Source organism: Anabrus simplex, chromosome 1, assembly GCF_040414725.1.
Source record: "Anabrus simplex isolate iqAnaSimp1 chromosome 1, ASM4041472v1, whole genome shotgun sequence".
Lineage (NCBI taxonomy): Eukaryota > Metazoa > Arthropoda > Insecta > Orthoptera > Tettigoniidae > Anabrus > Anabrus simplex.
In genome coordinates this window covers 518,633,344-518,845,918 of record NC_090265.1, presented here as the reverse complement: position 1 = coordinate 518,845,918, position 212,575 = coordinate 518,633,344, and the positions used below count along the sequence as shown (strand labels likewise).

The following is a 212,575-nucleotide window of genomic DNA, read 5'->3' as shown; positions in this document are numbered from 1 at the left end:
AATATTGCAGATAAAGGATTGGACCGCCTTAATTAATTGAGCGTTGATAAGGATGTTAAACGGGAATCTAAATGATAATATGCAACCGATAATAATAATAACAATGTAAGGACAATGTTAAATCATCGCAGTCAGATTAATAATAATTGTCATAATAATAACTGTAATGATGTCGTTGGTTGATCAGTGAAATGTTTGTAATTGCGACCGATATCTTAATATATAATTTGGCGGAAGTGACCGGTCCATTAATAATAATAACCTCTTAAGTGACGTGAATAACAATAATAATATCTTGAGTCACCTATTAATTAATAATAATAATAACCACGAGAGGGATATAATAATAATAACAGTAATAACCATTTGTGTTTGCATCCCGCATAATAATGATGATATTAATCAACGTGACAGTGCCAGGAACCGTTGCATAATAATAATAATAATAATAATAATAATAATTTCGAGGATGATAATTTCGTGGATTAAATTATTTGGTGACGATATCCCTCTATTCGTATGTTTGAATAATGCGAGTGATAATATTAGAATCATTTTTTTTTACCGCGTTATTGTACGGTTTCCGTACGGGACGATGTGACAGTCATACTTGCGTGTTTGTTTATTTCGCTCGCGATGCGAGGGGGGTCACTGGCATGGTATTTCCCACCGCTCCTCGTTATCTCATTTGTGTCAGTAGTCTACTGAGGCTAACTGGTAACAATTCAGATCACATGTAAATAATATGTATATGCTAATTCATTGGTATGGCATCAGCTGGATATCGTAAGATAGGAACTGTCCGTGGAATCCAGTTTTCGCACTTCACGAGAAACATTACCCAGTCCGAGTACCGGTCTCGGAAAAATGTATATAGCCGGAGTACGTCATCTTAGTTAAATCGGGAAGCCGACCGTAACATGGGTTATGCTCGGGCTCCCGATAGAAGGAAGCTATATCTTTGAGTGACGGTTCGATTCAAATGGAATCGATCCGTAAATTATACCTCCAAAATGTCATTTTATTCCAGAAGCAACGCAGCAAGATATTGATACCACTTGCGGTATGGCAAGTGATTTATATATGTAACATGTGTGTAAATTCAAATATTGTTGCCACGTGTATCAAAGTTTTATACGTCAAATGGCGTAATAAACCGCTCCTTCTGGCAAATTATTTCAAAGGAAACCACTCTCATAATCTTTTTATTGTAGTTAGATGATGCCCTTTTTGAAGTAACAGTCACTTCCTAGTCCTATCATGGAGTCCTTAAATTCAAGTTACAATCGAGCCTTCCCCCTTTTAATTTTAAGTTGCTCCGTTCATCCCCGTGTTCTATTATGCCGTTATATTTATATTTGATGATTTAAATAATGAACCGACACCCCTGAGATAAATGCTAGTCTGGGACTCGGGAGGTGGACGGGTGCAATATATATAGTTATATAGTAAATATAATGTTGTAGGGAGTTAAGGTAAACTGCAGGGGCGTTCTAATTTACTTATAGGGACACAACCTGAAAAGAGATAGCAACGCAGCTCTACTGAGTGAAACGGGAATTTTCTTTTGAATATGACCAAACTAGTGTTGAGTGATGACAATAGTGTAACTGGTAACTGGTCACACGACACATAGTAAAGAAAAGGAGGTAAACTTAAAAATTATACGGAATTTTAACACCTTTAACGCAAACCAAAACACCAGATAAACTGCATCAAGGGCCGATGACCTCAGATGTTAGGCCCCTTTAAACAGCAAGCATCATCATCAAACTGCATCAAAATATAAACAAATGAACATCAGGTTGGGCAACGTGACGACTATAAAGAAAGGATGTGGAGCAGGCGTGGGACCCCTGCCAGGGGCATGAGGATACGTAGGTTGAGGATTTTAAGAAAAATCAACGGTGATCCCTTGATCTCTGATATTTTTTCAAAAAAAACACTACAAACAAATTTCATTAATTCGCAATTCAGGTCATCGTAGGCTAAAACATATTAGTCTAGATGTAATTGACCAAGGGCTATTGCCTTAAGTCAAAGAGGCTAACCAGAAGGTACTTTAACAAAATATAACATACAGAATACAATGATTAAAGGCAATAGAAAGCACGTGATATTAAAATTATACGTAATGGAAACAAGAGGGAAAAGAGAAATACGGAAACTTGACGCAGGGGCTACCTGAACTTACTCCCAACCAAAATCACTTCTGGTGAGGGGTAGAGGAGCAAGTGGCATACATCAAGTGACGCAAAGTTACGGGAGGCCACCCCGAGGGAAATGAAATTTACCGATAAATTACACAGTTACCAAAGCAAAGAAAATGGGAATTGCCTCCAAAACCAAACAGTGGGGCCCAGCTGAATAACTAAGGCGTGGCGAATCGGACGGGTAGGGGTAAACTCCTATGCGAAAAGAAAAGTAAACATTAAATTTAAATGAAGATGGAAATGAAACCAACAGTGCTTACCCCAAGGCAGGCCATCCCGGATGGGAGGATCGCCGAAGTGCGTCTGCTCGCTGGACAGACGAGAACCGAAAAACCACAAAATCTTGCCTCGCTCTCTAAAGGAGGCTGAGGCTGGCCCCGGTCTGATCACCAGGTAACCAATCAGGCCACAGAAACTTACATCTCGCCACCCAGATCCACCAATCAAAACCCCTGTTACTTTCTCCAACCGAAATATTTATCGAGAACTTTCCGTCTTCCAAAATTAGTAAACTAGAACATGCTTCTAGAATCGACAGGGGCATACACTCCCTGTTCCGAAAGTCCACTTCACGACGTTTTCACAATGTTCCAGAACATCACCTAACAATAATGATAACCCTTTACAAATATTCAATAATAGTTACATGTCCAAATACAACACATTTTTCTCTTTTCTTTTTGTACAAAACGTGTCACATCTGTTATATTAGTAAGACGACGTACTTACGCCATGGTGCACATGGTTATGAGGGTGTTTAGGGATTGTAGTAAGGATGTAAAGGAGAGGGCATATAAGTCTCTGGTAAGACGCCAACTAGAGTATTGTTCCAGTGTATGGGACCCTCACCAGGATTACTTGATTCAAGAAATGGAAAAATCCAAAGAAAAGCAGCTCGATTTTTTTTGGGTGATTTCCGACAAAAGAATAGTGTTGCAAAAATGTTGAAAGTTTGGGCTGGGAAGAACTGGGAGATAGAAGACGAGCTGCTCGACTAAGTTGGTATGCTCCGAGCTGTCAGTTTGAGCGGCGTCTTTAAAAGTATGAAAGATCACAATATGAAGATAAAGTTGGAATTCAAGAGGACAAATTGGGACAAATATTAATTTATAGGAAGGGGAGTTAGGGATTGGAATAACTTACCAAAGGAGATGTTCAGTAAATTTCTAATTTCTTTGAAATCATTTAAGAAAATGCTAGGAAAACAACACACAGGGAATCTGCCACCTGAGCGACTGCCCTAAGTTCAGATCAGTATTGATTGATTGATTGATTGATTGATTGATTGATTGATTGATTGATTGATTGATTGATTGAGAACAGTTTCCAAGATCAGTTTTATCGTGCATGCCACCTGGTCGAGTACTATCGTTATCTTAGGTTCTTCCCAGAAGGCCGAGTATTGATGTTGACAACTCCTGATGATCCTGTGTCCTGTGTGGGTCAGCTAAAATACCGCACTCCAAGGAACACTGGTGTACTTTTGGGATATTATCGTCATCGGGATTTCAGAGTAGTTCTTGTCTTGAAGCGTCAAGATACACCAGTGAAAATGGCAGTTAATAATCGCTTCCGTAATCAAATTAGAGAGAATATCCAGGACATGGGTAAACAAACATGTCATATGGTGCTGCAAATACATAGTTACCGCAACTGGATGAATTCACAATTGGAATGGGAACATTATTCAGTTAAGACTAATTGTAGAAATGGTATGGAGAGCACAGCAACATTTGACCTGCCTGGAAATCGATACCCACCTTTCTGGCTTTCCCTTGTGAAAAGTTACACAGCTGAATCAGAAACCCCACTCCAGTAACAAACTTCTATGTTTTGATTGGTTTGTGTATGAGATTCATTTTATGGTAGTAACTGTTTCAAGAGAAGACTGGTAATTTGGTGAAGGAGAAATCCTGTGGTAAAGAAGGCAGTAGAATGAGAAGATAACCTTAAGCTACTCGTCCACGGTGCCACTAAAATGGCATGCAACTTCGATTTGAGCAAGAAAAGTTGAGTGGCTTCGTGTAAACAGTCATTCAATTTGAAAAGTTGCACGTGCCGCTCGAATTCTGCGCAACTTCCAAGTTGCGTGCAATGTCAAAAGTGGCATCGTGTACACAGAGGAAGAGAGGAACTTGCGCCATCTGAAAGTGGCGTAGATCATTTTCGTGGCGCAACTTTCTCACGTGGTCGCCTGCTGTGGCATTATACTGGTGTTTGAGAGGTTCACTCTCGGGAATAAATTAAGGTAAGTACGTACTTGTATACTCTTTATTGTAAATGAAATACAACCACGACAACAAAGTAACATTTATATACCTTTAAGTAGTCTTCTTTTATCATTCTGTAAATAGCATCATAAACTTCCGGTATTTCATGTGAAATAGTGTATGTCGGTATCAGGAATAGATACATCAATGATTGACAGCTGTCACCTGTAACAAAACAAAATTTAGGAAATTACAATAAACTAAAAGAAATGATTCCTTATGTGTACTGTAGAAAATACATAGGCTATTTTTTTAAATCAGCTTACCTGTTGCTAAATATCTCAATGTCAACACAAGGCATTCCGTTGGTGATATTGATTTTCTCATTAGTGTGTCTTTCTTTTGTATCAACGGCGCTACTCTTCTCAGTAGATATTCAAAATCAGTCGCTGACATTCGCAGAAAAATCTTGTAGAAGACTTGGTCTCTCATGTACAATTCCTGTAGCAAGTTATTAACAACTCCACAATGTTCACGACCTAAAATCCATTCCCTCACCGAACATTTTCGTTTCGCTCTTTCTCGTATTTATTTTCGTCGCCATAATAAAATCAGCGATAAGCAAGCCGCCGATAACACCTCGCCAGAACAAAATATCAACACTCACATGCGCTAGAACACTCGGTGCAACATTCCTTTGGGCACGCAAGAAAAAAGGCAAACTTGTGTGCGTGCCATTTTTCATGCGCAATACAAAAGTGGCGTGCAAGTTTTGTTGCATCGTGGACGAGTACCTTTATTCTCTTCATAATTAAATCAGTTGAAGATCATCGCCATATAGGTCGCATCCGCACGCGGTCTGCGCAGTCGAAGTGGCGGCCGGGCGCTGGCGCTGTGGAAGCCATTTTTTGAACTGCCGGACCCCCTTAGTACCCTGAGATACACGCCGCCCGATACACTGAGAGCAGACTCCCTGCCCGCGACTGCAGTGCTGGAAATGATAACTGAGTTACATGTCTTCTTTTATTTTTTGGACACTTTTACTGGTAAACTTATTCTGTTTAAATCTATTACAATTACTGTAGTCCTTATACATCTGATTTTCTAAGCTTCTGGTCCAACTTCCAAATAGACATTTACATGAGTATTCTTTTGAAAGGTGTAATCCAATTAAATACTTATATAGGCCCTAAACAGATAATAAAAATTATATATAATGGGAGTTTGATTATAAAAAACACGTCCATGTTTGATATACACCTATATAGTAAATACGATGTTACAGGGGTGTTCTACTTTACTTATAGGGACACAAACTAAAAGGAGGTAGCAACGCAGTTCTACTGAGTGAAACGGGAATTTTCTTTTGAACCTGGTCAAACTAGTGCTGAGTGATGACAATAGCTGAATAGCATAAGCTGGGTTCACACGGTGCGAGTGGACTCGCATGATGCGTGCGAATGTTTGGCTCGCCACTCGCACCATATGAACTGAATCTACTTAATCTTCTGTAATAATTAGATCTACAATTTGGAGTACAAACGAGCAGTTTTTTAACCATTTCTGTTCACTTTTACAATTTACTATAAACAATGATCCCTAAACTGTTTAAAGGAAAAGTGCTGTATATTATTACTGAAGGCCCGTACAAGGCACGAGTCAAGGTATGTATGTGGCAACATATTTAGAATGGTGTTTGACACACCCTGGGTGAAAGTTTTGAAAATTACCTCGTAGATTTTGTAATTAAAATTCTGGTAAAAGGTTGTATATCTCAAAACATCAACAGAAGGTCGTTCGGCTTATATTCGACCGATTTTCAAGGGTATTATCCTTACACCACCACCACCGGTCGTGTTCTATTGGACCGCTAGCACTGTGGACTATCACCCAACATCGAGATTCCCAATGAAACGAACTCCGGCGGAGCACAGGCATGGGTATTCTATTCATTGCTCCCTGTAGGTTTTCCATAGAGCATCCAGAATGCACGGAGACGTCTTGTCAACAGTCCAAATGCGCAGAAATCCATAAGACTGGCATCATGGCTCTTTGTAGAAATGTCATGAACCGGAATTAGACGAATTGCTTATTACCGTTCTTTTCCTTACAAAAACTTAGATATGTTCTGGAAGTATGACTTGAGGCGTTTCCATTAAGGATCTGCACCTAGTTTGAGTCCGCTCCATACAATTGTGGAATGTCTGTCCTATAGACAAGTATCATAATGGATTCCTGAAAGTATCTTGCATTCACTTTCACTTTCACGGTCTCTTTTTTTTTTCAACCTTGTGCATCATCAACTTACCCACATAACAAAAACTTTGTCTCGGCAGAGTTGAAGAAAGGTGCTGCCATGCCCTTAGTATCGATTTCACAGTATGTAATCGCTCGAATGTCACCACTACCGGTGATATGGCGTACGCTTCATCCATTGTGACGACTGTCTTCAATTTTGAGAATGGAAAAGGGCCATAATATAACCTTCCCAATAAAGGTCAATTTTTTCGCGCCATTTCACAACACCCACAAACCTCAAGGACAGGCACAACATTGCTCACGACAGCAGACTTGTAGTTCCAACGATCATCGGCCAAGTAGCAGTATCGTTAAGCAATCGGTCTGATGTTAACCGAACGACCTTCTGTATAATATGACTTACACTACTTTGGCTTAAACCACCTCATGTGTGTGTAGGCGTCAGCGTCTAAAAGTGTGTCCACACTTGAATCAGATCACCGTATCTGTATCATAATCGGCCTTGTGAAAACAGAGTTCTGTATCAAGATCGTGTATGAAATATGATACAGTGATCGGATCGGGGATGCTCCCACCGAGAGTCGGTCTTTTGCCGTCGCGTTAATGGGAAGATACGTGATACAGATACGGACAGTGTGGACGGAGCGTTTCCTCGATCAGCACTCCGTATCATCACCTTGTGTGCTGCACATGGTCCGAGTCGCCGTCACAGTTCCCTATTCTATTCAACGTCCTTCCGGCTTCGATTAGTTTTTTATCAACCTTTGTTTGGGGATCTATCGATTTGAAGAAAAATGGATTCCGAGTGGTCCAGGGGAGAAGCTCAACGATTGATAAATCATTATCAACCAAGACCATTTTCTGGGACCCAAAGGATCAACCTCATTGTAATCGAATGAAAAAGAATGATGCATGGAAGAAAATCGCGAATGATGTAAAATTAAAGAGTGTGTTTGGGAACCTTAACGAATCGTGCAAAAAAAAAAAAAAAAAAAAATGAAAGTGGAAGTGGAAGAAGTATCTGTTCGTCGCTCTTAGAAGAGCTGGCAGCAACCAACTGTGGCTGGAGAGAGCTTGTCACTATATTGGAGCCAACACTCAACTGATGATGGAAAACTAACAGATACGCATAGATGATACAGATACGTGATACAGATCGGGCAGCCTTGTCAAAGGACGACTGTATCATGATCGCGTATCAATTCTTGATACAGATACGCTGATCTGATGCAAGTGTGGACGCCCCTTAAGGGTTCAAGTCTCCTACACATAAGCACCAGCTGCTTGTATCATCACGATTTCATTTCATAACTTTGAAGAGGCGTAGTAAATTTGCGCCAGAATTTTGTTCTTTCGAAATCAGCTAAGTGACAACGAAAATAATGAGTATGGTTTTAAGCCGCTTCTAATTGGCTTCACAACTAGTTTGTTTTTGTTGGGGAGAATGTTTAATTTGCTAGTACTGCCATGTTTTGTTTACACACAAGTCAAGTACACGTAGCAGAAGATAGTCTTTCCTGGTGAGCCGGAGGTTAGTGTATTGATGGAGGTCTTTAAGAGATGTAGCGATCATGGAAAGGGCTTATTGATTAGGGAAGTGTATACATGAGTGCCGGCCCCGTGGCGTAGGGGTAGCATGCCTGCCTCTTACCCGGAGGCCCCGAGTTCGATTCACGGCCAGGTCAGGGACTTTTACCTGGACCTGAGGGCTGGTTCGAGGTCCACTCAACCTACGTGATTAGAATTGAGGAGCTATCTGACGGTGAGATAGCGGTCCCGGTCTAGAAAGCCAAGAATAACGGCCGAGAGGATTCGTCGTGGTGACCACACGACACCTCGTAATCTGCAGGCCTTCGGGCCGAGCAACGGTTATTTTGTAGGCCAAGACCCTTCAAGGTCTGTAGTGCCAGGGGGGATATACATGAGTACTTAAATGGTGTTAGATGGCGGTTTACAGATGAAAAATGTCCATCAAAAATAATATTAAATGCAAACAATGAAATAACAATAAAAGAGTGACCATAACCACGGCGTTACTGAGAAGGACGTCGTAAAATGTTCGCTCGTCATGTGAAAGAAAAGCAGTTGAAAATCCTGCAGAACGTTCAAAAACTACATTTCTGTAGAAGAATGTACCTCAGTCAACACCGTCTTTACACTTTGCGAACTGCAAGTAATTTCATATGAGAATTACTCAACTTTCTCCTAACTTACCAATGTCTTTAAACGAAGTTCATGAAGCAAGTGCATGCACCCTATTTCTAATGCGACATAAATGTTAAAATGCTAGTGAACTCGTTTTGATAGCTCTGGAGTAACAACAGTAACATAATCTACCGTAGACTATTAGACTGCCAGTCCGCAGTCAGGGTTTAACAACTGAGACGGGAAGTTGTGTTATCTAACTTTTCTGTCAATATAATAAACTGACATGTTTCTATAAGCGTCTTTTCTACCTATTATAAGGCAGCTCGAATCAAAAAATATGAATTGAGGGTAAGGTGACTAAAAAGTATCGTACTGTCCAGGTATGTGGCTCAAATCTGTGGCTCATCTACTTCTCAAATATCCCTCGTAAGGAAACGCCTTCCATTCCTAAACCACTTCTGGATGTAAATAAAAAGGTACGGATATCTTAATGAAAAGCAGAGTGGAGCTGTTGACAAGTCAGAGGATCTGTAGCAGCCTTGACCGATCTATTTTTCCACGGCACCACAGCGTACTCATCCCCCAGTAGTCTACAGCGTCAATGGAAGTATTTTCGTCTCTGAGGAACTCTTAATACTCCCACGCACAACACACATAAAACAAAATGGGATAGCTTGTTTGTAAGCTGTTAAGGCCTCAGCTGAGAGATTGAGTGTGAAACGCTAAGTACGCGATATTGAAGTTTACCACACTGAGCTAAAGTTAATCTACGTGGTCTTGAGTCATAATAAAAAATGCAATCATCTCCGTACAGGGCATGAAGGTCCTTGGAGAAATCGAAAGTAAAGGATTCCACTATCCATAATCTCGGAATGAAGTGAGAAGGTGATTAGCTCTACGCCCGACCGCCTATGCCCCTAGGAATTAACCCGATATCCATTTCTGGAGCAGGCTAAGTGAACCTCAGAGGTATGTTTTTCCACTTCCTTCCTGGTGAAACGAATATGGCTTTACGGCCTCGGCTAGGCAGCCCCATGAGTCTTAAGATCTTCGGTACTTTTCAGGACTGTGTCAGAAGAGTGGTGGTGGTGGTGGTGATTATTGTTTTAAGAGGAAGTACAACTGGGCAACCATCCTCTATATAACACTACTCAGAGAGAAAAAACAGAAGGGGTCCGACACTTCGAAAAATGAAGGTATCGGCCAAAGGAAGACAGGGGCCACGAAGGGTGTGAAAATGAAAGACTCCCTACGCCTCCATACGTATTACCGTCGGGGTCGGAAAAGAACAAGAGTTGACCAAGGGAGGTCGGTAAAGATAGATGAAAGTGAGGAGCCGGGCACAAGTAAGTGGAAGCAATGTCAGGACCCAGCTAAGGTGCCCGTGGTCGCCAACCCACGCTCCAAAGTTCAGAGCCCCTCGGCCCCTTTTAGTCACCTCTTACGACATGAAGAGGATACCGTGGGTGTTATTCTACCTCCCCCACCCGCAGGGGTATGTCAGAAAAGAGGGAAATTCCTTTTAGAACTGAGATTCAGCCGTAGTCTTAGTTAAGGTATAGCCCCAGTGTTTGTCTGGCGTGAAAATGGGTAGGCCTAACCACTGAAAACCATTTTTAGAGCTGCCAATGGTGTGGTTCGAGCCCACCATCTCCCGAATGCAAGCTTACAGCTACGCGGCGTGTATCGTGCATCCAACTCTCTCGGTAGTAGCAATTGTGTTGCAAGACCAATGCCCTAACGAGCTGTTGCGCCACGCTCTTATTATTATTATTATTATTATTATTATTATTATTATTTATTATTATTATTATTATTATTATTATTATTATTATTATTATTATTATTATTATTATTATTATTATTATTATTTTTATTATTATTATTACCGTGATTTGGTGGATCAGCAGAGGTGAAAGGAGGTGCCGGGGTGAATGGGTCTAACTACTTTGTCAAGAAAGAATTTAAACTGAAATGGAAGGTTATATTTTCAAAAAAAAAAAAAGCAACAATTTCTCACTTAGTGAGATAACAATAACATAGTAATTTAAAAACAAGATTTAGAAAAAAAATCCAAGATTTCGAATCTTTAACACACTTCGGCAACAAGCCCTTAGTTTTACAATTTTTGAGCTTCCTGATCAAACATTACAGAGGAGCGTAATTTTACAAAGGGCAGAAATCCCCAAATACCATGTCAATCTTCCTAGAGGCATTTTTACAATACTTGAAAAGAGCATACATGCTCTCAGTTTTTCAAGCCTCTTCAAGGCAATAGTAGACTTTACAATTACTTGCCATCAAGGCACAACTTACAACAATGACACGGGGGTATCTTGTTCCCAATCTACTGGGCCTTAGCAGAAAAAGAACAGGTTAAGTACATGGCCCGAAATACAAAAATGAATGGAGGCGTGTACTTGCACTCCTAAATACTCACTTTAAAACCTAAAAGGCACTAGGCCGATGAAACAGGGGCTATTCCCAAACTATGGAGGTGACCCGTATAAGAATAATTTAAGACATTACAGAAAGCAAGAAAACGCAGTCACCTCAAACCAATATGAAGGGGAGCTCGAGAGGGTAAATCACTCTCTATCCCCGAATTACAGTTGCAAATTTTATGAAGTCTTTACATAAGCCGGCAGAAAATTACATGTTTAGAAAAATAGGTTACATATTAAAGTTTCGGACCTTTCCCGCGGGTTAAACTGCTGAGCTAGCAAGAAATAAGATGTTAAACGGCCATTACCTTACTGAAGAGCTGCTGCCTGATGAAAGAGGTACCTCCGCCTCCTGCTACACGTCCACACACTAGGTTAGATGTTGATCAAGTGGCCGAGAGACGAGAAAATCAACAGTTTATAAACCCTCGGGGAAAGTTCGAGACCTTGCATGAATAATAAAGCCACACTCTCTCTCTCTCTCTCTCTCTCTCTCTCTCTCTCTCTCTCTCTCTCTCTCTCTCTCTCTCTCTCTCTTATTGGGTCGCTTAAAGTTACACATCAAATCGAAGAAGAAACCTGTGATTGGTAGGAAATTAATTGCAAAAATTCTTGATTGGTTAAAATCAAAACAGGCGGAAAGACAGGATAAATATTGCCAACCCAAAAATGAATGAACGAAATTTAGTAAAGGAAAAACTTATGAAAACAAAATTTCTTCTGAAAGGTTCTTTCACTTCGCACCAGGGTGCATGATCATAGTTTTTGTAGTGACCTCTATGAGAGACTGCCCAAACTTCTTGCTGAATGGAAAACAAAACAAGTAGAATTTCACACATTTCAGGAAACTTCACAAAAAAAAAAAAAAATCACGGTAGTGACATCTTCTGAGAATATTTATAAGTTGGTCCAGTTTTAAGTTCCGAGTTTCTCCTGTAGAGGAGGTTTATTGGCGCAAGATTTAAAAGTGCGGCGTAGAGGTGTACCTCCCGGTACAATTATATTAAAAGTGTTTACTTAAAACGGTTTTGTCCAATCCGTCCGTTCGTTGTACTGGACCGATTTGCTTCGTTTTTAATTTTTTTTCCGAAATTGCCTGCCGGTGAATCATCAGGCATTGATAGGTCTCTAAGGTCAGTCGAATTTCGGTAATCCTCAAATAAAATCACTAAATGATCACTCCAGTAATTGCAGGCGAAGGCTTATCCTAGCCCGCAATACATTCTGCACTTAGCGGGTTGCACACAGTTAAGGAACAATATTTTTACGTGAAGATATTGGCGAAGCTAAACGATTAAAAATGACGGCCACAAACCTGCAAGTTCAACCAAATTTGGTACACACCTTATATATAGTGACATGTAAAATAATCGAAAACGACCTGTATTAGAATCCGTAGTTTTTGGGGTCGCTGAGTTAAATAGTGACATTTAAGTCCAAGTTCAGCCACCATCAGCATTTGAGGGCGGGAGTTTAAGAAGGAAATGTCTAAAATGACCGAGGTTATGTATATCTGTGTGTATGTCCCAGCATAGCTCTCAACCAAACTTGGTACCCATATTACTTACCATCTGGAGATAAATACTGTGATTAAAAAACCAAACCCCATGGCACTACAGCCCTTGAAGGGCCTTGGCCTACCAAGCGACCGCTGCTCAGCCCGAAGGCCTGCATATTACGAGGTGTCGTGTAGTCAGCACGACGAATCCTCTCGGCCGTTATTGTTGGCTTTCTAGACCGGGGCCGCTATCTCACCGTCAGATAGCCCCTCAATTCTAATCACGTAGGCTGAGTGGACCTCGAACCAGCCCTCAGGTCCAGGTAAAAATCCTTGACCTGGCCGGAAATCGAACCCGGGGCCTCCGGGTGAGAAATACTGTGATGGTCTATAATAATAATGATAATCATAATAATAATAATAATAATAATAATAATAATAATAATAATAATAATAATAATAATAATAATAATAATAACAATAATAATAATAACAATAATAATAATAATAATAATAATAACAATAATAATAATAACAATAATAATAATAATAACTAGAAGACCCGTGCTGCTCTGCAGCATTTGTTATAAAAAGGTCAGATAACACGAAAATGCTTCATGCACTGTCCGGGTACTTTTTAATGCTTACTTTTAGCATTTGTATTGCCCGTTAATGAAAAATGTCCAATTAGAAAAAAATATCCAGAATCATGCAAATGATTAATTTTTCATGTCACTTCCTCCCAACCCCAAACCGTAGAGGTGCTAGGGGCATCTTAACCCAACTGTACCGATTGTATCCGTCACTCATGGCTGGAAGTTCAATGCACGGTACAAAAAATCCCTCAACCATATGCTTAAAACTATGAGTACCTGGCTAATTATTAAGACATTAGAATTGCTTATAAACTATTATTTTAAATACACATTCTAAATAAGATAAGATTGTGAAATTAAATATATTTTTATAACTGTCTGTCTATATCAGTCCCTCAATTCTGAGGATCGTGATCTCTGAAGATAGCCCCAAGGGCTCTGAACTTTGGAGCGTGGGTTGGCGACCACGGGGCCCTTAGCTGAGTCCTGGCATTGCTTCCACTTACTTGTGCCAGGCTCCTCACTTTCATCTATCCTATCCGACCTCCCTTGGTCAACTCTTGTTCTTTTCCGACCCCGACGCTATTAGGTTTGCGAGGGCTAGGGAGTCTTTCATTTTCACGCCCTTCGTGGCCCTTGTCTTTCTTTGACCGATATCTTCATTTTTCGAAGTGTCGGATCCCTTCTCTTTTTCCCTCTGATTAGTGTTATATAGAGGATGATTGCCTAGTTGTACTTCCTCTTAAAATAATAATCACCACCACCACACTCTGAAGATATTTCTTTTTACCCGTTTCCATCCTCCACGGTCTTCTGCTGTACGGGTAGATTGTATGAACGATGTCTTTGTTGCATGTTTTATGCCATCTGTCCAGCGTATAGGTGCTCGCCCACGCTTCCTCTTTCCAGGCACGTTTCCCAAGAGTATGTGCTTTTCAAGGCTTCCTTCTCCACGGCGCAAATTATGACCAAAGATTTGCCGATAACCTGGTACTGATGTTCAGCTCCTTGAGGGTGGATTCGTTGGTTCGAAATGCTGTCCAAGGAATGTGAAGCATTCTTCTCCAGCACCACATCTCGAATGAGTTGATCTTATTCAAATCCGAAGCTCGTAAAGTCCACGTTTCAGCACCATAAAGGAAGATAGAGAATACCAGTGTCTGGACTAGTCTGATCTTTAGCTTTACAGAAATGGAGCGATCCTCCAAATATGAGATAGCTGAGACATGGTGTTCTTGGCCATGGCAATCCTTCTCCTGATCTCTATTTCACAGCTGTTGTTGCTAGTTATAGCACATCACAAGAAATTTAAGAGCCTGTGTTTGTATCAAGTAAAATACAATGATAGAATAATAAAGTAACACAAAATACCTGTTTTACTTTTGTTTGAAAGTTTCGCAGAACGCTAGATTTTATCCTAAATATCAAATTAATGAATAAGAATGAAACATTTTCGATCTTAATTCTGGAATTCAGACATTGCGAACCATCAAAATTTTAATAGGATCTGTGTGTCTGCATGGTCTGGCACAGTTTTCGGGTGTGTCGTAGTCCAGGTGAAATATACACATATTTAACTTCCTTCCTGTCTTGTTTAGTTCTATATTTTAATTTTTCTTCACTTTTTCCCCGACGGCTGCTCGTGTATCCCACTAGGGGTACGCTTATCACAGTTTGAGAACCACTGGTGTACATCGTATCTATAGCACGCCGCTTAAATACATACACTTTATTATTATTATTATTATTATTATTATTATTATTATTATTATCATTATTATTATTAATTTTACAAGCGAATGGACCATTAAGGATCACGCTACGACTTAATTTCTTTCTCTTCGTGCGGAGTTTTCTCTGTGTCCAATACTAACTTCATGCATTCACTGGCCTGCTTCCGTTGTTAATCTGTCCAGGCTCTTCCGGCGTTCTTAGTTCTTCCTGCAGCTTGAACACCTTCCAAATTCTTCAGTGTGTTCCTAAACATATTCCTTTCTAACAGCTGGTCTTCAAAAATGCTTAACCTTTCCATATCCTTCTTCGTTTCCTTAATCCATGCTGTAGTGGTCTTTTTTTCTCCAGAAGTAATCAAATATCTGTTTGGTAAGTCTGTTTGCGTTCATTCTGTACAGATGTCCAAGAAACGCCAGCCATCTTTTCTTCATGGTCTCTGAGATTCTTTCCACCTTCTGGTAAACTTCTGTTACTCCGAAGTTTCCATCCGCTTTCAGTTTGGACAGCTCCCAAAATTTCTCTGAGGATTCTTCTTTCCAGGACCTCTAGCTTCTCCAGCTTGTAATTCATGGACAGGCATTCATTGGCATACAGGTATTCCGTTTTGACAACGATGTTGTAATGTTTTAATTTGGAATTTCAGGATAAGTACTTCTTATTGTAGATGTTTTTTGTCAAGCCGTATGCTCTCTCCATTTTTGAGATCCGATCTTCCACTGCAGCTTTTTCTAGTCCATTCTCCTGGATCGTCTCACCAAGGTACTTGAACTTCTTGACCCTTTCTATCCGTCCTCTGTTTCCAGGAATTCTGGTCCATCTTTGATGTTCATCATTAATTTGGTCTTTTCTTCTGAGATCCTCAGTCCTGTTTGGCTGGCAATTCTTTCCAAGAGGTTAATCTGGATGGTTGCTACCTCTGGACTTTCTGATAGTATAGCAAAGTCGTCAGCAAAACCCCAGCGGTTGACTTTAATCCCTCCTGATTTTCTCCCTAGACAGATCGGGATTATCCCTTGATGTTCAAGTTCTGAGTTCCATATTTTCACTATCTTTCCTGGGATACAGTTGAATAGGAGTGGGTATTATTATTATTATTATTATTATTATTATTATTATTATTATTATTATTATTATTATTATTTATCAACTACTTCCTAGACAATATGGACTGCAACAAAGACGAAGTTCCACGCGAAACAAAATAGTACAAAACTAAAACTTTAAATTAAACACACAACAATAACTCTAGCAAAGTAAAGTCACCTCCGTACAGGCCATGAAGGCCCTTGGAGGAGTGGAAGGTAAAGGCTTCCATCATTGTTAACCTCGGCACGTGATGGGGTAGAGTGGTTAGCTCTACGCCCGGCCGCCTTTGCCCCCAAGAATTAACCTGATACTCATTTTTGGTGTAGGCTGACTGAACCTCAGAGCCATATGCACCTCCGGAAGTGGAAATCTCGTTTCTTAAATTTTACGACTTCCTCACGGGGATTCGAACCGGGAGAAACGAGCACGCCCTTACCGCCTCGGCCAGGGAGTCCCTCAACAATAACTCTAAAGCTACAAAATAGTTCGCAAAATAACAATAAAGACATCTTGAAATATTCACTTGACATGTACAGTAATTAAGGCCACGGCTACTACTTTTTCAGTCTTGGTCTTACCCTCACTCAGGGTCGCCGAATAAGTAATTACTAGTGTTAGTGTGACGATTAACAGGTAGCAGAGACAGCGGTGGAACCAAGGTCTGTTGAAAAGTCCCACTTCTGCCTGAGATCTCCAGATAGGAGGAACTGAGTGCAGTGGAGGTCACTTGAATATGAAATAGCAAGTAACAGTAAGAATCAGTAGAGAAACAAACAACTAGAAACGACGAAGTTAATGGCTGAAGTACTGCACAACTGTTTGGAACTAGATCAACTGTAGACAGCCTGAATCTGTTCAACTGGGAATAAAATGATGAGTAAAGTGGTGTCAATTCGGATGTAACCCAGGAGCCAACAGCTCTTCTTAAGAGCCAGACTAGTAGCCAGTCCGGCCACCATATCATATTCTGGGAACCATTTCGGATACATTCACCTACCTAGACGGCCTACTGGTATTTGAATGCCACGTGGTCCGTGTAACAATTTTATTTATTTGCTCGGTATCTTTAACTGTTTAGAAGTTAGAGGTAGCTCCATTTTTTCAATGTTTTTGCGGGAAAAGTGCCACTATAGAATTTTTTGGAAAGCACTAAGCAAGAACCCACAAATGACATAAACATTCTTAAATCTGCCCAGTGGAACGCTAGAAATAAGCTTTAAGATATGAAGCTTTAGCCTTTTATATACAGTAGTAAAATAATATAGTGTCTAGGCTCTATCGATGATCACAATGAAGATAACGGTACATTATTTCTACAATCCAGCCAAGGCTAGAAATGTGAAAAGAACTTTCTTTAATATTTAATTGTTTTTACAGTTTTCACTCATAGCTAAAATGAAGTTTATAAATCTCTTTATTCCTGTTATAGAACATCTCTCTCTGGGTGTGAAAACAAACTAGGTTAAAATAGTTCAACCTTATTTCAGCAAAGAGAGATCTGTACTTAGCTCGCCGGCAGTCTCCAAAGCGTCTACCGTTACAAAGAAAGAGTGTCACTAGCCGGTATACAAATATACTGACCTATATCCTGACCTCATTGGAAGTCATCAAGAGTTTCAAGGAATGGAAAAAGAGAAAGAATCAGGTCGTCCTAATTGAAAGAAAAGTTGCTTCTCTCAGAAGATTATAAATGAGATTATCTCGTAAGGCAAATTCTGCAACCAAACACGCTTACGAGCGCAACCACTGAAATACTCCCCTGTATCAGTACCTCTGCGTAATTCCAGTACCGGTACCTTTTTGTACGGTGCAGGTCATGAAGTTCAAGCAATGCGGCTAAGGATGACGTCACGTTGACCATGGTTTCTCCAATATCTGGAGATATTGACTACGCAGCAGTCTTAATAATAATATAAACATTATACGGAAAATAACTCTGTAAATCAAGTAATGATGAAATATACCGAAACATAGAAAACATAACAGATACAACGCGGAAGAGGCGATTAATTTTTCTTTGTTGGTGGTTTCCCATATTCACACCAGGCAAACGCTCGGGCTGTACCTTAATTAAGGCCACGGCCGCTTCTTTCCCACTCCTAGCCCTTCCCTATCCCATCGTCGCCATAAGACCTACAGTATCTGTGTCGGTGCGACGTAAAACAAATCGTAAAAAAATATGTTTTGGACATTTATGCAGAATGGATGACAACTAACCAAACAGATCATCAAATATCTTTGGAACAAGAAGTCAACAACAACCTGGATTCATGAAGTCAAGAAATATGTGGAAAGAAACAACCTATGGAAGAAGAAGAAGAAGAAGAAGAAGAAGAAGAAGATGATGATGATGATGATGATGATGATGATGATGATGATGATGATGATTGTTGTTTTAAGGGGCCTAACATCGAAGGTCATCGGCCCCTAATGGAACGAGATGGACGACATAATATATGACAGTTAAAATTTTAAAATGTATCCACTGACTAGAGTTTTAAAAAAGGGTGATGAAGAAAAATGTGTATGAGATTAAAACAATCAGTGGATCTAATTCGCAAGGCCTTCTTGTCTAATGAAATAAGAGAAAATACAGGAAACAAAGCAATAAGGCATTGTCTGGAAGTACAGATATATATATCATTTACGTTTGACGTTAAAAAACACATTAAAATATGCAACACAAACTAAAATGAGGTCAATGCGATAAAAGCGCAATTAACAAATGCACTAGGACAAAGGATATCGTTACACACACAAAAAAGGACCACTATCCCTCATAAAGCGGATGACGAGGTCTGCTGACTGCTCGTCATCTCGCAGGATGAGGGAGATGGTACGTGGGAGTTTTAGACTACGGCGCAGATCAACCAGGTCCACGCACTCCGTAAGGATGTGTACCACAGTAAGATGATCGCCGCAAATACACACCGGAAGGGGTTCTCCTTTCAATATATGGGAGTGAGTCCGGATACCGTGGCCGATCCGAAGAAGACATAATAAGCCCGAAGGGAAGTCCTCCATACCTTCGTTGTACATTTTATCGCTCTCAGCTTATTTGGAAGAGGAGTGGCCTGCCACTCCATCTCCCAATGGGACATAACCAGATGTCTCAGCTGAGAGCGAATATCACTTGCTGGAACCTTGTGCGGCAACGGGAGCAGTGTAACTGCCTCCTTGGCAGCCTGATCTGCTAACTCGTTTCCCTCTACACCCATGTGGCTTGGGAGCTAAAGAAACGTGATTCTGGTGCCGGCATCCGAGCACCCGGCCAGCAGGTCCTGGATCCGCTGCACCAGAGGGTGCCGAGGGAAACAGATGTCAATAGACTGAAACGAACTCAAGGAGTTAGTACACACAAGAAAGTGTGGGCGCCCATCGGACAGTGCGTACTGCAGAGCTTCACAGATAGCATAGAGCTCTGCTGTGTACACACTACAGGTTTCCGGGAGAGCAAAAAGAAACCTATCAGTGTCGACAACGAACGCACAGCCCAATTTAGTGTCTGTTCTCGAGCCATCCGTGTAAACTATGACTGAACCTGGATACCGGCCAACAACGGACAGAAAGAGCCTCCGATAAATCGAAGGATCCGTGTTTTCCATCGGGCCTTTGTGCAGATCCAGTATTATTTCAGGTCGTCGTACTACCCACGGAGGTACCCCACTTGGTTGTTTGACAAGGCAAGGAACCGAAGGTATGTGAAATAATCTGTGACTGCTATCCAAGCGTATTCCAACCGGCCGCGTTGCTCATGGATAAGCGGCGTACAACCGACGGTTTCTATTGTTCAATACGCAACGATAGCTTTGGTGAAGTGGCATCTGTCGCGAATTAGCAGCATACGCCAGAAGGAGCTGCTGGCGCCTCAGGTGTGAAGGCGGCACACCAGATTCAGCGAGCAGGCTAGCTATGGGGCTTGTTCGAAAAGCTCCCGTCGCCAACCGAACCCCGCTGTGGTGGATGCTTTTCAGCTATGAAAGGACACTTGGTCTTGCGGAGCCGTATGCTGCACTGCCGTAGTCTAACCGAGATAAAATATGTGTCCGATAGAATCGTAGGAGCACCGTGCGATCCGCTCTCCAATTAGTGCTGCTAAAAATCTTCAAGAGATTAAGCCTTTTGGTGCATTGCATTTTTAGCTCCCGCAAGTGTGGCTCCTACGATAATTTACTATCGAATAGGAGCTCAAGAAATCGGTAAGTGTTAACTACGGGAAGAGCAACATTTCCTAGATAAAGTTCAGGAGGAGGATGAAGAGTACGTTGACGAAAAAAGTGGACAACAGAAGTCTATGCGCTGGAAAACCGAAAGCCATGTTCTAAGGTCCACTGCTCCACTCTCCTAATAGCTTGCTGTAATTGTCGCTCTGCAAGTGCCATGTTACGCGAACTACAGTACAGAGCAAAATCGTCAACATGTAGCGACGGTATTACTGCTGAACAGCAGCAGCGACAATACCGTTTACGGCAATCGCGAACAGAGTGACACTAAGAACCTATCCCTGTGGGACTCCGTTTTCCTGAACGTGGTATTGCGAATATGCCCTCCCTACTCGGACACGGAATAGACGGAGGGACAAAAAATTCGCAATAAATACCGGCAAGTTACCTCGGAATCTCCACTGATGCAGGACTGAAAAGATACTATATCGCCATGTGGTGTCGTAGGCCTTCTCTAAGTCAAAGAAAACAGCTACCAAATGCTGTTTGCGGAGAAACGCATCCTGGATGGAGCTCTCCAGGAGTACCAAGTGGTCAGTAGTCGATCGAGCGGTTCGAAAACCACACTGGTATTCGGACAAGAGTCCTCGTTTCTCCAGATACCACACAAGTTGGCGATTTACCATCCTCTCAAATAGCTTACATATGCAGTTCGTAAGACAAATCAGTCTGTAACTTCCTGCATACTTAGGATCTTTGTCAGGTTTGAGGACAGGAATGACTATGCCCTCTCGTCACTGAGACTGAAAATCACCCTCTATCCAGATTCGGTTTAAAACACGAAGGAGATATAGTAGACCATCACCACTAAGGTGTTTCAACATCTGGTTACGGATGTTGTCTGGTCCAGGAGATGTGTCCTTGCAAAGCGCTAAGGCGCTGCGGAGTTCCCATTCCGTAAAGAGTACGTTGTAGTCCTCTGAAGCTTGAGTGGCAAAACTAAGTTGATGACGTTCTTCCTCCCGCTTCATAGCGAGGAAATCACGATGGTAATTCCCGGAGCCAGATACATCCGCGAAATGACTAGCTAGATGGTTAGCAATCGAGAGGGGGTCAGGACCGACACTGCCTGCAATGGAAATTCCCGGTACAGAAGATGATCCTTGGATACCCGAAATACGTCGAAGTTTAGTCCACACTTGAGAAGACGGAGTATGTGACGTCATAGACGACACATATCTCTCCCACGAAGCTTTCTTAGTTTGGCGAATAAGAACTCACGCCTTAGCGCGGAGTTTCTTAAATGTTACCAAGTTGGCCACAGTAGGCTTCCTACGATAACGTTTATGGGCACGACGGCGTTCTTTGATAGCTGCTGCAATTTCTTCGTTCCACCAAGGAACGAGTTTTCGGCGAGGAGTCCCCGAGAAGGACGGGATGGACTCCTCAGCAGCAGCAAGAATAACTCGGGTGATGTAAGTTATTTGCTCACCGACGTTCCGCCTGATATCGTCGTTAAAGACAGCTAGTGATGTGTACTTTGGCCAATCAGCATGTTTAGGAATCCATCGAGGGGGGGGGGGGGTCTCGACGGATTTTTGTTTCAATGAAGTAAGGATGATGAGAAAATGGTCACTGTCACAGAGATCATCGTGTGTAATCCACCGGAACAGCAGAACCAACGTTCGGCTGCATAGACTTACGTCTATGCGAGAATATGTGCCGTAACATACACTAAAGTGAGTTGGTTCCCCTGTGTTCAAAATACATAAATCCAGCTCTGTTACTAATGTTTCCAGCTCTCTTCCCCGAGGGCAAGGCGTCTCAGAGCCCCATATGGGGTGATGGGCATTGAAATACCCCAGTAAGAGGAAGGGAGGTGAAAGCTGATCTATAAGATCAGTGACATCATTTATGTTAAGAGGCTGGCCTGGTGGAAAGCAAACGTTACACAGGGTTGCTATCACAGGCAGCGGTACCCGCACCGCAATTACTTCCAGTGGGGTCCTTAATGGGACCTCTTCGCTATAAGTATCAGAAAGGACAAAAATACCCACGCCACCAGACGCCCGGTGTGCATAATATCGTTCTGTCGAGTATAGTCTGAACTTTCTCACGACCGTATGATGACCTGGTCTGAAGTTTGTCTCCTGAATACAAACTATACTCGCTGCGTACTCACTAATGAGCTGACGTAGCTCAGCAATATGCCTATCATAACCGTTACAGTTCCGCTGTAACAGTGCCATAGTGTGGGTGTGGACTTCTGAGGTTTAGGTTGGAAGCAACGTAATGCTATCTAACCTACACTCACATCCCCATCCGAAGATGGAGATAAATGCTCCATGTGCATGATGCATGCCTTGAATTTCTTCGACGTAGTCCGGGGGGGGGTGATGTTTCTTCCTACGAGGGGAGCGCGCAGGTTTTCCAGGAGGAAGACCCGCTGGCGCAGAATCAGGCCCTCCAGGTGGAGGGCGAGAGGCCCCATTTGTAGGAGATGTTGAAGAACGCCTGGTAAGGGCACTCTTCTTACCCCTTCGTCAATTCTTGTTTAGACGGGCTGGGAGGTGATTTCCCAGCCCTGGTCGACGATGCCGCTTCCGCCGGCTTAGGCGCGGATCTCGCCGACCTCGTGGGGGGAAGGAGACGTTGTCTTCTTCCCCTTCTGTGCCGGAGTAAGTTTGTTAGCCGGCACAGGATTATTAGTGGTCGAAGTTCGGTACGGAACCACCTTCGAGCTCGTTCTCTCTGCGGCGTTGCTCACAGGAGCAACTGCCGCCTTGAGCGCAGCGATCTTCTGGATAGGTGTTCTAGTTGAATATGAGGAACCTGGCAGAGACTGTGCTATCAAGCTGAAGTCTAGTGTCTTGGCCGGAGCATTCAGAGAATTAAACTTACGGCGCGCTTCCTGGTAGGAAAGACCATCCAGGGTCTTGATGTCCTGGATCTTCTTCTCACTCAGATAGGTCGGACAGTTCCGATCTCGAGGAGAATGAAGACCAGAGCAGTTAGTGCACTTGTACGGAGGTGTGCACTCCTCCGCACCGTTACCTGTTTTTCCACATACAGACTGATCGAACAACGGGATACCATGTGTCCGAACCTCTGGCAATGACAACACCACATAGGAGGCGGGATGTACGGCCTCACATCGCAATGATAGGTTGTTACCTTGACTTTCTCTGGCAACACTGACAATTTGAAGGAGACTATGAACGCACCTGTGGCAACGTCTTCACCGTTGACTTTGCGCGTAATGCGCCGGACGTGTGTCACGCCACGGTGCTTCATGTCTTTCATCATTTCATCGTCAGTGTTTAGAATAAGATCACGGTGGAAAATAACCTCACGAACCAGATTCAAGGTTTTGTGCTCTTCCACTTTGACGGGGATTTCGCCAAAGTGGTCACACTTAAGCAACTGATCGGCTTGGAGCGCAGTGCTCGTCTTCAGAAGCAAACCACCATTGCGCATTTTGTTTAGATCCTCAAGTTTACCGTATACACCTTCGAAGTTTCGACTGAAAAGAATCGATTTAACCAGCTTGAAATCTTGCCCATCGGTTCGGGTAGCAACCAGGAACCTAGGGAAGCTGGAACCCAGACCAATACGCTGCGCTTGTTCCCAAGGGGTTGCCCCACTTAGAGAATCAAAAGTTAAAGACTTGGGTAGTGAACTACCCGAGGTGGCAGGCGGAAGTTGTTTCGACGCCATGCCCGAAATCATCCCCCCCTAATGCCACCCACTCCGATCAGGGGTCTCTGTAGCCGAACCAAGCACCAAGGCAATACCCACCTTGTCATAGCCGGTTCTACCCGGGGTCCGATGTTGGACGATGCCTAATACGGGAGGACTGGGGCAATGAGCACAAGGACTCCTTTTCTCCTGTCACCCGCAATAGCATGTACCTCATAGCGTGTACAGAGCACTAAATATAGGTAAAAATAAAGAAAAATAATTAATAAGAATATGTTCTTGTGGCATTCGGCTGTGCGGGGACCTGTGTTGTCAGGCGGATACTACTGCCCGGGTACATGACACTCCCACCCGCCGCTTCCTGGATGATTACTGACACGGGCTTTCGAACGTAGTCGCACACGTAGGAGCACCCTCTCCGAGCAGCACGCACATCAAAAAATTTGAAATGGTCTACAACTAACGATCAAAAAAACAATAAAAGGTAAAGAGTTGACCATGGCCACATGACCCTTTAAGTCGCCTTCTACGACAGGCAGGGATTACCTGTGAATGTATTCAGCCCCTTCCATCCACACGAGGTCCAACACATTATACCAAATCGCAATCCATGTCCGCGCCTAGGTCGCCCCTTTTTAGTCGCCTCTTACGACAGGCAGGGGATACCGCGGGTGTATTCTACATGTGCGTCCCCCACCCGCAGGGGGACCTATGGAATAAGAAGTAACAGAGAGAGAGAGAGAGAGAGAGAGAGAGAGAGAGAGAGAAAGTGTTAAAAATGGAAGGATTCCAAGGCCCGGGGGCAGGGGGGGGGGAAGAAAACAGGCTCAAAATGGTCCGAGGAGGTGAAAAGGAGGCACACTGAGCAGATGAAGGAATATTGGAGGAAGAAGAAGGAACAACAAAGGATGAAGCATTGACATTGCCACGTTGTTCCTAAAAGATCCTAACAGACAAAGAATAATAATAATAATAATAATAATAATAATAATAATAATAATAATAATAATAATAATAATAATAATAATAAATGAAATGGCATATGGCTTTTAGTGCCGGGAGCAGGTCTTTTGTTTGACTCCCATAGGCGACCTGCGCGTCATGATTAGGATGAAATGATGATGAAGACGACACACACACCCAGCCCCCATGCCAGCGAAATTAACCAATTATGGTTAAAATTCCCGACCCTGTCGGGAATCGAACCCGGGACCCCTGTGGCCAAAGGACAGCATGTTAACCATTTAGATAGGGAGCCGCAGTTCGTATAAGTGACTGTCAGTTTGTCCCACAAGATGTCGATCACATAGATAAGAATCGGCGTTTGACTGTTTCTAAAAGTTTCATTGCGGTAGGGAGAAAAAGCGTGCATATAGCCTACTCTTTATGCTGTGTATAGCCCTGACCGTTGAGGCTGTTCTGTTTTGTATGTATTGACTTGACTTCGTGGTGGCTCGGAGTTGACGCAAGGGCGCCCATAGGATAGTTTGTAGGTGGGGGTGGGGGGCTAGACCTGGAGGTATGTAGTATTTTTAATATTTTGGAAAATGAATAGCGACTTGTATTCCACGGTAGAATACCGCCCACGGTATCCCGTACCACTTCTACACAATACTGACTTTTAAATAATTTTCTTGAAATTAAAAAACACCTGACTACATTAGATGTTTTCCTTTCCCTGAGAGCTAGAGGGTGGGGGGCGCGTCCCCCCATTGCCCCCGGGTATGGGCGCCCTTGATTGTGACGCTTAGATAATTGAATTTATTCACAGTTTCTAACGGTCTGTCATTTAGTGTCATTTGCGGATACTTTACCCCTGTTCTGAAAATAATTTGTACTGTCTTCTCTTGGTTTATCGCGAAGCTGTTTTCATTTGCCCATTTTTCTAATTCTTCCTGGAAGTTTTGAAGTTCTTCTTTAGAAGGTGAGCCCAGTGCCATTACCGCATCGTCTGCATACATTATTAGAGTAGTTGATGGAGAGTCTTTGGTAATAGTGACTATGTTAAAAAGTAACGGACCGGGTGAGTAGATCTTGCGGTTAGGGGCTTGCAGTTGTGAGCTTGTATCCAGGAGATAGTGGGTTCGAACCCCACTGTCGGCAGCCCTGAAGATGGTTTTCCATGGTGTCTCATTTTCACACGAGGCAAATTCTGGGGCTGTACCCTAATTAAGGCCACGGTCGCTTCCTTCACACTGCTAGCCCTTTCCTATCCCACCGTCGCCATAAGACCTATCTGTGTCGATGCGATGTAAAGCAAATTCTAAATATAAAAAAGTAACAGGGCTTCAGAGGTCCCCTTGGAGTATGCCATTTGTCTCACTTTATTTGATGTAGTTACTTCGTCATTGTAGACTATAATCAGTGGCGGCTCGTGCTGAATAATGTTGATGGTTCTGCTCTGTGACGCCCAATCCATTGCAGTAAGTTTAATAGACAAATTTAAATTTGTATTACATACGGAAGGTGCCAACTAAGCTCGTGTGCATACGTCCTCCAACCCTGCAGAAACGCCCTGTCTGTGTTCTACCAGCCTTCAAGTTCTTGAAAATGTACAGGATAAATACAGGTAAACACACATATCAATTGGTAAAACCCCGATTTTGAGGGACCTCGACATAACTGAGTTGGGCATAGATATCAAGGATAATTTCATAAAAACCACCTATTCAATACTTTCCACGTTTAATGTGGTTATTATCTACATGATTTTATGTAGACTTATTTGGTCAGGTACATGTTTCACCCATTATTCTGGGCATCTTCAGCCTGTAAACAACCTTTAGGTCAAGGTTTGGGACCTTTTTAACCAATATAAACATACCAATATATACACTATATACAATATATACAAACATTAACGAACTCTTAAGATGGGTAACATAAGTTAATACAGTTAAGTTTTTTGGTCCTAATCTATCTAATATGAAAAATGTCCAAAACTAAAATGGATCTTCTTTTCGGTAAAGAGGATTACATATCGGGGTTTATGTGAACCCTATAGCATATTAAGTTCTTGACGTACCGTGTCTGGTGACAGGATGTGTCGTCAACAATAAGTGGAGATTTGAACTGATTGTTGCTTGTAGGTTGGTCAAGATTGAAAATATGAATTTAAATTAAATGTGTTTTAACTTGGCAGTTCTATTCTGGTTAACTTAAAATGTTCAAAAATAAAAATAAAATGAAACGGATCTTCTTTTTTTTTTTTAAATCATAAGTCTTGAAAAAGGGTGATATTAAAACTGGGGCTTATTTGACCCACGATTTTCATTTTCATGTTCTTGATGTAACTAATATTTAAATGTGTTGTCATGCACAAGTGGAGATTTAAAAAGCCGATTGTTGTAGGTAGACTGGTCAAGTACGTTGTGAATGAAACTGTTAGCGTCTTGACTTTGGGTGTCATGTAATGTCAAGGAATTGACAAGAGTACAATATTAAGCTGTTTCATAGTTTTAGGCTGCTGCTTAATTGAGAAGAAACATCCTAGACACTTGATACAGTCTTGTGTGAAAATTGTTCCCGTTGATGTGTTGCTTGGTCTTTGGGAGGGATCTTAAGAATATTTGTTCAATTAATACTAGATGGACCTGTCTGTATTAACTGAACAAATATTCTTAAGATCCCTCCCAAAGACCAAGCAACACATCAACGGGAACAATTTTCACACAAGACTGTATCAAGTGTCTAGGATGTTTCTTCTCAATTAAGCAGCAGCCCAAAACTATGAAACAGCTTAATATTGTACTCTTGTCAATTCCTTGACGTTACATGAGACCCAAAGTCAAGACGCTAACAGTTTCATTCACAACGTACTTGACCAGTCTACCTACAACAATCGGCTTTTTAAATCTCCACTTGTGCATGACAACACATTTAAATATTAGTTACGTCAAGAACATGAAAATGAAAATCGTGGGTCAAATAAGCCCCAGTTTTAATATCACCCTTTTTCAAGACTTATGATTTAAAAAAAAAAAAAAGAAGATACGTTTCATTTTATTTTTATTTTTGAACATTTTAAGTTAACCAGAATAGAACTGCCAAGTTAAAACACATTTAATTTAAATTTATATTTTCAATCTTGACCAACCTACAAGCAACAATCAGTTCAAATCTCCACTTATTGTTGACGACACATCCTGTCACCAGACACGGTACGTCAAGAACTTAATATGATATAGGGTTCACATAAACCCCGATATGTAATCCTCTTTACCGAAAAGAAGATCCATTTTAGTTTTGGACATTTTTCATATTAGATAGATTAGGACCAAAAAACTTAACTGTATTAACTTATGTTACCCATCTTAAGAGTTCGTTAATGTTTGTATATATTGTATATAATGTATATATTGTATATAGTGTATATATTGGTATGTTTATATTGGTTAAAAAGGTCCCAAACCTTGACCTAAAGGTTGTTTACAGGCTGAAGATGCCCAAAATAATGGGTGAAACATGTACCTGACCAAATAAGTCTACATAAAATCATGTACATAATAACCACATTAAACGTGAAAAGTATTGAATAGGTGGTTTTTATTAAACTAACCTTGATATCTATGCCTAACGTCATCTTCAATACGGAACAATAATGAGAGTTGTTACTTGTAATAACTGAGTTGTCCAAAAAACAACAGTTAAAAAGCTACAAAAAAAAAGTCTTTCCGCTTATCGAAAAAATGTTGATCTAGTATCGACACGCTGAAATTTACAGAGGTTCCGAGACCTCCATACATCTTTGGGGACCAGCTTTCTTAATGGAGGAGGAACACCATCTGATGGTATTAACATTCCTGTTTTCATTTTCATTACTACCTAACTCCGAATGCACTACGATTACGGAGAAACATATTCATGATTACTTGCAGAATATTCATTTAGTTACTGATGGAATTCATTTTATGGCTTGTCTCATCTTACCACATGTATTACGAAGAATGAAAGACTATGTACCGTATTAAAACCTTTGTCGAAAGGAGGTCAGCTTAAACCCTAGAAATAATCGGCCACAGTTTTATCTAATAGCAAGGTGCCAGCCCGGAGTGGTAACATTTCAATACAAATCGTCAAGCCAGATATTTCCTTTCATACTACTACTACTAAAATGTTTTAATTCCTCCCCTGAAGGGGGAGGCGGATCTGTTGACGGTAACACCGTCTCTCAGGCCGGAAGATTTTTTACTGTGAAGGAGATGCTCGGAGAAGGTGAGGGGGTTGGCGGCCGTGGCCTTTACTAGGAACTGTCCCGGCATTCGCCTTAGTGCAGGAGAATGGAAAACCATGGACAACCATCCTTAGGACAGTCGACGGTTGGGGCCAGCCGTGAGGTCCAGCCCTTTCCCGTCTCCCGAGTGCAGAAGCGTAGAGCCACGGTAGAGCCTTTGGTCACCCCTCCTCTGCTCGTTTGGCCAGTCGGAGTGCAGAGCTGTAGGACACGCACCAGCCGTGGCCACTTGTGGACCGCGACCCACTCTGCATCCACTGACTTCCTTTCACATCCAGCAAAATAAGGTCGTCCCAAAATGGATGGATAGTCCAAGAGAGGTTGATAGTGTGGCTTACAACTGCATTTGAAGAGGAAGTGTCAACGATTCCAAGAATTGGGACGTCTCAGCCACAGAGTTAGTAAAATATAGTTTAAAACTATGTTTAAAAACAGCGATGGCAATAATTTGTCTACTTATTGTTAGCCCCATAAACTCACAAAGGCTTTTAGGCCCAAAAATCGCTCATTTGCTTCATACGAGAGAGAATATTTTTGGCCGTTGGATAGAATTATGCCTAAGTCCTGGCCATTTACACAAAAGGTAGAGAAATATACATACCCCTAATCTTAAAATACTGTATGTTATTTGAATATTTAACATGAACAGTAAATTGATTTTGTGTTATTTAATCGCAACTGAACACTATCCTTTTTATCATGCATTTCTCCTGTATATAAGCTTTTTGGGCTTTTATTTCTACTGGACAGTAGCATCACAAGTACACTGTAATCTCTGAGGATCTTGACATGTAAGAATTCTAAACCATATCAATATCCACACAGTTTTAGAAGTTTTCTGTTTACATTGATGAGTACAGCAGAGCAAGCTTTTTGCCAAAAAGCTGAGATTTCAACATGCTCTGCTCACTGCAGTGATTCTTTCACAGACAGTGGTGCTGGTGCCACCTTTAATGTATTATTTAGTAACCCTATAGTCTCAGTGACATGCTCCTCCAGTACACGTGAATAGGCGACTCTTATTAGCCACCTATCAAATAAAAGCTGTAGTTGAGTGTGCTCTCCTAATGTTTTGTCAATCACAGATCTATACAAGGTTACCAGATCACCACTATCTGAATGGGTATTGATCTTTGGCTAGATAACAACACTCAATATGAAGGATGGGATCACTAATCACTGTATATTGTATCTTTCATTCTGGTGGTTCTGCAGCTCTGCAGATCATATTATGATCGTATGGCTAAGATAGTTTCTATGATTGCAACAAGAGAGTGGTCTCCACTCATTTGCTTTAATTTTTCGATGAGGATTTCTGTGTTCATCAGGTCAAAAGCTTTCCTGTAATCTATGAAGATGGTATAGTACTTCCTTTTAGTCTTCTTAAAGCTTCTTCCACCTCCCCTTGGAGGTGTTTTACTGCTTGTAGTATGTTTCTCCCTTTCCAGAAACTTGCCCTTGGTGAACAGTTTAAATTTTTTGTGCCAGGGAGTAAGAGTACCAGTACAGGACATGTTATATCAGGTCCTAATAGAACAAGTCACTGCTTTAATTTTCAACAGTTAGCAGAAGAAAATTATTTAAAAAATGAAAATACAATTTTCTGAAATATGTTAATGTAGGCCTATTCATGTCAAATTCCCTACAGTCAATATGGGCTCTATTTTAAAACCAATCAATAAATAAATAAATAAATAAATAAATCAATCAATCAATCAATCAATCAATCAATCAATCAATCAATCAATCAATCAATCAATCAATCAATCAATCAATCAATCACTAGTGATCTGCATTTAGCGCAGTCACCCAGGTGGCAGATTCCCTATCTGTTGATTTCTTAGCCTTTTCTTAAATGATTGCAAAGAAATTGGAAATTTACTGAACATCTCCCTTGGTAAGTTATTCCAATCCCTAACTACCCTTCCTATAAACGAATATTTGTCCCAATGTGTCCGCTTCAATCCAAAGAAAAGAAGCTCGATTTGTTCTGGGTTATTTCCGACAAAAGAGTAGCATTACAAAAATGTTGCAAAGTTTAGTCTGGGAAGACTTAGGAGAAAGGACATGAGCTGCTCGACTAAGTGGTATGTTCACAACTAAGTATTTTTTATTTTCCACCTTGTCAATACATTTGTGGCTTATGGCAACTTATTGGTTAAAAGTTGTACTTTTTTCCATTTCATGAATCGAGTAATCCTGGTGAGGGTCCCATACACTGGAACCATACTCTAGTTGGGGTCTTACCAGAGACTTATATGCCCTCTCCTTTACATCCTTACTACAACCCCGAAATACCCTCATAACTATGTGCAGAGATCTGTACCCTTTATTTACAATCATATTTATGTGATTACCCCAGTGAAGATCTTTCCTTACATTAACACCTAGGTACGGTACTTACAATGATCCCCAAAGGGAACTTTCACCCCATCAATGCAGTAATTAAAACTGAGAGGATTTTTCCTATTTGTGAAACTCACAACCTGACTTTTAACCCCTTTTATCATCATACCATTGCCTACTGTCCATCTCACAACATTATCGAGGTCATTTTGCAGTTGCTCGCAATCTTGTAACTTATTTATTACTCTGTACAGAATAACATCATTTGCAAAAAGCCTTATCCCCAATTCCACTTCTTTACACATATCATTGATATATATTCGTAACTTCAAACTGAAATGCAGTGCCCTGGCACACACAAAAAAAAAAAAAAAAAAATGTTGCTCTCAAGTGCAATACCTCAGTATTCCTTTTCCCTTATGTATGATTTTTACTGCTATTGCTGTTCTCCAAACTTCTGGGATCCAGGGGGCCAAGTGACCTACAGACGTCATGGAACTGTACAGGTAATCATACTCGGTCTTCAATTGAAGATCTAGTTCCACATGCAGTAAACTTAACTGCCTTGTAAAAGTATGTTCTTTTTTTTTTTTTCAATTTTGTATTTTAATTATTTTTAAAAATATTCTCCTTTATTTTCTTGATACACATCATTAGTCATTTCAGAACATAAGGCTTCATCGTAAGGAACTTTCCAACATCAGAATCTTCTTCATACCTTCTAGTAAATCCTTGCTATTCTTCCATCCAACTCCCTATGCAGTTGCTTTCTTTTCACTATTCCTAAATTTAAGTCCTTCTGAAAATCATGTGTACTGTCTTCTCTTCGTTCATCATGAAGTTGTTTTCATCCACCCAATTTTCTGATTTTTCCAGGACTTTTTGAAGTTCTCCTTTAGAAGGTGAGCCCAGTGCCATATCCTCTGCATACATTATTAAGTAGTTGATGGAATGTTATGATTAGATTTCTCAGATTTAGATTTTAGGCACTTGATGAGGTCGTTCCCTGCAGGGTGTGTTCTTCCATTCTTGCTGTTCAGTTTATGATTCCACCTGTCCTACGACGCTGGTGATAGCAATTCCATAATTGATGTACGATATCAGGATTTTCTAGCCATTGGTCCAGGAAGTAAAGGAATTCGACAAGCTTTTCTACATCTGGTACTTGCCCTTGGATATATAGTCATCTGTCAGAAGTGCAAGTGCAGCACATATTCGTACACACAGTCTGGCGTCTTCAGTTTCCTTGTGAAGTGTATTATTATGATTAAAATCAAACAGTCCTGTCAGCACATGCATGTTTAGTTCATAACTGGTTTTCAGACACTAAGGTCCATCATCGGTGATTAGTAAATTATTGAAAACATGGTAATCCACATGGATGTGACATCAAGATTAGGATTAGTACAGCCCTCAGATTCAGGTTAAAATCCCTAACCTGGCCAGGAATCGAATCCAGTACCTTTGTGTAAGACGTACGCACGCTACCTCTTCACCATGGGGTTTAAAAAAATATGAAATGTCAGTACTAAGACCTGTATGTGTGTGTGTGCGCACACGTGCATGCATGCGTGTAAGTTATCACGCTGAGGAACTTGATTAGTTGGCAATAATGATTGGCGGCTTGTTATCACCTCAGGGGCGAAGATAGTTATGGGACTTGAACCAGCCAACCACAGTGTAAGACCATAAAGACATGACACTTCAAGGCAATCAGTTCTCGGTTCTTTTTTATATTAGTTGATGAAACAGTAGATATATTCGGACATAACCATCATTATCTCTTCGTATAAGATACATTCACAAGATGGATGATTTAAAATGAAAGACGATTTTCTTTGTACTGTCAAAATTGAAAATACAATGGGTAGGAATCTGGCACATATTATTGTTACTTTTCACACAGTCTTGGTATTGATGTGGTTGGACAAGGTTATGACAATACTTCTTTAAGCCAGCGGTCCATAATGGAGTCTGTATCTGTGCTTGGATTATTGTACATTTTTCCTTCTTTTTTGTTGCAAAACACAGCTGACTTAAAAATAAACAACAGTGAAGGTTATGATCTGCGCTCGGATGGCCTTCGTTTAAACCGCAGTGTTACGTATAAGTTAGGAAATTTGTTTGGAAGGATAATAGGGAGGTACATTCAGGGAAACGGAATGGCCTAGGGAGCGGTGATAAGGGAACAGGGAAGTGGAAATCAAGTAGGGATGACATAAAATTGTTAGTGTTGAACTGTAGAAGTATTGTAAAGAAAGGAATAGAATTAAGTAATTTAATAGATATATATTTACCAGATATTGTAATAGGAGTTGAATCATGGCTGAGAAATGATATAATGGATGCAGAAATTTTCTCACGGCACTGGAGTGTGTATCGTAGAGATAGGATAGGAATGGTGGGAGGGGGAGTGTTCATTCTGGTGAAAGAAGAATTTGTAAGCTACGAAAAAGTTAAAGATGAGACACATGAAATTCTAGGTGTAAGGCTCATTTCTAAAGATAATAGGCAACTTGATATATTTGGAGTGTACAGATCGGGAAAGGGTAGCACTGACGCGGATTCGGAATTATTTGATAGGATAGTCAGCCATGTGGGTAACAACATGGAAAGAAATGTGATTGTAGCGGGAGATCTGAATTTGCCAGATGTCAATTGGGAAGGAAATACGAACGACAGGAAGCATGACCAACAAATGGCAAATAAATTAATATGGGAAGGACAGCTGATTCAGAAAGTGATGGAACCAACCAGAGGGAAAAATATCCTGGATGTCGTGCTGATAAAACCAGATGAGCTCTATAGGGAAACTGAAGTAATAGATGGTATTAGTGATCATGAAGCTGTTTTTGTGGTAGTTAAAAATAAATGTGATAGAAAGGAAGGTCTTAAAAGTAGGACTGCTAGGCAGTACCATATGGCTGATAAAGCAGGCATGAGGCAGTTTCTAAAAAGTAACTATGATTGGTGGAAAACGGTAAATAAAAATGTAAACAGACTCTGGGATGGGTTTAAAGAAATTGTTGAGGAATGCGAAAACAGGTTTGTACGTTTAAGGGAGGTAAGGCATGGTAAAGACCCACCTTATTATAATAGAGAAATAAAGAGACTAAGAAGAAGGTGCAGACTGGAAAGAAATAGAGTTAGAAATGGCAGTGGAAGTAAGGAGAAATTGAAGGAATTTACTAGGAAATTGAATCTAGCAAAGAAGGCAGCTAAGGATAACATGATGGCAAGCTTAATTGGCAGTCATACAAATTTTAGTGAAAAATGGAAGGGTATGTATAGGTATTTTAAGGCAGAAACAGGTTCCAAGAAGGACATTCCAGGAAATAATTAATGAACAAGGGGAGTGTGTATGTGAGGATCTTCAAAAGGCAGAAGTATTCAGTCAGCAGTATGTAAAGATTGTTGGTTACAAGGATAATGTTGAGATAGAGGAGGAGACTAAGGCCAAAGAAGGAATATTATTTACATATGATAAAAATGACATTTACAATAAGATACAAAAGTTGAAAACTAGAAAAGCGGCTGGAATTGATCAGATTTCTGGAGATATAGTAAAGACAATGGGTTGGGATATAGTACCATATCTGAAGTAATTTGATTATCGTTTGGTCGTAGGAGCTATACCAGATGAATGGAGAGTTGCTATAGTAGCCCCTGTGTATAAAGGAAAGGGTGATAGACATAAAGCTGAAAATTACAAACCAGTAAGTTTGACATGCATTGTATGTAAGCTTTGGGAAGGCATTCTTTCTGATTATATAAGACATGTTAGTGAAATTAATAACTGGTTTGATAGAAGGCAATTTGGTTTTAGGAAAGGTTATTCCACTGAAGCTCAACTTGTAGGATTCCAGCAAGATATAGCAGATATCTTGGATTCTGGAGGTCAAATGGACTGTATCGCGATTGACCTGTCTAAAGCATTTGATAGGGTGGATCATGGGAGACTACTGGCAAAAATGAGTGCAATTGGACTAGACAAAAGAGTGACTGAATGGGTTACTATATTTCTAGAAAATAGATCTCAGAGAATTAGAGTAGGTGAAGCTTTATCTGACCCTGTAATAATTAAGAGGGGAATTCCTCAAGGCAGTATTATCGGACCTTTATGTTTTCTTATATACATAAACTAGTAAGATACCCGTGCTTCGCTACGGTATTATACTGAAATTTACAATTGAATGCTTATTGTTTTAGAAATATAATCCGCCGAAATTTGCGATCTGACTCTTTTCCTGCGAGAATCCGCCAAAATTCGCGATCTGACTCGTTTTCTAATAGATTACGGCATGTTTCCTCCCATTTTTCAATCTTTCTTTCCAGCAATCGATTTCGTACTTCCCGGGCTAGGTCCAGATATTCCCCCGGTCAGTTGGGTCTCTAGATCTTTGCCATCTTTTCCTATAAGCATTTTTAATATGGATCAAATCCTTCAGGAGATACGGCGTGGTGTCGTCTTGGGTGCCTTGGCGGTAATGAACTCGCGGCCGGACTGCATTCTTAGTCATTACCCGTCCAGGACCCGTTTCCAGGGTGGTCCGCACATTTGACAATGGTCCAGAACATTATTATTATTATTATTATTATTATTATTATTATTATTATTATTATTATTATTATTAGGAATTGTGCCGGCTGCCGAAGCACACCTCTGGGGCAATGATCGATGAATGACAAATGAAATGAAATATTGGACAGTGTTGCTGGAATGAACGATGACAGGAAAACCGGAGTCTTTGGAGAAAAACCTGTCCCGCCTCCGTTCTGTCCTCCATGAATGTCACATGGAGTGACCGGGATTTGAACCACGGAACCCAGCTGTGAGGGGCCGGCGCGCTGCCGCCTGAGCAACGGAGGCTCCTTATAAGTACATTATGAACAGTAAAAGCAATTGGTCTCACCTCCTTTTACACCTCACCGCCGTTAAGTTTATTTACCCCCCCCCCCAACCAAAAAATTAAAAGAAGGCGTGTTTCTTTATGTTTAAAGGAGATTCCAAACACCAATGTTCACGTCTGTTACCTTCAGTTTTGGGACATAAGTATCCCCATAAAAATAATTCTCTTTTTTTTCACTTCCTTTCACTCATCCCCCCCCCCCCCCGTAAGTGAATTTTCCGGCAAAAAATACTTGTTTCTTTAATAGTAAAGGATCTTCTAAGTAGCAATTATCACGACTCTAACTTCTTCATTTTTTGATTTATGTGTCCTCATGAGAGGAACTCAGCTCCTTTTCACTCCCGCCCCCCAAGATGGTTCCCCCACCACCAAAGCACGTTTTTCTTTGTTTAAGGAGATTCAAATACCAATTTTCACGTCCGTAACAACTTTAGTTTTTATTAGATGTATGTATTCTCATACAATTAAGTCAATTAATTTTTCTATTCTTTCAACCCCCCCCCCCCCCGAACCCTTCATTCGATTTTCCGAGATTACGTGTTTCTTTACTTTTAAAGCTGATTCCAAATGCCTAATTTCACGTCTGTAATATCTTCATTTTTGAGATATCAGTAGCCTAATTAAAATAATTCAACACCAATTTAAGTCACTTTTACACCCGCCCCCCTTTCCACACAAGTGGTATTTTCGAAAACTAAAAATACACGTTTCTTTATTTTTAATAGAGATAAATAATACTATTTTTTCACTTCTGTAACATGTTAAGTTTTTGAGGTATACTGTAGAAATTCTCATTTTAAAATTTCACCCCCAAAAACAAATCTATCTTTACATTTACAGGAGATTCCAAATACCACTTTTTACGTCTGTAATATTTTACGTTTCTCAGATATTCTGTAGATATAGTCTTTCAAAAGTTCACCCCAATATGTCACTCCTGTTTAACCGCCATTAATTGGATTTTCCAAAAACAAAAAAAATACATGTTTCTTTATTTTTAAAGGAGCTCCCATATACAAATTTTTAGTTCTGTAATATCTTCAGTTTCTGAGATATATGTATCATCATTAAAGGCATTCAACCCATTATTCGCCCTTTTACACCCCTATTGGGATTATCTGAAAACAAAAAAATACGTGTTTCTTTATTTTTAATGATGATTCTAAATACCAATTTTTACATCTGTAAACTTTCTTACAAAGTTTTGAGATATAGATACACTCATTTGAAAAATTCACCCCATTTTTACCCCCCGATTAATTGGATTTTCCAAAAACAAAAAAATACGTGTTTCTTTATTTTTAAAGGAGATACAAAACACCAATTTTCAGGTTTATAATATCTTCAGTTTCTGAGATATAAGTATCCTCATTAAATGCATTCAACCCATTTTTCACCCCTTTCCACCCCTCCTATTGGGATTTTCCGAAAACAAAAAAAATACGTGTTTGTTTATTCTTAATGAAGATTCTAAATACCAATTTTTACATCTGTAAACTTTCAAAGTTTTGAGATATAGAAACACTCATTTTAAAAATTCACCCCCCTTTCATCCATCCCATTAATTGGATTTTCCAAAAACAAAAAAAATACGTGTTTCTTTATTTTTAAAAGAGATCAAAAGTACCAATTTCAGGTCTGTAATATCTACAGTTTCTGAGATATAAGTACCGGTATCCTGATTAAAGGCATTCAACCCCTTTTTTCACCCTTTTTCACCCGTCCTATTGGGATTTTCTGAAAACCAAAAAATACGTGTTTCCTTATTTTCAAAGAAGACTCTAAATACCAATTTTTACATTTGTAAACTTTTAAAGTTTTGAGATATAGATGCACTCATTTTAAAATTTCACCCCTCTTTTCACCCCCTTAGCAACGGAATATCCAAATATCCTCTCTTAGCGAGCACCTACATCTTAATATGAATGAATCCCCAAAATTTCATTTCATTATGTCCAGTAGTTTTGGCTCGGCGATGATGAATCAGTCAGTCAGTCAGGACAAGCTATTTTATATATATAGATGATATGAGTAAAGGAGTGGAATCGGAGGTAAGGTTTTTTGCGGATGATGTTATTCTCTATAGAGTGAAAAATAAGTTACAAGATTGTGAGCAACTGCAATGTGACCTCGAAAATGTTGTGAGATGGACAGCAGGCAATGGTATGTTGATAAACGGGGTTAAAAGTCAGGTTGTGAGTTTCACAAATAGGAAAAGTCCTCTCAGTTTTAATTACTGCGTTGATGGGGTGAAAGTTCCTTTTGGGGATCATTGTAAGTATCTAGGTGTTAATATAAGGAAAGATCTTCATTGGGGTAAGCACATAAATGGGATTGTAAATAAAGGGTACAGATCTCTGCACATGGTTATGAGGGTGTTTAGGGGTTGTAGTAAGGGTGTAAAGGAGAGTGCATATAAGTCTCTGGTAAGACCCCAACTAGAGTATGGTTCCAGTGTATGGGACTCTCACCAGGATTACCTGATTCAAGAACTGGAAAAAAATCCAAAGAAAAGCAGCTCGATTTGTTCTGGGTGATTTCCGACAAAAGAGTAGTGTTACAAAAATGTTGCAATGTTTGGGTTGGGAAGAATTGAGAGAAAAAAGAAGAGCTGCTCGACTAAGTGGTATGTTCGGAGCTGTCAGTGGAGAGATGGCGTGGAATGACATGGCATGTTTAAGAAAATATGTAATAATGATGGTTTTGAAGAGAGCCACCCCTGCGGTGTAAGGGGTTATGAGGGTTAGTCCACTCAGACTACATTATTACAAGTGAGGAGCTATCTGATGGTGAAATGGCGGCCCTCGTCTAGAAAGCCAAGAATAACAGTCCAGAATATTTGTTGTGCTGACCACATGGCATCTCATTATCTGCAGGCTTTTGGGCTTGGCAGCAGTCACTTGGTAGGCTATGGCTCTTTGGAGCTGTTGCAGCATGGGTTTTTTTAATGGTTTTGAATAAAGAAACATAATTATTTTGTACCCTTACAGTAATGTTTCTGATTTCGTCAGTCAGTAATTTGTTTTGGACCTATGGTCATTTGCCAAAAAAAGGTTTGTTTTAATCTATTCTTATCATCCCTAGAAGTTGGAGTATTAAATTTTTATACACCCTGTATTTTAGTGTATAATATACATACACATTTGCATGCTGCCGACACTGTAATTGTGGAAAATCCTTTTAAGACCCATGCCAGAGACACCAGAGCTGGTCTCTGAAGAAACTTTGACTCTTCTGTGTTGACGAATGACAGCACACGCTATTTTCTGAAACAGAGACAGTTGTTTTGTCAAGTTTGTTAAAAAATTTAACTGGACAAGTTGGACCTGCGGTTAGGGCCATGCAGCTGTGAACTTGCATCCGGGAGATAGTAGGTTCGACCCCCACTGTCGGCAGCCCTGAAGATGGTTTTCCGTGATTTCCCATTTTCACACCAAGCAAATGCTGGGGCTGTACCTTAATTAAGGCCATGGCGACTTCCTTCCCATTCCTATGCCCTTCCTGTCCCATTGTCACCATAAGACCTATCTGTGTCGGTGCGACGTAAAGCAAATAGCAAAAAAGTTTGTTAAAAAGAGAACTTACTAGATGACAGCTCTTAGCCTGTGCAATACTCAACAGGCTCTGTTTCGGAGACTGAGAATGAAGATGAAATAATGTTTCACCAATAATTTTTAAAACTCTTATAAATTTAGTATACACCAACATACTGGATATCGTGCACTATGAGGAGATTTTCCTTATTTTTCTGCTGCATCATTTGGTAGATACCATTTTGACTTGCATAGCTCAGATAAAACCAATGCCCATGAAAGTATAAGTAATTGTCTGCTCACATCACTTACTCGTGTTACTCGTCCTCACCGTCCTTCACTGCTGATCTTTATTTCTATAGTAAATCAGTCATTGAAACAACACAACTGCCACCATACTAAACTGCTTTTGATCAGTGTTTCGCAGTCATAGTCAGAATTAATTACATTTCTCTAGCTCCTTTCTGCATTTAAAGACTCCGGTAATAAGAACTAGTGCATTCCTCAGCCAGGTCAGTTCCACTTTTATCACCCTTCTGTGGAACATTACCACTCTTTATTCTCTCAGCCTACATCTCCCAGCACAACCTATTTATCTGCTATATTCATCTGCTGCTACCATACCAATATATATTTGTTTCATAAATAATGGTAACTGCGTGATAACACCCGATAACATTGCACCACGGAAAATCGAAGGCATGTGTTGGAAGGCCAAGGCAACATCTGTCACAATGCTAGCACCAAAGGGAGTCAGGATTCAGTACCTAAGGGTAGGGAGGCAATGAAAAGATATGTGCATGGAAAGCAGTGTTATAGTATTTTAAACACGAACTGAACACAAATGTGCATTACAAACAGCTAACATTAAATAACCCCTAGGGTGTCAACTCATCATTGCCAAAGATGGGGAAGGAATTGTATACTATTGGCAGTGTTGGCTCTATTAATGTATACCACCTGTTGCCGATATGCCATTATGATGACCACCCTGTCTATAAAGTGCATCCCATACAGCATCTTCTTCAGTTCTGAAATGAGATCTGTTGAATAGGGAAGGTGTTCTTAGCCTTCCCACCCCAACCGCTGTACAAATTCCTGATGGAAGTCGTAGTGTTGGTTGTAGCATTATCATGGAGGAGTCTAGCAGTGCCAGATATGTCCGCCTATGTCTATGCTGCATATGGCCTTGGAGAAATGTGGAACAGTACTGAGCATTGACGGTGTTGCCCTCATGAACAGGATGACACTTAAGAACACCTTGGCTATCGTAAGCCAATATGAGCACAACTTTTGTGGGCGATGGATGCAATCACACCTCATATCATCATGGTGATGCTAGATGACATGATTTGGCTGACTGACGCTTAAGTTCTGGTTCATGTGTTCACAACCAGATTTCATCAACTGCAACAGTATGATTGAGCCTGTCATTCCCTTCATACTCAAATTACTCCCATGGATATGACAGGTCTTATATCGAGTACACTACTGCACTTCAGTTAACGGTAGAAATTCAGTATATGCAGCATAACTTTTATAGCATCATAAGGGATTTGAAGTGTTACAAATCTTTTGTGGAATACCTTATAGAGGAGAGATGTGTTCACTGTGACAGCTAGGGACCGCCTGCCGTCCCCCAGAAGTACATTTACTTTTATAACCTAATATAATTTATCAGACACCATTATTCATTGCTCAAGCAGGCTGTAGCATTTCTACTGGCTGAAATACAATTGAATATCACATCATTCGCAGCAATGAAGTGAAATGCATTCCGTTACCAACCTGCGCACAATAAAAACACAACTAACTGCAATGTGTAATGAAACAATGTACAGTCAGACCTGGGGCTGCCTGGCCAAGTCAGTAAAGGCGTGCTCGGTTCGCCCAGAAGGACGTGGGTTCGAATCCCCGTCAGGAAGTTGTAAAATTTAAGAAATATATTTCCACTTCTGGAGGTGCATATGGCCCTGAGGTTCACTCAGCCTTTACCAAAAATGAGTACCAGGTTAATTCCTGGGGGCAAAGGCAGCCAGGTGTAGAGCTAACCACTCTACCTCATCACGTGCCGAGGTTAACAATGGTGGAAACCTTTACCTTCCACTCTTCCAAGGGCCTTCATGGCCTGTACGGAGGTGACTTTGCTTTTACCTAAGGATACCCACATCTTCAGCTCCTTCAAAGTCCATTTTAATCTGCCCATAAGTTAGACCTTTCTGTCTATGATTTTGAATTTATTTCTGTAAGATGGATGACCTGATGAGTTTGTGGCTCAAGCTCCGTAATATAGTGTATTGAGTGGTATACAGTTACCAGGACTTACCACATGGAGTTGTCTGCCTTAAGTCCCAGGGTAGACGGGCATGCTCTACGCTCCAGAGAAAAAATTCTCTGTTACTCACTTCAGGCTGTGTCAACCTTGAGCCGGTGTCTTAACCCATTCGGTGGGTGATGCGGCGAGATCCGCTGCTACAAGTTGCTTGCTCGGTGGGGAACGTGGATATATCCACCGATTCAAATTATATTTTCTTCTCAGTTGCCTGCCTGCAGAGGTTTATTTTCTTTTCAGCAGCATATTCTGGATGAGTCTGCCCTCTGATGTGAATTTTTTCAACTATGTTCTCCCAATACCAATGTGTCATCCGTGAGTTGCAACATAAAGAATGCAGCTGAGTCCGGGCAAGAACGACCTAAGGCCTAATAGCTCCATGCTGAAGCTTTAGTTCATCGCCTAATCGTCCCTTGGATGTAATAATATTGCTGTAGAAGGGATTTCTAGAGATTATGACACTGAATAGACCTCTCTGATGACATTTTAGAACTGTGACCTGATTTACTATCCCCAGTCTTGAGTTCTTCCTTCACAACTGGAGTGTGTGTTTATTGTGAGTTACACAACATTTTATTATCATACGCAACAGTAATACAGTCATTTTTCATGATTTTCGTCCAAACTGCTGAGACCAGGGTTCTATTCGATCCCTTTTCTTACATTTTTTTTCCGCTAAAATATCTATAACGAACTACCGGCCCCCACTGTTAGAAGAATATGATTTACGGGCCATGATAAACAAAATGTTGGATTTTAGTGGAGAGAATTGTGATATTACTGAAGTAAGTTCTGCCGAAGGGGAATTCGTAAGTGACAGGAAATTACATGGAATAAGTACTGCAGGCTCAAATATACAGGGTTTGGATGTAGCTGATGCAAATGTTCAGCAGTCGCAAAAGAGACACGTGTACGATTCCAGTTCAAGTAGCGATCATGACAGTGACAGTTGTGACGATAATACTGATTAAAATCCAACCTCTGCAAGTTCTTCATCAACTTGTACTGAAAATGGACAAAGAAATTCCCGCTTTGATCCAAATTTCCATCGTGATGTAAAGAGAGTGTTTTTAAGGAAAACAAAACTGAGCAAAATATTTTAATTACCTATTTTTTTATGACGAGGTATGCCAGAACATAGCTGAACACACAAAAGATGCCGAGCAGGAAATCGCACATAAAACCCAGTTTAGTAAGACGAAAGGAAGGAATCGAGTTCAAGACCGTGTCTGGACAAATAAGGACAAAATAAAGCTTCCTATGGCCATACTGTTGCCGCAGCAGTTTGTACAGAAACCTTAATTAGGACACTATTTCTCACAGTCACTTGTTCACTACGCCTATTTTCTATGAGCTGATGACACAGAAAAGATTTTTTATCACCAGATTGAGTGGCTTGGACAGCCTCCTGACCCGAACTTGGCAGGTTGATTCTGACTCAGACCGGTGGTATTTGAAGGTGCTCAAATACGTCAGCCTCTTGTCAGTAAATTTACTGGCATGCAAAAGAACTCATTTGGGACTAAATTCCGGCACTTCAGTGTCTCCGAAAACCGTAAAAGTAGTTAGTGGGACGTGAAACCAATAACATTATTATTATTATTATTATTATTATTATTATTATTATTATTATTATTATTATTATTATTATTATTATTATTATTATTATTATTATTATTATTATTAGATTTTCCTCCACAGCTTTTTACATATCACTGACAATGAGGTGAATAATGTACAACTTCCTCCCAAAATACATGAGATAAATCCAGTATTTGACCACCTGTTAGCAAAATTTTCGGAAAATTATACCCCTGATGGCAAAATGTCAATTCATGAGAACTTCTTGCTATGGAAAGGGTGGCTAGGGTGGAAAGTTTACATAACAAGAAAACTATCGCGTTTCGGAATGGAATTATATAAATTATGCGAAGGCAAGGCAGGTTATATATCATGACCTGCTCCTGTGTGTATCATATCATAATGAACAGCTGTAAAAGACATAACACTCTGAAGACTGTAAATACTTAAATATTACCTGTATTGTAGTGTAATATAGTCTGTTTATGTCACTTATGAATTGTAGGGAGGCTATATAAACTTGATCCCTCGAAAGCGCTAACCAACATAACAGAAAATTTCGTGAGTATTATAATTTATTCCATTGTACATCTTTTAAGTACATGTAAACTTTGTAAATCTACAATTTACATATACAGAAACATTTATTTACAGGCAGAGATTGATAGTAAACTGCCTAATATATTCAGGTGAAAGTTACTGTATAAACAAAAACCAGAGCTTTGCTTTTAGGAAGAAGCAATCTCGATTTCACAGTGTTGAAAGCACTTAGTACGTTTTTGCACAAAGTATTGAAAAATTAAAATAATCGACTTTTTTAACAATTAAATACATTATATTCAAGTAAATATTTCTCCTTTGGACCTTCAATAGTTCATTTTAGTCTAAGATTGTTTTTAATCAAGTAATTAAATATTTTCTTCAATCAGGGAAATCGCTCCCATCTGCTCGCCAATGTCTGTGACAAATGAATCACTAACACAACAACCCTTCAGTATGTACTTGAGCAGAATACTTGAGGATGTTGTATGTTTTTTCTGGCTGTGTATATTGAGTCAGCATGGTGTGGTATTGAAAGTGACATGTATTATTCTGTCTTTAATACATGCACACCCAGTACCATTTCTTAGGTAATTGGGAACAATGACAGCAACACCATTTGCAATTAGGTCTTTGGATCCAGAAAAGAACACCACGTTGCCATTGGTACCGGTAGTGTTAAAGAATACTTTTTCTCACCAATGTGTCTCAGACAACCCCATATATCAATCAGGGCTGTAAAAGCCCTTTTATTTTCCATATGGCTATTTTGCACTGGCATTGAAGAGACAATTTGTTTTCCATGTTCCACCCACATGAGGTCTGGGAATCTACCTTTGTGTGCCCATTCATCCTTCACACTATCCAGCTTAGACCTAAAATGGCACCGATTATTAGCTGGATTGCTGAATGAGTTACTTTCTGTAATTATCAGCCACATCCTAGATGTTAGGCTCCTTTAAAACCAAGGATCATCATTGAGTAATGGGTTAAAATCATTTTTATTCATTCTGAAACTCATTTTCTATGGTTTCTCAGGTTGAGACAAACACGAGGGTGGCTACTAACTTGTAGATGAAGGCATCTGCCTTACAGTTTGATTAAGTATAAATAAATACAGCAATGCAGACACCATCCGGCTCCTTGGCTAAATGATTGGTTGTAGAAGATAGGACTAAAATAATTTAGAAATTTAAAGGTACTATCAAAAATGGGTTATGTATAATAATAATAATAATAATAATAATAATAATAATAATAATAATAATAATAATAATAATAATAATAATAATAATAATAATAATAATAATAATAATAATAATAATAATAATAATACCGGTAATAATAAATTAAGTTGAAATTTTGTGAAAATTATCGTTGTGTGCCCATTGTGACATGTAAATTTCTGTAATTTGACCAGTAATGCCAACCAGCAGGGATGAGTTGCAGTAGACATTTCCATCCATACCGACATTAAAAAAACACAACCTACAGCTCACTTTGTGTAGTGAGATAGGACTTGAAAAATATAACAAATACTTTCATTATCATTCATTGTATGATAAAATAAGGTACAGTAAATCAAAGAATCCTGGGCAATGAGAGTGCAATTTTTTAAATTGAAAAGTCACATGTCTGTGGATCAGATACCATGTAAAATTGGAGACCATGATATTATTAATTACTAGTTTGCTTGCTTGCAAAGGAAGTCACACAAAAATGATGTGACAAATTAATTTGAAAATATTAATACCAGTATTGGAATGTTAGATTGATTGATAAACATTATTAAAACAGTATTAACAATTGCACTTTACTGAACAACGGCTATAATATGTTCAAAGTTGTCGTTTTAGATTATTATTTACGGTAAGGTTATTCAAGACGATGAAAAATATAATATACAATTCTAGTTCTCTCCCGTTGATCTATCAAGTGTGTCTGCTGCCATTTCTTGAGGGATGCAGTATTTTTGCATCTGTCCTGTAGCAGAGGCTAGAGTAAAAATGTAGCTTCCACTGAAGCCCTGAGTTCATTTATGGCTGTGACAGTACAGAAGCCGCTGAGACATTGACGGTGCTGAATAATGACATTCGAGGCACAATTGTTGCACCTGGATGTTACGGACGGTGTTACTCATGGGACCGATCGTGATGCAATAATACTTTCTGACCCAGTGAGGAAAGCAATGGTCAATTACTGCACTTCTCATCGTGCCTGGTCCACCTCATTTTAGCACCATCATTGAATTTTTTGTGGTTTCCTTATAACCACATATCTGGTTGTGCTTCTTGAGGATCCAACCAGCGTCCAGGCTGTATTTGGTCCAGGTCCATCCAGGTTGATAACTTGACAGTAAAACAGATCTATCCATATATTTTCCCTAATATACCGAAATTTATCATTTACCCGTTGGCATTGCTCATCGACAATCGATTGTAAATTACCGCACTTCTCATCGTGCCTGGACCACCTCATTTTAGCACCATCATTGAACTTTTTGTGGTTTCCCTATAACCACATATCTGGTTGTGCTTCTTGAGGATTCAACCAGCGTCCAGGCTGTATTTGGTCCAGTTTGATAACTTGACAGTAAAACAGATCTATCCATATATTTCCCCTGATTTACCGAAATTTATTATTTACCCGTTGGCGTTGCTTATCGTCAATCGATTGTCGCATTACGCTGCGTTCTTCGTTTGTCTTCGGTAATTTCGTACGTCAGAAATTTGAGGTTTTGTTTATAGCTGTCAACACCATGTGGTACTTTTATTGATCAGAATGGTGGGCGTTTGCCAATCTCTTTTCTGCCATTAATTATTGAAACGATCTAATGTTTACAAGTATAATTGTGTTTTAAGTAACGAGGTGGGTACTCAGTTATTTTTATAATTCCAACCATAACCTATTCCTGTTACATACAAACGTGGTAATGTGTATTATACATGATGTTTTACAGTTGAAGTCATCTGCGAACGGGCAATATTAATTTAACATGGAGGGCGGAGGAAAGACTCAGTTTGATATACTGCTTGGAGGCAGTGAAAGACTTCCCGTTAAAATGTCCATCATGAAATTCGCCAAAGCAAGAGCTCAAGAAATTGCTGCCCTTACAGAAGCTATTGGTAAGTTGTAGGTAAACTTTCACGAATTTGATTGTTTCCGCTTTTGAATATGTGTTGTTGCTCTACAGAAGAATGCCTCTGTTTTGCCTAAAGTATTTTCTTATCAAGAGAGTTGGTGGGAAACATTTACAACCGTGGTTTCCGATTTTCACACCAGGCGAATGCTGGGGCTGTACCCCAATTAAGGCCACGGCCGCTTCCTTCCCACTCCTAGCCCTTTCCTATCCCATCGTCGCCATAAGACCTCTTTGGGTAAAACTTAATCCGCATTCACGCAAGTTTTATAAGGAGGTGATGTAGAATAAAGTATGCAAAACTTACGTGGCCATGGCTAGGGACCTACCAACCCACTCCAAAAAGTACATTTACTTTTATAACCTAACGCAGAGTAGCGCATGCCATTTTCCATTGCTGGAATGGCTACGTGCATTGCTATTGGCTGTTGTAAAATGCGTTGTTATGTCATTGCCATTAGTGATTAGAAGCACATAATGTTGCCGACCCGCAAAGTAAAAAAAGCACGGTCTTGTCCAGGCCTTACCCTAACCAGTGCAGGCCAGTGGTGTTTCCTCAGGTAAGTAGAGGCCTAAGGCCGCTTCGCGGCTCTAACCTGGGGGCTTACGCCCCCAGACCTTCTTTGCTTGTCCTCATATCACTGGTTTGGTCCAGCCCTTGCCCTAACCTATCCAGACCAGTGGTCTTGTCCAGCTCCTACCATAACCAATCCAGACCAATGATCTTGTCCAGGCCCTACCCTAACCAGTGCAGACCAATGGTGTTTCCTCAGGTAACTAGAGAGGCCTAAGGCCAATTCGCGGCTCTAACCTGGGGGCTTATGCCCCAGACCCCCTTTGCTCACTGATGGTCTAGTTCCTAAGTAGAGTGGTTGGTAGCGTTGTGCTTTGCTCTACCATGTCGTCTGAGAGTCATCTGCGAGAAATAATCATAGGACAGTCACACTGCGTGTAGATATTGGCGATACAAGCGGTAACCATGGTACTAATGTTGCGTGAACACCGCTGAATTTTTGGGTGTCGGGGGGGATGCAAAACAAATTCTAAAAAAAACCCAGTGAAATAAGTTATGCCTTATTTATATGGGCGCCCATATGACAGTTTGTATGGGATTGGGGGGGGGGGGGGGCTAGACCTGGGGTTATGTAGAATTTTTAATATTTTGGAAGATGATTGGTGACTTGTATTGCAAGGTAGAATAACACCCACAGTATCCCCTGCCTGTTGGTGGTGGTGGGGGGCAGTACTACCATTTCTACGTAATGCCTACTTTTAAATCATTTTCTTGAAAGAAAAACTCCTGACTGCATTAGATTTTTCCTTTCCCTGAGAGATAGGTTGGTGTGGGGGGCCCTCCTTTGCCCCCGGGTATGGGCGCCCTTGCTTATTTGTAGAAGTGTTAGCTCGTATTGGCGCTTCATATTGAAGATGAATAGCTATTGTAGAAATTACCAAGTAGGCCTATGCTTGTAATAGACTCCACCATATAACTCAAGAAGATCTGTCTTATGACCTTTTCAAAGAAACCTAAAGACAAAGAATATTCGTACATCAATACTACAGACCGTGCTCACCGATATTAGTGCCTCGGCTCCATGCAGAGTGACTGTCTTTTATTTACTTCTCCCGGAGGACATGGTCAGTGCGGTCGACAAGGCTGCCAACCTCTCTAGTTAAGAACTAAGGTGAGAAGACGTAAGCCCCCAGGAGGAGAAGAAAGAATGAAGGTGGGGTGAACAAGACCAGTGATATGTGCACAAACAAAGAGGGTCTGGGCATAAGCCCCCAGGTTAGAGCCTAGAAGCGGCCTTAAGACTCTAGCTTCCTATGTAAACACTATTGGTCTGTACTAGTTAGGGTAGGGCCTGGACAAGACCATTGGTATGGATTGGTTAGGGGTGGACAAGACCATTGGCCTGGATAGATTAGGATAGGGCCTGCACAAGACCAATGATTTGGGGACAGGCAAAAGGGGTCTGGAGGCATAAGCCCTTCAGGTTAACCGTGAAGTGGCCTTAAACCTCTAGTTTCCTGTGTAAACACCATTGGTCTGGACTGGTTAGGGTAGGGCGTGGATAAGACCATTGGTCTGGATTGGTTAGGGTAGGGGTCGACAAGACCATTGGTCTGGATAAGGTAGGGTAGGACCTGGACAAGACCAGTGATTTGGGGACAAGCAAAGTGGGGCCTGGGGGATAAGCCCTCATGTTAGAGCCGTGAAGCAGCCTTAGGCCTCTAGTTTCTCCTGTGGAAACGCCATTGGTCTGCACTGGTTAGGGTAGGGTTAGGGTGATAGTAGCGCATTCTATGTGGGCTAGAAAATTGAAGTAGAACAATCATACTTTGTTTTTCATAATTGAGATTGATGTGAGGCAATTACGGTGCATTTTATAGGGTCAAGTGGTGGTAAGCTGAATTACAACTTTTTTCTGTACTTTTTCAAAACACACATTGTCCCATGGCAATAACAGCTCATTCTATTTGGCCTGGGGCGATAGCAGAGCATTGTATGTTCAATTCAACATGTTAATACAATCTAAGTATTACGATTGACGGAAATTATGTCACATCCAAATTAACGTTGGCCAATAGGAATGGAAGCAGCTACTTCAGCCATGAGCAGTGGTGAGTGGTGCTCTTTATTAGGTTAGAAAAGTAAATGTACTGCTGGGGGTGGGATGATGGGTTCCAGGACATCGCAATGAACACATCTCTCCTCTAAAAGAAATTCCAAGTAAGATCTGCATAAATTCTACTTCCCTGCTACTTCCCTGCGCGGGCCGTATTTTTACCAAATATAATAAGAGAACAGATAAAGGATGCCATAAGTAGTATCATGCTGGACTTAAACTCCCAGTCATTGAATGAGATCACCGAGAAGTGGGAAGTCTGTGACAAGATTTTTGGTGATAACAAAAACGCTGTGCTATGCAGTGGGACATGCCAGGGATGGCATCATTTTTAATGTGTTCAAATTGTCAAATAAAGAGGTCTGAATTTTTCTGGATCTGCTGCAATGGTGAACAACAAGAATCCACACTGTGTAAAGCAGAAAAAGTTCTACAATGAGAACTGGAAGATATGAGAAGTAAAATTTTTTTTTTTAAATTAATGAAATGGCTGAAGCATTGGAAAGAATAGTAAAAGAATGCCAGAAGAGTAAGAAACTTTGAGGCTCTGTAATTGCCAGATGTGGTCTGATGAAGCAAGTAGAGCAAACGACCATAAAAGACAGAGTGCCACATCAAGAGGAAACCAAGGTCAATATCGAGAAAGCACCAAATCATCTCAAAAATTGAAATGAAACTCTGAAGGCAGGGAACATTTTTTTTTTTTTTTTTTCAGGAAATAATGATGAAAAGAGAAATCAAGAAAGCTTTGGAGTAGTTCTATACCGAAAATGGAGCAGATGAAATGGAACCATCACCAGTACCAAAGAACTGGAAGAAAACAACTTGAGATCAGGGGACTGAAAGGCTTGGCTACATCCTTCGTCAAAAAATAACCTGCCTACTCTTACATCTACAAAGATGTGGCACTGCACGGAACATAGTGCGATGAACTTGAAACAGCTGGCCAAAATAAGGCCTTAAGAAGAGCCATACCTTTCAATGAAAATTACATGGTTAGATCATCCAGATGCCCATTTCAAAGGTGTAAAGGTCAGAAGATACAGTTTCTGAATCCAAAGAGCAGGAGCTATGCCATAATATTACAGAATCTTGGGACACAAACCTGGCAACAAACTTGGACATGCTCTTATATGGAATTTTGAGGATTTCAAGGCACTCTACTTCATTACAGAAACAATATGAGATAGTCGTAGCTACAGGAACATTTTAAACTGAGAATATTACTGTACCTGGTATGTATTGTAAACATGCTTGACCATCCCAAAAGAAAGAGAAAGACCCAAAGGAGGAGTTTGGTTCTTTTACAGTCAGAATGTAGGTACACCAAAAAGCATCTGCATCGAGGCAAACATGATACTCATTAGGACACACAAGACATCTATAATAAGACTATATATAATCTAAATCACAGATGGTGTGGTAGAGCAGGTGGTGAATGCCATCACAAAAGTAAGAGGTGACCTGAACATTATCATAGGAGACCAGAACTTCAGGATTGATAAGATGGACCAGAAAACTGAGTTAATTCCTGAATTACTATGGGATTAAGGGTATTAACTGGTAAAGAAACCAGAGGATGTGAGATACATTGCTCCAAACGGCAGGAGAACCATAGACCTGTTTTATGTCAGGGGAAAAGATATAATAGCTCTTAGGCACAAGGTACTGCATTCACATCCAGTTGCCACCCTTAGAAAACACTTGCCCTTAGCTATCTGCATTTGAATGTCAGGGCATAAGCAAAATCATAAACTTCAAGGGTTCTAAACTAGTATACCTTGCAAGAGGGAAAGAACTGGAAAAAGTGCTGCTCCTGATTGAGAAAGGCCCAGCACTTGATGCAATAATGGGCCATATAAGGAATGCCTAACTGCCAAAGAGACCAAGAATAGCCAAGTCATGGTTCGACAGTGACTGCTGCTGCCTATGAAAGGAATCCCTAGAGCTACTACACATAGCCCTTGGCATAAATGAACAAGAAGACCTTGCAGCATATGCACAGTAAAGACAAGCATATAAAAAACTCCTCCACAATAAGAACTTTTCTTAAGAGCAAGCAAAGCTGCAAGCAGAAGGAGTACTGAAAGATCTATATGTAGCCCACAAGGGATAAGTGGCACATCACAGTAGCGTAGCCAGGATTTCAGTTTGGTGGGGCCCATTTATTTTGATAGGTGACCAAACTTCCAGAGTTTAGGTGGTATAGAATACCTAAAAAGGAAATGAGTGTCCTTGGATCCAAGTAAGAGTGGTGGATTCATGCGGATTCCAGAAGCTAATAGTGATCATCATCATCATCATCATCATCATCATCTTCTTCTTCTTTCGTTTTTCCTACATCTGTGGGGTCACGGGTGCAAACTGTGTTGCACATGTGAATTTGGCCCTGTTTTACGGCCGGATGCTCTTCCCGACGCCAATCCTATGTGGAGCGATGTAATCACTGTTGTGTGTTTCTTCGGTACTTGGTAGTGTAGTATGTTGTCTGAATATGAAGAGGAAAATGTTGGGACAAACACCAAGTCCCCAAGCCAGAATATAAATACGGTAATTTTATTATAATAATGTACATGTGATAAGCTATAAAGAAGTGACATTTTATACGATTAATGCGGCAAAGAAACACACACATACACGTCGAATAAAGGTTTCTCGCCCTTCTCCATGGCTAGATGTTGAAACCAAGAGAATGATGGCCCACCGTGACTCGTTATTTCGACATTATAAACAAACCTTAGATAACACAGACTTCGAATCTTACTGCATCTTAAGATATCGCACAAAGCAGTTAATCAGAAATTTTTAAAAATGTGCATATTTCCGGAATTTAGCTAACAACTTTAATTCCAGTCGCGCATGGGACCAATTTAGAGCTCTGGGAATAGGAAAACATCAACAGAGCCAGACAACTCCTGCCATTCTACTTGACGAACTGAACGATTACTCTAGTAGAATAAATATTCAACCTACCCCAATTAACCGCACCGAATCACCGCCCTCCCCTCCAGCCAATCCACCATTCACATTTCACAGTGTCACAGAAAATCAGGTTAAAAAGGCTTTGTACTCGATTAAATCGAAGGCCACGCGTGTAGATGATAATCCTATTACTTTTATACATAACATTATTGGTGCTGTCCTGCCTATACTGACGCACATACTGAACTACTGTTTACTAAAAGGAATTTTCCTTACTGTCTGGAAAACAGACAGTATTGAATATTACACTGGTACCTAAGAGTTTAGACCCACAATCTCTCTCTGACATTCGTCATGTGTTCATACTCCCTGCGCTTTCTAAAGCCTTTGAACGTTTAGTATATGAGCAAGTTCTGGAATACCTAAATAAAAATGCTCCTTTGAACCCTTTGCAATCTGGATTTAAAAAGGGTCACAGTACCGCGACAGCACTTTTGAAGGTAAGAAGAAACGCTGTAGAGAAACGACTGCTCACTAAACTTATAATTCTTGACTTCAGTAGCACCTTTGACACTATAGAAATTCCGATTATGATCAAGTAAATGGAACTGCTAAATTTCGACCTGGCTGCGCTTAAGTTTCTTAGTTATTATTTGAGTAACCATCAACAGCGTGTAACAGTAAACGACAAGGCCTCTAAATGGAAAATGAAACTTAGTGGTGCCCCGCAGAGCAGTATTCTAGGGCCCTTACTTTTCTGTATTTATATCAATGACATACCATCCGTAACAGGAAATAACATATCGACACTGCAAGACAAGATATTAACAATGACCTCTGATGGCTCAGTATATATTCACAACGAAATTCTCTTATACTAAACTCCACAAAATTTCAGGCAATCATAATTGGACCACGAAAATTACTGAGCTGCTCAAACAATGTCGCAATCCCGCCTATCCTACTGAATGGGAACATTATTCCCCACAGTAAACTGGTTAAAAATCTTGGCTTAATTATGAATGAAACACTTGATTGTTCTGGTCACACGAAAGAAATACGTAAAAAAGACTTTTGGAGTGCTTCACCCTCTTAAACGGCAGAGGGATATATTTCCATTTGAGCTAAAGGCAAAACTAATAAAGACACTCATTCTCCCTATTCTTGATTACTGTTACGTTGTATTAGTTGATATGACGAGAGAAGAAACACTTAAACTTCAACGAGCACTGAATTCCTGCCTGAGATTTATTTACAACATCGGGTACGATGTTCATACCACCCCATACTATCAGGCTGTCTCATGGCTGAAGCCTGATAAACGTCGGCAGCTACACACTTTAACGATGGTGTTTACGAGTGTTAGCTGAAAGTCAGCCACTGTATATTTCTTCTAAATTTACCTTTTTATCATCATTTCACTACTTAACTACACGTTCTAGATCCTATCATTCTATTCCACTGCACCACACAAATACAATTAATAGATTATTTGTAGTGATCGGCGTCACATTATGGAATTCCCTGTCAGCTCAGGTCAGAGAAACTAGCTGTTTATTAAGATTTAAGGTCACCTGCCGAGACGTCCGACTCGTTGGCTGAATGGTCAGCGTACTGGCCTTCGGTTCAGAGGGTCCCGGGTTCGATTCCCGGCTGGGTCGGGGATTTTAACCTTCATTGGTTAATTCCAATGGCCCAGGGGCTGGGTATTTGTGCTGTCCCCACATCCCTGCAACTCACACACACCACATAACACTATCCTCCACCACAATAACACGCAGTTACCTACACATGGCAGATGCCGCCCACCCTCGTCGGAGGGTCTGCCTTACAAGGGCTGCACTCGGCTAGAAATAGCCACACGAAATTAAATTAAACCTGCCGAGACTACCTGCTGAGGACAGCTGACTGAATGGTTGACATGTGAATGTGTGCGTGCCTGAGGATGTCTTTTTTAAGAGTTTTTAATACTGAAATGAAATGGCGTATGGCTTTTAGTGCCAGGAGTGTCCGAGGTCATGTTAGGCTCGCCAGGTGCAGGTATTTTTATTTGACACCAGTAGGCAACCTGTGCGTCGGGATGAGAATGTAATGATGATGAAGACGACACATACACTCCGCCCCCGTGCTAGCGAAATTAACCAATGATGGTTAAAATTCCCGACCCTGCTGGGAATCTAACTCAGGACCCCTGTGACCAAAGGCCAACTCGCTAACCATTTAGCCATGCAGCCGCACTTTTCAATATTAATTAGTTTTAATATTAATTTAGTTAGTAATGTATTTAAATTTATTTTTAAAACTATTAATTTATGTAGTTTTAACTGTTTTACGTATCTCAGTATTTTATTTAAGATTTTGATTAGTATGTGGTTAAGTATACGAGAGGGCCTCGAGCCCTACCTTCGCCACTGTAAAAAAGGCACTAATAAATAAATAAATATAGAATGTAAGGGGTATGTGTATAGATATTTTGTTAGTTGGTAAAGAAAAATATATGTCACAACATATGCTTGGGAGTGTTTACCTTGTCCTATTAGTTTCCCTAGTGGTTAGGGCAGCGCAGTTGTGAGCTTGCATCCGGGAGTCAGTGGATTCGAACCCTTCTGTCGGCAGCCCTGAAAATGGTTTCCCGTGGTTTCCCATTTTCACACCAGGCAAATGCTGGGGCTGTACGTTAATTAAGGCCACGACCGCTTCATTCCCACTCCTACGCCTTTCCTATCCCACCGTCACCATAAGGCCTATTAGTGTCGTTGCGACGTAAAGCAAATTGTTAATTCGTTTCCCTCGCAAGCCTGGGGTGCAGAATATAGTAGCATTAAGTTCAGTTTTATGACGCTAATATTCGTATGTATGATTTTTATTAACGTGCCAGAAACCAACGACATGGAGCTGTTGCCATTTCAACACCGTTTTGAAGACCACCGACCAAAGTCGGGATTTGAACCTGCGAGCTCGGACTCGGACGGAAAGCGACTCAACCAACTGAACCACATAAAAAGGAGGCGTTTGTGATTATTGTTATAAATAGATTCAGTTAGTATGTTTACACAGGTTTTATGAAGAGCATTTATTAAAGCGTACGTTTTCCAACTGTCCTAAATGCACGAGACTGGACGGAAGAACAAGCTGGAAGCTAAAGAGCCTTGCAGGGGTGTCGCTTCCTTCTCGGTACACTTTTCCAAACCAAACTCCATGGCGAAACAGCCCCGAAGGGCCATCGCCTACCAAGCGACCGCTGTTCAGCCCGAAGTCCTGCAAATTATGAGGTGTCCTGTGGTCAGCACGACGAATCCTCTCCGCCGTTATTCTAGGCTTTCTAGACCGGGGCCGTTATCTCACCGTCAGATAGCTCCTCAATTATAAGCTCGTGGGCTGAGTGTACCTCGAACCAGTCCTCAGATCCAGGTAAAAACCCTGACCTGGCCGGGAATCGAACCCGGGGCCTCCGGTAAGAGGCAGGCAAACTACCCCTACACCGCGGGGTCGGCTTGTTACTTTTAGGTCATCTTATTTTAGAATTAGACTTAAGGTATCCTGCATTCGATGCCCGCCACTGACAAAGTTAAGAAAGGCATGGGATCGGGAAGATACAGCCTTGTTTGTGGGTGCAATAGAGTTGGCCATGAGTCTCCCGTGATCGAAATATCTACGACCTGGCAGGTAGTCACCTTCACGGGGCATAGTACCAAAGTGGTTCTTTTTTTTTTTTTTTAGAAGAAAAATTTAATGAAGATTCTACTTCCTCACAAATGAAGAACGATATTATCAATTTTACGAACAGTTTCAATAATGCAGCCGGTTTAGAGTACAGAAGCTATGATTTCGAATGTTGGATATAATTACATGGTAACAACCAAAACCATCAATATCTACAGAAGATCCGTCACCGCACTCGGTAGGACCGGCTTTCTTTTCATATCCACCGGGCGAGTTGGCCGTGCGGTTAAGAGCGCACAGCTGTGTGCTTGCATCCGCTTCGAACCCCACTGTCGGTAGCCCTAAAGATGGTTTTCGGTGGTTTCCCATTTTCACACCTTAATGACAGCTGATGGCGGAGCTGTTGAGGATCCAACCAGTCTTAGGACTGAAGACTAAACATACAACATACAATTAAGGCTACGGCCGCTTCCTTCCCACACCTAACCCTTTACTTTCCCATCGTTGCCATAAGACCTACGGTGCGACGTAAAGCAAATTCTAAATACAAAATAAAACATCTTTTCACAACCCCTTCCATGGAAAGGTTGTATCCACGCTACTGGCCTAAACTTGGCCACTGATATTATTTCGTGGGTACGCCACTGCATCCTCTCACCATTTAAGGTACAAGGTAAGCCCGAAGAATGGTTGATACTCAAAATACACCATCATAAATGATGCGGTTATTACTCAAAAGTACTAAAGAAAGGTAAGGCATGCGACCTAGTGTTTTAAGCAGAATCTGTATCAATAGAACGTGACTTCCCATTTTAAAAATGTTTCATGCATCGACTGCGACTCAAGCCTCGGCCGTCTTGATGAGAAGATAGAACCATTGGAACTGAGTTATCACGTCCGCTAATTACAAGATAGTTACAAGCACTTTTGATGGTGCCATTTGAAGTTCCAATCAGTCCCCGGGCATTTGACAAAATATATGGACCTACCTATAGAACTAAGGTACGCATCTGCGATCTGTCTTGCTATTAGAATTTTAAAAAAATCATAACTTACCGAGGATGCACATTATTTTGCCCTTAGTGACAAATAAAGTTATTATATGGCACAAAATGAGAAACTAACGTGCAGATCACAATCCTGTCACAGTCTTCCGAACGCTGCAACTTAAACACAGCACATCTTTCAACCACGGTACAACCCCAGTTTCCTGGAACTGATCTTCAAAAGCTGACACGATGTTGTTCAACTGTTTCTGGCTGTGGACCCCGTTATCTCGGTGGTCACGTTCCGGCCCCCTACTGAGTAATCCCTGGCTAATTGCCCCTTTCCTCATCTTTTGGCATTTGTCAACACATTCCCAATACTGAGGCCTCTACAGTGAAATATCCTCGCGCATCACAATCCTAAGTGCCTTTTTTCATTCAAGCAGTACAAATATGGAGAATTATGAATGGCCATATTGAGCCCTGCTAGTAGATTCTTTGTCGCTACGTTAATTCGTAATTTAGGCGTAAGTTTTAAGTTGTTTGTATCGTACGTAAAACAACGGCTGATCCTCGCTCTAGTTTCAGGAGACATTTTGGGGGGGGGGGGGGCCCGGCCCCAGTGGGCCCCCCCCTTGGCTATGCCAGTGGAACATCACATGGTAGAAATCCATATCACAGTATGGGAAATGAATCTCTGACAGATTAAAAAAGTGAAAATGTTGAAAACACTTTAGAGAAAGTGACACAAATGAGCTAGGCAAGGTAGACATGAGCTTGATAAAACAGCTATCATAAAAGACTTAAAAAAAAGTGGCAGTTTCGAATGGGATATAGGCCTATAATGAAAACCTTAAGGATGTATGGACTCTACTGCTCAACACTTGCATCTTGACTGCCAAAATACCAGAAGGATTGAGACATTTGAACATTAAAGTATTGTATATAAAGGGAGGGAGAACAAGGAAGATCCTAACTCATGCTTTTCTTGTTTTTTGCATCTTTTATGACAGCTGCCATCTGTCTTGCCTGGCTCATTTGTGTCACTTTCTCTTATCTCTGACGTGTTTTCATATCCATCTCAAACTGGAAAATAACATACACAATGTTTATTCCAAGATTCTGACAGAAAAACTGGTTGAGTGAGCAGAGACAAAAATACCCAAAATACAGTTTGGATCCATGAAGGGCAGAGGAATTGTAAATGCCATAAAAGATCTCGTGGACACCATTTGATAAGTATTAATACTACTGAAAGGAAAATTCATTGCAGTCTTCATCGACTTCACCAAGGCGTTCAACTCAATACACTGACCCACACTAATGCTGAAACTGGACAATATACTTGGAAAGGACAATCCACTGACACTAATAATTAAAGGGAGGATTTTAATGACATGTCATATTTTTGCTTGAAAAGTCATATTTTGGACAAATTTAAGATATTGGTCATAATTCTGCTTGATGCGCAATAAAGTCATATCTCCTGTCATATTCTAAGGGTTTTCATATTGAGTGAATTTTTGTGGCAAGCTATTCAGCGAGGGAATCTTGCTGTAATAGTTAGGAAGTCTATTTGTGGACTAAATATTACTCTGTATGCAGGAATGGGCAGGTAGCAGGTAACTGGAATTATGAACAAGGGATCTTCTTGGAATTTCCTAATGAGGAGCACAAAGTGATTGACAATACTCAGGTGAAAGGTGTCCTGAGGTACATAGTAGGTAATGAACTGGTATTGAACTATTTCCTAGAAAATAGAGGACTGTCTGGCTTGTTGTTTTAAGACCACTTCTTCAGTGTAGTTACAACATGCCTAAACCAAAGAGTTCAGAGAGTGTGAAATTAAGGCAGTTTGTTAAGGAATTCTGAGAGCAGAATTTTATATTGTAAACTGTGTGAAGTGAAGGTATGTGCTCAAAAACATTTTAATGTGCAATAATACTGTGCTACAAACAAACATCAGAAGTGCTTAATAAAATCTTCCGCGGCAGAGAATAGGCAGCGTTTGCTTTTTGGAAGGGCCTCATGTGCAGCTACTGCTCCTTCAGAAAACAGATCGGAATTCTGTAAGGGTCTCTGCAGGATGATGGTTACTTCAAATATTTGCTTGAAAAAACTGAACAGTATCAGCTTCAGAGAAGTATATCAGTCAAGCTATTCCCAGTGAATCAACTTTGAGAAAATGTTATATATCTCTATGAAGATGTTTTGAAGAAGATAAAATCAGAAGTTCTCAACCACAAGATGTGGATTTCATTGGATGAAACAACTGACGTAAAAGACAGGTATGTAGCTAACGTAATTATTGGCATTCTGAAAGATGACAAGCCCAGTAATGTGTTTCTCCTGATGTGTGTGGTTTTAGAGAAAGTAAATCATTCCTCCATTGCAGTGCTGTTTTATGATGCTATGAACTTATTGTAGCCAGATGGGGTAAAAATAAACAACATACCACTTCTTTTTGCTAGTGGTTTTACGTTGCACCGACACAGATAGGTCTTATGGCGACGATGGGATAGGATTGGCCTAGGAGTTGGAAGGAAGCGGCTGTGGCCTTAATTAAGGTACTGTCCCAGCATTTGCCTGGTGTGAAAATGGGAAACCATGGAAAACCTTCTTCAGGGCTGCTGACAATGGGATTCAAACCCACTATCTCCCGGATGCAAGCTCACTAGATACTAGAGATAGGAAGTTCATATTCAGAGGACATGTGCATTGGTATGTTCAGAAGAAATGATTAGCATATGAATCATGTTGGCCCTCAGGTTCAAGGTCCACATCGATATCTCGGCGTACCACCACTGACTGGTGAAATGTGCCTGCAGCTCTTGTTGTCGCTATAAACCAAAGGTAATGGATCAGTGTTACTTGAGCAGACGTGTGCGAGAACCGTACCATCAAATTTGTGAGTTTGAAAGATGGCGCATTATTGGCATGAGAGAACGTGATGCATCCATCCAGGAAATTGCTGCTTGTTTGGGACAAAGTGTGTCGGCAGTGCAATGGGTGTGTACAGAATGGTTCACAGAAGGTCATAGAACACGACGAGATGAGTCTGATCTTACCACCATCCCCACCCCAACGCCCCCGAGGAAATCGACACCTCAACCGAATGATATTGCAGGACAGATCTGCGTCCTGCTCGGTTCTGGTGCAAAAGTGGAAAAGTGTAACACATCATACAAAATCAGGAGTGACAGTCCGTCGCCGTTTATTACAGTCTGAGTTACTGCACGTCGTCCACTTCTCCGCCTACCTTTGACTAATGTGCATAAACATGCTAGACTGCAGTGGCGTATGGAACGACATCACTGGGAACAGGAATGGCAGCAGATAGTGTTCTCGGACGAATCCAGGTTCTGTTTGTTTGAAAATGATGGCCGCATTTTGGTTCGCCGCAGACGGGGGAGAGGCATTACATTGACTGCATTTGCACAAGACATACAGCACCAACTCAAGGCCTTATGGTGTGGAGTGCGATTGGGTACACTGTGACCAGTTTGACCTATGTGAATGACATCCTGCGACCCGAAGCCATACCCTTCCTGCACGACACCCTAGACACCATATTTCATCAGGACAAGGAACAACCCCATGTTGCTGCACAAACACGTGCCTTCCTGTTGTCACAGAATGTCAGACTGTTGCCCTGGTCCGCCCAATCACCGGACTTGTCGCCATTCGAAATTGTGTGGGATATGGTGAAACGACGGGTGCGGCGCTGTGACCCAATGCCAACGACCAAAGATGAACTGTGGAACGAGGTGAATGCGGCATGGATGGTTATACCCCAGGATGCCGTTTGCACATTATATGCATCGATGCCATCACACATGGAACAAGTTATCAGTGTCCATGGAGGACCCAGTGCCTACTAGGCAACAGGACACATGCTGAACCTTGGTGACTGAAATGCTAATTGTTTCTGCAGAACTGCACCCCTACTCTGTGTGAACCTGTAAATTCCACAACGAATACTATATGTTATTGTGTTAGACCAGCCCCATGTTATTCTTCTCGCATGTCCACGGCAGATCTGGGCACGATGAGCACCGAGGAATAAATAGCCGGAAAAACACAATACCTACACTGGCAGAAAGACAACCAAAAATGAAAAAAAAAAAAAATTTTAATCAGTGGAAGCTCAAATCAACCAGAGGTAACGGGGCGATACATAAATAAATACTTACCTATGTTCACTTGGACCGGGTCGAAAATGACTAGAGATGAAGTCATGAACTGAACTCGAGCTTCTTAAATTAATAGGGTGAAATTTAAAAGGCTACCCCCCCCCCATTCCAACAATAATAACACTGATTAAAAAAACAAAGGGTTTATTAAATAAATCAATATAATAGATGGCCACACGAAAATCGAAAAGAGATAAAATAAAAAATGGAAAACAGGCCCAGGTGGAAACAATACACAATTCACTATCCTCATAGCATCGCGCCTCCTCATAACTTGAATCAGCCAGCAGGTTCAATCACACATAGAATACAATTAATTAGAAAATTATAAAAGAAATTGTTACCTGGGAACAAAATACAATGAATGTGTGACTTATAGCTCAACCCAAAGTAGTAAATTATTACTTATTTCCATATCAACAGGACGAGTCTTTAACGGTCATGATACACGGCCATTCGATGGGATGCCACTCAACAATGGTTTCCAACGAACACAAAAAAAAAAAAGATCAAATATGACTGAACCAAAGACCAAGAAAAGAAGGCGCACGCAGGCATGGTGCCCGGGACCAGAGATAAACAAAGCATAACAGAGGGAAAATATATGCACACCAGAAAAAAAAAAAAAAAAGCCAGGGGCCCCAAAAGCAAAAATAAGCATAAACGACACAACTAGGCAATATGATATGCATCATACATACCTCACATTCGAACACTCGCACAATAGGTTAAGGGGTCCAAGAAATAGCGAATGCATAAAATATAACAATAGTTCAAAGGACCCAAATATAGAATCACGGTTCATAAATATAAATATTCGAAGCCAAACCCACACAAAATCAGAGCCCCAATTCACATCATCAATACGTCTCTCATATATAATTCAAATGCCAAAACAGCACAAACCATCCATGTACAGGCCCTTCCGATACACAACAACATAGTGGAGACATTGGAGAGAAATTTGGTACATGAATAATAATAATAATAATAATAATAATAATAATAATAATAATAATAATAATAATAATAATAATAATAATAATACAGAGACTTCCATCCATGAACTGTAGAATAAAATTGACATAAATTATACCCAAGGTATAACAGAGCTCATTCACGCAATACAGACACTCAATTATAGTAAGACGCAAATCAATGTACCGAACTGTGACACAAAGAAAAACATAGCTGATATGAATAACATTATATGGGCAACAAGAAAGAGCAAAACGGGCCACCAAATAAATAAATAAATAAATAAATAAATACCCACGGAGAGCAAGAAATAGTGGCCATCCACAATGCCACGAGGCGATAAAAATAGACATGATCCATGAGACCAACTACCAAAAACAGAATGAAAAATTAAAATAAAAGGTAGTTACATTACCTTAATCAGGCCATACATATACAGTATGTGCAAAGGCACGTTGGACACCTCTGAGGCAAAAAGCATATTCTTAAAGCGTTTAACAATGTGTCGCTCACCATAACCCTTCACCAGGAATGAAGACTTAGTGGAAGAGTCATGGAGAAAACTAGATAGACAAGATCAGGAACAAACGTCATAAAGTCACAGGACAACAAAGGCGACATCTGTGATCTCCTTGGGCTAAGTTTGCGTGTACAATAAATTTCAAAGAGTCGGCCATGATACCGAAATCAATGAGTACACAAGTAGTTCATAGGTAAACCGAACTAGATAAAGGCAGAAGTGACCAAGATATGGCACAGAACATACTAATGAACATGTCCTGTGAATATGAACTTCCTATCTCTAGTCTATCAAGGTGTTCTGTTTTAATGAACATGAGTGTATTTTATCCGAAAGTGGTCCACGTAACGTGCCATGTCCATGCTTTGCATAGAGTGGCCGAAGAGATTCGGATCAACTACCCTGAAGTAGATAAGTTAATTTGCAAATGGCAAGAAAACATTCCTGAAGGCAGCCTGTCCTTACTCGTTGGGGAACTTGGCTCAGTGCCGTTCAATATTACTGTAACAATTATGATTCCTTCAAGATGTTTGTTCAGGAATTTGATCCTTGCAAATCATCTGTCAGGATTGTGCAAAATTTGTTTACGTTTGCCAGCTTGGTTGGAAATTTGGCATTCATATCATCGAATTTCGGTGTGACACCAAGAGCAATCACTCGTCTTGAAATTGTGGCTATTCCATTAAGTGATACATTGGATATTGTGAAGAACATTGAGTGTGATTTAAAGAAAGGGAAGGGTGAAGGGCTGAAAAAATTTCTGAAAAACCGCAAAGAGTTTCTCAAATGAAGGTTATTCTATGCTTTGTAAGATAATTGACATTCTGTGTGGACACCATACAGCATTTGGGGATTTTCAGCAGCAGTTTTCTCTGGAGGACACAACCTTGTTAAAATTTGCCCCCAGGTACAGGAACATTCTGTCTGACTGCTGAAGAGGGTTCGAGATCAACAATTTGAAAATACACACGATCATCCAGTGCAATTTCACTGCTGGACTAGGTCATTTTAATGGAAATTTGCCGCTTCAGAACTAGTTAAATACTTTATCAGTGACACATTGCCAGCTATTTCTTGATTTTTCAGGATACGTGTGCTTCCCTATCTGTAGATAAAAAAGAATATAGTGATTAACAGAAATTGAATATAAAAAATAAAACTGAGAAATGTTTGTTTATAGATCTAAATTAATCAATTATAATGTGAGGTCATATATAACTTGTCTGTTAGTCATTTACTTGTATACAGTGCAATTCAGTAGCCCCTTCCAATATAGTTTGCTGCAGCCTAACTAACGTCCACATGGTTATAGGGGTGTTATTCTCCTATGGTACTAATGTTCAGTGAGCACGTTTTGCACACTATTCTGAACACTAGCAAAATGGTATATCATCCGTTTGCAAAACATGATGCCTTGAAATCATGCAGCAACGTCCTTTTACCATGTAACTATGTTAATGTGTCGTGCCTCGTGACCAGGTGTAACGAAGAGGGGAATCAATGCATAAAACTAGGTAACAGGGCAATAATTAATGTCTTAAACACCAAACCGGATGGTGTATGTACTCTACTCTTGTTGTACTACCAGTGTGCTTCCAGCAGTGTAGCGTAGCGGATGTGGTTAGGTGTTCGCCTAGCAATCGACGGAATGTGCCAGCGGCAGTTCGAATCCTGCATCGTTCAAATATTTTTGCATTGGTATGATGTTTGAATATGTAAATACAGACCCATATTTGCCACATTCAAACAGAAGAATGACGCTGTTTTTCATCTTGTGCCCTGTGCATATTCTGCTGGTTAGGTGTACAGTAATCTCTGCTGTCATTTGGCATGTTTTCCACAGAAGAATACGTTAACGTGCTCCTCATTTCTGGGGAAGCAGGGGGACCACTGTTGCTCATGTCCATAGGTTTAACCTTAAATTATTCTACACATCCCCCAGTTGGTGCTAAGTGAGCAACATCAGAATAAGATGAGACCGAACTGTCGTACACGACCTCTCGGTCAAGGAGAAGAAACATACCTATAGGCCCTTCTCAGGGGCCTCAAGTTCATAACATTGGCCCTTCAATGAAAATATGCCAGGTTAACATCGAGGGCATAAGCAGAGCAAAGTGTGAACACCTAGCAAAGATTCTCAAAGAACACCAGACTCATATCATCCTGCTTCAAGAAACCCACACAGAAAATGATCTCCAACTGCAATCCAGAGGGAGAATTCCAGGATTTAAATTAGTGTCCGCAGTTAATCATGCAAAGTATGGGATTACCACCTATGTGAGGAGCGATATCACCCACTATCAAGTCTTGCCATCCTCCTGAGATAATGAAATATTTACTACCTCATTCAAAGTCTGTGATTTGGCAGTAGTTAACGTATATAAACTTCTTGGAACTCCCTGGCCATCTCCACCAATTCCAACTCTGCAAAATCCAAGTATATTCAAGTACAAAGAGAATGACAGTAAAGGGGAAAAGCTCACTGACTGGATGGAAACTGTAAACCTTAAACTTATCTATGACGCGAAGGATAAGGCTTCCTTCTCTTCTGTACGATGGAACAAAGAATACACCCCGGATCTCTGTTTTGTAATGCAGTCACAACACCCACTCAGCAACATACGACGCACAGTGCTCAACGCATTTCCTCACAATCAACACAGACCAAATAACTTTCCAGTCTGGATTGCTTGTGTCTATCATTCACTCCTGCCCAAAACAGAGATGAAATTTTAAAAAAGCCAATTGGGATTAATTTTTTAAACAGATTGATTCCATCGTGCGATGGATAAGACCTATCCATAGTAACTTCAGCAGATTCATTGCTGTAGTTAAAAGTGCAGCAAAACAATGTATCCCAAGAGGATATCGTAAACAATATATCCCCAGATGGAACGAGGAGAGTGAAAGGCTCTTTAAAGAATTTGAGGCCATTGGTGATCCAGATACAGCTTCTGAACTGTTACAATCCCTAGATGAAAACAGGAAGAGAATTTAGCAAGAAACTGTTAGAGTCCCTAGACTTCACTCACTCCAGCAGGGAAGCTTAGAGCCTGATCAGGAAAATGGACACACCAAACAGCAAAATTAGACCGAAAACAAGCATCAGTCTAGACGACATGGCCAAAGGTTTCAGTTGAAAAGCATCATAGAAGGCACGTAAAGCACCTCTTGAAGGAAAAGAACGTTCGGCTCAATGATCCTCTGAATTCTCTGCCCCATTTCAACTAAAAGGAACTAAGCAGGCCATAGAAAGTCTAAAACCTGGAAAAGCGGCAGGTACTGATGGTGTATATCCAGAGTTCCTTCTTCATCTTGGACCAGCTGCTGCTAAATGGCTTACTAACTTCTTCACAAACATACGAGAGACAGGTAACCTACCTTCACTCTTCAAGAAAACAAAAATAATAGCTGTATGAAAACATCTAAGGACCCAACAAAAGTTGAGAGTTTCCGGCCAATAGCACAGTGTTACAATGAAGCTTCTGGAAAGGCTGATACATAACAGGATTTCTGTGACAATAAATCAGCATATTCCAGTCGAGCAAGCTGGATTTAGACTTGGACGAGGATGTGAAGAACAGGTTTTAAAACTATTTACCCATTTTGAAAATGGATTTGAGAACAAAATGGTAAGCATGGATGTCTTCTTAGATCTGACAGCTGCATATGACACCGTGTGGCAAGAAAAGCTGCTCCTCAAATTTATCAGCATCATCCCTTGCCTGAAACTCTCCACATTACTCAGTAACATGCTGAGTAATAGGTACTTTCAGATTTTTTCGGAATACTCCAGAAGTAAAGTACATAAGATAAATGGTGGACTCCCTCAGGGCTCTGTATTGGCCCCTCTTCTATTCTACCTGCACACATATGACCTCCTAGTAACCAAATCCAGAAAATTCATCTACGCAGATGACATCGCATTGGTCGCCCAACACTAATGCTTCGATGAGTCTGGATCGATGCTTACATCAGACTTAAAGATTCTAGACAGTTAGTTTTGTCAGAACAACCTTAGGCCAGACCCTCAGAAAACTGTTGTGTCTACCTTCCACTTGCAGAATAGAAGTGTCGGGTACAAACCAACCATACCATTCAGAGGAGACCATCTACGGTATTGTAGTAACCCAAGATACCTGGGAGTCACCCTGCGCAGGTCCTTGACCTACAGGAATCACCTCTGTAATGTGTCAGCCTAGATCAAGACCATGAATAACATCCTCCAAAAGCTGGTGGGTGCATCCTGGGGTGCTAATGGTCAAATCCTAGATCCACTGCTCTTGCACTTTCCTATTCCATCGCTGAATATTGCTGCTCAACCTGGCTTAACAGTGCTCACACTGGATTAGTAGACACCCAGCTGAACCAAGCAGTGCGTATCATTACAGGGTGCATCCGACCAATTAACACACACTGGCTTCTCACCCTAAGCCACGTACCACCTCCATCCCTAAGAAGATCACAGTTACTGCTTAACTTATGGAAGAAAATAGAAAACAATCCTCACCTCCCTATTCATTCTGGCATAGCAGCTTCTCCAGCTTAACGACTGAAATCCAGACACCCTTCTTGGCGTACTGCAGTGAATCTACAGGACACCTCCTTTAATGTGTTGGACACCTGGAAAGAACAATGGCAACAGCAATCCTCGTTACCACATCATTGCATCATTGAGAACCCCTGCAAGTGCCCAGATGGATTTTCCCTTCCCAGACGGCAGTGGAGGATGCTAAACTGAAAAACTGAATTAGGACCGGCCAAGGTAGATGTAGAGCCACTCTCTTCAAATGGGGATGGAAGACATCACCACAATGTGACTATGGAGAAGAGGAGCAGACAGTGGATCACATTGCATTTGAGTGTCCTTTGCATGCTTATAGGGGCTCTATAGAGGACTTACACTGTGTTTCAAGCAAAGCTCTTTTCTGGCTCTCAACTTTTGATATGGAACTTTAGTTATAACTTGAGATGGTAGTTGTACATATTGTATATAATATTGTATTCATTATACACTAAATGAAATAAAATAATTGGGAAGCAAGACAAAACGCATGCGAGGCAGTACGTGTGTATCAGGAACGGTATCCCGACAGGTGACACCCGGCTGCTACGACATTCCGCCATGTTGCACGATAGGTGAACACCAGTCCGCCGTCCGTCTGGTGAATACTGCATAAACATAAATTTCACCCATACCATCGTGAGCTAAACCAAGAGTTCCATGGGCAGGATTTCGAAGCTCAAATGAAGTTCTGTTGGTGGCTATTAGGCAGGCTGGACAATGATGCAGCATTCGTATTGCATGTCTTGTTCTCGAACGAATCGCGCTTCCACAATAATGGGAACGTCAATCGCCACAACAGGCACTATTGGAGTCCGGACAATCCTCACTGGGTACGACAGGTGGCCCTTCAAGTACGATGGGGAGTGAATGTTTGGTTTGGAATCTTGGGAAATCGCGTGATTGGACCTTGTTTCTTTGAGGGCGATTGGACGGGCCCACGCTACCTGCACTTTCTGCGTCAGGAACTCCCACTGCTGCTGGAGGATGTGCCTTTGCACGATCGTTTGACAATGTGGTTGAAACAGGATGGAGCTCCACCACATTCGACTTTGCTTGTTCGTAACCATCTGAACGCGGAACTGCCAGGAAAATGGATAGGACGAGGAGGCCCTGTTTCTTGGCCCACCAGATCACTAGATTTAATGCCGTTAGACTTCTTCGTGTGGGGACATTTAAAGAACGTCGTTTACACTCAAGCACTGGAAAACCCCGACCAGATCCAGCAACTCATCACGGACGCCTGCCGAGTAGTTACAGCTGGAATGCTTCAGCACGCAATACGATCTATTGGACACTAGGCCCGAAGGAGCATAAACTAAAGCGGTCATCACATGGAGCATTTGATGCGATAAAACATTGTCAGGGCAGTTGTGTTCCTATTATTTCCGGTCTGTATGTGTCCAGCCTGCTAACTAATCTTAGGGCCACAAACTACTGGTGGGACATTCGATTAATTTTACGGAATTCATTCATTTGATTCCGTTCATGTTACTGAATCGATACAGTGATCCGATTCATGGCACATTAGAGTCACCGCTCCTACTGCATCTGAGTAGTATGTACTGGTAAGACAGTAGCAACAGCATTCAGTGCTCGCTGCTGCTATCTGGTTTTCATACTACGAACTCCTTTCTTAGAAAAAAATGTGAGTCACTCTAATACATCAAAGGTTTCTGGCGACACAGGATGGGAAAGGTCTGGGATTAGGAAGGTAGCAGCCATGGCCATAATTAAGGTACAGTCCCAGCATTTCCTGGTGTAAAAATGGGGAAACTACAGAAATCCATCTTAACGGCTGCCGATGGTGGGATTCGAACCCACCATCCCCCGAATACAACCGCATAGCAACGTGATACTAACCGCACGTCCAACTCGCTCGGTCATTTTTGAAAATATGTATTTTTCTATCAGCTGAGGGTTTTTTAAATCATCATATTTTGTATAGGCTACCCGAGATGTACAGTAGCCCACTGGTTTTCTGATTCAACATACTGTTGGTTAAGTTATTGTGTCATTCGGCTCACTTACTGTCCACATATGATTGAAGTCTTGTGCAATGATGTGACATACGAACTGAGAGAATACTGAGCCGTTCTTCCCAATATAAAACAGGTGCTTTTGAGTGGTCATGAGCATGACTCATAGTCATAGGGCAGGCTAGAGTCGAGTTTAATTAATTGTCAAATGTCAACTAAGTTATAATACTAAGATTCATTAAACTAATTAATAGTATAATCTAATAACCTACCTACTTACTAGCTACTTTACAATTATGTTTTGACTACCTTTTTAACACTGCAATTAAATCCATCTAGTATTTAAACCGCGCTGTAAGAAGAGGTTAGTGAATGCAAGTGGGTATTATTCTCAAATGAGCTGAGCTCGAGAGTCCATTATAGCATACGATTCTTTTAGTGTACCATGGCTCTATATGTATTGCTTCAGAGGAAGTTCGGCTCCCCGCTAATTTCCAGTGTACCGATAATGAACCGTGTGTTTTGTCTCACTGATCCGTGAATGCGTACGATTCTTTCGGTGTGCTATGGCTCACTGTATGTCTCACTGCAGCAGAAGCTTGGCTCTCCGCCCGTGTCCAGTGTACTGCTAGTGAGCCGTGAGTGCGCCACTGACCACTGTCTGCTGGGAGTAAGCTGAATCGTGTGCTGTGAGCTTGCTGTTCCTGTAAATCGATTCACTCGGACACTTGAATGAATCGATACACTGCTTCGAATCATGCATTCAGTAACCAACACTACCACAAACACATTCATTCACACACAATTTGCATGAAAGTGGGTATTGAACTTACATTGCATGCGGTACATATTAAACAAATATTTAAAAAATTTGTAATGTTTGTCCCGGACTTGAACCTCCCACCTGACATGCAAGCCCACTCTGCCACGCCTTTACCAACTATACTACGGTCCCTTACGGCACACTGGGCAGCTTATAGCAAGTATTACGTTTACTGCGGTCACAATATCAATTTAGTGTTTTGCCTGCGTGTCAGGTTCATATGAACTAGAAGGCACACGCATGTGTTCCAGTGTTTAATATGAGTATAACATTACGGCATCCTATCATGGTGGTTACAAGATATTAGAATCAGACAGACTGTCGGCCTGAATTTTTTTGACACAGTGTTTTCATCCTGTTTTTGAATTGTTATCAAACTGTAAAATTTTTTGACTAAGAGGTCCGCAACCTCACTATGTGCGCTTATGTTCATTTCCATCTGTATCATTTGTTTTCATTTCTTTTCTTTTTAGGTTGAACACCCTTTTTAGATTCAATTATGTTTTATATTAACCTTTTTTCACTGAATTTGTCTCAGCAACTTGTTTATTGCTCCATCTGATGATGTAAATGTTGTATATTGTGCTGCTTTTATTTCCATCATGTCTCTTTTGCTTTTCATTCCTTCATTATGTTTTTGGCACATTTTTAGCTTGTATTATGTAAATTACTTTAACCCCCTCTTATTTCACTGAAGATGGCTCAAACGAGTTGAAACATGTTTGAATTTTATTACTCCATATAATGATGGTATTATGAATTATGTATGTATTGAATTAGGAGGATACATTTAATTTTTCCTTTGTAAAGTGACTATTACGGTGAGGTGATAAATACTAAGATATCCAGTTGTGTTGTCTGAGCATACCAGCAGGGCAGATGTTTTCAGGACGGAATTAATATTGCGGGTTGCATAAAACTACATTGGAAGGTGCGGCTGAATCATGCTGTATAGTTAACATAGTTACAAGCTCCCCCAACAAATCGGATCTCCAAGTCACCATAGTGAGACTTAAGAAATATGTCGAATCTAATAACCTCACAATGAATACAAACGAGACAGTGCAAATGACCTTCAGAAAAGGAGGGAAGATTGATGCAGATGATAAAATGATGTACAAAGGGGGGCGGGGAGAGCTTGAGTTTGTGAACTCTTTCAAATACCAAGGGATCACAGTACAGACTACAATATTCTCGTTCACAAAGCATGTTAAGGGAAAGGTTAGCCGGCAGTCATCAGGACCATGCATGACGTCGAAGAGCCTTTCATGCTATCACTAATCACAGGGTCCTGGGTTTGATTCCAGGCCAGGTCGGGGATTTTAACCTTGATTGGTTAATTCCAGTGGCTCGAGGGCTTGGTGGTTGTGTTGTCTCCAACATCCCTGCAACTCACATACCACACATATCACTATCCTCCACCACAATAACACGCAGTTACCTACACATGGCAGATGCCATCCACCCTCATCGGAGGGTCTGCTTTACAAGGGCTGAACCCGGTTAGAAAGAGCCACATGAAATTAAATTAACTTATCTCAGGGATGACCATATTCTATGCCAAGGCACTTCCAGTACTAACTTAAGGGCTGGAATTAATCTGGAACCAACTTACAAGCACTGACCTCACTTGCATTGAAAACATGAAGGCCAGGTTTATAAAAAGGATTTTAGGCATATAAAAAATTGCTGCCATCCTGATTGGCCTGCTAACTAGCATGAGAAACTTTCCTTGTAGAAAAAGACAGAAATGATGTTACCATCTAACCAGCAGGAAACAGAATTCTTGAGAATCAGATGGAGGAATTGAGCAGAAATTGATCCAGATTTCTACTTTGCTGGTGCTGTTGTATAGAAATTACACTGGACCAAATGACATCATGAGAAATGCACTGAATAGACTAGCTGTTCATGGTTTTCACCATTTGATGTGTGTATGATCAAGTTTCCATGAGTCAAGTGTGGAGTGCATGTATATGAACTGTGTGGCAACCACTGTGAACATTGCCATTTCAGTAAAAGCAACAAAAGAACAAAGTTACTACCATATTAGATTATAGTAAACGTTAATGCACATTTATGTGTGCTATGCTGTTATAACAAATAAACAAATATTTTTCTATTCTTTCTTCCAGCCATGTTCCATTTGGTATCCCACTACCTCTGAGCATACTTGATTTTGTTTCTCCACTTTTAACTTAAGTTCATTCATTTTAAACTTATTGTTCACCATGTAATTTTTCCTTTTACTTGCCTTTGCTCTATTCAGACTGCTAATTGCAAGGGCTTCTGGACTCAACAGTGAAGAATTGCCTCCATTAGTTGGGTATTTATATTTCCTTGGAATTAGGGGCTGCTTAGACAAGGCAGTAAATACATGTTTGGTTCACCTGAAGGATAGAGGATACATCAGGAAGTAAAAAAATTGTTCTTTTGGAGAGGCACATTGCTCTTGGATTCACTTAGTCTACAGGACCCGCCTTCACCGGGATAGAGTAGATTTGTTTTACTTTGGCCTTGAATTTTCACCTGTATATACAGTACATAATATCTGGATGTGCAAAGTTGTTTCAGTAGTAAGGGGTTTACAAACTTTCTAGACATAACAGTTATTTTTAAAAAAAAGTTTCTTCACTTAATAAAATCTGATTGCTTAGTGCCTGCTGAAAGAAAGGAATGTCAATGGTAGAAGAGCTTTAGTTGGAAAATATGAGCTACCAGTATTCACCTAATGTTTTAGCACTTTCTATATGGTTTCATGGTTTCTATATGGTTTTCACCTTCCTTTTCTGGGAGTTTGGGCTCAACTGCTGAATGTTTTTCAGATGACAATCAAGTCTTCACATAAGGTAGTGGATCAAACTGCTGCAGTATGGGTCCCATAAGGGTAGTAAACATTAAGTCTTCTGCATGTTTCATGAAAATGTTACTTTTAATAACATTCACAATTTAATTCATTGAGTTGATGGCTCATTCACTCTCTGTTGTGGATGCTGCAGTAGTGTTGACCCGCTGACCAAAGGAGGGGAGAGATAATCTGGTTTTTACTGTTCTAAGACATGCAAGCCTACTAGGCATAACCAAGAATACTACTTAAGTGGGAGTCACAAAATGACAGTAGGGTCAAAATCTGAAGCAGTAAGTGATTAAAAAAAGAAACTATATTAATATAATACTCATGAGTGTAGACATGTGTCACCACTTTCTAACATGTTAGAAACCTCCAATACCCATTTGGTAATTTTTTCGAACTACCGGTGATGTCTCAACTAAACACCTGAATGGCAGCCGTGATGCCATAAATGTAATTTTTGTAAGTTATTGATAAAGAATGCTATTGGCAATAAGTTTATTAAGTTTTCAATGTCTGTTGAAGATGTTATATTAAGCAGTTTGTGCTGCTTTTTTTAATTATAAAAAATGACTTTATCTTTCTTCTTATGGTTTTTCATACCATTATTTTATAATTATTTTCCCCTTATAATAAACTATCTCAGTTATTTCTGCAGTCCCTGGAGCCAACTTGTCTCATTTCATGTTTTGTCAGGATTGGGAGGTTCAAGGCCAGATGCCCTTCCTGACATTAACAATTTGCTCCTGTAAAAAAATGATATATTTTGGTCTCTCACCCTTATTAAGATATAAACCGAGTTGTCCTTAGAGAGTTTTTTTAATCATTTTTCTGTTAACAGAGGATCCCCAGAAGACAGCGCTGGTGTTCCAGAGACTACCCAAAATCATGAGACGACGAGTGATGAGTCACAACGCCAAGAGGATGCCTAGGAGATTGCGAGAAATTCATCTCAATCAGGTCAGGAGTTCTGTTGTCTTCAGTGTTTGTAACAATGATTGGCATAAGTAAATTTTAAAATATTATATACATACTAGACAGAGAGCTAGATTTAGATCTTTCAATTATAGATTTTTAAATTTTTATACTTGAGTTGTAAACTGTATATTTACAAAGTGGAAATTTACAATGGCAGTTATTACACTTCTCTTCCCCTTCTCGCAGCCATACGTGCTTGTTCAGATACTGTATAGTTAATGTTAAATGCCTAGCTGTCATTATCTGCCATTTACTGATTTTATGTGAGAATGGTGGTGTAGTTTTGTACAGTTGAGAACGAGTGAAAGATGAATTCATGGAATGTTTAAGTACATCATCATCATATTTTAAAGGCTAAGCCTTGTCACTGCAGCCACAGATGTCTATCTTGAGCCAGTCTTTTCAACTCAGCGTAGGTCGTGCACTTTATCGTCAGAAGCAGGTTCTTGAAATAAGACACTCTGGGTCGTCCTCTTCCTCTTTTTCCAGCAAATCTTCCTTCAGTGGTGTTCCAAAGAAACTCCTCATGCTGCAGAATGTGACCAATAAATTTTATTTTCTGTTTTTCAATTTCAGTTATCAGATTCCATTCTTCTCCTATCTCTCTAAGGACTGTGGTGTTGCTCTTCATTTCAGTCCAACTTATCCTCTGCCTTCTTCTCCAGATCCACATTTCATTTGCCTCAAGCCTTTTCTTTTCTTGCATTCCTAATGTCCAGCTTTCGCAACCATACAGAAGCACGCTCCACACAAAGGCCTTCCGAGTTTGAATATCTATCTGTTTGTTGGCTAGCAGGTGCTTTTTATCTTGGAATGCTCTCTTTGCCATTGCTATCCTCTTCGTGACGTCTGATACGCTCTGATTATCACTCGTGATCTGGGTTCCTAGGTAGCAAAACTGTTTCATTTGTTCATTATATATCAATTGTGTATAATTATAGGTGTTTTCTCGTATTTACATATTGTCATGGTTTTTGTTTTCCTTGTATTAGTTTTGAGGTTCCATTTGCCTAAAGTTTCTGCTAATATATTGATCATTCTCTGCATACTTTTGCCTGTTTCTGCTAGTATGGCAATATCATCAGCAAATCTTATAGAGTGTACTTGTTTGCCATTAATTTGATCCAGTTGTTTTCTCCTTCATGACTGTGATGACTTCTTCGATGAACATATTGAAGAGATAAGGAGAGAGTGGACATCCTTGCCTAACTCCTCTTCTTATTGTGGCTTTTTTTTTTTTTTTTTGCCCCATTGATTTCTAAATCAGTGTCCTACATTCTGGTACAAGTTAAATTAGTTCAGTATTCATTTAGATTCATTCTTAAATGCTTATCCTTCATGTGTGAAAGTATAGAATCAAACATAGCTGAGTTGGATGGCTTTTAGTGATGTTTAGTACAATCTCTAAATCTACATTTTTAAAACCCCTCCTGTGAAAAAAATTATTCTTTATTTCTTAAGATGGTGTTTAAATATGGGTGGGGGCAAGTGAGGGACTGTCCTGCTGGGTTTACATGACATTGCTGGCACAGATCTGACTGTCACAAGGTTAGGGGCATGGGTTTGAACTCCACTGCCAGCAACCCTGAAGATGGTTTTCCGTGGTTTCCCATTTTCACACCAGGCAAATGCTGGGGCTGTACATGAATTAAGGCCATCGTTGCCTCCTTCCCACTCCTAGGCCTTTCATATCCCATCCTTGACATAAGACCTATCTGTGTCGGTGCGACATGAAGCAAATTGTAAAAAAAAAAAAGTCTGACTTTGAGTGGAATGAAAAACATGTTAGCTGTTTGATTCAGTACAATTTTATGTACAAGTGACCAACTATAATTACAGGTAAAGACAAATGGCATCGTAGTGGGCAGTTATGTCAAAAATAAATAACAACTGATTAACTGATTTTATCTTTACAGCTGTTATGTTATTGATATTATTTATTGCATACTACATTCCAGGTAGGGTGGTATTGAACGAGTCTTCACCATCATTGTCTGTCCAGAAATGCCCCCTCTCTCACCACTGACTTCCAATTCTCTGCTCTTCTCTCTGCATCCTCTCTTAGCTAGGGTGGTCATCTCCTAGGTCTTCCCCCTGGCCTTCTTCCTTCGACCCTTCTGTCTAGGCATGAACGAAGGTGTTCTTGTGCCAGACATTCGCTTTACATATCCATTCTATATTAGTCTGAAAGTCCTTAGCTTTTCTTTTATTGAATCCACTTTCAGTTCCATTCTGATGTCATTGTTCCTGACATGGCCCTCACATGGTTTTTGGAGGGTAGATCATAGAAACTTCATTTCGCATGCCTGCAGTTTACAAACTTCTCTCTCTGACAGTAAATATCTTACGAGGTTGTAGAAGTTTGAAATGCTAGCCACTCTGTTTACTATTTCTTTATCTGCAGTACCCCTCCTGGAAATCATGCTGCTTTGGTATTTGAATTCCTGTACACATTGAATGTTTTCATATTTTAATGCCGTTTAATAATTACTAGTTGAACCAATGTTAACTGAAGATGATAATTACAGTTAGGCTTGGTTCTTTAAAAATATTGGTTGAGAGGCCCTCCCAATCAAAAAGTCACATTTTCAAAATGATACATTAGAGGGGTGCTTAGCTCGCCCCATCCTTGCCTTGCAACAGTTCTTAGTACGGCTAAGTTTGACACGCATAAACCAATATTGTTTACGACCTATAGACACCATTTTCTATTTTTTTTTTTTTTTTTTTTTCCATTCCATTTTCTCTTCCTTACTACAAGACCATTGGTGGCTAATAGGAGGGTTGGGGCAAACGTCATTGCAACGGTTTTTTTTTCTTGCAGATATGTGAGCGGATCACTTAACTGCTATTTGTCGCATGGAAGCTATGCAGGCATAGTGTGTACCATACTTGCTCGCATGTAACTCACCTCCACGTATTTGAAATTGCAGGAAAAATCCCCACACATAACTCACATTAATTTCTGCTGTCATAAAGACATACGGCACTTTCACAAAATAAAGTTTGGCTATTTCGTAGTCCTGCCTGCATTAAATATTGGGACTGTACCAATTGTTGTTATGGTACTTTGTATGTGACAGTACAAGGAGAAGCTGCATTTTTTCCTACCTGCAGAACGGTTGAGACTGGCTGTTGTAACAAAAATACCTAACTCGCAAACCCCCGCCCCAAGGCCGCATTTCTAGCCAGTCAGTCACACTCAGCCATCCCTCTCACTCTTCCGTCTTTGTCAGTATGCTTATCACTAACCGTCCGGCAGAGCTGATCACTTGAACTGGGAGTGTTTCCCTGTCCAAGCAGTCAAGTGATCACGGTATTAGGTATCGTCCGTCTGTTGTATTGTCGACAAGTACCAGTATTCTGTCTTCATGTTTCATTGTTGTTTCGCCATTTAATTTTCTTGTGTAGATCAATCTTTAAGTTATGGAGAAATGTGGGAATTATGCGGCTTGGTTTAAACTCAAAGTGATAAAATATGCTGAAGAACATGGTAACAAAGCTGTCAGTCGAGAATTCAGTGTGACTTTAATGTTCGCTACTGGCGTAAACAGAAAGCTGCGCTAGAAACTGCCAACCGAACACGTAAGGTATTCAGAGGGCCGAAAACTAGTAAGTTTCTTGAGCTGGAAGATCAGGTGCTTCATTACGTTACAGAGTTGCAAAATGATGGCTTTAGTTTCTCGCACAAGATGCTACATTTCAAAGCGCGTGAACTAGTGATTAAAGGAGGAATCAGCTGTTCGGATCTGAAAGTGAGCCAGGGTTGGATCCATAGATTCATGACACGAAAGGGATTGTGTCTGCAAAGGTGAACATCTCTGTGTCAGAGAATGCCAAGCGATTTCAGCGACAAAATCATCGATTTTCATCACCATGTAATAGCAATACAGAAGAAAAACAATTACCTCTTATCTCAAATTGGCATTGCAGATCAAACCCCGATAAACTTCAACATGATGATATAGATGTTGATTCCCATAGGGAATCTGAAATATTTGTCCTGAATGAGCAAATTTATAATACCAATATAAATGGTCCATTATTGGACATTATAAATTTTCCAGCTAGCTCATTCTTGGTTGCCAGCGTTTCGCGTGTGCTAGGGTGGGCTCATCAGTTGGTACCTAGCACACCTACCAATACGCTGGCTAGTGCATACCGTGGAGGCCACTGCGTAGGCTAACTGGAGCCACCAGCAGTGCCAATGCACTAAGAGACTTTGTCTCATCACTAAAAATTGATGCCTGCTTGGCCATCAGATGATATAGATGTTGATTCCCATAGGGAATCTGAAATATTTGTCCTGAATGAGCAAATTTATAATACCAATATAAATGGTCCATTATTGGACATTATAATTTTTTTTTTTTTAATGTCCAATAACGGACCATTTATATTGGTATTATAAATTTGCTCATTCAGGACAAATATTTCAGATTCCCTATGGGAATCAACATCTATATCATCTGATGGCCAAGCAGGCATCAATTTTTAGTGATGAGACAAAGTCTCTTAGTGCATTGGCACTGCCGGTGGCTCCAGTTAGCCTACGCAGTGGCCTCCACGGTATGCACTAGCCAGCGTATTGGTAGGTGTGCTAGGTACCAACTGATGAGCCCACCCTAGCACACGAGGGCGAAACGCTGGCAACCAAGAATGAGCTAGCTGGAAAATTTATAATGTCCAATAACGGACCATTTATATTGGTATTATAAACTTCAACATACCATACAATAGCACCATCAACAAGAAGGGAGAATCTAGTGTGCTTGTATGTCCAACTGGGTGTGAAAAACAGCGTTCCACTGTCATGCTAGCAGTAACCACAGACAGAAGAAAATTGCCACCATAGGTTATTTTCAAAAGAAAAACCGTGCCTAAAGTGAAGTTTCCCAAAGGCATTCATGTACGGGTTCAAGAGAAAGGATGGATGGATACAGCTCTTGTCCAGGACTGGGTCCGTACGGTGTGGGGCACTGCTTCAATGCCCAACAATGCTTGTGTGGGAAAGTTTCCGCAGACACTTGGTGGGAGATACGAAGAAACGTCTTCAGGAAATGAAAACTGATCTCGTAATTCCTGGTGGACTCACACATTGTCTACAGCCCTTAGATGTTTCCATCAACAAGCCCTTCAAGGAGAACATATGTAAATTCTACGCCGAATGGATGGCAGAAGAGGAGCATGAGCTGACGCCAGCAGTCAAAATAAAGAGGTCATCAGTTGAACTCGTGTGTGATTGGGTTATGGGGGCATAGGTTATGGTGTTGACAAACATTATTGTGAAGATGGGCATTGCAAATGCATTGGACAGGAAGTCAGGAGGATGCAGTATGGGATGGTGACCAGAATGATGCAGAATAGCTCAGAGTTTTAAGGCAGTGGCATTGAATAGGGTAAGTATGCCAGTTGTCTTGTTTCAGTAGCCTAATGCAAATTTTACATTTTTTTCGGGAATACGATCTTTCACACTCCAATCCCTGCATATATCATACACTGAAAATGTTCACACTTGTTTTTGGTCAAAAAGTGCGAGTTATATGCGAGCAAATACTGTATTCACAACAGCCGATGGCTCTGTAATTGCTGGTAGTAGCTCATAGAGAGCTGTGAAATCAGTTGTGTGGCAACCATCGTGCGAGATGAATTCATGAATTATTTGGGTAAAGGAAAAAAATGCTCAGAGTGAGAATTGAACCTGAAACGTCATACTCATGAATTCGGAACGCTACCACCTCGGCCTCCCCGCAGGTTGTGAGTGGATGATGCTTTTTAATATGTAAACTGCTATAAATATGTTTGAGCATTTTATTTCGAGCTCTTGTTTTACATTTTATTTTACTAGCTAGCCAGTGCACCCTAATCTTTAATATAACACTACATTGAGGGTACATTCATTACCACTACACAAAGCCTGCTCGTAAAGTCAATTTCCCATGTAGTGCCTTCCTGTTGTAAGGTGATTTGGACATGTTAAAAAAATAGGAGAGAACAGTATTGAAGTGGATGTTGGAAGCTAAGATTGAAGAAATGAGAAGATGATGTAGTAGTAATTTGTAGTGACAGGAAGCCAATAAATAGATTGCTTAGTACTTGGAAATGAATTGTTCTTATTTCATTATAGCTTGAAAAGAGTGGATTTCCTCCTAAGTCAAAGAGGCCCAGCAGGAAACATAGACGCCGTCCTCAGAACTTGCTCTTGGAGTATAACCGCCGCAAGAGAAAGTTTGCCTGGCTAGAAACTCACATTTGGCATGCCAAGAGATTCCACATGGTGCAAAAGTGGGGCTACAAGTTAGCCAACTTTCCTAATGATAAGACCTATCGAGCATGTTATCGTGCCAGTGCCAACCATTGCTTGTTACAGGTAATACATTTTTATTATGGAATGCCTTGTCCATGACTGTGAATTAATTCTTTATTAAATAATACAAGCTGTTACCAATCACAGGTTTTATTACATTATTTAATCCACTATGCATTTCAGAGACTTTGCTCCATTATCTGGATGTTGACCACTACCCTATTTGAAAATCATCATCATCATCATCATCATCATCATCAATTCTCCACTCCAGCAGGCCAGGTGTGGGAATGAACAATCTGCTCCCGAGACTTATTCTGTTATCGTTGAAAGCAATTCCTCATTTTTTTCTCCTCTGCTGATTTGCTATCCCTAATACAGTCAAAGATTTTTCTGGGGAGTGAACTCCCTTAGCCTTTAGTAGTCCCCTATTCCATCTACAAGGCAGCAGATTGAATACTGAAATGCCTCATCTGTGCTGTTATGAAGATCTCTTTCTCTGCCGAAGCTGCCAAGTTACTGACTTCACTGTAACCTTGGCAAGGAGTCCTTACAATGTGCTGCTAGCTGGACCAAGGTTTTTTAAAGTGATACCAAGCAAGTGGCTGTGCAGTTTGGGTCACGTAGCTGTCAGCTTGCATTCAGGATATAGTGGATTTTAACCCCACTGTCAGCAGACCTGAAGATGGTTTTCTGTGTTTTCTCATTTTCACACCAGGAAAATGCTGGGGGCTGTACCTTAATTAAGGCGACGGTCACTTCCATCCTACTCCTAGTCTTTTCCTGTCCCATCGTTATCATCTGTGTCAGTGCGATGTAAAGCAAATTATAGAAAGTAATTTAAAGAGGTGATACTGCTCTGTTCCTTGCCATTTATCGTACCTTGTGACTGGCAGAGCCTGGACTCCTGTATACTGGGCCCAGGTAAGTGGGTATTTGAAATGCATTTTAAACTTAGTAGATCATATTGAGTGCAGATAGTTTATGCTGAAGAGATGTTTGGTACAGAACAAGAAATGGACAACTGGACTCCAGTGGAATCCGAATCCACAACCTTCTGATTTTGCGTTGGATGCTCTACCGTTTGAGATATGATGGGCTTGGGCATATTTGTTCTACTTGAATGAATCTGAGCTACAGGTTTGGCAGTAGTGCTATCACAACTATAGAGTACACGTTTATTACCCATTGTGGATCAGTTTAAGTGAATATTGTACAAGCGTGCACTCTACAGTTGTGCCAGACCTGTAACTGAGATACTTTCCACCAGAACAAATATGACTTAGGCCACCATAGTTCAAATGGTAGAGCATCCGATGTGAAATAGGAAGGTTGTTGGTTTGGATCCCATTGGGCCATTTTTGTTCTGTGTTTAACATCTCTTCAGCATGTACTATATGTACTCAACATGAACTATATTAAGTTGAAAGTGTATCAAAAACCCACCAACCTGGGCCCAGTGTATAAAAATACTGTAGTTCAGCTGAGCAAGATTCAAAGAGTGGCTTGCCTGGCAATTACAAGAGCTTTTCAAAACAGCCCGAACTGTGTTGATGGAGGTGCTGTTCAACCTGATTCCACTTGATATTTTAATCGAGTGGGAGGCCAGGATAGCAGTCCATAGAATGCAACGGAGTTTTTGAACATCCCACATTCATTGTCAGGAATGTTTGCTGTAAGGGAAGTTGTAGGCGATCCCCATATTAAATATGCAATCAGACTATACAACCATAAAATACTATTCTAATAATAAATCATTAATAAGGTCATCATTGACCTCAACTATTGGAAGAAAAGAGCCTGTTTATCCTGAGGGTTCCTTGATCTGGTTTATGGATGGATCAAAAGCAGACTTGAGGGTATATGGAGTTGACCAAGAAGGAAAATGTGGCACAGTAATCCAGACTGAAATATACACAATCCTACAGAGCGCGTAAGACATAAGGAGAACTGCTTTTTTTTTTTTTTTTTTTTTTAGGGGCTTTACGTCGCACCGACACAGATAGGTCTTATGGCGATGATGGAATAGGCCTAGGAGTTGGAAGGAAGCGGCCGTGGCCTTAATTAAGGTACAGCCCCAGCATTTGCCTGGTGTGAAAATGAGAAACCACGGAAAACCATCTTCAGGGCTGCCGATAGTGGGATTCGAACCTACTATCTCCCGGATGCAAGCTCACAGCCGCGCGCCTCTACACGCACGGCCAAGGAGAGCTTTTAAAAACAAAAGGAACTTAATATTTTTAGATAGACAAGTAGCTCTTAGGGCTTTATTTGAGCCCCTAAGTGAGCTATAAACTGGTGGAAGAATGTCTTAATGCACTGTTGAACTTCGAGAACTCAGCAATGTCAATGTGTTGTGGGTACCAATTCACAGAGGCATTGAGAAAGGTGAAAAAGCTGATGAACCTGCTAGACAAGGATCAGGACTATGCTTAATAGGACTAGAACCAGCCCTTGGAATACCTAAGTATTCCATTAGGGAAGTCATTAGTAGCTTATCCTGGAATTAACACCTTAAAAGGTGGAAAATAACAGGCATCAAACGTGGGAAACCATTTATTAAAGGACCGTGCTGTAGAACTCGGTTAAGATTCTTAGTAGCACTCCTTTCTAGACACACATCGGTAAGGAAGCACGTAAATGAAATGGCAATTTTAAACAACAACCACTTGTAGTAAATTACTCCGGAAGTAACATCGGAGAGCTGAAGTAGAATTTACTCTTTTAGTTTCTACTATAGAAGCAGTGTTCATTGCTCACGTAGTGTTGAAGTGTTTGCGTGTTTTCTTTAAATAAATCTAAATGGATAAGGTTATGTGTGATAGGAAATGGGGAAAACGTAAGTGAAAAGGATAAATGCTTGTTAGTAAAGATAATGAAGATCTTTGCAAAGGATATAGTGTAAGAAACATGACATAAAGATTGTGGATAAGAAAAGAAATGCCTGTAAAGCCACGATAGAAAAATTCAGTGCTTTGAGTGATGGAAAACCCAGTGAAGAGCAAATGAAAATTCTGTAGTAGGACTTAAAAGTGAAGGCTAAAAAGTAGAAAGCCATGGACATGCAGGGAAAAAATTAAAACTGGTGGTGGTTTCTTCATACAGATCGCCTACATCCAGACTGAAGTTGTGGAAGACTGCTGTAGCTACTATTGCATTGCCACATGCTGTAGGCGCAAAGCACACTTCCTTTTCAAGGACTTGGAATATTTCACACTCCAAAAGTGTGTTCCATAACATTGCACAGATTTTTGCATGAGCAGTGTTGTACCGGTGTTCAGCAGTTGTATTTGGTTCTAGGGGTGGTGTCATGAGGAATTTTGTACAGGCATAACCCTTATCTCTCACTAACATTCCATTATATAAACCATGTTTAAAGTTCGCTGCAACAGTACTATTGTCCCAGATTCGTGCATTTTACGTAGAATGAGGCCATCACCAAATAATATTCATGATCTTCATACTTGCATCACAAGTAACTTGTGTGTTAATAGAAAAATACACCATCTGATTTCTGAAAAGTTCTCTATAGTCACCGAGAAGGCACAAAATGGGAATATGTATGCAGTCGATTTCACCCACGATGTTTGGAAAACCTGCCAACATGAAGAATTTCCTATTTTCCGAACATTCATCATTATTTGAAGGCATATTTATGTACCTCCCTCTTAACCTCACTAGTGCTCTAACCACGCGATGTAAGATACGGCCAGCAGCCGTGCGGCGAACGTTAATAAGTTCACCGGCAACTAACTGAAATATTCCAGTATGAAGCACTTGCAAGGCACATAACAACTGTAATTTGGGAGATACAGCTGAATTCCTGTCTGAATTTTGTTGTAAGTGATCCCCAAGTAGATTTAAAAGGAAAGTAAAGGATTCCTTCTTAAGACCAAAACATTCCTTAAACTCTCTCTCCCCGTGTACAGACCATACATATCTTGCCTTTCACACACTGTACGCACTATTACATTCCTGTTGTTTTCTTCGTCAGGATCATTAACTTAATATACTCTTAAGTAATCCATAAACACATTTGAAACATCTTCATCTCATCTCACAGTATTCTAATTAGCCAACAAGTCTAATCCTAGCTTACTCCATGCATAATGTGAGAGTAAATTTCAACCTATATTTATGCTTTATTTACTTCTTTGGTAATGTATTACAAGATGGTGCTCTTCAACATTTTACTCTTGTAGTAATTGGTCCTGGAGTATCTGAAAGGACTAAATTACTTCGAAAGTAATTTACTCTCGTATGGAAGTCATCATGAGTACTTTACTAAGGAAGTAGAACATACTATTGGTTGGCACATGCCACCCCTAGAATGCAGATTGTGCTGGAAGGACTTAGAAACAACCCATCATGTAATCTGTATATGCAAGGCCTGCAAGAGGAGCAACATATTTGGGAATACAATCATCAAACCAAAGGAATTAAATACAGGCTTACTACAGGAAAGGTATGCTGTAGAAACACAGGAATTAAGAACAAATTAAGATCAAAGAACACATGAATGTTATTAAATATTAATATTCATGTTCGTGAATTAAACTAAAATGAAGAACTGCATGTTTTTATGTTGCTCAGCTTCCTTTAACTGGTTGGTTATCATTCTATATAAAATATTAGCCACCAGTGATACCTTGGTATCTTTGTAAAAGTACTAATAACTGGTAAAGTTCTCTTATATTTATCCATGTAATGAACACACTTTTGCCTCCAGTTTTTATAACAAAACATCTTTTAAGCATGGAAAAATGTTAGATTATTAAAACATGCACCATCTTGAGTGTGAAATAATCTATAGCATCCAAACAGTAATGACTGCAAACAATGTGTCGATGGTCTCAGTACATCCGAGTCTGATTGATGGATAACTAGCCTCACCTGTTTATGTTACAAAACATATATAGCTTACAGTGTATCATAACTTAAAATTGGAAATAAAGTACAGCAGTAATTATTGGTAAAACAAAACATTACTAACACTTTAGTGCTGTGGTTATGATGAAACTTATTAGGTAACTTTAGTATTTGACTTGCTTCTATCCATTGCAAAAATACTGTTCATTGACCCAGCCGACACTGAAATTGTTCCATCAGCATGAATTACTGAAAAATAATCATGATTTTCCTTTTAGTTCTATTAAATGTATGTTTACTCTTCCATCTATCAAGATGAAGTTTTGTTATTCCATATTCAGTTGTGGGGAACCTTATAATAAATTAAACTTTTATGGTTATTGTATACTGCAAAGGAGTCATAACATTGCCACTTTTGTTTCAGGATATCTCCTGCTACTGTTGCATTGAGCTTTCCGGCCCTCTGAGTACACTTCTCACCAGACTGAGTTTTCATACTCAGCAGGAATGTGGTCTGACCTTTGCAGCTAAAGCGTTTCTCAGTGGCACAAGGGAAGGAAAAGTGACACTCTTTCGTCGAGGAACATATCCATTTGGAGCCCTCGGCAATGTAACATTCTTGTGGAAACTAGAGTTTCAAGAAATGGATAAAAGGACACTCTGGATCTGGGTCCATCCTGCAATATATACAGATGTTCTCAATGCTTTGATCAGTACTTTTGACTTTACTCCTGTTGTTTGTGAGAGTGCTATTGACACTGTGTCTTCTATTGATGATAATGTCACTTCACCTGTTAAGAAGAAAGCAAAACTAGAAGTAAGTTCTGAAAGTGTTATCGAGGATATACAGATCACTTCGCAATGTATGGATTATAAAAGCAAAGATGGAGAAGTTCGAATGGTGCTTTTGAAAGATGTGTTAAACAGGTTTCGCTTGACTGGGCCTCTGTCCCAGGCTATCCTTACGGATGCACTTAATGTGTCTAATATTCCAGACATAAAAAGTCAACTAAAACAACAAGTGAAGTCAGGTAAGCATCCTTCATCAGGTGATATAGAAGAGATCTGTGTTCTGGACAATAAAGAGAAACCTTGTAAAGAAGTGATCACACTCAAGTCTTCTAGTGATGAAGACATGGAGGTGATGGTGTTGGATGACTCCAACCCTGTCAATGATCAGTCATGGTGGACGAACTTTTATTCTGATAAGCAGAACAGAGAGGCGTGGCAGACCCAGAGGCTGTTATGGAATGATATGAAGAGCGTAGTATCTCCAGCTCAGCTGTCTCCACATCAGGTGCTGGCTCTCACCATCATAGACCCTCGGTATCAGATGCCTGCCACCAGGAAGAAGGTCCTTCCACAGCTTGATGGTGTGTATTGTCCTACTTTTATGGATACTGTACTAAATCTGTGATTCTGTTTTTTTGCTATTCATTTAATGTCACACAAACGACTACTAGTTTTCTGCAACAGTGGTATGGGAAATGGCTAGTGGTCATGGCCTTAATTAAGGTACATCCCCACCATTTAGCTGGTGTGAAAATGATAAACCACAGAAAACTATTCTCAGGGCTGCTGATCGTTGCCTTCAAATTCACCATCTCCTGATTGCTATATTAACTAATGGGACTGAATTAAGGGGCATACAAATTCCTTTTCCTACACGGCCCCTATTCAACACCATCCCTCATCCTGTCACCAATCCCTCTTACACAAATCCTTAGAAATTGGTTCTGATCATACCTAGCACTCATTACCCTTCCTAATATTTTCTATCACACCCGTATCGGTAACCCTCGACTCCACCTACATGACATTATTCACAAACTGATTGGACTAATTACTGGACAACGATTAGAGACTTGCTTAAATATTGTCCACCTCCTACTTCCTTACCTAACGTACTTTCCCCCATCAATCTAGTAGAACAAGCTCTTATCACGTCAGACAACCTCCATATACCTAGACACTCATACAACCCCATCAAACCACCAATCCCACCCAAGGCCCTCTCCTTACTTTAATTTTCCCATGACCTCTATCATTCCCATACCCAAACTCGCGATCCCATCACTTAACAACAGCATAGAACAGGGCCTCTCAGGGTGCATGCACCAGTGCATTGCGCTGTACACGGTGCAAAAGACGACTTCGCTTGGTTGACCAGAATGCAGACTCCTCGATTTGGAGCAATAGCGCTGTCTCTCTCTTTCCCCACACCTGTCTTGCTCGCTCTGCCTGTCTCTCTCTTCCTCACTTGCTCCGTAGCACTCCAAATCCAAGCCAAGTTGAGCCGAACTTCGCCGAGTCGCCCCTAGACAACGTGCTTGTCCGAGCCGAGTGGGACCGATGCACTGTGCACAGGACCTCTGCGCCTCAGTTTGCATGCATGAGATTTTGGGCGTTTGAAAGACCCTGGCATAGAAAGACACTATGGAATGCAAACTCCTATATTAAATGAGGAACACACTAACGAGGATGTAAGGGCGGTTGAAAGGAAGCCCGTTCTGAAGTATCATTGCCATGAATTGAATGATAACCTCAGAACTGGGAGAAAGGAGGCTGGAGGAAGATGCAGGAGTGGGGAGATCTTGGGAGAGGACTGATACGACTGTTTTTACACGTAAAGGCAGTGTAATCCAGTATTACCCCTCCTTTACACTTTTCAACGGACCAAGGAATATTGGTGTAAAAAGGGGGAAAGTGTAAATCGGGGGAAACAGCTTGTACAGGTATATATAAAAATGCTCTGGAAAAGGAGGTAAATGTTACACAAATGCATATTATTAATTTATAGAGTATTTCAATCTCAATTGATTTACTGTACTTACCTCAAATAAAGGTCCATGTAAGTTAATTACTGTATTGTATTAACTGTTGACTACACTGCCTTTGTAATTCTGCTCATCCTTTGCCCAGGAGAAGGTTACCGGTAGGTGGTTAAAAATTTGTGTAATATATTTTTAATACAGCAGTTACTTTCTTAGAATGGCTATAGAATTATATAAGATGCAATATTTTCTCTGAATGAAACTTTTTAATTGCTACTATTGTACCTGTATTTACAACATCAACATAAATTTATTCCAGATGGAAAACTACACAATCACTGCTTCCTATCAAAATAGTCCAGAATCGATCTCTGTTTACACTTCTTATTTCTTATGACCTCTGTTTGTTTTTCAAGCTCATAAAGGTTATGAAAATTATTTTTACCCCCCTTTACAGATGACATATACCTGCGTAAAACATCCACTGCTGCACTTGCATCAGAACAGGTAGGCATGACTTCACTGTCTTCCTCTGCTTCATCACTGTCACTGGTGGGAGACTCGGCTGCTGTTTGCTCAGCAACCAACTCCTCCACACTTCTTTCCTCTGCAGTGATCACAGAATCATCTACCTGAAGAAAATCTTCAGTAGTGCAGTCTGACTGCAACATTCTCCATACGTCAGGTAGTAGGTCTTCTTCTTCCTCTTCTGGCAGCTGAGATTCGGCATGATTCTTAAAAAAAATGCTTTCAAGAAACAATTTGAGATGATAGTCTGCTTCACGGCTTTCCAAGACTTTGCAATGAAGTGAAGCGCATCCAGGATTGAAACATTAAATGATGATGGATCCTTTCCAGCATCCATAAGGAATAAAATTTACTGCACCAGGTTCTTCCTATGAAGTGACTTAAAGGAGTGCATAACCCCTAAATCCATAGGTTGTATCTTTCTTGTGGAGTTAGCAGGAAGAGATGAAAAGAAGGATCTTCCTATTTTGCCCACCCATTTGTGAATCCAGAGCAATTAACTGCTGTCGGAAAAGATTTGAGGTCATCCAAGTTTTATGGTTGGCATCGTAGGCAGTAGGTAATGATTGCACATTCTTGAAGCAACGAGGCTTTTTAGATTTCCCTATCATATAGGGGTGGAGCTTCTCAGAGCCATCAGCATTGGCTCCCAACATCACTGTGAGCTTCATCTTGCTGTGTTTCCCACCATGGCATTTATCTCCTTTGAATGCCAAAGTCTTGCTGGGCAACACACTGAAAAACAGTCCAGTTTCATCTAGGTTAAAAATGTTCCTGGGTTCGTAATCCTTGGTCAGCTCCTGCAATCTTCTATCAGTCCATTCTTCCACAGTTTCATCACTAACTGCATTACATTCTCCACAAATAGTTTTATAGGTTAGGTTATACCTTTTCCTAAATCGGTCGATCCAGCCATTGGACGCGCTGAAATTTTCAATGCAAAGACTGTTTGCCATTTTAAACGTCTTTTTCCTTAAGAGTACACCATCAATTGGAATGCCTGCGGCTCGTGAAGTTTCAAACCAACTTTTTACATTTTCTCGTATTTGCAGTATGACACATACTTCCTTTTCTTGGAGTTTGGTCCGCATTCTGAAGCACTTGATGTAATGCTTCCTCTGTTTTTCACAGTTGTATACAACGTGGATACGGGAAGCTGCAATTCGCGTGCCAATGAAATACGTGTTCCGCGATACGAATCAACCTTTTCTAATATTCGAACTTTCTCATCCATAATGAAAGTTTTACTTTCCTTCTTTTTTTCTATTATTAGCAGGAAAACAATAAAGTGATAACAAAGAAGGATTAACAAATACACATGACTGGAAAGAAAGATCGCGGCAATTGACTCTGACCACTCGACTCACATAACAAGAACAAAAAACGTAAAAAAGACAAAAATACAGTAAATGTGACGAATCAGTGACAATAACTTTAACAACTCCAACAAGAAACACAAATGTAAAATAATAACTGTGAAATAATGAAATCGGGCAAGACAAACACTGAATCACTTGATAACGTCTCCTTCTTGTGGCTTATACTGTACTTAGCAATAGAGCAAACATCTGATATCTCCTTCTTCTTCTTCTTCTCTTTCTCCTTTGCAGTTTTGTTAACTCAACTCGTCAGATTTCTTCTCCTTCTTGAAAGATTAATGGGCACTTTATCATTGTTGGATTTGAAAATAAGGTTCAGGACATAGTGGAAAACATCTGCGCGGAAGTTCAATACTGAGAGTTCTAAGAGTTATTATAGACCATGGTTGTGTGATTTGTTCGTCATGCTATGTCATTCAAAGTGTTTTAGGTTAGTTGCGATGCCATTTTACCTTCAATTTTTTCCTAACGACCTGTCATGGCGAAATGGGGGGAAACATAAAATGTCGCAAACGGAAATTTGAGGATTTTAATACATTGTGAGCATAGGAAATCTCAGGGGACCAACAAAAAATGTTGTAAAAGACGGGAAAACATAAAAGCCGGGAACGTAAATGCGGGGTAATCATGTATTAAGTCTTACCAAAGCTACTCCACAGCTCAAACAAACTTGCTAACAAGTGGAAAGAACTTTGAAGGACGTTTATGGAATGCAGTCGAGACATCCATTTCGTTAGATATTTTTCCACTGAGTTACAACTCGAGTGATATCAATTTTACTAATTATTTCAAGAGTGAACTAATGAATTTTCGATAATTTTCGAATTAGGCATTCAATTTAAACATCAAGAGTGAACTTTTTTATTTTTGTAATAAGTCAAATTGATTAATTATTCTAAGAAGGAACTTAATTTATTTCGTTATAGTTTTGAAAAAGCGTTTGCTTGAAACTTCAAGAATGAATTTGACCATTTTACTATAACTAAGTGTCAATCACTAACGGAATTTAAACATCAAGAATAAACTTTATTTGCTTTCAAATATAAAATTTTGATGGTATGCAAGATCTATTTGAGAAGGATTTCATGACATCACAGGGGATTTATTTACATTTGCCAATAGTAATAAAAGTTAGTGTGGCCTACTATGCAGTATTTATTAAACTTCAATTCCCTCTCTGTACACTCTCCTGCTCTAAGACCGCACACTCCCTGCATACATCTCATGCTTGATCACGCGCGTTGATTAAGTGAGTGTCTGTTACTGGTACAATATATACCCGGTGTAGAAAGCGAAGAACGGCCGAGGGGATTCATCATGCCAATCAATCAACACCTCATAATCTGCAGGCCTTTTGGGCTGAGCATTGGTCACTTAATAGGCTAAGGCCTTTCAGGGCTGCTGCACCATGGGGATTGGGCTTTTTTGATAAGTTTGTAGTGTCAAATTAAAAGATTAGAAGGTTTATATCCTCAATTTTTCAAACATGTTCCTTGGCAAGTGTGCCTGTTGGACGGCAACCTCTCAATTAGATTATGTCTTTACTTAATTGGTGGACTGGTCACTGTTAAATCAAAGTTTGGGTGTATCTGTTGTACAACTAATCAACATTGGGTTTTTCTTTCAAGGTCCAACCCACTATGCTGATAAGTATTCTTGGAGATTCTGTGCTGTCTGTCTAGACCTATGTTGTCAGAATCTTTCACTTGACTCATGTAAAGAAAATCAAATACTTTATGGAACATATACCATATTTACCCCTTCTTCCCCCCCACTTTTACAGCCAAAGAAAGTAAAGGGGGATTCAGTATGCGATAACCTCAAATTTTCATTAGAAGGCAGTATTTCTATTTAAATTTTTATTTTTTTTACAAGCTGTATTACGTTGCATTGTCACAGATAGGTCTTAGGGCAACAAATTTCTAAATTTAAAGTCAATAAATGCTGAACACAACTTCTAGGCCTACATATAAAATAAATATCCGTTTTAGTTACTCATATCACGTCATTTGCTTCGTCATTAATTCCTCTCATGAGATTGACGTCAGGAAGGGCATACGGTCGTAAAAACTTGCTACAAAGATTCGTCTCACTTCATACTCGACCCCGTAGAGAAAAGGGATAAGGTTATTCTATTATCATATTATTATATTGATACAAAATAACTCAATGGCCAGTCATCTGTCAGTTGGCAGTAGGCCTACCACACAGTAAACCTGATCACTGCTTTAATTTTAATTGTCTTGCGCTGCTTGCTCATGGCTAACTTCCCTGCTATCGGCGTGTCATCATTCCAAGTGATGCCATCTCGTCAGCCATGCACTGCAATCGAGACCGAGAGCATTCGAAGTCCCGTCTTCTTGAATCTTTTAAAAAGAGTTTTGTTCCCGACTATAGAGTCCATACTGTGTGAAGCTATTCCCAAATGGTTTCGGGAGATGGTCTCTGATATTCCCAGCTGGCATATGTGTAGCAGAAGCCACTCCTCCTGAATAAAGCCGTGTTGTTGAAAGCGTGCCAAACTACCAGTTGAAAACTAGCTTATGTTATGAGTTGTATTTCCAAACGTAATACATAGTGACTGGAAGCATTCTTTTGATAACTGCGGCTGTTAAGCCAGACCCTTATTTTTAAGTAGGGTATATTTCATGCCTGTTATTTATTTATCCCATCAGGATTTACCTACTGTATAAACAGCTATAAATGAGAAAAGAGAGACCGCATTGTTTAGGTTAGGTATGTTATAGCCCAGATAGTGCCGAAAGTTCCATGACGGAAAAATAGAAATAAATAACTGGAAAGTTTGCCACATTTATGGATATCTACAGGTGTGGCGGTAATGCGTTTATAATCATAATGTTTAATTTTGTACTTCATTGTCTCCCATTTTTTATTAACGCATACCCTAGTATGTTTTATTTGGTGTCTCCGAAAATCGTTGAAAGTGGGTACATAAAAAAATCAATATTATTATTATTATTATTATTATTATTATTATTATTATTATTATTATTATTATTTGTTAGGTATGTTGGTGAGTAAAACAGTTGTGATTGGATTGTTTTTATCACGTTTTAAACCCATTTCTCTCCCAAAAATCCTTATATTGGCCCAAGTTACGAGATATTAAACGATTACTTTGTTAATGATCTCGCCTGCCTATATTAACAGGCCTAGCAACAACCGTGAATACTTCTTAACTAAAGTAAACTCGTTTCCTCATCCTGAGGTGGTGCAGCTCTTTTTTTAGACAGGCCCCCAGTGGAAGGGAGTTGCCTGTACCATTTTTACCGCAAATCAACCTTCCTGCCTTTTGTAAATCTCTGGCAATACAGTACTGGGAATCAAGCTCAGGGTCCCGAGAATAACAGTTAATTGTGCTAACCATTACGCTGGCGGACATTCTTAACTACAAAATACAGATGGTATTTCATTTTTCTGGATTGAATTCTACTCTCCTCCTACTCGTCAGTCCAGGTCTCAGTCGCATAATTCAGTATGTAACAGCCACAAAGTTTAGTCCTTTTCCAACATCTCATTTCACACACACACAAAAAGAGTGTATTACTTATTGAACCATCCTTAAAATATTTTGATATGACAGAGTGAAACCTGTTTGTTCTAGGTGAGCAGGCTACACAGCCAATTGTTCATCCTTCCACTTCAGCTTGTCATAGTCCGATCTGGAACGTTGAAGTTCGAAACAAGGTAACTCGCTCCAAGATACCCAATGCCCAGCTGAATCGGGAGCGTTCTAAGAACTTGGTGCCAGGTTTCATGAAGGAGGAGTTTGTTGGAGGAGATGGAATGAGCATCTGTCCCAGTAGCCCAGATACGCTGCAGCCAGCTCGTGTTCCTATACTGCTCATACAGAGACCAGGCTCTCAGGATCCTGAATTCAAGAGGTTAGGTTAGTGCAGAGAGATTAATTAAAAATATATAATTCTCTTCTCACAGATTATTCAACGGTATTGTACATTTCAAGTGTTCTGTTATTCATTGAACTTATGTTCCCTTTGGAGGCATTTGTGACCTTTTTGGCTTAATACAGTCATTTTTGTTTTAAATTCATTTTCAAATTTGTTCATTGAATAAATAATTCAATATTTTCTATTTTGTTTGCATTTAGTTTGTTAAAACGATATTTGCCAAGTTGTACTTCTGCAATCACGACAACCACCACAACCACCACCTCCACCGGAATTTGAGAGTATGGAGTGGCGATCATAGTACCCCCACTTACTTGTGTTAGGCACTTCACCTCACTTTTTTCTTTTCTCTTCAACCTCCTTTGGTTAACTCCTTGGTAACTTTCTTTCTTTTACTCCAGTGGAATTGGGTATGTGAAATCTAGAAAGTTTTTCATTTCACCCTTTTCATGGCCCCTTCTTTTCTTTTGTTGATAACTTTATTCAACTCTTATGTTTTTCTGGTGTGATTAGTGTTAAGAAAGAATTATTATCTCGTGGTTTTCCTCTTAAAACAATAATTACAACTATTGTCTAATTAAATTTTTGTATTGGTACAAAGAAAAGTATGATCAAGCAAATTATTTTTATAAATTTCTGAAATTCTTGCTCAGCTCAGAAAATATCTTCATATTTTGTAAAGGGATTACTGTATCTCCTATCACCTGATAAAAGATCCCAGCTTATATGAGATCAAGTGGAGGATTGAAATACTGTATTTTTATTCTCCTTCTTGTTAGACCAACTCCATAGAAAAATAATTTAAATTCCTTACCTTGAGTAACATGGTCTCCAATCTTGATGTGAGCTGTTTGAATCGTGTACAGCTTTCTTAATGATCACATCTTTACATTCAAGTCCAGTATGTTTTAGCTGATGTATAAGAATGTCTTGTTTAACTTTGTTAAAAATTTGTTCATTATCAGTGAAACTGTTTTTTGATGGTCAAGACATTTTTGAACTAGAACATGGATAGTACTAAGAACATTTCTGAACCCAGAGTTTCGCTGACTTTTACTCTACGTTTACTGACTGTACCACAGAAATTCATATTATGAAGATGGGAAGATGAGCCAGACAGGAAAATGAGAAGAGTTGGATTGATTTTGTGGAGAAAGAGAATGTTGCAATGATGGGACTGAGTGAGCTCAAGTGGAGGGGAAAGAGAGTGTAGAGGATGAGTAGAGGGTTCACCCTATACTGGAGTGGAGGAGGTGAGGCAACGAAGGAGTAAAAGATTTCATCCAAGTTTATGCACCCCAAACTGGAAACAATGAGGAAAATATAGAGGAATTCTTGGAGACACTCGAGGAAGTAATCACCAATGTGGAAGTTATAGTCATGGGAGACCTCAATGTGCAGATTGGAAATTACAGAATTGGTAAAGAAGAAGTGATTAGTCCATTTGGAGATGGAGAAAGAAACATTGAGGGAGATTTGATTGTTTTTTATGAGAGAAATGGAATGATTGTGGGTAACACTTGGTTTAGAAAGAAGAGTAGTAGAAAGATCACTAAATATGGCTGGGGTGAAAGAAGGCAAAAACAGTTATTGATTATTTTTTGTTTGAGAAAATAAATCATAACCAGTTAATGAATGTAACAGCACTGCCAGGTAGGGCATTTGATGGAGACCATAGAGTAGTGGTAGCAAAGTTGAAAATAGGTAAAATTGTGAGAGTAAAAGAAATAAGACAGAAGAAAATAAAAGTATGGAAATTAAAAGCTAAAAGAACTCTGGAAAAATTTCAGGAGGAATTGAAACAGCACATCCCTATATCAGAAATAGGAAGTGTAGAAGAAGAATGGATCAAATTTTTAAAAAACTTTTGTAAGCTGTGCAGAGAAGATCTGTGGCAAAACTTCAGCGAGATTGAAGGTAAAGAGACACCTTGGTGCCTTGGTGGAAAGAAAAGGTGAAATAGGTTGTTAAACAAAAGAACAAAGCATGGCAAGGATGGAATAGAGATAGGAAAGAAGGAAGATTAAGTATCAGGAAATTAAAAGTTAAGTGTAAAAATGCAGTAAATATGGAAATGAAAAAATGTTGGGAGAGATGCACTACATAGTATAATATAGTATAAAAATACTCTCCTTGTGTGATGTCTGGATGTTTTGTGCCATAAGCATGGAAATATATGTAGGCCAGCAACCAACTGGACAATTCCTGATTGTCCTGAGATTAGTTGAACCAATATTAGGGACAGGAATCTGCGTGGCAGCTTGTAGGTACAGCACGAGTAGCAGATACGACACTAAGCTAAAAACATTAGTCGTGATAGACAGTGCGAAACAGATGCATGTTTATTATTAACAGATTGCTGACCGGATGCTTGAGCTTGTCACATACCCTGTGGACCGGACATTTTTCTACTAAGCATACCAGGGTGCACTTGATTATAAAAATGTACATGAATATTAAACCAGTCAAGATTTTATATTTAAAGTTGGTGGATCTGCCTTTACAAAACCATCTTCAGCGTCAATTACTAACCTATCATTAATGTTTACATCGTTGTCATCGTCAGAGGCACTTGAATAAATAAGCACACTAGGTAAATTACGGCGTGAGAGGCTTGAATCACGTCCACTATCACTCTCGCATTCAGTTTCCACTAATTCATTAACACTATATCAATTTGAATGATCATCGGCATATAATTCTTCTAAAATGTTGTCGTCAGCTAACAGCGTATTCCGCGGGCGCTCCATCTTGTCATTGACTGAACCGGTAGAAAGATAGTCGACGTTTCGAAACTAAATCAAAGAATAAAAGAGGCCATGAATAAAATAAAAGTGGCAGATATACATCTACGATTTATTCTACTCAATGTGCAAGTCCGAAATAGTTCAATATATGGTCAAGAGATGTCACAGGAAGACTGAAAACAATGTAGTGAATAAAACCAAGATTTCTCGGGGCCCGTCTCCTACCGCTGGCGAGCGCACTACGAGATTTCTCGGGGCCCATCACCCATGTGTTAAACTGTTCATTATGTAGTATGAAAATCCACAGCCTGTTTCCAATCATTCGACCAGGTCAGGAATGGGATGAATGAAGCCCCCATCTTGCGGCGAGGATAGGAATTGTGCCGGCTGCCGTAGCCTGTCGCACTCCTCTGGGGCAATGGTTAATGAATGACAGATGAAGTGAAATGATATTGAAGTGTGTTGTTGGAATGAAATATGACAGGGAAAACTGGAGTACCCAGAGAAAAGCCTGTCCCACCTCCGCTTTGTCCAGCACAAATCTCACATGGAGTGATCAGGATTTGAACCACGGAACCCAGCGGTAAGAGGCCGGCGTGCTGCCGCCTGAGCCATGGAGGCTCTGCTCATTATGTAGTACTTACGGTAAATACGTAACTAAAGCACAATTGCAATACCAGTTTGAAATTTCACAGCAGCACTTCAATTCGCAAGAATCAGCACAGATGGAACAGATGTTTATAGTCAGGCCTTGAGACTTGAGACAGGCACATGAGCAGCAACCATGCTTAACCCTCGCACCCCGTACCCTGCATCCACGTGACTTCTCCTCAGACGACCATAGTAATGTTATGAGAGATAACCGATTCAGTTCCATACCATTGGTAGAACAATTTCAACATCATGGACTATCTAAATAAAAGTTTAAAATTTCCACCTATTTAATACTGGACATTATAATCTTCTAGGTTACGTAGTGTACATGTTGTAAGGTTGCATAACTCTTAATGTTACCCCAGAAACATGACGGGAAAGTCACCATACGTCTTTTCTCATGTGAAGACCGGGTTAGGAGATTTTCAGTGTAATGGCAGGCCCTCTTGCCTATTCATCATCATCATATTCATCATTTTACATTTCCAGTTTCTCTTTTACTGTTGGCAAACCAATTCCATTCTGTCTTATTGAGATACGTTCTGTTGTTAATGATGTCCTCCAGTGTCTTCCCCAATCTGCAATGCCCATCTTTACGATGTCCATCCAGTGGGTACTTAGTCTTCCCACTATCCGTTTCCCTGCCACATGTCTCTCCAAGTTAACATATGCTGTCCTTGTTGGCTCCATCCTCATTACATGCCCAAACCACCTCAGTCTGGACATGCTGATCCGATCTAACAATAATGTAACAATCCCACCTTCCTTCCTTAACTTGTCCAGTTGGTTTTTTGGATTGTGGACCTAAGGAACTTCATCTCGGATGCCTGCAACCTTGATGAGTCTTTCTTAGTGAGGCTGCAGGTTTCAATACCATAGGTTAAGATTGGTATGAAGTACTGATTGAACATCACCAGCTTTGATTTTGTTGGTACTTTGGGATCCCAGAGGAGTGTTCATACTTGTTGGTAAAAGTGAGAGCTCTTCTGCACTCTATTTGCCACCTCCTTTGTGGCTAGTGTATCTCGATATATTACACTGCTGAGGTATGTAAAGGTTTGCACACTTTCTAGTGAATGGTTTCTTAGCATGATGTTCGCTGGTTGTCCCTCTCTGTTTATTGCCATCACTACTATTTTAAGTTCGCTTATCTTGAGATTGAACTCCTGGAACTTTCCATTCATTGAGTATCGACTGTACTTGTTCCTCCATTTCTCCCCAGATCAACACATCATCAGCAAAGGCCATTGCATTTAGTTCACCAGAGGTTTTCTTATCTTCTTCATTATGTCATCCATGATGGTGATAAACAATAATGGGGTTAGTGCACTGCCTTGCTGGACTCCATTTTCGTTCTTGAACCAGAATGAATGTCAGTCACCCAATTGCGCACAGCTGGTACAATTCTCATATAGCATCTGAACTTTCCTCACCAGTCCCTTTGGCACATTCCTTTTTCTCAGGCATTACCATATCTTCTCTCCTGCAATACTGTCATATGCTTTCTCAATCTCAAGGAAAACCATAAACAGATCATTGCCTTTTTCCCACTATTTTTCCATTAACATACAGACACTGAAGATTAGGTCTGTTGGACTTGTTAGTCCTGAAACCATACTGTTCCTTTTCAAACTGTGGCTCTAAATTGACCCGCAATCTGCTCTCTAAGATTTTCTCAAGAATCTTAAGACCATGAGAAGGGAGTATTATTCCCCGATAGTTGGAGCATTTTTGGTGATTTCCTTTCTTAAACAAGGGGATAATGACACCCTTGTTCCAATCAGTAGGTATCTTGTCATCTTTCCAAACTGCATTGAACACTCTACGTATCCACTGTAAACCCTGGACTCCTGCTGCTTTAATCATGTCCGTGCTGACTTCATAGATTCCTGGAGATTTCCCTTGAGGCATCTTCTTAAGGGCTGCTTCTGTTTCTGCCCATTTAATGGGAAGTTCCTTTGTGCAGGTTTCAACAGCAGGTTCTTTTGTTCTCTGTTCCCCTTCTGTCCTGTTCAATAAGTGATCAAAATTATTTCTCAGAACCTCTCTAATGTCCTCTTCTTTCATGGCCAAGTTTCTATTAGGATCCTCAATTGCTTTGATGGTTTCAACTGAATTCCTTTTGTTTTTGATCACTCTGAACAATACTGTAGTTTCATATTGCCTCTGCTGACTTACTTCAGTTTTTGAGTAAATTTCTCCCAGTACATTACCTTCTCCTCTTCTATTACTCTCAATTTCTTGTCCCGGTAAATTGCTCGATGTCTCTGAAAATTAAAAAGTGCATTTCCTTATTACTGTGAACACGACCAATACAGAAATACCATTCTTTTTAAATTCTGAGTAATGTACAGACTCTTATTTCATATATATGTAGATTTAATAAAGATTATATTTAAAAGTGTGTATGTTTTGGCTCAATTAAGCCTTCATCAGCACTGGAGAGACTTTTTTTAGCATTTGAGAATATGGAACTTGACATATGAATTTCATTTCTTGCACTATTAATGCCAGCCAAGCATCAAGATTGGCTAACGCCTACCTCAATTCGAAAATCAAAATTGCAAAAATCAGAATAGACATAAAATTCTTGAAATTTCTCAATAATTCAGTAAAGGATGGTCCTGTGTGGAGCAGATATTTACCATCAAGACTTTAATTAAAACTAAAACTTTAGCAGCAGACAAGAAGATAATTATGACATTTGTAGATTTCAAAAAGGCATATGACTCTGTCGACAGGGACACCTTAATAAAAGTGCTGAAAGAATTTGGAATTGATGACAAAACAACTAATATAATACAGCAGACATTTATGCTAGTGGCTTTACGTCACACCAACTTAGATAGATCTTATGGCGATGATGGGATAGGAAAGGCCTAGGAATTGGAAGGAAGCGGCCGTGGCCTTAATTAAGGTACAGCCCCAGCATTTGCCTGGTGTGAAAATGGGAAACCACGGATAACCACCTTCAGGGCTGCCGACAGTGGGATTCGAACCCACTATCTCCCGGATGTAAGCTCATAGCCACGCGCCTCTAACCGCACGGCCAACTTGCCTGGTACAGCAGACATTATCGAACACCCGGTCACAAGTAAAATTCCTTGGAGAGCTATTGGAACCGTTTGAAATCAAGAGAGGTGTGAGGCAAGGAGATGGCCCTCTCCAGTCCTCTTCAACTGCGTCTTGGAGAAGGTGATAAGGGAATGGCGAAAAGAAATGAGTCAGCTAATATCCCGAATGGAATCAAGATAGGACACAAAAAGGCTGTACTTAAATTCAAATGTCTTGTATTTGCAGTCGACTTTGTGTTCTTCGCTGAAAATCTAGAGACTGCCACTACACAGATAGTGGTTTTGCAAGAAACAGCAGAAAAGGCAGTACTGCAAATATCCTTTGAGAAAACTAAGTACATGAACATAGATCCCAAAGAACCAACATGGACAATGAAGACCAAGTATGGTGACATAAAGAGAGTCCAGAAATTCAAATATCTAGGGGAGAGTCTGACTCCTAACAACAATGAGAAACCAGCTATTGAAGAAAGAGCAAAGAGGATGGAGATTGCATTCAGACTATGGCAGGAAACTAAAAGTCCAAATCCCTCTCCTATCAAGCCAAGCTCAGACACTATAATACTGTGGTAAAACCTGAATGCCTCTATGCAGCGGAGACAATTGCCAGGAAGGGGATTACCGAAATAGAAAAGAAAGAGCGTACATTTCTGAGGAAAACTCTGGGACCCAAGAAAACAACAGGAAATGAGTTTACCTTCCTTTTGAGATCAAATCAAAAGCTGTACGGAAAAACGTGAGAACATTTCAACCTCGATAAGAAAAAGGTGACGACTTTCTATGGACACCTGAGAAGAATGGGACCAGAACGCCTTGCAAATAAGATCCTCATCTTCCAGGAAAGAAGAAAGTCCCAAGTACCATGGCTGAAAGAAGTTCATCAGGATCTTAAAAAATGTGGCAATGAGGAGGGAGATATTACAAACAAAACAGTGTTCAGAAGGAAAATTGTGGAGGTGACGGATCTTTTCATAGAGAAACCCAGGAGAACAAGAAGGGTGTTCTCGGATAAGGAACTAGCAAAAGCGAGCCAGAGAATGAAGGAGTATGGGTGTAAAAAAGAATGAACATCAACAGTCAAGTTGTGTAATCGTAACTCATAGGAGGTTGAAATGATCCTAAATAAATAATAATTTGATTCTGAAATTTCTTAAAGCAAATCAAATGAAACATAGAAATCCCCATTTGACTCAAAAAACTCAGAAGAAGTTATCTCACAAGAGACCTAATAGACATGTATTTTATGTATACCAAAAATCATATTACATATTTCATTCAGTAAGTTACTAAATTTTGTGCTTTTCCAGTGCTAATGATGGCTCAGTTGAACCAAAACGTGTACACTTTTAAATATAATATTTATTAAGTAATCTATAAGATTATAATGAGTAGTATTGAATAGGTGGAAATTTGATACTTTAATTTAGATACTACAGTCAATACGGAACTTGAAATATAAATTTCATTTCTTGCAATGTCACGGACTATCTCTAGTTGCCACACTCAAAACGAACAAACGTGAAATTCCTATGGTGTTCAGTGAGGGAACTGGCTGTAATTAAAAGCTTCGTGTACTATGTCCAGGAAAACAAACAGATGGCTCTCGGTGTGTTTTACTTCACAATGAACATAGGTGGTGTAAATAGTTACATCATTCACCTAGTTAACACTCAACAAAATATGCCTAGACAGAACTGCTTGAAAGCATTGCCAAAAGATCTTTATTTCGATCATATGAATGCAAAGAGCACAGTACAAAACCTGTCTACATCAGGACTGGCATTGATTCCTGAGGAAACCCTGTGCTGCCTGAAAGATCACTATGTGAAACAGAAGGATGAAACACATGTAAAAAGTGTTCTAAATTTGTGTGCAGAGTTCTTTAAGAAACTATCACATACTCCAAGTCATGTACCTGTCTAGGACAAGGAGATGACGACGAAATCCAGGACTCTTAGGGACTAATCATAATTTGAAGAATGGGGATACAACAGATTATTACAATCATTCTTTTTTTATGGAAATTAATACATCTTTGTGATTTCTGTTTTGTTTTAAATATTTCAGGAAGTCGTTATATGACTGAACTATGTTTTCTAGTGATAATTACGTTATTGTTTATCCAAATATATGTTGCATTTCTCATCATTATTTTAATTGGGCTTACTTGTAATCCGTGTATTGCTATATATTCCTTTATGTATGCAAATAAATTATCTTAAGTTAAATTTTGAATTAACTAATGTTACACAACAGTTAAACTATATTATTACTCTATGGAACAAAATTCGGTGTGTAATAACTAGTGTTACTTTTAGAACGTGACTAAGGTTTGGTTATGGGTAAAATAAAATTTGAAAATTTGGGATGTTGCAGGATTTGAATGTGGCTGGGATTTGATATTACCTGCAGGCTGGGCTATGCCAATGTGGTTGGCTTTGGTGTTCCGAGGGGCCAGAGTAGGAGGGTTGCGACAGGCAGAATCTCTAGTTTACGAGGCAGGTGGTGATATATTTGCTCCAGACACAGCTGTAGGCATGAGAGAAGCTGACTTTAAAAGAGATGAACTAGCAGACAAACACTTCAGGTAAGGTTTATTTACATAGCTTTTATGCTTGGTACTGATACATGGTGTATGTTGGTAGTTATGTTAAAATTGGTAAAGAAATTGTTTGCATTCAGCTGCCAGTGATGCAACATTTGTTGTTATTGCTGGTCTGATCATCAAATACGTTTCTCTTTGTGAAAGTAAACTCCAGAAGGACGTATATTTTTATGTGGGAGACTATTGGAGCCCTAGTGACTATTCTTTTTAACGAACACACAAATTTTTAAAGAATCACACTTGTGTAGCCAGCATGTCAGAAACATTTTGCTATTCATAGGTAGAGTTCGTGGTTTATAGCATTTAAAAATCAGAGATTTAGTGTTTTGATTTTCAAATTTAGCATTTTGTAGCATCTAAATTTCTCAAATTTAGCGTTTTGTAGCAAACTGGTTAAAAATAGCCATAATTTGCTAATTGAAACCGACTTTCAACCTATTAGGTATTGTTACGTACATTTAGTACGTGTTGAAGAGATGTTAAGTACAGAACAAAAATGGCCAGCCGGACACCAGTGGGATTCGAGCCCACAACCTTTGAATTCACTATAGAAAATAAGACAGACAGCAACAGAAGACTGTAAGAAGTATTAACGCAAACACACGGATATGCCTATTTACAAATTTACAAACACAATTTCAAAGTGAAAAATACTATTCTGAACGTATTTATTTATCACAGTACAACACACCTACAAGGAACAGGAATTTCAATGATGATTGAAGTACAACATGCCAATTGTTTAAACAGTGTCCTTCATTCGAGACCGCCTATCTGTTGCAGTTATTTTGTACTTGCTAAAAAAATTCTGCATCGACACTGTTCGTGGAGGCCCAAATGCACAGCAGTGCTGCCGAGGCAGAGGAAGGACTGCAAAACATTTTTTTCTTCAAGTCTTTGATTGCAAAGTCGGCACATCAATATAGGCCTATCTGTATCGCTTACGTAAAAATGTCCCGATTTGTGATTCTCGGAATACTGTTTGATCGTCACTTCGCTTCTACCCATGGCTACCAGACAATAAAATAAATCGTTACCGTACTTTAAAACAGTAACTACTGCTCAACACCAATGTCAAGAATAACTGACTATGATCAAGGGTCAACACAAAAAATATGAACGTGTGTACTTGAAAGTGTATTTGCTGTTTGATTGTTCTTTGCAGTGCTCTTTGGCCATTGAAAGATATTCCACACATTGAATGATTTAACCCTTCGGCCCACCATTACTTGTGTAAGGAAATATTTGTTTACATACTATTTATGTATTTTTTTGCCACTTTAACATAAATATGACTTATCATATACATAAGAAAACACAGAGCAAAGTGAGCTTTTAGCTCGTCTATAGTAACAGGAAACTAATGTTTTTGTTTGTAAACATTACTGGTTTCAAGGGAAGCAGATACATTAGCAAGAAATATAGAGGCATAGGCATTGGTTTCCTTACTAACGTGATCCCAGAGCTGTGGAGTTAGAAATTTATTCCCTACGTCCATTTCTTTCAGATTATTTCCCAACCCCCTCCTCACTATAGAGTGAATTTCAGAAACTGGTTTGCATGTTACAGAAACAGGCTTATTGGCAACAAGGTCATAATTCCAAGTATCATTTTACTAGATTCATCCGCTCTTGTTGCATTCTGGTTTTGTCACTTAGTTTCAATTGGCACTATCATCTCGGAACTGAAATTAGAATCACTTTCATCACTGTCAGTTGAAGAAGAAGAAGGAGAAGAAGAAGAAGACGTATTTTTACTCTGCAGAGAATCATTTCTACTTTCAACATCACTATTTTCAAGCCAGTTACAAATATCCTCATCCATGCCGCGCTTGGATGCCGCCATGATTGTTTACAACGAGCGGCAAACTACGGTGCTTTTATTTTCCGTACTTCAGCTCAGAGTTACTATGTACACAGAGAAAATAGCTTCAGGTATTATCTTACATGAATAGGGTAGGCTGCAAAACATCTCTCTGACCAGCTAACCGTGATAATGAACTTATAAATGTTCCGTGCACCAGGACAGAAGTGTCCGTCAAAGTATGTTACCGCCTTACGATCGCAATGGGCACCGTAATAATTCTTTCTCCTGAAATAAATAACATATATCTTATTTTTAAGAAAAGTGCATCGTTTTTTAAAGATATATATGTTTATTTCGTATAAAACCGAGAGTTTCGCATCTATTTCGCATAAATTGCATAATTTCGCAGTTTGAACCAATTTCGCATTTTATCGCTAATTCAAAATCACTAAAAGCCACTCGTACGGGTCATATAAGATGAAGGCACATACACTGACAAAGTTTTGACGTATTTTGCATTTATCGCAAATGCTAAAAATCACAAACTCTATTCATAGGTTATCCAGAAAGTAAGTTTTGTTTCCAGATACTCTCCCTAATGTACTTCGGTCATTTTGCTCTACATGTAAAGTTCTTTACCCGTTGGGTTGCCGTTTCTGAAGATTATATTGATGGATTACTCTGTCCTTTAATGTTTTTAACACAATAATGCTACCCATTGCCTGTAAAATATGGTTGTTGTCTATTTTTTCTGTATAAGGCATATAAAATGCTTATTATTCATCTGTTTTTACGAGTTTATTGCAAAATACCATGAATGATCGAGTAATAAAGAAATGAGTTAGAATGGACATGACAGCTGGCAAAGTGGCTACAGTAACTACCATGTTATGAAATATTTATTAAGCACATTGTGCAAAATTTCTGTCATCTGCATAGAACGCCAAAGAATTGGTTCTATTCTGACAAGACAAAATAAGTTAGTTTGCATATCTGATCACGGAACGTACACAAACAATGAGTTGGTGGCTGGTGATATTCTCTTTGCATCCAGGAGATAGTGGGTTCGAACCCCACTGGGACTATACCTTAATTAAGGCCACGGCTGCTTCCTTCCCACTCCTAGGCCTTTCCTATCCCAGCGTCACCATAAAACCTATCTGTGTCGGTGTGACGTAAAGTAAAATTGTAAAAGAAAAAAGAATTGATATCCTCTTTGGATGTGGAGTCTGTGGTGGAAACCATGAACGGCCACCCTGGTATACGCGCGTCAAAGAGCAAAGTCAGTCTTTTTCCATTCTTCGGTATTTATGCGTGGCTTCTGAAGAAGTCTGGGTCCTCCATTAAGGCTTTTAGTTCCCTGTCCTGGATGTACATATCATATGCTGAGGTAGATTCCAAGTTGAAACTCAATGCTGGCTCCTTAATAAAGAAATTTGTGCTTGCTGGCAAATACGCTAGCCTGGTTCGGGTAGTTCTGGATACAAGTAACTATTCTCATTTTGGTTCCGTATTGAAGTTGACGTATATCACAAATACTATTATAATATTTATAGATCCACCTGTTCATTACAATACAATATAATCCACTATTTCATGTGGTTAAAATTTATACATAATACATAAAAGTCATAGGTACATGTTTCACCCGTTTTGTACAGGTATCATCAGCCTATATCAATCTTAAAAATTCATGGATATGGAATCTTTCTAATCTTATAAACTATAGAGTAAAATGTTGGACAATGATTTCATAAAATGTTATACTATAACATCTAAAATAAGGACATTGCACAGAAAGTATGTTAAAAATACTGTGAATTAACGGTTTTTGAAGATTATAACGTGGTTAATCATGAATATCTGAGCGTTTAAAACCAAAATGGATCCTCTTCTTATACATCATTAGGACTGTGACGGCCTTGAGTGTAAAAGCACAATCATCAAAGGGGGATGTTTGTTTCATTCCCATAGCATGAGTTCAAGATAGTAAAATCACTGTCAGTTATTTAACACAGAAGTGTGAACGTATCAAATATGTTAAAATATGTACGGTTGATTTATTTGAAAGTTGTAGAAAAGAAAATGGGACTTCTTTTGGAGACGTTGCTAATGATAAAATGTTGTGTCAAAGCTAGCTGATGTCAGGGTTTAATTATGTTTTATACGAGATATATGGAGCATTACAATGCCTTCAAACATAACAAATATTCAGCGATGAACTTACACATGAGTGAAACAGGACACCAGTTTACATCAATTGATAAGGATCTACTTTTCTAAGATGTATCTGTCTGTCAGGTCATCAGCCCAGAGGCTGGTTGGATCCTCAAATAGCACCACCAAAGGTATGCAGTTATAGGGAAACTGCAAAAACCAATGGCAGAGCGCAAATGAGGCGTACTAGGCAAGATGAGGAGTGAGGTAGTTTGCCATTGCTTTCCTCACTGGACCAGAAGATGCCACTGCAGCACGACTGATCCTATGAGCAACACCTTTCGTAACATTCAGACACTGGTTGTGCTCGAAATGTCATTACTCAGCACCACCCATACCCCAGCAGCTTCCATATTGTCACAGCCATGGATGAGACTGGACTTCAGTGGAAGCTACACTTTGCTCTGGCCTGTGCCAAGAGACGGATACAAAAATACTGCATCCATCAAGAAATGGCAACAGGCCACTAAGATGTATAGGCAAAGGAAAACTTATGAATGAATTAGAAAGTCTTTACATCTTTTGAGACCAAACCTATAACAAAGACCATAATCTTAATGATGCCACGGAGGCAAAAAATCCTTTATATGAGCTAACTCCAAAGTTATTAGGCATTGCGAATTCAAAACATAATACAATCCCACAGACTTTTAGAACTTTTTGTTCTAAAGCTCCTACCACCTCGCCAAATGTTAGGCCCGCTCATCTCGCTCCTAACAGCCCTCCAACAACAACACCTGCGCGCAAGGATCCGCCCACCCTTCCCCCCACTCCATGTCCTTCACTGCCGCAGCCACACCGTTATAATACTAGAAGTAGAAAGGTCAGTCAAGCTAGCGTTGCTAGAACAGCCCGACGTACTTAACACGCACCGTACGAGTAAGTACCACCTTAGACGTTTTCGACGTATGGGAAGTCTTGTGCACAATACTATTTAGCTAACTTTCTTTAACATTTTGTTTCAGGGAAAAAACTTGATCATTTCTTCCAACAAATGTTTCAACAGGGTTAATAACACCCACTTGACCATCTTTTGGATCCAATCGATTACCATACTAACATAATTAAACCCTGACATCAGCTAGCTTTGACACAACATTTATCATTAGCAACGTCTCCAAAAGAAGTCCCATTTTCTTTTCTACGACTTTCAGATAAATCAACCGTACATATTTTAACATATTTGATACGTTCACACTTCTGTTTTAAATAACTGACAGTGATTTTACTATCTTGAACTCATGCTATGGGAATGAAACAAACATCCCCCTTTGATGATTGTGGTTTTAAACGCTGAAATATTCATGATTAACCACGTTATAATCTTCAAAAACTGTTAATTCACAGTATTTTTAACATACTCTCTGTGCAATATCTTTATTTTAGATGTTATAGTATAACGTTTTATGAAATTATTGTCCAACATTTTACTTTATAGTTTATAAGATTAGAAAGATTCCATATCCATGAATTTTTAAGATTGATATAGGCTGATGATGCCCTTAAAAAAAAGGGTGAAACATGTACCTATGACTTTTATGTATTATGTATAAATTTTAACCACATGAAATAGTGGATTATATTGTATTATATTGAACAGGTGAATCTATAAATATTATAATATTTGAGTGGCTCAGTGCCATAGTTGCCTAACCCACATTTACTTCATTTTGAGATATTTTAGGTTAAAGTTAGACTACGATTGAAAAATGACAAGTGCATCTTAAATATTACTTTTTATTGCATTACTTAGTACAAATACGGTTTTATCACATAGATAACAATAAAAAAATTGGCAGTAATTATCCCCAACCAAAATAAATCACAAACTTATAGGCAGTTTTGGCGCTGAACTATAACACACTTCACAAACAAAATTGCTGGTTGGGCAACAATGGACTTAGATATAAGGAACTTTTTAATGCTCATTTCCAGCAGGAACTATTGAAATAAGTTCAGTATTTACCTCTAAAGAAATTTAAATGACAGAAATTAATAATATTTGAATCTGCTCTTGACAATACATAATCTACTCATTATTTTCAATCTTCGTCAACTTCACTTTCTTCTTGTTCTTGTTCTTTAAGTGATCTGTAGAAATGGTGGTGTTGTGGTGGAATATATTTCATCAGATCCAGTAAATCTTTTAATTTCCCTTTTGATATTTTCCTGCCTTTGGGGTAGAGCTCCAGAGAACTTGGTAACTGGCGGATGGGTCAGCCTCGAACAGATTTCTTTGAGAGATCAGCTGTCTGGAATATCCTATCTCCATGGTTGTTGTAGCTATAAAACAGGGTCTTTGGGTACTCTCTCTGTATCTTAAGCCACCGTAGCTTCAACCATTCCACTTTTTCCTTGTGCGTACTTGTGGTTCTGAGTTACCTGTAACCAAGTTACATTAACTCTCAACAACAGGTCGCTAGAACATTATCTCCACTGCACTTATAGTTATAAAGAAATTTTACCTGATGTTTGTGAAATAGAATCACATACAGACGTAACAGCTGCAGGCCCATCTTGTCTTCCTGCATCTGAAAATGCATCAGTAGATCAGAGCCAGACTTGCCTAACCAACATAATATTTATAATGGACTTTCTGAATTACTTATATTAATATTTTTATAGCCAGAACTTATCCTCTTCAGTTACTTATTATGTTAGAACTAGTACCAAATTTAAAACATAACATAATCACCATTGACGTATCAATCAGTTATGCCTAACCACAATACAATTTCATTTACTTCAGTCAGAGCTAGAAATGCCTAACCAACTACATGTTTTCCGTATTAATCACAAACCATTCAACTTATTACCTAATATTATCAATATGTGTATCTATTCTAAATTACCCGAGGATTTGAAATCAGCATAGTTACGTTCATAACCTTGGTCCTTGCCATTGCCATCGTAATTATCCTCCAGGACCATTTCCACAATCCAGCTCTCTTCAGTCATCTTGATGTTGGATAGGCACAGCTGGCTCTAAAGGAACTGACGGTTATGGAAGTTGCCTAACATAATTGCAGGTGGCAGCACCAATCAAGCTACTGGAACGTAGTAGGCAAGTCTGGTCCTGATAGAGGCAACTATTAGGAGTCCATTATAGCACATTTACAGCATTTTTTAAATTTGTGGGTTAGGCACCTATGGCGCTGAGCCACTCATTTGTGGTATAGTTCTGGATAACCGGAGTGTTCTTTTAATGTAGGTAACTTTCAATGATTCCAGTCTTCTCAAATTTGCAGGGGTGAGATGTGCCCATATTTCTCACAGAGCATAGCAGGCTAGTGAAGCGATCTTTATGTGAAAGAGCTGCAGTGCTGTGTGAAGAGACAATTTCTTCAGATTTTTTTTGCCAAGTATGCCCTTGGTTGCTGCGATGCATCTTTCCTCTCTCTGCTTTGTGAAGGTTTTCTCTGGAATTTGCAAAGTCAGTCCCAATTACCAATTCCTGCTGTATGCTGTTGCAGGTTAAGACATCCATTCTTGATACTCTTCCACCTCTTTTGAACTTCATAACCTTGATGTTGCTGGTTTTTATATCCAGCCTGTTTCTTTGCAACCATCTGTGTATCCTGCCGAGTCCATTATGCGGATACGATTTTCTTTTTGACATCAATATCACGTCATCTGTATAGAGAAACATCACGAGTTCAGAAGACTGAAAAGCAAGGGACTGAGAGGATCTCCTTAGAGGACACCATTAGTTTGAATGATGTGTTCAGAATGGGTCACACCATCACTAACAGTTAGCATATTGTAAGTTTCTCTAGGAGTTGCCAAAGAGGATTCTTTTGGCCTAATATGTAGGATAGCTTGACTCCATCAAAAGCCTTAGTGTAATCTTTGAAAACTGCATATATGTAGCTTCTAATTATGGCTGTAGCATCCCAAATGATGGCAAGAACATTCTTAATTGCCTGGATAGTGGATCTTCCAACTATGAAACCATGTTGTTGTGCTGGGATCTTTGGCATTACTTGAAGGATGCAATTCATTATTATCTTAAACAGTACTTCAAAGAGTGCACATTCAGGCACAATCCCACGGTATGCATCTGGTGCATCTTTTAACCCCTCACCCTTGTATATCACAGATTCCATTTTGTGGGTATCTTTCTTGGACGAATACATTAATTAATTTCAGTTGTTATTGGTAGCAATTCATTTAACAGTTCATTGGTTAAAGAGTCTGGTCCTGATGCTTTGTGCTGCTTAGATGCCTTTGAAATGCACAGTGTACTTCCTCAGCTATTATGGGAGCTATGACATCCTGAGATGTAACAAAGTTCTGTTGTCATTCATCTGAGTCTTTTGAAGAATGTTCTTCCCATTTTTCCATAGGTATCTTGACATCTGACTTTGGTTCTCCTAGGTTCTAAGACTTGTAGGGAGCAGTTTCAGCTCTCTTATAATTTCAAGTTCTTTCTTTTGAACATATTGAAGTCGTTTTTCTCTGAGTAGAATTTTATATTTCCCTTCTCTCTTCAGAGTGTTCTGCCAAATTTCTTTCGTAGTCAAATATTCTCCCTTGCTACTGCTTTTTGTATTTTTTCTGTCAGAATTACTTCATGTTATCTATTGTAGATTACATGGACTTAACCACTTAAGCCAGTTTGATGTACATTGTATGCCCAGTGAACTATACGCATTCAGCCTGTTCGATGTACCACGAACAGCTGGTGCAGGTGGACGTTAGAACGCCAATTACCCACTCAACACATCTGCTTTGCAGGATATATTTTTATCTTGTGGATCGAGAAGTTGTGTACTTTTCTGTCATCTCTGTTTCATAATTAGAACTAGTATGAAATTGATCAGTATACATTGTTTTTAATTCATACCGATCAGAGGTAGAACAAGAAACACACTCTAGTGAGTTTCAAGGAAATTGCTTTAGAAGGTATCACATCCTTTCCTGTGATCTCAAGAATGCTTTGTGAACTATATCTAACTTGAAAATTCTTGCCACTTATAAAGGGGATGTACCAAACGCAAATATTTCCCAGGCATGTTTTGCTTCGCAGGCTAGAGGCTACGCAGTCGCAGAGGAATGGCTGGACCATCTCATTCTCTTATGGGCTCAGAGATTATTGGTTTGATAGATGATGGTAGTGGAAGTGTTGTATCGGGAAGCAATATTTTTGGTAATACGGACATTGATTATGGACAACAGTTTACTGCAGTAGTGGCAGACTACTCAAATGAAGAAGAAACAGCTTTAGCTGTAATAAATTCGTCCACTGTTCATTGTTTTGACAAAAGGTAGATTTTGTCATGAGCACATAGAAGATCCCCTTCACAGGTGTGCTGGGTATCAAAAAATATTTTGAGTCAGTTTTAGATGCTTTACTGCTGTTATTTGATGACAAAGTGATTGACCTATTTGTTCAGAGACATATAGGGATGCAGCAGAATGTATACTTGGTGCCCCCTTGAAACCAAGGTCGTGCACAAAGAAGTGGGAGCCATCGACAGAGGAAGGAAATTTATGTGTTCTTGGGGTTTGTAATGTTGATGGAGATAATACAGAAACACACTCTGAAGCACTATTTCACCAGGGGTGGATTTTTAGAAACCCCTGTATTCCTTCAAACAGTGACAAGAGACATGTTTGAACTCATTTTGTGATGTTTACATTTTGTTGATAATTCTACATGGGATAGATATAAGGGGCTTAAAAATGCTTTTTAAAATTCAGCCTTTCCTGGAAATTATACATGAACATTTTCTGCCTGCCAACATTACCAACAAAAATATTTCTTGCTTGTTTTGTAAATATACCTGAAACCAATACCAAAAGTGGAACTTATCCAAATGATATATTTTTGCAAATATTCTGGGTGGTTATGGACAACCCTGAACTGCAGTCATCACATATTGTACTGAAAAACATTGGACTTGAATCTCGGTAAGTATTCCTAAAATTTTAATTATGAACATTATGTTTTGTATATTTACATAATGAATTTTTTTAACTTTATCATGTCTAAACCTCTGTTGACCTTCAGTTTAAATACTGCCTGGGAAGTGAGCAGCTCGGGATTAAATTGCCGGTTTGAGGGGTTAATAAATCTATTCAAGTGTTTCTCATGTTTCTCCATATACCTAATCTTTAGCTTACATTGCAAAGCCACGAGAGTGTGTAATTAGTTCTTTGCAGGGTGTCAGACTTGCCTTGGGTTAAGCCAGCGCATTTTCTTTGCTCCCATATTCCACATCCTTCACATTCTGCCGAAGTTCCCTCGGTATCAATAGTATTGTCACAGGATTGACATAACTCTGTACAGTAGTTTTGCACTGATGCTTTGGGAATTTCGAAACTTCAAAGGATCAAACTAGCAGTGATTGTAGTTGCATTGATGACCACTTCCTTCACTTCCTATTATAAAGAATATGCCATTTCTAACGTTATCCTTCTCACTTGAAACATTAAAAACAGCTCGGCCAACAAGATAGATGCAGTTACCAGTGTATAATTACCGGTAGATATCATTAATTGGCAAGTTATTAGTTACTTATCTGTTTTAATTATAAATTTACAAGATGGTAACACAAATAAATTTTGCGATACTATCAAAAGATAAAGACATACTGTTTAAACAGCACATTGTTGATATAGTTCACATTCTCATTTACACCAGTAATAACTAGAACTGTTTATTTAATCAATTAATCAAAGCAATTAACTGATTAATCTAAAAATCCGATTAACCGATCAATGTGCTTTAGCCGATTAATTGAACCGATTAAAATTGCAATGTAGTGAAGGAATTCATTTTATTTTTTTATTAATTCATTCAACTTCCCCCATGAGGAGGCTGCTGCAAGGACAAAGTATATCAACTACAAAATAATTATGTCTTCCAAGTCATTGGTGAATTTGCTAGAATGTGCCAGATAGAAATAACAACAATCACAAGGCTCGGAAATAAATTTGGAACATAGCATGATGTAGAGCTCATCAGATGCTATGTAGATTATTGCGGAGTATAGTTATTGAACCTCGTATTGCAGTGATAGTGATGCTGTGAAGTCATGTCCGGTTGAGACCAAGGGACTTCTGGCACAAAACTTATGGATTGTATTGTTGTTTGCCATTTGGTGTGCAAGCCTCAGCTATTGTAGGCCTATGACTGACTGGTCATTAAAGTAAGCTGATGTTCATATCTTTCCTTCAGAAAGGTAAAAGCAATCATACCTCCTTCATTGTTTTCTAGTTAAATGAGGCTTATGACCATAGCTTTTACAAACTATTGGAAAGGAAATACCGGTCAGGCTATTGTAGTATATCGTGGATCTTGACAAAACACAGTCTGGTGGCGTAATGGATAGATGTGGGGTAGGTACTGAAGAGACTGTCATTAAGGAATTTCCAGGTAATGTGCAAATGGACTGATACCAATTGCTGGAAAGACACAGTACAAGGTGTGACAACTTAACCCTCAGTTCGTGTGTGGTTGTTATTCAGAATTCGAATTCATTGTTTGAGAACTTCAGTTACAAACATGGCTTATGAACCAATGCGAGGAAATCTTGGGGAAATTTCCGGGCCTAAACAAAACAATTATTGTAAGGTGACAGACAGGAAAACACTGTTTTGCAAAAAAATGCAGAAAAATCATTCAGTTATGCTGGAAGTACAAATGTCTTCAATATCATCTTAAACATATTCACCCTTTTGAAAAGTGTAGCTACACCTATCAATGCCACTACTAGTTCATCTCCTAAGTCAAAGTTGGAGCACCTAATAGTGAAGCCTGTGTGCTCTAATATGGAAACTGAAATTATTAATAAAGTGAAGAGTATTGTGCAGGATAGTAAGCCATGTAGTACTTATCGTGGCACTGTAGAGGTTTTACAGAAGCTCTCATTTCTCACTTACCATCTTCCCTCTACAGACATGGTAACCAAATTAATGAATTAATTTAAAATAAACAAATAAAAATATGACAAGTTGTATGCTTAGAAAGATCAAAATGATTAGATTAACTGAAACAAGCAGAATTTATTGATTTCATGGGGGAAATTTGGTCTTCCATATCTAACCGTAACTACTTACGGGTTACAGCTTACTGAATTGATTCAAATGGGGAATATCGCAATTCAACATAACACATTAAACATGGTAGAGAAAACCACACTGCCGTTAACTGCACAGAAAAGTTTGAAGATGTAGTTCGTGGATGGGGTTCGAGAGACAAAGTTGTTGCTAATAAGCAAGAAACATCATTCTAGGAGTTGAGAGAGCAAAGTACAACAATTTTTGGAATGCAACCCACACTCTACAATTTAATAAGTTTAAATAAAGTTACCAGGCATACTGTGCAAACCCGATTGAAATTTGATTAATCGATTAAAGGCATTCAGTTAATTGATCGACAGCTCTTGTAATAACCACATCAATCAATATATACCAGGATAAAATTTCTTACCTAATATCCTCACCTTATAAGGCCACCTTTTTTTTTTTTCTTTTTCTAAACTTTGTCTTCTAAAGCAGGTTAAGCGAGTAGGTGAAAAAATAGGTTGGTTTGTTGGGGCTTTTAGGTACAAAGATCTTTATCATCATCCTTTTCCTTTTCCCTTATCCAGATTCTGCCGGGTCGGGGTATTTATGACACTTCTCCACCTGCCTCTCTCCTTCCACCATTCCTCTTCCATCATTTTGTCCCAGTTCAGGTTTCTTCTTCTTGCACTCCTCTTTATTGAATCGATCCACCTTGTTCTACATCTCCCTTCTGCTCTCCTTCCCTCGAACTTCATCTCCATCACCTGTTTTGTTATTCTTTCCTTCTCTATCCTCTTTACTATCTTAATTTACACCTATCAGTTCTCTCATTTAAGTTTACCATTCTGACCTCCATTCTCACATCTTTGTTTCTCAATCAGTCTCTGTCCTATCATACTTCTTAGGTATTTCATTTCACTGACTTGAATTCTACTCTCCTCCCTACTTGTCATTGTCCAGCTCTCATCTGCATAGGTCGATATAGGTACGTAATATTTTGTACATTATCACTTTACACTTCCTTGGTACTTCCTTATTCCATACAAGGTTTCTTACACTCTGGTATAATGCATTGCTCTGTTGTACCCTCTTGCTAATCTCCATGTCCAGCATTCTATTCTGCATTCATTCACTCCCTAGGTATTCAAAATTGTCAACTACTTCAAGGCTTTGACCACCAATTTTCACAGTGCCTTTCCCTTGTCTCTCCTCTTGATATCACCAGGGTCTTGCTTTCCTCTGCACTGATTTTCATACCATACTTTTCAATTTTCCTGTTCAGTGCATCAAGTTGTTCTTGTACTTCTTTGCTGTTTGTTCCCCAGACCATAATATCATCTGCATATAGTAATACTGTAACTTCATCTCTCTATTTCCATCTGCTTCCTTCATCTCCTTTACAGTTTCATCCGTAACCATCAGAAACACAAAAGACGACAGCACACTCCCCTGTATTAGTCCAGTTTCATTTCTAATCCATTTTGTTTTTCCAAATAGACTCCGTACACTGCTGACAGTTTTGGTACATTGCTTGTACCACTTCTACAATTTGAGAACCCAGAGTATTTTTGACCATGGTTTCCCACACCTTTTCCCTGGGAACACTATCGTATGCCTTTGTTATACCACCTGTGACAATGAAGTTCGGTGAATAGTCCTGTACTATCAACACAGATGAACAATGCATGACAGTGACCTTACTGTCCTTCGAAATAGTTCCCTCCCATAACTATGCACTGCTGAGATCGGCGATACATGTCCTGGAAACTTTGCAAGAAGGCTTCCTTTGGGATAGTGTTGAAAAGCCACGTCACGTTTTGTTGGATGTCAGGAATATTGTCAAATCTCTTTCCTTTCAAAGCGAGTTTGAGTCGTGGGAACAGGAAGAAGTCTGGAGGATTGAGATCTGGCGAGTAGGGGGGGTGTTTAAGTTGCACCACCCCCTTTTTTGCCATGAACTGTTTGACACCAAGTGTCATCCCCAGTGACAATACAATTCAAGAAATTTGGTGTCGCATCTGCTGTTTCAACAAAATCCTGTGAAGCCTCTAAATGTGCCTGCTTCTGATCGTCAGTCAAGTGATGTGGCATAAGACAAGAACATGTTTTCCTCTTCTCTAACTCCTGGGTAGCGATTTGTCGCACAGATTCACGGTTAATCTACAGTTCATCCGCTATCATGCGCACAGTTAATCACCGATCGTTTATGATTAATGTCCTCACTTTCTCGATGTTTTCGTCACTGACGGTGGTCGCCAGTCTTCCACTACGGGGGTTGTCAGAAACACTTTCCCGGCCTCCTTGAAAACGGATAAGCCACTCATACATACACTTCAAGGACAGTCCTTGATCTTCATAAACATGTACCAGCATCGGATGCGTTTCTTTCGGTGTCTTTCCAAGCTTAAAACAAAACTGACAATGATCTTTTGGTCGTTCATGTTCCTGTTTGCAGTTCAGAACCAATGTACTAAACAGGCACTGTGTCAAACAAGTCTTACACGGCCCACACACGATGCTCAACTGAACAACGTTGGGAGCAGGTGGTCAAAACCTACTCCTACGCAGGTGCAGCGTTGCGTGTCGCCATCGTTACCGGATCGACTGTTCTGACTTCATTCACCAAACATTATTGTCACAGGTTGTATCTATGAATGTCATGAACAAATCGTTTCCATATTCCTAACTCTTTTCCATTAATTGCCTTATGCTGAAGATTGGGTCCACTGTAGATCTTCCACTACTAAAGCCATACTGTTCCTATGCAACTCTCCTGCCTTTCTCCTCATTCTCTTCCCTAATATTCTTTCCAGTACTTTTGCCACTTGTGACAAGAGTATGATTCCTCTATAGTTATCATATACTTTTATGTCCACCTTCTTAAAGACTGATATTATGACCATATTCCTTTTCCCCAGTCTTCTGGCTTGAGGTTCTGTCTCCATATGCACTTTAACAATCTGTACACCCATTGTAGTTCAACAGGTCTAGCAGTCTTTATCATTTCCAAATGTCATCCATTCCTGGTGCTTTCCCCATTTTCATTTTACTGACTGCTAATTCCACCTCTGACATGGTTATAGCATAATCTACTGTAGAGTCACCATATTACTACAGTCTCCTCTGGACAGTTTCTCACATTCAGCAGTTTATCAAAATATTCCTTCCATCTTCTCTGTATTTCTTCCACTTCCATGTTCCTCTTTCATCAGCTTAGTATAAACTCTTTCCTATTACAATAGAACCCCTATTTAATGTTTTTACAGGGACCTGATTTTTTAAACCCTAAATGGGGGTTTACCTTAAATCGAGGTTTCAGTAGAAAGCACACCTTTTCCAGAGATCTTTACCTGTATTAACATAAATTGTACCATTGTACATTATTTACACAGTTATGGCAATAAAACAAGGAGATATCTGCCCTACACACTGTACTGTAGTTATGGTTTGTGCTTCATTTTGACAAAGTTTTGTCGGTGAATGCAAAACTGCTTCAGTCTAAGGTTGTTCTTATAACATTATACAGTACATGATTTTCCATAAAAGTCGGGAAAGATACCAAACTGTACAAAAACACATTAAAATCAGTATGAAACAGTAATCTGTTTGTTTAAACATTTTCGCGGATGTTTTCCAAGCAGCGGCATACTCATTAGCACGTATTTTCTAATTCCAATAGTCTGAACACGCATATTCAGTTTCATTTTTAAAAATTGTAATATCATCACTCCAGAGGCATTTAGCAAACATTTCCATTTTTTTAAACTTCAAATGGCGTCACCTAACCTAGGTTTACCGTGCACGTATTATGAAAATATATTTCAAGCTCCCTGTAAAATAATGATAACATTTTCACTATAAATTTACATGGGAACAGCCTTTCTGAAATTTAACAAGATGCGAAAGTACATAACCTAACCTCTGAAATTAGTTATGCACACCGACTGTATCTTGAGAAGGAGAAGTACCTATCACATTCGTATTTTATTTCAGCACATAGTATTAAAATTAAGCAGTTGTTTACTTCAGCCTTTATTTCTAAGGAGTTAACAATTGCTGTCATTGCACTTATTTGGAAAACATGTTATCCCAATGTTTGTTTACACCGGTCGGAGTTGTGAGAAGACTTCAGGCTTGCTCAAGATCACTCAAGATTGACTCGCTTGCATGTAGTGAGGAATCAGTACGGAAAAATGATCGATTGCATTCAGTATAAATGCTTGAGTAGAGTGTATGCAAGACCATCTACAGTTGGTCTTGGAGTATGAATATTTATAACGGATAAAAACTAACACGCTCGAATTTGCCCGTGATAACGGATGAATCAGTAAAAGGGTTCTCATTCTAAAGGATTGCAGATTAATACAGGAATTTTCGAAGGTTATAGTAACATTTTCATTAAAACGGGGGTTATCTTCTACTACAGCAGCCACGGTCGTATGTTTATCCGAGTCCGACATCTCACTTTAGCCCTAAGTGCCCGCACTCTAAATTCCTCTTCTGCCCTGAATCATCCTTAGCAAGCTTATGACGTCTTTTTTCATAGGTTCTTAATGTCCCAGTACCAAAACAAATAGAAATAAATATTTGAGTATTTTAACATTTCCTTAACACTAAATGTGGGTTTTGTCCTATTGTGAATTATGTTAAATCGAATATAAAATTGTATTGGTCTTACAGAATAATTTTCGAGGCTGGAAATACTTTCCGTTAAATGCGGGTTTGCGCTAAATCGAGGTCACGCAAAATTGGGGTTATTCTTTGTATAATTCCATGTGGCATTCTTTTACTCCCAGCTCCATCTGTTTCCATCTTTTGTGTAAATTCTTCCTAACTTTTCTTCTCTTACCAATGTCTTACATTTCTTTTTATTATCAAGATACAGTACTTCATTTTGCTTTCTTTTTTTAATCTCTATTCCATTCTTGACATGCTTTCTTCTTTTCTTTCACTGCTTCTCTCACCTTCTCATTCCACCACAGTATTTCATTTTGTTTTACTCTCGTTTATTTTCTACCACAGGCACTCACTCCTGCACTCATAAATATCCTTTTGAAGTTGGACCATTCATCTTCCACATTTCCTACTTCAGTAACTGGAATTTGTTGTTTCAGTCTCTCCAGAAATTCTTCCTGTACATTCTTACTTTTTAACTTCCACACTTTTATTTTACCATCTGTTATCTCCTTTAAGTATTATCCATGTGCATTATAGCCAGGAGATCAACAACCGTTGATAGTTTGGCCACCAGTGAATCATTGTTGCTTGCTTAGTACCACCCAGGGAACAAGTGTAGGGTATTGAGGAGGTAATTCCTACGGATGTGAGCAACGATCATCATTTATATATTGTTCTATATTCCCATGTGTTGCCATATGCTAAATAAATAAATAAATAAACAAACAACTATTAAAGGAGTAATAGTTTTACAACATTTTGATTTTAAAGGATTAAAATGGGGTATATTCAAAATTTACCTTTTTTTTTTTAATTTTCTTGGATGCAAAATAAAAAGCTACTTTGTTTTTGCACTAAATTAGTCTTCTCATAAATACGTTTTTAAAAAAGTCTTCATTTTTTTGTAATTCGTCTTACAAGGGGTGCAAAGTGTTGAACAACCAGATACCAGTGAGATCCGAGTTAATTCACAATCAGTCATCAATGATCTGCATTTAGGGCTGTCACCCATGTGGAACGTTATCTTCATGTAGTCACTACAAGTACTGCATGCGTGAAGCCTGTCTGCTGCTCTGTCCTTCCTCAGTGGCCAGCCGTTGTCAGTGGAGCAAGTGGTGCCTGCTCCCTAGAGCAACAAGTTGATGATCTGTGGGCAAAACTGGGCTTGATGAAGAGAGCCCATCTATTTGAAAATGTGTGAAAATGTGGAGATTTTTCCTTTTCCTTTTGAATTTCATGTTTTTCCTTGTCTCCTTCAATTGCTCTCCCCTCACTGACTTGTCAGTGTGTTTTTCCAAATCTGTTTTTCTTTCCATGTTTCTGCCTTTCTGAATATTATTTGAAAGCTTAGATTATTTCTCGTTGATACTGCAGAGAGACTGATCTAATGCTGTGTATCATTAAATACTTCTATAGTGTGTGAAGTCGTTCCTTAATATTTTCTTAACTGATTTTGGTTCCAGTTTGCCTCCTGCCAAAAGACCAAACTACTTGAAATTGGGTGCTGTAAGTCCCTTCAAATGTTGTTGGGACTTGTTAGTCCAAGACTGGTGCGGAGACTCTTCTTTCTATGTGCTACGAGACAGGAAAAGATTGGATTCCTTGAAATTATTAGTCAGGTCATGTCTGACTACAGAGAAAAATTTATGTAAGAGACGTAAGTTTCATCGTCGACAGCCTGACATTAACATTCCAAGCTTAACATTGAGCGAGTTTTCGATAACTGAGCAGAAGTGCCTTGTTCCAGTGAAGGTTGTGTTCACGCAGAAAGGATTTCCCTCAGACTTTGCCCTGATCTGTCTTCCATCTGCTGAGGATCTGGAAATTATAAAGAAAAATCCACAGTACAGCGGTCCTGTAGAACCAGTACACGAGGATGACAAGAGTAAAGAGAGGAAAGATGCACGTGATCATCACCAGAAACTGCTGAGACGATTACGCAGAAGACGTATAAAGCTGAAAAGGAAACAACAAGAACAGGAGAGTGCTGAAGGAAAGAACAAAGTGATAATAAAGAAGAAGAAGAGAGCTGATCCTCCTACTAAAGAGATAGTGGAGAAGCATGCACAGAAGATGAGAACATTGTGGCTTCCTGAGCCAGTCACTATCAAAGACGTGTGTTGTCGAACTGTTTTAGGCTTCGTTTCAAAAGGAGACTTTTCTTTCACCGAAGCCTGTGGAGTAGGGATTGGTTATGTTGTTCTACCAGGTCTGTTTGAGCTTGTAAAGTCTGGTAGTCCACTTGTCCTGGTTCGTAACACCTCCAGTCTGCAGTATCGCTTTGCTGCCCTTGATGTGTGCTAGCATGTTAAATATTAAGAGCAGCTATACAAACAAACAAAAAGCTATTGTGTTCAACTGCAGTTGCACTTGTTTGTTTTTTTCTTTTTTCCTATTCTTTGTTCTTGTGTAATATGTTCATTCCATGTTAAGCTTTTCTACTTCAGTATATTCTCAAACAGTTAAGTAGAGAAAATCAGAATTGTCATCCTTTATTGCCATATTAACTGAATATAGCCAGTGAACAACTGTAGTGTCTTAGAAGACTATCTGAAAATCAAATCATTCAGAGGTCTACACTGCAATGACCCTTACCAAAGAAACTTACTTCTATATGAACGGTAGTATAGTGCAGTATTACATACATCATATAAATGGTTGTTACGTCATCTGGTTATGAATAGAACTGTTGAAACTATCCCTGACCAAGTGCATGGACACAATGAATCGCATTAACTGTTACACTCTCATAATCTGATCTGACACAGACATGTTCAGTTTACAGAAACAATAACCTCTTTAATTTATTTCTTTATCATATGGCAACATTATGTACAACTGTTGCATGACAAATAGAGCTTATTGCCTCAGACCTGATGTGCTGATCTGTTCTAGGACTGCAGGTGTTGCCAACAGAAAATTGGACGAGTCTCCTCAATATACCCTTATCTTGCATTTAGATGCAGTGTGCTGAATAATCTGTACCGGAGCACCACAGTTAGGCTGAGGAGATGGAAATTTGCCCCACTTAAAAATAAATATTCAGCATGGATTCCGTGACCGGTCCAACTCCCACTAAGAGCAGTTCTCAGTAGATTAACCCATTCATATCACAATATTGTTGACTATGGAATGAGATTTAATTTGCTCGCCCATAGTTTGAGCGCACTGTCACATAAAAACATGCATAAAATAAGAACTAATGCACATAATTCACTCAAATTTCAAATTCATGCCATTGAAGGTTATGACTACCCATTCTTCATTCCTTGAGTGACTGCTGGCTGTGATACGAATATTTCATTTGAAATAATTTCAAAACGAATGGATCCGTGTACTCTAAAAACATCTCAATTTCGGACAGTGGACCCAAGTATCTCTGGAACACCGCTGTATCCATGAAATAGATATCAGGATTATTGTCTTTTTTTTCTCCCATTTCCAATCACTGCGGTTCTTTTGGGTCATCAGCCACGCGATATTGGAACAACCTGGTGCAACACTTTCACTTTCACTCTCACTTTCTTCAATGCTCTCTCACTTCAGTAACTTTCAGTGTTGCTATAACTATCCTCAAACTCATTATCCAAAATGTCTTTATGACCATAATTGCCATCTAAGCATTGTCTACAAGCGCTTTCAATCTCTCGTCGTCATTACTGCAAAATCGGTTCTACTGCATAATGGACACTGAATACCAATGAAAAAAACCCGTTGTTCAACAATCCTAGTGTCACATAGAAATGCAAACAGCATTGTTTACCAACAGTACATGCCTGTAGTTCCTTACAGAGTGTATTGTTAGAAATTATATTGCAAAGGGAATATACCATTATACTGTATATGAAGATAAGCAAGGCAATGCATCATCGTGAGCTGAGCTCGTCATTTGATTCATGCGCCAAAACAACGCGCGATCACAGCTTGTCATATGACGTGAATGGGTTAAAACCAGGTTCACAGCTGTTTTTCTGTAGGTAGGACTAAAGCTGAGGACTGGTGTTCAACCTCTTCTACTTTCCACTAGGCACAAAAATTGCACATGTTTTGATTTGGACTTCAACCGGTTTTACAGTATTGTAGTCAGAGATGTCTTCATGGTTAGGCAGGTCCAGGTTTCCTAAGATCTCCCTGTATTCTTGAATCAGAGGAACATTTATGTGCAGATAAGGAGAGGCCCGATATTGCTGAGAACTGGAAGCTGATAGTTGGGAGTTTGTCTGGTAAGCATATTAACTTTAAAGGTTCTTCAGATTTTGTTAATCAGAACTGTGAGTGATAATACTACAGCAGAATAGAGTGGAGTCTTAAAAATTGTTAAGTTGGGTGTTGACTAACTTAACATGGTGGCTGTTCAGCTGGACTGGGGCACAATATTCTGCTGTAGAGAAGATCAGATCTGAAGCAGAGTATATCATTAGAGTTGATGCAGAAGCACCCCCAATTGTACTGCAAAGCTTCTGCAGTATTTTATTGTGCCTTCTAATTTTGGCAGCTGTTTTTTAGGTGTTTTTTAAAGACAAAATTTGTTCACTTTAGCATCCTCGCCTGTAATGTAAAAGGACTTCATCATGTGTTTTTTCTTCAGTTCATCTTTGTAATAAACGAAAACAAAACAAAAAAACCCTGATTTAAATTTACTCGCCTATACAGAAATTATCGACTGTAAATGAGTTCCTAACGATCTTGCTTTCGTGTAATATGCATAAATTCTTTAGTTTAAATAACCAAGTACATGTTAGTAGTTACATTCATCTCATTTCCTGTACACTTTGCAAAAAATAGTGTAGAATAAAAACTTAATCAGTTGTGATATTTAGTAAATATTGATGGTTAAGGAGCAGTAAACCCCTGCTTATCTGTTAAAATAGAATAAGGTATAGTGTCATTGTGCCTGTTAAGAACCAGCAGTGATAGCCCATTAAAATAAAATATAGATTTTATTGTTTCTTTGTGGTGATATTTTTCTGTTGTTTTGGTCATCAGTCCATAGACTGGTTTGACACAGTCCTCCATGCCACCCTATCCTAACAACTCCTGGGTGTCTTAAGATATGTCCTATAATTCTCTCTCTTCTTCTGGTCAGATTTCATAAAATCGTTCTCCTCTTATAGTTCAATTTAAAATATCTGGTTGTTTATGATGTCTTTATGTTTGTTTATTTTATTTATTTTTTGTCTTTCCTTTTTTTTTTATTCATCCTACATCAAATGTTGGCTGTCTTGAAAATGAAGAGTTGTGTACAAGCACAATTTCAAAGTGAAAAATACTATTCTGAACGTATTAATTTATCACAGTACAACACACCTACAATGAAGAGGAATTTCAGTGACGATTAAAGTACAACATGCCAATTGTTTAAATGGTGTCCTTCATTCTAGATCGCCTATCAGTTACAATGATGATGTACTTGCTAAAAAAAAAACCTCTACCGAGCTCGATAGCTGCAGTCGCTTAAGTGCGGCTAGTATCCAGTAATCGGGAGATAGTGGGTTTGAGTCCCACTGTCGGCAGCCTTGAAGATGGTTTTCCGTAGTTTCCCATTTTCACACCAGGCAAATGCCGGGGCTGTACCATAATTAAGGCCACGGCCGCTTCCTTCCAACTCCTAGGCCTTTCCTATCCCATCGTCGCCATAAGACCTATCTGTGTCAGTGCGATGTAAAGCAAATAGCAAAAAAAAAAAACAAAAAAAAAACACCTCTCTACATCGACACTGTTCGTCGGGGCCCAAATACATTGAAGTGCTGCCGAGGCAAAGGAAGGACCCCAAAACTTCTTTCTTCTTCCATTCAAGTCTTTGATTGCAAAGCCAGCACATCAATATAGACCTATCTGTATCACTTACATAAAAATGTTCCAATTTGTAACTGTCGGCACGCTGTTTGATCGTCATTTTGCTTCTACGCATGGCTACCAGACAATAAATCGCTACCATACTTTAAAACAGAACTACTACTCTACACCTATGTCAGTAATTACCGACTATGATCAAGGGTTAACACAAAGAGAATGAACGTGTGTGCTTGAAAGTGTATAAAGCTGTTTGATTGGTTGTTCTTTGCACTGTTTTTTGGCCGTTGAAAGATATTCCACACATTGAAAGATTTAAGGTGCTGTATTAATTCTTTCTCCTGAAATAAACAACAACCTATATCTTATTTTTAAGAAAAATGCATTGTTTTTAAAAAGATATGGTTATCTTGTATAAAACCGAGAATTTTGCATCTGTTTTGCATAAATTGTACAATTTTGCGTTTTGAACCAATTTTGCATTTTATCGCTAATTCAAAAGCACTAAAAACCACTCATACGGGTCATATAAGATGAAGACACATACACTGGCAAAGTTCCAACATATTTTGCATTTATTGCAAAGGCTTTTTTCTTTGCTAGGGGCTTTACGTCGCACCGACACAGATAGGTCTTATGGCGACGATGGGATAGGAAAGGCCTAGGAGTTGGAAGGAAGCGGCCGTGGCCTTAATTAAGGTACAGCCCCAGCATTTGCCTGGTGTGAAAATGGGAAACCACGGAAAACCATTTTCAGGGCTGCCGATAGTGGGATTCGAACCTACTATCTCCCGGATGCAAGCTCACAGCCGCACGCCTCTACGCGCACGGCCAACTCGCCCGGTATTGCAAAGGCTAAACCACAAACTCTAGTCATTATTCATTCAGCAGTTGCATACAGTAAAGGTTCTTCAGATTTTGGTAATGAGGACAGTGTATGCTAATACTACAGCAGAAAAGAGTGGTGCCTCTTTTTCCCTGTTCACTGATAGCTTTAGTTTATCTGGAAAGGAGCCCAAAATTAAATTCGTGAGGTGGACCCTAAGCTACAGACTGAATTCCAATTATTCCTTAGTTACTGTTCTATCATTTCTTCATACTTCTCTGCATTATAATCCCCTTTCCTCCAAAAATGAAATCCATACTTCTAATATCTTAGTTTTGAGTCTGACATTTCTCTACAATGGTGAAGCAGAGGAGGATGATGAAAACTTTTGTCTTAAGGGTTCTAACTTTTAGTTAATCCGTACTTTCCCGATTTGTGGACTAACACACATATCTTCTTTTAAAACAGAGGTTTTAAAATACTAAAAAGTTTCACTTATATTTATACACATTATTTTGTTAAGTTCCAGTGTTTCTTTGTTCGTTTTCTCTATAGAGAAAGGTTTTCAACACAATTGGCATTCCTCAGTGTCCAATCTATTGCATCAACATAATCATTCACAGCATTGTTATTTACTACACTTCAAATGTCATAAAAGAACCAAGCTTGCTGTTAGATGATACCTCTCTAGTCATCGAAGTACATGGAAACCATCTACAGTATGTCATATTTCAATCTCTCAACTTCCAGTACAGAAGATGAATCTATGCTAACCAGCCACCCTACCTCTTTTTAGGACTACCTAGATAAAACAATAAATAGAATAAACGTTACTTTCTTAGACTTTAAAATTTTGATATATAATTGGACCTTCCTCTTGCTCTGTATATATCCGCTTGTTATCATCCTGTGAATATTGTAAAACTAAGAACATTGTGCCATGAACCTTGTTCTTCTCCAATATAGTATTTTGTTTTCTTTAGAATTGTTGATGTTTTGTAATTATATTCCTTCTGATTTTGTATACAATTTGCTGGTTATGTATACCTGTATGAGATAAATAAATCATTGAAAATGTTCCGAATGAGTAAATTTATAATACCAATATAGTTGGTCCGTTATTGGACATTATAAATTTTCCAGCTAACTCATTCCTGGAACAAATATTTCAGATTCCCTATGGGAATCAACATCTTTATCATCTGATGGCCAGGCAGGCATCAATTTTTGAAAATGAGACAAAGTCTCTCAGTGCATTGGCACTGCCGGTGGCTCCAAATAGCCAATGCAGTGGCCTCCATGGTATGTACTAGCCATGCGTCTTGGTCGGTACACCATTTACCAACTGATGAGCCCAACTTGGCACACTGGGGCGAAACGCTGACAACCAGTAATGAGTTAGCTGGAAAATTTATAATGTCCAATAACATGTGGCTGAGGATGAGCTGAGGAAGAAAACTTGCTGAATTTGCATTCCTTCAAATACAAAATCAAGGTGTTTCATATTTCATAACCCATCGCTATTTATATTAATGCGCTTTGCTAAAAACAACTCAAGAGTATGTATTATATTTATGTATTCCTAATCAGTGAAATACAATATACAGTATAAATAATATAAATAGGTAAATATAACATGCAATACATAAAACGACTTTTACTGCTTATAACATTGAATAGTGTAGGCTGAGAAAACGAGGAAAAATTGTGTGAGGGAATCCCCCATGCACGACCAACTGTGTTACTTTTCTTCTAGCAGCCACTGATAAGTTAAAATAAATTCTCATCCTCATTAATCTAGCAACTCTTAATGATTGCTGTATCACTGTGATTCACATCTTCTATCTGATCTTACTTTTTTTAATTCCACATACATATTTACGATAGCATTCTGAAGTGAGCTTTGTAGAGCAGATGACTTTGTTTGCCTTTTTGGACGTTTTTTTGCAATTTTTTCTTGCTTCTTAGACATCATAATTAAAATCTACATAGGAATGTTGTTTTGAAATTGTTCCATTCATCATCTTACACTAGCTATGTTATTAAATATATTATTTGAATATGCCACTGTTCTACTTACCTGGTGTTATCCAAACAGATTTAGAATCCAACAAAAAGGAAAATATGCATTAATAACACTCCCAGACGTACCAGTTGTGACTTCCACAATACGGCAGTACAACTGTAATATTCTCACTATTTACAAAAATATATTACTACATAATGCCAACAAGCAAAGATAAGTGTGAAATGTTGTCCCGCCTTCAGCAAGGACACAGAATGCAACCCAATGGTTAGAAAATAACTATAAGTCACTACCTTCAGTAGTAAAGTGGGTGGAGGAGATAGATAGGTTGCTCCCTTAGAGAACAAAATTATGTCACACAGCCTATCCTGAGCGCTCCCCCCCCTGCAATTAGTTTTATGCTACCCCTCATATTTACTACAATTCTGAAATAATACATCAGTCCCTCACAGAACAACCCAAATATATTCTTATATTGTAATATATTCCAACGACTAGTATGTGGGTATGTTATTCATGTATGGAGAAGCTAGACGGAATGCATACCAGGCACAACGCCTGTATCAAAAACGCTATCCAGATAGACAACAACTAACAGGATCCTACAGCATGTGAACACTGATTCTGCCATTTTAGCTACTAATTTATGGATGAAGTGCAGTTCCACAACAATGGAACCATTAATCGCCATAATATGGACTATTAGAGTGGGTATGGCAAGTAGCTTTTCAGGTTCAGTGAGTGATCACCTTCTTAGTCCCGATTTCTTTGAGGGCAATCTGACGAGATAACTCCATTTGCAGTTTCTCCAAGATTGTTGGAACATGTGCCACTCCTTGACCGCTACAGGATGTGATTTCAAGATGACTGAGTTCGACCGCATGCGGCGGTTGTCATCCAGAACAATCTCCATGGGTTGTATCCTGATAAATTGATAGGAAGGGGAGGAACTGTCACCCAATCTTTTGCCCCTGGATTTTTTCCTGTGATGCCATGTAAACAACTGGTGTATGCACAGGAGCCTGCCAATCCTGGTCACCTTACACAGCTCATCACTGAGGTATGCCGATCTGTTAAGCCAGAGATGTTGCAACATGCTAGATGGTCATTACAACATTGCGCACAGTTCTGTATCAACCATGGTGATCATTAGTTCAAGCAGATGCTGTATTAAAAGACATAGGTAACTGAAATCTTGTCACGTATTTCTTAGCCTCTTCCAAACCATTCTATACCATATGCCACGATACCAATGGTCCTTTTCATGGCCAAATAAAAATTCACTCTGTGGAAACTTATTTTATGCATCTTTGCCATATCCAAGGCAATTGGTGGTGTAAAAAATTTGTGTGGGATTCAAACCTCTGTACCGTCAAGCACTGTACATTATCACCTCTCAAACTGCGCCCCTGTCAAGTGAGCTATTGCATGGCTTGGCATGCAGCAGGCAGTTCCCAGTCTATATAATACCTGTTCCTGGTCGTGTGTACACCTCTTGTTGTAAGCGTGTTGCAGTGAGTCAGAGTTAAGTCTCCAGAGTCTGGAAAAGTCCATACCTACCTGCCATCGCATGTTGTTATCGTTGAAACAATAACAATGGGGCACATTTTGCCTTACCTGTGGCCTATGAACCTTTGAACAAATACGATGTAGCTAACTGGTTGCCTTTGTCCTAATCACAGACCATCACCTCCTCATCCTTGTCCTACCCAGCTCTATGCCCTCTGTCATGATACCAACAGTCCTTTACAGGGAAATAAACAAATCAGTCTGTGGAAACTATTAAGTATACAACCTTGTCACATCCCAGGTAAGTAACTGTTTTTTGTTTTTTTCAATCACTTGCATGGAATTCCAACCTCCATACCCTCGAGTACTTTCCACTATCACATTTCCAACAGCACCCCCGCCATGTGAGCTATTGTGAGGCTTGACATGCAGCAGGCAGTTGCCAGCTTATACAATACCTTGTTTCTGGTCTGTATGTGCATCTCCTTTTGTAAGGCCACGAACCTGTTACGCAGGCATAGCAGGGGGAGAGGTGATACTCCCACGTGGCGCATCCCAGGTGGCGGATAGGGGCGTCCTAACCGGCTTGCCGGCGGACTTGAGGGAAATAAAATACCTCTCGCGGACCAAACACACTACCCCCTGCGGGTGGGGGACGCACATGTAGAATACACTCGCGGTATCCCCTGCCTGTCGTAAGAGGCGACTAAAAGGGGCAACCAAGGGCTGACTGAATTAGAGCCATGCAACTAATTTTGAATCGTACCATCACGCGGGGAACACCATAGGTTGCCTGTACTTGCGAGTAGTACCACTAATTTCGGTACGAAATAGGTTTGTGATTAGTAGCAGTAAAAGCCTGGCCTGGTGGATTCCAGTACCCGTGCGTCGTACCCATGTGTGCAACACCGCGGGTCTGGGCGTAGCCTGTGAGTTGTACCACTATATGAGCAGCACCGTGGGTCTGCGTTGCCTGTGATTAGTACCCACTATGTGAGGAACACCATGGGAATACCGGCGCCCGTGTTTAGTACACCTAGGTGGGGAACCTTCTCGGTTTGCGTTGACTCTGAGTTCGGCCATTGTGTGAGACACATCATAGGTCTGCGTTACTTGTACGTATTGCAATACTTCTGAGTAGTACCATCTTTTGTGGAACACCATGAGTCTTCACTACTTCTGATTAATACCCCAACATGACACATACCATGGTTCTATTTTACTCGCGACATGTACCATTCTGTGGGGCCATAGACGTGGATTTTGCACCCCCTTTAGACACCAAGCATCATTGTGCTTTATAAGTGGTTCCTTGGTCGGTAATAATGTTATTTTCGATCTGCATTGAGTCCAATCCACTGGTTTTTGTTTGTTTGTTTTGTGTTTTGTTGAGTTCCTGTCCATCCATTCATTCTTCATGCCATATTTTATTTTTATTTTGGTCAGTGGATGCCTTTGCAATTTTTGTTCTTTCATTTCGTACCATTAGGGGCCGATGACCTTCGATGTTAGGCCCCTTAAAACAACAAGCATCAGCATCTATCATCAACTTTTGTAAGGTACATGTTCTTCATATCTGTGCTCGTTTTACAGTTTTATTGAGGATACCCATAATAAATTAATAGTGGCACTCAAAATTACTGCTGTCTTCTAGCCTGTAACCACACATCTTGTTATATTACACTGGTTTAGAGACAGGGACCGATGTATTTCAAAATTGTAATAAATACAGCGGGTTGCTTTGAACTACAGTAGATCGTAAAGGTTCGGTGGACTAGCCAGTAGACCAGGGTTCCCAAACTTAATACCCATTGAGGGCCAAATGTAATTTAGAATAATCCATCAGGGGCCAAATCATGCATTCAGTTTTATTTGACCATGTGAAAAGAAAAATACAAGTTATATTGGAAAATATAATTTAATAAACAAAGATTACATGCATGGAAATTTGTCATTACTCTCCACAGAATAGACATTGAATTATCTTTTGCCGGGCTGAGTGGCTCAGTTGGTTGAGGCGTTGCTGGCCCTCTGAGTCCAACTTGGCAGGTTCAATCGTGGCTCAGTCTGGTGGTATTTGAAGGTGCTCAGATACACCAGGCTCATGTCGGTAGAGTTACAGGCACATAAAAGAACTTCTGTGGGACTACATTCCGGCACCTCGTTGCCCAGAAAACCATAAAAACGTAAATCAAATATTATTATTATTATTATTATTATTATTATTATTATTATTATTATTATCTTTCTGCAGTAATGAGCAGAAAAAGTCTTGTGAAACATAGTTTTATGGTCCTTAAATAGTTGCATGTGTATATATATATAAACTAGCAAGATACCCGTGCTTCGCTACGGTATTATACTGAAATTTATAATTGAATGCTTATCGTTTTATACATAACCCACCGATATTCGCGATCTGGCTCGTTTTCTGAGAGATTACGGCAACATTCCTTCCATTTTTCAATCTTTTCTCCAGCAATCGATTTCATTACTTTCCGGGATAGGTCCAGGTATTTCACCCGGTCAGTTGGGTCCCTAAATCTTTGCCATCTTTTCCTATAAGCATTTTTAATGTGGATCAAATCCTTGAGGAGATCCGGCGTGGTGTCGTCTTGGGTGCCTTGGCGGTACTGAACCTCTACTTGGCGGTAAATTACATCTGCTGCCGTTGTCATTGATGACAGTATGACCAGCACCATTGTCGCCCGTAGGCAAGTGCGCAGGACTTCTGGCGATACGAATGACATACTTCCGTGCATTATTGACCTTATTACAGAGGTGAACAATTGCACAGTCAATCATATATCTATCGTTTATTTCAAATATGTTTAAATTTTTGTTTATATGTCAGAAGAATCTACTGTAATCTAAGAAGGTTCTCCAAAGGAAAAGATAGCTCTTGAAAACGAACCCAGGAGAGATTAAAAATGATCGGTTTATGATCAGAATAAGTACATTGAAAATCCACAGCCTGTATCCAGTCATTCAACCGGGTCAGGAATGGAATGAATAAGCCCTGCTGAAGCCTGTCGCACTCCACTGGGGCAATGATTAAATGAATGACAAATGAAATGAAATGATATTGGAGAGTGTTGCTGGAATGAATGATGACGGGGAAAACCGGACAAATCTCACATGGAGTGACCGGGATTTGAACCACGAAACCCAGCGGTGAGAAGCCAGCGCGCTGATGCCTGAGCCACGGAGGCTCCTTATAAGTACATTAGGAACAGTGAAATCAATTGGTCTCACCTCCCTTTTCAGCCCACCGCGGTTAAGTTGATTTACCTCCCATCCCCAAAAAAGGAAAACGTGTTCCTTTATGTTTAAAGGAGATTCCAAATACCAATGTTCACGCGTGTTACCTTCAGTTTTGAGATATAAGTACTCCCATAAAAATAATTCACTTTTTTCACTTACTTTCACAATCCCCGTCCCCCTTGAGTGAATTTTCCGGCAAAAAAGTACTTGTTTCTTTAATAGTAAAGGATAGTCTAAATACCGATTATCTTCAGTTTTTGAAATATGTGTCCTCATGAAACGAATTCAACTCCTTTTCACACTCGCCCCCAAAAATTATTCTCCGCCTCACCCCCCAAAAACGCGTCGTTTTATTTTTAAAGATGATCTAAATACCAGTTTTCACGTCTGTAACAACTTTAGTTTTTATTAGATGTAAGTATCCTCATACAATTAATTCAATATTTTTTTCAAATTTTCACCCCCTCCCCAACTTTCATTGGATTTTCCGAGAATACCTATTTCTTTACTTTAACAGGAGATTCCAAATACCAATTTTTAAGTCTGCAACATTTTACGTTTCTGAGATACACTGTAGATATAGTCTTTCTAAAAATTCACCCCAATTTGTCACTCCTGTTTAACCCCCATTAATTAGATTTTCCAAAAACGAAAAAATAAATGTTTCTGTATTTTTAAAGGAGATTCCTTATACTAACTGTCTGGTCTGTAATACCTTCAGTTTCTGAGATATAAGTATCCTCATTAAAGACATTCAACCCCTTATTCACACTTTTCACCCCTCCTATTGGAATTTTCCGAAAACAAAAATAATATGTGTTCTTTTATTTTTAAAGGAGGTTCTAAATATCAATTTTTTACATCTGCAAACTTTTGAAGTTTTGAGATATACACTCAATTTTAAAACACACACCCCCCTCACCCCTCCCCCACTATTTGGACTTTCTAAAAACAAAAAATACATGCTTCTTTATTTATAAAGGAGATCCCAAATACTGATTTTCAGGTCTGTAACATCTTCAGTTTCTGAGAAATAAGGATCCTTATTAAAGGCATTAACTATTTTTCACCCCTTTTCACCCCTCCTATTGGGATTTTCCGAAAACAAAAAATATGTTTCTTTATTTTGAAAGTAGATTCTAAGTACCAATTTTTACATCTGTAAACTTTTAAAGTTTTGAGATGTAGACACACTCATTTTAAAAATTCACTCCTCTTTTCACCCCCCATTATTTGGATTTTTCAAAAACGAAAAAATATCTGTTTCTTTATTTTTAAAGCAGATCCCAAATACCAATTTTTAGGTCTGTAATATCTTCAGGTTCTGAAATATAAGTAGCCTCATTAAAGGCATTCAACCCATTTTCACCCTTTTCCACCCTTCCTATTGGGATTTTCCGAAAACAAAAAATTACGTGTTTCTTTATTTTTAAAGGAGATTCTAAATACTAATGTTTACATCTATAAACTTGAAAAGTTTTGAGATATAGATACACTCAATTTTTAAAATTCACCCCCTTTTCACACCCCCCATTAATTGGATTTTCCAAAAACTAAAGAATACATGTTTCTTTATTTTTAAACGAGATCCCAAACACCAATTTTCAGGTCTGTAATATTTTCATTTTCTGATATATAAGTATCGTCATTAAAGGCATTCAACCCATTTTCACCCCTCCTATTGGGATTTTCCGAAAACAAAAAAATACGTGTTTCTTTATTTCGAAAGTAGATTCTATGCACCAATTTTTAGATCTGTAAACTTTCAAAGTTTTGCGATATAGATACAGTCACTTTAAAAATTCACCCCCTTCCCACCCTCCCAGTAATTGGATTTTCCAAAAACAAAAAAACACGTGTTTCTTTATTTTTAAAAGAGATCAAAAGTACCAATTTTCAGGTCTGTAATATCTTCAGTTTCTGAGATGTAAGTACCGGTATCCTGATTAAAGGCATTCAACCCCCTTTTCACCCTTTCCCCCCCCCCCTCCTATTGGGATTTTCTGAAAACAAAAAAATACGTATTTCCTCATTTTTAGAGAAGACTTTAAATACCAATTTTTACGTCTGTATACTTTGCAAGTTTGGAGATATAGATACACTCATTTTAAAATTTCACCCCCCTTTTCACCCCCTTAGCGACGGAATTTCCAAAAATCCTCTCTTAGCGAGCACCTACATCTTAATATGAATGTATCCCTAAAATTTCATTTCTTTATGTCCAGTAGTTTTGGCTCGGCGGTGATGAATCAGTCAGTCAGTCAGGACAAGTTATTTTATATATATAGATGACATGTCCTGACTGAACCCCCTGTGGGTGGGGGCGGTAGAATAACACCCACGGTAACCCCTGCCTGTCGTAAGAGGCGACTAAACGGGGCCTCAGGGGCTCTGAACTTTGGAGCGTGGGTTGGCGACCACGAGGCCCTCAGCTGAGTCCTGGCATTGCTTCCACTTACTTGTGGCAGGCTCCTCACTTTCATCTACCCTATCCGACCTCCCTTGGTCAACTCTTGTTCTTTTCCGACCCCGACGCTATTAGGTTTGCGAGGGCTAGGGAGTCTTTCATTTTCACGCCCTTCGTGGCCCTTGTCTTCCTTTGGCCGATATCTTCATTTTTCGAAGTGTCGGATCCCTTCCATTTTTCCCTCTGATTAGTGTTATATAGAGGATGATTGCCTAGTTGTACTTCCTCTTAAAACAATAATCACCACCACCACCTGTCCTGACTGACTGATTCGTCATCGCTGAGCCAAAACTACTGGACATAAAGAAATTAAATTTTGGAAATACATTATATGAGAGTGTAGGTACTCACTAAGGGAGGATTTTTTGATATTCCGTCGCTAAGGGGGTGAATTGTTTAAATGAATGTATCTATACTGTATCTCAAAAACTTTAAAGTTTATGGAGGTAAAAGCTGGTATTTGGAATCTCCCTTAATAATAAAGAAATACTTATTTTTTGTTTTAAGAAAATCCCATTAAGAAAAAAGGTAAAAAAGGTGTTGAATACCTTTTAGGAGGCTACTTATATCTCAAATACTGGAGAAGTTGCAGACATGAAGATTGGTATTATCATTTAGACTTTCACGGCCCGTGTAACTATTCAAGAGTAATATTTTTGGGCTTATGCCGTGTAAATAATTGTAAACACAATCAACGTTTCGAAAGGAACCTTGCCTTTCTTCATCAGGAGACAAAAGAGAAAAGAAACGACATATTAATGGCTACTAGGAGAAAGCAACAAGGAAGCTTGAAATGGTGCCCAAAGATGTAAAAGGGACGCCATTTTAGCCCCATGCTAGAGACAATGAATGGCAACAGCAAAACATTACTCTCTAATGGTTCAGAACCATTCATTGTCTCTAGCATGGGGCTAAAATGGCGTCCCTTTTACATCTTTGGGCGCCATTTCAAGCTTCCTTGTTGCTTTCTCCTAGCAGCCATTAATACGTCGTTTCTTTTCTCTTTTGTCTCCTGATGAAGAAAGGCAAGGTTCCTTTCAAAACGTTGATTGTGTTTACAATTATTTACATGGCATAAGCCCAAAAATATTACTCGTGAATGAAGATTGGTATTTGGAATCTCCATCAAAAAATAAAGAAACACTTTTTCTTTTGGAAAATCTAATTAATGTGGGTAGGGGGGGGGTGAACAGGATGACAAAGGGGGTGAATTTTTAAAAACACTATATCTACAGTATATCTCAGAAATGTAACATGGTACAGATGTGAAAATTGGTATTTGGAATCTCCTGCAAAAGTAAAGAAATATACCGTAGATAATTTGTTTTTGGAAAATCAACTTAAGGGGAACTGAAAAGGGGTGATTTTTAAAATTAGCATATCTAGAGTATATCGCAAAAACTTGACATATTACAGATGTGAAAATTGGTATTTTAATCTCTTTTAAAGATAAAGAAATATTTGTTTTTGGAAAAAACACATAAGGGGGGAATAAAAGGGACTGATAAAGGGGTTGAATTCTTTTTATTAGGATACTTGTATCTCAAAAACTGAAGATATTACAGACGTGAAAATTGGTATTTGGAATCACATTTTAAAAAGAAATAGGTGGAGGTGGGGTAAGGACTAATGGGAATACATATATCTCAAAAACTGAAGGTTACAGATGTGAAAAGTGGTATTTAGAATCTTCTATAAAAACAAGGAAACACGCATTTTGAGGGGAGGGGAAATCAGCTTAACGGGGGGTGCGGGTGAAAAAGGAGTTGATTTCTTTGTACAAGGATACTTATTATATCTCAAAAGTGGAAGATGTTACACAGTTCTATATCGCATGGTCTTCTTATCCCCAAATGGCAATACCACAAACGTGATTTACAAAGATTATATGGAGTAAATGTTGGAAAACACCAAGACGAAATTCGAAATTTGTACGTTCCTAATCGCCAGATGTTTCATTCCAGGCTTGTGTCAATGCCATACACCTGTCAATGTCATATGTTACGTACACATGTTATGTGACCCTCTTAGACTGATTCTGATGGTTCCATCAGCTTCCGCTTCGAATGCTAGCACTGTACTTTGTCCGGGGAGCCATCTGGTGACGAATGGACGTACCATTTCGACTTCTATTATAACGTCTAAATTCAAAAGCTCATTGTTTAAGAAGACTTTCTCATGGACAGTCGAGATTTTCTTCTGATGACGCAAAGCACAGTTCTCTGTGAAACGTAAAGAATTTCACCTTATTTCCTTGACACGGCATAAGCCCAAAAGCCTACATCATGTCTATTTTCAGGTTCATTTTGCAGTTTAGTAGGATTCAAAATGTGTTCCCTTAGAAAGGTGAGAATATTCCATGCTGGAGTTCAAATAATCGTACAAGACACTTACCATGGTTTAACCACCTTACTTTAGGGTGTAGAAGCAAATCGCTGTAAGCAGAATGCATTTTTTCCAAGAGGGACAAAAATTTTCTGTGAGTGGGAGATCGATTTCCTCCTCTCAAATTAATGATTTTGAGGATGGTAGCTATGGTGATTTTGCACATAGCACCTCTTGATGTATAATACAATGCAGAGTAGTTACAATGACTGTCTTAAGAGCCCAGTGTCCCTGTCATTGATTTACATCATCTCTAACTATAGAAAACAATTAATGGAAAACCAGCAAATTCGTCCACAGCACTCATAGTAGCATTAAAAATATCAATGTGTTATGTTGTGCTGTGTAAAGAACACACATTTAACAACTTTTAAAATATAAGAATCTCATATGGTTTTCTATATTGACTGTGAAATAACAGAAAAATTATATAATTGGTCCACCTTAGTCAATACAGTGTGTCTTAAAAGAGAAATTTAAGAAAATCCACACAATTGGTACATATTTTGGCCCCATTGGGCCTTTTTCAGCCTTAAAGATGAAATATAATGTTAATAAAACACTCAAAAACACAACACTAAAAGTTCTGTGAAATATTAAACTTGAAGTACTGTATCATATTTTGTCGTTAAAAACATACCAAAAATACCTGATATAGAAACATATAAAAACTTTGAAAATGGTAAAACATACAAAAGTCAATAACTGTCTGTTTTTCAATGAGAGCAGTTGATAAATAAGAACAATAATCAGAGATAATGTCTTTCATGTTATCAGTTTGCTATTTTTTCTAGCCTAAAGGGATACTGTCTGAAATTTATTTGCTACTTTATTTGTAGTCATCTCTTAATGAGCTGTATATGCGACATGTTTATTTTACAGTTACACATCATATCATTGAATGCTTCTGCAGTCTTTGTTACACAGTTCTTAGTTCACCATCACTTAATCAATGTTTTTTAGTTTTTTCAAGTTCCGTAGTCAACACAGACCCTTCTTGTTTTGCTTCATTAGTTAAAATCGCTTTTTGCTGTAAAGGTTTATTCTTTAACTGATCACACACATTTTTTCTTGATTTTCATTAGTGTTTTTTGAATTTTTGTTTATGATTTATTACATAATGCCTCTCCTTCAAAACTGCTAGCACTTGCAGATATTAAGCACTGTACTTTATGGTATTTATCCAATATTAAAAAAATATTCATGCTCCCACTCAGATCTGAGTAACCTGTTTTCACTCTCAATTTTTCTCTGCTTACAGTTAGACATTATCACCCATGAAACTTGAGTTCTGCAGACTCCATGCTCACATTTTGATAATGCTGTAAGAATTGAGATGCATTGCTGCTACCTATAATTGCCAACCTATCCTTAAAAAAATGTAAGAATGTCAAGAAACAGTAAACAACTGATACCCCATGAGCTAGTGTGCAGGGAGTGATCATCATTATTGTGTCATAAATCTGTCCTTATAATAATAATAATAATCTGCTATTATGTTGATCTTGTGTTCAATGTCATCACCACCATTAGAGTAGAGTTTGAGGATGACTCTTTTACTCTTACTGGTCGAGTTGGCCATGCGGTTAGCGGCGCACAGCTGTGAGCCTGCATCTGGGAGATAATGGGTTTGAACTCCACTGTCGGTTGCCCTGAAGATGGTTTTCCGTAGTTTCCCATTTTCACACCAGGCAAATGCTGGGGCTGTACATTAGTTAAGGCCATGGCCGCTTCCCTTCCAGTCCTAGGCCTTTTCTATCCCAACGTCGCCATAAGACCTATCTGTGTCACTGGGACGTAAAGCAAGTTATTAAAAAAAAATGTTTGCTCTTTCCTTGAACTTAAAGATGTATTTATTGGTGTAAGACAGGGTTGAACCTTCAAAAACCAAGCTCGATAGCTGCAGTCACTTAAGTGCGGCCAGTATCCAGTATTCGGGAGATAGTAGGTTCGAACCCCACTATCGGCAGCCCAGAAAATGGTTTTCCATGATTTCCCATTTTCACACCAGGCAAATGCTGGGGCTGTACCTTAATTAAGGCCACGGCCGCTTCCTTCCCACTCCTAGCCATTTCCTGTCCCATCGTCGCCATAAGACCTATCAATGTCGGTGCGACGTAAAGCAACTAGAAAAAAAAAAAAAGAACCTTCAAAATATCCAACACAGTGAGAAAGTATATTGCAAAACACTGTAAACTTTGAAGTGTTCTAGTAAACACTAAATACTACATTGATACATTAATTATAACTTTGAAAAGTAAACATCAGTCTCCTCAGGGCCCTAATATATCACTTTGAATGCTGCCATTTGGCCATCACTGTTCTATACAATGTATGAAACCTGTTTCTTCAATTTGAAGTAGAAATAGGGTTTATCACTGATGTCATAAATATTTTCATGGCAATAATTTAACTCTTGTTTGTTCAGCAATCTTTCAAGTAGCACTGTTACCAATGAGGCCATGTTCTGATAATGTCATACAATTTCTCTCCTGGACTGTCTGTGTTTGACACTTGGCAGTGACCTACTAATTTGTAGTCAGGAGCTAATTTCTTCTTTTTGACAGATGTCTTTAAGAGAATTTTAGCTTGAACCAGTTGCTGTGGTGTTGGAGCTGTATATTCAAAATCACCTGAAACAGGAAATAAAAAAAAGAAACTTTATATTTGTTTGTTAGACTCACTAATTACGCATAGTGGAACTTGCTTTGTGGACATCAACAGTTCCGTTATAAAAGGCATCTGCTTAAATAAGGTTGTCCGAATTGATTAAAATTATTACAGCATTATTTTAAAGACCAATAATAATATCTATCATATTATGGTTTAAGCTACCGTATGTAGGTATTTTGATCTTATGCCATTTAAGCTTCTTACATATCAATTTCAGCATTTCATTTTACTCTACCAGATCACATACGAACCTGGAGCTCTGTTTAATGATCCGTTGCTGAGTTTTATTTAACATTGATGGCTAAATACCGAATGTGTCACCAGAGATCTTTGACATACCAACATCATATTACATGTTCAAAATATGATTGCACTCGACTGTGCCAGGAAGGGTCTTTCACCAGATACAGTAGCGTGCTAAATATAGATTTGTGCTACACTGGTTTTGTTCATTTTAAGTCGTTAGCTCCAGAACAGTCAACGCACATTCCAATCTAATAATTCGTCCTACTGTTTTTGCATTTGAAGCATTCATAAATTCTTCTCTAAAATAAGGTCTTGTCCTGTCGGTAATGCAAAACTTATGAAATGACTGTACTGTGTCCACTGCCATGCACCCTCTTCACCCCACTTTCATTTACCAACTGCGATAAGCAAATGCTAGTACCACTTCATCCAAGTGCAGTAGTATTTTGAATATGTAACACAACACGGGAGTGCTGAATGGAATCTTTTTTCCACCTTCAAAATCCGACTACTTCTATTGGGTTTGAATTTGCGATTTTTCTGGAGATTTATAACTGTTAGTTTCTCCAGTCTGTAGGAACTAATTTATGAATAAATTAATTTATAAACTACCTACAAAAGAAAACATATAACAGAATTATATCTGAAAAAGAACTTTCTTTTTTTCAGTAAGTTTCTGAATTTATTATTCATAAATTAGTTTCATTTTCAGCAGTTATAAATTAACCAAGTCAAAACTGAAAAGAAATGGCTTCAAAGTTTAAAAAAGAACCTTTCTGGAGGTCAGCTCTCCATCTCTGATCCACAGTTCATTTCTGAATAATTATTTATAACAGTTTCTCTTATTTAAGTTATGGCCATGTTTCTAGGAAGAGAATAAAGTTTATTTAAGTTCCATTGTGTAGTTTGTTGTGCTGACTATTTAAATGTATAGGTAAGGCAAGGAGTTGTTGTTATTGTATTGAAGTTTTGAATACTCTAGACATTCCTATTGAGGATAACCCTAGCCACGGAACTAAGTAGCTCATTCACCTCTCTAATAATTGCATAGTAGCGGGCGAGACAAATTTGTGAGCCATCAAATATTCAGATGGAGATGGACACGCTTAAAGTCACGTTTAAGGATAATGGTTACAGTGATTTGCAGATTCATAGAGCCCTATATCCCAGAGAAATGAACAAGCAAAGCTCACAGAAGGAAGAAGTGAAGGGAACTGCCTACTTGTCTTAGATTCACAACACCACAGATCGAACTGCCAAGGTCTTCCACGAACACAATATAAAAACCGTATTTGGCCACTAAAATTGCTCACAGTCCCCACTTTTACATCCTGGGGTATACGAAATTCCCTGTACTTGCGGTAAGGTATTCATCGGCCAAACATGCTGGTCCATTGGTACCCGTATTAAGGAACATGAAGGTAATATTCGTCTCAACCAGCCAGACAAATCGGCAATAGCTGAGCATGCTCTTTCATCGGGCCATGACGTCATGTTCCAAGATGCTCGAGCTCTTACCCACACTAGACACTACAGGTCCAGGATTGTACGGGAAGCTGTGCAAATACGTAGAAATCCTAACAATTTCAACAGGAACACTGGCTATCAATTAAGTAATACCTCGTTGCCAGCCATTAAGGTAGTTCCCTTCCGTTTCCCTTCACTATTGTTATTGTGTCGTCTCGGTGTTTTCCAAATTCGTACGTTCCTCATCGCCAGATGTTTCATTTTAGGCTCGTGTCAATGTCGTACACCTATCAATGTCATATGTTACGTACACATGTTATGTGACCCTCTTAGACTGATTCTGATGGTTCAGTCAGCTTCCGCTTTGAACGCTAGCGCTGTGCCACATCCGGGGAGCCATCTGGTGACGAATGAACGTACCATTTCCACTTCTATGATAACGTCTAAATTTCAAATAGTCGTTGTTTAAGAAGCCTTTCTCGTGAACAGTCGAATTTTCTTCTGATGACGCAGAGCACAGTTCTCTGCAAAACGTTAAGAATTTCACCTTATTTTCTTGACATGGCGTAAGCCCAAAAGCCCATACAGTATCATGTCTATAGTATGAGGTTGTTCATAAATTATTAAATGTTTCCTATGACCCAGCAAATGAGATTGTCAACCACTATTTTAAAGTACATAGAAATGAGATTTTGCTCATGTGCGGTCTCCACTTCTATGTTTCATTGTTCATGTTTTTTTAAGGTATCTGGGAAGGGAAAATTTGAGGCTATATGACTTTCATTATTTAACCGTCCACTGCATGAATTACTGTTTGGTTGTAGGGCTGTTTTGTTGTCTGTTATGTGTTAAACAAGGCTTCACTGGCATATGCGTTTGATTGACTGTACAGTTGAAGGTGTGCCGTAAATCTGCCTCTGTCGACAATCTGTATTCACTGCCTCATAACAACACTATGCAGTGAAGGGTTAATAAATTACACTATCCTGCAGAAAACAGCTCTTTTTATAAGTAAAAACTAAAATAGGTGGGTTTTATTTTGTATTGCTGAATTCAAAAATGAATTTTGTTTTGCCATATCATGTCTGGTTAAATGGCAATTGTACAAAACTTTATTTTCTCCTTACATAAAATTTTTGATACTTAATATGATTGAATTACACATGCACAATAGAGAGAAAACATACAAACTAAACAAGTTAGCAAGCAAAGTAAATGATACATAAATTGAAAGCTTACTCACATTTACTCGGTCATATTTTTCTGTTTCTCGAAAAATTTGTGTGTGTTTTTTAAGTTCGTGAGTGCTCTCTGGATGGGTCATCACGGGCAGTCAACCAACTGTAATCGGCCATTATATTTACATCCCAACATTCCTGGTATCACCATTCTGCATCTTTGAGATCCTAGTGGAACCTTTCACCTTGCTTTTCACTTACGGTTCCTAAATTTGAAGGGAAATAGTCCATATGTGATGCTAAGAAACGAAGCTTTAAGCAACCAACCAAGTTGGTTAAACTTGTCCAACATGTTTCTTACAATTTCTTTGTATAGACAGTCCTTGATGTAGCCAAAATTTTTGTCACTACTTTAAATGCGTTCCATGTATCTTCCTTAATTTTGGCCTTTGTTTCTGTGAAACTTTTTTCCATCATCAGTTTATGAATCTGTGGTCCATCAAATACTCCTTCTTTGATTTTTGCACCTGATAATGTGGAAAATTTTGTGCATAAGTATTTGAAGCATGGACTATTTTTGTCTAATGTATTAACGTACTGTTTCATCATTCCCAGTTTGATGTGTAAGGGTGGAAGTAACATTTTTTCACGGTCAACACGACTTACATTCTAGATACTTTTGGCTCCTGTTTGAAACATTCAAGATACTTTTTGATCCAGATTGAAGTAGCTCCCTTTCAGGCCAATGTACAATATCCCAATGTTTATTCCATGCCCTGCTATTCCATTCGCATAGGATACAGGGAATTTTTTTTTAGTCTTTTTGTTGTTCCAGCAGCAATCCAGTGACCTTCAAATCACCACATATTTGCCACTCATCTTGTGATATTTAATTCTTTCAAGTTCCAACTTTAATGTCTCCTCTGTTTCGGACAGCTTTGTCGAGTGTGCAAGTGGTATGGAAGCCACAACTTTGCTGTTATGAAGCAAAACAACTGTAATACTATTTTGTAAGAGTCAATAAAAAGCCACCAGTTGCTAGGATCATACTCTTTTTCTCCCAATTAATGCAGAAGCTTTTGAACATCTGTACCAAATACGAGTTGATCTTCTTGTGTATAATACTTTTAAAATTCTTTCTCACAAATTCTGTACCAGGAAAATGTAATCCCAGATGTCAGCATAATCTTTTTGCATAGTCTTGAGCTAAGCGTTTCAATTTTTTCTTTGGTTAACTCTAAATTCCTTATTAAATCATTCAATTCGGATTGTGTAAATTTGTTTGTTGGTATGTCATATTGACATAGCTCAAAATCCATTTCTTAACCATCCGATTGCAAGGAACTGCTTTCACCAGTTGAAGTAGGTACTGGGAAGTCAGGTCAATGAGGAATGGAATGGACGGAATAGCTGATAAACGGTTTAGATATTTAATTTTGTTTTTGTTTTTCTTATTGTAACTGACAGCGTTGATCATACAGAAATAACAGTTATCATAATTATCATTCTGCTCTCGCCATTGCATGGGTATGGCAAACAGCATTGTGTTTCATTTGCACTCATACCAGTAATGAAGTCCCTCGACACAGAGATTGTAAACAATATGAGGTGCGACAGATTTGTTTTGATCTCCAACTTCCAATTGGAAGTAAGAAAAATAAAGTTTCTTCACTAATGAGTCTATTTGATGCACCTTGGAATCCAGCATATAAATTCCACAAATGTAGCAAAACTTTTGAGGACTTTGTTTACACTGCCTTCTTTGCTCCCCTGCTACACTCCATGATGGCCTTAAAATACTAATATAAAAGTTTGGTGAATAACAATCGACTGAAACACGAATGGAAAAAGTGAAAGCCAGATTCTTGAAAGCAGCCCTCGGAATTTCAAAGTACACCAAGTCAAGACTAGCGTACGAACTCGCGAGAGAAACGTTTCTAATAGAGGACCTGAGATGGAAATTCAATTTACCCTGTACAGACAACTGGATGAAACTGCGGTTAGAGAGGGAGAAGAAAAAGAAGGAGATATGGCCAGAGTTCTACTCTTCAGAGGGCATGATGAACAGAGCATGGACCGGCACAAACCAGGAGCTGAGACATTTTGTAAATTCCATGGCAGTCCATGGCTACCATCACAAAATGTGTTGGTCGAAGACATACCACGACCCGGACTCGATGTGCATATGTGAACTCTGTGGTAAACATTGTGTCCGATATCACGTAAAAATCATGTGGAATCAATCATAGACCTCTGTATTGATTAATGTATCCTAATACTGCACAACTTGTGCGCAATAAAGTTTATTTATATATTCACATTAAGGCACACATGAACGGATACAAATGAATGTAAAAGACGCACTAAACGCATACTTGTTGGCGTGCATCTCAAGCACAACTGACTATATCAACATAGGGGAACCTCTCCCAGAACCGGTCACCTAATAATTTTTCTTCATTGTTTAAAAATGGAATGGTCAGCAATAAATCCGATCAAGGTAAAAGAAGACAAATACAGTATTGTTACAATTGCCTTGAGTAGACATGAAGAAAATGAGTGTGTATGTCCATTACACTAAAGATAGAATTCTTACAAAACCTCAGATTACAAAAACTGTTTCCCAGTACCAGCCAACCACACAAATTTGCTTATTACTTAAAAATGTGGAATTGATACCTTACAAATACACATTTAAACTTCAGTGAGACATTATAAAACTTTAATTAACAATAAAAACACATAAAGCAAATTTTACATGATAAACAAATAATCCTACATATTATAAAACTTCAGAGCAATACACAACAAATTTCCTAAATGCAATAGTTCTGTTTGTAAAAGTCAATGTTCTCTTGATCTGCACGTTGAAGATGCACCCAACCCTGACAAGAAACGCACTGAACCCAAGCTTCATCTGTTGTTTCCAGGCAAATGATACATTCTGTTTCTCCATTGACTGATTCCCATACGCCATTCTGCTTTCTCTCAGACTCGAAGTTCAGTCTCTTTACAGCTCTATTGTCTTTCTGTTACTTTTGAAAACACTTTTGTTTCTCTGATTTTCATTCTTTCATCAGCTTTCTCCATTTTTTCTTTGAATCTTAGGTCTTTTTCTCCTACATTTTCTTATAGGGAGTAGGTGTTAGGATTTTACTCTTTTCACTTCTCCTCTTTCTTATGGTAATTTTCCTTTCTGTCAAGTCTGATTGTGGAGACATTTCTTCTACAATCATCAGAAAGTCTTGTGATGTAGATGGCATTTCAACTCTGGAAGAAGAATTTGCTTCTGCAGGAAGATCGTCCTTTTTAGCATCAATCCTTCTTGGAGTTGATGTGGCATTGCAGATGTTCCTGGAATTAGGGCATCATGTTGTTGAGCCTCTTCTCTATCTCCACAAATGTAAGATGCTGAGAAGAGACGAAGTCCAAGTCTGAAAATGCGTGTTTATTCAGTGAATACAATCCTGTACAACTGAATGCAGATTTTGTAAGATTCATTCTGCAAATGGATGTAATTGCTACTGCGCCCTGGTGGGGGTGTGATTGGCGTCATTCAATTGTAATTAATTATTAAGGAATATATATTTCATTTTCAGAAGTAAGAATATCTTACTTTATATATTGTAAGTACAGCAGGCCAGGCCAGGCCAAGATGGTATTGTGAAACCTGCCACAGACTGCTGTCACCTCTAAGATTAAGAAATACAATGGCCAGCAGAATTAGAATTCTCAGAAATTGTGACGAGGGGGAAGAGAAAGGCAAGAGTTATTTCCAAGTCTGTGGAAAACTTTCAGAGCCGCGGGCAAAGTTATAGTGCGAAACACCGGATGGGCCGAATGCATTCCTAGAAATGACGTCAGGGTATCTCCAATGTACTAGCGAGGGCTGAACGCAAGGTTGGTACTTAAAGAAAAAAATATGAAACTTCTCAGTCCCGCGTAAGCTGGGACCAATCGTAAAATTCGCAGGCCAGAAGCAGGCATGACAACTTCGTATTGTAAGAAGCACTATCAACGTTAACTCCACGGATTAAATTTATAGAAGGAAGTGATTTATAAGTTTGAGATAAGGTGAAATTTAGAAGCCTCACCATATAATAAAAGTTATTAAAAGTTATTGAAAGTTATTAATTGAGGGAGATTGACTGGCGTAATTCTGAGAATTCATGGACGCTATCCGTTGATTGGCTGCAGGCAAGAGACGCTACAAAACGGCGCGAAATCCCGGCCTGGGATACAGGAGCTAAATTTACGATTATATTAATTACTAGTGAACGATATTATTTGCGAATTGGCATAGAGGCTAAAATAACGTAATTACATAGTGGATCCTAAGTTTAAGCCACTGGCAGGGCCGCAAATAGTCGTATGAGGATGTTGGAACTGCATGCCCTAAGATGACATCTCGTGAACTCGGAGTGGAGGTAAGACGAATATAAATACAGGGTCGTGGGGACGGAAGTACTTACTTGTGAAGAATTGTTTGAGCCGTTACTACGCCAGGGTGCGTACTTACTCATGGAGAATTGTTTGAGATGTTATTAAGTTACGTAGCATGGTGATCCAGGACGTGCATTAGTTCGTATTACAGTCTTAAACAGTAGACTAGCAGGAGTTCGAATATATACAGAACCCATCAAATCAAAACCTACGGGTAGGAATGTGAGGTTCTATATCAAGAATAGGAAGTACGTTACGTGAGAACGGTCGTGGGTGTTCGACGGAATTTCACCAAGTAAACAGTCAATTAATAACTGATACCTGGTCAGCTACGCGAACGTGAGACGGGAAATATCGAGTGCACGCCGAACCGTTGAAAGTGATACCGAGGTGTTACATGTTCCTAGTGTCCGGGGAAGGAACGAATAATGTATATTTACATTAAGTGGGCTAGATAAAAAGCCAAGAGTGTTAAATTTATATGTTAAAGTTAGAGTGCAAATCATTACAAGTGCAAAAGTTATTTGTTTTGTTTTTATAAGATTTAAAATGTGTAATAATAAAAAGTATCAAGGATTACCTCTTCAAGCTGGCATGAATACCAGTAGGATGCAGTGCTAAAACCGGATGGGGCTAGGCTCCTCATCCGGTTTAGCAAACTACAAGGCTGAGATGAGTATCCCTTATTATAAATTTGTAGATTGCTATTGTTAGCAGGAGGAAATCATATTCTTTCATTATGGTAACTTGATTGTGAAACGAACTGTTTCCGGCTCGTATAAATTCAGAGATAGATAGATAAAGGGACTAATTAATATGTACATAATTAGATCAAGCACTCATCATAATTTTGATTATTTAATAGAGTAGAGTAGGGTTGATTTGTTTATTTAAGTGCTTGAATGGTTTGTGATTACATGGAGCACGTTTCACGTAAAGATAAGATTAATATTCATTTTAGAAATGCTCCAAAGTGATTTCCGTTATTGGAAACTTCATAGATATTAAGGCAGGTAATAAGATTATCCAGAGGTAGAGGGTTGCCAAGTGATTTTAATTGTTGTGGGACGGAATGAAGTCCATTGAATTGTCTGCAAATATCGATGATTATTTGTGCCGCAAAGTTCCGCCAGCGGACGGAAATATAATAATCAGTAGAAGTATTGGAGTGATAAATGAACATGGGTAATGTGTAAATGCCTGTTTAATAATAACGCTTTGTGAATAAAGGCATGGGCCTAGTTTGATGGAATGATTGCAAGTTAAAGTAATTTAAATGTGGAGATAACATGTGGCGTGAATACTTTAATTCAGGCAGTAAATCTGATTTTAACCTTAATTGTTGATTTAACGTTTTTGGACTCCATAATAATCATAAATATTTGTTTAAAAGCGATAGAGGCACTTGTATATGATGGTCACGCTATGTTGAAAGCCCAGAGTGGTTTGAGCCAAATTTTGATGTCAGAAGTTGTGTGGGACAAAAATCCGGTATGAGATGAAAATGAATTGTACTGATGTTGATGAAGAAATAGATGGATCTTGGGGCCTACATCGATATAATATGCTGATTCCGATGTCGTGAGTGGTAGGAGTCCACGCACCGAAGATTAATTAGTGAATCAAATGTTTGAAGAGTTCCAGTGAAATAAATGGACTTCAAAATGAAATGGAAGGAATAATTTAGCACTTGCAGAGATTGGGGGTATTTGCCCAACTGCGAGGTGCCATGGGAGTTGAGATTCGTCTTGGGAGGACATGGTGTTCCCATAAATTAACGACAGTACGAAAATAAGGTTGCGGGTTCAAATACCGTTATTATGTCCCGAGCGATATGAAATCATATTTCCTCTCAGTTTTAATTACTGCGTTGATGAGGTGAAAGTTCCTTTTGGGGATCATTGTAAGTACTTAGGTGTTAATATAAGGAAAGATCTTCATTGGGGTAATCACGTAATGGGATTGTAAATAAAGGGTATAGATCTCTGCACATGGTTATGAGGGTGTTTAGGGGTTGTAGTAAGGACATAAAGGAGAGGGCATATAAGTATCTGGTAAGACCCCAACTAGTGTATGGGACCCTCACCAGGATTACTTGATTCAAGAGCTGGAAAAAATCCAAAGAAAAGTAGCTCGATTTGTTCTGGGTGATTTCTGACAGAAAAGTAGTGTTACAAAAATATTGCAAAGTTTGGGCTGGAAAGAACTGAGAGAAAGGAGACAAGCTGCTCGACTAAGTGGTATGTAATACCAATATAATGGTCCATTATTGGACATTATAAATTTTCCAGCTAACTCATTCTTGGTTGCCTGTGTTTCGCCCTTGTGTGCTAAGTTAGGCTCGTCAGTTGGGACTTAGCACACCACCCAAGACGCAAGGCTAGTGCATACCGTGGAGGCCACTGCATAGGCTATTTGAAGCCACCAGCAGTGCCAATGCACTATGAGAGCTATGTCTCATTTTCAAAAATAGATGCCTGCCTGGCCGTCAAATGATGTAGATGTTGATTCCCATAGGGAACCTAAAATATTTGTCCTGAATGAGTAAATTTATAATATCAATATAATGGTCCGTTATTGGACATTGTAAATTTTCCAGCTAACTCATTCTTGGTTTCCCTATGGGAATCAACATCTACATCATAAGTGGTATGTTGCGAGCTGTCAGTGGAGGGACCAATTGGTGCAATTATTCATTTATAGGAAGGGGAGTTAGGGATTGGAATAACTTACCAAGGGAGATGTTCAATAAATATCCGATTTCTTTGAAATCATTTAAGAAAAGGCTAGGTAAACAACAGATAGGGAATCTGCCACCTAGGCGACTGCCCTAAATGTAGATCAGGATTGATTGATTGATTGATTGATTGATTGATTGATTGATTGATTGATTGATTGATTGATTGATTGATTGATTGATTGATTGATTGATTGATTGAAACAGAATATTGCTTTGAAGTTTCTCTGATGCTTAATTTGAATTGCCTCTTTCATGTTTTCTGGTAACCATTTTCCTTTAGGTTTTGCCTTCCATTATCGATAAAATAGTTTTGGAAAGAAAGAAAATCCGATATTGTAAATATACAATTAATTTTATGGCTGGTACTGGGTAAACAACACATGGCCGGTATTGAGCAACATATGTCTCAAGTATTATTACAATATTACAATATTACTTGTAAATTGAGCAACATATACGCCAACATAATATTTTGTAAAAAATTTAATCACATGTCTTCCAATAACACTGTTATGATTACTGTCTATACTTTATCTAACTACAAATAAAATAAATATGAATAAATAAAATTCAGTTCACCAGAGACTGATACACAAAGACTGAAAGTTTAGCAAGTACAGACTGAAAACACAATGACAACTTCTCAGAGAGAGAGAAATGCATTTATTTTCTGCTTCTGCCGTTTGGAGGCTGCCAAAGAGACAAAGCTTTCATGAAAATTTGATTAGTAATTACAAGGATTGTTTAACATATGTCCATAAATTAACGTATACTATAGTAAAGCCTGCTTAATAATTTTTAAAAAAATGTGTATCAGTCAATAATTTTGAAAACCATGAGGAATTCCTCATAGGACAAAGAGATAGCTAAGAGTATAGATGATTTTTCACTATTGCTAACGATCCTTTCAGAGCTGCTTACCCAATGTCCTGAACACAGGTACGAGGGATTCTGAAGAGCATCCCTTTGTCATTGTATCTAAGTAGTAGACACATCTAGCGGCGATTTGAAAGAACACATGGTGGCCGGTACTGGGAGAGGTTCCCCTAAACATTGGAGAAGGACTGGGATTTAAAACACTTCTGTTTATACGGGTGGTCTGAGATAGCAACTCTACTCTGTCTTATCTGCAATCCAACTTCCTTCATGCTGTTAATATTGCGTATCTAAATTTCTAGAAAACAGAACTCAGAACTGAGCTCGGATGAGAAACCTATCTGTTGTCAGGTCTCTTTAATGCATATGTTTAATATAAGTAAATAGATCTTTGTCATCATATATATCAATGTCTATTAAGTGTTTTTTCTAAAATTCTTATTCTTCTTCTTATTTAATGTTATTATTTTGTTTGTGTATACAGTTTTCTCTGAAGTAGGAACTTCGAGAGTGAATGTAAGGAGGAGTTTTTACCATTGTCATTACAGTATGATAAACTGATATGCTTATTTAGTGTGAAAGTTTGTTTAACCATTGTCATTATATTATGTTTGCTTTAAATAAAGCTCTTTTGTGAATAATTTGCCAATTTTTGTCACATATTTTTCTCTCCCAGTTTTTTGGAAGATAATTATGGCATCCCTGCATGAAAGGATCAGTAAGGCTTGCAAGAGAAAGATCATCAGTCTTTACAATAAATAAAGCAGTACCGGGTGAGTTAGCCGTGCACGTAGAGGCGCGCGGCTGTGAGCTTGCATCCGGGAGATAGTAGGTTCGAATCCCACTATCGGCAGCCCTGAAAATGGTTTTCCGTGGTTTCCCATTTTCACACCAGGCAAATGCTGGGGCTGTACCTTAATTAAGGCCACGGCCGCTTCCTTCCAACTCCTAGGCCTTTCCTATCCCATCGTCACCATAAGACCTATCTGTGTCGGCGCGACGTAAAGCCCCTAGCAAAAAAAAAAAATTAAATAAAGCAGTAAAGCAGAACAAAAGCTTCAGCCTTTTATTATGGATCATAGACTAAATTTTCACTTTCAGCACTTTCTTTCTAAAAGTAAGTTAAAGAAACTGCAAAAACATTGCACAGTTAACAGTTGATTACTCTGCATTAATGGATTCACAAAGTTCTTTAACACAATAGCAGCCCTGTCTGTAGATTCTACGGTCTTCCATTCTTTTGAAATTGACCTCGCCCATAATTTCTATGGACTTGAGCATAAGATTTCATTTAAAATCCCTGCCCATTGTTTTTACAGGCTTTACAGCTTGTACTGTTGTGGTACTATGTTATAAGAAGTTCTGTCATTAGATTCTCTATGTTGACTCTCAATACCATACCAAGAAACAATATGATTGCTTGTGAATTAATTAGTAGGTAGCATAAATCAGTTAGTATATTGCTGTCATCACTTTCATAATCTATATGTCTTTAACATTAACAGAACAACAAATAGGTTGAAATTATTTCGTATTTTTATGGTTTACATAACATCATAATACTATTCAGAGTATTTGAATGTAGTAAGTTGAACATAAATGTAGGAGACTGCACCTTTCAGATGATGTATCACAAGTTAACATCCACATCAAGTTAACACTTGGTACACAGAAAAGGAATTATGAAAAATCACAAAAATTACATGGTTTTTGCTTAGAGTAACACTGACATTACAGGAAAATGCCATATTCAAGTTATAAAATACCTCATCTAAATCCTTTATTAGAGAGTTTGTGACCTAACATACATTTGGATTATTTTCTCTTCCTTCAAGAATTCCTTGTAGTATAATGGTGGAGAACTTACAGCAAATGACGCTACATAGACCTAAATCTGGGGTTGTGAGAAACATGTTATATCTTACCAATGAATGCAATCCCAAGTGCTTTGGAGTTCATCAGCTGACTGAAAGCTCCTCTGGTGTCCCAGCCACGCCCCTCATAGGTGCGCCCATCTCCTCCCACTAGAAAGTTGTACGCAATGTCACTGAAGTTGAAATCGTCCATTTGTAGGTCCTGTATTTTACGAACTTGTTTGCAACAGGATTCAAGGCTCAGGCATTGTGCTGTCACTGTGTGAATGATGACAACTCGTATAGCAGGTTTTGTGGTCAATGGTTGTGTGTCATTATGAGGTGGTCGTGCTCCCCATGCTGTTCTGTTCACCAATTGAAATGCTGGATCTGGAGGCCCCCCTCCACTGGTACGAGCTAAAACAAGGCATGATTCAGGTTTTGATCTGGAATTGTATTTTCAGTTTAAGTCATTCACTATGTAGCCTAAAGTCTCTAGACATCACACTGAAGCACTTTGTATAATGTTCGGCTATGCGTCTGAAGGTATATAAGTGTAGATGCAATGCACCAGCATCATAGACATGTTTTCTGTCAGAATGAATTAATGTAGATAACTGAGTGAGTTCCAGCAGGGCATGATTGTAGGGGCTCACAAGTTTTGGCATTCTGTCAGAGAGATTTCATGGGAGTTACATGTGCCCAGATCCATTGTTAGTGAACCCAACCATTGCTCTGGCAGGCCTAAGAAATTAACTTATAGGGACTCTTAAAACATACTGTTACAAACCAATTGTCAGACATCCTTGTCAGCTATTGTGGAGGACTTCCATTGCAGGTCGGTGGCAGAGCAATCTGTCGAGAGGCGATAGAACTCATAGGTGTTCAGGGTCATGTTGCTGCCCGGAAGCCACTGATTACACAAACAAATGTGTGTAACATGGCTTAATGTTGTCCGGACAGTGCCGTCATTGGTCTGTGGAGCTGTGGAAGAAGGTTTCATGGAGTGATGAGTTACAACATACGTTGTGGCACTTAGATAGGTGTGTGTGGACCAGGCAGATTTACCTGAGTATGGTGATGACAATGAAATTTGATGAAGGTGGGGTGATGATCTAAGGCTATTTTTCCTGGTTTGGGCTTGGTTGATGGCACAGTGAATGCAGGTGTTTAAACATTTCAGAGAATAGCATGATTCCTACACTGTTGCAGCTATTTAGAATTGGTCCTTTTCTGTACCAGCATGATAATGCTCTTGTCCATAAAGCAAGGACGATTGCTTCATAGTTCAAAGAAAATCAGGTGGATGTCCTAGATTGGCGTGCTCAAAGCTCTGGCCTGAACCCCTTTGAACATTTTAGGGATGAACTAGTGCATCAATTGAGTGCCAGATCAATTCGCCTGACAAACTTGCAACAACTGTTCACCATGCTTTAGGAAAAATGGAACCAAATTCCACCTTCACTGTATCAGAACTTAGTGGAGAGCCTTCTGCAAAGATTTAATGCTGTAATAGTAGCAAAAGGAGGTCCTACACACTATTAGTTACATGGCTGGCATCTTTTTGGAACGAACAGCTAGGGTTGTCAAGAGACTTTAGGCCACATAGAAAGATAAAAGCAAAGCAAAGTCGTCTCCGTACAGGCCATGAAGGCCCTTGGAGGGGTGGAAGGTAAAGGCTTCCACTATCCGTAACCTCGGCACTTGATGGGGTAGAGTGGTTAGCTCTACGCCCGGCCGCCTTTGCCCCCAGGAATTAACCTGGTACTCATTTTTTGTGTAGGCTGAGTGAACCTCAGGGCCATGTGCACCTCCGGAAGTGGAAATCTTGTTTCTTAAATTTTACGACTTCCTGGCAGGGATTCGAACCCACGTCCTTCCGGGCGAACCGAGCACGCCTTTACCGCCTCGGCCAGGCAGCCCCTACATAGAAAGAAGGAACATGAAAAGGAACACATCCAGTAATAGAATAAGTACAATGACAGGCAGGTGTGGAAAGAGGGATAACAGAAAGAGAAGACAATGATAAATATGAAAACTCAAAATGACAAGAACAATCTCTACATCTTCGTACAGGGCTGCCTTACAAGGAGAGGCCAGACCCTGTGTCCAACCGATTTCAACGAGCTTCGATGTACCTGTTTGGGGGACACCCATCAGTAACTCGTGTAGAAGGGTTTAGGTCAATACGCTTTCGTTTTCAGAAAAAATGAGGTCAAATGTCATGGGCACAGGATCTGCTTTGGACCAAATGGAGATGATAGAACACTAAAAGGCAAACAAATTTTATTTAAACATGTCAGGTTCGCAACCTAATAATTTCCAAACAATTGATGAATGAATCCCCGATTCCAGTGCTATGTGTATATACTTGGAGAGTTACACTACATGGTACAAAAAGTTATTGATGAAGATGCTTGTTTTTTAAAGGGGCCTAACATCTAGGTCATTGGTCCAAAATAAATTGTTATCTGAGGGAACGTGAAGATAAAAATGGAACAAAAATATTACAAAAATTGCAATACACTCTATTTTCTACCTGAAATTAATATAGGCCTAAATGTTCTCACAAGACCATAAGACCTGTATGTGTCGGTGTGATGTAAAGCAATTTATAAATATATGTATAAGACAAATATAGCTGCGAGAGACTCAAACTCAAATCGTCAAGGTTCGCAGACAAGTACGGTAACTAACTGACCACCGCTTCGGTTGACTCTGGGGTAACTCTCGTTGAAAATTGTCGGATGCAGGGTCTGGCTTGTCCTTGTTAGATAGATTTATATAATTTCTTCTCAGTCTCTATTTTACAATGCTTGGTAAAGCTAAAGGTTCCACCTATTCAATACATTATCATAATGGTCTGTTTGGAACATCACATATTTATTTAACTTATTGTAAAATACATCTTTGGGACTGGTTTCGGCAATCCACTATGCCATCATCAGCCATTGAAAAATTAATAGCAAGGAACATTCAAAAAAGTAAAAATATGCTATAGAATCAGTATAGAATGTATGCTTGGCATACTTTTAACAGCAAGTCCTATTCTACATGAAAAACATTAAAAATAGCTAGATAACATTGACCCATTTTACTGTACAAATAACATGTCTTTTTTTTTGGTGCATCTAAAATTATTTTTTATATGATTGAAAAGTCTATGATTTGGTGTAGCTTATGTACAAGAAATTCATATGAAATTGATAAGTGATTCTACAAAGCATTTGCCATTTTAAGCCACAGTTTTTTAACATCAAGTCCTATTCTACATGAAAAACATTAAAAATGGCTAGATAATATGACCCATTGTATTGTACAAGTAACATGTCTTTTTAAAAATACAGTATTATTTGGTGTGTCTAAAAATGTTTTTTAGGTGATTGAAAAAGTCTATAATTTGGTGTTGTTGATGTACAGGAAATTCATATAAAATTGATAAATGATTCTACAAAACATCTCCCATTATTAAAGCACAGTTTTTTGGTTCCTCATGATATGCGACTTATACTGTTTGATAATATATACAGGTTCTTCTTTCTTAAAAATTATTGACAAGACAGTCTCATCATCATCATCATCAATTTTCCACTCCAGTTGCCCGGGTGTGGTTTACGAGCACTCTCCACTTATGTCTGTCCATGTACCACTCTTCTCTCAAGACGACATCCCAGCTGACTCCTCTTGTTCCCATGTCCTCTTTCACTTGGTCCAGCCATCTCTTCCTAGATCTTCCTACCGGTCGTTTTCCGGCCACGACTGTCTGTAGCCATTGTTTTGCTGTCCTTCCATCGTCCAATCGTTTGACATGGCCAAACCATTTCAAACGGGCCCTTGTCACTTTTTCATTCAGGGATGGGTACACACCAGCTTCCTCCCTTATTCTTTCATTCCTTACCCTGTCCCTTTTTGTCTTCTGCACCATAGTACGTAGGAACTTCATTTCTGCGGCTTGTAGTTTGCTATCCATTTGTTGGGTTGTTGTGCAGGTTTCTAGGCCATATGTTAGTATGGGGGTGAAGTATGATTGGAATAGAATCTGCTTCGATCTTAAGGGAACTTGTTCATTCCAGAGGAGGTTCCGAACTTGATGGTAAAACAAGACAGTCTATGTTTGACTATATAAGGAGTAGCAGATTTCTGATATGTTTAATCTTATTTTAGTATTTGAAACTTGCTTCGTAGTATTTTTTTCAAGATAAATAACTGTATGGCTGAGGCTGAAACTATGGTTGAGATCTTGAATATTATTTTATATGCCAGGTGGAAGTGGCAGTAATACTACGAAGCAAGTTTCAAATACTAAAATAAGATTAAACATATCAGAAATCTGCTATTCCTTATATTAGTCAAACATAGACTGTCTTGTCAATAATTTTTAAGAAAGAAGAACCTGTATATATTATCAAACAGTATAAGTCGCATATCATGAGGAACCAAACAACTGTGCTTTAATAATGGCAGATGTTTTGTAGAATCATTTATCAATTTTATATGAATTTCCTGTACATCAACTACACCAAATTATAGACTTTTTCAATCACCTAAAAAACAATTTTAGATACACCAAATAATACTGTATTTTTAAAAAGACATGCTACTTGTATAATACAATGGGTCAATGTTATCTAGCCATTTTTAATGTTTTTCATGTAGAATAGGACTTGCTGTTAAAAACTGTGGCTTAAAATGGCAAATGCTTTGTAGAATCACTTAACAATTTCATATGAATTTCTTGTACATAAGCTACACCAAATCATAGACTTTTTCAATCATATAAAAAATAATTTTAGACGCACCAAATAATACTGTATTTTTTTTCAAAAAAGACATGTTATTTGTATAGTACAATGGGTCAATGTTATCTAGCTATTTTTAATGTTTTTCATGTAGAATAGGACTTGCTGTTAAAAGTATGCCAAGCATACATTCTATACTGATTCTATAGCATATTTTTACTTTTTTGAATGTTCCTTGCTATTAAACTTTCAATGGCTGATAATGGCATAGTGGATTGCCAAAACCGGTCCCAAAGATGTATTTTACAATAAGTTAAATAAATATGTAATGTTCTAAACAGACCATTATGGTAATGTATTGAATAGTTGGAACCTTTAGCTTTACCAAGCATTGTATAATCTTGAGTCAATACGGACAAAAAATGTTTTTAATACTAAATATCTCTGTCTCTGACGAATTGGTTTATTTCTCAGGTTCATGAATAGGAAGGGCATCAACAGTCATCGAGGCGCCATCTTGGCAGATCTTCAATGTTGATATGGAAAGTGTAGGATAAGAAGAAAGCTAGCAAAAGAAACTGACTCAAACGCATGCACCTTACATTATAAAGCCAGCTTCTTGACCACTATGCTACAAGGACCCTTCAATGAATGTTGCCTTATATGGCAGCCTATAACTGATATTTGGAAACTAAAATGCTAAAACTTTGAAAATTAAAACTTATTTGTGTGAATCTCCAACTAGGTACGGTATTGATTTTATACCCATGTAAATTAATCTCACAAATGCTTGACAAAATTTTTGTCCACTATATCATAGACTTCCCTCGTTAATGTAAAATATGAATATCTCCCACATTATGTTGAATTTCATATGTTTATGTTCTTCAAAATAATATGGAACTTTACGACTTACTCAGCTTCTACCAGCATGAAACATACCATCAGAAACCTCTTCCAGTGTATGTAAAATAGTTACTTAGATATTTACCAGATGGCTAGACTATGATTTCTGTTCTTCCATGGATGCATTGACTGTTTGAATGGTGAGCCCTGAACTCAGAATGATTTGTTAATCTTAACACATTCAGTACTGTAGACCAGTTAAGATGTTCAGCAAAACCTTCATGGGCGCAGCCTTCGGTAAATTAAGGTGTTCAAGTGCTGACATACAAACTGTATTATTTAAATTTGGTCTGTGTATTTTGTACAACCCTCACAAGGGTAAAGAACTGAAGACACATGATGTTTCTTCGTGTTAATCACGTGCAGTATGCATGTAACCTTGAAGGACCCCCGTTCACTTTGTAGAACTAAAAACTCCTGCGGCACAAAATTCTAACACCTTGATTTATTTAGACAATCTTCTCCAGTATCAATAAGAAACTGGAATGCTTTTTCTTCCCCATGAAGATAGGTCATTTATTATTATTATTATTATTATTATTATTATTATTATTATTATTATTATTATTATTATTATTATTATTATTATTATTATTATTATTGGGGGCATCAGAATCCTCTCAGCAGTTCCACTAGCACTGTTCACCAAGATGGATTTTGGAGAGGACACTCGACACTAGATGCAGTGTGGGAGGTGGTGAATACAGCAGAAAGGACACAAATGGGCAACCATCATTCCCGTAAATTGACACTTCTTGTGACCCTGGATGTGAAGAATGCCTTCAATTCGGCAAGATGGAGTGACATGTTGGTAGCTCTTGAAGAAACTTTCAAGCTACCACAATACCTTATGCGCATAACGAGAGATTACTTCAAAGATCGCACTCTGTTGTATGATACGGAAGATGGAGAAAAGACAAAATGTCTGACGGCTGGTGCAGCGCAGGGATCGATCCTTGGTCCAGATCTTTGGAACATAATGTATGATAGCTTGTTACATTTGGAGATGCCAGAGGACACTAAGCTTGTGGGCTACGCTGATGATGTGGCCGCCTTGATAGTAGCTCGTAATGTTGAAATGGCTCAAATCAAACTGAACCAGGTGATGCGGTGCATAAAAGAATGGATGATAAGCCAAGTTTAAACATTAGCCGAACACAAAACGGAGATAGTTCTTCTGACGAGGAAAAGGATCGAAACTCTTGTACCAATGACTGTTGGAGAGTTAGTGATTGAGACATCTGCGAGCACAAAATATCTAGGAGTGACACTTGACTCCAATCTCACATTCTGGAATTATATTCAGAGAGTGACAGACAAGGCAGTAAAATACATGACTGCACTTTGCAGACTAATGGGAAATATTAAAGGTCCGAAATCTAGTAAACGACGTCTTCTCATGTCGACGGTTCAGTCAGTGCTCCTATATGGCTCCGAAATCTGGGCTGAATCGTTGAGATTTGCTTGGTGTTGGAGAAGGATAGCTGCTGTACAACGGAGAGCGGCTTTACGTATTGCATGTGCATACCGCACGGTTTCCAAACCTGCAATCCTCACAGTGGCAGCAATATCCCCAATAGACCTACTTGCATTGGAACGACATGAAATCTGGCGTACCCAACGAGAGCTGGGAAAGAAATGTGCAAAGAAGCGTGCCTTCAGTCAACGGATGAGGCGATGGCAACTCAGATGGGAAAGTGACCCTCGAGGCAAATAGACCAAGCGACTGATACCACGCTTGGATATCTGGGTTGAAAGGGCCCATGGTGAAGTAAATTACTACCTCACGCAGCTTCTAACAGGACATGGATATTTCCGGAAATTCCTGCATAAAGTGGGCAGAGCGAGTGACGCAGCATGCATATACTGTGATGACATTGACGACGTATTTCACACCTTTTTTGTATGCGGCCATTGGACGATTCAGAGAAGATTTGTGGAAACTGAACTAGGAGAATTGACAACAGACAATATTATTTTGGTGATGCTGCAAAACCAGGAATCCTGGGATCACGTGGCAGTGCATGTGGAGGACGTCCTTTGTCAGACGAAAAAGGATTTGGAAGCATATGAACGTTCGTAAAGGAGAAATGAAGAAAGAAGACGTCTGAAAGACAAAGCACGATATCACCCTGAAGTAATGCGAGAGCGGTTCCGGGGTGATGACACACATCGTGGGAAAAGGGTGTGTGGTTTTTAGTGAGTAAGAATCCCACACACTTGTGGAGTGCGGACCCTTCACAAGTGTCTTTTGAAAATTTTCCACAGTCCCTCGTAAATATATATATATATTGGGGGCATGATTATCCCAGTGCCTTAGTTGTTGGCTTCCCACACAGAAGGCTGAGGTTTGAACCCCGGTTGATCCTCGGTTGAGATTTTCATCCTAGAAATCATATGGTGTGAGGAAGGGCATTCAACCTTAAACCCCAGGCCAAAACTCAAAAAGAACCTGGGTGGCTCCAGTGACCCCAGAAATAACTGGGATAAGATGAAGAAAGTAGTAGTAGTAGTAGTAGTAGTAGTAGTAGTAGTAGTAGTAGTAGTAGTAGTAGTAGTAGTGGTGGTGGTAGTAGTAGTTTCCAAAATTGCAGTACAATTTAAAGTTCAAAGATACCCAATATCATACCATTAAAGTCTACTAGGATGCTTTCTTTAAGTGTGTACAACATTTTAAGTTTCTAGAATTACTACTGTACTTCAATTTCCTAAGGTGCTGTGTAAAGGGCTACAAGAGTAAATCACTGGCCTGTGTGTATAAATGCCCCACTGAGTGGCTGGTACTGAACGTGTTAATACAGAGTGATTTTTCCTTTGCAGGACCATTCCACATGTAACAGCTCATTACTTCTAGCTGGTAACTGCAGTGAACGGGAGTCAGAAAGTCTTTAGCTGTGATTGTCGCGTAAGTTATTACTAATGATATTTTTATTAATTTATTGGGAATTTGGCCAAGTGTAGACCACTTAGAACCTAAGACTATGGTATGGTATTTAAACATTAAAAAAATAAATTTACTCACCCTTTTCAGTAACTTTGTATCTGTTCAAACAGAGAAGTATGAAATTCCTGTTTGCTGAGTCAGACATAATAGTGATTTTGTTGAGGAACATTCCAGATCCTGTCCAATGTTACGCGCAGTGTCTTCTGTGAGTACTGCATGTAGCTGTGTACACTTTTTACCAAAAATACTTCCTGTTTGATGAAATCTGTTTACCAATCTGTGAATCAACCTTCGACTTGGAAGTTGAATATCAGGAAATCTATACTGAAACTCCGTATATCATGAGCCGATTCTGTATGCACATATAGATCAAAAATAAATTCTCTTTGGGGAATAGAATACCTGAATTGAGCCAGATTATTTTAATTAATACACTGTATTATGCCTAATGGATACTTAATATACTGTCACCTAAGAAATGCTTAATTAGTACACAAGTCCTTGGTGATGTGTAATCCAGTTGTTGGCTGGAATGTATTCTTGATAGAGCTCTACACTGATCACCTTCTGAGGCAAAGAGCACCAAACTGGCATTTCATGACTTCTTAGATCTTGGTTTATGTTTTTATTTTCTTTGGAAGGCTGCTGCTCTTATTGGAGTATGTGTTAATATCTGTGATGTTGAGGGCCTGCAAACAGTGCATCGTTTTGGATGACATATCATGCATCTTTGAAATGTAGGTATTACTGGCTCGGTGAAGAGCATTGCATTGACTTATTTGTTGCAGATGCACTTTCCAGGTTGCTGTAAAAAATCCAAGATTTTTGAATCTTAAATTGGAATACAGAGCATTATCAGGTATATCCATCGGTAACTGCAAAATTTCCTTCAGAGAGCTCTTTATCATTTTGTCATCAGCTTTCAGGAAGTATGAGAGAAGGGCTGACTGCCTTGTTTAAAACAATTAACTTTTGATCTGCCTGTTGTAAGCTCATCTAACTTCTTGTGTAAGTGTTTTTAAAAAGAAGTTGCTTCAAATGTGAGTGTATTGTTAAAAGTAACACTAAGGTATCTTATTTTTCCTCTTTCTTTAATAGTACAATCTCTTAAAATGTTCATGAATATCAACCAGTCCATTTACAAGCTTCCATAAATACCTGCCTCTATCATAAAGTTCCCAGATGGGAATCATAACAGCAAGTGTAATATTTTGTGTTGTATTTTATTGTTGTGTTTTTCGACTCTAGTTTTTCTTTTTTCCTAGTTGCTTTACGTCGCACCAACACAGATAGGTCTTATGGCGACGATAGGATAGGAAAGGGCTAGGAAGGGGAAGGAAGCATCCATGGCCTTGATTAAAGTACAGCCCCAGCATTTGCCTGGTGTGAAAATGGGAAACCACGGAAAACCACCTTCAGGGCTGCCGACAGTGAGGTTCGAACTCACTATCTCCGAAGTACTGGATACTGGCCGCACTTAAGCGACTGCAGCTATTGAGCTTTGTCTTTTGGACTCTGATAAATAAATAAATTCTATATAATCGGTCAGAATTAATGGTGATTTAATTTCAGATTGTGAATATTATAAAAATATCCATTCTCTTTTATATTATCATCATGTTCACTGATAGCCATTGAGAAGTAGTTTTGTATATGTTCACACTTACACAGTACAATGAGCCAAGTGCCAATAATGACACCTCCCAGCAGCAGAATGCCCAACACAGTCAACAAAAGATAGTGCACCTTCCGACTGCGCATCCATGGATCATGAAGGAGTGGCTGAGTAGGGTCGTCTGCTGGCTCAGTGTCACCTGTACACCCTCCAGATACAATCACTTCATTAAATTATAGATTAATTGAAAATAAACAATTCACTACATAGTTTTATTAATTTCACCATTTTTTTTTGAAAGCATCTTACTTTAGTGGAAAAAAGAGACACTAATGAATTAATTTAATACAGAGACCCACTTTGAGGTCAGAAAAACACAGTATTGTTGATATCATTACCTAGTTCACATGTGCAATATTAGCTGCTAATGGAAAACCTTGTCCTCAGAAGAATGACTGACAAAAAGTTCACCTTTTTCAGTGTTCAAAAGATCCAAAACTTTGAAAAACTGTTTTTTGTTTGTTTTTGATTTTTTTCCTTTTTTACTTGGACTGGTCTGATACAATTCTCCAATCTAGCTCACCATACTCTGTTCCACTGCACTGTTCCAGTTATTCTATATATATACACACACACACACACACACGCAAGGGTAATCCCAAAAATAAGGTCTCCTATTTCTTTAGGACGTAGTCATCTATGTCGTCCCGCAGCCTTCTGAGGAGATAACATGAACATCAAGGTATTGGCCGGTTGGCCTGGTTTGATGCCATTCTCCTCAGTACACTATCCTAGGTTGCTACATAACTTGCAAATCCTACTTCCATCTTAATCTGTTTGCCATACTGATCCCTTGGCTCCTTTGGTCATTTTCATCACATACGCCTCCCTCCGAATCTAAATGAATCTTAGAACATGACCAAACAGCCTATATCTCCGATTCAAATATCGCCAGATTGTTTTCTTCACTTTTACTAGGTACGATACCTCTTCATTTCTAGATTGATCTACCCATCTCACTTTATGCCATGCTTTTTCAACCAGTGTGTTGCTGTTGTGCAGTGAGAAAATGAAATCAAAAATATTAATGATACAGATCTATAAAAATGGATGTGTGTGTGCGTGCGTGTGTGCGTGCGTGTGTGCGTGCGTGTGTGCGTGCGTGTGCGCGTGGGTGTGTGTGTGTGTGTGTGTGTGTGTGTGTGTGTAAATGACACATCTCCTCCTAAACCACAGGAGCAATTTCAGCCAAACTTGGTACACTTATGACTTACTATCTGAAGATGAGCCATGTGGGGTTAAGCCATCCCTAGCACCCTTTGGGGAAGGGTCATTGGGGTAGGTATAAAAATAATCAAAAATAGTGTTGAATCCATAGTTTTTGGGGTTGCTGAGATGAATAGTAGGGGCTGCCTGGCCGAGGCGGTAAAGGCGTGCTCGGTTCGCCCGGAAGGATGCGGGTTTGAATCCCCGTCAGGAAGTCGTAAAATTTAAGAAACGAGATTTCCACTTCCGGAGGTGCATATAGCCCTGAGGTTCACTCAGCCTACACCAAAAATGAGTACCAGGTTAATTCCTGGGGGCAAAGGCGGCCGGGCGTAGAGCTAACCACTCTACCCCATCACGTGCCGAGGTTAACAATGCTGGAAGCCTTTACCTTCCACTCCTCCAAGGGCCTTCATGGCCTGTACAGAGGTGACTTTGCTTTGCTTTGAGATGAATAGTAACACTCTGAATTTTTTTTACCTCCAAGCTCAGTCCCCTGTTGGGTGGGGGCGAGGAGGGTGGTGAGATATAAAAATAATCGAAATTAGTGTTGAATCCATAGTTTCCTGAGTTGCTGAGATGAATAGTGACACTCCAGATTTTATTAAAGTCTAAGATCAGTCCCCTCTTGGGTGGGGGGTGAGGGGGGAGTGAGATATAAAAATAATCAAAAATAGTGTCGAATCCATAGTTTTCGGAGTCTGAGATGAACAGAAACACTCCGGATTTTGTTAAAGTCCATGTTCATCCCCCTTTTGGGTGGTGGTGATGGGGCAGTGAGATATAAAATCAAAAATAGTGTCAAATCCATAGTTTTCAGAGTCACTGAGATGAGTAGTAACACTCCAGATTTTTTGAAGTCCAAGTTGAGCCCCCATTGGCATAGGGGTGAGAAAGGGTGACGAAATAAGATGACCAAAATGATCGAGATTATGGATGTATGTGTGTATTTTTCAGGATAGCTGTCAACTGAATTTGGTACAAATATTACTTGCTATCTGTGAAAAATTTTGTTGGGGCAAGACACCCTGAGAACCCCAGGGGAGAGGGTGAAATATTACTAAAAGCGACCGATATGAGTCTCGAACCATAGTTTTCAGGAAGTTGGACTCGGACTTTAAAAAATCCGGAGTGACACTATTCATCTCAGCGAGCCTGAAAACTATGGATTCGACACTATAAAGTATTGGTACACAAGACTTACTATTTGAGAAAAGTACTGTTGGAGGAAAACACCCCTAGCACTCCTAGGGGAGGGGATTGAAATATAAAAATAAACAAAAACAACTGATATCAATGTTGAATCCGTTGTTTACGAGGTTGCTGAGTTGAACTGTGACACTCTGGATGTTGGTTAAGTCATATTTCAGCCACAGTCAGAATGGAGATTGAGAAAAGGTGAAAATTAATGTAAAAATAACCAATATTATGGATGTATGTGGGTATGTTCCAGAATAGCTCTCAACAAAATTTTGTACACATATGACATAACACGTACAGAAAAAAAAAAAAAACTATGGAGTAAAAATGTCCCAAACCCTGCTAGGGGTGGAGAATGGGAGGGGATGACATGTAAAAATAATGGACAATAACCTATATTAATGTCGTCTGACTCCTTGGCTGAATGGCCAGTAGAGGATTCGATCCCGGGATCCCAAAAACCAGGATCCTGACTACTTTTTCAATCCCGTAGTTTTCCGGATTAAGTTTTCCGGATCCTGGATTTTCAGGATTGACATCATTTTGAAAAATTTGCAAAATAGACTGCGTGAAACGAAACTCTCAGTGCATTATTTATGCGTCTTTTCTGTGTGTAAATGCCTAGTCTCATTTAGCGCATGACTGTATTCTCATGGCATAGCAAGGAGGTAAGTTCACTGCTTGATTGCAAAACCAGATGGAACAGCCTCTACACTGTGCTTGAGTGTTTTGCCTTCTTGAAATTTAGAGTCAAGATGGCGCTTGTAGATTTAAATAATCCAGTGCAGTTGGAAGAGTCTGATTTCGAGCTTATCAATGAAATCATTACAGTCTTGGCTGCAGTCAAATTAACTGTAGAAGCACTCTATCGCACTGATGCAACTTTATGCTCAGCTGATGCTGCCCTTAAGTTTCTTTTTAAGCAGTTAAATGACAGTAGCTCCGAGTTGGCTTCTAAATTCAGGATACATTTACAAAAGCGCATGAAAGATCGCCAAAGAAATGAGTTGAGTGGCGTATTATGCTACTTACAAAATCCTCATAGTGACAATGTGGCGTTGGCGTTCGATGATGAAATAAAGCTTACATTTTCAAGTCCAAGCAAAGTCCTGATAAAAAACCAGATTGTTTCTTTGATTGAGAGATTAAATGGTAAAAAAATGACAAAAAGGAAAAATAAAATATGCAAGTCAAGCCTACAAATACAGAAAAAATGATTTGACGCTCAAAGAAAAGCTTCAGCATGAATATTATGTCTCCTGAAGCATTAAATGAAAATGAATTTTCCAGAATTGTTAAGAAGGAAATGAACCTATACGAGTCTTCAAATTCTACTCAGAGCTATAATCTAGAGCAGGCTTATAAGTATTTACTAACGATTCCTCTAACTTCCATCGTACCTGAACGCGCTTTCTCAGCAGCTGCATATATGTGCAACAAATTGAGAAGCAGGCTTGGTGATGGGACACTGGATGCATTGTTATTTCTCAGATCATATTTTTGCAATTCAAATTGGAATGTTCCTATTAAATTAGTTTTCTTTATATTTACGAGAAATGTAAAATGTGACTGATTAATGTTATTTTTAAGTACTTTTTGCTAAGAAACTTTCTACCTATTATTATGTTGTTACATGAAAGTCATCTATTTAGTCTATGTTCAGAGAGATTGTTGTTAATTTTCAAAGTTTATTTGCGTAGTTTGTTACATAAGTTTTTTTTTTTTTTTTTTTAATTTATGTAAGTTTAAAGAGATCTCACTGATTTTTGAAAAGAATAATTTTAACATAGAGACTGAGTGATTTTAAATCTGGTTAGTCTGACTCTAAGTCTGATTAGTGTAGGTGTATAGCTAGGTGTATACCGTAAAATATGTTGATTTTGTCTAAATTTCAATTTGCTGATTAAGCAGCTGATTTCTGTAAGATTTTCTTATTTTTTTATTTGTAACCTTCAATCCCGGGGTAATCCCGGGATCCCAGGACTGACCAAGTGTAATCCCAAAATCCAAGGATTAGAAATAAGGGTCGGGATCGAATTCCCTAATGGGCAGCCTTGTGGCCTTTGGTTCAGTGGGTCCCGGGTTCGATTCCCGGCTAGGTTGGGGATTTTAACCGCTTCTGATTAATTCTTCTGACAACATACTATACTACCAACAACCAAAGGAACACGCAATGATAATTACATCCCTTCATATAGGGTTTCTGTCAGGAAGGGCATCCAGCCATAAAACAGGGCCAAATTTACAAGTGCGACGCAGTCTGCACCCACAAACCCACAGGTGTAGGAAAAGTACTAGAAGTAGAAGAAGAAAATATATTAATGTTGAATCCATTGTTTGTGTGTCGCTGAGATGAATCATGACGCTCTGGATACCGTTTATGTCCACATTCAGCCTCCATGGAGATGGGGGCCTGAGATGGGCTTTAAAGTAAATAGTTAAAAATAACCAAGATTAGTGTTGAATCCACTGCTTTTGAGGTCACAAGGCTGATTGGTGACAGGACAGTTGAAATCGTGTGCATCATATCTATAGTGTGATGGGTAAATACATATAGTTATCACTTACTATTTTTTTGACAAAATCTAATACTTCCCAGACAAATTGAGCTTTCATGGATGAACTTTTATTTGAATATTAGATAACCTAAAACTTGAAATCAAACACATCTGAATAACTGTAAAACTACATAATAGATCATTAAATATCAGTCAATGCGACAAAAAGGAATTCTATAAAAATTAACTTCACACGTAACTAACTTGTAATACAAATCTTAAAGGAAACATTAAAAAACTATCTGGACAATACCTGATACTACAGCTAATCCTCTATTAAAAAAAATATATATATATAACACATATTCTAATAGAACAGTTCAATAATTTCCTTAATGATGATAGAAATAACAATAGTGATGGTGATGATGATGATGATGATAATAATAATAATAATAATAATAATAATAATAATAATAATAATAATAATAATAATAATAATAATAATAATAATAATAATAATAATAATAATAAAAGATTGCTGTAAATTCTTTAATTTGCGACTCATGTCTACATATTTCACCAGGCCTCCACACAAGAAGAAAACATGGAAATCACCAAATACCTCATTATGTAAATTCCAAATCGACCCTGTAGTGGTCTCCAAGCAGAACATATGTGAAATCCAAAATGCTAGAGTATGTAAGGGAGTGGTTGATTCTGATCACTACCTAACTCAGGTCAAAGTGAAATTCCAATCTAGTAGATTCAAGCCCAAATTGTATAGATTACCGAGAGTGGATCCTGAACACCATAAACAGAACTCAAATGCATTTCTTCAGGGCATAAAAGAACAAGATCCCAAGGATTCAAGCAATGGCGTCACTTGTGATATAGAGTTCTAACATCAGCACAGACGTTAGGACAGTCGCCAAGGAAACAAAGACACAGATGGTGGAATACAACCTGTGATAAAGCAGTTGAAGACAGATTCAAAGCCTGGAAAATATGGAATGGATGCCAGATGACTGAACAATAAGACTCAGAAATTGACAGCTAAGATAATTTGCAGGGAAAAGCGCCAAAGAAATGAGTTGAGTGGCGTATTATGCTACTTACAAAATCCTCATAGTGACAATGTGACGTTGGCGTTCGATGATGAAATAAAGCTTACATTTTCAAGTCCAAGCAAAGGAACTAAATGAAGATTCGACAATCAACCATTAATCACCAAATGTGGAATAATTTTCCAAGTAGACAAATTCAAGTATCTAGGTGAAATTATTCAGTCAGCAGGGTAAAATCAGGAAGATAACAAAGACAGAACTGCTAAATTGCAAAGGGCTTACAAAATCACATGGAACAGATAGAACGAAAGATGTATATAAAAAAATGCAAAATTACGACACTACAATACAGTCATCAAACCAGAGGCACTTTATGCATCTGAAACACTGATCATTGGCAGCAGGTCACAAATGAAAAGCATTGAGAAACAAGAGAGGAAAATTCTCAGAAAAATCCTAGGATCAAAGTTCGAAAATGGAATTTGGATGAAAAAGAAACCACACGAAATTTTTCTATTCACAGAAAAAAATCACAGATACCATCAGAAAGAGACGACTAAAATTCTACGGACACCTACACAGAATGGATGAGAACAGGCTGACAAAGAAAATTCTAAATCTAGCTCTAACCCTGAAAATCCGCAACAGTTGGTTAGCAGAAATTCATGAAGATCTACAAGAAATGGGTATTGAGGACGAAACCATTCAAGATAGAATGAAATTTAGAAGCTTAGTAAACAAACATAAATTTGCAGAGAAACCAACAAGAAAAAATACAGGCTGGACAGAAACACGCAGAAAGGAACACAGTGAAAAAATGAAGAGATATTGGGAAGAAAAGAAGAAGAAACATTATGCAAAATAAGTTCAAACGCACTCCACAGTTGGGCATAACAAATCAAATAATAATAATAATAATAATAATATAAGGGGAACACTAAAAATAAAATGCCTAAAAGTAAAGCACAGCATATGTCATTGCCTAGCCAGGGGGGGGAGGGGGGCGTGGCATGGTGGAAGGTTAACGGACTGAATAACCAGCTGAACTCACGCCAGTGACAGAGTAGGTAGAGCGCTGCGCGGATATACAAAGTTATATCCTCATCCGCACTTCCTTCATCCGCGCCCGCATACGCATCCGCGAATTGTTATATTGTTAATTGTAAATATTTAACTACAGTGTATTACACCCAACGTATTGAAACGGTTAGATCTGTTAACATAATACACCTAGCAGCAGAACTCCTACAGTCACAGGTTTATGAGGGATTTTCTCTTACGACAACAACCGACCTACTGATCTTTGTTCCTTCCTTGCATTAATTGCGCGCAGGAGCCAGTTAGGCTCAGGTCAGATTTACGGCTTTATGGTCTCAAGGCTTTTTATATATCACCATTCTCCCATATCAGTCAAGTGTCGCCTAATCACCAGGAAAAATAAGAGTATACCTGAGAAAAAATAAATAAACGTCATTATTTAGAAATTATCAGCAAAATTATCCGCACTGCCATACACTTTGTATCCGCCAAAATACTAACTTCGCGGATATCTGCGGACAAATGCGCGGATATCCGCATGCGTGCAGAGCTCTAAGAGTAGGTACCGTTACTACAACAACTTGCATTCTATGTTAGAGTAGAAATAAGTGAGGACTTCATTAAGATAAGTTTCAAGTTTTTAAGGATTTAAACAGAAATAAAAATAAATGTTTATACATTTCTACATACTTTTGAGTGTGATTTAATAGAACCTGGTGATGTTCTTTCAAGAACGAAACATGTCATCCTATGTTAATCAAGTTGTTTCTTTTTTAGGTATAATTCTGTTATCATATGTTTTTTTCAGGTAAGTTTAGTTTATAAATCTATTTGTTCAGAATTAGTTTCAGCAGACCGAAGAACCTAACAGTTATAAATTACGGTATATAAATTGTTTAAAACAAATGATTCAGTTGGCGCATTTCCTATTTTGAAATTGATAGCACCTCAATGTAATCGTTCACTGAGAACAAATACACAAATAGTGCATAAAAATAATATAATTCCTCATTTTAAAACTTGATTTTCTGAAAGAACTTTACTTTTTTTTATTCCTAGTACTGTATCTACATTTCATTTACGCTTATGTTTGAATTTAGTTTTATTTTCGTTCTTCTAAATCAAATAACAATACCTTCAAAAATATACAAAATTCGTTTTTTACCTGCATCCGGTCAGTATCCTTTAAGACTCGTAGTATCAGGGTATGTATGTCTCAAGTCAGAGGATTTTTTTAGTGTTTAATCTTCAGTGTCACGCTGGTGCCGTATATCATAAAATTTCAATCATTTTTTCATTGTAGCATACCTACTAATAAAGAATGATTATTTCGTCCATATTATTATAGGCCTATCTACATAAGAAAATAGACGAACGGTAAATACTGATTGATGGACTGTTCACAGTTAGTTAAATTATTCATGAATTGTTCAAGGAATGCATGTCTTAGAGTTTTAGCCCTTACATTTCAAACAAATCGCCTTTAATTTTCGCACACAACATTTTATTTGTTACAAACTAAAGATTATTATTATTATTATTATTATTATTATTATTATTATTATTATTATGTCCGTCTCTGTAGCGTAACGGTTAGTGTGATTAGCTGCCGTCCTCGGGGGCCCGGGTTCGATTCCCGGTACTGCCAGAAATTTAAGAATGGCAGGAGGGCTGGTATGTGACTGAAATGGTACATGCAGCTCACCTCCAATGGGGGTGTGCCTAAAAAGAGCTGCACCATCTCGGGATGAGGACACGAGTTTACTTATGTCCGACTCGTTGGCTTAACGGTCAGCGTACTGGCCTTCGGTTCAGAGGGTCCCGGGTTCGATTCCCGGCCGGGTCTGGGATTTTAACCTTCATTGGTTAATTCAAATGGCCCGGGGGCTGGGTGTTTGTGTTGTCCCCAACATCCCTGCAACTCACACACCACACATAACACTATCCTCCACCACAATAACACGCAGTTACCTACATATGGCAGATGCCGCCCACCCTCATCGGAGGGTCTGCCTTACAAGGGCTGCACTCGGCTAGAAATAGCCACACGAAATTATTATTAATTATTATTATTATTATTATTATTATTATTATTATTATTAATCCTGGTCTTTCCCCAATTACCTGGGGTCAGCACTTTGTGTGGATGTTTTACAGCCGGTTGCCTTTCCTGACGCCAACCCTTTGTGGAGGGATGCACTCACTATTGCATGTTTCTGTGGTGATTGATAGTGTGATGTGTTGTGTGTAGATGCGTATTAAGATGGACACAAGTACCCACTCCCGGAGCTAGAGGAACTAACCAGACAAAGTTGAAGTCCCCGTCCCGGCCGAGTATCGAACCCGGGTCCTTCTGAACCGAAGGCCACTACGCTGAGGATTCAGAAAGTTTCCGGACACAAACTAAAGATAATTAACGGCCAACAAATTTAAGCCATTTTTGAGTCAAGAAGAAGGGGATATTTCGTACTGAGGACTCGGCCAGGATAAGGGGAGGTCGGGGTGGGCGCACCACATCTTCAGCTTAGGGACCCGCACACTATAAATCCGGCTCTACTACACCCCCCGCTTCCACTCAATGGCGGCCGGCTATACTCTGACGACTAGACAGTATATCACTTCTTTATTGGTATTTGTGGCTTGTACGGAGATCATTATCATCTTATAACTCAACATTACAATTACAGACTCTGGTGTCTGAGAGTTAGGGGCTGTTAACATTTGCAATATACACTGTTGAGATAGTTTTGTGATTCACGAGTTTACAAGATGCAACAAGGAAGTGCTAAGAAAACCATCCGTATGAATGATAAAACATCCGGCCACAAATACCAACTCGTTATAAGAAAACAATAAATAACGTGTTGCTGTCAATTTAGTTGCTTGGAATAATGATGCCATGAGCCGGTGTCTGTCGTAGCTCATTTGGTTGGCGGTCGCCCCCCCCCCCCCCCCCCCAACTAGGTTGTGATATCGAAACCCACATTATGTTAGTACATTAGAGAGAACCATGGTCGTAGATTTACTGGCACGTTAAGAAACACTTCTTTTGGGACAACATTCCAATTTCCCGGTCGTTTATGGGACGTTAAACACAACGTTCCTACGAGCTTGTGGACGTTTAAATCAACTATCCTCCCACCCATTTCTGGAGTATTTGGTGATATTTGACTCGTCGAGATGTAGGTTGGTTGATCACGTTCTGAGAAACGCAGAACTTAGCTTTGGAGGGAAGTGTATGGGATAAAAATGGCCGAGGGAGGGCAAGAGAGCAGTATGATTAACAGATGGATGTAGGCCGTGCGAGTTATGGAACGAATGAGAGATTGATCCAAGATAAAGTAGTGTAAGGAATTGCATCAAATCACGCCAGGCGGACAATACTTTAATATTCACGGTTTCTCAGAAGGTCGCGGAGTCACATAGTACCTACATGAATGTTTACCTAAATCATAAGGCGATATGCGTGATGACGAAGGTGAGCATGGAGAGCTGGCCTGGTTCTCTGCGAGAGACTGGCAGGTTGAATCTGGAGAGCCAGATGGTCTACTCCAAAGAGAATAAGTACTCTATAAGTCTACTCTATAGGCTAGTGGGGAAGTTAGTATGTACACTTTTTTTCCTAAAAGCCTTGTTATTTATACAATGATCAAAATACAAATATAGCATGCACTTAACGTCCTATGTTATTTATTGCACATGGCCAAATTACACACATAACTTGGAATAATTCTGTGACAACAGATGGCCGCGCGGTTAGGGGTGCTAGCTGCGAGCTGTCATGGTGAGTTCGAATCCCACCGTCGGCAGACCTGAAGGTGGGTGTCCGTGGTATCCCATTTTCACACCAGTCAAATGTTGGGGCTTTACCTTAATTAAGGATACGGAGACTACCTTTCCAATCTTAGCCATCTGCCATTCTTGCGTCACCGAAAACATTCGATGAGTTAGTGTGACGTTAAACCACTAGCAAATAAATAAATAAATAAATAAATAAATAAATAAATAAATAAATAAATAAATAAATAAATAAATAAATCCTTCTATGCCCCACTAACTACTTTTACGGTTTTCTGAGAGGCCGATTTTGCCGGAATGTTGTCTCTCGCGAGTTCTTTTACGTGCCAGTGAATCTATCACCACGAGACTAGGATACTTAAGCACCTTCAAATACCAACGGAGAAGGCCGGGATCGGGCCCACGAACTTGAGTTCTGTCTTCTGCGCTATTCAGCCCAGCAAGACTTCTTTTTTAAAAGTCGCGCCGATTCAGGGAGGTCTTTATGGCAATGATGGGATAGGACAGGGTTAGGACTGAGAAGGAACCGGCGGTGGTCTTAATTAAGGTACTGTCCTAGTAGGCTATTTGCTTGGTGTGAACATAGGAAACTATCGAAAACCATCTTCGAGATTGCCGATACTGCGGTTCGAACCCACTATCTGCAAGGCTAAATTTCATCCAACGAAATTTGATAGAACAATGGAGTACGGTAACACAGTATTATGGAAAATATAGAAATATTGGTATTGTTCACTGCACTCGGAACAAGAAATTAGAAATACTTGTTTTTTCCTTGTTTCTTAAATAATAATATGACGTCATACTTACCACGGCCGACTCCTCTGACGGTGCTGACGATGTGATCGTCCGCCCTTGGTAGTATTGTCTGTGCTGCCATGGTCTCGGCCTCTGTGACTGAAGTGGGAGCAGCGAGCAGGAAGTTTAAATGTGTGACTTTAAGATAGCTCGTCATCTCTTCAATTAGTGATAGCGGTCGGGGAAGTACCCAGGAGAGAGAGAGAGAGAGAACAATGTAGCTGCATTGTGGAGCAGACTGCGATTTGTGACCGTGGCCTTATTACCACGTTTGTTATTATGTTCTTGCATTCCCAGACAGACACCGACTACGGCAGCTGCGTGCAGTGTTGCCAACTTAGGGGTTTTACCCCTAAATTTAAGGGGATTTAATCGTCCCAGAGAGAAAGTTGGGGGATACAAGAGTCAGGGGGAATTTTAGGGGAGGAAAATTACTTTTTGAGGAATTTTGAGGAATTTATTTATTTATTTATTTATTTATTTATTTATTTATTCAATCATTCATTTATTTATTTATGTATGTATATATTTATTTATTTATTTATTTATTTATTTATTTATTCATTCATTCATTCATTCATTCATTCATTTATGTATGTATGTATGTATGTATGTATGTATGTATGTATGTATGTATTTATTTATTTATTTATTTATTTATTTATTTATTTATTTATTTATTTATTATTTATTTATTTATTTATTTATTTATTCCAATAGCATGCTTGGGTCCGCTAGTGTGTCGATTTTATCTTGAGGTTTAATATCTTCACTGTTTGCCAGTCCGTCTCGGACACTGCAGTTAATCATGCAATGTCATGATTTTCTCATCTAGCGACTCTAAACGTACGAACTCTTCACGTGTCTTGAGATTCTCTCTTCTTGTCTCTTTTACGAACGCAGCAGCCGCCGTATTATTTTCTTTCTTACTTTTTTTTGTGTATTGACTACTAGCATATAGGTGTATTTATACACAATCTACTGATTTTTTAATTAATTAATTAATTAATTAATTAATAACTACCGATACGTCATAATATTAGAGACATGCATATCTCTCGCCTTCTCTCTCTCTGTCCCTCCTCCTCGGTAACCACAGGATCATTTAGGTATTTCTTTCGGTAAAGGTTGACGGGGATCACAGACTTCGGGTCTCGCACATAATTCATTGGTCCGTTGGTAGAGTAAACGTCACTAGACTAGTAGTCAACGTCATGTAGGAGGGAAATCCCCACAATACGTGAGCGTAGCAGTCTGATCGTTACTCAAAGCAGTTCTGACTGTGACTACAATTCATGTAGTTGTAAGGCCATTTTCGCATGGTGTTTTAACAAAATAAGGCAATATCTGTGATGCGTAAATAATTCTGTGGGGTGATTTATTCCTTGTGTGAATAAAGGCAGCAAAATTATTATTATTATTATTATTATTATTATTATTATTATTATTATTATTATTATTATTATTATTATTATTATTATTATTATTATTATTATTTGGGGGTTATTGTCTCATTTAAAGGGATTTTGGAATTGATTTGGGGGAATTTTGACTTAAGTGTTGGCAACACTGGCTGCGTGTACATAGCCTAGTCTTCATCAGCTCCCCTAATCAAGCGGCCGTAAGACGTTGCAGCGTAGTACCGGCACAACTAAAAGCATGCGGTTAACTTACCGACAACAAATTATAGAAATGAAAATACTTCTTTCATCTCCATTAAAAATGAAATTATTTGTAAACCGTTTGAAACATTTATAATTAGACTAAAGTTATTAATAGCACAGTTTTGATTTTAAAATACTGCGTTTTATTCCCTTCATTGAAACCTTCCTTCATCGTTTGCTTTTCTTGAAAACTGTGGGCAGTTGCCTCGAGAGTTGGTGTGATGTGTTCAAAATTTTGGCGCTTGCCCTCGAATTGGCTATGTTCACAGTAAACTGTGACGCCTCAAGAACTGCGGTGCAGCGATTCGCTTATTTCAAAAATCGCGAACGCGCCTTGTTGTCAGGTTGCTAGAGGAGGAAAATGGCACCATTTGCGGCCAAATCTAACTCTTTAAAAAGATTAAAAAGAAAGCCTTTTCAGCCACAAAATTTCTTTAGCTTTGAACTGAAGATGTATTGCTTAGTCATACTGTATTCAAAAGTTTGTCTTTGCTGGTGAAACCTAGTGTTTACAGTGCACTGTGTCTTCTGGTATGGGCTACATCAAATGTGTCGCCTTCATTGATCTCTCACAGTCTCATCTTTGGCTTTAAAGATATGAAAGTGGTTGACGTGGTATGAACTGAGCGATGTTAATAATGCCATTCCTTATGCAGGTATCTGTTATGAATGGTGTGAAAATATCGCTCATAGGGATCGGTTGGTGCATGCAGTGGGCTTGGCAGACGTCTGGCTCGGTGAGGAAAGCAACGGGAAACTTCCTCATTTTCCTAGTATGCTTCTTCAGTGAGGCCCATGCCATCTACAAGCTGATGGTGGAACTGTTGCGGATAGAACCGGCCTTATATTCAAAAGTTAATTTATTAATTAAAATAAGAGATTACTTCATTGTTACTACCGTATTTTAAATTTCGCGATGACTGTTTTTAGTCGGACCATTTTGACTAATGCAATACGGTATATTGTCAAGTTATATGAACAAAGGGATTATTGGTTATTGTATGATTATTATTAAATCATGTGTAATAGGTTTTATTTGACTGCCTCCGTGGTTTAATGGCTAAGCTGCTGAAAGGCCAACCGTGCACCACTTCGATGTTCGCGTTTAACTTTAATTGGTTTCATTTTCAATAACTACAGGACTATACTCTGTAACCGATGCCGAAGTTTCGGCTGTAATAATTTATTCGATTACAACACGTAAAACTATAGGAACAAAAGTAAATTAAAAACTGGCCAAATAAAGTTTGAAAAATATCAAACCGTAGGCCTATATTAAATTCGCGCAAAGAGAGCTCGTTCGAAACTGAGTTGCAACTTTACACTGGCAATATACATTGTTGTCGAATAAATGTGTGACAACAGTAAAATGTTCTGCAAAATTTGTGCATAATACGATCTCAGGTGCACTACGCAGCAAGATAGTTTCATTTTGTAACTAAGACATGATATTTTGGTATCAATTTTCATTGCTGTAAATAATTTGGTGTAGGTCTTTTCCGAGGAGCGTGAGACGGCAACATAATATACATAATACACTGCGTCTAGATGCAATCAAGTGGCAATTCCTATACACACAAAATGTAAAGGAAAAGAAAAGAAAGAACTATTTCGACTGATTCTACAAAATCGTCCTGATCATTTCCGTGTAGAATGACATTAGGCTATATATATACCTATAGATGTTAGCGCAAAGAGAGGAGATCGCGGGGCCTCTTAAAGGCCCAGGCCCGCCTGCATTACAGGCCCTGCAGGCCCTAACGTTTCGCCCCTGTCAGGGCAGATGCTTCAACTACAAGTTCAGTGAGCGTAGCAATGCAGCAGGTTTCGTTTATGTTCGCGTCCACATGGCTATATTGGATGTAAAACTTAACTCCCTGACATTTTTCTTCTTCTTGCTTCCGAATTTGGCCAACTATGGACCGCGTGAAACTTAATGCTTTCTGGCCAGTCTTCTTCTTTTCTCTTCCCAGAACTTCTGCATTCGTTCACTCCTTATTTTTCTCTGCTCCTCAGATATTACAAATTTGGGCCTGTTCTTCCGCTGTTCTTCATGAAATTTGTGGTTATCTACTCGAGTTCTGAACTTCTTTCTGTTGAGGATCAATTCTGGTGTAATTTTAATTTCTTCTGCGTCCTTCTTAACCTCCTCCACCCATTTCGTTGTTCTCCTCAATCCAGTTATATATTTAAACTAGCAAATGTACCCGTGCTTCGCTACGGTATTCTACATTGTATACGGATATCGACGTAAATACTGTGCGTGCAGCAAATGCGATTGTTTTAAAATTGCATGTCTCTTAGCCTTATCCGAGAAATAGCATGGGGAGGTCCACATACGTTGTGTCCAATGTAAAGTGAGGGTTACAGAGTTGTGATGATAACGCCAGGCTCACTTGCCTACTGCCATTCACAATCGAGTTGGCAAGTTTACAATATAATTGCAGGCCCCAATGCCTACTGCGCGGTCACAATCGATTTGGGGAGTTTTAGTTACAATGGCAGACCCATTTCCTACTTTCAGACAGGTTACAGTTGAGGAGTTTTTATTATAATACCAGGCAACTTCCTTACCACCAGTCAAAATTGAGTTGTGCAGTTATCATTATAATGACAGTCCCTTTTTACTGCTGCTAGCCAGCTTACTGCCAGTCACACAGAATTAGTGAGTTTCCATGAAAATAGCAGGCCACTATGCCTAACGCTAGTCAAATTTTAGATTGGAACATTTGTTTATAATGGCGGGCACCCTGGCCTAGAGCCAAACACAATAGAGTAGGGGACTTTCGAACAAAACTGCATGATCCCTTGCCTTCTGCAAGACAAATCGAAAAGTGAATTATTCATTAAAATGGTAGGCCCTCCTTACTAATGCCAGTTACGCAGGAGTTGGAGAAGGACCCCATTCCTACTGCCAGCAGTCAAAGTCGGTGTAGGGAGTACTGATTACAATAGCAGACACATCCTTTCTCGATCGCTACAAATCGACATCAATGAATATATACAGATGGACATCCGAAAGTATATGAATGTTTACAATATTGCGGACCTTCATTTACAGATTAACTGCTGCTAAACGGTACGTCATATCGACAAAGGATCGTACCGTAAGGAGCAGTATTTAGCGATCTAAATTGCTGGTCCTATGATATTTTCTCGCATCTAATCTATTCATGGGTCAGATTGAATCAGAAACGTTGAATAGGTTGAAATTTGTGTAAGAATATCTTACATTGCATTACTTTTCGGATAATTATGTGACATAGCATTTGGCTCACATATGGGTACTGGGCGGGCCAATGTTCGTGTAGAGTTTGATCATACTATCTTTCCTGTAAGTGATTGAAATGATGCACATGAGAAGAAAAGGTTTGGAAATTAATTTCCATTAAGGCAGGTAGATTTCCATTAAGTTTTGTTGTGTGTATTTTGAGGGAGTGCAAAATCACGGTTTCGGTTTCGTATAAACCCCCAATTAGTTCAGGGATTTAGAAACAATATTTGCCCTAAAACCTCCCCAAAGGCCAGGTGGATTCTAAATATGAAGTTTGGTGGAAATATATCCAGTAGTTTTCAAGTTCGAGAAAGACAAACAGACCAACAAACAAACAAACAAACTAACTAACTAACAGACACCAAGGAAACCTACCCTCGGACAGATGGATGCTATATATAAAGTTTGGTTCAAATATCTTGTTAGTTTTCAAGTTGTAAGAAGTACGCTTTACACGCACCCGCTCTTGCGTTAAGTCCGCTGGGATTTGTACCGAAAAACGGTCCGTTAATGATATCTCCCTTACTAAATCCTGTTATCGAAATGATGCACATGAGAAAAAAAGGTTTAGAAATTAATTTTCATTAAGGCAGGTTGATTTCCATTAAGTTCGGTTGTGTATACTTTGAGGGAGTGCAAAATCACGGTTTCGGTTTCGTAAAAATCCCCACTCAGTTCAGGGATTTAGAAACGATATTTGCGCTAAAACCTACCCAAGGACAGGTGGATACTAAATATGAAGTTTGGTGGAAATATATATTTAGTAGTTTTCAAATTATAGAAGGACAGACAAACAGACAAAGAGACAAAAAGACAAACAAACAGACACCAAAGCCAAAAATGATGCAGATGGTCATTATTACACCTGAAACGGATAACTGTACGGAAATTTCGCCAAAATAATCAATGTACAGACAAACGGTCGTTACGATTTTATTTTTTGCGCTAAAACCTACCCAAGGACAGGTGGATTCTAAATATGAAGTTTGGGGGAAATATATCCAGTAGTTTTCAAGTTATAGAAGGACAGACAAACAGACAAACAGACAAACAAACAGACAAACAGACACCAAAGCTAAAAATGATGCAGATGGTCATTATTACACCTGAAGCGGATAACTGTACGGAAATTTCGCCAAAATAATCAATGTACAGACACACGGTCGTTACGATTTTATTTATATATATATGACGGATAAGCATGGGCACGTTGAAAAGTGCAGACTTCCACTTCGAGATTGATATCTCCTAAACGGTTTATGATATTAAGAAACGGTTTGCGCCATCAGACGCCTCATTTATCGCTCTAAATCTTTGTTTCTAAACCATATCCTCGTATCTCCCATATTAAGGGGGTAAATTGAGTTCAAATATTGGATAGGGTGAAATTTGGGTGCATTTTTAACATTTTACATTACAATTTGCCTACTTATGTATAAGCTAGAATCATGAAATTTGGTACACATATGTCCCTTAACGGTGCCAATGTGCACACCTAGCGCGATCATCCTATCATTCTTATAAGTGTGTCAAACATTGAAATTTACTTGTAAAAATCACCAAATTTACGAACAATCCAGAAATACGGCCACATTTAACGTATAAGGGAGAGAGATACGATAAAATGTCACAGGACCAAAGTTGTAGATCACTCCGAATTGAAGCGACATTGTGCCATCCGTTTTGTGATACGACTTACCGTTTAGCCAAAAAATAGCTCAAAAGGAATGTCTGCACAGTCATTAAAATTGCCTCAATATTTCGATATCTTTGGGGGTAAAAAGTGAAAAATTTGAACATCTTGGAATTTTCCCGTCGGTTAGGGACCAAAAGCTATATATTCACCAAATTTCAATTGTCTACCTCGTCTGGCAGGTTGTGCCGCCATCTTGATTTGGGGGGATAGGGGATAAAAATGAGGAAATTCCCGAAAATTTTTAAGCCCACGAAACCTATAGGTTATCGTTTTGGATATACTATACGACTGTGTTCTTATGCTGAGCCCAAAATTTGAGCCCCCCCAGCGTGCCCCCTTCAGGGAATTTTGAGAATTTCGGATTTTTCTAGGGATCTTGGGGTCATCAGTTTCCCTCGTACCAAGTTTCAAATTTCTGAGATTTCTGGAAGTGCCTCATTAATTCACGTCTTTTTTCATTTTTAAATATTTATATATACATCGCTCCAGCCCGACTTGCTTTTATATATATAGATGACGGATAAGCATGAGCACGTTGAAAAGTGCAGACTTCCACTTCGAGATTCATATCTCCTAAACGGTTTATGATATTAAGAAACGGTTTGCGCCATCAGACGCCTCATTTATTGCTCTAAATCTTTGTTTCTAAACCATATCCTCGTATCTCCCATATTAAGGGGGTAAATTGAGTTCAAATATTGGATAGGGTGAAATTTGGGTGCATTTTTAACATTTTACATTACAATTTGCCTACTTATGTATAAGCTAGAATCATGAAATTTGGTACACATATGTCCCTTAACGGTGCCAATGGGCACACCTAGCGCGATCATCCTATCATTCTTATAAGTGTGTCAAACATTGAAATTTACTTGTAAAAATCACCAAATTTACGAACAATCCAGAAATACGGCCAAATTTAACGTATAAGGGAGCGAGATACGACAAAATGTCACAGGACCAAAGTTGTAGATCACTCTGAATTGAAGCGACATTGTGCCATCCATTTTGTGATACGACTTACCGTTTAGCCAAAAAATAGCTCAAAAGGAATGTCTGCACAGTCATTAAAATTGCCTCCATATTTCGATATCTTTGGGGGTAAAAAGTGAAAAATTTGAACATTTTGGAATTTTTCCGTCTGTTAGGGACCAAAAGCTATAATTTCACCAAATTTCAATTGTCTACCTCGTCTGGCAGGTTGTGCCGCCATCTTGATTTGGGGGGATAGGGGATAAAAATGAGGAAATTCCCGAAAATTTTTAAGCCCACGAAACCTATAGGTTATCGTTTTTTATATACTATACGACTGTGTTCTTATGCTGAGCCCAAAATTTGAGCCCCCCCCAGCGTGCCCCCTTCAGGGAATTTTGAGAATTTCCGATTTTTCTAGGGATCTTGGGGACATTAGTTTCCCTCGTACCAAGTTTCAAATTTCTGAGATTTCTGGAAGTGCCTCATTAATTCACGTCTTTTTTCATTTTTAAATATTTATATATACATCGCTCCAGCCCGACTTGCTTTTATATATATAGATGACGGATAAGCATGAGCACGTTGAAAAGTGCAGACTTCCACTTCGAGATTCATATCTCCTAAACGGTTTATGATATTAAGAAACGGTTTGCGCCATCAGACGCCTCACTTATCCCTCTAAATGTTTGTTTCAAAACCATATCCTCGTATCACCCATATTAAGGGGGTAAATTGAGTTCAAATTGTGAATAGGGTGAAATTTGGGTGCATTTTTAACATTTTACATTACATTTTGCCTACTTATGTATAAGCTAGAATCATGAAATTTGGTACACATATGTCCCTTAATCGTGCCAATGTGCGCACCTAACGCGATGATCCTATCATTCTTATAAGTGTGTCAAACAATGAAATATACTTGTAAAAATCACCAAATTTACGAACAATCCAGAAATACGGCCAAATTTAACGTATAAGGGAGCGAGATACGACAAAATGTCACAGGACCAAAGTTGTAGATCACTCTGAATTGAAGGGACATTGTGCCATCCATTTTGTGATACGACTTACCGTTTAGCCAAAAAATAGCTCAAAAGGAATGTCTGCACAGTCATTAAAATTGCCTCCATATTTCGATATCTTTGGGGGTAAAAAGTGAAAAATTTGAACATTTTGGAATTTTTCCGTCTGTTAGGGACCAAAAGCTATAATTTCACCAAATTTCAATTGTCTACCTCGTCTGGCAGGTTGTGCCGCCATCTTGATTTGGGGGGATAGGGGATAAAAATGAGGAAATTCCCGAAAATTTTTAAGCCCACGAAACCTATAGGTTATCGTTTTTTATATACTATACGACTGTGTTCTTATGCTGAGCCCAAAATTTGAGCCCCCCCAGCGTGCCCCCTTTAGGGAATTTTGAGAATTTCCGATTTTTCTAGGGATCCTGGGGACATCAGTTTCCCTCGTACCAAGTTTCAAATTTCTGAGATTTCTGGAAGTGCCTCATTAATTCACGTCTTTTTTCATTTTTAAATATTTATATATACATCGCTCCAGCCCGACTTGCTTTTATATATATAGATGACGGATAAGCATGAGCACGTTGAAAAGTGCAGACTTCCACTTCGAAATTCATATCTCCTAAACGGTTTATGATATTAAGAAACGGTTTGCGCCATCAGACGCCTCACTTATCCCTCTAAATGTTTGTTTCAAAACCATATCCTCGTATCACCCATATTAAGGGGGTAAATTGAGTTCAAATTGTGAATAGGGTGAAATTTGGGTGCATTTTTAACATTTTACATTACATTTTGCCTACTTATGTATAAGCTAGAATCATGAAATTTGGTACACATATGTCCCTTAATCGTGCCAATGTGCGCACCTAACGCGATGATCCTATCATTCTTATAAGTGTGTCAAACAATGAAATATACTTGTAAAAATCACCAAATTTACGAACAATCCAGAAATACGGCCAAATTTAACGTATAAGGGAGCGAGATACGACAAAATGTCACAGGACCAAAGTTGTAGATCACTCTGAATTGAAGGGACATTGTGCCATCCATTTTGTGATACGACTTACCGTTTAGCCAAAAAATAGCTCAAAAGGAATGTCTGCACAGTCATTAAAATTGCCTCCATATTTCGATATCTTTGGGGGTAAAAAGTGAAAAATTTGAACATTTTGGAATTTTTCCGTCTGTTAGGGACCAAAAGCTATAATTTCACCAAATTTCAATTGTCTACCTCGTCTGGCAGGTTGTGCCGCCATCTTGTTTTGGGGGGATAGGGGATAAAAATGAGGAAATTCCCGAAAATTTTTAAGCCCACGAAACCTATAGGTTATCGTTTTTTATATACTATACGACTGTGTTCTTATGCTGAGCCCAAAATTTGAGCCCCCCCAGCGTGCCCCCTTCAGGGAATTTTGAGAATTTCCGATTTTTCTAGGGATCCTGGGGTCATCAGTTTCCCTCGTACCAAGTATCAAATTTCTGAGATTTCTGGAAGTGCCTCATTAATTCACGTCTTTTTTCATTTTTAAATATTTATATATACATCGCTCCAGCCCGACTTGCTTTTATATATATAGATATCCTTTTAGTCAGGCGGTTGTCAGTCATTCTGACGAGATGTCCGTAAAATTTCAGTCTTCGTTTTCGCATTGTGTCCGTGATCTTTTCGGAATACTTGCAGAGATCCTCATTTCTCCTTTTCCTCCGCGTACCATCCGTCGTTTTCTGAGGTCCAAGAATTTTCCTCAGAATTTTTCTTTCCTTCTTCTCAATTTCTTTAAGTTCCCCTTTTTAATGTAATATAAGGCATTCTGAACCGTACAGCCCCTCTGGTTTTACAACAGCATTGTAGTGTTTAATTTTGGCTTTGTAGGATATTGCCCGTTTATTGTACCTGTTCTGTGTCAGTCTGTAGGCCAGTTCCAATTTTCTAGCTCTTTCCTTGTTTGCCTCCTTGTCTAGTCCATTGGGTGGATCAGTTCACCCAAATACTTTAATTTTTCTACTCTTCTAACCTTTCCGCACTTCACTTCCATGCTTTTCTCTCCCTGATGTCGGTACTCCATGTACTTCGTCTTTTCGTAGGAAACTTTGAGACCTGTTTTCTTCGCAATGTCATGAAGAAGCTTCAGCATCCTTTGGGCATCCTCTCTGTTTTGAGCTAAGAGAGCAAAATCATCTGAAAAAGCCAGACATTTAATTTCCAAGTTTTGTCCCTTGCGCCCAAGATGAATTCCCAGTATGCCTTCTATTTTCAAAGAGTTTTCCCAGGTTCTTATGACTTTCTCCAATACAATGTTAAACAGGATGGCTGATAATCCATCTCCTTGTCTGACTCCTGTCTATTTGGAATGGATCAGAGATTTCTCCAGCGAATTTAATTTTTGAGATGGTGTCTGTCAGGGTTTGTGTTATTATTTCTCTCGTTTTCCTGTCGATTCCAAACTCTTCTAGGACATTTTTATTCAATAAAAATAACAAGATAAAATAGTACGTGATATAGCCCACTTAAACATGTCGTTGCGCCTGCGAAAACTGCTATGTGATACATTGCGGGAGAAATACCGACCCGCAGGACATACGGTATTTCGTAAGAGCGAGAATCTTTTTCCTAAGTCGCACCGACACAGTTGTAGGTCTTATGGCGACGATGGGTTAGGAAAGGGTTAGAAGTGGCCTTGGTTGAGGCACAGACCCAATATTTGCAGGGTGTGAAAATGGAAAACCACAGAAAACCGTCTTCCGGAGTTCGAACTCACCATCTCATAGCTGCGTGTCCCTAACCGCACGGCCAACTCGCTCGGTGGTTAAAATTCTTTGAATATACTCGCACAATATTGAACCTTAGATGACAGAACTTACCGATCAAAATTCTAAGCTGAAATATTTCACATAGCGGTTTTTGCAGGCGCAACGGGGATATGCTGTATTTACATCATTATTATTCTTCCGCCGCTTTTCCCACAGGTCGCAGGTACGAACTGCTTAGCGAATTTGGACTTGGCCCAGTTTTACGGCTGGATGCTCTGCCGGACGCCAGTTCTATTACATGTTTATGTGATGGGTGGTAGTGCTGTATGCGTATGAACAGGAATGTGTCGGGACAGATACCCAATCCCCGAGTCAGAGGAATTCACTAGACAGGTCAAAATTCCTAACTCGGCCTGGAATCGAACCAGGGGGCCCCTCTGAACTGAAGGTCTTGATGTTGACCATTCAGCTAAGAAGTCAGACATATACTGTATTTAAATGAAAATAATAATAATAATAATAATAATAATAATAATAATAATAATAATAATAATAATAATAATAATAATAAATGTCCCACGCCAGTCACCCGGGTGTGGTTAACAAGCCTCCTCCACTCCTTTCTGTCCTTCCACTTTTCTTGCACCATTACTTCCGCCACATCCAATGCAGCTTCTCCAATGTCCTTCCAAATCTGATCCATTCTTCTTCTCGGTCTTCCAATGGGTCTCTTTGTTTTAACTTCTCTTTCCAGTTTGCTTCTTGCTACCCATTCCTTTTCCATTCTTTTTACATGTCCGAACCATCTCAGTCTTGCTTTTTGTATCTTCTGTACTAACGGTTCTATATTTAGCTCTTCTCTGATTTTAATATTTTGAATTCTATCTCTTCTTGTCTTTTTAACTGCTGCTTGGATCTTACTATCTTGTCTCTTATTAGATACCAGCGTTTCTAGTCCGTATGTTACAATTGGTATGAAATACTGTTTATATAATATTAATTTTGTTCTCTTCGGTACTTTGTCATCCCATAAAAGCTCTCTGAATTTATGATGAAATGTTGTACCTGCACTTACACTTTGACCCCGAACGCTCGGAACCGCACTCAACCATGCTTAGAATAACAAGCAATCATAAACAAAACAGTGGTGTGCGTCATTTCTATGCAAAACGTTGCATTCTATCTCAAGTAACATTTTAATAGAGAGAAACAAAGTAACACGATATCAATACCATAGGAAGGAAATTACATGTAATTTAATGGCGTCAGTGCATCATTACATTTTCAATCAGCAGCACCAAAAACTCTGTGCTTAAAGTACTTATAATAGCACAAAACACACATATACAGCAGTACCACACACCTGTAAATGCTTATATTAGTCCCCAAAGTGCAGATGCGGGATTTCGATGAAGTGTTTAAAACAAAGTGGGAGAGAACAATGTACACACCTCACTAAAGCCACGTTATCACATTCCAAATCACTTTCACATTCACGCAGTCCAATATCAAAAGCGACACTAATTACATTTTCAAATTATGATGTTGGTATGGCAATGTCATAACCTGGCTTTCGCCAAGCATATTGCAACATAGGCTTATACGTAGGTGCAGCAAATTGATTGTAAATCACAGAGTGAAGTTTCACGATGAAATAACGATCATGTACCTTCACTTGTGGTTTGGCACCTTGTAGTCTTACAAAATCAGTAATCCTTCTGTTATAACTTTACATTGCCGAAAGAAGTAAACATCATGGGGTTGGCAATATTTTGTTGTTTTCGGTGGCAATATCTTCAGCATAACAGCTTTGTTTGGAAAACTTGCATCCAGAAGGGTACGATCTGTATGACCTGCCCAGGAATCACACCACAATAGACTCCTTTCATTTGTTACATGTTCGCCAAGGACTGAAGTTAGAAAACGTTTCATGTGTTCTTTAGTCATTTTTCCACTTTTGCTTGCCTCCACATGAATGTTTCGTGGACAGGTTGTTGCAAGTTTCTTCAAAATATTTGGACCGAAAGTGCCTTGTGTTTCTTGAAAACAGATGTACAACTTGTTTGCTAGTCTGCCTGCCATTGATAAAGCCACATCAATTGTGTAGCTGTGGGTAGAGCTATGTACAGACTGCAACACACTACCACACCACCTGTAGTTTTCTCTCCTCTGTAGGACAGTGTTGATGTTGAAGACATTTCATACTGGAATTGACTCTGGTCACTGTTCCAAACATTACCTTTCTCCACACCCTCCTCTGTTATAAACATGTTCGCTTCTTCCACAAACTGTTGTGCCTTGTGACTTATAATATTATCATCTTCTATGTCCTTACGTGTGACAAATGTAGTAATATGCCTGGATGAAATGCCATGTTCAGCCTTGAGATGGTCAATAAAGGAAATGGAAGCTTTGAAATTGACCAAGCCAACCATTTTAGCCCCTTCTAGTGCCCACATCTGCAGATGTCAATAGTGAACTGTAGATCCATACCTCCTTGCACCATCAAGTTGCAATATTACTTAATCTTTTATAGTTTGTAATTGTGACAGTCTGTTTCCTTTGAAACGAGCACCTGCTCCCCATTTCTTAGACACATAATTTAGAATTAATGTGCAATTTGACTTACTTTTAATGCACTAATAGCGCTTCATTAGTTTGCTATAGGAATTGAAGCCACGATTGTAATAGTCCTCATAAATGTTCTCTAGTACGCTGTCATCAATATCTTTTAATACACTGGACCTCGTCTTTTTGGGTGGAGAGAGTTCGTACCCACTTTGACTTTTCTGTTCCTGTTGCTCTGGAGATGAATGTCGTGTACTGCTTGAATAGCCACCTTCAGGTCCAGATTCCTCCTGTCCTTCAAAATCCGTATATCTATCCAGCATAACGTCGTGTATTTCTGTGTCATCGCCATTATATTTCTGAATTATTATGTTATATAATATATCCGCGAACTCTATATCCTCGGCTCCGATGTCATTTCCATATTCAGCACGTCACAACTTGGTCCCTAATATTTGGACCACATGCGTAGGATTAATTCTCTTCATGATATCATTGCACTGTACACAGTTTACACAGTAACTCGCTTGCGAACACTCCAAGAGACAAATACGCACTGCAGCTATACCACTCACGCAACTGGAGCACTGGTTAGTGCAGCTACACTATGCCACCGTCTAGTGGCGCTAGCAGACAAGTGCAGAGTTTTACATGGGAACGAAGCACACCTCTGTTTTGTTTATGATTGCTTGTTATTCTAAGTATGGTTCCGAGCGTTCGAACGTCAAAGGTGTCCTGTTATAAATTTCAGGGTTGATTTCATTATTTCCATTAATAATGCTACCCAGATATGTAAACTGTTCTACAAAATAATAATACCAGGCGAGTTGGCCATGCGGTTAGGGGCGCGCAGCTGTAAGCTTGCATCCAAGAGATTGTGGGTTCGAATCCCACTGTCGGCAGCCCTGAAGATGGTTTTCTGTGGTTTCCCATTTTCACACCAGGCAAATGCTGGGGCTGTACCTTAATTAAGGCCACAGCCGCTTCCTTCCACCTCCTAGGCCTTTCCTATTCCATCGTCGCCATAAGAACTATCTGTGTCGGTACGACGTAAAGCCACTAGCAAATAATAATAATAATAATAATTAATTTATTCAATTAGTTTTTAAGTCCATGTTACATCCAATGATTCTACGCATTTGTATACACACTTCTTGCACACCATTTACGGTACCAGGACCGCCTCCATCTGGTCCATCATTGTTTGCAAGTCCTCCGTCCACAACTCGTTATCCAAGTTGCCTCGTCTGAAGTCAATTAGCACCATGCCTTTGTTAGCTTGGGAAAACAAAAAGTAATTACTGATATTTCTGTTTCTGTGCCTTTGCTGGCAGGACCTAGTGTTTACAGTAAACTATGTATTCTGGTATGGGCTAGAGCAATTTTGTTACTTTCATTGATCTGTCCTAGTCTTATCCTTGGCTTTGACAATATGAAAGTGACTGAGGCATGAGCGATGCTAGTAATGCCATTCCTTCTGCAGCCAGTCCCTGTATGAATGGTGTGAAAATGTTGCTCATGGGGTCGGTTGGTGCGTGCATTTCGGTGGGCTTGGCAGACATATATAACAGCAATTTCTGACTCAGTGAGGAAAGCAACAGGAAACTACCTCACTCCTCATTTCCCTAGTACACTTCTTCAGTGATGCCTAGACCCTGAATAACAGCTGATGCGGATCTGTTGAGGATCTAATCAGCCATAGGGCTTAAGACTGAACATACATCTCCTGTTTCATAAGTATTCACCGGGCGAGTTGGCCGTGCGTGTAGAGGCGCGCGGCTGTGAGCTTGCATCCGGGAGATAGTAGGTTCGAATCCCACTATCGGCAGCCCTGAAAATGGTTTTCCGTGGTTTCCCATTTTCACACCAGGCAAATGCTGGGGCTGTACCTTAATTAAGGCCACGGCCGCTTCCTTCCAACTCCTAGGCCTTTCCTATCCCATCGTCGCCATAAGACCTATCTGTGTCGGTGCGACGTAAAGCCCCTAGCAAAAAAAAAAAAATCATAAGTATTCACCATCGCATGTTTCTGTGATGGTTGGTAGTGTTGTGTGCATATGAAGAGGAATGTGTTGGGGCTCCTAATAATAATAATAACAACAATAACAACTAGAGAACCCGTGCTGCTCCGCAGCATTCGTTATAAAGAAGTCAGATAACTCGTCTTGATATGTCTGTCATAGTCATATTATTTTGCCTGCCCTTTTTATGAACATTCAATAAGAAGCGTATTATGACATGCCATAGTTCCTAGTCAGAATTCATCCTTCTGTCCTCATCATGCCGCCTGTTTGGTAAACAATCTATCCAAATATTTCTTTTTTATCCTTCAGTTCTTGATGTAAAGCCTGGTATTGTGTCGTAAAAGGCAATGGTATTTTCAATAGCAGTTGTTAGGGACTTGCGCCTACCCGGTATAGGTATAACCAGTTAAACACATTGAATGAAACACTCACAGCTTCTGTGAGGAAAAACATTATATTATAGTAGCTGGAATTTCAAACACAAGTCCGCCATTTTTATTTTTAAAACTCACCACAACAAAACAAAAAAGCAACTCATGGAATAAGTGTGACATCCTCCCACCTTTTGATGCCAATCAAAACAATGTTTATAAACAGAGGCGAGAACGTATTTTAACTCTTTGTCAACTCCTGGTGAAGTTGCGGCTGCTGTGACTTACATTCTCAGGAATCGTATCACTGGGTTAGGCCATCTCCTCACTCCCATCTTCAGCCTCCAATGGATAAAGGTGCCTCGTAAGATGGATGAGTTCTCCTGAGGATATCTTCACTCAAACTACCCTGGTCACTTAGTCCTTACCTGGGAATATAGCTGTCACTCTCCTCAGGAGCCAGTCGATTCTTCTCTTGTCATCACTACCAATGATGACCACATCTACTGCCTTCCACTGTCGGTCATACTCCTTGCCTGATGAACAGCGCAGAAGGCTACCCATGTACTCCAGTTGCAATCTTCTCCTCAGTTCATCCCTCAGCTGTTGAAGGTGCTGAAACCTTCTGGAGAGACTAACCAGATCTAGAGTGTCTAAATCTGGAGTGCCAACCACGGGAGTGTCCTGAAGAAACACTGATGGCGTTAGAGGTACCAGTTCATCACAGCTTTCTGAAATGTAGGTGAGGGGCCTGGAGTTGATTACCGATTCACAATCAGCAATCACAGTCAACAGTTCCTCGTATGTCAAGATAGCCTTGCCTAAAACACACCTTAATAGTTTCTTGACCATTTGCACAATACGCTTCCAGAATCCACCCCACCAAGTGGCTGAAGGAGGACTAAACTTCCACTCGATTCTAGTAACTGATGCTTCTTCACATATTTTTTTTCCAATCAGTGTTGCTGAACAAATTGTTAGTCCCAGCAAAGTTTGTCCCATTGTCGCTATAAACCACACAAGACCTGCCTGGCTATGAAATGCCCAAGAGCTAGCAAAAACCCTGCAGTGGACAAAGTCATTACTAGTTGAAAATGGACTGCTCTAACTACTGCACATGTAAAACTCACAATCCAAGCCTTGTCCTTAGATTTTAGAAATAGTGGTCCAGCAAAATCCACTTCTACCATCTCAAACACACCTGCATCTCTCACATGATCTTCTAGAAGAGCTGGCATTTCAAGAACTGATTTTTACATTTCGAATCTTCTGCAATGGATACACTTCCTGATGACGTTACGAATGGTTCTTCTTCCCTTTAGTATCCAGTAGTGCTCCTATAATATGGCGAGTGGAATCTGAACAGCATGAGAAGCTCTCAAATGATGTTCTCTCTAATTATCACCTCAGTCAAAGGGTGATTTAATGGCAATAAAACAGAGATGCAGAAATCATATTCATCCTTTCTGTTGGTGATTTTTGTCTTAATCCTGAGGCCCATCTGGTCTTTGAAAAGGCACAATGATTTTTTTTATTTTTCCTTTTGGTAAATTTCTCTTCCTGAACAATTTTCAACAGTTGTTTCTCAGCCATTGGAATTTCAAGACAATCCAATTCAGAAGCGGCATTCTGCACTACGTCTTTTTTGGCATGGTTGATGAACCACAGCATCCAGGTCACCATTCTGATGATTCTTGAATACCGGGAAAAGAATCTAAAATACCACTGCTTTTCTTGGGAAGCAAGCACAGTAGTGGTAAAAAGGTATTTTCTTCTTTCTTCTTCAACCTCCTCTCCATTAACTTCTACAATGCACAATGGTCAATTGTTTTCTTCCAACTTTAACCAAGCGGGTTCCTCCCAACAATGAGAAGAGACAATGAAAGAGACCAGATGTGATGTAGAACAACCTCTCAAAGGTAGATCAGCTGAGTTGTCTATGCCTGGCAGATGAAACCAACGCTTAGGGTTAGTTAGTGCTCTAATTTCTTTCTTTCACTCTTTTAGCGATGAACACTTCCCAAGCTTCCTCTTTTCTTATCCAACATAGAACAGAAAAAGAGTCACTCCAGTAGTACTCCATAATGTCAATCAGATTCATGCCTTCCTACACTGAAAAAGCGAGACGTGAAGCTATAATACAAGCTAATAACTCCAGTCTTAAGTATCATTACTTTCTTGAGTTGGACTACTGTTGATTTTGCTCCAACCAGTTGCACTTAAAACTCTTTTCCATTGAAAGATATCAAGAAGATACATACGCCACTTGACTGGCGTCACAAAATACATGCATACTCCAAGAGGACCTGTCCTCACAATTAGAAAATCTTCTAGGTACTTTAATTTCAGCAGTAGAGGACAATTCATTTAACCACTTACTGAATTTGGTTATGGCGTCTTCACTTAGCGGATTATTCCAACTTATTTTCTCTCTCCAACTTTCCTATACCGGTAGTAAAATCATAGGCACAATGGATGTCATTCTCAATATGCAATTTTTCTTTTTATTCTTACAAAAGAAAAATACCACACGAGAACACGTTTACTTCTGTGTATAACAACGTTATTGTCACTATGATATATATACTGTTCTCTTCAATCTTTTTTTTTATTCTCGTACTTGCAATTTTTTTATTCGCTAAAAACAATCTCTCTTTTTTTAAAACAATCTACAATGAATATATACATTTTTCACACCAATGACCTATTCATGATGTTTCTTGGCGTCATATTGGAAGTCTTGTGTTAATACGTTCATTGCTATGTCACAAGTCTTTAAAAATCCTGTCCATTCGTACTTTATTAAAAGTAGATTGAGCATGCTAATATATAAGCAGGATAAGTATATAGACGTTATACGTCCAGGGATACAAAACATTAATATACTAGTACAATTTATATATCATCGTAACTCCTGTTACTTTATCTATTATCAGATTCATGCCTTCCTTCACTGAAAAAGCGAGACATGAACCTATAATGAAAGCTAATAACTCCAGTTTTGGTATCATTACTTTCTTGAATGGGACTACCGTTGATTTTGCTGCGACCAGATGCAATGCAAAGACTGTGCTACCGTTTTAAACTGAAAGTTGTTATTATTCAATATTTTACGTTTTGGAGAGTCCACTGTCAGCCGAGCCTGTATAATACGCCCTCAGTTCGTACGTCAAACAGTTTTGGGGGAATGATGATTTATCTTCTGACCTAACAATCATTTGAACCCCATACGGAAAAATTTGAAACCTATCTTATTTAACATCTAGGATGTAAAAGTGACCAACCTGTGAAATTTTGATTTTGTACGTCGAACAGTAATGGAGGAATGAATATCTTTTAAAGGGTAGATGTTTTTAATATGTATTAACATATAGGATATAAAACACCACCCTTCATTAAAAAAATTAAGTTCGTGCCCAGAACGGTTTCGAAAGAATGGATGTTGTGTTTTTGAGAGACAACAACCTCCTTAGGGGAGAAATATTTTGAAGTGTACGATATTTTACACCTAGGACATAAAATAAGACCCTTCTCGTAAAATTACAACTTTGTACGCCAAACGGTTTTGGAGGGATGAATAATTTCGTTTACGTTTGACACTTTAGCGGTGGAACGTTTAAACATATTTCCTATTTCACACCTAGGATTCAAAATATATATCGCTATTTGGAATTTTGTCTTCGTACGTTAAACCGTTTCTGAGGAAGGGATATTTGTTTTTCGGATCTTAACCCCCATTTAACTCTCTGAGGGGTTAAATTTGTTTCAAACCTTCTATTATTTAACACCTAGGATATCTTTTTATATTTTAACTTCGTAATTCAAACAGCTTAATATAAACGTATATTTTTGTCATCATTCCTCATCCCTCAGTAAAAATCCTTTAGCGGTGTATTGTTTTAAGTCCACTTATTATTTGTATTCTCATAAAAGGAATTAAACTCCTTTTACGCCCCTCACTCCTTTTCACTACCTCTTAAGTAGATTTTCCATAAACAAAAAAATACGTGTTTCTTTATTTTTAAAGAAGATTCCAAATACATATTTTCATGCCTGTAACATCTTCCGTTTTTGAAATACCACTATCCTAATAAAAGTAATTCAACCCCTCTATCAGTCCTTTTTTTACCCCCCCCCCCCAACTTATTTTTCCGAAAACAAAAAGTATGTGTTACTTTATATTTAAAAGATTTAAATTACCAATGTTTCGTGTTTGAGATATACTTATTTTAAGAATTCACCCCTTTTGTCACTCCTGTTCACCTCTCCTTAAGAATTCTTTCCAGAAACAAAAACAAAAATACGTATTTCTTTATTCTTTATGGACATTCCAAATACCAATTTTCACTACTGTAACATCTTCAGTTTTTGAGATATACAGTGTATCCATATAAAAGGTATTCAACCCTGTTTTCACCTTTTTTTACCCCGCTTAACAGGATTTTCCGAAAACAAAAGGGGTGGAATCAACTTGGAAATGGGGTGGGATGAAAACGCAGATGAATTCCTTTTACGAGGATCTCAAAAACTGAAGATGTTAGGGTCATGATAATTCGCATTTGGAAGCTCTTTTAATGAAACGGGTACTGGTTGTTTTTGGAAAATTCACTTACGTGGAGGAGTGTGAAAGGAAGTGAAAATAATTGAATTCTTTTTCTAGAGAAACTTATATCTCAAAACTGAAGGTTACAGACGTGGAAATTGGTATTTCCTTTAAAAATAAAGAAACACGCATTTTTCGGGTGGGGGGAAACCAGCTTAACGGGCGGGGGTGGAGTGAAAGAGAAGTTGAATTCTTTTAATGAGGATACTTATATCTCAAAAACTGAAGATGTTATAGACATGAAAATTTGTATTTGGAATTTTCTTTCAAAGTAAAGAAACAAGTAATCTTTTGTCTTTTGAAAATCCACTTAAGGGGTGAATTAATTGAACAATTAATTGAATTATTTGTATGAAGATACTTATATTTCATAACCTAAAGATGTTACAGACGTGAAAGTTAGTATTTGGAATCTCCTTTAAAAATAAGGAAACACGCATTTTTTGGTGGTGGGGGGAATCAACTTGGGGTGGGGGCGGCGAAAAAGGACTTTAATTCCTTTTTATGATGATACATATATCTCAAAACTGCAGATGTCACAGTCGTGATAATTGCCATTTGGAAGCTCCTTTACAATATAAATAAAGAAACAAGTACTTTTGGTTTTCGGAAAATTCACTTAAGGGGTAGGGTGAAAGGAAGTGAAAAAGTTCAGTTCTTTTTATGGAGAAACTTATATCTCAAAAAAATGTTACACCCGTGAAAATTTGTATTTGGCATCTCCTTTAAAACGCGCATTTTTGGAGGGGAGGAGGGTAATCAATTTAACAAGCTGGGGTGAAAAAGGATTAGAATGTTTTTTATGCGGATATTTATATCTCAAAAAACTGAAGATGTTAGAGGCATGAACATTTGTATTTGGAATCTTCTTCCAAAGTAAAGAAACACGTGTTCTTTTGTCCTCGGAAAATCCTTTAAGGGGGGTGAATAAATTGAAAAATTGGTTGAATTCTTCGTATGAGGATACCCATGTCTCAAAAACTAAAGACGTTAAATACGTGAAAATTTGTATTTGGTATCTCCTTTAAAAATAAAGAAACACGTAATTTTTGGAGGGGGGGGGGAATCAACTTAGCGGGCTGGGGTGAAAGAAATTATATATCTCTAAAACTGAAGGTGTTACAGACGTGAAAATTAGTATTTGGAATCTCCTTTAAAAATAAGAAAACAAGCATTTTTTGTTGTTTTTTCGGAAAATGGGCGTAAGGGTTGTGGGGTTGAAAATAAGTAAATAAGGAGTTGAAATATGTTTATGAGGATACTTTATCTTAAAAACTAAAGCTGTTACAGATGTGAAAGTTGGTATTTTGAATTGCCTTTCAAAATAAAGAGAGACGTATTTTTTGTTTTCGGACACTTTTATCTAAAAAGCTGAAGGTGTTACAGATGTACACACATGAAACTGGTATTTGGAATCTCCTTTAAAAATAATGAAACACGTATCCTTTTGTTTTCGGAAAATCCAATTAAGGGGCTGAAGAGAATTGGAAAAGCGGGTGAATTTTTAAAATTAGTACCGGTATATCTACATTATATGTCAAAAACTTTACATGTTATAGACAATAAACCTGGTATTTGGAAGGTCCTTTAAAAATACAGGAACATGTACCGTTTTGTTTTCGGAGAAGGCACTTAAGTGAAAAATAGTTGAATATTTTTTTTATGAGGACCCTTATATCTTAAAAACTGAAGATGTTACAGACATGAAAATTGGTATTTGGAATCTCCTTTCAAAATAAAGGAACATGTATTTTTATTTTCGGAAAATACACTTAGAAAGGGGTGAGGGTGGGGGAGGACTGATCACGGGGTTGAATTCTTTTTACGGGGATACTTATGTATATCTCAAAAACTGAAGATGTTAAAGATGTGGGAATAGGTATTTGGGATCTCCTTTATATATAAAGAAACATGTATTTATTTTTTTGACTTGAGAGAAGACTGTTTCTCACATGTACAGTTCTATGTCGTATGGACGTCTTAGTCCCGAAAGGTAATACCACAAACATGGTTTACAAAGAATTTCTGGGGTAAATGAAACTCAGTTTTTGGGTGAGTTTTTATACGTTAGGAATTTTCAGATAATGTCTTAGTACAATGCCGAGGAACGATTACTTTGATCAAATTACGAAATCCACGCGAGCGAAGTCGCGGGTAATTGCTAGTTTTAAATATATATATATATACTGTATATATAGATTGATTGACTGACTGACTGACTGACTGACTGACTGGCACATTCATCATCGCCGAGCCAAAACTACTGGACATAAAGGAATGAAATTTCGAGGATACATTTATATTACAACGTAGGTGCTCGCTAAGGGAGGATTTTTGGATGTTCCATCGCTAAGGGGGTGAAAAGTGGGGTGAATTCTTAAAATGAGTGTATCTGTATCTCATAACTTTAAAAGTTTACAACCGAGCTCGATAGCTGCAGTCGCTTAAGTGCGGCCAGTATCCAGTAATCGAGCCCCACTGTCGGCAGCCCTGAAGATGGTTTTCCGTGGTTTCCCATTTTCACACCAGGCAAATGCCGGGGCTGTACCTTAATTAAGGCCACAGCCGCTTCCTCGGCCTTTCCTCTCCCATCGTCGCTATAAGACATATCTGTGTCGGTGCGACGTAAAGCAAATAGCAAAAAAAAAAAAAAAAGAAAGTTTACAGATGTAAAAATTGGTGTTTAGAATCTCCTTTAAAAATAAAGAAACACGTATTTTTTTGTTTTCCGAAAATCCCACTAGGAGGGGTGAAAAAGGGTGAAAAAAGGTTTGAATGCCTTTAATGAGGATACTTTTATCTCAGAAACTGAAGATATTACAGACCTGAAATTTGGTATTAGTAATCTCCTTTAAAAATGAAGAAACATGTATTTTTTTGGAAAATCCAATTAATGGGGGTTAAACAGGAGTGACAAATGGGGTGAATTTTTAGAAAGACTATATCTACAGTACATCTCAGAAACGTAAAATGTTACAGACATAAAAATTGGTATTTGGAATCTGCTGTAAAAATAAAGGAACATAGGTGATTTATTTTCCAAAATCCACTTAAGGGGAACTAAAAAGGGGTGAAATTTTAAAATGAGCATGTCTACAGTATATTTCAGAAACTTAACATTGAAATAAAGAAACATGTATTTCTGTTTCAGAAAAATCACTTGGATGGGGGTAAAAATGACTGAAAATGGGATTGAATTCTTTTTATTAGGATACTGATATCTCAAAAACTGAAATGTTACAGACGGGAAAATTGGTATTTGGAATCTCCTTTAAAAATAAAGAAATACGTATTTTTGTTTTGTTTTCGGAAATCCACTTAGAGGGGGTGGGGGAATCGGCTGGCCCCGTTGTGTAGGGGCAGCGTGCCTGCCTCTTACCCGGAGGCCCCGGCTTCGATTCCCGGCCAGGTCAGGGATTTTTACCTGGCCCTGATACGAGTTCCACTCAGCCTGCTCCTTGTAGGGTCCTGAGCGTCGTTCTCACCATCTGTGGTGAGGCATACAGTCAGACATTGTCCTCCCGCAACTCAGGCTCTCCGTAGCAGAGATCATGCCCCTCAGTTGTCCATCCAGCGGTCTGCCCCTGGCCCGAACCTAGCCAGGTTTGTTCCCCCTTCAGTAGGCCTACTCATGTGGTCTCCAGCTCGTCCAGGCTATGTAGAGCAAAGTGATGTGTTGGTACTAGCACCCCGCAGTGAGTCTTCACCTCAATCATCAGCCCCACTTCACCTGAACCACCATATCACTCATGTGGAGGAACCATGAATGCCTCTCTAGCATGTGTGGGCGAGGCCTCTACTTCCAAGCTTTGACTTGGGCTAGTAATAATCTCATAACCTTTAGACATCTAAATAATTTGCACTGGATTATACAGTACCGAGCTCAATAGCTGCAGTCGCTTAAGTGCGGCCAGTATCCAGTATTCAGGAGATAGGGGGTTCGAACCACACTGTCGGCAGCCCTGAAGATGGTTTTCTGTGGTTTTCCATTTTCAAACCAGGCAAATGCTGGAGCTGTACCTTAATTAAGGCCATGGACGCTTTCTTCCCACTCCTAGCCCTTTCCTGTCCATCATCGCCATAAGACCTATCTGAGTCGGTGCGACGTAAAGCAACTTGCAAAAGGATTATACAGTGGATGGCTTACCTTCATGGAATAGGTCATAATCTCTCAGGAAGTTAATTTAACTTTCTTGCATATTATGTTCACCTAACTGAGCAAGTGGTTGTGCAGTTTGGGTGACGTAACTATCAGCTTGCATTCGGGAGATAGTGGGTTCGAACCCCATTGTTGACAGCCCTGAAAATGGCTTTCATTGGTTTCCCATTTTCACACTAGGAATTAATTATTTAAGGCCATGGGCGCTTCCTTCCCACTCTTAGCCTTTTCCTATCCCATCATCGTCATATGACCTACCTGTGTCGGTGCGATGTAAAGCAGATTGTAAACAATCTTACCAGTAAATAATCAGTTCTGTCACTAATAAATCACAAGTTTATGTTTGAATGTTACAGTTTGGAAAATGTGACAAACATTCTGAATGTGACCAAAAAACTTAGTGACAAGTGTGATGTATAAACCATATGTAAGAAGAATTTGTATGATAAATTCTATTGGCCAGTAGTGTGTCCAGTGGAAATATGGTTAGTTTTTCTAGAATTCTTTGTGTGGAACAGGAGGGTGGGTATTTTGAAAATATGTAAAAAGTGAAATGGTACTGCATGGTAATGAAATAGCACTTTTACCGAAGGTGAATGATGCAGGTTCATGTTATAAGCAAACAAGTCTTTCTTTGACTCATTAGATGGGAGTTAAAGCGTTGTGCATGTGTACTGACTACACTAGCAAGAGATCACTTTGTATCATGTTGATCTGCATGCTGACTCTCTCACTCCCCTTGCCACTCAGTCTTTCACTAATCACCATTCCCATACCACGATTCTTTACATACACGAATGGTATACACATAGCACGGCTTTTTGTGTGTGTGATTTGTTTACTTTAGCCCCCACAGCACAGTGGTATATTAATTCTATGGTTCTGATTTTATGAAGACAACATTTAACAGTGCTTCCACGCCTATGCAATTTATGGCTCAATGTCTCTTATCTTCATTCCTCTTCCAGACCAAGAGGAGACAGCTTGGTTGACAATGATGAGGACTTGATCTCAGACTCATTTCATCCAGAGGCTAATAACTTTTGAGGTGATATTTTGAAATACTGGTGAGTACCACTAATTGTTTTTAAATCTTTGTAATCTGATTATTGTAGAGGAATCCACAAGGACTTAGTCTTGCTATTTATTCTGTTGTTTACACAAGGTAAGTCAGCTGAGAGGTTCGTTCACCTCTAATAACTCTTAAAACATTAAAAATTTTGAAATCTGTCTTCTATTTTATTAATGGTGCTTGCAGTACTTTACCAGATTGTCAATATCTGCCAAGATAATGGTATTTAACCGAGCAAGTAGCTGTGCGGTTTGGGTTATGTAGTTATCAGCTTGCATTTGAAAGATACTGGGTTCAAACACCACTGTTGGCAGCCATGAAGATGGTTTTCCATACTTTCCCATTTTCACACCAGGAAAATGCCAGTGCTATACATTAATTAAAGCCATGGCTGCTTCCTTCCCACTCCTAGCCCTTTTCTGTCATCCTGTTGTCATAAGACCAATCTATGTCCATGTGACATAAAGCAAATTATAAAAAATAAAAAAAGTAAGATAACTCCTGCATGAAAAAATTTTGGGATCTCGGCATCTCTGAAAACCTTAAAAGTACTTTGTGGGATGCAAAACCAGTAACTTTATTAAGAATGGTAGGGGTAGATCAGGGCATGATTATGACTAAGATTAGAGTAGATGCGGGATGCAGTAATTATATAGAAATGAAAGGGTTGGCGCAGGATGTGGTGGCATAGGGAACTGCATCAAGCCGATCTATGGACTGATGGCCCAATCAATAAAGAGAACAGTATTTATGGCAAGACTGGGTTCTTGTATATTTTTCGTCAGTTTTTCTCTTATGTGCTAGTATTTTATATGAGTGTTGCCACATGAAACATGATTCTACTATTGTCACTTCTCTCTCTCTGTTTCTTAATTTTTAATAATACATACATATGATTTCATAGTATTCTGTGCAGAAATTTTTAATTCAAATCTCTTGCTAGCAGAGATGTATCTATAATGAGCTGACACACACCAGAGTATATTTGCATGGAATTGGCTTCCTAATTAAGGATGATGGGGAATGATAAGGATAAAATGTTAAAGATTTAATCAACTTTTGTACCACGCTCATATTACATTCCTCAGGACCTGGGAAAATATAGTGCAGCAAACCTTCTTTTTAAATAGTTCAAGACATGACAGTCTTGTTGCATGCTTTATGTTACAGTGCAGACAAAATAGTCATCTCTGTACAGGCCATCAAGGACCTTGGGGAAATGGAAGATAAAGGCTTCCTCTATCCATAACCTCGACACTAACTGGGTTGCTCTGTGTCCGGCCACCTTTTCCTCCAAGAGTTACCTAATCATTTTTGCTGTAGTCTGAGCGAAGTTCAAGGCCATTTGTCTATCCAGAAGTGAAAATCTTGTTGAATCTTGTTGTTTGACTTCCTGTTGGGGAATCAAACCTATGTCCTTTCAAGTGAACCGCGCACTCCTCTACCATCTTGGGTAGGCAATCCCTTTTCAGTGCAGATAAAAACTTGAAGATAAATCTGATATATTTCTAAGTAGCTGAAATGTTAAGCATGGAATTCGTTAGGGAGGATGTAGTGTTTACAGTGCACTATGTCTTCTGGTATAGGCTAGAGCAATTTTGTTACTTTCATTGATCTGTCTCTGTCTTATCCTTGGCTTTGACAGTACGAAAGTGACTGAGATGTGAGCGATGCTAGTAATGCCATTCTTTATGCAACCAGTCCCCGCTATGAATGGTGTGAAAATATTGCTCGTAGGGTCGGTGGGCTTGGCAGACTGATATGTAATACCAACTTCTGACTCGGTGAGGAAAGCAATAGGAAACAACCTCACTTCTCATTTCCGCAGTACGCCTCTTCAGTGATGCCTAGGCAGCTGATGGTAGAGCTGTGGAGGATCCAACTAGCCTTAGGGCTGAGGATTGAACATACATGCACAATTGTGTCCACCTTGAGTATGGTTTTTCTTCCATGGCCTCTCATGGCAAATACAGGGATAGTAGCTTATTTATTTTGTGGAGTTCCTTTGCTAGTTTAATTAATTACAGTAATGACGTTACATGCTGAAACTCGTTTAACTGCTTGTGATCTTAAGACACTCAAAAGAGTTCCTGAAATTTGTTCTGAAAGAGGTTCTTTTGATGTGCCAGTACATTTGGTGACATACACTACCTGATCCAAATTATCTGGACACCCCTATATAATGCAGAATAGAACCCTAGATGTCACAAGATACAAACCTGCCACTATAAAAGGAGGCAGGAGGTATTGTGTTATAAGTAGAGAAGTAGTAATAGCAGAATGGGTCAGTCAGGAGAGCTCAGTGACTTCAAACGTGGACTAGTCATATGATGCCACCTGAATAATAAATACATTCCGGACATTTCAACCCTTCTAAAGCTGCCTAAGTCGACTGTTGGTGTTGTAATTGTGAAGTGGAAATGCTAAACCAAGACCAGGCAGACCTCATTTAATAATGGACAGGGACCATCGAGCATTGTGGAGGGTGGTTGTGAAAAGTCGCAAAAAATCAGCGGAAGGAATCACTTGTGAGTTCCAAAGTGCTACCAGCAGTCCAGCCAGCACAATGACTGTGTGTCAAGAGTTAAAATTAATGAGGTACAATGGTCGAGCTCTTGCTCATAAACCAAACATTTCTGTTGTCAGTTCTAAGCAACACATGAGGTGGTGTGAAGGGCGATGCCACTGGACATTAGATAACTGGAAAGGAGTAATTTGGTGTGAAGAATAACTTTATATCCTGTGGCAATCTGATGGAAGGGTTTGTGTTTGGCTTATGCCTGGAGAACGTTACCTGCAATCATGTGTAGTGTCAACAGTGAAGTACAGAGGAGGTGGTGTAATGGTATAGGGGTGTTTATCGTGATTAGTGTTTGGTCCCCTTATTGTGCTTAAGAAAACTCTAAATGCGGAAGGATATGAACACGTTTTAAACCATTGTGCACTGCGTACATTAGAGGACCATTTCGGAGATGTTTGTATCAGCATGACAATCCACCCTGTCATAAAGCTGCATCTGTGAGGCAATGGTTTGTGCACAATAATATTCCTGAAAAGTACTGGCCTGCCCAGAGTCCCAATCTGAACCCACTCGAACTCCTTTGGGATGAGTTAGAACATCGACTTTGCTCTAGATCCCAGCGTCCAACATCACTACTTCTCTGGTTTCGGCTCTTTATGAAGAATGGGCTGCCATTCCTCCACAGATAGTCAGACACCTCATTGAAAGTGTCCGCAGCAGAGTTAAAGTCATCATGAAGGCGAAGGGAGCGTGCCATGGGTAAAGTCTAAGTGCAGTTTCAGGTAGGTGTCCAGATACTTTTGATCAGTTAGTGTATCTTGTTGTTGGCTTCTGTGATTTAGTGGTTATTGTCATTACCTGCCACCCCTGGAGGCCCGGGTTCGATTCCCGGCTCTGCCACAAAATTTGAAAAGTGGTACGAGGGCTGGAACGGGGTCCACTCAGCCTCGGGAGGTCCAATTAGTAGAGGTGGGTTCAGTTCCCACCTCAGCCATCCTGAAGTTGGTTTTCCATGGTTTCCCACTTCTCCAGGCAAATGCCGGGATGGTACCTAACTTAAGGGCACAGCCGCTTCCTTCAATCTTCCTTGTCTATCCCTTCCAAACTTCCCATCCCCCCACAAGGCCCCTGTTCAGCATAGCAGGTGAGGGCCATCTGGGCGAGGTACTGGTCATTCTCCCCAGTTGTATACCCGACCCAATGTCTCACACTTCAGGACACTGCCCTTGTGGCAGTAGAGGTGGGAACCCTTGCTGTGTCCGAGGGAAAACCAACCCTGGAGGGTAAACAGATTAAGAAAGAAAGAAAGTGTATCTTGTTGATATTAGTTCCCCCTAAATGCTGTATAATTATCCCACAATTCAATCTCTAACCATGACCGTATGAGCTGACTGCCTTACCATCTGTCTGCACAGCCAGGAAATTAATTACCGTACATTCATACCCAGCTATACAAATACCACAGCATTAAAACTTATTAGTCCTTAAAGATTATATTTTTAAACAGCCTGTTGACCCCTTCTCCAAGCAATACACCCACGTAGTGTCATAATTTGCTACTCATGCCATTTTGCTGTTTGTGACCGTTTACAACACTTTCAATAACCTCAAGCCAAGTCTTTCTTCATGTTGCACCTTTTGATACTGTGGCTTATGAATGGTTTTCATTTGAGCTCTCCAAAGTGGTCATGTTAGTGTCAGAATATCTGTTGCCCTGTTTCCTAAGCTAAAAGAACCTTTTTTTCTTACTATATAAGACAGACTTTCTAAAAAGAACAGCCACCAATGTTTTAAATATTTAGATTAGCGTCTTGTTCTACTATATAAAACAACATTTTTGCCTCCCACATACCAACAGTTTGAACCCTACTGACTGTAGAAAGCATAAACCATGCTAGTTATACAATAAATTGTCCACCTTCGAATGGGGAAGAGAATGCGCTGTTCCCAGTAACCTTGCCTTCTGCAGTGGGCAGGCAAACTTGTATTTGTTTACATTGTCCAACCATTGCTAACAATGTCTGAGCATCTGCATGGCATTGGGAGGATATGAACTGGCTGGCAACATGTTTATCATGAAAGAGCAGTTTGATTCTCTTGTGTGTGATCATGTGTGACAATTATTACTTCTCTACCTCCAATATTTCGTGAAGTATTACCTCGCCAAATGTTCATGGACTTTTGGGACACTCTGTATATAGTCTATAATAGTTTGGAAGGAAAATCCTGTCAGATGTTAAAAGAATTACTAAAATTAGTTGAGTGATTCCGAGATTACCCTCCATACACAAACAAACTCAGACTTTTTCTCTTTATAATACAGTATTAGTATGGATGGTAGTTGTAAATGTAAAATAAAGTGAGCCCAGTTTTGACATGCATAGTTCCAGTTTTGTGCATGGAATGCCTGCTTAACAAATGAAAATGTTCTTTTTAAAGCAACCTTTCGTAGACATTGAGATGAAAATCAGGTGAATTGTGTTTGCAACTAGCAAACAATTCCTTAGTGACTTAATTGCAATAAAAAATAGGATAAGTTGTTCTTCCCTGCAGGTCATGTTTATGTGGCAACACCACCTGTATTTATAGTGTAGATATGGACAACTTCTAGTTCTTATGTTGACATGTTTGTTATATTTAGAAATTAAATGAAGGAAGAAAAATGTGTTTATACATATATTACTAATGATTGTGTAAGCCTCCATGGCTCAGGCAGCAACGCGTCGGCCTCTCACCGCTGGTTCCGTGGTTCAAATCCCGGCCACTCCATGTGAGATTTGTGCTGGACAAAGCAGAGGCAGGACAGGTTTTTCTCCAGGTACTCTGGTTTTCCCTGACATCTTTCATTCCAGCAACACTCTCCATTATCATTTCATTTCATCTGTCAATCATTAATCATTGCCCCAGAGGAGTGCGACAGGCCTCGGCAGCCGGCACAATTCCTATCCTCGCCGCAAGATGGGAGCTTCATTCATTCCATCCCTGACCCAGTCAATGACTGGAAAACAGGCTGTGTAATGTTTACCATTTTATAATACTGAAATCTGCAATGCCACTGCCCTTGTATGGCAAAGGCAGACATGCAGATTCTATTTTAAAAAATCTACATTCATCACCAATGGTGACTTCACTATACTGTATGATTCTTTTTCTTTTGAGAATACAAAAAGTAAACATCTGAATATTATATCTTTGTCCATTTGAGAAAGTTTTTTTAATTAATGCCTGTGTAAGTCACTGTTGTGTCATCAGGAAGCAGTATTTTTGTACCTTTTACATTTAAGAAATGTATTTTATGCACTTTTCCCAGTTTGGGGAGTTGTCCATGTCTTAAAAGGAAAATGATGTGCGTAATGGAATGAATGTTCCAGGTCCATTTGTTAAGCCAGTTGCTTAGTTTAGAAAACTAAGTATGCCAAGGGAGGCACTGTTGAACAACTGCCAGTAGGTCATATAGAATGTCCTAGGGGAAAACAGATTTCATGTATTCTCTCACTTCTGTAGATCCTAGCACTTTTGGAGTATAACAGACATAGTGACATTTTCATCATTAACATGAAGCAAAATGTTTAGAACTTGTTGGAATTTACAAGTTTTAATAATACTTCTGTACAGTATATCGTGGAGGAAAAAAAAAAACTAAGTCCAAAATGTAAACATTGGTTTAATTTCTAATAATCTTCCAGTAACTTCTGAAAATGGGCCCTGGTCATGAATCTCAATAATTCTTCTGGGAATATATTTAAATTTAGCAATGCTAATGTGCTCCAAGTTATTTTAGCCTGTTTTAATATAATGGACCTTGATCATTGTGTGTAAGAGGCTTGAATTTTATTTGTGTGTTACATCTAAAACAGAATGGGAAAGAGGATTTACCACTTAAAGAATGCAGAGGTCTTGAGCCATTATCAAATTTTAGTATTCTTGGAATTAAGCAATTGCTCAAATTTCTGCATACTTTGTGGTGATTTCTTCTTTCCTTCTCATGGTGTCTCCTCTATGCCTTTTTCCTGTATTTTTTTTTTTTCTTTGAACAGGACACTTTGTGATTCATAAAAGTTTCATCGCAGCACCTGGACACTTGAAATAAGGAGTTGGACTTAGGGTATATTTTTATGCATTTTTTCCTTTGAAATTCCAAATTTTTGTCTTGTTTTCTTGAATTTTATGTGTATTTTTCCTTTAAATTGTTATTTTTAAGTGGACAGGATATTTTTTTTGCATTATATGCAAACAAAAAATATTCTTTTTTCAGCAAAAAAAAAAAAAAGGGAAAAAAAAGCCATTTGATTTTCCCATATGTGCTGTTAAATAGGAAAGTTGTTATGTTTTCCTTCAATTTTATGAATTAAATATATTTTTATAAGATAAAGTATAAATAAAAAACAAGCAATCAAGTTTCACATATTTATTCTTCTATAAAAGGAAGATGTACAAGTTTTACATTATTCTCACATTTCTTTGTTACATTCCTGTAAAGAATATGTTCATGAACCAAAATTTGTAAAGTGCTCTGTTTCTGTGGTAGACTGAAAAGAATTCAAGATGAAAAATACACACTGGCATTTAATAATATGCTTTTGAAATCTAGGTTAGTTATGTTGAATTCACTGTCATATATCATCCACAAAACTTTTAGTGATACTCCCCAGTGAGGAGTAAGGAGAGAGCTACCCCGGTTCTGGTAATACTAATAATGCCAACTGAATGGAAATGAAATCTGAATTCAATCAGTGTGATTGATCAATATGGATTTTCTAAACCTTTATCTTAACACACAGTATAACACCTCTCGATGCAAATCTTTTTCCTAGCATGATCAGAAATATCACTCACAACCACCACTGCTGTCTGCAGTAATATTAATTACAATCTTGTCCATGGCTATTTCCATGACACCATCATGCCTGCAGGATTCCTCTTAGAGTTCTTTCACATTTCTGCAATACTCCTCCCAATCTGCAGTAGATACTAAATGGAATGCCTCAATGGTCAGTCATCTTAAGTTAGCTGCCTACACGTCTCCCATAATATTTTCCTCACTCATGTTCAATCCTAACCTATATTTTGGCTTTGCTGTGTAAACAACAGTATGTAAGGTGTTTCAATTATACTGCCAGATGTCTCATGGCAATGCATAATCGATTCATAGTTTGTGTCAAAGGTTGCCAATACGAATCTCTAAGATAACCAAGGTCTACCAATTCAGCACTAGGGAGCCAAAGTATCACTAACAGTTTTGCAGATAATTATCATATTAAATAAAGATTTCCATCTTGAAAGATTCCTTCAAACTTCTCTCCTCTTTGACCAGCAGATGTGAGAACAGGACACTATCAGCTCAGCAGAATCTGAAGAGAAAAAAATATATATATTTGCACCATTTCATAAATATTTTATCTGGATTCTATGTTGAAAGAGTTCATTTATTATTTATTATTATTATTTACATATTTTACGCCCACATTGGAGCACTGAAATCAATACATTTGAGTTAATTTCTTCTTCTTCTTCTTCTTCTCCCAGAACTTTTTCATCCTCTCCGACCTGGAAGCCCTTTGTGTGTCCGATATAGTATATTGTTTCCGTTCAACTGCTTTTAGTTTGAGACTTATGCTTTTGTTCTTCAAAATCCTCTTCTCTTTTCTGTCTTTGATTTGTTGCCGAGTTATACCCAATTCTTCCAAATCGTCCTGAACTTCTTTGAACCAATTATTATTGATTTTATTCTTCAAAAAGTAATCGAATAGTTGTTTCAATATCCTGGTGTCTGCTAATCTTGATATGTGACAGAGTTCATTTAGAACAAAAGAAAATATTTCTGATCTAAATTACTAAAACTAATTTATCTAATTTTACTACTGTCCTATAGAAAAGTCAGTTTAACTTTTTACTCAATATATCTATATAAAATTATTACATAAACCATTTTACACCATCTGACATGCTCTTATTAGGATTGGATTTCTCACTTTGTTCTCTTTACAAAAAAAACAATCATATCTGTCAAATTAAAGCCAATAATGATAATCAGACTGAATAAATCAACATGAAATTGGAAATGCAAACAGTAAACAACATTTCATGCCAGTACACTCATTGGAATAACAGAAATAGTATTTAATTCAGAAGACATAATATTAACATATGCAAGGCCAGCAAAAGAAAAATGAAGGCAGCAACACTACTGTATGCATTCCTAACATGAAATAAACCCTAGTTATTACTCGACTACAAGCAAATCCCCTTGCGGAGTCATAGGTGCAAACTGTCACACGTGGATTTTGCCCAGCTTTACAGTCAGATACCATTCCTGCTACCAACCTTATGTGAGGGATGTAATCATTTGTTTGTTTCTGCACTGAGTTGTCTGAATATGAAGAGGATAGTGTTGGGACAATCACAAACACCCAATCACCAAGTCAGAATTTATCAGATGCAATTAAAATCACCAACCCAGCCAAGAATCAAACCCAGGACCCTCTGAACTAAAGGCCTTAATGCTGACCTTAGTCAAAGAGCTGGACTCAAGATGACAGCAAATGTGTGCGCCGTTCGCTCCATGCCGAGAAGGTCCCAGGACAACACCCTCTGTTGGCGTTTCCAATGGAGAGCACAAAACTCTTGCCCATGTCCTGGAAGCCTGTCCTCACAGGGGGGGGGGGGGGGGGTATTGAGAAATTCATACAATAAGAAACATGATTGCGACCTCGCTGAGGGATCACGGTTTCACAGTGCATGAAGAGGTATCTGGCCTAGCTACCGACGGGAGTAACAGGCGTATTGACATGATAGCCTTTCAACCAGCTAGCAAGCAAGGATCCCACAATACGCTTCGAGTCGCACGTTGGCCAAGCCGAAGAGGTGGACGCCAAAAAGAAGTCAATTTACCAGCCAACTGTAAACTACTATAAAGATAAATGTCACGTAGACAGTATTTCCATCCATGGACTCCGGATAAGACATAAATGAAAGAAAAGTTCCACCTAATCAATACTATTTTATTGTCACATGTAGGACCAGTTTCGAACTTTCAAAAGGTCATCCTCAGCTACACTAGAATTGCATTTACATATTACGCCTCATATTGAGAGCTAATGACATACTCTAGAATTCAACGATTTTAAGTGGTTATACCCATGCTGAGAATTCAATATTATACAATTACAAAAATTAATTGCTCTTGTTACACTCAATGTACATATGTAAGAAACTAATGAGTTTGTCTTTTCTATAATGTGATGAGTATGTCTGAGTATTTTTTAAACATAGGCATTTGCCTAGTCAGTTGAATTGATTTCCAATCTTATGAATATTTAATCCTGTGTGAAATGAACTTAGTTGAACAATTGTAAAATAATCAGTATTATAGTCGTTTTAACAAATTACACTAAATGTAGAGATATACATGTCGATAGTTCAATGAAACAAGTAACTAGCCAAAATAAAACATTAGCAAATGTAGTTTAACGTGCTAGACTGACTTGTTGATTGTCTAATGCAGCAGGTAATAGTGGTTCTTGCATTGTACAGTTCATGTTATATTAGAATAATAAGAAGTTAGCACATAAACAAACACTTAAACTCATTAAAACAAAAGTCACAATAAAAATTAGTGGATATGGTTTAACTTAATTGCACTGTTGACTGTCTAAATCAGCAGATAATAGTAGTTCTTGCATTGTTGCAGTGCGTATTATGTTAGAATTATGTGAAATAACTCATAAGCAAGACTCTTAAACACATTAAAACATTAAAATCACTGTAATGTGCGTTGGATGTAAACTTCAGTTGACAGTCCAAATTAATAAGAGACAGACACTATGTTGTTTGCAAGTTTTAAGCTTAAATTATTGTAACAATTGTCAATTTGTATTGAAAATTACTCAACCACTTTCCAATTTAGTATTTGTAACTTTTGGATAAT

At 39.1% G+C, this 212,575-nt stretch overlaps 2 protein-coding genes and 1 long non-coding RNA gene across 6 annotated transcripts in view; 1 reads left to right on the top strand and 2 right to left on the bottom strand.

Moving 5' to 3' along the window:
* The first annotated feature begins 47,262 nt into the window (after window positions 1-47,262).
* Pop1 (POP1 ribonuclease P/MRP subunit) lies at window positions 47,263-124,150 on the top strand. The gene is made up of 8 exons (XM_067135428.2): window positions 47,263-47,393; window positions 47,485-47,650; window positions 74,615-74,733; window positions 80,879-81,121; window positions 86,352-87,300; window positions 94,234-94,518; window positions 103,389-103,599; window positions 121,794-124,150. The coding sequence occupies exons 2-8, from the start codon at window positions 47,521-47,523 to the stop codon at window positions 122,632-122,634; spliced, it is 2,778 nt and encodes a 925-aa protein (XP_066991529.2). The 5' UTR covers window positions 47,263-47,393; window positions 47,485-47,520; the 3' UTR covers window positions 122,635-124,150.
* LOC136857061 (peptidoglycan-recognition protein SD) lies at window positions 103,401-176,037 on the bottom strand. Of its 4 annotated transcripts, XR_010858503.2 has the most exons (5): window positions 175,958-176,037; window positions 164,333-164,488; window positions 154,149-154,493; window positions 152,269-152,393; window positions 141,102-141,233 (listed from the first exon to the last, which is right to left on the bottom strand). XR_010858503.2 is itself a non-coding variant. In XM_067135431.2 (4 exons), the coding sequence occupies exons 1-4, from the start codon at window positions 176,025-176,027 to the stop codon at window positions 103,504-103,506; spliced, it is 609 nt and encodes a 202-aa protein (XP_066991532.2). In that variant the 5' UTR covers window positions 176,028-176,037; the 3' UTR covers window positions 103,401-103,503. The 4 variants fall into 4 exon arrangements, 3 of the variants coding, with proteins under 3 accessions (XP_066991532.2, XP_066991530.2, XP_066991531.2); XM_067135431.2 differs by lacking the exons at window positions 141,102-141,233; window positions 152,269-152,393 and adding an exon at window positions 103,401-103,541; XM_067135429.2 differs by lacking the exon at window positions 152,269-152,393 and having other exon boundaries at window positions 139,027-141,233.
* A 32,973-nt stretch (window positions 176,038-209,010) lies between these two features.
* Window positions 209,011-212,575, bottom strand: part of LOC137499109 (uncharacterized) — a 19,165-nt gene continuing 15,600 nt past the window's right edge. Inside the window, exon 3 of the long non-coding RNA XR_011018011.1 lies at window positions 209,011-209,999. This is a non-coding gene — a long non-coding RNA (uncharacterized lncRNA). The remainder of the gene's footprint in view (window positions 210,000-212,575) is intronic.

Coding starts and splice junctions, on each gene's coding strand:
- Pop1 (XM_067135428.2), top strand. CDS start 47,521: ATGGAGGGCGGAGGAAAGACTCAGTTTGATATACTGCTTGGAGGCAGT. Junction 87,301..94,233: donor GGTCCTTCCACAGCTTGATG/GTGTGTATTGTC, acceptor TGTTTGTTCTAG/GTGAGCAGGCTACACAGCCA. Junction 103,600..121,793: donor CTAGCAGACAAACACTTCAG/GTAAGGTTTATT, acceptor TTTTGGTTCCAG/TTTGCCTCCTGCCAAAAGAC.
- LOC136857061 (XM_067135429.2), bottom strand. CDS start 176,027: ATGGCAGCACAGACAATACTACCAAGGGCGGACGATCACATCGTCAGC. Junction 164,489..175,957: donor CGTCAGAGGAGTCGGCCGTG/GTAAGTATGACG, acceptor TTGTATCTGGAG/GGTGTACAGGTGACACTGAG. Junction 154,494..164,332: donor CACTTGGCTCATTGTACTGT/GTAAGTGTGAAC, acceptor GCCTTGTTTTAG/CTCGTACCAGTGGAGGGGGG.